This window comes from Chelonia mydas, chromosome 3 (genome assembly GCF_015237465.2).
Source record: "Chelonia mydas isolate rCheMyd1 chromosome 3, rCheMyd1.pri.v2, whole genome shotgun sequence".
NCBI classification, from domain to species: domain Eukaryota; kingdom Metazoa; phylum Chordata; order Testudines; family Cheloniidae; genus Chelonia; species Chelonia mydas.
The window spans coordinates 78,408,595-78,696,952 of NC_057851.1; the positions used below are offsets into that span (position 1 = coordinate 78,408,595).

Genomic DNA, 288,358 nt, shown 5'->3' on the forward strand with positions numbered 1-288,358 from the left:
AAAAATATAACTTGTTAGACCCTTGATCCTCATATAAAACTCTCAGTCTTGCTGTCTTTTTGCCCACAAACTCACATTGGCTTCAGATGAAATCACAAATATGGATTACTCACAAGATATGACCTGCATAGAAAATTTAAATGTTAAAAAATTCAATATAGGCCCCATCCCTCTCCTGTTGAAATCTATGTCAGTTCCCCATGACTTTAATGGTGCAGGACCAAGCCCTATAATATTTTTATGTGTAGAAACTCATCTGTAAAACCAAATAATCAAAGGTTTGGAGTTTTTTAATATCCCAGAGTGATCCAAAATGTCCTTTACAAGTGGGCCATTTTAAAGTTTTAAGCCAGGAAAATATATATTAAACAAACCTCTTCTGTTTCCTGTATGCTCTTACAAATCCAAATAATTGGCTGAATTATTTAATTTTGAAATCTTTCTGGGGGAAGAATGTCCTCGCTGAGACTTTGCCTGCCAAGTTTAAGCCACAAATACATTTTTCTATGACCACATAAAACAGCAAAATTTGTGGTATGTAATGGAAATGATTATACAACCTTAATTCTGGAGGTACAGATATACAGTTTGGAGTAAGGTGAGTACCCAATGGTAGAGCCAACTTTGATTTTATATATGTAATTGTATGTATATTTGTCACCTTTTACTGCCATATTTCACAAAGTCATAACACTCAACAAGCCAGAATGGTTTTTATTTCAAAATTAGTGCTGACAATTTACACTTCTACCAAAAAGTTAACTAAAACTAGCAAGACTAAATATCTGTGTCTCTTGATACATAAATCCACAGGGACATTCATCTAGTCTATCTAGTTTCAGTTAACTTTTTGGTAGACGTTTAAATTGTCAGCACTAATTCTGAAATAAAAATGATTCTGGCTTGTTGAGTGCTATGATTTTGTGGAATATGGCAGTAAAAGGTGACCCCAAAAAAGTTCAATTGAGGTTCCCTGTTGTTATTATAGTAGGGCCTAGAGGCTCCAAACAGGGAACAATTTTCAAATTGAATATGGCAAACCCCACATCAAACAATGCCTTCTGTACATTTATTCACATGTTTCTGATCTTCAGTTATTTCTTGGTTAAATCAAAGATTTTATCGTATGGAAAACCATCCGGGAATCAGAACTGTTTAAAAGCCAATCCTAAATCAGAACAAAAAAGTCCATTTAAACCCTTATAGATGAGTCTCTCTCTTGGCATTCTGATTATTAATAGATCAGTTCTCTTCAATAAGGCTGGAAGGAAAAAACTCCTTTTTAAAGCGATGAAATGAAGAGATTCGCAAGTGCTGAAACCCCCTGATCTGCCCAGCTCTCTCATCACTTGATATAGGCTTAAGGTTTCGCCGTTTGTACAATTCAACGGGAAAATTTCCAGCGCCAATTACACACAGCCTCGGCCGATTTAATAACTGCCTGAAAAGAGAAGCGGCTGGTCAAGGGGCCAGTAACCTTTCACCTGCAAGGCCCCCCTAGCCTGTCCCGCTAGCTAGGACACAGGAACACATTGTATTCCCTGAATAGCTGAATCAGCCGCGCTGAGGTTGCTTATCTGAGCAATAAACCTGCTGAACTTCCCTAAACCTTCCTGTAAAGCAGAACGGAACCTGGAAGGAGGCGAACTTTAGCGGCAGGTTGCAGCCATAAAACGTGCGGGGAAAAGTGACGTTTCCAGTTACTGGAAGCGGCTTTCTCTTTTGGACTCTTTCTCATGGGGAAAGCATGGGATAAGCGTCTGGGGACTTGGGGGAAACCCAGCCAAAAGCTGGGCTACTTCTCTCTTAAACTCTCCCGCAGCACCGCCGTTCACCGTGACCTAAAGGCTTCGCTTCCCCCACCCCCGGGGCCCGTGTTCAAGTTTAGCAATGCGTTGAGCCCGAAGCGCTTGGCTTGTTTCCTCTGTACCGGCTTGAGCTTGGCGCTCTGTGGAGCTCAGGTTCAGCCCAATAAGCCCCGGCAGGAGAGCTCGGCTGCTCTGCGCCTGGTCTGCTCTGTCCCGGCCCCACCGACCACGGGGACACTCCGTCGGGAACGCTTTTCCCTGGCCAGCTCCTCGCGCCCTTCGGGGCTTCGCCGCCCGGCTCGCCCGCCGCTCCGGGAGGTGAAACCTCCCCCCCTCCTCACACGTGCAGGGCATCATTCCTCCTGAGAGCTAGACCCGCGCACAAGCAGCAGCCTCCGTCCCACTTAGCTCACCCCCCCCCCCCCAAATAAAGCGATCCCCCTCCAGCCAGCCCCCCTCTGAGCCCACACCTAAGGCAGTGCCGAGCCTTCCCAAGGTGGGTCAATGACTCCTGTGGCTTGCACACCGCTGGGTGAACGCCCCCCGGTCTTTGCCTGGCTGGCTGCGTGTGGGGAGGGGCCGGGGGGAGTGGGATTGCTGGCGCGGATACCGCTTACGGGTCCCTCTGCTCGTACTGTAACAAGAAGGGGAAGAAACTCCCGGCACCTAGTAAGATTCGGGTTGATCTCCCCTGGGGGTTCCCTTCCTACCCCTGGATCGGATATTTCCCCGCTCATGTTTTTAACTTTGTCAATTTCTTTTTAACCGGCTTCGGCTGTCAGCTGAGACTGAGATTTCTCCCGGGTTCATCGACCAGGGCTGGAAGGTGGTTTTTGCATATTGACCACCAGATGTGTAATAACTCCCCTAGTGTACGTGCCTTAGCTTTCCCCACTATTTCACTCACGGCTCCCGGGGGCCGAGAAAAGGTGGGGAAATGGGGAATTCTTCTCCCAAATCTTCAACAATACGTGGTCAGAGCTCAGTTGTAAATAATGGTTGGTAAAAGCTCAGGCAGCGCCTCATTACAGTAAAACGGATTCAACATACTGTTGCTTAAAGTAACTTCGGCAAGGAGACATCAGTCGATAGAAAAACCCTTTGGATGCAAAATCCTCCCTAGCAAGAAATATCTGCATCTCCCCCGCTACACCAGCCTCAGACATATGCGGACCCAGGAGTCACGTATTTGTGGCCACATTTTGTCTTGTCGGTTTGTAGGGTTAAAATATGTTTGTATCTTGTTTCGCAGCTGGATCAAGTGAACATTTTGTTCTTCTGCTCAGTCTTTGCAGAATTATTTCACTTGAATTAAGAAGCACTGAGCATTGTGGATCTGATTTCTCGTTTTGCTTCGTTGGTTATTAAAATGTTTATGAAAAGCTGGCGTTCGTTGCTTTTAATGAGCAACTCTGTCAGGTTGTTTTTAAAGATGCCGGAAAGATAATCCCATAATAATATCCATGAGGTGCAAAAACTATTTTACAATAAAATAATCTTATCCTCTTTATTTTGCTGATGTGGCACCGTGCGGGGGGAGAGGGGATCCGGGGAGATAATCTCTTTATTTTTTCTTCTCTCCCCTCTCCCCGACTATTTATTTAATTATCAAGCTTGTGAATTGGTGTCTTTCTTTCCTGACAATTATATAATGAAATATTTAGGCAACCAGTAACAAGGGAGCCAAGGACGACGATTTTGGTTTGTTCGGGTTAAAATGAATGTGGTTGAAGAACTATAGCGCGAGAACTATTCTAGGGTTTACATTTGAATCATACTATTAGTATTAGTCCTGTGCGTGCATGTAAAAAGATGGGAGAAAGTTGTGCCATAAAATTACACGCTGTTTGTAATATACGAGTAGGAATTGCTGCTAACGCACGAAAGCCTGCCACTGGCTTATTACATGGTTTTGTTCGTCGTATCGCTCACTAGTGCTGCCACAGGTAACATTCCGATACCTGATATCTCACAAATATTTCCTGTAAACGATATGTGTTTTAGGGAAGGTGCGGATCAAACTTTTCCAGCCGCAGGATGGATCAGAGAGGAACAGTTGTTTATCTTTTCCTAGAAATCAAAGGCAAAACTTCACACTGGAACTGCTGCTGCCCATTGCCCTCGGAGGCTGGCGACTTTCGGGTTTGTTCGGAAAGCTGCTCGGGGGGAAAGGAAGGAGACTGGGGAGGAGCAGACGGCGGTAGAGGAGCAGGTGTGTGGGGAGCCCAGGGAGGGAAATAAGAAAGGCCATGAGACAGCAAAGGAGGAAAAGAAACATAAACCAGTGCAGCATCCATTGTTAACCAGATCTCATGTCAGCTTCTGCATACAACTGTTCATAAATAATTAAGGGTCTTTCATATGATTCATACTGGGGAAGGATCAATTATGCAAAAGCAGGCTTTCTCTGCATGCTGTTTATTCTTTCATCCGTGGTGTGTCTGCTTCCCCGCCCTACCACCTTCTGTCTGACCCTGCGATGGCCAGGGTCCAGTCCTCTGCAGATGGCACCAGGTCAGCACCATAACGTCACCAGCACCAGCCAGCAGAAGGGGAAGACTGGCGGCAGGGGAATAAGACACACCGTTTTATTAAACATCCGTCGCAACATAGAAAAAAAAACATATGGGGGGAGGAGGGGGCAAAGGTAAAATATAAACGTATTCTATCAGTGGGGTGGGTGTTACAGATTTGTCCAGCAATAAGGGTTCTTGAAGGTTCATTGTTCCGTTTAGGGGTTTCCTATAGCTTTGCCACCTGAACCGCTTTGATGGAATTAAAGCCTTGTTCTGTCCAGATGAGGGCTACAGTATTACTCTTGCTAATGGTGTGTGAGGTAGTTAGATCCCTATACAGATGAAGGTAAGGATCTTACTTTCCCAACCAGAGGATTCTTTTCGCCGGAGCTACTATCTGTGAACGCATCGCTTCTACAGGGTCTGAATCGGCTGCCGCTCCAGTGCAAAATGTTCACAGCAGTTGTAAAAGATAAACTGTAACTGGCGCCGATTCCCCATCATAAAGCCCGGCATCATGGGCTCCCCCTCCCCTTTTTTCCGCACACTAAATTACTGGTGGAGTAACGCAGCTAACCAGCAAAGTTTTATGCTTTTATGGCTCTGAAAAGGCACACTACAAAGGCACTTCTTCGTGGTTTTTGTCCTGGATGGTGAATCAGTCACTGACACGAGGTTAGTTTCCATTGCCAAGGAAATACATAACGGCTGGTGTCGGGAAGAAAAGTCTAAGAGGAATCTTTTTTTTTCCCCCTGAGGTTTTGCATAAAAAAAATCCCTTTAAATTTTTTGTTTTGTTTTGAACATGTGCATGGCTATATTTTAAAACAGGAAGTCCCTCCGAAAACGAGTTAGGGTCAGTTCGAGAATTATCTCGTTACACAGCTTTGGTTTCGCTCTAGGCAGAAGGGCTGCGCGAAATGTGAGTAGGAAGAGAAGTCCCCCGCATTTGGATTGCTTGAAATGTATTGCTTCATAAAATGGTTTACAAAACCCGTACCCGTCTGTGGGGCGGCTTCCCAGAAGCTAAATGCGGTGTTATTATCGCTGGTTGAGTTTACCACCGGCCTCTGGGGTAAAGCGACAGTAATCTTCTAACAACAGACTCACCTTTGAGGTAGAAGTTAGACATCGTTTGAGACTCCGGGGGACTGTTGATGACTTGCTAGGTTTCTCCCAAGGGTGACATGTTGTGTATTCCCCAGTCTCTTTCTAATCATTAAAACCTCACTGGAATATTGCTGAGGGTTCAACTGAGAAACTTCTGCAGGCTTTAAAACCCCTTTAACAAAGAGGCGTGGGAGCTTGATATCCAAGCCTAAAAAAGAAAGAAATCTCTACCACTCACTCACATGGTTAAGGCAACTTTGTTCAGCACTAACAAGTTTAAAAAGTGAATGTATTACTTTAAGGACAATAGAAAAGACATAATCAATTAAACCCACCAGTCACGGACCCATAACAGGTAAAACCAGCACACAAGATTTATAATGTATTGTCTTTTTTTCCCATGTTATACTATGTATGGCCTGCCTTTTCAACATGCTGAGCACTTCCAGCATCTATTGACTTCAGGGGGAGAGTTATGGGTGCTCAGTAACTCAGCAAATCAGGACATTAATGTGCCTTTCCCTTGGATCATATAGACTAGGGCCTCCCTGTCACTCCTGTAGATACAATCATCGTGGCAAGTGTGAAATAACAAGTGTTTTTTCCTCAGAGCTAAGACAGTGGCCTTGGAGTTACAGACTTAAAAATGCCATTAAGGTAAAGCTAGGCAACCTTTACTGTAACCATTTCCTTACAGAATTAAGTGTGAATTTAGCAAAGGTTCTTCCTCAGGTCTAATGCAGTGAGTTTTGGGTTACATATTTACTTGCCATTAGGTTAAAGGACTGCAACCCGTCTTTTTAACAAGCTGGTCAATACATAAATGGTTTTGTCAGATTCACATTAGGCTTTCCAGGCTATCACAGCTTAACTGTTGTGTTCTTCCAAAGCAGAGTTCCTCTGGAAATTACCCAATGGCTCCCTTAAGATGTGGGGCTGGGCTGGTGTTGGGAGAGTCGGGTTAGGAGGGAAGGTAAAATGTCTGTTTTATTTTATGTCACCAGATGGGAAAACGGCACCAGAGATTTTGAGAGAAACATTTCCTGTCTTCTTTTACAACAATATATTTTATGACCATTTGTTGCTCGTACTCTTCCTCTCTAGACACTGAGCACGGTAAGGCGACACCTTCAAGCTGTGGAGCAGATATCTCCATTAGCCTCGATTTCTTTATCTCAAACTATTCCTCCACTCTCCTTGCTCCTCAGCGAAAACTTGCCTTTTACAAGCTGTCAAACATAACACTAGCAGCTGAGCATTCCCTGGGGGGGGGGGCATATTTACTTAAAAATCACTTAGTATTTATGCCTCGTTGATTTTTTATTATCCTTTTAACAATGTATTTCACTTTAACACTAATTCACAGGGAAGGCGGACTCCGCTGTCTATATCAGAAAATCCAAATGGGGAAAGGAGGATAATTTAATCAACTCCAATCCCCAGTATGACCCCCTTCAAAGCCGTTTTGGAATAAATAAGACAACGTGCCCCCAGTTACAACTGGGAGGGAGGGGGACAATTTAATGGCATTACTAAACAACATGTATTATCCAGTAATGAACAGGATTAACACACAGCGAAAAAGTGAGCACAATCCTCAGGTACGAGTGCAGATGGGCTTTTCCATGGTGGAAATTCCACAGCCGCAGAACTGGGAAATGCAATTACAGGCGAAAGGTGGGATTCTGGGGAAAGCCTAGACAGGTGGCTGTCCAGACATCAATGGACTTCTCTGCAGCTAGGGCTTTTCCCTCCTGCCCCAACACACTCCTCCCCAAACCCAGACATACCCCCAACATGTCCCTACACCGTACAGCTGCAGAAGGGCATGAGCTGTAAAGTAGCATAATTTACCAGGGGCACGTTTATTTATGTTAGCCAAAACTAGAGAAGGCTTGGACAAACTGCAGAGAGGTGTAACTAAGCAAGGCTAATGGGGCAACAGGATGGCCAACTGCAAAACACTGCAGGCAAGAAGGAATCATTTGAATCGTACATACTGGGTTCTAAAGTAATAATGACAGAGAAAAAACAAGGGCATGATTGTGGACAGCTCAGTGAAAAACTCTGCTCAGTGTGCAGCAACAGTCAAAAAGCCAACTACATGTTAGAATGCATAAGGAATGGGATGAAGAAACATTCTGAAGGTATTATAATGCCATTATACAAACCAAAGGTAAGCCCTCACCTGGAACACTCTGCCCCCATTCTGGTCATTCTAACTCACAAAGGAAATCTTAGAAATAAAGAACACGAGGACATGTGGCACCTTAGAGACTAACCAATCTACTTGAGCATAAGCTTTCCTGAGCTACAGCACAAGTACCACTTTTGTTTTTGTGAATACAGACTAACACGGCTGCTACTCTGAAACTTAGAAATAAAGGAGGTTCAGAGATAAGCAACAGCAATGATTAGAGGCATGGAAATACTCTCATATAAAGAGAGATTGAAAAGACTGTGATTTATCTGAGAGAGTAGGGGCCTGCTTCTGCTCTCATTGAAGTCAATGGCAACACTGCCTTTGATATCAGCTGGGTAGAATGGGGACTGGATGAACAAGAGAGGGTATAAGAAAGGTATTAAAAGCAACCAATGGTAGAGAGCAGGTATACAGGAGCTTGTAGTGCGCTCTCTCATAATACAATAAAAAGAGGACATTGGATAAAACTGGAAGGTGGCAAATTGGAAACTGATAAAAGGAATTTTTCACACAATGTGCAGTTAACCCGTGGAGCTCATTGAGACAAGATAACATTGAGGCAAAGATCTTGATAAATTCAAAGAAGGATTGTACATTTATGTGGATAACAAGAATGGGTGCCCGGAGCTATAACAAGAAGAATTTAAAAAATCGATAATAGTTTTAGAAGGAATACAAAAAAACTTGACTTCTCCATAACTACCTGTTCCAGGGGCTTCTTGCACCTTCCTCTGAAGCAGCACATACTGACCACAGTTTGAGACAGGCTACTGGTCTAGATAGATCCCTGGTGTGATCCACTAGGACAATTCCTATGTTCCTATGTAAACCCTGCAATCCACATATTCCTGGAGGTCTTTCTAGGCTGCCTTTATGGCTTTGGAACCTGGAATAGTAGCTAAGTGCTAAATATTACCCTAAAATACAAGATGAAAAAAAAATCCCTCCCTTCTAGTAACAGCACCAAAGTGACTTAGCAGCCTAAGTCCCATTTTGAAAGGTGACTTTGGCACTTAGAAACATAAGTTTCATTGCCTGTCAGTGAAGCTTATTTTCTTAAGTGCTTAGGCCACTTTTGAAAATGAGTCTTAGATGCTTTTGAAAATTTTACCTCTTACCCAAAAAGTAGCATATGTAAACACAAACTATCTCCCTCATCAAACTGTTTTAAGTAGGCAATCTCAATGGTTCTTCACTTGTGGCAGAACCATTTTAACTTTCTCTTCCTTCTCACATAATTGCTACAGTTATATAACTTCTCCAATATTAGAATTTTCTACTACTACTGATTTGGGGTTTAGTCATTTTAAATGAAAGTACAAAGATGACAACCATGCAGCACCAGGTAAAATCTCCTTGAAATTTCAATCATGCATATACAAAGGGGGAAAAAAGGCATAATGACACCCCAATATTTTTCTTGATTTTAATCATAATTCCTTGCATTTATCTATTTTTATTTGGATTTTTACAAACTATAAAAGAACACCTATCCAGTACTCTGGGTGCCCTTGACAAACTTTTAAAAATATCCTAAAAAAATACATAAACAGCCACCCCGTCCAATTTCCCCAGATTGAACTAATCTAGGCAGAACATCAGTATAATAAACATGAATCATTTCTCACACACCATCCCCAGAGTCCCACACCTCTACTACTCAGCTCTCTCCAAAACCCACATTTATTCATGGGCAAGGCAGAAGGGGAGGGAGGGGGAGTTTGCAGCTCCTGAAGGCTAATAAACTGGAGCTGTTACTGACCTGAGGAGCATGTGGGTTACAAATGTCTAGGGCTATAACACAGAATAATCTGCAAACCTCTCCCCATTTATATGGATGGGGCTAGAGCTCAGGTGCTTCTGCTGACTGCAACTGCATCACTATGTCACAGGGAGAGAAGTGGTATCTTACAGAGGTAGGTCCCCAGCCATTTAGAACTGCTGAAACAGGGTGGAAAATATTACAAAGTGTTATTTACATTATACAGACAGGGAAACTGAGGCAGTGTCTTACACAAGGATACAGGATGTCTGTGTCTTGTTCAGGAATAGAAAATTGATCTAACTCCCATTCCTTTGTTTTAACCCACAAGATTACTTTTCCCAACTCCTTTTAGTGATGAAACACCTATGCATGTCTAAAATAGTACTATATACATTGCAACATATTATTTAAATCCAAGGATTGCATACCCGGAATATTATAGATCTCTAGTGACATTATATTCTTTTTGAAGATTAAATCTGAATTAGTTGGCCCAGCTGCATAAAGAATGGGGACATCTGTACTCCATATTCATGCATTTGGTCAGTGTTCCAATATTCATTAGACAAAATACTGGGATTAGCTTTAAAACTTTCTGCATGATATTAACTTTATTAAAAATGATATTGAAACTGCTTAGGAGTCAGGATCATCTGATAGGCTGTAGGGGATAATCTGGTCCTTGCAGTGATATGGAAATGTACCTTACTGTCCTCCATCCACAGGTAGAGTTCTGGTGAATCTAATGTAGTACAAGACACTGACATTGCAGAAACTGGAGCTGCTACAAATATATATTTAATAAAGAGGTTTTATTATTGGTGTCAGCAGTATGCTAAGGGCCATATACTACCCTAGATCAATTAATGGAATTACACTGACCTCAATGAGAGTTCTGCATAACATAATGGATACATGTTCATTTTCACAAAATTTAATCAAATCTAAGTTTCCAGAGGACACAGATCTCATTAAAACAATAGATTTCTGAGATGGGCTGTTTGATGATTTGATGTGGCTAGGGAGACTAACTTAGCATGGTTAACTAAGGGAGACTGGAAAAAAGGGAGTTAGAATTAACCTTGTCCCAGAGCATTTTCCAGTAGGTTTCCTGTTCACTTCAGAATGAAATGTTAGTGGGAAAGATGCAGTCCACAAGCATACATCAAGCAGAAACAAGGATTGTGGGTATTTCAGAATGGAAATACATTTCATGCATTTGTTTGGACTTGTCTTCTGTTTTTCTAATGCTGGCAAATGGCAGTATTGCTAAACAGAAATCATAGATCAGCACATCAGACCCAGCCTGTTCATCCTGAGTGTGCTGGCTCAGTCACTGCACCTGGATTGGCAAATGGAGGCCATTTCACCTTGGATTCCAATCCACTCTGTTTCTGATATGGAGTATTAAAAATACTTTCCCATCATGCAGCAACAACATCATAAGTGTCTGTAATTCTGAGTTGCCTGTAATTCTGAGGTGCAGAAATTCCTTAGTCAGATAGTCACACACTTTTCTGAGACCACTTTTCCTAACGTTAAAGTAAAACAAACAAACACACATAAATGATGTAACTTCATACATTTTAGGCCCAAGTTTATCCTCATACCAAGTAAAAAAATGTTATTTTAAATATTTAATATAAAAGCACTGTCAAGAAAATAAGGTTACACACAGATGGGTTGATTTCTTTTTTTAAATTAAACCAAAAATTTTAAAACTCCTTCCCCTCACTTTCTATTGTGTCCTTTTTCTTTGCAGTCTTCTATGCAACTGAAGGTGGAAAGGTATGACACAAATGCAGTTGGGGGGAAACATAATGCTCTTCCTGAAATCACCATAGCCCTGGTGATGTTTGGCTAGGATTGTTTTAATCTTTTCACAAAATCAGATGACAGACTGTCTGAGTCATCTATTCACTCTCCCTGCAAGGTGCTTTATGTGGGTTGCTTTTGACCACCTTCACTAATGATGTTTCAGTGTTCTCATTCGGTAAATAACACTATTGTTTAACAGTGTTTCAATTATTGTTAAAATGTTTTCTTTCCCCAGCTCAAGCCATTAGTCCTGTTTAGTGAGTATGTTATGGTTACAGATGGAGAGAGATGGGGGAACCATATAATTAGAGCCAGATTCTGTCAGATACTCAGTGAGTAGTATCTTACTCTGAATGAGTCTATTGATTTCATTGGGCTGTCTGGCACAGTAAGGTGCTACTCAGTGTGAGTAAAGGTGGCAGAATTTGGCCCCGTGTTTGAAATGTGAAGATTAAGGGACTATCTGATGGAATTATGAATGGTACGGAGTAGCACTATTGTGTACTCCTAATGAAAGTTCCACATATTAAAAGGACATTGGAGAATACTAAAATTAACAGGGACTCAGTTTAAAACAGTTTAAAGGTAATATTTGTTTACACAAAGCATAATTAATGAGTGGAACTCACTGCAACAGCATACTGTTGAGGCACTACCATACAGTCAAACAAGAAATAAACATTTATGAACAAGTTTCCTTTTCAGTTACAGTAACTAAGACAAAAATGACAAAAACTATCACGGCTAATGGTTCCAGGCATAAACTGGATCAGAAAAAAAATCTCCTATGGTAAAATATTATCATATTATCTGAGATTTTACACCTTCTTCTGAAGCCAGTGTCATTGACCATAGATGTAGACAGGAATCTATATTATATAGCCTTTATTCTTTTCCTGGCAGTAGTATGATCCCAGGTATATTTTGCCTATTCATGGAACCTACAAGTTGTCAGAGATTGCTCTTTCTCAAGTAGTCTTATATGATATGGAGCAAAATTTTAATGCACTCCAGTGTCTTACAGCATGCATGTGCCACTGCTCATCAACTTTACAGCTGTGTTTATGGCCAGTTCCCAGGGGAATATGGCTGAAGATTACTTCATTAAAGGTGATGAAGGTGAGATATTCCATGTTTGGCGACTGCTGATAGAATGACAGAAAGCAAGAACTTAAATAAAAGCATTAAAAAGCCAATGCCAATTTACTCACACAAGGCATCATGTTTTATCTGAATGTTACATGTGAGATAATAATTAACAAAATAAGTGCTATCACATCTTTGTGTAATTGTCCATTCTGCTATGTGGTCACTGACCTGACCACCTCTCCCATTAGCAATTTAAGTGTAGTGCAGGTAATCATAATTTCAGAGGAAGTGCAAGAACTGTTGAATGGAGGAGGAATACCCCTCCCAGTTGGCTCCTACCATTTGAATTATGCCAATAGTTTAACAAAGGACTCTCTGAAAATTTTCCCCCCTTAATAGTTGATAAACTCAGTATACCAGATTTCAGAGTAACAGCCGTGTTATTCGCAAAAAGAAAAGGAGTTCTTGTGGCACCTTAGAGACTAACCAATTTATTTGAGCATAAGCTTTCGTGAGCTACAGCTCACTTCATCGGATGCATACTGTGGAAAGTGTAGAAGATCTTTTTATATACACAAAGCATGAAAAAATGGGTGTTTACCACTACAAAAGGTTTTCTCTCCCCCCACCCCACTCTCCTGCTGGTAATATCACTTTAGATAAGCTATTACCAGCAGGAGAGTGGGGTGGGAGGAGGTATTTTTTCATGCTTTATGTGTATAAAAAGATCTTCTACACTTTCCACAGTATGCATCCGATGAAGTGAGCTGTAGCTCATGAAAGCTTATGCTCAAATAAATTGGTTAGTCTCTAAGGTGCCACAAGTACTCCTTTTCTTTTTTCAGTACACCAGAAATATAGCCAGGATGGGCAGGGATGGTGTCCCTAGCCTCTGTTTGCCAGAGGAATGGGTGACAGGGGATGGATCACTTGATGATTCTGTTCTGTTCATTCCCTCTGGGGCACCTGGCATTGGCCACTGTTGGAAGACAGGATATTGAGCTAGGTGGATCTTTGGTCTGATACAGTATAGCTGTTCTTATGAGATTGCTTGCAGTGAAAAGAGGGGGAATCTAATCTTTCCTTTTCCCATTTAACAAAGCCACTACATCATAACCAAGGAGGGAGGAGACAACATCTGACATACTTGTATTAAAGTGCACATGCTGGAAATGTTTACACTTAGCTCTCAAAATGTATACTGGGCCAGCTTCATCACTAGTATAAACATGGGTCACTGAGTGTATTGTTAGTAGTATCCTGTTGGATTTGAGTAATCTTGGGTGTGCAGAGCATTTCAAATGGCTGAGGGGGTGGGGGAGGGAAAGCGGGGGAAGAGAGATGTGGAAGACCTTGAAAAGGGACCTAAGGTATTCTTGCATGGGAAACCTTTTGAAAATACCTGATGCGATTTGCTATTCAAAAGGCAGAGCGCTTGCTCTGAAGCTGGATTGTTATCAGCCCTTAAGATAAACCCTCGCTGGCAGAGATGATTAAGTAGTTTCCAGAGTGGGTGTGAGTTCCATCAGAAAGCAAAGAAATCATTCCAACCCAGCCTTCAATCTGGTCCTGGAGTATTAACGAAGGCCCCCCGCAAACCCCCTCCAGCGCACCACCGGGAGGCTTCCCACCAGCAGGCTCCTATAAGTCTCCACGCCCAGTCCACCCATCTTCCTTCCCACCCCCTTCTATTTAAAGTAAGAAAATGTGCTTTACTGCAAGAGCTCCCAGCCCCCGGGCTGTAACCTCTGCGGCGGCAGCACAGCTAAGTCAGAGCCACACGCAACCGGACTGTTCGCCTGCCCCTGCTGGGACTGGGGCTCGGGGAGGGCGAGTGTGTGTCTTAGTGCGTGTGCCTTGAGCTGTACTGACAGCGGGAAGCCTTAGCTGGGGAGCGAGGGGAGTTTTCAGGGCTCATCAATCACCTCTATCTTTGGGGGGCAACCTTTCTACCCTCTCCCCCCACACACATCCCCTTGCTGCCCCAGTCCCATTACACCCGGCCTCCTGCCCCCTCTCCAGGAGACACTGTCACTTTCCCAGGCACCCCACTCCCAAAGTCTGTCCTCCCCCCCTCAGGATCCCTCGCTGCGGGACCGAAGTGAAAGTGAAGCAGCTCCGCGGGGGGGGGGCAAGTGTCACGTGACATATGGGAATCTGCCCAATCACAGGGGTCTGGGCAGGGTGAAGGGGGAGATTTGGGGAGCTGGCTATCCCCCCCCCCACACACACACACACCGCCCCCAGATCAATGAAGTAGCCGGGGCAGGAGCGCTGCGTGTGACTGAGGCGGCGGCGGCGGCGACTGCTGCTGGGTCCAGCCAGTGCTACTCCCGCGCAACACCTCCCCCCAGTAAACCCACAGGGCAACAGGCCGGTGAACTGCCCCCCTTGCCCCCGCCCCCCCGCCGCGTCTCTCGCCCCTGGAAGCCGGGCCCGCCGCGGGGAGACCATGAGAGCGCGAGGCCCCCCGGGCAGCTGCCCCCCGCTGTGAGGCGGTGGCGCAGGAGGGGCGGGGCCGCCCGCGGGGATTTATCAGCTTTCTGGGGGCTGTGTCCCTCCTGGGGTGGCGCCTGCTCCCCCCGCCCTGGGCTCCGTGCGGCGGCCGTCCCGCTTCCTTTTGTGCCCGGGAGCGATGAGGCAGGGGGCTCCGTGCTCCCGGCAGCCGCAGCCTCCGCCTGCCCCCAACGCCCCGCGGGCACCGCAGGTAAGTTCGGCGCGGGGGCCAGTGGCCAAGAGTGCGGGTGGGGCTGGGTGGCACTGGAGCCCTGCTCCCCCTCCCCCGACCACACCCCCCTCCCTCTAGCTAGAGGAAAGTCTCCCCCTCTCTCACGAGCTCTTTCAAACTTGCTAGAGCATCTGCCCCTTCCCAGCTTGTTCCTATTGTTTTAATACCCCCCCACACACACCCCTTCCTGCCTCCTCGTCCCGGCATTAAAGCTGCCCGGGGCATGCTCCCTTGGGGGTGTCTTTGCCCTCTCCAGATTACCCTCCCCCCCCCCCGCCCAAACAACACCACCCTTTGCATTTATTTCTGGTTTCTAAGGGATTTCTCCCCAACCTGTCTGTAGGTATGTTTGTGTAACCAGACACTGAGAGTAGCTGTCTGCTGGAGAATTAACTCAGTCCCCCAAAGCTTCGTTTGCATTCAATAGAGGTGTTTGTTTTTCAGGTTTAGACCTCCAGACGGGTTGAAGAAATCGCCCGAAAGGAACCACTTGGAAGATTTTGTTTCCTCCTGTGAAATCCCCCCTAGACTTGAGCAGGTGGGGGAATCTGGGGGATGTTTTTGTGGGGGGCTGCCTGGGGTGAGGGGCGGGGAAAGGGAACTGAAAGTGGAGAGATTCTGGGGTAGTTTTCCTCCTCGTTTCTGAACGCAGGGAAGATAGATCGAGACTCTTACTGTTGGTTTTTAAAAATAAATAATACAGATGCTGGCAGATCTCTTAGTTTTAGAGAAGTGGATTATCTCTAGGATTAACGTAAAATGTTGATGTTTGAGGAACTGCTGTTGCTCAACCCGTAAATAAAGTGGAGATGTTGACAGATTGTCTAGCCTCTGGTAAAAGAGAACAAAAACAGTGCATTTCTTAAAGGATATCAGCACTTGGGAGGGTGGAGGAGAGAGGAAGGAGTTTAACTATTAACTTTTATCTGGATTTATAAATGAGTTGAAACTCTTGTCACTGATGCTATTTTATGTCTTTGCCTTTCCATTTCCCCCCGTACAAGATGGTGAAAGGCACATGGAAACGCTGATGTGCACATTAATTGGACAACTGGGTGATTTTATTGCTCACTAGTAAAAATAAATGTCACGGGAAAGTTGCTGTTTGTAGTTCAAACGGCGAGGAACTAGTCTGGACAAAAACTAGCAAAGTGGATGGTTGGATTCAAATTCTGCCCTGTTACATTTGGAGTTTGTTTTTATTTTTCTAGATCATTCACTTGAAGACGCTGGAGGACGATTTGCAAAAAGGTAAGACACGTTTTCACCAAAGATTAAAATTCAAGGCTATATCGTGTATTTGTCATGCAGCTGAGGCCCATTGTCTCAGCAAAACTCCTATAGTTCAACTGAACTCCTGATGAATGGGGTAATGCTGACCCATTACTAGGCACTATTTGAACAAATGGAGTAATATAAAGTATTTAGCAAACATGTCGTTTGTTTCAGTTATACACCGGGATGTTAGTTAGAGCTGAGGAATTCTTCCTGTCCAAAGAGAATACACGTTTTCTTTAACAGGGACAGAAGAAGATGATGAAAACATGTTTTCGTTGTTTTTCCACGTATGAAATTGACGTCTAACTTCACACACATAATACTCAAGGTGTCTCAAATATAAACTTAATTTGACTTTTGGTGTAAACTGAAAGGAAATGGTTGTGCGTAAAATACCTTCTTCATCTCAGCTTTACAATGGGCCAAGAAAACACTTTCTATAGCTATTGTAAATTGCGTGATAGCATCAATCTTGTCTTGATTTAAATTAAAATAGAAACAAATGTGTTCGTTTTATTTCTTTTGAAGCAGCTTAATATAAACTTATTTTTAAAGTAATAATAAACTGTAACAAAATCAGTGGATTCACCAGGAGTTTTCTACTTTTCATAGGTTAGTCAAGTGAAAGCAAGAATTTTTTTTTTTGAAGGGGGTTGAGGGGGGGTGGGGAAAATGGTCAATTAGACAACGGAACTCTTTGTTTATAACTGCAGCATTAACATAAGCGAAACGTAGGACTACTATGTATAAATTAATTTCAAAATGAGAGCCCTAACATCTTTATGCTTTCCCATTTTTTACTATTTAGGAAGATAGTTTCTTTTATTGGACTGTGATAGTTTTGTCTTTCTCCTTTCTGCCAAACGGAAACATAAGGAGTGAGCAGGACAGTTCATTCTCATCGTTTATTTTGAAAGAGAAGTTTGTATGGTATTTTCAGATCTGAGGGAGTTCCTCTCTTTCTTTGCCAGCAACAAGTGCGTTGATATACTGAGCTGAAGAACTTGGGCATAATGCCAACTCAAGCAATTTAAACGGCATGGTTATTAGTATCTATCCTGTCCTTATCACACAGTAGTTGTCTTTAATAAACTGAATGTCCTTCCAAGTGATAATCGTGGTTGACAAATTAGTTCAAGTCTTAACTCTCTATTCCAAGTGAATTCTGTTTTAATTGATAAATGCTAAATCTTAATTCCATCAGCTATAAAACTTTGCAATATATAGAGAGGATTTTGAGGAGATTTTCTTACAAATAAGACAAATTGTTTTAATTTTCTTTTTAATTGTATCATATTTACAATGCTTATGCCTCTAAACAATTTGTATTTCTGCATTTGCAAGAGGTAGTTGTTTTTGAATCCCACAAATTAATACTTAACAAAAAAAAAAAAAATTAAAAGAGCAAATAATTTTGTTTGGAAAAATTATTTAAGCATGTGAGATACCCCAAAATGTGTAACAAATTCTATAACTTTTCTGAAGTGTTGTAGCTGGAAGTGATAATGAATATAATCTCCTATAGCAGCTTCACTTTGAATAACTAGTTGCACAATCCATATTTAAAAAAAACAAACAGGGTTTATTTTCCTCATCAATCAGCTAGAAATGTATTGTGTAAGAACTGTTAAATTTTCCAACTGAAATAATAGTGAATTTATTTCTAGAAAGCAATTAATAAAATTTCAAAGAAATATATAGTTTTCTTTGTATGATCCTAACAAATAATAAGCATTTAAAAAAACTCTAAAAGACTTACATGGGCTGTAATTTTCAGTCCTCCTCATGTTAACATGTAATTTTTCCTTGTAGAATTACTAGGTAACATTACAATCCAACATAAAAATATGTGGAAGGGGACGTATTAATAAAATTAATTAACTGTAAAATACAGAAATAGTAAATGAGCATATCCTTAAGATATGAACATTTATGAAAAGATTTATTACAGAAGAGCCGCACTCTCATTTGCTGATTCATGAACCTGCTAAATCTTGCCAAAAGCATCAGTATCTATCACTCATGGTCTCAGCAAACTGATAATAGCACAGTGCTGTAGTGTGAGATCTCATGTTTCTAAGTCTTCCTTAATTTTACAAAATACACTACAGTACAGTACTATTATGCTCGGAAAGAGTCATAAATAGACAACTATATTTTTTCAACATTAATGAACAGAATTACATTTCAGTAATGCTGTATACTTGATTTCATGTTTTATTAATTTGCAAAATTCACACCAGTGGCTAGAAGATAAATGCAACTTAAGGTTCTATCCTATGTCTTAAAAGCAGCAATTGTCAACTAATAAAATAAATCAATTATTTCTCTACAAACAACGTATTGCTGAAAGACTCTACCATTTTTTTACATTTTATATTAAGCTGATTAATCATACATAGACACAACAAATGGTACTATTCTAAATGTTAACTTTGTAAAAATTTAAATACAAAATACTAAGTAGTTGTTGTTGAAGTATTACACTGAAACACCTGAAGCCCAGAAAATAGCACAGCATTGTGTAGCAGATATGTGTGGCATTGTGTAGCAGATATATTTATTTGTCTCTGTCGTTAACGCTACTGATTCAGTTGTCCCAAATGATATTTAGGAAGATAATGGAAAATATTTAGGTACTGCATTTCCAGCTGGAACTTTGGATATTATAAGTTGCTACTATTTTTTCACTAGAAGCATTAAAATTACGACAATGGTTTCTAGCCTTATGGCGTTTAAGTAAATATTGCAGTAAATATCATGGAAATTTGGCTTCATTTTTTGCAAACCTCTGAGTGCTGGCAGCTAATTTAGTTTCATAGTTGGCATCTTTTTCCATTTTTTGCCATTTTTTAAATATTAGACAAAATGGTTTTTTCTATAGTTATACTTTTCAGTGCATGGGATGTATGCCTAAGCATGAAACCATGTGGGAGCTGCTATTAAGAATTTTTGCCACTATTCTTAATTCCTTCATCTTATTCAAGTCACTCTTAGGGCACATCTTCACTAAATGTGTCATATTAGAATTCGTGACATAGTCATATTCTAATACAATAAAAATGTCCAAAGACAAGGCTTTAAAGATCCTCTTCTGCAATGTCATGTATGAAAAATGTGTCCTAAGTCCACAGAAACACACACACAATGTATTTTGATCCACAAAAATATATGTATGCATGCCTAAACTGAGTAATCATATTACCATATCTCCGTAAGTTGTGTTTTTCTGTTTTGGTCTCCTCTCTTGTTTGCCAAGTCCATCACTTGCTACAGCTTACCATATGAACTATATGGCATCCGATGAAGTGAGCTGTAGCTCATGAAAGCTTATGCTCAAATAAATTTGTTAGTCTCTAAGGTGCCACAAGTACTCCTGTTCTTTATACGAACGTAGTTCTTGCTACTGTGAGGCACTCACTGAAGTCATTGGGATTATTTTTAATAATAAGCAATACACTTGGTAGGGTTTTCAGAATGATTGGTCCTTATAGTGTAAGATCTGCAGGGCAGAAACCTGTTTTTGAGGTATTTTCTGTCATGTGCCTGGCACTCCTGAAGATGCTATGAAATAATAAACGTCGATAATGTGCTTAGGTTTGTATCTTTTATTAGGGAATGTGCCTACAAAGCTATTTAAAACAAAAAGAAAAATACTGCGACAATGTGGCTTCTAGCTAGGGCAGGATGTGCTTTAATTGCTGTGGAGCCTTGATTCTAAATTAATCACAATTTTAATAGACCGTACCTTCTGTAAAGCCAGTGGGCTAGATCCTCAGCTGGTGTAAGTCATCATAGATACATTGAAATCAGTGGAACTGTGCCAGTTTACCCCAGATGATGTTAGTGTCCTTCTTGGCTTTAACAGTTTTTCTTTAATCTTCTTGCCACTTAAAGTTTTACTATGATCTACCCACATTCCAGAAGCATGGAAGAATGAAGACAGAATAACATTTTCCTCATTTCCCTCCTCCATTCAGTCTTTGGTGGCTTTTCTCTTATAATAGGATTTATGTTTTATTAATCATATATGTTGTAATCCGTCTCAGAGCTCTTAAATGTACTTGTCCTTCTTAAAATCAGACATTTTAAATCACACCTGAATAGAAGTGTTATTATATTTAGAAACATTCCAGTCTTGTCTAGCTTACCAGATGTAGGTGTGTTATAAATAGCTTCCTGATGATGCTGCATTTGTGATTAAAGGTTCCTAAACACTGTTGTTGGCAACCCTCTTATTATCAACTTGTTTGATGTAAAGGAGTTTAGAAAGGGTGCCCCCACACCCACTTCCCCCCGAAAATGACTTTACTCTGTTTGCCAAATTCATGACACTTTTCTTAACCAGGCTGCAGTATCATTAGTAGTAAGTTACACATTTGAATCTGTACATCTTATGTATTAAGAATAGTAAGCATTGCTTGGTCAGTAAAGTGGAGAAATAATTGTTTCTCTTTATCAACTGGCTAATGAGCATTTGTGAGGACACTGTTACTAAAACAGCTCATTTGCAACAGGTCAAACTAAAGTTTTCTTTCCCTTTGAAAGTAGAATATAATTTGGCGGATTGGTGCCTACATTCTTTTAACAGTTCTGTAAACAAAAACGTTATTTTTCTTAGCAAAATGAAGTATTACTATATGAAGTAGGCATTGTTTTTATACAGTTGTCAGAATTCATGGTTTTGGAGAGCGGAGTGAGTTTTGAGGGTTTTTTTTTATTTTTATGTTTGTGAAAAAGAGGGCTGGGGGTAATAAAAAAAAATCTTCCCCTTTTTAAACATTTTTTCTACCAACAGCAGTGCAAAGAAAGGGCACTGCATAAATATCTATTTTTAAAATCAGCTCCCAGTTATTCCTGGGGTTTATAAACAATAACTTCAAGGGGGAAAGTGTAACAAGATTAAGATATGGTGGCCCAGATACAATGGTGATGAAGGGCTATATAAGTACGGTATAAATAGATAAAGAGTGTGCATAAAAACACTGTGATAGTAGATGCTCCAAGCAGATGTGAGTTTCCTTTTTTAATTGACTAGCAATTTACTTTACCCTTTCCAACAGGAAATTCCTATTCCATCAGAATTATAAAATATATTATAGTAAATAGTTTTAATTAATTTTAGCAAAATTTAATTATTATTTCACTAATTTTATTGAAGCAGGAAGTGTATGAAACTACAAAATTTCAACTGGCTACCCATGGAAATATAAATAACCAATAATATGTGCAGTATATATATATTTTTCCTCCATCAAGTGTGACATGACACAGGCACAAGTACAGATTTCCCTTTTCATTTTTAGTTAGTAAACTCTGTGGGTAGAAACTGTGCTGTAAAAGGCCACTAGCTGATGCCTTTAAAAAAAAAATTATTTTTTTAAAACTTTTCACTGCATGTCTAGATTCAATTTTCTCCTGGTGATGTGGTTTGCCAGTGAGATAAAATGTTCTTACTAAATTCTAAATTTAAGGGTAATGCTGTCAAATTGATCTTGAGTGGGACAGTTTCAGAAATGTCTGTCTTTTCAAGTCAATGTCCTTAATATCTGCTGGGGGCGGAGGGAGGGGAGGGGCTTTCAATCTTTCTTGCCTATTTTTTTTTTTTTTTTTTTTGTCAGTACACACTTTGTGTTACTTTTTACCTCACTTACTCTTAAGGGCATTGGCTTCAATAGAACTGACAATTTACACCAGCTGAGGATCTGCCCCAAGATGTGGTACTTCATGGCTAAGGGTCCAATCCTGTTAACATTCACTTCCAATCAGGGGTGCTGAGAGCCACTGAACCAAACTGTAAACCCTGGATATAATGGAAACCACTGCAAGTCAGGGGTGCTGCAGCACCCCTAGTTCCAGCACTTATGCTTCCAATAAAATGATGCATGGGTAGAGAACATTTTATTGTAGGCCAAATTTGGCCCTCAGATTTTAGTCCAACAAAATTTCTAGAAATCACAAAGGTGTAAGAAATAATTTTACATCAAAGTGAAAGTCTTGTTATTTCATTATGTTCATGATTCTCTTGAACTTCTGTATGTTATTTGGCATCCTCTAGCTAAAGGAGATCATGCTAATTAGATTATAAATTAAGGGGCATAAACTTGCATCATAAGTTTCTGTGCTGACAATGTGTCTTTTTGGCTATAAAAGGTTGCCTTGGGATTTAACATGTATACTGATAAGATAAACCACGTCTGTGTTCAGTCCTTAAGAATGTAACTGTAAGAAAACAGTAGTTGATGCAAAGGAGAATAATTTGTATAACAATGATATTATGAATGCAACTTTTTTTTTGTAATTTATGAAACAGCATGAGTATAGAGAGATGTGGGAGATATAAACACTGTGATTAATAGTGGTTTTTTTGGAGCTAGAATAAGAAATTTCAAAACTAAAACAGAATTTTTGCAGAAAAATAGTATTTATTAAAATTAGAAATGATTAGGCTTTTATGTAAATTTTGCCCACAGTCAAGCAGAATACTTTTGAAAGGTTTTTTTTTTTTTCGAAAGAACTTTTGAAGCTGCTTTTTAAAAGTGACAGAAGAAATTATACATATAATCCTAGATTGCTTTTTTCTGCAATTATTTATTTAGGGATTGATCTTGTAGGCCTATATCAATTTACAAGCTAAGGGCATGACACTGTAACACCCCATACCCACACACTCATTCATATATAAAGTAGTTCTTACATATTTTAGCCTATGCAAGGCCTACTCACATGCCTCCATCTTGTAAATACTCAGAATGAAATCCTGGCCCCACTGTAGTCAATAGCAAAACTCTCATTGATTTCAGCGGGGTCAGAATTTCACTCTTAATCAGATCTGCATAAGGCAAGGGTGCAGTCACATGGATCCATTCTTCTTCTTTCCTAGGACATTATGGATGTAATCAAACTTCTCACAAACTCGCTGTTCTTCTTCTTCAACCTTCCTCATTGCCTCATTTTCTTCTTCAGTTAAAGCTTTAATTTCCAAGGCTATGTCTATACTACCAGTTATGTTGTTATAACTTATGTCGCTCAGGGGTGTGAATAAACCACCCCCCGAGCGGCATAAGTTGCATCAACATGAGCACTGGTGTGGATAATGCTATGTCAGTGGGAGAGCTTCTCCTACCAACATAGCGACTGCCACTCATTGGGGATGGATTAATTACATTCACGGGATTGTCAGCATAGAATGGCTATACTAGAAGGTTTACAATGGCCCAACTGAATTGGTATAGCTGCACCGCTATAAGCTTGCTAGTGTAGACACAGCCCAAGAATTTACTTCTCTGAAAACCCGTATTTCGGGCAGCTGTCTCCCTGGCTTGTCTTTGCTGCATTCTTACTTCATCCAATGCCTGAGAAGCTTTTTCACCCTGACTATACAGCTGTGGCAGTTTGTTCTTCAGATGTGACTCCTTTTCTGTCTTGGCCTCCTGCACCGGGCTGGTGGTGCACAGCTTGTGTCTGGCCAGGCTATGTGCTCCTGGCAATAGAACTCTAGGAGCTCGTGCTCCAGGCCCTTCCTCTGCTGAAGGCCCATCATGGGGAGGTGCAACTGGTGACCCCTGAAAGACAGGCTCTCTCAGTGAAGCTTCAAGTGCTCCAGACAGAAGGAGGCCATGCAGGTGAGGTAGGTCTTGGCAGCCACTGCCTCCGGACAACTATCATAGGCTCAAGTTCCAGCCTTTCTTCTCCATCTGACCACCAGTCTTAGAGCTGTAGAACGCTCCAATACTTGGCATGGCATCATGTTCTTCAGCATGGATCCAGTTGTAGGATGAGGGCCTAACTTGTGTGATTTGAACCCAGTGGGGCTATGCACAACCATAACATTATTTGGGTGTGTTTGCAGGATCAGAGCCTTGCCTTGTAACTCTGTCCTTACAATTTCCAAGTGAAAGCACATCAGCTTCTTATGCTCCTGGCCCTAAAATAACAGTTTTTAAAATAACTTAAATACGTTTAGATCAATCTGTCCTGTCTTTGATAGAATCCTAAAACACGCTACTTGGGTGTTTCTCTGCTGTTACTTACTTGTTTTAATACGCCTTCTATGGAATTTATTAATGCGATAAAAGGAAAGACCAGGATATTTGACCCAATTGCTCTATAAAATCACATTGTTCTATAATTTAAAAAAAAATGAATTGGGATTTTACTGAGGTAAAAACAGGTAATAGCTTTCTTCTCCCTTTTTGTTATTCAAGGGGGGAAAAGGAACAATAGGTGCCGTTTAGAGTCAGGAGCTACCCTTCTAACCTCTGCAGCTCTTAAAATGCCTGCAGGTTTTTAGATGGTGGCTTTTATACTTGTAATTCAACTTTTGTTTAAAAAAACAAAAGACAAAAAGAGTAATGGTAGGAGTACAATACCAAACTGCTGATAAACATGGAATAAAATTGTTGGAGAGGAAAGTTGGCTATTGACTCCTCTTAGTGGTCTTTCTCTTTTCTCTCCTCTCCTGTATTGACATTTATTATTTGAGGTTTTTAAAGAGGGGAAAGTACTGCCTCCACTATAAAGCACTCAAACAGGCGATTGACCTTTAAAAGGTAGGCACACTGTCTATGAGTTTTGTTTTTTTTAAACGTCCACCTCCCAAAAGAGCAGTAGTTTCTACATGAGTCTTGGAAAATATGTTGCATGCTGTTTCTAGACCGTTCTTTTTTGTGTGTGTGAAGGTCTGGGGAAGTAGTATTTTCTTCCCATGCCATTTTTTAGAGAAAGGAGTCTGAGTATCCATTTCCAAAATCCTTTCCAGCCGAAGGAGATGGGGACAACATATTGTACAGCTGGGCCAACTTGAGATAGTTGCTTTTTAATTACTCTTTCAAATATGCTCTGCATGAGTATAAGAAACTGAGGCATGTCAGAAGCACGTATAGAGCACTTTTTGACACAGTAGAAATAATAATTTTCTTCTGTGTGTTATACTCTTGACATTTATAGAGTGTTTAATCTTTTCAGAGCCCTGTAAAACACTATGTAATGTAAAAGCACCTCAATAGATGGATATGAATATCCTTAACACTCACACAATATATGAATGTATTTTTAAAAGGCTAGGGAGGCAAAGCAACTTTTTTACCCCACTGTTTAAACTGTTGTTGAAAACTAGGAATTGTGGTGCCTAAAAGAATATTTTCACATATGCTAAAGCACTCGTGCCACATTTCTGGAGGCTAACCATGCCATTGCCAACTCTTACTGAATAGACATGAGTATGTCAAGTTAGCCTTGAGCCCAGGTCACCTCAACACATAAAATCCAGTAGGCTGGCCCAGGAGCAGATTCTTTTCTCATGCTTTTCACTATCTTACTCTGTGAGTAGTCCCAGACTATCTGCAAAATAAGCTACTACTCAATGTGAGTAAAAGTAGCAAAACAGACTGGTCCTATCCTTGTAGATGATGCTTTATGCAGTGTAATATCAGACAGGCTGTATGTGTTTAGAATACGATATTTACACTGATACTTTGTTTTCTGATACTGGTATGATCTGAGGAGAGAAGGGGTTACTTTTTTTGAAGTACTGATTTTCAGTGCAGATGAAGGTCAAGGAATGTAACAGTTTTAGGAATGTACACCTGTGAGTATAATAGGAAAGAATCTGTTTGTGTATTTTCACCACTGACATTTAGATCAAAGGTCCTCAAGGTGTTGCTGTAGTGAGAAAAGGGAAAGGGGCCACGCAGCTAACCCACAGTGACCTTTCAACTTGCTCATTGTTAGCAAGTTTTCACTAGAAAACCAGTCCAGTCGCAACTCTGCTTGGTTTGGGATGACTTTCTTTCAGGGATTTGCTTATTATGCATGTGTATTCAATTCAGGATGTGGCAGATTGAGGGCTGGTAAGTAATTAAAAGAAAAAAACTAGCAACAAAAACCTCTAGTCAAATATTGAAACTGATGCCTAATCTTTCAACGGAGTGCATTGACCTATTGTCAGAAGGACTTAAAACCATTTTGTTCAGAGGCAATGAACGATACCACGGGACTAATGACGTTAGAATGGCTGGTGAGTAACCTTTCACAAATATATGCAAGTTAAAACAAAATAGCTACGGAGGAAAGAAACTAGCTTCTTGTATTCTAGTTTACTTACAGCTAAAAAGAACCTATGCCAAAAAGGAAGAGGATTTCTTAGTTCTTCACAGTTGTTTAATTAATCACAACATACAAACCTGGTCATTGCAACGATTCTTTTCTTTTTCACTTTTTCTTTTTTTTTTTTCTTTTTCTTTTCTTGGATAATGGAGAAAGATGATCACGTGGGAGACATTGTGACACTCGTTAAAACTTCTCCTTCCATTCTTTGAGTCATTGTACAGTATTGAAAAAATCAAATTAAATTAGAGTTGGGACAATATGGTTATAACCCTGTTTAGTTTCTTTTGTTTTTATTTCTAAGCTATATTGGATTTGTGCTATTTAAATCTTTAAATGTTTGACCAATACTTCTCTCTGTCCTACTCAAACTTACTTTTTTAAATCAGAGGCTTTACATATTTATTTTTTATTTATTATTATTATTTAGACAGAGCTAATGTTTTACACTTCACTGTCAAATGTTTGCTTGCTATGATGGTGTGTCTGAATGGATTTCTATAAGACATGGATATCTTGCATGAGAACTGAGGTTGCTCTTGTCACAGTCATGAGTGATTTCCTCTTGGCATTACATGAGGGTCATTTGGCCATTTTGATCATGATGGTCTTCTTGGCAGCTTTTGATATGATTGACCAGGGTTTGTTGCTACAGCACTACGGCCTTTTCAACACTAGGAAATTTTAGGAAAGAATTCCTACCAGGTTTAACTGAACTAGAGGCAACATTGTAGAAATCTTAGAAAATAAATCCTAGAGTAGACACGGCCTAAGGGAAACAGCTTGTGTGTCTGTCTAGAATTGTCCTCAAATGGTTCAAGAAATACCTGAAAGGAAGGAGTCAAATAGTGGTGTTACACAGCTGTGTGTATCATCACTCAGGTATTTGAATTGCTGTTCTCATCAAGGATCTGTCCTACTTTCCATGTTCAATATATCTGAGATCTTTTGACAACTTTTCTAATCCATGTGCTGATGATACACAACTTTGTCTGACTTTCCCCGTGGAACTGCAAGTTCAGTCTCTGCTGGGATGAATTCCTGGGCAATGTTGCCTGCTGGATGCATTCAAGCCCAGAAAATCTGAGTCTAGGTGGTAGATAGGGGGCAATGTTAGAATGCTTTTACTGAAGGGAATCTTTCAGAAATTGTGAATCAGATTAAGCATTTTAGTCTTACTTTTGTTCACACCCTTCCCCTGGAAAGACGTGTTGGACACAATTAGCAAGTGTTTGTTTTAGCTGTGCAGTGTGCACAGTGTGTGCCCCTAGCTTGTGACAACCTTGCAACAGCAACATGTGCTGGTGTGATCACAAGGCTGGATTATTGTAATTCCCATTTAGTGGAGCTTTCAGCAGGGCTTCTCAGTTGTTCAGAACGCAACAGCATGTATGTTCACTGGCTTGAGCTACTGTAATGTTATTATGCCAACATTGTCTGCCTATGAAGTGGTGGGTTGACTTTAAGCTGGAACTACTGAGTTTTTTTGTTTGTTTGTTTGTTTGAAGCCCTTAATATTGTAGGCCCTGGCTACATTATATTCAAGAACAGCTTCTTGAGCCCCGGTCTGATGGGATGTTTGTTAAGACACTACCCTGTTTAGCGTATCTGAGAACAGGAAGCCAACCTTTGCTGAGCTGGGCCCTAGTTCATTCCACCCCAGAAATCCATCAGCTCATTCCATCTTTTTCCATTACTCAGAACCTTGTTACTCCAAAATTGAATTCTAGTTTAATCACTTCTGGCACTAATATACCTTTTCCTCCCCCTTTTGACATTCTCTTTTAGAACCTCTCTCCCACCTTTTACTGTTTTTACCTACATTTTTAAAGGGTGGTGTGTTAATGTTTTATTATGTGTCTGTAATAAAGCACACACTTTGAGGCACTTTGTAAATTACTCCCAGGCAAACAAAGTCCTTTTTTAAAAAATAAACAAACAAACAAACAAACAAAAAGCTTCTGTAAAAACAAAACAACTCTTGACTTCTCAAATGTTTTCCTAAAGTTCCTTATGACTGCTAGAGACCAAGGCCTTGTACCACTATAACTATGTTGATTACGGGATGATTTTTTTTTCTTTTTTTAAATCAAAATGGTTATACTAGTGCATCCCCTTATGTGGACACAGTTATGCCAGTGTAAAGGTGTCTTATGCTTTATTCTTCTTTCCTTACGGCCTAACCGCTATACCATTATAATTGCATGCACACTAGGTGGCTTGTACCACTATGGTTAATACCAGGGCCTGCTCTAAGCAAGCTGGTACCTGGGGCAGTGCTGCTGAAGGGGCAGGACTCTGGCTGTTCTTGGGGCAGCAGTCCAGCAGCAGCCCTGGTGGCAATTCAGCAGCAGCTCCTCTCCGTTGTTTCCCGCGGCGGCAATTCGGTGGCGACTCTTCTGGCTCGGGTCTCGCCATTGGCGGCAATTCGGCGGCAGCTCCCTCCGATGTTCCTGTTCTCTCTGGCGGCGGCGTATTTACCAGGTGTTTGTGGGTTTTTTTTTGTTTTTTGGGTTTTTTTGGCTGCTTGGGGCGGCAAAAAACGTAGAGCCGGCCCTGGTTAATACAGTATAATTTTGTTAGACAAGCCCAAAGAACAAACTTTTAGTTAGCCTAGCTGTACACTTCTGCAATTCCCAGTTGCTGTGAGAGACTTGGCAATACCAGGGACTGACATGGCTACCACAACACTGCTATAACAGAGCAGACATTTTAGATGAAGCAAGACCTTTATTTGCACTATTTACATACAGTGACATTTTTCTTCCAGAGGAATGTACCACTTATTATTTTTCATTCTTATGGTAATCAGCAAAGGGAAAAAACATGGGACTATGCCCCTTTCAACTTGTTTATGACCTAAAGAACATCAAAAAGTTTCTGCTTGTGTGTTTCTTTTAAATAACAAAACTGTTAAGTTTTGTCTTCCCTGGTTTTGCTGAGGTGTCAGTGGAGGACCAGAGAACTAAAGTGGGAGATTTCTCAGTCTGTAACTGCAGGGTGGGAATTCTGAATCTTTAATTAATAATGAGATGTTATTATTTTGATCAGGAGTTTGAGTTAAATAAGTGGCCAAAAAACCCAGACAAATGAAAACCAGAGTTTTAAACATTTTGATTACGAGTTTCTTCCTCTCTCAATTGCTCAGGTTTCACTTCCTTGATACCTGTGATGTCAAAAAGCAACAAAATATCCATTTATTCAGAGTCTTCCAGGGACAAAAAATGGGCGATCCTGAATTTCTAATATAAAAATAAACCAGGAGAAAATACTTTTACAAAGCCTTGCATCATCTTTATACAACAGAATGATGCTAAAAAGTACCCAAGCCTATTTTATCCCTTTCATGGACTTTGCTATATTCTAAAGGAGTGCACAATAAAAGTGATTTTTAGACTTAAATACATACAGTTGGATTTTTCTCATTAGACAATAAGAGTAGAGTGACACACATTCAAGAAATCTCCCTGCCTCATTTAAACACCCTACCTTATCAAAACTCCATTTCCATGAATGATGAACCTTGGCTCCTGATGGGAGAGTGAAGTATTAAATTACCTTATTTTCATGTGCTAATGAAACAGAATGTGGCTTTAGGGGGTTTCTTTTCAGTGAGGTAGCCTGTTTGGTTATGCACGTCGCCTTCTTATGTTTCCTTCTATGTCTCTGTCTACACTCAAATGGTGGTCTTAATGGGTAACAGTGGCTAATCAGTCTGCTTGACAACAAGCCTTGGCCCTCTTCAGCTCAGCAGGAGAAGCACTGGTCTGTAATTAGTAGAGTCATCAAACCAACTGCTTGGCTCAAAGTGATTTCTTCTGGCACCTCTTACAACAACAACTTTATAAGCAGAAAATCTGACGTTTCTGCTATTTTTACATGCCACAGAGCTAATGTAGACTGTTAAATCCTCAGCATAAATGGTAGGCTTAATATACAGTACATCTGAATCGCTGCACTAGGAAGTGGAAATATAAGGCTTAAGTGTTGGCAAACATTGATATTGAAAGTGCATGTGTATTTCTGACTGACTCAAATGATAGTCAAGAATTTTAAAATTCTTGAAACACTGACTTCGATCCAGATGAGGTGAGGACTATAGTCCGGTTCAGTAGTAAGACTTGGATCCTGCAAAAACATAAGAATCTACCTAAGTACCTTTACTCCCATGAGTAGTGCCAGTGAAATCTATAGGACTACTCACACACTTAAAGCTAAGCATGTATTTAAGTACTTTGCTGGAACAAGACCTGACTGCAGTATGTTATAGGACTGAGGCCTAAACCCAGTGGCAAGTTCTGGTAGTACTCTATAATGAAGGTTAACACAGTTACTGAGGAAAACAGTGGGGTTTTCTTGGCAACAGTGTGCTAGGAACTGTTATATCAGTCTTTACCACAATGGATGATGTGGGGTGGGGGAGAGGGGAATAACTACTCTGGAATTACTCATTGCCAGTTATGAAGGTGAATTGGCAGAAAGTGATGAATTTCCCTTTCCTCCTTCACAAGAAAAAAGAAGGAACAGGGAAAACTTTAGAAAGTACATGGCAACCAATATCCAAGTCTGGATTTTACTCATTTGAGTTCTAAAGAAAGTGAGGAACTCGATAGCTGAGCTACTGACAAAATAGGTAACATAATTAGTAACAATACAGTAGAACATCAGAGTTACAAACACTTCAGGAATGAACTAAATGTTATGGTTCTTACAAGTTTACAACTAAAAATTGATTTAATATAGCTTTGAAACGTTACTATGCAGAATAAAAATGCTGCTTTTAACCATCTTAATTTAAATGAAACAAGCACAAAAACAGTTTCCTTATCTTGTCAAATCTTTTTTTAAACTTTCTCTTTATTTTTTTAGTAGTTTATGTTTAACACATTACTGTCCTGTATTTGCTTTTTGTTGTTTTGTCTCTGCTGCTGCATGATTGTGTACTTCCGGTTCCAAATGAGGTGTGTGGTTGACTGGTCAGTTCGTAACTCTGGTGTTTGTAACTCTGAGGTTCTACTGTACACCTTTTGAAGATTTGCTAATGATTATACTGTAGCTGACTGAGTCTCCAATACCAATCATTAAAGACAGCTAGTAGGTAGAAAGATGGAATGTAATAGTAGAGACAATGAGCATTTCTGTAAGAGCAAATCATGCCCCTAATATGCTAGGATTATTTAAAAGGACAAACAAAAAGAAAAGGGGAACAAATTAATATAATTTGAGACTTTCAGAGATCTGATAGTTCTTCATAACAGACTATTAAATAAATGTAGTAACTACAGGATCAGAGGTAAAATCCTGTAATGGATTAAAAATAGGTTAAGGGATAGGAAGCAAGTAGTAACAGTTATCCTATTCTCAGCATTGAAGGAGGTGAATATAGAGGGTGCTGTAGGGATCTGTACTAAGAATGGTGATCAGCATGTTGAAGCAGATTTGATCAGTGAGGAGCACCTGATAACTCATGTTGGAAGGAACCATTTACATTATTTTCACCCTCAACAAACCGAACAAATTCTGTATTCCACTATGGCTCCTTTGCACCACTTTTAAGTGCAAAAGGCCATAAACCCAGGAGACTGGTCCCCAGGAAATTCCTCTGGTATGGGGAGATTCCCACCTTCCTCCCATTTCTCTCTGCAGGGGGAATTCACAAGTGGTATAGAACCTGTATATCAGCTCTGTGCTACCCCATTCCCAGTATAGGAGCATTCCTGGTAAAATGGGATGTGTCTAGAGAGCACTGCTAAACTCTGGCTATCAGAATGGCCTTGTGGGCCAGAAGCAGCTGGGCACAAGCTAGAGTAACCCTACCATCCCCTGCATAGCTACTTTTGCCCACCCTTTCCTGCACTGAGTGGAACTTAACCAGAACAGAGTATGTGGTCTAATATCTTAGCATGGACTCAGATTATTCTATATCAAACTGTTTGAGAGAACTTGTGATACACTGGGGGAAAATAAAGACAAATGTTTTAGTGGACTATCTCCTGACTTGAAAAAAAAAATTATTCCTGGACACTACTGGGTTCTGATTAGTTATAATGACTCAAGAGAGAATTATCATTAAGGACAGCTTACTGAAAACATATCCATATGTAACAAGATCTTGTATTAGATTAAAAGGACACTGTCAATTATAAAATCCGTATCCTTAACTTTCATGCACTTACCTGTTTTACAGATAACACCTTATTTTACAAAAACTGACATTTAAAAAATTTAATTTACTGCTGGTGTTGGCTGTTTAATTTACTTGTTGCATTTCTCTCAATTTGGATAATGCAGCTAACCTATGCATTTCATTCTTGTCAGTTTCACTTTCTGGTCCTCAGACACTTAGCCCAATGCTTCAGTATTTGGGTTGCAAACACTGCAGGGGTTGTTTACTTTACAAATGGTTCTGCTGGAATTTTAAAAAAGTATGAAAACATTTCAATCCGTTTCATATTTTGTAAAAGTTTTAATCCAAAATCTAAACTTTGCACCGACTGCCACCACAACATTCCTTTTAAAAAAGGGAATAGGCCCAGATCTGCAAAAGTACTTAGGTGCCTAAACCCCAGACTTAGGTACCTTTGTGGATCTGGGCCTATCCCCCTTTTTTTAAAAGTCCCAGTTTTGGCTTCACTTGATCCATAGAACTCCTGCTGCTGAAACCTGTAGGTGCCTAGACTCACTCAGTGTCTAAGTTTTCAAAGTAAAAGTTCCCTAAATGCCTATGTTTCGGCCTCTGAGCATGCACACTGCTGCCTCCCTCTAGGCATCCAGATGCCTCTATCTTGCCTAAGCCCCAGAATGATTTACAAACTGGGAAAGATAGGCAATCAATCACTTAAGGGCACGTGTGCACTAGCAACGTGGCAGTGCTTTAACATGGCTGTATAGTCACAGCACCAGCTATTAAAAAAACCACCTCCATGAGGAGAATAGCTACCAGCACTGTCTACACTGGCACTTTACAGCGCTGCAACTTGCTCACTCAGGGGTGTGAAAAAACACACCCCTGAGTGCTGCAAGTTTCAGCGCTGTAAAGTGCCAATGTAGACAAGCCCTAAGTCATGTGTGGAGCCTGACCCAGTAGGTGTGCTCAGAAGCCACCTAGTGGGTCAGTCCCCATTCAAAACCTGGCCAGAGGTGGCAGTGGGGCCCATCTTACACCTTTAAGACAAGGGCTTAGAGCACTTGCCTGAGATGTGGGAGATCCAGGTTCAATTTCCCACTCTCTGCCAGAGCGGGAGAAAAGATATCTGAACTAGGGGGGCCCCCACATCTCTGATTTTAACTATAGGGCAATGGAATATTCTTGTGTGGGGCTTTCTCGATCTCCCCTGTTGCATCTGTTCCACTGTGGATAAATAATGAAAGAGTGATTTGAGAAGAAGGACTGGATCCTGGGTCTTCCACCTCCATAGATGGGTGCCCTAACCATTGGGCCATAGTCTCTCCCTCTTTCTCTCTTCTGTTACTAGGCCAGGGATTAGGGGTGAGGAGGAGAAGAGAAAGAGACTGAGAATGACTGACTCTGTAGCCCAGTGTTTAGGGTACTCACCTAGGATGTGGGAGACACCAAATCAAATCTTTTTTTCTAGTCTCCGTGAGAAGGGGGAATTGAATGTGGGTCTCCCATATCCCAGGCCAGTGTTCTAATCAGTGGGCTAAACATTATAAAGTCGGCATCTCCTCCTCAGACATTTTGTGTGAAGCAAGGCAGGTGCCTAAGATGGCTGACTGTAGGCAGCAGGTTCCCATTTGTGGATCACTAAGTGAGCTAGGCCATTTCCCTGCAGCATGGACTGAGGTGCCTATCTTTGAGAGGGGGTGGGGCTTAGCATACACCCTTCTGGTTGGAATTTCTCATTGGTTAGCTTAGGTAGCTCCCCCGCAGTGTGCTGTCTTTTGTGCATCACATGCTTAAGCACCTAACTCTTCCCTATTCATTGTACAGGGAGCCTAGGTGCCTAACTTGGCTTTGTGGATCAGTGTTCCCGTGATTTTTCTAGGCACCTAAAAGTTAGGTGCTGTGATGCTCAGCACTGCAACACTTAAGTGCCTTTGTGGATCCCATCCATAAAACGTAAGGTAGAAAATATTCTATGATTATATAAATTGCACCTCTCATCTTGATTCTTGAGCTAAGTGCTGGGTCAACTTATTTCCAGGAGTGGAGTTAAGTTTATTTTACAGTGGAGTGTAGTATTTTTGCTAAGATTTACCCTTGTATATTTGAATTAACTACATCTGTTGGTGGACTTCAAGGTTGAAAGCAGTTATGTTAGTGCATCTGTAGAATACTAGTAAAGTACAAGTTGTATCTTTCTACAATACTTACAATTTTATATGTGTTTGCTTGCAATGTTCAATGTCTGTTTTTAAACTTTTTATATGGGTCTTGTGTGTATTTTTACTTCATTGTTAGACAAGCAAGCAGCCTGTCATCTGCCTGGTTATGTTGCCTGTAAAACTATTTCATGTTAAAAACATTAAAAAATACAAAACAGATACCTCTCACAGACCAACCAGAAGTAGAAACAGTCCAGAGAACAGCATTAAAAATAATTAGAGTCATGTTGGGCATGGAAGAGCTTCCACAGGTGAAGTAATTACCAAAGTAGAATTAAGACCTTGATTGCGCAAACAAATAACTTCATGCAGATGTGTAGTGCCATTGAATTCTTTGTGGCAGTATGACACTGAGAAACAGTCTCTTTCATGTACCCCAAACTATATTTAAAACTTTAAAAATCAATACCACTGCCTTGATTTCTACTTGGAAGCATTTAGGCAATATAAGCATAAAGCTCCACTTAATAAGAAGGCTGCCATATTTTAGATTTTGCTTCAGCTTCTGAATGGTCTTAAGGTGTAGCCCAAGCACAACATATGACAGTATCCTAATCCTGAGGTGTCAATAGCACGGCTAAGTGTAGCAAATCCACATCTGAAACACAAGGTCACACACACTTTAACAAGCATAGATAGTACTTGCATCGAAGAGATAATCTTTAAGGTGCCACCGGACTCCTTGTTGGTTTTGTGGATACAGACTAACATGGCTACCCCCTGGTACTTGACAGATAGAAAAAACTAATAGATTTATTTGGGCATAAGATTTCGTGGGTGAAAAGCCCACTTCAGATATCCAGTAGCTTCAGGCCTAATAAGAACCCTAAAGTGCAATCTGAATTCATGTATAATGGTTGCATCATCAACTAATAGTGCTGATATAATACCTTCCTGTTGCTTTCCCACATACAATAGTATGATTTCTATCCTGAGTGGTTCAAGCCTGAGACAGCTAGCCATCATTCAAGCCCCAATCACCATCAGACACTGGGTAAGACCATTGTAGTGTCCTAACTACAGAAGCAGCAGCAGCAGAGGTGATAAAGAGCTGGGTAGTATCCATATTGTTTGCTAACCCTCATAGTGGCCTCACATACACATTGAACAGGAGTGGAGAAGCAACAGAACCCTGCACTATGCCACTTGAGAGCCCTTCAGGTGGATTAAACAATAGTTGACAATCACCCTGTGGTTCCAGTATGTGTATAAATTAAAAGCAAAGCCACTTCAAAGCAGTTCCTTTTACTCCGTCTCCCTCAAGCTTCACCCCCTAGAAACCTCAACACTTTCCTCTCTTACAACAGGAACTCTGCCTTTCCCTACCCCTTACAATGAGCTCCCACAACCAGCACCTCTTCACCTTTGCAGAAAATTCTGCCCTTTCATAGCCCCAGCACTGCCTCCAACCCAGCCCCCAGCAGCTTCTGTTCTTCCTGTACTAGCTGCATACCAGGACCTGAGAGTTCCCCTCAACTCCTTTCCCCCTACACAACCCTGCTTTCCCCAGAGCCGCTCCCTGCTACTCTCTGCTCCTTGTAAGCTTTCTTTAAGGGGAAATTACTGGGGTTTTTGGCCTATCTAGCTTGACAGCATATGCCTTGACCACTTTTATTGTAAAACTTTTTCGGGAGGTTGTAATTAAAGAGCTTTAACATACATTAAAATAAAACTTGGCATGAAAGCCCAAGGGCAACTTTTGTGTAGGCAGTGTGGTTATCTGGTGGGTCAGTGATGGGGAGACTCACTTAGAGGCTTTAGCATGGGCAGCTCCCTTAAAAACAAGGTATGTGGCCTGTCATACTTCTCGACTTTTGCCCTTCACCTATGCTTTCTCCCCACTCTGCTCCAGGTAGTGGTATCCCTTAGGACAGGGGTTGTCAACCTTTTTCTTTCTGAGCCCCCCCCCCGCCACACATGATATTAAAAACTCCATGGCCCAGGTGGGCCACAACAACTGTTTTTACTGCATATAAAAGCCAGGGTTGGCATTAGGGGGTAGCAAGCAGGGCAGTTGCCCAGGGTCCCATGCCACAGGGGGCATCACAAAACTAAGTTGCTCAGGCTTCAGCTTTAACCCCAGGTGGTGGTGCTTGAGGCCCCGGGTGGCAATCCTGCATTGCGGGGCTTTGGCTTTCTTCCCTGGGTCCTAGTTAGTCTAACATCAGCCATGCTTGGCAGACCCCCTGAAACCTGCTAGCAGCCCCGCCCCTCCCCCCCGGGGGGGCTCCAAACCCCTGGTTGAGAGCCATTGACTTAGGAAAATAGTTCACTAAAATTCTAAAAGCAGGTTAGCTATTTATATGACTAACAACTATCCTTGCAGTTATGCCAGCTAGGTTAAACAGTTACATGGACTATCAATCCTTAAGCTTCAGGCGAGACGCAGAGTGCCAGCTGGTGCTGAGAAAGAACAACCCATTCACAGACACCATTGCGCAACTAGCCAGGTGCAGTATGAGTTTCCCATTTGCCTCTAAGGGCTGAACTACATAATAGTGACAACTGTGGTTTTGTAAACAGAGACATGGTCAACTTAACTAATTACAAATAGCATGGTCCTGTTTGGGTCCATAGAGCAGCTTTCTGCCACCATAATTGTTTCTGTGTCCATATTCACCATGCTTCACCTTTGTCTTTTTATCACTGCTTTCTAATAAAATCTGGGCAACTATCCCATAGTGCCTCAGCAGAAGACAGAGTGCCAAAGGAATATGCACACAGAGCAATAAAGGAACACGTGGGGCAATACATTCTGAGATGTCCTACTGAACAGACAGCTGGAAAGAAGGAGAGCCAGTCAGACGGCATTATACTCTTCTGTACGTCTTTAGAATTCAAATTTAATTGTAAGAAATTATTCCACATAACAGACTGCCTAATCCCTAATGTAGGGACCCAGTGACACTTCAGAAGACCGTCATCTGGCTCTATTAAGGCAACAAGCTGCAACACTTGGACCTCAAAAGAGGAAATGAACTTATAACTGATAGCTCTTGCACGCCTTTGGGGAGTGACATGCTGAAAAAGGAGCAGCGAGAAGGTGTGCTTTTGGCCCTTCCCCCACATCCCCATCCCCTGGCTTATGGAGCAAGGCAGCACACCAGGTAGCAGAGCAATATGCAGATGCTGTACTGTGGTCTCACGGTATTAACATTATTATATTTTTGAAAACATACCACAAACTATTTACTAGCATATAAAATACAGTCTGAAGAATTATTATAAATAATTACAACTACAGCTTTCACAATGAATAAAGTCTGTTTTATGAGGCATTTAGCGAGGTATTTTGCTTTTTTGGTGTTTAATCATTCACTTGCTAATTGACAAAACTCAGTAATTTGCAATGTCTCCCAGCCATTAGTATGAATTAGTGAAGACCCAGGGTCTTAGATGGACTTTTCTTATGTTTTTGTTTGTCTTCACTCATTTAAGTGTGAACTTAAAGATGTTGATGCTACCTAGAACCAAAGAGCTCTGTTTCAACCTGATTGGATTAAAGGCCTCTCTCCCTCCAGTCCTCTTGACAGTGAGAGCAAAGTAACAGTCAAATGATAACATGCCTGACTTCCGGTCTTGGCTGGTATGTTGGCAACAGGTGTGCTTTGACTTAGTCACTTTCCACAGCTGAGGCTGTAAATGATTTAGAAACCAAAATAGGAAAAAGGTTCAGGGAGTTCAAAAGACAGCCTCCTGATCTATGTGCAGTGGATTCCTCCTAACCCTTAACGAGGTCTGCATTAAGCAGAACAGAACTCTGTTCTAGTCTTCGATGTCACTTGTCAACCAGTTGTTTTCCCAAGTGTTCCTCTCACTGCAACAGATAACACAAGCGGAGGGAGGCTGCAATTCTTCTTTTCTGTTACAAGGTAATAATTGCGTGGCTGCTGATGGAAATAATGCCCTGTTGCAAAAGGAGATTCACACATTGTTGCACTAATCCATAAACTCTTGTAATCTTTTCTTTTTGATTTTTTTTTAATTTTTGTGTATACAGTAGAATGTTATCCCTGTATTATACCTATTTAAATCCCATGCTTACACATACACACAAGTCCCTATCCACCATAGGTGGAAACTGATGTGAAGTAGTGATGGATGGATCTGGGTTTTGTCTCTTATCTCTTTAAAGGCCATATGAGCAGCTGAGGTAGCTAGTTCAGCTCTGTCAGCTTTAAAGCAGCACTGACCTGTTTGTTTAGAACTAGTTTTCAGATCAAGAAAGCATCAACATTTCTTTCCTCTCTTTTTAGATTGATGGGTTTACATTGTCCCTGGGATTTGGCTATTTTAAAAACAAAATATTTGAGCTGAAAGGTAATATTTATGGCTGCCAGCTAATAGAAAACACTCCTGCCAGGGATGGGTGGGGGTTTGTGTGTGTGTGTGTGTGTGTGTGCGCATGTGCCTGCACACACGTGCGTTTGAGCACACAGTAACTTCCTTTTGGGTTTGACCTGTAATTGCTGTGGCTTCACTGACTTCACCTTTTATCCTTTCCCCACCAAAATGAATCATTGCAAGAAAGCAGTTAAGTTTAGAACAAGGGGAAGCTGGGTGCAGAGAAGTTCATGGCAGGCCCTTGCCATTCTGACCCTGGGCAAATGTCCCCTCATTCCACAGTGATAGATGGTGCAGCAGTTCAGCTCATGTCAATTTGAACTTTGAAGGTCATCCACGGGAACTTATTCTTTCTTTAGAAAGAGATCCCAAAGGGAATGTTGATTTAGTGACATCTAGCAAGGATTGACCCTGTCAATCAGTGTGATAATGTTGTAGCAAGGGATGACATTAGCATTGGGTCACTAGATCTAAAGCAGGAGAAAACAGTGGTTCGACTCCATAAAACCACTTCTCCTGAGGATACTGACTGGGCCTAGCAGGTGGGAAGGGGTTATTTTGGATTAGACATCTGGTAGAAGAGAGCAACTGCAATCTCCTTCACACCTCCACTCTACTGTACTAAGAACAGGAGTACTTGTGGCACCTTAGAGACTAACAAATTTATTTGAGCATAAGCTTTCGTGGGCTACAGCCCACGTCATCGGATGCATAGAATGGAACATATAGTAAGAAGATATTTATACATACAGAGAACATGAAACAATGGGTATTACCATAGACACTATAACGAGAGGTTTCAGAGTAGCAGCTGTGTTAATCTGTATTCGCAAAAAGAAAAGGAGTACTTGTGGTACCTTAGAGGCTAACAAATTTATTTGAGCATAAGCTTTTGTGAGCTACAGCTCACTTCATCGGATGCATTCAGTGGAAAATACAGTGGGGAGATTTATATACATAGAGAACATGAAACAATGGGTGTTACTATACACACTGTAACAAGAGTGATCACTTAAGGTGAGCTATTACCAGCAGGAGAGCGGGGGGTGGGGGGGGGAAAACCTTTTGTCGTGATAATCAAGGTGGGCCATTTCCAGCAGTTGACAAGAACGTCTGAGGAACAGTGGGGGGGGTGGGGAGCGGAATAAACATGGGGAAATAGTTTTGCTTTGTGTAATGACCCATCCACTCCCAGTCTCTATTCAAGCCTAAGTTAATTGTATCCAGTTTGCAAATTAATTCCAATTCAGCAGTCTCTCATTGGAGTCTGTTTTTGAAGTCTTTTTGTTGAAGAATTGCCACTTTTAGGTCTGTAATCGAGTGACCAAAGAGATTGAAGTGTTCTCCGACTGGTTTTTGAATGTTATAATTCTTAACGTCTGATTTGTGTCCATTCATTCTTTTACGTAGAGACTAAACAGTTTGACGAATGTACATAGCAGAGGGGCATTGTTGGCACATGATGGCATATATCACATTGGTAGATGTGCAGGTGAACGAGCCTCTGATAGTGTGGCTGATGTGATTAGGCCCTATAATGGTGTCCCCTGAATAGATATGTGGACACAGTTGGCAACGGGCTTTGTTGCAAGGATAGGTTCCTGGGTTAGTGGTTCTGTTGTGTGGTGTGTGGTTGCTGGTGAGTATTTGCTTCAGGTTGGGGGGCTGTCTGTAGGCAAGGACTGGCCTGTCTCCCAAGATCTGTGAGAGTGGTGGGTCGTCCTTCAGGATAGGTTGTAGATCCTTGATGATGCGTTGGAGAGGTTTTAGTTGGGGGCTGAAGGTGATGGCTAGTGGCGTTCTGTTATTTTCTTTGTTGGGCCTGTTCTATAGTAGGTGACTTCTGGGTACTCTTCTGGCTCTGTCAATCTGTTTCTTCACTTCAGCAGGTGGGTATTGTAGTTGTAAGATTGCTTGATAGAGATCTTGTAGGTGTTTGTCTCTGTCTGTCTGAGGGATTGGAGCAAATGCAGTAGTATCGTAGAGCTTGGCTGTAGACAATGGATCGTGTGGTGTGGTCTGCATGAAAGCTGGAGGCATGTAGGTAGGAATAGCGGTCAGTAGGTTTCCGGTATAGGGTGGTGTTTATGTGACCATCACTTATTAGCACCATAGTGTCCAGGAAGTGGATCTCTTGTGTGGACTAGTCCAGGCTGAGGTTGATGGTGGGCTGGAAATTATTGAAATCATGGTGGAATTCCTCAAGGGCTTCTTTTGCATGGGTCCAGATGATGAAGATGTCATCAATGTAGTGCAAGTAGAGTAGGGGCAGTTATCAGTTAAGGTGAGCTATTACCAGCAGGAGAGAAGGGGGAAAAAAAACAAAAACAAAAAACCTTCTGTAGTGATAATCAAGATGGGCCATTTCCAGCAGCTGACAAGAAAGTGTGAGGAACTGTACTAGTAAGTTGTGCAGCTAAGGTAGAACTTTCAAATTTGGTTCCAAATGGGTTTACAAACTTTTTCCTTGGGGAAAAAGCATTGGTGTGCCTTGAAATGCCTAGCTAGCTAGCTAGAAATAGTTTGCATGAATCTGCAGGCCTTGAACTTCAGAAGGCTTTGGGTTTGAACAAACCCAATTTTCCAGTGTTGGAATCTCATTGTAAATCTATAGATGTGGTTTGGTTTATGGATTTGCAGGAGCCAGAAGTGAGACTGGTGAACTTATTGGATTTTAGGGTGGAGGCAGGAGAGGTTTTTTTGGGGGAGAACACCATAAAAAGAAATGCTCATACTATTAAAAATAAATAAATGTGGAAGGGGGCAGGAGAGTGGAAGAGGAGGTGGAATGGTATCTACAGCAACAGTTGCTTCTGGAGGAAGATGGAACAAATATAGGCTAAAACAAAGAAAATTCTGATTTTTTCCACCATTCCATAAAACAGCCCTTATCTGAGAAAATAGGTGCTGTGGTTTCTTCTACCCATAGATTTAGGCTCCTTAAATATAGATGTGTGTGTGACTTTTCCCCAGCAAAAATTATAAATTTACCAAGGAACAGTGGCCTCAAAATGATCAGATACCTCAACACAGAAAAAAAAAAAGGGCATTTCACAAACATTGCAGGATGCTCATAAAGGTCAAGTGAACCACTACTGGCTCACAAATCCAAGTCAAAGTCTACACAAGTTTGATTTTCAATACGTTTAAACTGAATAGTTACTAAAGCTCTATTTAGACAGGCAGTGGTGGGCCTTTATTGCCGAGACTGCAGACTTGTTCAGCAGGAAGTTATTTACATTAAATATGATCTGCCTTGGTACAGTGGGGGAAATTGTCAACAGAAGTGTCATTTATTAGCTTTTCTGACAAATTTATAGATTCACGGTAATATTTTAAGAAATCTGCTGGAAAAATCAAGGATTTCTGCACATTGAAGAACCATTCTTTTGTGCCTGTTGCATTTTTGAATTCAGTATCCAAACTGAAATAAGTGCTACTCTTTTACCTGTCCTCTCATGGATACAACTGACATGAAGATTTCTCCCCTCCTTTATCTCTTCACCAGGGGACTATTATAATCTCTACTCTTTCTTGTAACTCTTCTTTTCTGCAAAGAAAATATAATAAAACATGGACATTTTATTTACTAATTTAATGTACTGACCTTAACTTTGTCTTCCCTGAATTTCACTCCTTTTTTCATGTCTTTGTTTCCCTCCTTCCATCTTAATCTTTCATTCTCTCTTTCCTGTTGTTCTCATTTCCTTTTCCTTCTTTGTGTCTAAAGTGTTTTCTTATCTCTCTCCTGTTCCTCTCGCTTCTATTCTTGAAAATAATTCTGTTTCCTTCTTTTCTCATCCTTTGTGAGCTTTTTCCACTCCTTGTTCGTTCTTTTCCTGTTTCCTCCATGTTCTAGCATGTCTTCCCTTCCTCTGCCTCTACTTTTCAACTTTCCCTGACCATACCCTAGTTTTACCTACCCAGGCTCCATGTTTTCTCAATCTTCTCCCCTCAATTTAAAGGATTTTGGTGTTTGGTCAAGCTGCCTCTACTAGGTCTCAGTGCTATTGGTGTGTTGTCTGCAGGCTGCCAAGACATCCTCACCCTCTCATCCCTTTCTCTGGATCCAGCCAAGAACAAATTCATTGCTTTCCTCTGTGGTGGCCAACTCTTCTTCTTTCAGTTGGACGTCAGTGTTGCTGTGTACATTATGGGACATCCCAGACTAACTCCCATGGAATAGCATGGGGAGAGTCACGGGATTTTGCAATGGAACAGAAGATGGAGGGAGTGGAGAGAAACAGTTTCACGGCCTTTATGGAAATTCCTGGACTGTCCTGCATAGTGAAAGAGCAGGCTACCAAAGAGGCGCATACCATGTGAGCAGAAGATAGAAGGAATAAGTGACAGAATGCTTTACTGATGCATAGTGATTCAGTTTGAGCCTTTATGTAATTGTGCCTGAAACTTTTGGAGTTTGCAGGTGGTGAATGAGGGGTCTGTGTTGTGGTGAGGGGCTATGCATGTTTAAGGTAATTGTGGGTGCTGGTTGTGTTGTGAGATTCATGTTTATTTGAGCAAGTTGCCACTGGGTATATGGTTGAGGCAGCTGGGCCATACCACCTTATACAATCAATACAATTTTCATGCAAATTAGCTGTAAAGTAAGAGTGGTGATAGGTTGAGTTATCTCTGATATCACAATGGTCTAGGACTTTTGGCATAGCATAGATACATGCCTCACTGTAGCTGTGCACCACACGTGTATAATTCATAGAGTCAAAATGTCTGATAACTTAAAAATTGGACAGTAACAGACTGTGAAACTCGGCAATGATTCAACCTGGTGATATTCTGAACAAAAAAAATGTCAAAAAAGCATGTAGCTGCTTCCATTGCTTCTCACTTACTCAATGGACATTTTAGGCTTCAGAGTGACGCACAGAGCGACATTCCTGGAATCTTATTTTACAGATGAGTAAAGAGATTATTTATAAAAATAATGGAAAGGGAAAAGTACACTCTTACAGATGCTTGATTCTTTAAACAAACCCAGCAACCAATTCCCTAAAGTCAGAAAACTGCACATTTCCTGTAATACTTTATGTTTATAAGGGGTTCCTTACTTTTGTATTTCTGGTGCTGTAAAGTGTTTGAGCAATACAAAATACTGGAAATCACAGTCAGACTTCTGAAAGTCTCCTATCTTTCTCATTTTCTCAGATACTGCCATGCATTTCCTGTGTCTCATTGTCATCACACTGTCATGATGAAGCCTTTCTTTACAATTGCTAATTATGTCTAAATCTTTTATTGTTCTTTCTTTTTAAATTATATCTAGTAGAGACATTCTAAACTGCAACAACGTTTTCCTTAAATTGCAATTTTATTTATTACTGTATTTTCCCACCTCATTACCATTCTTTATTACAGTGGTGCCAGATGAGATTGGTGACCATTATGCTAGACACTGTCCAAACAGTCCCTGTCCCAAGAAGCTCACGATCTGAGTAAGGGCACATCTTCACTGGCAACATTAAAGCGCTGCCAGAGCAGCGCTTTGACATAGCTTATGTAGTCGCAGCATAGCATAACACTTCTAAACAAAAGAAAATAAAATATATTATCTGAGCTAAGTCTAATAAGGTGGCTGTTTGATTATAAATTCCCACTAAAGAATTTTACAAAGGTCAATCAAATGTATAATTTGAATCTGGTGAAGTAGCTTACTATTGAATTTGAATTGTTTGATATCCGAACCACAACCTCAGAGCCAATTATAACAACAACAAAAATAGAGAAGGAAAAATAAGATACTTAAAATGATAGGGAGTTCATAAATTCTTTAGCTTTTGAAGTTTTCTGAAATCTCATAGAGTAGGAGCTGGAACTTACAAACAGTCAGCCAGAGTCAGTGATCTGCTAGCACAGCATTTCTTTATAGCAGGCCCCCTTTGGGTGCAAGAAGAGATTGGTCAGAGCCTGGAGTGACCTGGTTGTTGATTTCATTACCTCCTCTTCCCTCACATGGCTTGTTGACTGAAAGGCATTACCGTTGAAAATATAGTTTATGAATTTTATTTGTTTTGCTTTGCAGTACCTTCCTCCAAGGTCTTTGGACAAATCAAGTGTGAGGCCTATCTTGGAGCCGTGCAATTCAGTCCAATCAAATTGGAATTAAGTCATCATTAGCAAGCATCAACTTGAAAGAGTCCCCCTTAATCTAGCCATTTGTTATTTTCCATATCATAGAGACTGGGTCCCATATTTTTTAAAGGTAACTCAGCATTACAATGCCTAAGTCTAATTTTCAAAATGTATTTAGGAATTTAGGAGTAAATTCCATAAACAGGAGCAATGCCTAAATACATTTAATAAATCTGGGCCTTGGTCTTTCCCCCCTCCTCAGAAAAATAAAACCACTTTTGAGGAAGCTGGCATGGTCTCATCTGAGTCAAATGTGTTTTAGAAAAAACAATATTATGTAGCCAGTTTTTCAGTATAAACTTTTCACCAGAAATTCAGTATAACTCCCTGTAAAAATAACTAATGGAAAAATCATAGCACAGGAAAACCCGGCACTCAAATATTCATTCATCAGCAAAATAAAAATAAATTCAGACACAATCAATTTCATCATCTCCATTTTCTCCTCTGCTAATCTAACAGTCAAATATTTTTATTTGTTTTGCAAACAAGGTAATTCCAGTAACCTTCCTATTTTGGAATTTGGCTATTCCAGACAGCTTATTCTCTGAAATCTAAATCTTGATAGAGAACAGTTACCTTAAAGTCATCAAGATGAAACCTGTTTAAAAAAATAAATTTTAAATAAATCTGTATAGTCACACAAGCTCTTCTCACATTACGCTGCTGGTGTAAAGTCTCTTATGCCAGCAGAGGATAAGGCATAGTAGAGCTAAATTCTGCCATATCCCTAACTTCCCCTCATACAATGAGTGGCTGACATAAGAAGTGGCTACATCAGCAGAGACTATGCCTTCACCAGGGCAATCCTCCAGCCAGTTTAAGGCCCCTTTTTGCAGTGTAAGGCTGTGTTTACACTGCCACTTTCAGTGCTAAAACTTTAATTGTTCAGGAGTGTGAAACACCCCCCCGAGTGACAAAAGTTTTAGTGCAGAAAAGCACCAGTATAGACAGCGCTTTATCACCGGGAGTCGTGCTCCCAGCAGTAAAGCTACCACCCCTCATTCAGGGTGGGCTTTTTTTAATCGCCAGGAGAGCTCTCCCTGGCGATAAAGCATGACTACACTGCCCCCGTGCTATAAAGTGGGCAGTGCCATGCCCGTGCTATAAAGTGGGCAGTGTAGACATGCCCGGAGACTCTGGCCCTAAGTGTCTTGCTCAAGGTGACACAGGAAGTCTGGAAATTAAACCCGGATCTCCCAAGTCCAGTCCAGTGCCTTAACCACAGAGCCATGTCATTTCAAATCTCAGTTGAAAAGAAAGTCAAAAGTTTGTTTTTGGTGGGTATACAAATATTTCACTTAGTTTTGAGCTGTGTGGATTTGTGACATGCCCCCAACCTTACCAAGCTTTGTTCTGAGTTTGGGAGGTCTAAAAAATACAAAATCTCAAAGCAGAACTGTAAAGTTTTAACCTGGTTTTGTGTTGAAACCATGAATTCCATGTGATTTCAGTACAAAAACGTATATTAGCCCAAGGTTTGTTTGAAAGAGTCACCAGCTTTATCAAATCTTTTCTTCAAACATGATCAAAGTTTGGACTTTGCGACAAAACCTCAAAGAAGCCAAGTTTTATGAAGGTCCATGTTTAATTATACACACTCACAGTAGTTCAGCACAGCGTGTACCAAAAATATGTATATATTCTCATTTTTCTCTGCTCTGTTAAATTCTATGTTTAACGAGATAAATTTATAAAGTACTATGCAATTTAAAGCTGTATTTCTTTCCTTAGTTGTAACAGCAAGGGTATAGGCAGCCAACCCAGTAGCATCCGCTGGGCTGGGATAGAGGGCAATAGTCAGAACTAGTTAGCAAGCCAAGTCAGGAGATGGGTATCAAGGTCAAGCTGGGCCAAGGTCAAAGGTAGGAGTTGGGAGCGGACAGGCAAGGTCTATAGCAATACAAGCCAGAACTTGCATTGTTGCTCATGCAGCTCCCTGGGCCAAATTCTTGGATTAAATAATTGGTGTAGACCAATCAAGTGTATGCAGGATTCTGTTGTTCTGGCCTCTTTGGGTGATACTTCCTGATGTGTTTATCCTTCCAATAGTTAGTGGGTGCTACTCCACATAGCGGCAATGTGGAGGCACTAGTTACTCAGGATTTCTCAACTCTGGCTTTTAGACCCACAGCTCCTTACTTCAGTGGGGCAATAACAGAATTTGTATGAATAATGCACTGGGTGGGGGAGTGGGTTTATGAACTGCATATCTTAGAGCAGCACTGTGTTCTTTTATCCGGGTTAAAATGTTACTTTTAGCTAAACATAAGGTAGGCCCCAATCCTGTAAACAGTTAATGCAGTTACTCATGTAGCAAAGTTAAGCATCTTCATGTTTGCAGGACTGGGACATTAGTGTAATAGATGGCATCATTCATAACTGTTTCTTTTTTGCCCCCAAATGGTATATTTTGGGTTCTCTGATTCTGTGTTGGATATACATGGATGCCACTAACCTATGTTCTGAGATATGAACAGTTTGGTTACACTTGGAAAAACATGGCTTGGATTATGCTTTTGGCTGGAAATTATTAATTGGCACAAATGGTAGTTGGTCTAACTTTTTTTGTATTTACATCATGATCTACAGTATAATGTGTTAATTTCAAAATCAACTTCAGCAAGTCTAACCCACACACCTCCTGGGTGTGGTATTCTGTCCCATGTAGTGGCACCGAGACCACTTAGCAGGAGAGATAAAATGAGTCTGCTCTACAGCCTTAGCTAACAACCAGTTGACTTTTAGCTCATGTGGTAGAGACTCATGCACTAAACTCCAGAGGTTACCAGTTTGATCCCACCTGCCAACAACTGGGCTCTGTTGGCATTACACAAGCAAACAGGGGTTTGTCTTTGACTTGGTAGTTAAATTTCGGCTGGTTTCCTTTTTTTTAAAATATACATATCCATAAAAATTCATGCTGAGAATTTCAGGTATCACCTAATTATTCTCTTTTGTTGTGACTATTGATATATTTATGGCACCCATCCTGCAAACACTTATGCACATGCTTAACTTCACTACCGACTTTGGCCCCACTGAAATTAATGGAACTGCTCACAGTAGCAAAATTAAGCAAGTGTGTAAGTATTTCCACGATTGAGGCCTAACATAAGAAAACATTATTATAGAGTTTGTTGTTTAGCTACTCTGGCAGCATAGTTTCAGAATGCCTCAATGTTCTGCTTGTTAGCATACATTTTACAAATAAAGTATCTTCCATGTTTCCTGTTAGTTTAATATTCCTGACAGAAAACTATAGAAATTAGGGATGGAAAAGAACTATTAGATCATCTAGTGCATCCCTTCCTTGTGCAAACTGTTTCCTTTATTCCTGACTTCCTCCAATAAAGTTATTCTAATATTTATATTTGAATGTTTTATAGTATTTGCTTTCGTATATTTTATAATTTTATAGCTTATCAGTTATCTGCCATCAAATAGATAATTAGAAAAGGAGCTTATTTGGGAAGAATAGTCACAAAAATTCTTCAATTCCCTTAATCTCAAGATGCTAGCAATACGACTAAAGTTCACAAAGTGCTCTTTTTCCTATAGAAAGGGACTGTTAGCTACGCTGTTTTATAAACTACCAAGAAGGCGTAAAACCCCATACAGTTCTGACTGTTCCTCCGTACATGGAAAGTACAAAATAATTTAAGAACTGCATTTCTCTTTTTTACTCAGTTGATCTTCCAAATATGATTTCAGCTTTATTCTTGTGACAAAGCAAAAAATAACTGAGGACTCTGCCTTTTTTTTTTTTTTTTTCCCTTCACTTAGGCATTGGAGTTACCAAATTAGTCTCTGTAAATTCTACATTTCTTTGGATATTATTTGTCTGTCTGTCTGTCTGGGTAGGGACTAGGGAAATTAGTGAGCTTTCTGAACATACAATACATATTAAGTCTTTAAAAACCAAAGTGTCTCTTATGAATGGCTGTATTTTAGTTCTGACAAAAGAAGGGAAAACACAAGTGTGCATACTAAATCAAGTAGTCAAATGTGTGTAATCTGATGCCAAGTGTAAACATGTTTGGACTTTACAGGCTTGCTGACACTAGATACTCTGATTTTCTTTATTTTTAAAAGGTACTTTGAATTCACAGAAGTGGTTACAAAGGGTAGTCTGAATCCAAAAGTGAGAGAGCAGATTTATACAATCTGCTCATCTTGAACCTAGGTAATTTTTCTTAAAGTGCACGCTAGTTTAAACTTGATGGTGGGGCAAATCTAGCTTGAGTCTGCTGTGGTTCTTTTCCCTTTGACTTCTTAGAAACGAGTTCCTTTAAATACATGTAGTACACTTAAATACACTGTAAAAAGTTACTAAAGAGTAAACTAATAAAACGAGACAGACCTTTCCCTTGTTCACTAAAGAAAAACTAGACTGTAGAGGTTAAAAATGTAACAAATTAAAAAGCTGTCTTGTCTTCACTGGTAACGTATTAGATTACTAGACCAAATCATAGAATTACTGCATCTGGGCAAAAGTACTTCTGAAAAACTATACATTCTCAGACTGCGTAATATTTTGGACTAACTTGTTTGAGCTATGTAAACTATATACCTGGAATAGCCATGAAATTGAATATTGGCTGGGGTAGGTCCCAGAGGATTATAAAGAAATTCTCGACACAACTTTAGCATCATCTGTGTATCTAGGTACTGATTTTGCCCACATCTCTGTGGTATCTGAGTGCTAAAAGAAATATGTTCAAAGTTCAGTGAGAGGGACTTCTGTTCTTCAGTCCTCCCTCTAATTATGCCTCATGAATGTAAAAGGAAAGGATGTTTCATTTTTGCTTTCTCTCTTGAGAGGAATGTCACCAGGTCATTCTGATGATAATATTATTTTGGGGAGGCAAGTACACTTAGATTGTCAGTGATTGACATAAACTTTAAATAGCACCTTAAGCACTTTTCCAGAGGTCAATCTGGGTGGCACTCAATTTGCAAGGAGGCCACATCCCTTTGGATTTGTCATAATGATGATGAAATGCAATGAAATGTCTTTACATATTCTTTGAAGGTGGTGAGACCTGGGATTGTCTTTCTCTCCGATGCAATGGTATAACTAAAATGCAACAATACAGTACTAACTTTTCTATGCAATCACACAAAATATTACAGGATGGATCCCCTGGTGCTCCAGAGCTCCACCTGATGCACCAGAGATGGAGGGAGGCAGAGGTGATATTACCCAGTCTTTACAGCTGCCACGCTGGGAACTAGTTAAGTCCTCTGTGCAAGTTAGAGCAGACACAGGGCGGTTCCAAATTATACCAACTGGAACAGTCCTTTTAACTTAATTTTCAGAAGTGCTGGAGAATCCACACCTTCAAATGACCTCAGTAGGAGAAGCAAGCACTCATCAGCACGAAAAATCAGGTCCCTACAGGACTGTTTCCATGGCATAGGATTGTCAGCATGCTCTGGCTACACTCTTGACATACCCCTTATGTGAGAGCAGGTAGAAAAGGACTGGCTATGCTGGTTTTGTATCATAAAGGAAATTTCTGTAGAGCAGGGGAATTCCCACCTGTCACTTTGGGGTAGTAGCTGTGCCATCAGAGTGATGCAAAGTAGTCTTAAAGAATACTTATCTCGGCCTCTGTAGGACTGTGGATGTGAGAGCTACTAGTACCTTCACACACAAACCCATGCACTATGGGTTAGTAGTTCAGTAGGCTTTCTCAAGAAAATGACAACCAGCTGAGAGGAGCTAGGACTTATTCATCAGAGGGGTGGTTGGCTGTTATGTTGCTGATCCTTCTTGCTTATTTCCCGAGAGTTGGGGAGGGGGAAAGGTCATGGCAAATTCTGAAAGATCAGAGAAAATTCCTTGGAGAATCTCAGGGAATTTCCTCTTCCCCCTCCAGCTTCTTTCATGTGAAAAGGGAGAGCTAGCTACTAAAGGTCACTAGAATGCACATACACACCTGAGAGGGTCACTTAGCCCCAGGAATCCCAGCTTATTTGGAAAACTGCTCCTTGAAAAAATGTACAAATATTTGGCCTGATGCAGAGCCAATTGAGAGAATTTCTTTTGACTTTTGTGAGCTTTGAATCATGCGCATAGTAATAAATAACAAAATGCTGGTTCTAGCACAGCACTTTTTTCTTTTTTTTTTTAAAGTCCTGTTTCAAAATCTGCTTGTAAGCTTTCAGATCTTGGTGAGGATGGGGAGGAGAGGAGGAGGAAGCCAATAAAAGTAACATTTGAACTTCAGTTGCATTTGTGATGAAATCTCTCCCCTTCTCCAAAGCGTATGATATTACAGCACTTTCTCTAAGACTGGTTGGGGTTGTAATTTTACCTTGAATGCCAAGTACTTTTTTTCTGTTACAAATATTGTAGATATTTGCAACCACTTAGAATGAGAGTAGTGAGTAACAATGCCAAGGACTTCTGACGCTTTTCATTTTCTTCTTTGATTATCTCAGTTACTCTGGTCCTCTGAGCTCTCTAGGTCTTCACAGTCAGTATAAACTTACCGAATTCAAGGAGAGAGTGTATATGAAATGTGAAGCTTGCCTAATGAAATTGTTTAATATATTAATATTAATAGAGCAAGTCTTCTAACACAATAGTGCAATATAGAAATTTGATATTATTTACTTAACACCTTGCAGCCAAATTTTTACAAAATATAATAAATACATACTACACTTGGTTTGCCACAAAACCACAGCCATCTCTGAGGCCATGGGGGGGATTGATCTAAGTTACGCAACTTCAGCTATGTGAATAACGTAGTTGAAGTCGATGTACTTAGATCTGCTCACCGCGGCGTCTTCACTGTGGTGAGTCGACAGCTGATGCTCCCCCATCGACTCCGCCTGCACCTCTCGCAGTGGTGGAGTACAGGAGTCAACGGGAGAGCGCTTGGGGGTCAATTTATCACGTCTAGACTAGATGCAATAAATCGACCCCCGCTGGATCGATCGCTGCCTGCTGTCTGGCAGGTAGTATAGATATACCCTGAGATGGTATGGGGCAACAGACAACTAGCACTGAGCACAGTCACAAAAGTTTTGAGGAGGGAAATCATTCTGAGCTCGGGTATCTGAATAAACCACTCATGACGTTTTTGTTAGAGCAGAGTTTTAAAGTCAAAGCAAAGAAAACAGAACCTTTGTTTTAGAAGCCCATCTGCTGTATCACCACCCCTAAACATTTAAAAATTCTAAGTCAGTTCCCCAGTCATGAGACTTGCTTAAAAATCATAAACTTTGGGTTCTTTTTATTAGCTTTCTGTTTTTTGAGCACTAGAGATCACGTTTTCAAGCTTTTCTCCACAGCCATGAGGGAGGGCTAGAAACTTACTTTTTTAATGGAAGCTGAAGTTCCCACATAATCACATGGCTCCAAGAACCATGGACTTTACAAAAAAACGCCAAAAATCACAAAGACTTGCAAACTCTTGAGATTTTATTGTAACACTGGGTTCGTATAAATCACTGCCCGATGGTGGCAGGGGCTGTGGGGTTGGGGGGTATCCAGTTTTTTCCAAACTCCCAAAATAACATTTGATCAATTCTGTTTTTCCCCCTAGATCAAATGTGCCAGACCACAGTACCACATCAGCCTTACACCTGCCTCTTGCCTGTGTGTGTGTGTGTGTGTGTGTGTCTATTGGCTCCTATAGTGCTCCTATCACCATGGTAACTAAGCATGACATCTGGAGTGATTTCCCTGCCTCTTGCGATGATTGTGAATCCGTTCCTGATTAATGGCAAATGTGTTTTTAAAAAGGTCTTTTTGCCTCTAGATGTTGGATACCAGCTTGCTATGTTACAGTAATATTAACATCAATTCCTTAAAACTTCAACTTCCTCAAAACACAGGATTATTTGTTTCTATAAAGCAGGAGTTTGCATTTGTGTGTAGTTATTGATAATAAATGCAGACACAAGGGAGGCCTAAGAAGGTAAATGAAGATCAAGATAATCATGTAGGAGATAAGTCGTGAGAAGGGATAAACAGAAAACTCTCTTCTGTGAGAAAACATGGAGCAAAACCACAAACAGGAAAGAAAATGATGAATCTAAACAATGAGTTGCAGCAGTGATTTGCAGTGAACGTGATTATAAAGAACACAGTGTTCACAGCAGACATGCATCACAGCTGAACATCAAATACACCAACATTGCTTCCCCATTTCCCCTCACCCCATCCCTTCTTCCAAAGCCCAACTTCTGCTCTCCACTGTATTTGTTCAGCAATGGACTTCATGCGATTGATTCAGTTCTCATTAAACTGATTTACTAGGCTCGCTGGCTCTGCTCAGTTTCAGTTTATTCCTACTTTGTTTAAAATTCGGGAAGTGCTGGGGGAGGGTACAGGACACTAATGGCTGCACTTGTGCAAACGGAGTGGCAGCTGATTTATTGCAAAGGTTATAAAGGAAAAGTATTAAGTGTGTTCCATTCTGTTTGGCAAAGCCATTCTGCACAATGTCCAACAAAACCCTGAGAGCACTGTTTTGCAAAAAGAAGGGGGGTGGAAAGCTCCACCAAAGATGTGCTCTTCTTCTTTTGAGCATTAATTAAGACTGTAAATCACAGGCAACATGAAACAACTGTATCCCACAGAACATGGACAGTTGTGGAGTTCTGCTGGGCTTGTGTGATCAGCTTAAATACCAACACTGAAGCACTAATGGGAGGGCAAACTTCAAAGAGAAATTTTGGCATGAGGGAGAGGTCTGCAGGATCATTACATGGATAAGTTGTAAAATAGACTCCTCTATGCAAATTGGGGGGGTGGGGAATGAAAGTTTGAAAGGTTTATAAGAACTTGGACTTTTTTTCTTCTTTAAAGCACAGAATAAGTCCCATATTGATTTATCATTATACAATCTTTAGATATGTTTATTTATATTTTGATTATACAAGCGGGGGGGGGGGGGGAGAGAATCTGTATATGATAATTAGACATTATATTGATAGTCTCTAAAAATAAGTTTCTTTTCCACTTAAATAATTAGATAAGCATTTTCCACTGTTTTGGCACATTGTGGGCACAGTGGTTCAAAGTCTTATTCCTTTCATAAATGTATAGATTTGAAGGCCAGAAGGAATCATTAGGGTCATCTAGTCTGATCTCCTGCATAACATAGGCCATATAATTTCACCCCATAATTCCTGCAACAAGATCATGTCTTGTGATTGAGCCAGAGCTTATTTTTTAGAAAGACATCCAGTCTTCATTTAAAGACTTCAGTGATACAGAACCCACATATCCTTTAGCAAGTTGTTCCAATGGTTAATTACCCTCATGATAAAAAATTTGCCCCTTTATTTCTAGTGTAAGTTTATCTAGCTTTGGCTTCTAGCCATTAGACTTCAGCAGAATTGCTCCAGTATAACAGAGAAGAGAATTTGGGCCATTCCATCATTTACTATTCATTTTACTTTAGAGCATAGTAGTTTATTATATATAGTGCATTGATGATTAATGGCATGTCCTTAATAATTAAGTTACATGTAACGTATTTACCAGTACAAAATATTTTCATCATTATAAGTAAACTGTTGTCCAACTACTGGTGTCCTTAATTCCTCAGAGCATTCTTGGTCTGCTAAATGTGATTTTCTAGACATAATTTGCAATGCTGGGGATTCCAGATTGGCTGATGAGGTTAGTTTTCCTTCTAATAGAACATTGCATTATAACAGAGATGCTCTCCTTAATTATACAGGATATATGGAAAAAAATTGTAAAAAACAACTAACTCTGGAGGGAAAAAAACTGAGAATGATTTATAACTAGTATATGGCATTCAGGAGACCTCTTATTGAGTATCCAGTTGTTTGCAGTGTAGCTGTCACTCCAGTTGAGCTTGGTAGCTTTATACCACTCATAGGACAACACTCTGACACCATAACAATACCCCAGGAATATCCATTTGAAAATATATAATTCTTATAATTGTTTGTGTAACGAGGAAAAACAAAGATTTTTTCCTAATATAGGAATGTCTGTACTAGAAGATTTAAGGAGTGGAAATGAGAATACAAGAGCCTCAGATCAAAAGTAGGGTTCATAGTAATCGGATTTGTTGTAACTTACTGAAAAAAAAAAAGCCTATCTGTGTACTGTTTATGTTGTCACAGAAAGTACTCCTTGAGACAGAAAGCACCACATGTCCTTTCCTTTAGCACTACAGGGGTACTGCAAAGCAAAATCCACATTCTAATGGTAGAAAAGGATGCTACTTACCTTTTTACATTTAAAACAGCATCCTCCTTATTATTTGGGAACCAGAGCATTAGTAGATTAGGGTGTTATGCCTTCATAGGAGGTATCTGAATATTAATAGTCAGCTCCCAGACAAGAATAAAAATATTCTTCTGTGTGTTAAAGAGTAGAATCCTTTCCTACTACTACTGAGTTCAAAAAGGCTTGTGCTTTGATGACCAGCTGTAAATATTTTAAAGGGCACCCACTGTCTCGTATTGCACCCATCCTGGAGGAAACTTTGTCCAGCAGATTAAAACCATTTATGAGTTTTACTATTTTCCTCCTTTCTTGCCCCAAAGTTTTGAAAACTTTTTTTGCAGAAAAGTGGTATACAGTGTCCTCAACAGTGTTTAATTCGTGCTGCGTTCATAAAAAAGTCTCAACAGCCATGTGAAATTTGTGTAATAATACCCAGCTCCTCTATAGTACTCTTCATCCATAGATTTGAAAACCACTGTACAAGAGGTCAGTATCACTATCCTTGTTTTACAGTGGGAGAAACTGAGGTACAGAGAAGCAATGTGACTTATACAAGGTGACCTAATGGCAGCACCAGGTATAGAACCCAGGTCTTCTGAGTCCCAAGTCAGTGTTCTGTCTACTAGGCTACACTACATACAGCTTGGTGCTAAACTAGGGTTGCCGGGTGTCTGGTTTTTGACCAGAAAGTCTGGTTGAAAAGGGGACCTGATAAAAGTCTGGTCAGCACTGCTGACTGCTGACCAGACACTAAAAGTTCAGTTACTGAGTAACCATGATCAGCCTCCCTGCTGAGAGGGCAGGAAGACCAGCAGCTGGTCAGCTGCTGATGGATAGCCTCTGTGGTGGTTACAGGGGGGCTCTTGTAGCCCAGGGAGGTGGCTCTGGCTGCGAAGGGGGCCAGCCTGGGGCTGAGGAAGAGGAGCACCCACAGGTTCACACTGACACGGCGGGCAGAGTGGGCAAGGGGAGGGCAAGCTCCAAGCATGCCGGAGAGGCCGTAGGAAGGACGGGGTCAGCCTGCTACCTGTGGGGCGCAAATGTTGGGTGAGGAGCTGTTTGGAGAGCAGCCCCTGGCCCCACTCTGCTTGCCGGAGACCCTGGAATTAATATTTCCATTTATGTTTTCTGGAGCCAGCCAGGGCGAGTGGTGAGAGCTACTGGGGGGGGGGGGAGGGGAGGAGGGGGCTACAAACAGCGGGGCAAGTTCCCCATATGGAAGCGAGCAGCTCTCTGCCCCCAGTTCCACATACCCAAACGGGGTGTTTGGCACCGTCGCTTGCCTCAGTGTTGGGTGCCTGGAGGAGCAGGCGGGGGGGAGCTGGGAGTCTGAACTCCTGGGTTCTCTCCCTGACTCTGGGAGGGGAGTGAGGGCTAGTGGTTAGAGCAAGGGGGGCTGGGAGCCAGGACTCCTGGGCTCCATCCTCTGCTCTGGGAGGGGACTGGGAGCTCATAGTTTAGAGCAGGATGCGGGGGGGTGGGACTTAGGGTTCCTCAGCTCTATTCCTGGCTCAGAGAGAAGAATGGTGTTTTGTGGTTAGAGCAGCAGGGGTAGGGGTAGGGGGAGGCTGGGAGTTACTATAGTCCACTCAGATGTGAGATAGAAACAAGTCTCAGTGGAAAAACCTTCAACTCCCTTTTCACATAAGGCCTGATTTAAAAAAAAAATTAAATTAACATTTCTATTGGTCATGGGTGCTTTAACTTACTATTGCCTTATAAAAACTGAGTGCACTAGTTCCTTTTTCTCTGTCCTATAGTGCTTCTGGCTTTCATAACTTGATGATTAATGTCTTCAAATACTAGATATTGCATATTGAGCTGGCTACAGGAAACACATACATTTACTAAGGTCATGTCTACACTACAAAATTAAGGCGACCTAACTTATGTCAGCTTACTGCCTCTGCAGTAATTACATTACTTGTGTGTGTCTACACTTTGCTCCTTATGTTGGCAGTGCATGCCCTCACCAGGAGTGCTTTAATCAATTGTACTGTCAGCCTGGGGCATTGTGGGACGGCTCCTGAAAACCCATAACAGTCAACATAAGCAATGCAGTGTCTACACTGACACTGTATTGACCAATCTACATCAACCTTCACTCAATGCTGCTCGCGGAGGTGGAGTTATTAAGTTGGCATAGCAGGTCAGTTACATCGGTGGCAGGCAAATTTAAGTGTAGGCACTTCTATAGTTACGTCAATATAAGCTGCCTTGCATTGACCTAACTCTGTAGTGTAGACTAGGGCTAAGAAATAGCCTCATAATCTGAATTTATTTTCAGCTGAACAGCCATAGCATTTCAGCAGTGTGAGAGGGCATTGTCAAACCATATGTCATTGTTGTCCCAAGTATTGAGGGTTCTCAGGCCATGGTTTCTATTGACTGCAAAGGCCAGCCCTGAACAGGGGAAAGTGTTAATAACCTGTGATCTTTGCAAAGCAATGACACCATGTTTTCACTGCTATCTATTTTGTTTGCTTTGGTTTACATTTTCAAGGCTCTCTTCCCAGGAAACGGGCTTAGAAAACTGACTAGTATTTTAAAAAGAAAAACAGCAAGTCATCCTTATATGTCCCCCAAAACAAGGAGGGTGGGGAATTGGCAGGCCCCAATAGCTACTTCTGGGCTTTGTCCTGCACAGAGAACTACTTGAGACTAAAGATGGGATTCTAGAAAATTTAGGTATTTCCAAATATCCAGTTAACAAAATTTAAAGTGGATGGCTTGAAAATGCCACTGCCAACAGAGATTACTTGAGTAATTCAGAATATTGGCCTCAGTGAGCCCTGGAACAAAAGCTCTCCCTAAAAACCCCCGGTCTGTCCTTACTCAGATAATAATCCTACTGATGCCCAAGGGAGTTTTGCAAGATGAAAGATTACAGGATAGGGCCCCCACCTTTATGAGACGTACTGCCAGCAACTATTTTATTTAGCTTTCTGTATGACTCTTAAGACTGTGTACATTCTGAGTGGGATTTTCAAAAGCACACCATGCTGGACTAACTGTGCTCCCATGGCATTCAGTGAGAGTTTTATTACTGACTTCCATGGTAGCAGAGTTGGGTCAATGATGAATGCTTTTGAAAAAATCCTTCTAGATTTAGAATCAAAAAGGGCCCCCCAAAAATGTTGCTTGTGGATGACAGCACTGGAGAGGTCTTCAACTTGAGCAAAGGCAATCGAGTTTTCCATACATACCCACTGTCCTGTGACTGTGAGGCAAAGAGTGCTTAATTTGTGCCTGGGCTTGCAAGGACTTAGTCCCAGCACAATAGGCATAGCAGTTCATAGCCACAGCACCTCTGGACTTGCTGCATCAGTTATGTATGTAAAAATAATTGCTTGAACCCCAGCACTTTTTTCATTGCAAATTAAGCACTGGAGGCAAGTGAGACGTGGATGGGTTGTTTCTATGCAAAGCACATGCTCATCACTTCCTGGTGCAGTTCTCAGACTGCAGTTGTTTCCTATATTGAACACTTGGCTCTACTTCTTGGCGTACCAGGGTAGGATAGATCACATCACTAATTTCTATGATTACTCATGATTATTTGTATTATCAAAACAGTTCAGATGTTACAATATCTGCCTTCTAAAACACACCCTTACCCACAGTTTCCATTTTCTTGCATAAGAGTTCAAGGCAGCCACTTGGACCAGTGATTTGGCCTCATTTCATCACCTGGAAGTTGACTGGTTAAAATCTAACCAGTGACTTCACACCTGATATATTTAGTAACACATGACAAGAACTGTGAGCTAAATCAGTTTCTAAAGGCTGTAAGAAGATAAAAATTCCCTGCTCTGTCATAGAATGGAAATGAGTATACTTCAACTGCCATCCCTCCTAATCTGTTAGCCAGTCTTAGCAGCTTACCAAGCCTGTATTTAACCTATTTCCCTAATGGCAATTAAGAAATGTTTTCATTTTACAGAGAGAGGATTGCCAATGAAATCCCCCTGTCGTCCCTCCCCCCCCTTGCGCTTGTTCTCTCCATCCCTCTACCCCTTCCTCTACCCCTTAGCCCAAAGCATCCAAAGCATTCCCTGTATGTTTGGGCAGCATGCAGTGAGGAAGAAATGATTAAGCAGCTGAATGTTTGAAATCCAGCTAAATGCACTGATTATTATCTACTTAAGGCTTTCTTATCTTGAACTGTGCAGTGCTTAATGGCAGGCCCATTGTTTTCAGCTCAAAGGTATTAATGAAGGAATCAGGGCAGCGGGCTGATGTCATAGGTGGCTGAAAGGTGACCTGTTGGACTGATTTCTCGAACGCCACCCCTTTCTAAGACCTGTCCCACTAGTTCAGTAGAAGGGTTAGTATTTTTAGAGATTAAAAAAAAAAAGTCAGGTTGCCTTTGTGTGTCTGGTAAAAGGATTGAAGAAGCTCCTAAATATCCTGTTTAAAAGATGTACTCATAGCGTCTACTCTACTTTCTCACTTGATCAAGACTCTCACAGGCTTGCATGGGGCTTTGTGTGAAAGCAATCTGCCCCTGTTCACACATGTAGTAGAAACTGTCCAGTAGACTGCAGCGCATGGCCTGAGCTCTGTTGTTGAAGGTGAGGTTTACAGTTTGTTTTCACTTTGAAGAAAAAGTTGTAAGAAAGTAGATGTTACCAAGACTTACTTTTTGACAAAGAAGTTTTGCTTTTAGACAGTCCCTCTCCCTTCAGTAAATGATAGGATTAAAAAATTGTGTTTACATAACCAAGTGTCAATTTTCCTTTTTACAACCTTCGAAGGGTAAAACTGCATTTGTTTAAAAATGTACACAGCTTATTAACAACAAATTTCAGTATATTTTGGATGATCAGATTCCTCCATTTATATTTGAGGTTATGTCGTTAGGTATACTCTGTTCACCATTATATAACATGACCAGTAAGAGCGAGAAAGATTTGAAGTATCTCTTACAAAGATCAAAGTGTTTGTAAAAATACAAACAAAGCCATCCAGGATAAATTGTAACTGTGTTTGTGACACACCATAACAAATCTTACCCTCTTCCATTTATATTTTTCTGTGGCCTAGCAGAACGCTTCTGCTTTTCTTTGTTTTGAACCAAACTAATCCATGCTGCTTATTCTTACCTTTTTAATTTTGCACCATAGTGCCTTCTTGAAAGTGATAAATGTGAGTAAGAAGACATTATTAGATCAAATTTTTTTTTCCATTTACTCAGTTACAAATTTTTTTTAAAAATATGTATTATCAAAAGCAGACATCTAAGTTCTTGTGGTTTGGAATTGGAACAAATAAAGAACAAAATTGTTTTTAAGTTGTGGAGTCATAAGGTAGCAGATCAAGACCTTGTGTGTGTGTGTGTGTGTGTCCAAGTGAGCCTCAGACCAGAATGAAAAACATGCATCTTTCTTTTTTTGCCTTTTAATGAGACCGCCTTTTTCTGAAACACATAATTTAATCTGTATTTTTGTAACTACACTTTAAATTAATGTCTGTGCTGGCGTGTGATTAGTGATTTAGGGCTTTTGTCTTATATGAATGAATGAGTGAAGAGTCTACTCCTTTTTTGATTCTTCCGTTTCAGTTCAATTTCAGCCTGTTGAGGGTTTGACCACCCATTGCAAAACTTAGTGCTCATTTGAAGGACCCCTGTGAGTAGCTCATTAGCAAACCCTAGATAGCAGAAGAGAAAGTGGAGGCAGGAAAAGAGAGTAGCACTGAATATTAATAGGTGAGTAAAAGATGGCCAGATGAATACGATCTGTTTAATAGTAGCTTTGCAAAATAATCCAGTGGAATCATTTGGTTTTTTATCACAAGGAAAGTAAAGAACTGGATTACACTATATTTAACTCATCTTGTTTATAATCATTTCTTGCATTTGTTTGCAGAGTGTCTACAAAGTGAATCTTCTATCTGTTAACATTTTAGGTGAGATGAATTGAAAGAGGGAGGATTTTAAAAAGAGTCATTGTGGATTGCAATCTATTAAAAACATTATTTTAGGCCAAACTAATAACTGATCAAAATCTGCAATATTCTCTGTGTCTCCCATTTAATCCTATAGCTTCCCAAGAATCAGCAGTAAAAAGCTATTGAAATGTAAGATTACCAAATTGAAGCAATCAGACTGAAGTAATTAAGGAGGGGGACCAGTGTTTTTCTGAGATGACCAAAAGTCATCCTAGTCAGAGTTTCTTATCTTGAAACAGTTATTTCACAACTGGGTTTTAAAAAACTACAACGAAAAACCTGTTTTTTCTTGTTAATTAAAATCTGAGAAAGCGTATTTTGCATCATATTTCTATTACCTTCACATCTAAAGTACTGAATCAGTCTTCCCTCACAAAATTGCATAGGGATTTTCAAAGAAAAAAATGCTTCACTACTTATTCAGTAGTTTAACTGATTATATATCAAACTCATTGGTGAAATTTTTGTTTCCTGAATTTATCTTAAACCTAAAAAATGGAGGTGGGAAGGTTCAGTTGAAAGGTCAGAATGATTCAGGATTTGAATCCTGTGAAATTTTTACTTCTTTCCCCTACCCTACCCTACCCTACCCTACCCAAGAACTGAGACTTAGAAGTTTTTAAAATGTTTTACATTCTATCTAGTTTGGATTAAAATACTTTAAACTGTCAAATGTTAAATCCCAGATTAATTAAATATCAAAGTAAATTTTACAACATCCTATGTACAAAAATATCACTCTGGGAAGACATACAGCATTTGGGGTGGAGGGGAATTCGAGAGCTGGCAAAATTCAGTAAAGGTATCTTAATGATAATTAATGTATATAGAGTCAAACATTGGTGGAAGGTGCCTTACAGATAGTTAAGACCTTGTTTCTGCTTCAAAGACTTTACAGTCCAAGGCTCTGATTCTGCAAGCATTTATATGTCAGTAGTCCCTTTGAATTCAATGAGACTACTCATGTATGTAAAGTTTCAGAGTAGCAGCCATGTTAGTCTGTATCTGCAAAAAGAAAAGCAGAACTTGTGGCACCTTAGAGACTAACCAATTTATTTGAGCATAAGCTTTCGTGAGCTACAGCTCACTGAATGCATCCGATGAAGTGAGCTGTACCTCACGAAAGCTTATGCTCAAATAAATTGGTTAGTCTCTAAGGTGCCACAAGTCCTCCTGTTCTTAGTACAGTAGAGTACTCCTTTTCTTTTCATGTATGTAAAGTTATTCACATGCATAAGTGTATGCAGGATCCAGCCCTTAAGGAGTGTTCATATACAGTACACAGCCTCAACTACATTAATTTTTAATTTATTTGAGGTTCAGTAATCTGGTTGTTTATAATATATTTAAGAAATGTTATGATTTGGGATTTGAAATTTAAAATATAGTAGCTTCTCTTCCTTAAGCAAGTTGAGGACCATGTGATGTTTTTTTAGCTTGACAGTCCTCAGGCAGACTACTTCTGGTGATTTTCTTTTGTGTCTGGAATAACTGTCAAGCTGATTTAGCTTATCTGAAGTTACATTTATTTGCTTATCATTCAAGCTGGGAAGAAAATAGTGATGATCAAATTATGTGATAATGTGAAGGGAAAAGTGTTATCCTCTTCCTCATTTGTCATGATGCTGATGATCTTGGGTTAAATTAAGAGCATTGCCACTGAAATTACTTTCAAGTCTGGAAAATTTAATCAGCAAAGGCCTTGGTAGCTATAAATTTGTGGCAGCAGTCCCTAATTCATCTTGTAATTCTATGACAGGCTCCAAATTGCCCGTATTTGGACAGAGATCATCACCTCAGTGAAGTTAATGAAAGAGTAGAGGGAACATGAAGGTCAATCATACTGAATTCCTCTCCCTAACCCTCAATTTTTATTGTAACAGATATTGATTTAATATCATTCATTTAACAGAGCTCTTTTTGTTTCATATATACTGAAAGATGAATGATTTTGCTCTTGGTTTATGTCTCTTTTCTTTTCTCCCAGTATACACAAAACATTCCAGACTAGAAGCTCCCCAAGGTCAAAATATGTCCCTAGAAGTAGCTAACCAAAATCACACTTCTAGCCTGATAGCTTTAAATTCCTATCTTTAGTTAGGTATAAGAATAAAACTTTCACTGACTGCACTGGCTGCTGCACATGTACCTGACTGCAGAATTTGGTCTGATGTGCATGCATCTGAAAATCAACTACATTCATCAGCTGCACACACCCACAAACCTCAAAAAATACTTTTTAGCCCCCTGTGTAACTTAACTACATAGTAAAAATTCTAAGTGATGAACCCCTCATTTGAGTAAAAGTAAATCAGGAGATTCTGTTCAAACTAACAGCATAAAATGGCATTAGGTAATCCTATTGGTCAATAGCTGGGTCAACTTTTGTTTATGAGCCACATCACAAGTGACCTCCACAACTAATGGCTGCTGACCAGACAAAATACAAGATTTTCTAGTGACCTTTAAAACACTGTGATTCTATTTAATAGGGGTTCTTAACAACAGTTGGGTAAATAATGATGTAAGGTAACCTTGTCTCTTTCCTGCAGTATATTCCCTTCTTGCTTTCCTAGTTTGGGTGTTTAAAAAATATGTTTGTTAACTCTACTTTCTCTTTTTCCGGATCCCTTGTTTCTCTGGAAGTCAACAGCCTTACCTCTTCTTCTCCCTCATTAACTCTCCTCCCCCAAACCCTCTTCTCTCCTTGGCCCCTTGCTCTCCTCTTTCCTTCCTTCCCCGCTTTTCTTCTTTCAGCCTCCTCTTGTTGCTCCGTCTCTTCTTCCATTTGGTTTACACTTCTTCCTAGAAAGCTCTTTAGCTTGATTTTTTTTTTTTTTTTTTTTAAGAAGTACACTAGTGACCAGAAGGAAGAGAAATGTTGGAAAGACAAAAGCAGTGGTCATTCAGTGCATAACTCCCAGTATCACTTCAGTTGCAGCAGGAAGCCCTGCTACTTCTGATGAAGCTAGATCAGGAATCTCGTACAGCTTCAGGGTCAGCTCTCTTCCTACCAAATTAAAGCTAAAAGCTATTTTGCAGGGGAAAGACAGGAGGTGAGAGAAGTGGGTGGAGAAGGCCACTTTCTTCCTGAGATGCAGGGAAAGCTGGGAAGAGTTTAGAGGTGAGTTTATTTTTTCAAGGTCAGTGGTTAAGTGAAGATTCAGACCTATTCCCGAAGGAATCTCTTTTATACAATCTGCAGTAGGGACAGAGGGACTAAAGGGGTGAAAAAATTAACTATATAAGACTTGTCTGTTTTTTATCACTGTGGTTAATGTGTAGTCAAGGGTTGCCTCCCCCATGTAAACTCTTTAAAAATAGCTGTTCCCAAAAGGCTATCATTTAGAATTTCACTTAGTTTTTTTAAATAGGCTGTTGACTCTCACACAAATTTCCCAACTCCAGTACAGCGGTGGTCATTTCAAAGGTCAACATTCACCAACAGTTACCACACCACAGTGTCTGAGATAGAAGCCGAACAGGGCAGGAACTAGAATTTCTGTTTTGTGGGAAATTCTGTGATTTCAAATTTAGTTCTAAATTGGCACAAAAATAAAGAATTTCAAAATTTCCTGAAAAACAAAAAGTCTTACATTTAGTTTTGGGTCAGTCTAAACAATTCACTTCAATGTTGACATTTTAAAAAATTTAAATGTATAAAAAAATTTCTAATGAAAAGTTATTTTGAAACTAAAAATGGAAATATTCCATTCCAAAAAATGTCAAAACAAAATGTTTTGGCTTTATCAACATGCATTATTTGTTTTAAAAAAAAAAAATCCAAAATGAAATTTTGTTGAAATTGATACATCCCGCGGGAAATTTTTGTTTAGATGAAACAGCATTTTCCAGTGGAAAAACTCAGTGGGTGACCTTCTCATCCTCTCGGCACCTATTATGTATATTAGCACATACGTAATAGAAAAGTCATACAAAAAAGTCTGCTAAAAAGGTCTACTCATCCCACCTTAAAGTATAAATGAAAACATATCTACCAGCAAATACAATAATAAAATGAACTCCTAGTATACATAACAAACCCACCAACCCTCAGCCTGTCCTCTCCCTAAAAGCTTGAAGAAGAAAGATGGGTTTTTGCAATGAGATCATAAGGGTAACAATTCTAAGCTCTGGCAGACCCAGGGGAGAATGAATTCCGAAGTGAATGATCCCTCATAGAGAACTCCCAGCCAGAATTTGCCACCTCATTTGTATAAGGGGAGCTCCAGCTGAAGGGACTTTTGTGGATCCACTTTTGTGGATCACAGATGGCAGTGTGGCATGGGAAGAAAGGTGGTCTCTTGGGACCAGTCCTACAATTGAATCTGCACTGATGAAGCTTTGTGCCTGCATGGAGCCCTTTAGAAGTCGATGGGTCTCTGCACAGGCATAGAGGTCCACCCATGTGAACTCAGTTGCAGTACTGGGGCCTTAGGCAGTGCTTAATTTGTAATGAAAGAGGTGCTGGGGCTCAAGCAATTTTTTTACACTCCTAAATGATGCAGCAAGCCCAGAGGTGCCAGGGCTGTGACTGCCAAACTAGAGGTACTTAGCTGATACTTAGCCCTGGCAAGCTTTGGCACAAATTAAGCACTGGCCTTAGGTAGTAAGGATATGCTGCCCTTAGTGCATACATGCAACCCTCAAGAGCTGCATAGCCTTAGGGTTGTCTATGGCCCTAAATTGGCCAGCACATTATATCAGTCAAATCCTTATTGATCACAAATTATTTTTGCTCTGCTTCAGATGAACGAGAAGAAAGTGAAATGTTATTGCCAGCTCACCTTCTCACAGCCTTAAAACATAGCATTATTCACTGATAACATGTCTTCAATTGTACATCTCCTAAATTTTCGCAAGTAGCCAGTCTGAGAAAGCTGGGAAACCTGACGGGAAGTGACCAGGATCTGTGCAACTTGTTCTTGCATTTTTTGTGTGCATGCATAGTTTACAGCATTAGATCTTTTATGTAAAGTTGGTATGAAGGAAGTAATTTCAGAGTAGAAAAATGGCTTACAGAAAATCTTGGAAATGTTTTTGTTTGTTTTTAGCACCCAGTAACTGTAGCCTTAAATAAACAATCTTGTGCCTAAATACCAGTCCTTTATAAAATAATGATTCATAATAAAAATAACAATAAATATTCCTCATTGTGAGAAGAGAAAAAAGTATTAGTGCGGATCCTGCTAGCAGGGTTTCTTTTTACAACTGATTCCTCTGTGGAATGCTAATCAAGTCCATTCAGAAAAGACTTAATTAATTTAATTAAAATCTGTCAGATCAAACTGATTAGCTTGACATCTAGACCTAGATGGAGGAAGTGGGCTTCTGGATGGTGCTTCTGTTGCCGCTGCTGTTGAAGTGGGCTTGCTTTCAGCAGTTAAAGACAGATAGTCGCTAAAGTGATCAAAGCACTCTATCTTTCATTACCATTGGAATAAATGTTATGGTTCCCCCAGTCATAGAAAATCCAGTTCTTTTTGTTAGAGAATATTCTATAATTCAACAGGACCAACAGTTCAGGTAGTGGCAGGTACCCAGCTCTGATTATGACTGAAGGAAAGAGTGGGGTGGCCTTTCTTACCCCTTTGACAGCTGGAATACAGATTAAACATTTTTCATCCCCTTGCGATCCCCTGTCTTAATCATTGGCCATGACCACTGCCACACTTGCAGGAAAGAGACAAAGGCCATGTCATGTGACCCCTTCAGCGATTATTATTGACACAGAAGGCTTTGAGATCCACATTTTAGAGTGGCAGTGCAGTGAGTGACTTCTCTGCTGTGAAGAGGGAAAGCATTGCTCAAGTGCAGCACTCTCCTGAATGCTCTGGAGATCAAATACTATTAGAAGCTTCTTGAGGGGAAAAGTGAGTATACATCTGACAGTGGGCAATGTTCTTTTTCCATCAATGACAAAAGACAAGTGGGAAGGAGGAGGGAGGAGAGTGCATTTTCTATTTATTGAAGGGGGTAATCCAGACTAACAACTTTCTGCTGTATCCTGACTGATTTCTGTAATCCACTATTGTAGTGAAACATTTTTTACTCCTAATAATGATGATAATCAAGCAGTACCAAATCAGTACATTTGAGCTTGCAAATTTTCTTTGCTTTCTAGTAGATCAGAAATACATTATGGAGTTCAAGTAAGTAGGGGACACACAAGTTAAATGCTGAAAAAAACTGATGTTTTCCCTAAGAATACATACTTCCATATAACAGTCTGGCTGATTGAGATGTCTACATTTGCTAAAATGCATAATGCTAAAAATGTTAGGACAACTAGAGTATAAATGAAATTAGGATGTTTTGGGGAATATTGCTAGATTGTTCTGCTTTAAAGACATTTAAGGTATTAATCTGATTAGAGAAATCTACCCTTCTTACTTAATGTATACCAGGGAAAGTTTAATTCTAAACTGTTATTTTATTTACTTATTTAATGCATTGATAGGGAGGATCAATTACAATTATGTACAATTATTACAATTATGCAAAATGGAGAAATAATTTAACAGTTTAAGGAACTCCCTTTGGGCTTCTCAGGTTTTTTTCATACACAAGTTGTTGCAAAAAGAACAGGAGTACTTGTGGCATCTTAGAGACTAACAAATTTATTAATAATAATAAAATAAATAAATAAGCTCTAATAAATTTGTTAGTCTCAGGATGCCACAAGTACTCCTGTTCTTTTTGTGGATACAGACTAACATGGCTGCTACTCTGAAAGTTGTTGCAAGTGTGTATATATCAGAGCTGTCCACCACTGGAAATACTTCATGCATATGGTGAATTGTTTATCTTAAGTTCAGAGACTGAACTGAGCTTGAAGTTGAGAAGTTGCATCCTTTAATATTGGATTGAGCTTGTCTACTGAAAATGTCAGGTACTTCCTCCAGTACACAAAGCTTCACAATCCTACAGCTGCTAATAGTGAGTTGTAGTTTCCATGGCAAACATCAGGCCCGTCAATACAATCAGTTTTTCTACCCTTCTCTCCCTCTTCTCTCCTTCCACCCCCCTTGTCCAACATCCACACTTATGCACTTACATTACATTTTTCATCTTCAAAGCAGTTTGTAAATATTTTATATCCACAGTTATGGGCTAGATTCATCAAAAGGATATGGCTAGTTGCTGTTCAGATTTGGGGCCCTGATTCTACCAGGACTTGTGTTTTAACTTTATGTACTGTAAATAATTCCATCATCTTCAATGGAACTACTCATAGCTCATAAAATTAAGCACATGCATTAGCCTTTGCAGGATGGGATTGTAGCGACTAAATAGTAGTATTCCTATTCAGTAAAAAATCAAAAGGTAGATGAAATCATTCTCCTGAGTACCAATTTACTTTATTTATAGAAAACCAGCACTTTCTGACAAGGGTAAGAATGGTGGAAGTTGATATTTAGGAAGTGGCCAGTAATCTATACATGTGTGGTAATTATTTGTTGGAATGACTTTTAGAACTTTAATGACCAGAAATGCCATTTGTGTGAAAGTGGAAGCTGTCCAGTCCGATGCATCCAAGGCATGTAGTATAGTGAAAGGATGCTCAAGTGTTTGATAGAAACATGAATAACTTTAGTACTTGGGTTTAAACAAACTTCTTGTCGATATAATTCTACAGCTGCATTGTTGGCAAAGAAAGCAGAAACATGTCTACATGTCACCTGCGGCTATAGTCCCTGACTCCTAACTTTCCAGCTTTATGGCAGTGGCCGTCCAATTGATATGGATATCCTTGAAACAGGCAAGGTAGCTTTAATTTGAACAGTGAACCCTGCAGTAAAGAGAGTATGTTTGGTCAGGGTAAGGTCTTATCACTGGGGAAACATGTTTTATTGAACACATGAGGGTCAGAAGGGCAGACAAATGCCACAGAAAGTAAAGAAATTGGCAAATGTATTTATAAAATATTGCATTATTTTCTCTTCTCTGCTATATAATACTGTCTTTCTGCCATGCTGGGAAATCTCGGAGTCTCTCTGCGGCCCTGATCCTGCAATGAGCTCTGTGTGGGCACAGGGGTCCACCCACTAGGAACTCATTGCACCGTAGGGGATTTAGTAGACACTATCTTCAGTGATGTCTCCTGATGATGGCTATGCCATGGCACGAGGAGCTTGTTCTCATTGGACTCCCTTTGCATCAGCTATTGCAGGCACACTGCCAAAGTCCTGAAGTATGGTATGCTCACTGCACGCTCATTTTTTACTGTATATTCTCTTTCCTGAAAGTCTCCACACTTCTCCATTAATTTTTGTCTTAAGATGATATACAATTAAATTATAATTTAGTTTACTTATCAAATATTTTCTTTTACATTGTCAAATTTAATCCTTCAAGTACCTATCTTGAGAAAGCCAAAGGCTTCCCCAAGGCCTAGAAAATATCACTTCACATAACAGAGAATGAATCCTTGGCCCTGAACACTGGTATTACACAGCTTACTAGGGATGAATGTGTTGGGAAAAGAGACTTATTTTTTTTAATATTATTGACAACTTTTTTTTTATTTGTCTTATTCCCAAAAAGTCATTGCAAATTATGAATTAAAATAGTGTTCCATTTTCCCTTTTTGTGTCTTAACCTAAAATCTGTGGAGAAATTGCACTAGATATAGTGTAGCTCTAATTTTTTTCTCCTTGGTCCTTGGCCCCATTTAGACCCCACTTCAGCAAAGGGCTTAACTTTAAGCACATGTTCATGTCTCATTTAATTAAATAAGAATTAAGCACATAAATAAGTACTTTGCTGAGCAAGGATGGACTTAAGTATGTGCTGTAAGTTATTTGCCCTAAAGTGAAGAAATTTCTGTGCTAGAAAGATGCAAAAAACTAAGGACCTGATTTTGATCTTACAGTGAAATAAATGAGGACATGAATAAATTGACATGAATGGAGTTACATGGATGTAAAAATGGTGTAAAAGGAAGCATAGGCTTGCGGTAAAGGGACGGGAGGTGATATGGTCTCAATTCCTGGCTCTGTTTCAGACTTACTGAATGACTTTTGACAAGTCACCTATGTTCCAGTACTGAACCTTTATCTGCACAAGTGAATGCCAGCACCCACAAAAAGTCTCAATGTAGTTAAAAACTGTTTCGTTAAATCCAAAATTGTAGGATTGGGGAAGTTCCCTATGCCACTGTTCTCTATCTGTAAAATGGACACAGTAACATTTCCATTCTTCACCCTTTATCTGTCTTCTCTTAGTAGACTTGTAAGCTCCTTGAGACAGATTAGTGAGCCCAAAGAGGGTTGTTAGAACAATTTTGTTTTAGTTTAATTGCAAAGCCTTTTTGCTAGCATTGAGTACATGGTTGTCTAGAAGTTTGGACTAAGCAAAATAATTTTTGTGATATGACTACAAATCACTTGCAACTAAAGACTTATTCATATTTTGCATTGAAACAAAATAATGGCAGCATCAAATAGTGTTCAGAATTACAGTTCCGAGTAACTTTTATAAGACTACAAAAAGTTGTAAAAATGTAGAATTTGTAGAAATGTGGTAAGCTCACAATTTATAAATTGACTGCTGCTACTTAAGCGTATGAAAATTAGACTTCTCTGAATATCAATATGCTCTTCAGCAAATTTATCAGAGGTGGGGAGAATGACCTCTTTATACTGACTGCTTTTATGGTCTTTGTTAAAATATGCATCCCTCTAGGTTGAATTTTTAATGTTTGTCTATGTAATTCTGATCAGTTTTCAATATACGTAACAAAAACAAGGTGGGTGATGTAATAATATCTTTTATTGGACCAACTTCTGCTGGTGAAAGAGACAAGCCTTTGAGCTTACACCGAGAAGCTCTTCTTCAGTATTTAGGTTTAACTACCACGTGCACAAACAAGAAGCTGGTGTCCAAGCTTAGTGTAGTACATGTTGTTTGCAGTGTTGTTGTTTGTGATTTTCACTTTTAGGCACTTACGATTTTCTCTTGTGTTGTGCCAATTCGTTTAGGTGCTGCCATTCTGAGTAACAAAAGTGGTTGCCCTAAACTGCACGAGTGTAAAAATATGTTAATAAGCACCAATGGTGAGTGTAATTAGATCTCTGTGGGGTTTTGTTAATGGTTAGCTGTCCCTGCTGAACCTGTGCTCCTTAAACACTACTCGTGTGGGATGAGCTGCTTTTTCCCCCTCCCTGCATCCCAGACAGAGCTTAGCAAGGCTGTGAGACTGGGGCTTTCCTCTTAAGCGAATAGGAGAAGACAGCAGGAGGGCTTTCACTGCCTCTTCAAACAGGAAAGGAAGTCATCATGTGTCTAGAATTGCTATTTTCAAATAAAGACTGGAGGGATGGGTGTGCTAGGGTCTCCGATCTGTCCTGAAGTTCACAGGGTAACTGACCTCACTCAGCTGTTATTTTGCTTGTTTAACTGACTGGTGTCTGAACAGGTGCCCAATGCAGTGTAAGACTGATTGAGATAGCTGGCATAACTTTGCTTTCACACTTGAAGAAAAGGGGAAAGAAAAAAAGCAAAAACATGCTTCGCACAGGAAGTGACTGTGTGGAGATATTCTGCACAGTGATTGAAGGGGCAATATAGTGATTAAGCTCCGCACTTTCTATATATATAGGTCAGGTAAGTGGAAGGTCTGTGAAACTTAAAGCTGCACTCTGCCATGAAAACAATGAGAGACTGTGTGCTGATCATCAGATAACAATCATGTTTCTTGAACTTACTATATATGATGGCAAAACTTTAGAACTCTGCTGCAAGAGAGACTTCCCAAAAGAAGAAGTCTCCACATTTTTGAACAACAATAGCATTGCATTACCACCCTGCTCAGCGTAAAAGGCTTAGATTAGGGGTAGGTCTGCACCAAAATCCCAGTCTGAACAGCCCTCAAACTTTGGGGAAACTTTGGATCTGGATCTAATTGTTACAGTTCTGGGCCATCTTTTATTTAAACTTATTTTTAAAATAGAGTAGTAAATCAGTTTTACACACATTAAATAAGTAATTATGGTTCTTGCTTACTGTTTCCAAACTCTTACTTTCTACATGTAAATGGCTGAAATTCAACGCAGAATATCACTGTTGGTTTTAAATCATGTCTAGGCTAGAATCAGTGTATTTCACTCTTTTTTTTAATTAAAGCCACTTGGTATTCCAGGTTTGTGACCTTGGGTAGTGGTATAGGATAGAGATCAGCAAGCCTGCGAACTACTCCCTCTTTGCTTATGACTTCCTGACTTTAGGCCGTATAGCTCTTTTTTCTTTGATGACATCTGCAAATATTTGCCCTACAAACAAATGAGATTGCTTAGCTCTGAATAAAGTAATAAAATTATAACTATGTAGCCTCCACAACTGGCAACAGAAGCAGCTATTAGGAAGAAAACTTTAAAATGTAATTGGAATTTGACAAGTTAAAGCTATTTTTACTATCAAGATAAAAAATCCTTGTCTGTTAGTATTCTATAGTCTTTTCTCATTTAGACTACTGATATAACTATATTTAATTCAATGGAGTTACTCCTGACTGCTGTTAGTGAGAAAATGATCAAGTCCTAAGAGAATTAAAAAAAATCTAACGTACTTTTCACAATTTATGCTGTTTATTTACAGTATACTTCATTTCACTCAGGTTGAACAATGAAACTAGACTGGTCGGTTTCACTATTGTTAATAGTTTTACTCTCTAGTTGTCATGTTATTGAAGCTACAGTGCTCACAGTGAATGTCTAAACAAATTTTCACTGAATTTAAAAGGAAATGTATTGGGACAGTTGTGTTCTTATTATGTTTTTTAAAATCACTTTTAGAAAGCAAAACCTAAATTTGGGACCCAAAATTATGGTAGTATCATGTTATCTTGACAGACTATTCATACATGACTATTTATTTAATATGATTATTAAAAGCATGGAATTGATGTAAAATAGAGAATGAAATAAAAGCAAATGTGTGTATTTGAAATGGATCAAACAAGAATTTTGCCAGTGCTAAAACATGACTGATTTTTGTTTTGTAAATTCGAAGTGATTTTTGCTTAATTTAGGAGGAAGACACACTACATTCAGGAAATATAGTCACACACTGGCTATTCTGATGTATTATTTTATGAGTTTCAAATTTAGTTTAAGTGAATTTGTATACAAAGGATAAGGCGTGAAATTAAACTATCTCAAGCGAGTCCGAGATTAAGAATCTGAAATAAGAGAATGTCTTTGGACTAAATATTTATTTCTATTTGTTTATTAAACAAAAATCTATCCTGAATTCTGATCCTATTTTTTGCTATTTAGCTTGGAAGTGCATCTTATTAAGCACAGCTATCTTGAATACTGTTCTGTGTTAGGCCATCTTACTCTGATTAAAAAGAATAAAGTCTAGATTCTTATGGAAAAATATTTTTTTAATATAAGAGTCTTTACTAACATTTGTTTTATGGCAATTTTATCAGTTGCAGTGTACCTGCCAAATATTTATAATGCTTTCCCTGGGTGGAAAGTTCATCTGAAATCTTTAACCTTCACAGAACAGAGTGTAGGTCCTAAAGACTGTCTGGAGTACAAAGGTTATGTACTGCTTGTAAAATATCTCCAGAATAAAAGCCCATTTGAGCCATCACAGCAAGAGAACATCATTACTGGGTTTGAGCTCACCCCAAATGAGATTGCACGTGCTGAAGTACCTTGCTGGGTGTAAAAGAATAAGAATAAATATGAGATGGCTGATGATACTGATCTATAATAGAGCATCCCTTTACAACATTTTCTTTATTGGGCTTAACACCATGAAGAGTAACAAATATATTCTGGGTACTGTATATGGGCCTCATCAAGTGCGCATCAGTCAGTAGAAAGACTTCCATTGATACGAATTGGATTTAGATGGGGCGTAAGGCCCAGATTTTTGAAGGCATTTAGGCATTGCTCTGTTCACCATCACAAGACCTAACAGTGGGATTTCCAAAAGTGCCTAAGCACTTTTCCACTATAGGGGATTTAGACACCTAAGTCCCACTTTCAAAAGTGCCTTGGGCTCCATTGATTTCAACGGGAGTTAGGCACCTAACTACCTTTGAGGACCTGGGCCCTAGGCATTTTTGAACATCCCGTTAGGCAGCTATCTGGATCCTTGGGTGACTAAACACATTTTTAAAAATCTAGGCTTAAGTGTACATCTATTTGGAAAGCCCTCTTTCAAAGGAGCTTTTCGACTCAGTGAGAGTAATCAATTTCCTTAGTTCTGTATAAACAGTTTTATGAGTGCATTTGCTGTTTGCCACAAGCATTCAAACTTCTGTATCATATCTTCTGCACCCATTTTTTAATGCTACAGAATATAAACTTATGTCTGGTAAAATTTTTATAAAAAAAAACCTGAGTGGAGGAACAGCATATCCTTTCAGTTTATAGCATAATACATATTATTCATCTCCCTTTTCTATTTTGTTGGGGTGGGGAGGAGGGAAATTAACTGAAATTAATTTGATATAAAGTTCTAAAGCAAGCTATTTGACAACAGCAATATCTGTACAGCAGCTAACACTTTTTTTAACAGTCAGTAGTTAATCACTGGTGTTTGTAACATCATATGGTCCTGATCCAAAGCCCACTGAAGTCATTGACTTCAATGGGCTTTAGGAAAAGGCCTTGAGTGACCAACTATTAAATCGGTCCCTTAGTAGTAAATTATAATTGAGGATTCCTCTATGAACATATGTCTCAATCCTTGAAGGTCCTGAGTACCCTCACCAAAATGATTCCTAAGCGCCTTACAGGATTGGGCTCATCGGTTTTAAATTAAAGGTTTATTTTGTACATGTTTGTAAATTGAACATGCAATTCCCAGATATGTCCGCTGAGCAGTATAAATTGGCATATGAAGGACAGTTTGTGTGTAAATCTAGTTTTGTTGCAGTTGGGGAGCTTAATTTGCAGCATGTCTTAACCAAACATGGAAAATTGCTGTAGAAGGAGGCTTTTATAATACTTAGCTCTCATTATTTTAACACCATTTTGTAACGCAAGCATTAATGAATGATTAGCTCTTACAGAGACTCTTAAACACCAGTTTCTTACATACCTCTAATCTATAGTTATTCATTCAATTCTGTGAATATAAGTCCTGCAGAAAGCAAGCAGAATGGCACATCAGCACTCCTAATTCTTAAAGGACCTTGTGTCCCCCAGTGCTTGCCAATATCTGTTTGTTGAGTGATGCAACAGTTTGCTAATTAAACAGCTCACAGTGGTGTATGGAGCAGAACTTGTGGACATTTAACCAATTGAACAATTTATTGCTGTAATTGAAGGGGTTAGTTGGTGTTTATTAACTAGCCTTCCTGTCATGTTTACTGATGAATCATGGGAATAACCCTTGGCCCCTGACTTTTGTTTTTAAATGTTCCATAGGTATTATTGACATTTCAGTTGTCAGAATTCAAAGTTGTTACTCCAAGGTCAGAACTTTACTTAATCCCATTTTGCAAATTCAGCAAAGTTATTGGCTTGTTTTTGCAGGGGTGGAGGTATTGTATTATAGATGGGGGACTATCCTTTGTAGCACAAAAAGGAGATTTTAGTTACAAAAACAGTGAAAATCCCTTTTGCTGCTCTGGAGACTGGTGGGGTTTCTTTTAGAAAAAGCTGAAACTGCTTATTGTTGGAAAACTAGTTTTAGTCCATACAGTCTTCATGTAGCAGTTCATTTTCCTTATTCAAGCATTGTCACTTCTGTTATCTCCATCATCATTAAAGCAGGCTCGTAGGTAGGAGAATGACATTATTGCTGTGCCATACAGCAGGGATTCCCATGAAATGTCTGAGGCACATGCAGTTTTGAACACAGATCTGTTCAGTGGAACAATGAGTCCTGATGATGACAACAGGCTGCTTCTCCCACTTCCAAATGAAAGCTGTTTAACTAGAACTAATTGGCCGTTCCTAACGTGCAATTAGCAAGGATATTAATCTAGCCCTGACAAGTGTGAAAATTAGTTTCTTCTAGCCCACTCAATAGATACCATATCTGCTTCAGGCTCCCCCAGTTGTGATTATAAACTTGCATGGGGTTTAATGTGTCAGAACTGAAGAATAGCCCATTTTTTCAATCACATTTGACTTGCACAACATAACGCGAGAAATTGATGGGAAGGAAGTAGGCTTAATACATCCAGAATACTTGCTGTCAGTTCCACCGTCAGTAAAGGAAATGTTTGCTTCCTTCTTTGTTTTTTTTTTAATTAGAAGGATGGGTCAGAACTATTCTGAATTAAAATTCAAGCTGTAATTGATAGAACGGATTTTCTATCAATTACAGCTGTAATAGAACGGATTTTCTATTCATTCTATAGACCCACTCTCTTCCCCAGCTTTCATTGCTTGTTTATTTTTGCGTTTAATTTTTCTTCATCCCACCTCATGCTGGGCACACTGCTGAGGTATAATGGCCTTCTAGGCTCAGCCACAATACAACTATTAAATAGTGACAATTAATAGGCTTCTGATATTTGGATTCAAGAAGTGCTTGAGAAACTTGGGCTAGATCCCCATCTGCTGTAACTCAGTATAGCTCCTTTGCAGCGTATGTAGCTCAATGGATCTGGGCCCCTGAGTTCAGCAAAACATTCATTATGAATTGCTAAAAGAGTTCCATCTGAATCTCCAGACAGCTGTGCTAAGTGAGCTTTATCCTTAGAACTAGACAAGGAAATTTGTATTTCCTGTTTTAATTAGAAAGGACTTTCACAATACAAGAATAAAAGACAAAGCCTACCCCAAAGACATGCATCTGTTTTATATAAAATGAATGCAGTATAAGTGTGAGAAATTGCTTGAAGATGGTCTTGATATTGAGAATATGCAGAGTATGTACTTCATAGTCAGCTGAGGCTTTCTTTGCCAATAAGGTTGGGAACCTCTATAATTTTCATTCTTCTGAGGAGCATGTTAATGATACTTCCAGAAGGATGAAACACAGTCTAGACTTCTATGATATTTCTTACAAGTGTGGGCAGGTGGGTGAATAAAGGAAAGAGATCTGCTCCCTTTTTAGGTGTAGAGTAGCTCCACAGCCTGGCTGCAGTGTGTGTACTCTATGGCTGTTTTTTGTTGTCCATCTTAGAAGGCAGGGGCCAGAAGCGAACGTTTGCCTAGGGCCAAGTAATGAGTTAATCCGGCCCTGGTTGTGGGAACCAAATGGGTCAATTTGATCTCAAAACTGAGTAAAAATTATTCAGTTTTGCAAGTTGGTGACTTACATTGTCTGAATTACCTAACACTGAATAAAGGGCCTGTTAAAGCTGAAAACTCAACTGTGTGCAATTGTCAGTGGTAGGAATATACTACATTATGTTGCTTTCCCGTACCCACTCTTTTATATACAAAAAATGGAGCACAATGAAGACATTTGTTGCCTCTTGCTTAACCCCAAGGAGTTTATGTAGTTTTTAATCATAATTTGATTATGTTTTCATTCCTATTCAAAACTTCTGTATTTGCAAGTTATTTCAGAACCTACATTTCACAATTGCATTAATGTGTTTTTTCTCTTACAACTTTAAAAAGTAATAATGATGATGGGGAAAAAACCCACCCTTTCCTGCTCTTACTCATTAACAGTATGCTCCGGCTTCTGCCACCTGAGCAGAAAATCGTTGATCAAAATAAAATGTTATCTAAATAGTAACATAGTAGTGATAGAAAGCTGCAGCTCCTTGCAAGGCAACTGCAAAGAAGCAAGAGAATGAATAATAGCTACCACTGTCCTGAGTTTGAAAAGTCAGAGGAAATGACAACAAGGAAAAGCAAATGAAGATGGATGAAACCCCAAAAGGGTGAAGGAGATCTCCTCCACAGTGGACAAGGATGGACGACTGACTCCTGGGGGCACCTCAGCTGTTGCTTTTCATAGTGGTGTTTTGAAAGGGCAGTGTTTCAGAGGAGTGCTTCCTGACTGTGACTGCTGCACAGCACTTACAAATGCTGTGTCGGTCAGTCAGAGGTCACTGCAAGTTGACTCAACACCTCAGAGGGAGAGAAAGCTCTAGGGAATAAACCATTTAATATCACCATGTCTCAAAGGCACTTTGATAGTTCAGATCCAGTTATTTGAATGCTTTTCAAAATAAAGTTTTGTGGAGTTTTTTTTTAACACTAGGGGCCTGTGGTGTAGTGATTTTTTGGTTCTCCAAAAAGGCTGATCCAAAATTGATTTGGTTTCTCCCAACTTCATGTTTTTGTTTTTCTCTTTTAAAGCTTGAGTAGATTTCTTTTCTTTAGTTTATCCCTTTGAAACTCTGGGGCCAGTTCTGGCCTCCATTGCAGTCCTTAGGGGCTTCCATGATGATACAAGGGGGTAGAGCCCAGGGCAGGACTTTTTTAATCCCATTCCCACTCTGCTCCCACATTGTTTCTTGCATTTTTATGCTGGTCCCACCTGCAAAAACCTTAGATCTTGCAAATCCCACAAGAGAGACAGATTTCTCCATGCTACTTAAAAAAAAAAAAAAAGTCAGTTAATATATATGTGTAAATGGAATTCAGACACAATTTTTAGCACTGAAAAAATAAAACCAATCTTGCTTAAAGCATGTAAAAAAAACTTCAACTCCTATTGTAATAGACATCAGCTCTCTTCCTATACCTCGCTTAAATTTAAGTATTAAAACCTTTATTTATTAAATAAAGAGAAACTTCCTTTACATTGTTGAAATTCTGTTTATGACAAACTATCGTGCACATCACACAGAATGCCAAAACAAATTGCACCACAGGTTTGCTTTAAAAGGTGCATATTTTTGAAATGATTATAAAAAGTAAGTTTTTTAAAAACCGTGGAATTTTTAAAACTGCTTCAGCACCGTTTTAGAACTTTGAAACATACCATTCACGTTATTTATATGTCAGGATTATTATTGCTTTTTGAAAAACATTTGACAGAAAAACTGCTCACAGCACTAGGTTCTTGATAGAAATAAATTTTAGAAAGAGGCTCAAACTAAGTGATTGATAATAAGGTCAACTTAAACATCAGGTGTAGCTAAATTTGCATCCCCCCCCCCCCCAGCAAATTACTGCAGTCTGGTTTTTTTGCCCATCCAATCCTGCCCAGCACTCACAACAAAGTACATTTTACCATCTCCTGCTATTATGGCAATGAGTCCTGTGGCACCCACAGGATCCAAGTCCCGCTGCAGAGCTCTGCACGGGGGCAGAGCTGCACAGGGGTAGGGGAGGAGCAGGAGCAGCATACCCTGCACTCTTGCAACCCCAGCCTAGGCAGCATGCCAGGCCAGTGTATCAACGGCAGCATATAGTGCCTAATACTAGAGATATTGTAAGCAGCTGTGCAAGGCCATAGACAGCCTTGAAGAGGTTGCCATAACCTCTACAGCTGCCCAGAATCCAGAGTGTGTAAAGGAGATGAATATCATGCTACATTGTGCTGTCAGCAGAAAATATAGATAGTTAAAATGTAGAGTGTAAAACTGTGAAATCAAGATTAGAAATTACTTGTGGTATGTCTGATGCCTGTCTATATAATGAAAGTCCCATCTATGTATTCTGTGGCAAACCAGACCCAGCTCTCTTGTTGCAGGCTGGAAATAGAGTAGCTTCATTCAAATAAAATAAAATTCAAATAAAAATAAATAAATATGAAAATGAATGTTAGAAACAATACACAGTACTCCATTACTTTTTATGTTTATTTCCGTTTACTTTACACTGCTCCCACATTTTTTCTTTTCAATATGTTGGAAGACCCTGTCTAAATGGGGCTGAAGGTGGATATTGCTGCATGGGTTTGCTCCTGGGTCACATACCACGACCAGGAAGGCTAAAAGCCTAACTTGTTACAATATAAACTTGGATTCTAAACAAAAGAATTGGAAAAGTTTAGATTCTGAAGCACAAGGTTTGAAATCTTCAGCAAATTCTGCTGTTCACAGTCTACTCTGTCCCTGTAAGTATCACTTTTTGGCATGTGTATGTATTATATATGTGAATAGATCAATAGACACTTTCAAAAATATTTTCTTGTGTTTCCAATAAGAGTATTTCATTAACTAAACTTTTTCAGATAAAAGCTTACAAAATCTTAGACTTCACATATCCTTGGCAAATTATTTATGGGTGGAAGTAAGAGAGCTTGACGAGGTTCTGGTGTTGATTCTGTACATTTCCTTTATTCTTGGGGTTAAAAGGAAATTATAACTTGTTGTTAAGTCAAAGCATAGCCTGTGGAGTTGAACTAAAAAGAACCTTAAATGGACTAAAATGCCCTTTTGGTAAAAGAGGAAAATACACAGTGGCAACATAGGATTTTTTTCATTTAAAAAGTTGATTTAGGTATATTAATTTGAGTTCAAAGCATCTCTCAAAGGATATGATGCCCACATTTTTAATTTTACCTAATACTGAGCATCTGGTGTGGACTGGTTTGTGGTACAGAGAAGAAAAGGAAATACATTACTCATAGATGAAAGGAGTGAGGGAGAATCACTGTCCTGACTAAAAATAGTCTTTTTCCACCAGTTAATATCAGCTGGAGGTTTGATTAAACAGTAATTATCTAAAAAGACACAATAATTAAGTGTGACTGTTTCCTCTCGGAGGCCAGGCCCAGTGGTGAAAGTTAAGTATTGTCCTTCAGATAAGGTCCTGAAAGCCGTTTTCCTGGATGTCCACTCAGCACTTCTGTAAAATGTCCTCTCTGGGTGCTGAGCTGCAGACAGACATAATCCAGGCCTATTCACAGGGCAGCAGGAGCTTTTGGAGATGTAGCACTGGAGGATTTTATGACTCCATATTGGATACAATCTGCCTCACCTCTTTGGCTAAAACTCTAACCCAGTGGCTCAGAGATTCCATGAGACAAATGGGTTTAAATTAAGAAATGGAGCTGAAGTCTATAAAAGTCAGAACACGTCTAGTAGGCAACATGTGTAATAAGACTATAATGTTATATCTAATGGGGATATTGAAAAGCCTCTCTAGCAATCCCTCGTCAGGTGTGGATCTGCAGAATTAAAGCCCAGGGAAAGATAAATTAGTTAAGCTTTTTCCATTTTCTAGTTAAGACTCTTACATATTTTTTAAATGTGTATTTTGTTTTCAGTACAAATACCATTCTTTTCCTTGTGTGCCTCCCAGTATTCCAGCATACAGGTAACTGGCACAGACTTTTTTATATACGGTGATTATACTACTTAAGCTTTCTGTAGTACTTTCTCTCTAAAGGACATCCTAGTGCTTTATAAACATTAATATGTAGCACTTGCAAAGCACTTTTCATATTAAAGTATTTAAATGTTACCTGATTAATCTTTGCAACCACCCTCTGAGGCAAGGAAGTATAAATACTCCTATTTTGTAGATGGGGACACTGGATCGTAGTGAGGTTAAGTAACTTTCTCAAAAGCCACAGGAAAAAATCAGTGTTGGTACTCAGATTAAAACATGAGGATTCCTAGGCCTGGTTTTAAACCACTAGACCACAATACCTTTTTGAGTTAGGTAAGATTATTCCCATTTTATATGTGAGGAAACTGAGGCACGGGGAGATTAAGTGACACAACAAAAACCACACCAGAATCTTGTGGCAGAGCTGAGCATAGATCCCAGATCTGCTGACTCCAGGGTCTATGATTTAAACACTAGACTCTGCTCCCTCCTGTTATATTTTAAAATATTTACAGTAGGGTGCCTATTAAATGCAAAAGTAAAGACCCATTGTTATTTGTGTGAGTGGTTTTACACTTTCTCATTAAACCTGAAGAAAAGCTGCACGAGAACTCTCATGTGTATCTATACAGCCTAGTGCTAATTTTTTCAAAACAGTTGGGCTTGTCTGTGAATACCAGTTCGGCACCTACCTCTGCTGGGAAACTGCTAGCCTTCTGCTACCCACAGATTGGAAGGATAAAATCTGAGAATGCCCACTGAGAATATAATCCTTGTCTGCAGGGGGTTCAGAGATTTCTTCACCTCAAGGAGGTTGCTGGGTGTTTAGAACCTTGGAACCTGGGACTCTTAATTTAGGTTCAGCACAGTATGCTGTACATACCTAAATTAACAAGTACTGACTGCTTTTAAAAGGGAGGGCGGGGAAGCTGGAGGCTGTTAGCTAACAGTGAAAGGTGATTAGGTTGTCAGTTTCTTTAATGTTTGTCATCCAATTATATATCATAAGGTCCTATTAGATTTGGAAACAATTTTTGAAATGCATCTTTTTAATTACTCATGAAAAGCAAATATTTTACTGGGCTTCTCACCCAATAATCTCTTCTCACCCAGTAATTTATCTATATTTATCATTTTATTTGAATAAAAACTAGGTCAATAAGACCTCGGATAAGAGGTTAAAATAAAGGAAGATTGAGAGTCAATTGCTTCCATATTTTGAGCCTATGACTTCCAAAATCAAAGGTCTGCCCTAGTAATCCTAATGGATTGACTTCCAAAATTCCTTGGATTTGTACTGCTGGACTTGCCTCTCTCCAGGGCTTAGCTGGATCCCTGCAGATAGATTTTCAGGTTTATATGCTGTAATACCACTTAGTCCAGCTGTAAATTTGTGGCGGCTAAATTAATACAACATTATAGGAAAGACCCTAGTATACCTACGAAAGTCCTAGCTTGTATTTCAAATACTCTGGAAAAAAACAGCCTTTTCAATTAGTTGGTTGTGTGGCCTGATTGAAGAACAGCCCCATGGCTAACAAAGCTTTTTCTATAGTATCAGCTTGCTCCTCAGCCAACAGGACAAATAGTGATTCTGTGGTTGGTCATTAACGGGCTAGCCATTGGGTGGGGGTTGTGTTCTTAAATGGGGACTTTGTCTTATCCCTGCTGTTTAAGCCCCCTCCAAGCACTCCTCACCTGTCATATCTGTCATACATTTAATTCATCACGCTCTCTGGTCAAAAGCTACACTGATAGTATCAAAAGGAGAGGAGGGGGCTTCTTATAACTTTAGTGATCAAAGGAGATTACCAAGAAAATAAGATTTTAATGAAGAAGGCAGGTTTGTGAAAGAGAATTTAATGCATTGTGATTCACTAACATATAAAGGTTCATTTTCTCCCCTGGCATTGCAGAATAGTATACCAAACCAAAAAAATAAAAAAATAGGGGTGCCTAGATTTTGTTTGTTTGTGATTTTTAACTGAAAACTGGGTTGGACAAGATATAGAAAAGGTTTATTTCTACTACTAAAAATGCCATATTTTCTGTAAAAGTGTAAGCAAACCGTTTAAAAATAACAAGTGTGTTACAATGATGACAAAAGCACCAAGCAATCATTTGCCATCAGACCCACACACAGCAGCATGTTAGTCTTTGCTTTTTGGATTAGCTTTCTGGAATATTAGTCATAGTATCAATGTAAACTTGGCAACACTGTTTTCAGAGACAAACCAAATGGGCAATTTCCAGTTCCAGATTTGGGCGCCACAGTATTGCTGTGATGAGTACAGAAGCAAGGCCAAAGATGAAGAAATGGACCTTCTGTGTTCACCAATATTTTGTCAGGAAATTAATCCTATATGGAGTTGGGGGAGGGAGGGGATTTTGCTTACATGTTTACAATGAAAAATACCAACAGCATTCTTGCTATTTTTGTGTGCTTTTTAGTAAGCTTCAAGTATGTAATATTCACTGTACAGTACACTGATTCAGGCTTCATTTCAACTGAAATTTTAGTCTTTCCATAGTATGCCTACCTAAGTCTAGACTAGTACTCAAGAACAGTTAACTCCATTTTCTAATAATTTAAAAGCAGCCATTGGTAGGTTATGTATAACAGATGCTGCTGCTACCTGAGGGCAGTGCTAGAGTACTGAGTGGTCAGAGTCATTCAAAAATTCAATTAACTGCAAAGATTTTAAACTGAAAATGTAAAGCAGAGATTCAGTAACTATTTAATCTCACTGCAGTATATTGCCAAACATGCATGTCAACAGCAGAGTTACTTACTGTAATTTATTTGAAAGCTTTGCATAGTGATAAACAAATTTTCTAAACACTAAGTGTAAAAAAAGGAAAGAACAGTTACTTGTATTACCACAAAGGTTACCATCTTTTATGGAAAGATGGGGAAACTTATCAAATATATAGCCTCTATATAAAATTAAAAATATACTGTCCAGATTCTCAGACCCTGAAATCAGCAGAGCTATGCCAATTTATACCAGTCGAGGATCTGGCCCATGTAGGTTTTTTGTAAATGTAGTATTGTCTGAGTCTAGTTACATGTGTGAGGAACATGGAGGAGGAGGAGATAATGAAAGCCTGGTTGGGCTTGTCATTGCAGGGGTGGAAACTTTGATTCTCACTTTCCATCCAAAGACACTCACCTTGCAGTACTTTAACCTGAATGTGGATTACATTATTTATTTAAGAATTTAAACATTTTGTGGACCAAGGGCTAGACTTTTAAAGGCAAGGTGCCTAATAAATACTTCTAAAAATCTGGCCTCATATCCTTAGCTCATGTTAACTGGAGTAGCTTCAATAAAATCAACAGAACGATGCTGATTTACACCACCAGAGAATCTGGACCTACAAATCTTGCTAAATTTGGTGCTGACTTTGTGTGACTTTCCTGAAGCTGACACCTAACTTGAGTTAACTGCTATGTTAATTTTCAGTAGCCCCTGGTAAGGCCCTTTTACACTATAAATGAAACCAGGTCTCATTGTAGCTGCTATAAAAGGTCTGGAAAACAGTACTGTAGCCTGAGTATCTGAGCCCTTGCCTGAACTAGGGAATTTTATCCATAGATGACAACAGGCACAGCTGAACCAGAACTGAAAGCAGTTTTATGTATACGTGTTTACAGGATCAAACCATGTTCAGCACCATTTCAGAAACAGTGGTTGAGTCTTTCTTGGAGTAAGGTAAACTGGGTCTTCTAATGTCACACTCACTCAGATGCCACAAGCTTATGGCTGAACTAAGTGGAATTATAGCTGGGAGAAAAGCATGTTTTGGTCATGTCTACCCTTGCAGCTAAACTGTTTCCAGAAATGGTTTAGCTAAACCCATTGCTACTAATAATGTAGGGACTGGAGGGCTCAGGGGTTTTTACCACCATGTCAACCAGATCTGCTTAGAATAAGGCCTTGTCTCCATGAAAATTCTGTAGATTAAACTAAATCAGTTTAGATGAAGTTCAGAACCTGACTTGATCTAAATAAAAGTGTTCACACAAAGGGGTTACACCAATTTTAGTCAAATAAACCAATTTAAACCAATTTAGTTAATAAAAAAGTGTGCAGACAAAGACTAAGCTCAACTAACACAAAGATAAAACCACTAGAAGCTGCCAGAGATCTGTCTTCACTAGGTTTCTCACCAGCACCAACACTGATTTAAATGAATTGGTATTAGCACCAATGGGAATTGTTTGGTAAAATTCTCTGATGTAAACACAACCAATGCAGGTGTCAGACACACATCCAATATATTGAATTAAATGCAGTTGAAAGACTTTCCAGCTTTAATTCACAAGGAAACTCTATTTTCTTTTTCTAAATACATGTGATGGCACCAGCAGTCAAATTATAACAAAGACACCCCCTTTCTCAAATTAGGAGTGCAGTTGAGTTACATGGTACTTAATCTTAAACTCTGATTGTTAGTCTTTGTTATATGTTGTTCTGATTGTTAGTCTTAATAGATATTGGCAGGACTGAACTATTTACATTAGGGAGTACTTTCTAAAATAAGGAAAGTCCACATGTCAACATATAGAAATCAAATGGCAAAATGATCTACTTTGCTTATATCTACGAAGCTACTTTTTTTCAGTAAGTCCCTAAAATGTTCTGTGGTTGGAGATTTATTTTTAAATCACTTTCTCTCCGAGTTAAGTCTGCCTACAGAAAACGTACCCCATGTGTTTTAAAAACCAAAAAGAAAAATATACCTGTTCAAAAGAATAATTTCAAACTATGTACCCCCTACTTGGGTAGGGAAACAAATGATCATCTGAAATTAGGCAAAAGTTTTCTTTTTCAGCAGAACAAAGTCACGGTGCCAACACTTAGTAATGCAACCCATCAACTGTTCTTATAGGTCATACTTTATTCTCTGTAGGAAAGCTTTGATGGGGGGTGGGGGGGGCGGGAGAGAGAGACACAAGCTCTTCAGAGCCCAATGACACGTGCCAAACACGTGGAAGGTAAATCCCCTAATTCAGTCTATTCTTCCAGCATTCCCTGGCAGGCAGCCAAGCTAAATATTTCTGCTGGATAAAAAATGCACTCTTGTATGCAGCATTCTCTTAACAGGGTGACTGTCTACTGTAGCAGAAGGGGCTTCTCCACAGGGAAAGCACCGCGAGAGCCGACATGTGTCTTCTCTTATCTATTTATTTATTTTATTAAAAAGGGTCTTTATGGGCTGATTGGATTAACTTAGTGAACCCTGGAGGAAGAGGAAAAAAACAAATTGGGAAACTGGTTTAGCGCCCCCCACCTTTTTTGTCATCTTCTTTTGGGATTTCCTGGCTGGCTGCCACCTTGAGTCTGTTGAATGTTCTTTAGATAAATCAATTAAAAAGGCTTTAATATTTGGATGATTGGAACACAACATATGGACTGCTGATGCCAGTGTCATGTGGTACTTGCAGTTAATTGAAATGATTAATAGAGGTGTTAGTTTCTTTAAGACTAATTGAAGAAAAGAATATAATTGGAAGCATGGACTTTAATACTATTGTTGCTGAAGGATTTTTAATAAATGTGCCCCTTGAAGCTATTATGTTTTTGTAAAAAGTTACTAGATGCAGTGATTTGCAGAATATTCTGTGCTGTAAATTGAGTGAGGAGGGAGTACAGAGTTTTTATGTAAGTTTATCTGAAAAATTACTTTTTGGGGAGGAGGGGTCAGGATTGTATTTCAGCAACCAGCATATACTCTGAGTTTGATATTCAGTTGTCTTTAGATCCTTGTACAGTGATTGGACTTAATAATGAGGTTGGTAAACCAGTTCACTTTACAGCATACACCACTGGGAAACCTAGCTCCAGAACCTAATCTGGATTCTCTTACTGCCCGTAAGGCTGGAGCCTCAGCTAATGTCCTTTAAAGTCAATGGAGCTGTGTCCTTTTACTCCAGCTGAGGATCTGACCCACTAGTGTCTAAGCACACCTCAAAGATAGCAAGTACAGACATTTAAGAGAAAATGCTAACAAGGCTGCATTAGTGCACCGGGCGTCCATGGTTTGATTGATAACCACTGCTGCTGCCATCTTTTCCAGAAGGAGCCAGTTGTCTATACTGATGGCTGGAAAAATAGTGAATTTTACTGCCAGAAACAGACAAAACATGAGAGAAATTCAGATGATTAGCGTGAAAGCATGCCCTCACTTAGGACTGATCTACATACAGATTTTGTACCAATTAAACTATCTTAGTTAGGGGTGTGATTTTTACAAAACTGGTTAAATCAGTTCAACCCCTAGTGTGTATACAGATATATCAGTAGAAAGGTGCTTTATATTGGTACAGCTCCTTGTGGAAGAAGAACCTTTACCCTGGAATAACTGCATCCACACTAGGGAAGTTGTATTGCTTTAAGGATACCAATATCATTTTGTGTTTAGACAAGTTCTACATGCCAGTTGGTTGTTTTGCTAGTTTTACATACTTTCCTCTGTGTCTACTGTATTGATAATGACTGGTGAAACTCAACCTTCAGCTGAACCACCAAAGTAGTTTGTTGGTTTTAGACAAGCTTTTGAAGTTTTGTTTTAATTCTCCCTTTCACTTTGTATCCTGATCGAGAGAAAAAGAGATCCACAAAGTTTCCTTTCTCCAGCTCTCTCCACCTGCCTTGCCTCTTCCTCTTTCTATCAACCCATATCAAGCAGATCTCTTTGGCTTTTAACCCTTCCATCATAAGATCTAGTAATGTGGCAGGCTGGCATAAAACTAGCTCCCTTTACATCTTGCATTGTCCTAGAGTTCATTGTATCTGTTATGTATGTACCTATCTGTATATCTGTGGTCATACAGTAACATTCACATCAGCATTCTAGGTGCTTATCCTATAAATTAGGCCTGTGTGGTGATAGTCCATAGTGGATTCTGCAGTCTACCCTTTCCAAATTCCAGAAAGCTCTCTGCTCATTCTCTTCCCCGTCCCCCACCCTCAAGTAATTATTTTGACTATTATGGGAAAATTTTAGCAAATGATGAATATTGCAGCATGCTGTAAAAGCAATTAGCCTTGGGTGAGTGTAGTTCTCCTAGGCCTCATCTAGATTAGATTTGGAAGGTGTTAACTAACATAGAGAGTTAACATATGATTGGTTTAACACATGTAAAAGGCATACTGCTTTGTCTACACTAGGTTGTTAACATGTGTGAGATAACACCTTCCAAATCCTAGTCTAGACAAGGCTTGATAGCCCATTTCACAAGTTGACCTACTTAACTGAGAGTGCTGAATTTTCAGATCTCACATGGTTTGCCCTCGGTTTTGCTACCTGCCTTGTCCAAGAAGACAGAAGCTTCTTGGCTAACCAAGGATGGAGAGCCATCCTCTGATATTGCTGGATTGTAATCTATTGATGGCCTTGAATTGGCATCAGAACAGAACTGGCAGCTAATGGATGATACAAAGCAGGGGTGCTCTGTGACTAACCCTGCTGAGGAGGTGGACAAGCACGGATCTAACTAGAGATGGTCAGAGTGTGTGACGCTCATGTGAGGAGCGTAAAGGCAAGAACCAGCAAACATTCTGTTTGATCTGCTGGACCCCATAATAGGAAGGATAGGGCACAGTTACTACAGTGATGGGCAGTGTAGAAAATATTTAGTTCTGGATTATTTAAAGAGTAAATTTATGACTTGAATAGAGGGGTATGGACATGTCTGAAGTTGTATAGTTAAGAAAGGAAGACAAGGCTGGAGGTGGGGTCTTCATCCAAAGAAAACCAAAGAAATTCAGATTTGGGAAAACACCTAAAGGTTTATCTTTATTTTCCTGGGGACTCAATGCATTGTTTTCTCCTTTGCCCTCCCTGTCTCCAATTGCTAAAGTAGGAGAAGCATATTAATCTAAAAAAAAAATCACATTTTGGGTCAGAACTGTCCTCTTGGGAGGCACTTGCAGATCATCTTATTGTTTTTTTGCATTTGTGGTTCTGCTTATATTTGTGCATCTACTTCAAGAGTCAAAAAGGTTATGTTAACCCAAAATAAATGAGAACAGAGAAGTTGTGGGGCAAATTTAGAATTAAAAAAAAATACAGGACGGTTTTAATATTTCATACACTTCCCACACAGATTCTTAATGATGCTTTGAAGGGAGCTTTCTGCACGTAAAGACTTGAGCTTGCCCAGAAGATGTGTCCTGTTTTGTGTACAGATTTGACTGAAATGGATTGTGGAAAGGAAGTAGCCATCTTGTGGCGGTGGGCTAAGAGGGAACGAAGAAATGAGGACTGGATGCTAGCTTTCCTTACTCCCAGTTGTTTGATTTGTGGGAAAATAATGTTGAGAATTTTGTAGGAGGAATTTCCTATCTCAGACTAAACTTTTGAAACTTTAAATTCAATTGAAATTTTAATTGATCATTTTAATGGCAAAATTGGGCATTTTAGGACACTGGTTTACCAAAACAGATGTGTGCTACTGGATTTTCATTCATTTCAAGAAATGTATTATCTTACTTTACTAACATGAGCACTTTGACTGCACCTCCTTCCTCTGTGATCAGTTCAGGGACACTAATTTTTCTAAATATTACTGTTTTAGGTGTATTTTGGGAATCCTCTGGCTTGGACACAGAAGAAAAATTTTAAAATTCGTATTTAAACATTTTTGGTTAAACAAGAAAGCAGAAATTAGTGCATGACTACACTTTATGACTATTAACTGAAGGTTGAATTACTAAGGCCTCAATTCTGCAATGTGATTCATGCAAGTTGGTTCTAATGCCCATGCTGAGCAATGGGGCTGTGCACGAGTCCACAATAGTCATTATAGGATTGTAAGGCTAAATTGCAAACTCCTTGGGGCAGAGAGCTTCATCTACTATATCTATGTATAGAACCATGTGGTACTTTAGCATTAATGTCATCTAATTCTAGTGTGTTTAAGTGGAACTACAGAAAGAAGAATAGCAGCCTGAGGAAACTAGATTTGTCTATATCCAAGTCCTTATATGTGATCTGTATATTCTGCTCATATTGTCATTCACATAAAAAAGAGAATTGTGGGTGTGGTGGTGGGGAAATAATCTGAAACATGCTATGTTGTAGACAGGGCTGGTAGCACCACCTATTAAGATTTCCAAGCACTTCCCATTGTAAGACCCTGCTTTCAGCTGTTTATAACTTTGTTAATATTTAACCATTTGGTCTGAAAGTTTCCATGCTCGGAGTCTGCCTCAAGCTGATGGGTTTGTGGTGGGAATATTTCAGCCAAACTGGTTCAATCATTTCTGAGAGCAAGGCTAAAGAAAAGCACATTGTATCCATGCTTTGGAGCAGGAACTTGACAGGGAGTTGGCCATGGTGTCAGGGATGTGCCTTTTGACACCCCCCTGAAAATCCACCCAAATTTGGCCAAATTGTATAAGCCTTTGAAAAATTGCAGTTCACTCATGCCCAGTGGCAACTTCTTAGATTTTAGCAGCAAAATTCCTCAAAGATTCTGTCTGCATCAGGTACAGTGTTCTCCAGCACAGTGCTGACCAGGACTTTCCCTGCAATTGCACCTCTGTGCTGATACAGACTATGTCGGGTCTGGGTCCAGGCACCTGAACAGAGAGCAAGGAGCACTGTTCTGTCCTATCAGTAACTCTCACTAGGGCCAGGCAGTGTGGAGGAGGAGGAAGCTGCCTGATTCAAATGAAGAGGAGAAAAGAGCCAGATGTGTGGGGGGGAGGGGGGTACATTAGGACAAGGAGCCAGGGGGTTGGAGAGATGGAAATTGGGACAGGAGACTGGCAGGCTCGGGGAGAGGGACTTGGGAGTTGGGAAGACACTGAGTTTGGGTGGGCATGGAGACTGGCACTGAGTACTGAGGACAGAAACTGGGACTGGGAGCCAGGAGGAGAACTCCAACTGGCTGGCAAGGAGACTGAAACTAGGAGCTGGGGGGGGAGGGGGCACTGAAAGCTAGTAGTGGGGTGAGGAGGGGATCAGGGAAAGACTGAGATTGCATGAGGTGCCAGGGGAAACATGGACTGGCTGGGTGAGGAGACTGAGAACCAATGGAGCAGGGGAAAGGAGGTGAGGGAGAGGGAAGACAAATCTGAGAGAGAGCCAGGATGTGAGGGGGAAACTGGGACAGTCCAAACAAAGAGACTGAGGCAATGAGCTGAAAGGGAGGATCACTGGGATTGGAGGAAGAGCCCCGGGAGGAAGATTGGGAGTCCAGAGGGATGTGGAACGTGAGTGGGGAGGACAGCTGAAGGTCAGCATGCGGCAGAGAAATTGATTAGATGAGGAGCCGGGGTGGAGAGGGGGGGACTTGGGAGTGGCCGGGCAAGAAGACAGGGGACAAGGAGCTTGTACGTGAGGAAGGGGAAACTGGGAATGGTTGTCTGATTTGCTGAAGTGCTGAGCACTCACAGCTGCTAATGGAGTGAGTGAGAGTTGTGCTTTGAACATATGAAGTGTTACATATTGCTAAGTACTCTGAAAAATCAGGTTTTAGGCGTCTCAGATTGGGCACCCAAAGTTAGTGGATACTTTTGACCTTAATCTCTGTATCCTTGCTCAATTAATAATTCATAATATTTCCTCATTTCACAGGTATGTTGGGAAAATAAATTCATTGATGTTTTTGATGCACTCAACCACAGTAGTGACGAGTGTCATAAAAAAGCTCAGAAGGAAATTTATAATTATATCTTCATAGCATGGTTTGAATAGTGTGCAGTTAAATAAGGCCACACATTGAGCTACAAGGAGAAAATGAAATATTGAAGAGCTGCTGATTAATTGAGCACTATCATGTACATATATGCAAAGAATTAAGATTACACATGCAGCTGTATATCTGGCATTTCCTAACTTTTGAGTGCTTAGCAACCTTAATGTCCTTTTTAATGTAGTTTTTTGTGTAATATTATTATGTAACATGGCTTTTTATATTAGGCTATTGTTTTACAAATCTGATGGCTCATTACAAGTCTTTATAGAACATTGACTCAAGGCAAGAATGTGGAAGAAGTAGAAAAATTAACTGCTGGAAGTTGAAACTTTCCCTGTGTTTGTGCAATGTGCTCTATTTTGAAACCTTTTGAAATCACATTTGTTGTCTGTCTGTTCAGAAAAATACCTTTGTGCAAATATTGTTGACTTTCAGTGGAAATTAAATCAGTGAAGTAGAGAAATATACCTACCGAATTAGAAGCTCATTGCACAGTTGCTGCAATGAGTGTAGTAATAAATCCTTTATAAAAGAACTTTAGCTTTCTGTTCTTTTAAATTTTTTTTATCTCAGTTGTTGCTGTAGTTTAAAGAATTTGTGAGATTGCATCTTAAAAGATAGCTACTTCATTCAGTTTATATAAAATTGGAGTTGAGAAAATGTCACATAACAGACCACTTATTCAATTCTGGTCTTTCTTTCTGCTCATGAATTCTCCTTGAGCAGATTAGTTTTCACACATTTATTCAAAAATTTAGCTAAATAATTTTAACAATAATTCATTTGGTCTGCTGGTATTTGTGAACAGTTTGTTGCATATATTAAAAATCTGAACTGTGTTAGTTAGTTTTGGTTGGACACACTGATATGTTGTTTCTGTTCCCTGATTGCATTAGTGTCACTTCTAGAATTTTGTTTTAATTCAAATACACATTTACCAATTCAAGATTTGTTCTGGGCAAATATTCTCCATGAGCCTGATCCAGAACCCAAGGAAATCAAAGGAGGGGTTTTCATCAATTTCACTGGGCATCAGTCGCTAGTTGATGTTTTTGTGACATTCCTGACAGTCAACTCATCCAACTAAAGTATTAGTGGAAAGTGAATGGAAAGCAGGTGCAAACCCAGCACAACAATTTTTCAGGCATTAGCCATCAGTTCTGAGCCATAGGTCAACAGGTAGGGAAAAGGACAGCTACTCAAACTGCAACCCATATTTTACATCTCACATTATGTTCTTTGGGTCACCGGATAGTTCAAATACAGGAAAAAATTATAAGTAGCATATGTGTATTAGTGTGCATAATAGTCAAGCAACTGTACACTAATATATCAGTGAAAACAATAGTATGAGACAGTTGAGCCAACAAAGGCATTTTTAAGCTCTAAATTCAGAGTAGATATTTTTAAGTATGGAATAAAACCTATTGTTCATATAAAACAATGGGGGCAATTAGGCGCCAAAAGGGTATTGTGCAATGTTTTAATTTACCTTCATTTGAAACCCTCTTGCATATCTTAAAACATGACAATCAGAATTATCAGGCCACCGGGATGAGAGGAGTTTGTTTTGTTAATTGCTCTTGCTAAGCTTAATTACTGCATGGGGTGGAGTAGATGTGAAGGGGAGGGGAAATCTGCTAGCAAGAGGAAATTCTAAAGTCCTAAGAGCTGTTTGAGGGAGGGCTAGATGAGAATGAGTGTGCAAGAGTGGGAGCGCGGGTGTGGTGTGTATGTGGGTGTGCATGTGAGTGAGTGACAGACATTCCATAGGGACTAAAATCCTGGGATGTACGAATTGGAGACTGGGAACCTGTTCTAGGTAGATACATGGAGATACTGCTAAACAAGGAAATGTGCTGTATTTGTCTTTGTGCGTTAACTAATAGCGTGTAGCATTATGACTACCTATTTTAATGTTAGTTTCTTAGTTTCATGATTAGTTTCGGGTTAGGCCTGTTAAATGATGTGCTGTGATATTAACTCTTGATATTGCTGAGTTGTTGGGATTAGTTTGATTTATATGTAGCTTTTGATCTATATTGGCATTACATATTTCCTTTAACCATTTTTCCTTATCACCGTTACTGTAGCAAAGAGACACTTCATTAAATAATTGTAATTATTTAGAATGAGTATAATGAAAAGTAACTTCCAAAAAGTCTGTAGTGCTTGATATTGTATTGATTAGTTTGAATGTCATGTATTACACTGGTAGAGGAGTTCTGAAGTATGCTTGAATAGTATTGTAGGACTACATTTTCCCCTGGGACCTTCATGGGTAAAAGCACTGTATCCGATAAGGCTGTCCCAGTGAGCAAAACTGTAAGTAAACTATTATATAACAATTATATGTTGTTCTTAGGGTATGTTACCATACTTGTTTGCTGCCAGGCGGCATTATTGGGTGAAGGGAGGAGACTAGAACAGCAGAGGAGTCACACACTTGTTTTGTTTAATCATAATGTATGCTTTTAATAAACTCTTTAAGTGACATGAATTCAATGGTATTCTAATAATACAGGAGAAGAAAATGCTACTGTTGTAGCTAGGACAGCTTAGTGGTTGGGTGGCTGGAGTAGGTTTGGAACGCAGAGGCTTTTCTTTGCTTGCTGGAGATACTGGTGGGCAAATGTGTTTACTTTTTTCTTAGTATTTATACTAGTTAATGTGTTGCATCAGATAAATCTATTTCCTGAGTCCATCTTTCAGCTTGCTCCCCTTCCCTCCGTGGTTGACAAATGGCTTGTGTTTGACACAGTTTTATCAGTTGAGCCCCTGCTGGGTGCTGCATGCCTGCCTGTTTATGCTTTATCATGAAAAGTGAATTATCTGTAATATTTTGTTTCCATTCTTGCAGTTGGCAGGCCCCTAGTGTAAGGACTGATTTAGTCTCCATAAGAAGAGTCTGTCATCTTTCTCTGCAAAGCCCAATTGTTATTGTACAGGGCAACAAAAGATTGAGAGCTTTCTGTATTGCAATCTGCTGCTGTCCCCCTTTTTGGTGGGATGTTTTGTTTTTTTGTTACAGTTACATATGCTAAAATGAAAAACTGAGTGGACTTGTGCAATATCTTAAACTGCAATCTCAAAGGCTTTGTTTGTTTAGGATGACATAAATTATTTTGTAGGGGGCCTCTGATATGTTTTGAACTAGGTATAAGATTACAAGCATCAGCATCTTAAAAGTAGAAGTTGCCTAAGGAAGGGCTGTCAGGAGAGGGACTCTACTGACTTATTTCAAGTTGGCTCCAAATGCTTTAGGAATTAATTAATATTAATGGGGTAGCTGTTTCCTGCATTCAGCTGATACAATCCACACTCTAGGTTTTGTTTTGTTTTGTAAAGGGTAACCTAGATTCCAGTTTTAACACTTACTCACATTAATACAAGGACGATAAGCTAAAGTTAAACAGACAGAGACCCCTGAGTTTGTGAGGTCGGCCTCTAAGAGTTCTGGAATTTAGTGTTATATTTTACCTATAGAGTGTGGAAAATCTTGAGTGAGGCCTTCAGGGCAAAAAGAAAAGAAGTACTTGTGGCACCTTAGAGATTCCAATTTATTTGAGCATAAGCTTTCGTAAAGGGCAGTTTGTGAAGAGGTAGGAGAGAGGATCTGCTAGATATTTTACCAGATGAAATTGTTGTGGGGTAGAAACCAGCTCTGTGTGGGTGAGTGAAAGATCATTATCAAAATGATTTTAAGGGATGCTAACCTTGAATGTTCTAAAGACAGAAATAATATTGCCAACTTCGAGTGTTCAAAAACCATGTCAGGGCCTAAAAGAACTCATGAGATTGGCTGAAAACTCTTAAGGGTTGGTTTGGTTTTGTTTTGTTTTTATGTGGGGGTCTTTCAACATTCTTCTTTGAGTCATTAGCATTCACATTTTCAAACTTTGCTCTGCCACAGGAGGGCTAGAAGCATACTTAAAAAAATATCTAAGAGTCTCGTGTTAATAACATGATATGGGGCTTTAAGCAAAATGCCAAATATCATGAGACTCATGATTAAATTGTGAGAGTTGGCAACACTGTGAAAGGACCATTCTGATCATAGTCCGACTTCCTGCAGAATGCAGGACGTAGATTTTATTCAGTCATTCCTGCATCTAGTCCAACAAGAACATCTCTCTTTTTTTTTTTTTTTTTTTTTTTTTTAAAATGTGACAGGAGTTGTACCATCTATTTCAGAGGAAAAGAATAGTCTAGGCAAGGCATTGTCTGGTAATGACAACAAAATAAGCAAGATAGTAGATACAAAGAGCATCTCTGAAGCCCACATAAATACCCACAAGTTTGGCAGCTAAGATTGATATGGTGATTTGAATTGTCAGTGTGCGTCTGCTCCGTTTGTTGAGCCTAATGAAAAGTAGAGTTTAATCATGGGTGTGCCAAATTGAGCATGATTAGCTGTTATTGCAGATTAGTGCATTGTCTGGAGCTTCAGAATTATTGATCTGGGTGCTGTGTTCTGATGTTTTCCTTGCCCTCTACACTAACCCTCCTCAGTGTTTAGAGCAGGGGAAGCGGAGGAGGAGGAGGAAAGAGGTCCAGATGGGAAGAAAACAGGTCCTGAAAAGACCACATAGGAACTAGGTCAGGTACTCTGGAGATTAAAGAAGCATGCTTCATCCCTGTGTGCAGGAGGCAGGGACAAGTAGCATACAATTACGAGGAATTAGAACAGCAACAAGTAGTGCAGATTTATCGGCTTTAATTGTCTATTGTCAGGACAGAGCCCTTGTAGATCAGGCCGCAGCCAATGCCTTAATACCTCTAATGGACTCGCTATTGTGGGATTATCTCTCCTAAGGACAATGTCTTTCTTTAAAACTAGTGCTTGTTTTTTTTAAAAATACATAGCTTCAGCCCTTGGTTTTTCTCTTTGATTCGTTGCATTCTGCAGGAAATAGCTGAGAGCCTCGTGTTGCTGTTCTGTCAGCAGCAGTATTCCTTTAGGGGAACTGGGAGATACCTATTGAACATTAACCCCCTTGTTCCACTTACTTCGAAGAGTCCCATCAGGAAACAATAGCCTGTTGATAAAGAGCAGATAAGCAAGGACACATGGCTTAAGAGTCTCTCTGCTCTCTCTATTCTAAAAGCTTTCCTGGGTTTTGCAAAGTAAACATTACAACATTTAAAGAAGGATAAGGTGTCAACTATTTGTTGTGTTTAATACAAGATGAATTCTTCTTCCCTCCACACCCTGCACACATCAAGTACACAAGAATGAAAAGACTGTCACTTTACCACTGTTGGATATGAAGAGGCAACTATATGCTTTATAGTGAATAGCAAGTGCAAGTCCATCTTTTTCAGAGCCCTAGTTGCCATTCAATTTTTAGCATATAGTTGCAACTTCAGATCCCTTCAGCCACAAATGAGTTTATTTCTACTTTAAGCTCCTTTACGGTGTGTATTTTTTGTTTTGTTAACCTGTTTTGAAACATACTCTGTGGGCCAGATCCACAGCTGTATAAACTAGCATAGCTCTATTCACTGCAAGAAGAATGGATCTGGCTTTTTTTCTCTAATGTGTCTGTCCCCACAGTATCTGGCTGCCTAAGCACTAGTTTAAATAAAAGCAAAACTGAGCAGGAAGGAAAACTAGGGTCTGTCACACTGGTTCAAGTCACTCTTACTTACTTACTTACTGGGAGCTGTGTGGGATGGATCCTGAAAAAAATCATAAGCTTAACGTTAGGAAAAAAGCCTTGCTGGGTTTAGCATATGCCTTATGCCTACTCTCCCAAGACAGTCGTCCCCCAGTATATGTGCTCCCTCTGAGAAGCTCCCACATGTATGATGCCTCCTCTGTGATACATCTTCCCTCCCTTATGGGATATGGAGGTGGGTCCTTTCATTCAGTCCTTTTTCTTCTCCTTCTCTCCCTCACCACCCAGAATTCTATTTCCCTCTACCCACCCTAAAACTAAAAGAGATGTCATATGGCATGGTCTCTCCTGAGATTTCTTCCCCAACACCCTCACCCTAGTCTGCAGAAGGGAAAACTAGAGAGGGGGATAGTCTCTTCCAGCCCATCTTCTTGCCCTTCCAGTGCACCCACATCAGATAGACACAAAGAGGTTGCCTTTCACAGCTAATTCTTTCCCTCCACTAGGAAAGAGATGTACAAAGGTAGCCCCATTCAGGCTGATCTTTCCTCCACTGAAGGTCCCTGAGGCATTGATTCTGGCTTTTTTCTGCTTCAAGAGAGAGACCTTTTCCCATAAGTGGTTGATGAGACTTGTTTTGACGTGATCCTAAGTAATCTGCACAATATTTGGTTTTAATAAAGCCCAAGTGAGAACAAAAAATAATAAAATTATTTTAATTTTTTTAAGGGGGATTTTTAAAAACAGGTGGAAGAACACTGAAATAAAGAGAGATTCAATCTTGCACCAAGCTACAACTGAGAGCATACCCAATAGTGCTTCTCTATTGCACTGCAGAGTCAGAAATAAAGGGGAAGGAATTTGGAAGCCTTACAAGGTAATGACCAAGGTGCTCTGTAATTAAAGGCCATCCCTGAAAGCTGTATATATTAATTCAAAAGCCTCCCAGCTACAATACACACCACCCTAAACTTCCTGGCAAAAACACTCCATGTAGATTTAAATTAAATTAAATTTATCTCCTTGTAGGCAGCATCACACTGAAGTAGTCTAGGACATAGAAAGAGCCTCTTTTAGATCCTATTTAAAGCCTATAAGTGTGCTTCTGCAAGGTCAGGACAATATGCAGTGTGAGCATCAGGTTTTAATGTTAACGACTGCAAATTTCACTGCATGGTGACCACTTCTCTTTTCTTTGTATCAGCTTCTGGTCAGGTTTTCAAAAATGCAGGTAAAATTGAGTGGGAGAACTAAGAGGAACAGCAACTTGAATATGGAAAAAATCCTTCTTTGGGCCTTACTTCTGAAGTGATTACTAAGAAATGTGTAGTGGTCCGAAGACCCCAGTTATTTTCTTCAGAATAATGGCCACAATTGGTCCCCAAATGTTTACTGGTGTGAAGATGTCTATATACAGGAAGTGGGAAATGGGGTTGGGTCTGATTATTACTATTGATGTGGTCAATCTGTCCCTGACCTTGTTTGGGTAAGGAAGGGGAAGATGTGAAAATGAGACTGTGCTTTAATCTCTTGTGTGCATTATTATCTCCCATCCAACTTCCTAAAGAAGTTTATTCCACTGGAGCCAGCTTCTCAGATTCATTCTCCCCTTCCTCCTTCTTTCCTCTACACTTACACAATCTCACAGGCATAGAGAAAATAACGCAGCAGCTGAAGCTGAGTAGCATCAGTTTGTTGTTGAGCTGAAGTGGTGATAGCATCAAAGGAAATGGATGGGGATTTCTGAGATCAGAGCTGTTAGGGCCATTCATGATTTGTTGCCAGGCTGAGAGAGGCTGCAAGAGAGATCTGCCTGAGAAATGCTGATTAATAAGGTAATTGAGGTTTTCTATGAGCGAGAGGGGGAAAAAATGAAAATATGACTAAAAATGTTCTTTTTGAAATGAACATTTTGAGATTGCAAATTCCAGACAATAGCAGCAGCTACTGCTATGAACGATTTCTATACAAAAGCAGCAAACTGCCAGTCGAATAAGATGTCTTTTTATGTGTCTCTGTAGGGAGGAAGGTCAGAAGGTCAGTGTCTATTTTTTTTTTTTCATGGTAAAGTTTCCTCATGCTTGCTACTTTAATACAGAATCTTTACTGTTCGTCTTTATGTCCATCTCTGCTTTCCTTAACATGAGAAGCTTATTTAGTTTTATTCCCGATCATTAGAACAAGACCTACATGAAAGTGAAATCCCATCTCCTAAACTACTGTAGTTCTGCTCTCAGGCCTTTCTTAGCTCTACTAAAACACCTGGAGCTAATTTCAGGGTTGCTTTGCTGAGTGCCACAAAACTATTTGAAGTGCGTACGCTCCATAAATTCCAGCCTGCTCCATCATCTCTGAAGATGGATTAAAACTGAGTTGGATTGGTGGCATCCTCCTATCATCCAAATAAATATTTGGTTTGATTCAAACAATCTCCTTCCTCTTCCTCACTGAAAAAGTAGCCTCATTTCCTTGAGGCAGACTTACCTGTCCCCGGTTTTCTTTTACTTTAAGTTGATCAGCCCTTGAATTGTGTGTGGGTTACCTTGTAACACACAGGGTTTTTTTTTTTTATGCTGATAAGGAAGTGAAAACACTGAAACATCTGCATCTCAGAGTGAGACTATTTTGTGTGCGTGTGTGTGCGTGTGCAAAAGAACCACTTCAGTATGACTACATTGTTTTTCTGCTCTATGTGGTGTGACTCAGCATCAGTTAATTAACCCAATCAAGTAGGCCGGATTTCTCTTCTTCCTGTTTCAGAGCTTTCCTAGACCTTATTTTGGATGTGCCTTGGTTATACCCTATATATCCAATTACATTTATACCCATCAGCACCAGGGCCCTTGCCACTTTCTTGTGGAATTACACACTGGTAGCAGTTAAGCCAGGACATTGGCTCGCAGCAGTTGCCCTACTTACATCCAGTGGCATGAGCCCTTCTGCATTAGAACATGCGGAAGGTCTTTACACAGATATACTATTCTCAGCATTGCAAAACCTAGAGAGGCAAATAATCCTTTCCACCCTTCTTTTTATCAGCAGGAATGGGTTGGGGTGAGGGTGAGAGGGAGGTGTGTACACACTTGAGAGAGCTAGCCATCTGATTTCACAAAACAGTATTTTTCTGAAAAGAAATATGAAACATCCGCATAGGCCTAAACATATAAATGTGTGTTTGTGGGGGAGGGGGAAGTAAAACATGCTACATCCTTAGTAAGAGGAAAGAAATTATAAATATGTCTGCAGATGTGAGGCAAGAAGGAAAAGTAGGAGACTTGCCCTTCAGTGAGCCAACTGGTGTTTGTAATAGGGTGGCTGACTATAAATGGAATTGTGCATCATTGTTTCTCCAATCTGGAGGATTCCTCACTGAAGAGACAGGACCACTTGAAGGAAGTAAGGCATCTGGTTGTTTTGTAATGAGAAGCAGGAATGCTCTTAATAATAAACAAACAGGACATTGTATGCCATCATCACAGGATGTCCTTCCTTCAGTCACACATTGACTTGGAGAGAAGGAAAAAATTGACTAGGGCTCAGGGCCCATTAATGACTATACCAATCCTTCTTCCACTAGCAGCACACTCCCGTCAAATACTGTCTCATACAAGCTTAATGCTGACTTTTTTTTTTTACATATTGTACTTAAAATTTGGTGCATGAATGTTTTTTTACTATGTGTTGTTTTGTAGGTATTTAATAAGCTTCCCCATTTATTACTTAGGGTGGAGGAAGCCGCTATCTTTTTTTAAATTGATGTATTTTTCCTAACTTCCTTACCAAATATCAATGTAAACAGATTTAAACGTAGAATTAACTTGTAGCCCTCACGTTTTGTAAGAAATCATTTAAATTCCGAGACTCCTGAATTGTATCAGATAAAATACCATAGTTGTTTAGATTTATTTGTTGGAAGCTTTAAATGATATTTTTATATTCTCTAACCTGGAAAGGACTTTTTAATTGTTAGTTTAATGGCACCTCTTTTTTTTAACTAATGGGAAAATTAGCTGTGTCCTTCAGACCTCACAGTTCAAAATAGTGGGGTAAATTTCTAGTAGAAACTCAACAAGACAGCCATAATAATACGAAAGTCATATGTGTGCTTCATGTGGAAGTAAGGCTGGCTCCAAGGGAATGCTAATATCCATATGCAGTAAGAGGAAAAACTCTGTGAAATGTTGTCAGAAAGAAAAAAATTCCCCTTGGCTAATCTCCATATGAGTTACAGGTATAGCCCCACCCCCTGCTTTTGGCAGCCATGACTGTGAGTAAATCAAATGAGTGGCTGAAACAGGGAGGGGAAAGGAACAGGCTGCTTAGTTAACACAGAGACTGAAAGTATTGTAACACTCAGCCCTCCAGTGTTTCTGAGAGGCACAAGCAGTAAGTGCAGCAGCACCTGTCTGACAGAGAGAGAGAGAGAGGCACAAGCAAAAGGAGTTAACTCTCTAGGTGTGAGTCAGTCTTACTCTAACATACCCAGTGGAAGGAAGAAGAAATGTTTACTCGGTAGATATGAGCGAGACTTATCTTAAACGTGGAGCTTCTGTTTGGAAACATTTGTGGACTCTACCTTGGTAAGGAACTTGATTCCTTTTCCCCCCCCGGATCTATTATTGACATTTTAGTGCTGTGTTAATCAATGTATTAATCTAAACACTTAGAATAAATAGCAAATGTTTCTTGTTAGCCTTTTCTGCGTTGATTTGGAAGACCTAGATATTAACCCTTTCACTTCTAGATGTAACTGTCAGTTCACTGGAGTTTCAATATTAGTCTTTATTTTCATCTTGATATTCACAGTCAGTAAATATTTAGCTGATGATTTGATTTGGCTATAAATTAGACCAAAATGTAAAGAACCGGTTTCTTCCACCCTATAAAGCTAGTGGGAGGCATTATTGTAAATATATGTCAAAAATTAAATGTTGTGATGCAGCATAAATGAGGTAAACTTTGTGTAGAATGTTTTTTTTTAATGGATCTACATTATCCAGAAAGAAAGTCTTGGTGTGGTTACTGGATGTTTTATTTTAACTAGGAGTCAGAGATTGACAGGGATAAGTTCTCTATCCTTTCCCCCCCCAAAATGTTTCTTTTTATCTTGTAATCTATTTTTTCATTTTTGGGTTGGGAGAGGGAGGTAGAGGAGTGAACGGAGGAAATTCCATAATGGTTGAATATTTTTAAAGGAAAAATGAGTTTTTGATCCTGGATTTGAAAACCATTTACAACTACCAGTTTAAACAGCAACTGCATTCTTTGGTTCTACTTTATCTTGCAAGAAAGATGATGTTGTAATACCAATCTGACAATTTGGTATTGTATCTGTCCTAAATAGAAATAGGCAGTCAAAGACTTGATGGAATTTTCTCACAAGGATTCTATCTAGTGCCTTAAGCGTATAATTCTGTAAGATGTCATCAAGACAAAGAAACATAAGGATTTTTTTTTCTTTTTCGTTTTGGTCCAAGTGAATGTATTCCAGTAACTTGTGAAAAGCTTTTGCTGCAACGCTGTTGGCAGGATGTCGGCTTTTTCAGCCTTCCACGCCAAAGGATAAGAGGACGTCAGAAGGGAGCCAGGTTGTTTTGAGAGTTGTTTGTGTGTTGGAAGCCGGTGGGAAAGTTCAGGCTCCTCCATTTGGAAAAGGCTAGGCTGGGTTCCGCTCTTCCAACATGCGCTTTCCATTTTTAGCTTCACTCAGACGCAGACAGCAGCTCCTTCCTCTTCCTCTCCTTGTTTGTGACACTTTTTCTGAGGCAGCTTTTCCACAGGCACTGAGTGGTCTTGCGGCCATGACCCCAGATATTCTTGGGCACAGTACTGGCCTTGCAGAATTTCTTCTGTGAGGTGTTAAGAAAAGGATCTGAGAAAGGTAATGCAGATGCTGATGTTAGGGATTTCCCCCCATTCTTTTGGTTCCCTTATTATTAATTATTATTAATAATTATTATTATTACCAAGGCTGGCATTTTAAGACATTGCTTCAGTAAAGGCAACATAGTTTTATGCTGCCTTTTTTTTTTGGCTATTACTCAACTGTACCAACTGTACTGCGTATGCTTTTAAAGTGCCACAGACTGCTGTATTAGTCACACTGTCTCAAAGGAAACCACAGAAACTGAAGGACAATGAGGATTAAAAGATTTTTTTTCTTCTTTTCCAGGCTGCCACACAGTGTAGCTTGGACGTTGTGAGTTTCCAAACGCTGGTGAAAGGGACGGAGTGGGCAATGAAAATGGACATGGAGGATGCTGACATGACTCTGTGGACAGAGGCTGATTTTGAAGAGAAGTGCACATACATTGTAAATGATCACCCCTGGGATCCCAGCGATGATGGAAGCACCATAACTCAGGCAGAGGCGTCCTTGCCAAGGAACTTGACTTTCAAATATACATTGAACTGCAAAGAGGTAAGCAGCCATCTGCTGGGGAATGTTGGATCCCAACAGCCAAATCACAGTGCTTTGGAAAGTGACCGGTTCATTATGCTTCCGCACGCTAACCACCTTAAAAAATGCCACTGGCATTTTAGACAAATCCTTATAATTCTTTAAGGAACTGTAAACAAATAATCCATCACTTAACACTTCCATGGCTAAGTCACACATCCCTAAAATTGGTTCTGTACCAATTAGCAAACAGTTAAATCTTCAGGCAACTGCATAAGCACATTTAAAGTGTGGGTTGTGTCCCAGTTTCTAGGCTGCTGTCGGCCAGTCCATTCATTGCCTCTGGCCTAGAGATTAAAGTGCCTCAGTTGTACAATAGCTTTGAAAGGGAAAAAAATATAATTCCTGGAAATGTGTTTAATCATTTTTCTCTTCTTTTATGAAATTGCTTTATTCTTTTAATGAACTTGCTTTATTTGCAACTTCTTAAATTCTCAAAACTCTGGCCTGCCTATTAATGAAGTGTTGGTAAAACTATTGCAATACTGTGCTGTGTCTGCATGCCTTAAATTAACTATTGTTTATCTGGGGCAGTACTTTTACTTGTAGCTAGACATACAAGTATTCTTATCTCTGAAGTGGGTACATTCTTTGTTGTTGTTGTTGTTTCAGAAGGGCTGGGAAAAAATGAGCCTGGATGAGCAATTGGTCGTGTGTTTACTCCATATATAATAGCTATTATCGCTAGGTGTGATGTTCAACAGCATAATAATCCTAGGGACAACCCTTAATTTCTCCTTGTCCTGCGACTTGTGGTGGAGCAGCTATTACCTGTGTTACTACTATGGCTAAATATACTGACCACAGAGCTAAAAAGGGATGTAAATTCATTCTTGTCTAACTATCAAACGTGTCCTCCCAAAACAAGTACCATGGAAATGCGTTCGCTTGTTTAATCCTGTGTATAGAAATAGGGCCAGATCCTCAACTGAAATAAACTGATGCAGCAGAATTCGGCCCTACAGGGCAGGCTAGAATGCATAGTGGTTTGGCAAGAGGTTAAGGCTAAATATCAAGTGGGAGGGAAAAAGGTATCCTAGAAATCTGAAGGGGAAAAGGAAGCTTAAAATCAGAAAAGCAAAAAAGCCAAAAATTGCTCCTTGTTTGTGGGGTTTTTTTTGTTTTTTTTTTAGTTAAATATTTTTGTGGTTTGGGAGATGAAGCTGTAACTCTGTGATTAACACATTTCCATATTCATTCTGGGTTGCTGACATGAATATGCAGTTTGGGATCGTTCTGAGTTTTAATTTTTTTTTTAAGTTGTTGAAAAGTTTTTCCAATTCTTTCTTATAAAATATGTCCAACTGGGATCCTGTTACTACAGGGAGTCTGAATACAGAACATCCTTTTTTTTTTTACCAAAGTTCCCCATTGTACTTGGCTTGTGCTGAGCAGCACATAGAGTAAGAAACAAAAGGAACTTTTGATTCCTCTCGTTTTATTCCATAGCTCTGAATGAAAGAAGCAATCTGATTATCACCTTCTATTAAAGCTATAGTACTTCATTTATAGGCTTGTGATCCACTAGTCACTTGTCAACGTAGTGAAATACTTGCAGATCGCGTCGGTCACTTTCATCATAGTACCTCTTATTAATTTGGCTCTAAACATTTCTTTTTCCGATTGATTTTAAGGTTTTGTTTTGCTCTTCTGCCCTCAATTTTAGTAACCTGGTTTTTGTGCATAAGTGTTTGAAGGATCAGACCCTTATAGAGGGAGTGAGAAGGGAAGATAAAGGGAGCTTGATTCTGATCTTACCCCGGGTGCCACATCAGTGTAACTCTAATGACTCTAAAAGTTATTCCTGAATTGCAAAGGGTGGAGGTACAAATTGGGCTCTGTGTGTGTGCGTGTGTGTGTTTGTGTGCATGCGCACGCGCGTGCATGTGAACACAGATCTATGGATTTTGTGACTGAGTTGTCTTCACTGTAAACTTTGGGAAAAGATTGCATATTTATCTTGAGGAAGGATGTGAGCACTGAGCCAATTTATTGACAAAACCATACAGTACATGGTTTATGAAATATTAAAGCTCTCATAATCAGATCTGTATTTTATAACATATGTCCTAAGGGACTAGGAATACGACAGTGTTGTATGTGCAGACTTGGGTGGCTTTGTTTGTTTGTTTGGGTTGTTTGGTTAGTTTATTTGCAGGGGGGGAAGGCTGTTTTTTGCGGGTTATTTTTCCTTTTCATGCATCCCTTAAAGACTTTTATTGAAATGTCAAGAGATTCCATGACACATCATACTTCTGTTTATTCTTGGACCTTGCCCGGGGATTTTTTTTTTTTTTTTTTGAAGGACACGTTTTTCACTGTGAACTCATGATAGACGTCAGTATCTTTTTAAAATGAATTGTTTCTGCTCTTAACATTTGGAGTTGTTAGATTTACATGAAGACAGCTGTATATTTTTATGTGGCAGTTAGCTCTTTTCTCCACTTTAGCAATTAATGAAGACTAAAGTGATATACTTTGCAATATTACATGTGACTAATCTTTTTAAGATAACAATTTTAAAACAACGCAGAGCCCTTGTGGCACCTTAGAGACTAACAAATTTATTGAGGCATAAGCTTTCGTGGGCTAGAACCCACGTCATCAGATGCATGGAGTGGAAAATACAGGAGCAGATATAAATACATGAAAAGATGTGAGCTGTAGCCCACGAAAGCTTATGCCCAAATAAATTTGTTAGTCTCTAAGGTGCCACAAGGACTCCTCGTTGTTTTTGCTGATACAGACTAACACAGCTACCACTCTGAAATTTTAAAACAGTTTTTCAGGAAATTTCCTTCTGCCTCAATCTTAACACACTCCCCCCACCCCTGCATTTCTTAGTATAAAATATCAGTTAGAAGTTTGGGACCATCAACACACCATTTATCCTGTTGTTTTTACTGAATCTGGAAAAGGATAAATTATGAGGAGTTTACAGAATCCATTACCTGTAGCATAAGATCCTTAATGCAGTACTTTCTATAATAAGGCTACTCTTCAAAGGGATTAGTACAGGATTCCGAGCTGTTTTGACCAAGTCTATTATAAACTGCTTTAAATATGCACCTCACTAACCTCATGCACTTGCCCTTTTACAGATAATTCACCGAAGCTGTGTTTTATTTCTATCTTAGATAATTAAGGAGGATATAACCAGAAAGCATTTCCTCTCACTTTACCACTTCTAAAAAATAAATCGCAAGCTGCAGGTCTTGGTTCAGCTGCAGTTTTCTTCCAGTCAATTTAATAAAAATGTATGTTTCAAAACAAAATGCTAACCGAACCACCATTCCAGATTTACATTTACAATTATTATGAAAATATACTGTAATAAATTGAACCAGGGGTGAAAAAACCATACTATTTATCAGATTTATTTAAGAGCATCCCCTTCTCTCACAACTAATGTGTTATTGGTTAACTCACGGCCCCTACCCCAAACAAAGGAGTGTAAATGCTCCTCAATTTTTTAAAATATCAAAATGAGAATCTAAGGAATACTGTTTTTTGTCTGGGAGCCATGACTTGTCAGGATGTGCTCTGTGACCCAATCCATTGACAAAGATGGATATGCTGAAATGGCAGGGAGGTCGGTGCTGGCCATAAAGTATCTAGTGGAATGGCTTCTGTGGGGGTAGATGAAGCATGAAAGTGTTGAAGCTTTTCAACTTCTCACTGATGTGTTTATAGAAGGCATACAGCAGCCTGCCCCAGCAGTAATTCATTAGGACCCTGGTCAGTTCCAATGGTGTTTCCTTCCTGGGTTAGGTGAACACTGTCATTTAAATGGCCTTTTGAACAAACCTGAGTTCAAGCAGAGTATAAAAAGCAATTATTTAACATCTACATATAATGCACCAATCAAAACACAGCAGTGCTTTCCTTGCAGACAGTATCGGACAGGATCATTGAAGATTCTGCAGCTTGTTGTTCGCAACGAGGCAGCTGTCTGCTCTTCTAAATGCTGGCACCTGGTTATCTTAGCACGCAAGCATTGTGTTCATCCTATCACACACAAAGTGGGGTGAAAGTGTCTTAACTTACTTTAGTAAGGAGCATAGCTTATATACATCACAGAAGATATTTCAAATCACAAGTCTAACATGAGAAAATGTTTTTTATTGTAGAAATATTGTTTTTCTGATAATGGAATTAATGATAAGTGTTTGTGGCAGTATTAAGAGATTTGAAGTGTCTATAGCTTTAAAAGAGAGAAACATTATTTCAAAAAACATTTTGAAAACAGATTTTTGTTTTGTTGCAAAGTTTAAAATTTTAAATCCAAAGATTTTAGAAAAATCCTTAAAGCCTTAATGTTTTTGGTAGTAGCTTACTTGTGAGAGTCATTATCAGACTCATGTTCATCCACAAGATGTGGTAGCTTCAGACAGTATCCTCACAGTTCACAAGGAGTGTGCTGAAGGACACCTTGTGGACAGAAGTTTGAAATGTTTGCTCTGTATCTGCTTTTGGCAACTAAGGCCCAACTTCCTTTCTGCTTTTGATCCGTAGCATTTTTTCTGATTTGTCTACAGTCCTTGGCAACCTTGATTACCAACGAAGTACAGTAACTAAATCCCACTACACTATGGCATGGCAAGAGTCTCTTTGATCTTGATTATGGCACAGGACCAGCCTCCTGTCTGGCATGAGATCTAGAACCCAGAGTTGTCTTGGTGTCATCAATGTTCCTCTGCTGGCTTGTGATTTTGAGGTTAAGGCTACTTGTTCATAACAGTTGAGCTTTTAGAGACATAATTTATACTATACACTCTGATCAGAAACCACAGGTGGCAAAAAGTAGATGAGCAAGTTTAGTCAGATAGTTAACAAAACAAAAAAGTGTGTTTAGACACGCATGTGTGCACGCACACTTCTAAAAAATATTATGCCAAAATATCTGCCATTAATTATTGGATGATAAACCATATTAATGTTTTATATATTGGGAAAGAATCAAATGCTGTACTTATATAAAAAAAGGATCTGCTGTGTCAGAGAAGCCAATATAGTAAACGTTTCAAATTGACTACTTCAAGCAGTAGTGATTTCTAGACATTCTGAGAATTTCATTAGATATTTTAATTAAGACCAAGACATTTTAAAACTGTGAAAGAGCTAAAATATACTTTACAGTTAAACTGCTATGAACTGTTCTAGAAAGGGCAGATGGATGTAAATGAAGGTAGATGGGGAAGATGAGAAAGAACATCTGCCTTTTTCAACTCTCTACGAGAAATGTACAAGAAGGATAAAAATAAAACTGGGCCACTGAACATGTTTCAACTTGTGGTAGGTGTAGGAAAATTTCTGGAAGTCCCTTTTTCTCTCACTCTCCAGTCCAGATGCACAAATCTGTGTGTGTGTGTGCACGCGCGCGCGCACACACACCAAAACACTTGCAAGACAGCATTACCATCTACCACATAATCACCAATCCACTTCCCAATGGACTATATGCTTGATTCCTCAGTAGCTCTTGTTCATTTCTGTTTCCCATTTCACATAAAACTTTGCTAAGCGTTAATTATTTGTTTGCATTTCCAGTCAAGAAGTCAAATCAGAATATTTATCCATAGACAATGTACAATAGAACCTTACTAATTCTCATTTCACTAATACACAAACCAATAATGCGCTCTCTCTCTCTCACACACCCAAACAAAACCAGCATAGCCCCATTTTTCAGCAAAGATTTAATAGCAGAAACGGTGGTTGGGTTTCATGTTATAGTGCATATTCATTTTTACAAAATACCATGTACAATGCAGAACATTTGCTAGAGCACTGTGAAGTGCTTCAAGTAAACCTAAATGCTTACTCAGCTGAACAAAGTACATAATTGTGATGATCCTTAATTTATTTGGTTAACTGTGTTTGTTTATTTGTGAATTTGCAGAATTCAGGAATCAACAATGGGGTTCCAATTATTAGTGCCAATCAGCAAGGCTCTGCTGTAGTTCTGTGGCACAATGAGAAGTATTACCTAGTAAGGTGTATGAGAGGACTATATTTAATTGGCTTTACTATGAAAGTTCAGTAAGGTTACCAAACCAACAGCCTGCTTTATTTCTCCTCCCTGCTTCTTAAGCAGTCTTGCAAAGTCCTGATTTTTGGTTTACAAAATTATTCTGCTTATAACACATCGGTTAAATACACAAAAATTCAGAGGACTGGTGGAGAACAGGGAAGGACAAAACCAAGAACTCAGCCATGTGTTGTAAAGGGTTACTCAAAGGCACGTTCTTCTGAATAATGATGAATTGCTTCCTGATTTGTGGTCAGTGACTTTTTTAGTGTAATTACTGTCAAGGAGGAAGCTGAACAGCTACAATATGTATCTTAAACTTGGTACAGCAGAGCATTTTCACCAAAAACCTACACTTCCTTGACCAGACCCACGTAACACATATTACAGGAACCTCTGTCTCTTTTAAAGACAGTAATCTGTGAGTACACTTTCCCAAAGTCAGTTCATATTGTTTGTTGATTTTTATTGTATGGTAATGGAAGAGTTGTAGGTTTTGGATGTTTTTTCAGCCATTCAACAAGGTACCAGAGCAATAAAAGGGGTTTATTTTTATCTAGAAATAGAGACTGCACTGAACCCATTTTACAAGAAAACTACAAGAGAGTGGTAATTTCAGCACATTGAAGTGCTTACTATTGAATATTTTTAGTTTCTGAGACTAGAATTTTGACATTCACCTTTGATAAGAAAAGCTACATCTGTAAGTGGTTGGGAGTGGTATTAGTATCAGTAGGTTAGAATTCTTTAACTTGCTGATCTGTTCTTAACTCTGAAACACCTGACCCTCTTATTTTAAGAGAAAAAAATTGCTTTCAGTGAGTCTTTCTGTTTCTGCTTACAAATACAAACAAATTTCTGTAAGGCAGTTTTTCATTATTTATGCACCTGAAGCTCTTTTCACTACTGGCCTCCATATTTTTCAGCAAGAAACTGTAAGTTGACAGAGTTTTTCATATCAGATGTCAATGTGCCTGTTAGTTTATTTCTGCTTTTCTGACCTCTCATCAAAAATATATTGGGCTTGGGGTTTTTAGTAAGAACAGGAGTGACTTTTGTTTTCTATTGAAGATGGGCTGATCATTTGCTCTTCTCCTTGCAGGTTACTGGAGTTGTAAGTAAAGAGTACATCCCGAAAGGAACACGTTTTGGACCGCTGGTAGGAGAGATCTATACCAACGATACAGTTCCCAAGAACGCAAACAGAAAATACTTTTGGCGGGTAAGCAGGAAAAAAACAGCTCCATGTTGATGCAGTAATCAGATCACTAAATGAGTACAGCTGAAGAGCTGGGTCACTTCCTGTTTCAGACCTGTGTGAGTGCAGGGGGCAATTTCTTTACTCTGCCATATATGAACAGAATTCTGAGAGAACAGTGGTGAACTAAGCTGAGTAAACCTCTGGCCCTCTTGGAAATGGGGACAGTGTGGGTGGAGAGTGAGGGAAATGCACAACAGCTCTTGGCTCTGTCTTCTGCAACACATCAGTGCTTGATCATATAAAGAAATAGCTCTGCTACTTGCTGCCAGGGTAGGTTGATTTGCATTTCTACACAAGGAAATAGTAATAAGTCCTTCTTTAAGACTAAGAATGTCATCTATTCTTGATTTCTAGCTAATACGTACTTGAGAGTGAGTAGGATGTATTATATAATTATATAATCTTTTATGCTGGAATTATTAAAATCTGAATAACTTTTTAAGCATGTTTCAAATTCAACTATTGTAAAACAGTGTTTATCTCTTCAATATGTGTATTTTAAATGAACAGACATTTCTAGGGCCAGTTGAGAAAATGTTGCCAAACTGGCTGCCTCATCGTGTCCATGTACCCCACTAATGGCAGGCAGAAATGTTAATGTGATGTTTTCTGCTCATAAGGTAGTTCAGCGTGGTATGGAGTAGGAGTCTGTGTGTGCTAACTGAGCACTCTGTGTTGATAACTTAGGCACCCTGGAGGAGTAAGGATAGTCTCCTTCCCTTCCCCCCTCCATTTATCTTCTGCCATCCCTTTCATTCAGCCCTTCCTTCTCCTGGTGATTGAGAAACCTCAGTGAACTAATCCCCTCAACTTCCTCCACAAACACTTTACCAGTTCTGTATACATCCATTTTGCTCCATCTTCTTCCATGGAACTGAACTTGTTGCCCTCAGATCACTAAGCCGGTCTATCACAGGATTTGATGCAAATATGGGTGAGTGGGAAGAGAGTTTTTGTACTCTGTATCTGAGCCTTGCCACTGGGAGCCTAATCAAATGGCTTTTTAGTAAGCCTCAGGTTTGCTCTAATTGTCCTGGCACTTGCTTGCATTCTTTATATAGAAAGACTACTGCTACACTATGTGTGCATAAAAGCATAACTTTACTTTTAGGCCTTGTCTACGCTGGCAGTGGTGTATATGATATGTGTAGCTACACACTTCAGTAGAAAGCGGGCTGCTTCCACGCTGCTACATGCGACAGTGTCAGCTCTAGCACGAGAAGGCAGTGGAGAAAGCTTCTGACAGTGTAGACATGGGAGGCACAACTTGGGCACGTAGGGAGCCATGTACGGTACATACCCTAATGTTCTGGAGTGTCTTTACTCACCTAAGCAGTGCCTTGTCAACTACATTGCTATTTTTACCTGTGCTGGGGGGCATGCAGGATACATATTCTACACGCCGCCCTAAGTGTAGACATAGCCTTAGTGAGCTTTTCTATAGCTCTTTTTGGGGCCTCTAAGGAAAAACTAAGTTAAGTAATTACCTCATTTGGGTTTTCTTATACTTTCTCCCACACAATTTTACTCATTGGCACATGGATAATAATTAACATAAATGTTCACACAAGGTGCAGGAGTGTTTTTACGCTTGTAAGACAAAGATCTTGTACTTAATTACCAGAGTCGAGGTCCCAGAAGGGACTTAGGTGTTGCAACACTCAGCGTTGCCACACCTAACTTTTAGATGCCCTGCTGTCCAGTGGAATCCTCTCAACCCTGAGTTAGGTGTCCAGGCTCCTTGTGCAATGCATGGGCAGAGTTAGGTGCTAAAACAAGGGTTTCACAGATGCAAGCGAGTTGAATGAGGAGTTGCCTAAACTAGCCCATAGGAAATGCTGAGGAGAGGGAAGATATTTTAGGTGTCTATCTCCACTCAGGCTTCTTCTGGAGTTAGGCACCTAAGCCAGGTAAGCCCTTTCTCACGAAAAAAATAGAGATAGTGACAGTCACCCACCCTATACCATTATAGCCAATAGTCCAGTGGTTAGAGCACTCACCTGGGCCATGGAACACCTGTTTGCAGATACCTGCTGTGCCTGGTTTGGAGCAGGGCCTTGAACTTGAACACCAGCCTATGGAGTAAATTTGCTCTCTTTCTGAACTAATATTTAATACCAAGTGGAACAGCTCCAAGAGGAGATTGAACACTTCTCACTCCAGAAGAGCCAACAGTCTGGTGGTCAGGGTATGCACTTGGAATATGGGAGACCTGGAGTCAAGTCTCTGCTCAAATTGGGCAGGATGGGAATTTGAAAACAGGTCTCCCACATCCTGGGTAAGTACTCTAACCACCAAACTATTGGGCATTCTAGGACACCTGCACACCAGCCAGCCACAAAAATTCCCCATCTGGTCACTGCTGGCTGGCTTTTTGTGCCAGGCCCAGTCCAGTAGGCATGGTCTGAAAATGCCTATCTGGCCCCACAGATGGGGAAGTGCCTGGTTTTTGACTTAGGCATGAGGTAGGGTGCCACACAGCTTAGGAGCATCAGGCTTTCAGCAATTTTGCACATGCCCAGCAGCAGAAACTTAGTTGCCAGCAGAGACATTGCCAGCAGAAAGTCAGGCATGTGAGGAATTTGGGTGCCTATATGTTTACTTGGTAGCTGCCTGGGTGATTTGAGGAGCTAAGTGTTGGACTTAGGTGCCTTTGTGGGGCTAAGTCCAACACCAGGAGAAAAGAATAACAACTTTTGTGTAACATTACCTGTGGGGAATAATTCAGCAAATATTCAAAGATGGTTTTTAACTATTTTCTAGGATTTTAGTTATATATTGCTGTAAGAAAGATGACCTCATTTTTGTGATGTTACTTTGTTTTAATGTAAAGCTTCTTGGAAATAATATAGGAGTCTTCTAAGGGTCATTAAACTTACTATTATAATCTCTTGATTCAGTACAGACACACTGCCGTAACTCAAATGAATTCCTTCCTCAGGGATTGAAACAGTCTTGCACATGCAAAGGAAGCTGTGGGAGATAACTTCCCACATGCTATAAAAGGCATCCTGATTTTGCTGGCAGGAACAGGAACATCTGCTCTGTGTGAACATAAATGTTCCATGCAAATTACACACACGGATAGGAGAAGGGGGACATGAGGGCTGTGCAAACCTCAGAGTGACATCATTTCTTGTAACTGTACTATGAGTCAGCACATTTTTAATCTTCTTGATAATATATGGAAATCTGGTGAGATGGCAGAATAAGGTTTTGTGGGGGTGTGTATGTGACCTCACGATACTGATATTTTCTTTTTTTAAAAGAAGTACAGTAAATTGTACTATCTATGGAAGGGTAACTGGAAGACCTTCAATGTAGCTTTAGAAAGCAGCTTCCGTCTCTAGTAGAAGTGCACAGCAATGGAACCCCAAGTTCCTGGAAGTTTGCAAATCGGAGTAAACAAAGAAACTTGAAAACTCCTCTTGATAGCAGAATTCACCCGGCTCTGTTCCATTTTCTCATAACAAACACACCGCAAAATCTCTCACTAGCTTCTTTGATGAAGCCACATGTATTTCCCCCTTCTCAATTTACAGGAAGTTACTCTTAAAAGAAAGTGATTCTGGTGTTTACTGCCTGCATTAAAGGGCCAGCCTGTCTTTTTCCCTTTTTTTTTTTTTTTTTTTCTTCTCAGTTGACTCTTGCAGTTACTGTTCAAATGAAAAAGAAAGTAGCATGAGCATAGAGACAGAGATGTATTTCACTGATGAGATCAAACATATTAGGTCTGTTTTTTAGAAAGAGAGAGTTCCTGCCTCAAAGAGATTCCAATCTAAAATCCAAATGGCTCACAGTCTAAGACTAACTTTTACCCGATAACTTATTGTGAAACTCAGGCATTCTTAAATGGCTTATTTCATCAAGTAGTGGCTGAACTAATTATTTCCACAAATAAGCTATCTTAATTCTAAAGGACATATTTGTTGGGTTCATTAGATTTTCAATTAATTTTCATATTCTCATAACTTTGTCAAATGACATCTTCACTCATTGAATTAGGTTTTTTTTCTTGTGCATGTTGCCAAGCAGTTTTATATGGTTGGTTTTGTTTTTTTTTGTTTTTTTTTTAAAGTATATGCCTAAACATGTCTGTTGAGAGGAAACATGACTTTCATACTGTCAAATGCTGGCCCGTTGCCAGGTCTTCAGTTATGGCAGGTGAAGTTCACCTTAGCCCCACCCAGCTTTTCCAGAAAAAAGCTACATTCCAAGAGTGAGCAAGTGTTACTTTAGGACTGTCGGGGGTGGAGGATGTTTGCATAGTTTAAACCTTTGGGCGGAGGTGGTAGGAAACTGCAAGTACAGAGGCCATAGAATAAAACGGAGAAAGAGACTGTGTTTGACGTAGCCTAGCTAGTCAGTCTTATACACAGGTGACTCAAAGCATTAATGCAAGCACACACTCAAACCTGAAGTCAACAGTATCCCACACTTGTTGGATCATAGCAGCAGAAAAAGACCTCTAAGGTAGACTTACTTCAGACAACTCTTCATGTTCTGTGGCTTTCATGTGCACATTAATAGAGCAAAACGTTGACTAAACATAAATGGAAAAGGTAACTGGGAGAATGTACCTAATCAAGAGTGAGCTTTATTACTCTTAATGCTGAGAATGTCTTATTTGGAAAGGGGACACACATTTCTGTATTTATTTTGTTGGTTATTTGGTTGATCGTGGTTTTTTTTTTTAAAGTAATCTCTTATTTGCCATATGTACTCTGTGTGTGTGTGTATACACTATACATATATATTCATAATATTCTGCCCTCATTTAGATCTATTCCAGGGGTGAACTTCACCACTTCATTGACGGATTTAATGAGGACAAGAGCAATTGGATGCGCTATGTGAACCCAGCCCATTCTGTTCAGGAACAGAATTTGGCAGCTTGTCAGAATGGAATGAACATCTATTTCTACACTATCAAGCCCATCCCTGCCAACCAAGAACTACTTGTGTGGTATTGTCCGGACTTTGCAGAGAGACTGCACTATCCTTCCTCCAGAGAGCTGATGATGAATCTCAGTAAGTGGATTACAGCATAAACAAAGAATGCTAGTAATGTCTCTTCTGCCTATGTGATCTAATAATATATTGTATAATTATATAGCTGAATCATCTGTTGTGTCACAGTAGGTGGTTTGGAGTAGAAAGAAGGAATTTAAAAACAGTTTCTTGTGCTGTTTAAATACAAACAGATGATTAAAAATTTAAAGTTATTGGTTTATAATCTGAGAATTATCTGATGAAATCCTACACAGACCATTCCTCTCCCTCTCCCCTCCCTTAAAAATAATTGACATTGCTGCATGCTGAGACTTTAGAGATTCCAGGTTTCATGGGTCTATTTAAAAAAATTCTGCTTTGAAAATGTTCACAAAGGGATGTTTCAGAGTAGCAGGTGTGTTAGTCTGTATCCGCAAAAAGAACAGGAGTACTTGTGGCACCTTAGAGACTAACAAATTTATTTGAGCATAAACTTTTTTGCATGCATCCGATGAAGTGAGCTGTAGCTCACGAAAGTTTATGCTCAAATATATTTGTTAGTCTCTAAGGTGCCACAAGTACTCCTGTTCTTTTTACATAGGGATGTATATTTGGGTTCCAAATGGACTGTCCTTACTGTGAAAAGAACTGGACCCAGGCCATGTGCATGTCTTCCAAACCTTTATGTCTAACTTCATTTCTGATAACAACAAAACTCAATTCTCTCTTGAATCAGTTATAGTGTAGTTTAACACAATGTTGTTTTTTTAATTTCTTTCCATGTGTGTCAAAATTGCTAACAGTGTGAAGATGAATTCCTTTTTTTTTTTTTTTAGCTGTATGTTCTGCCATGGTTTCTGACCATCTCCAACTTTAGACTTTTATCCCTAGATTTGATACACTATTAGGGTCTCATCCAGCGTTAACTGAAAGCAGCAGAAAGACTCCAATTGGCTTTAATCAGACCCTTAGATTCAATTTTCTGTTAGCCTTATAATATGCCTATATATATATGTAGGAGTTGGAAACAAAAATTGTAATGCATTTATTTTTATATGAAATGGGATTTATTGCTATCTGGTGATGGAGAATGGGTTATCAAATGTCAGTATTAAGTTTGGGGGTGGATCAAGATAAAAATGCAGTCCCCATCTTTGTATACAGCACAGACTGCTCAGGAATTGCCAATACACATTTCTCCTCCTTTGTACTTTCATTAGTTGCTTCCCACCCCCTTAGTGATTACAAAGCATGTTTACTCTTTTGAAACACTAGAAATGCTTATTTAGGTACTAAGGATCTGAAGTTCCTAGGTTCCTTACTCAAACAACATTGATTTGCTGAATATAACCTTATCTCAAATGTCATTTCATTAGTTACCATGCAATTTGGTCTCCTGTTACGCCTAAACTGTGCAGGCCTATCCATGTGACATGAGTGGGACATGTCAACAACATTAGAGGTTCATTGGTTCACGTGTACAAGTAGTTTGCAAACATATAATTAGTCACATTTCAAAATTTATCTATGCATCCATTTTTTTCCATCTCTGCTGGCTTTTTGTGTTACCTGTACTCCCCACTGATACAGCAAGATATTTGTAAAGTACTGACAAATACTCTGTTGACTATTGTCCAGATCACTGTGTGTGTCTGGAAGCGTTCAGCATCTGTATCTTTATGAAACTATTCTGTAAAAGTAGGTTTCAGACCTGGATTGGAGCCACTAGCAGTGTAAGGAAGTGTACTGTTTCCTAACAGTTTTGTGTACTTGAAAATAGACTACAGAGAACATCCTATATTGGCATGTGGATGGACATAGAGACTGATAGGTCTCTTCCACTTCTGATTTTTGACATTCCTTATAAACTCTCTATCATTTTTATTAATTATATTTAAATTAGAGATTGTCCTTGCCTTGCACATCTGCAGTTTAGCAATACAGAGAAATGAGCATAAGTCCTTTAGTTTTTTAAATAGGCTTCCTTCCACTGTTAGCACTAGCCCTCCCCTGTTAAAGCAAATCTTGTCCACACTCTTCCCCTTCCCACCCGCCCCCCTCCCCGCCCCCATATCCCTGTGACAAATATGTTTTGGGCAATGAGGCCTACAGTCTGGCAATAAAACCTTCACAATAGGTATAGAGCTGTCGTTGGAAGCTCCAACAACTTTTCTCACAAACTCTTAGAAAAATCCCACTGGACCATCAGACATTTGTGGTCTGTTCATTGAAGGTATAATGTAGCATTGCAATTCATACAGTGGTGCTGGAACAATTTTTGTAGTGGGGGTGCTGAAGGCAGAAACCATGTATTTGGGTTGTTATTCCTACTTCAAACCAGGGGGTGCAGGAGCACCCCTAGATCCAGCACTGATAGTTCTCCAGATTTAATATTAGAGATACTACTATACCAGGAAAAACAACAAGGAGTCCGGTGGCACCTTAAAGGCTAACAGATTTATTTGGGTATAAGCTTTCGTGGGCTAGAACCATACCCAAATAAATCTGTTAGTCTTTAAGGTGCCACCGGACTCCTTGCTGTTTTTTGGATACAGACTAACACAGCTACCCCTCTGATACTATACCAGCACTAATATTAGAGATACTACTATACCAGCTTTAGCTTTCCTCAGCACCAGCTCTTACAAGTTAAAATTAGCAGATACCCACCAATTTCTCCAACCTTCCAGAGACACCTCAGTGGCAGTCTCCAAGCTAGGAAAAAATCCAAAAGGCCTTGTCCTGGACTGTTAAGACCCTGCACAAGCTGTAGATTTTAGACTTTTTAGACTTTCCATCGATAAAATAATCAAAGAATTTCCTCTAGCTTAACTGAAGCCCTTAATTGAAGGAAGTTATCAGAACCACTACATAGAACACACACATAGACACACTCACTTGCCTCCATGAGGACAAATTTTTAACTTTAAATATAACCTTTCAAGTTAGTTCATTTAGGCTCCAATTCAGGAAAGAGTATGTATTCAGGACAGCATTTAAGCACGTGCTTAATTATGAGCTTTAGTGCTTTCCTGAATCAAGCCTGAGGCCCATGTTCTGCAAACATTTATGCACAGTGGGACTACTCATTTTAGTAAAGTTGATCATATGCATAAGTGTTTGCAAGGAGATACAAGGTGTTTGTAGGATCAGGGCCCTGATTTGTCTTAGGGGAAGGAAGTATAATCTTACCATTTACATATTTCTGTCTTCCTTTTTTCTTAATCTGTTAACATTGTTTTGAATCAAGATTTGAGTAATAACAACAAAGAAAATCACCTTCAAATAGTTCCTGTATTACCCGTTGTGCAATACATGTTTTAGGTGTGGTGACACATGATTTCTACATTCTGTGGACCGAGAAAATAATTTCCACTATTTCAGACCTTCTGCACTTACTGAATAACGATTCCAAATGAATCCTGACAGTCACTAATAGTCTAAAGCCTATCATGTTTTAATATAACTGGCTTAGACTCAGGAAATTTAATTGTGGTCCCTCATGTTCTGTGGAGCACCTCAATTTTAGAGTTGTGTTGAGGTTGTTTTTTGTTTTTGTTTTTTTGTTAACTTCTCCCAAATAGAATCATGTTGAATCAGGACATGACTGTGTGATACAGTGTTTTTCATTGCATCATAAGATGATGCAACAGCCTGCTGTCCTAACAAGTCTGTCCCATCAGACAAATACAGGAAGGTGACACCTTATTTTGATAAACCTGTGTGAAAGGTTTGGGAATATAATTTGCAGACCTAACAAAAGCCTTTTCAACAGAGAAAAATGTTAAAGGGACACTAGCTGGGTTAAAAAGAAATCAATACCTGTGCTATCTATGTTAACTTTTGAACAAAACATTTTTTAAAAACTCTAATCTAATTTTCATTCTTTATCCTGGCTCTCTTACATTTTGTACTTCTTTGCTTAAAACAGTTAAAATAGGCTAGTTATTTTCCCATTTGTTTATGGTCAGTTTCACTTTCTGGTTTTAATGTAGTTGGACAATGCTACAATGTTTGGGTTGGCAGGAAATAGTAAAAAAAAATTGGAATCTTAAAAAGGTCATGGAAAGATTTTATATAGGTTTTGTAAGAGACCTAAATTTGGGGCTAAATTTGACTTTATAGTGCCCCTTTAAAATGTTGAGAATTAAGTTAAGGCCTCTTTCAAAGACCTTCCTTATGCAAAACATTTTTAAAAAAATCAAGTCACACAGTCTTGGACCCATTTAGAAAACAGATGATCAAATTATATACTTGTAAATGTTGGTCTCCATTCTCGGTTTGAGTGGAAACGTTCTTTGTTTTGCCTACTTCAGAACTTCTAGGTTCTCTTTCTACTAGCAAAGGAGGTTCTTAATTTAGATCGAAAATGTGAATCGGCACAATTAAACTTCACCACTCGAAGTGTTGAGTAGCATTTTACTCTTGAAATGACTCTACCCGCCTACAACGGTTTTTCAAGTTTTTAGAAAAAAACAGATCTTTTGTTTTTGTTAACTATCTGAAGCTACAGCTAGGAGAGGCGTAAATGAGAACAAAAAGAACTGACAGCTATTCAGCTCGTTGTGAAAATAGGCCCCCAAATCCATTAACTGGAAGGGGCTGAGGGGCTTCAGACATAGCCTTTCTTAAACATTGTATTAAAACTTTTGAGGAACAAGTGTTTTGCATCTATCTCTTACTCTTCTAAAGCCTGATCCAATATCCATTGAACTAGGTTGGAGTCTTTCCACTGACTTCAGTGGGAGCTAGCTCAGGCCCCTGTAAGAGGAGCATCTTTTTGTCAGTTCAGTAACTTAATGATGCAATCCTATGGTTCCTGTTTGTCACAAACCTATCAACTATTTTGTCTCAGACCAGATGTGTGATAGTGTATGTGTACAATAGGTGTTATTATATCACCAATGCTTAAAGGAAAAAAACCCCTTTGTTAAGGAATAATTCAATTTATGGGTACTTTCAAGAATAAAAATTACAAACCTCCAAATCAACTTCAACCCAAGTTTCAATCCAGCTTGCCCAGTATGACATAGGAGCCTTTCTGTAGGGGAATACTACCAACCACCTGACCAGGATGGTGATAGTCACTGTGAAATGCTCAGGGAAATTAGAGAGGCTATAAAAATAAAAAACTCAATAATAATGGATGATTTCAACTATCCCCATGTTGAATGGGTACACGTCACCTCAGGACAAGATGCAGAGATAAAGTTTCTTGGCATCTTAAATGACTGTTTCTTGGAGCAGCTAGTCCTGGAACCCACAAGAGGAGAGGCAATTCTTGATTTAGTCCTAAGTGGTGCACAGGAGCTGGTCCAAGAGGTGAATATACCTGAACTGCTTGGTAATAGTGTCCATAACAGAATAAAATTTAACATCGGGGTGGGGAGGGACAGGAAACAAACCAAAGCAGCCCAACACCATACCATTTAATTTCAGAAGGGCAACTACCCAAAAAAAAATTAAACAGAAATTAAAAGGTACAGTGCCAAAAGTGAAATCTCTGCAAGTTGCATGGAAACTTTTTAAAGACACCTTAATAGAGACTCAATTTAAATGTATACCTCAAATTAAAAAACCTAGTAAGAGGACCAAAAAAATGCCACTGTGGCTAAACAACAAAGTAAAAGAAATAGTTAGAGACAAAAAAGCATCTTTAAAAAGTGGAAGTTAAATTCTATTGAGGAAAATAAAAAGGAGCATTAACTTTGGCAAGTGAAGTGTAAAAATATAATTAGGAAGGCCAAAAATGAATTTGAAGAACAGCTAGCCAAAGACTCAAAAAGTAACAGCAAAAAAATTTTTTTGGAGTACATCAGAAGCAGGAAGCCTGCTAAACAACCAGTGGGTCCACTGGACGATAGAGATGCTATAGGAGCACTCCAGGACGATAAGGCCATTGCGGAGAAACTAAATAAATTCTTTGCATCTGTCTTCATAGCTGAGGATGTGAGGGAGATTCCCAAACCTGAGCCTTTTTTTTTTTTTTTTTTTTTTTAAGGTGACAAATCTCTGGAACTGTCCCAAATTGAGGTGCATTAGAGGTGGTTTTGGAACAAACTGATAAGTTAAATAGTAATAAGTCACCAGGAACAGATGGTATTTACCCAAGAGTTCGAAGGAACTCAAATGTGAAATTGTAGAGCTACTAACTATGGAATATAATCAATCATTTACATCAGCTTCTGTACCAGATGACTAGAGGATAGCTAATATGATGACAATTTAAAAAAAAAAAAAAAAAGATTCCAGAAGTGATCTCAGAAATTACAGGCGGGTAAACCTAACTTCAGTATCAGGAAAAATTGCTTGAAAGTGTAGTATAGAACAGAATTATCTGACACATAGATGAACACAATTCATTGGGGAAGAGTCAGCATGGTTTTTGTAAAGGAAAACCATGCCTCATCAATCTATTAGAATTCTTTGAGGGGGCCAACTAGCATGTGGAAAAGTATAATCCAGTGGATACTTAAATTTTCAGAAAGCCTTTGACAAGGTCCCTCACCAATGGCTCTTAAGCAAAGTAAGCGGTCATGGGATAAGAGGGAAGGTCCACATGGATCAGTAACTGGTTAAAAGATAGGAAACAAAGGGTAGGAATAAATGGTCAGTTTTCAGAATGGAGAGAGGTACCAGAATGGAGTGGGCTCTCAAGGGTCTGTACTGTTCAACATATTCACAAATGATCTGCAAAAAAGGGATAAATAGTGAGGTGGCAAAATTTGCAGATGATAGAAAACTACTCAAAATATTTAAAATCAAAGCAGACTGCGAAGAGTAATGAAGATCTCATAAAACTGTGTGATGGAACAACAAAATAGCCGATGAAATTCAATGTTGATAAATGCAAAGTAATGCACATTGGAAAACATATCGAAACTATACATATAAAATTATAAAGTTTAAATTAGCTGTTACCACTCAAGAAAAAGATCTTGGAGTCATTGTGGATAGTTCTCTGAAAACATCCACTCAATGCGCAGCAGCAGTCAAATAGCAAACAGAATGTTGGGAATCATTAAGAAAGGGATAGATAATAAGACAGAAAATATCATATTGCCTCTATATAAATCCATGGTACATCCACATCTTGAATACTGCATGCAGATCTGGTCACCCTATCTCAAAGATATATTGGCATTGGAAAAGGTACAGAAAAGGGCAACAAAAATTATTAGGGGTATGGAATGACTGCCATATGAGGAGAGATTAATAAGACTAAGACTTTTCATCTTGGAAAAGAGACGACTAAGGGGGATATGATAGAGGTCTATAAAATCATGACTGGTGTGGAGAAAGTAAATAAGGAAGTGTTATTTACTCCTTCTCATAACACAAGAACTAGGGGTCACCAAATGAAATTAATAGGCAGCAGGTTTTAAACAAACAAAAGGAAGTATTTCTTCACACAACGCACAGTAACCTGTGGAACTCCTTGCCAGAGGATGTTGTGAAGGCCCAGACTATAATAGGGTTCAAAAAAGAACTAGTTAAATTCATGGAGAATAGGTCCATCAATGGCTATTAGCCAGGAAGGGCAAGGATGCACAGCCATGCTCTGAAGTGTCCTTAGCCTCAATTTGCCAGAAGCTGGGAATGAGTGACAGGGGATGGATCACTTGACTATTACTAGTTTTGTTAATTCCCTCTGAAGCACCTGGCATTGGCCACTGGGCTAGATGGACCATTAGTCTGATCCTGTATGGCCGTTCTTATGTAGTTCCCCACATTACACTAGTTTGACACTATACCAGGGATCGACAACCTTTGGCCCGCGGACCGCCAGGGTAAGCGCCCTGGCAGTCCGGGCCAGTTTGTTTACCTGCCGCGTCCGCAGGTTCAGCTGATTGCAGCTCCCACTGGCCGCGTTTCGCCGCTCCAGGCCAATGGGGGCTGCAGGAAGCCGCGCCCAGCACATCCTTCGGCCCACGCCGCTTCCCGAAGCCCCCGGTGGCCTGCAGCAGTGAACCGCGGCCAGTGGGAGCCACGATCTGCTGAACCTGCAGACACGGCAGGTAAACAAACCGCCCGGCCTGCCAGGGGCCTTACCCTGGTGTGCCACTTGCCAGAGGTTTCCAATCCCTGCACTATACTGATGATATTTATGGTTTCAGAGTTTCATCTGTCAGATATCTCCCACTACAGTGGTGTGCTCAGGTGAGATTAGCATATACAAGGAGAAAAGGCAAATAAGGATTTATGAGAGAAAGATAACATGCAAATTGAAGAAGTCTGGCATGATTATACTTAAAAATACTCCTTAAATAGTTGAGGCTCCTGTCTACACACTGAAATTAGTAGGAGGGAAAGTATTATTGAGATCCCTGAAGGAAAATGGCAATTAAGTTCAGTCTGTCAAGTGGCAATGTTGGACTATTGTGCAAAGAAAATTACATTCCCTGAATAATCTTTCTTGTAGCTCACTCCTACACGTAACAAACGTACCTTCCACACCCTAATTGTTTAATCTCATCACACAGGAAGATTCATTCCTTCAGCTGAGACGGTCTGGGTTCCTATGTCATTTTTCCATGCAGAGCTGTCTCTTCTTCTCCCTCTACCTTTTTTCTTTAAAAAACAGAAGTGGCAATTTGAACTTCCTGCTTGACAGGCCTTACTGATATGGGCCTGATAAGCTGATATTTATTTTTTGTCTAGTGGCTTCACAAGCCCTTCTCCTCTACCGGCTTTCAATAACCCCTGATCAGTATCTTTTCTGATAGTGTCACTCTGAATGTTTGCTCTGTGCTGCTGGCTCAGCAAGGAGCAACTGATAGTAAGACAGAGATAACATTCTCCTAGAACTCCACTAGGGAGACATGGGAGCTCTTGAACCCAGCAAACTAATATATTGATATTAAGACTTAAAATGATATATAATTGATTACTAGTTCACAAAGACAGGCAACATTTCAAGTAAAACAGATTTTGTGACTTTAAAAATAAATAAATAAAGCTGTCTCCAGGTCATTATTTTCTCTTTCCTATTTTAATAGGATGGGTGATATTTTACAGGGATAAGCCAGGCTCTTTGTTGCCTGAGACATTTCCCAGAAATGTTGGCCAAGGAGAAAAAGGAAAATTCATGCTGTTATGAAAAGTGGCCTGGGCTGTTAAAAGTCCTCACGTAATAGATGAGACCCTTAAAAAAAAAAAAAATGGAGGCCTTATTGAAGATCCACTAACTCTCACACAACTGCAAGGTACACCTTTAAAGAGTGAAGTGTTGAGAGTTCCTTGTTTGTTATATTATTATTATTATTAGTTATTAAGGAAGTTGTGAGGACTGGTATCTAGAAAGGCAATTGGGAAGTTGGTTGATCGTAAAGTACTCTCTGTACTTCTGTTTGTGCTTTCTAGATAGTATTCCAATTTAAAGCATTTGATGCTTAAGCATATGGACATCTCTATACTTTCAATAAATTTTTAAGGTATAAAAGCTGCTCATGTTTTTGGAATTGTCATTGAAAACCCCATATCTATTCCTGATGCTAGTCTCTTGCCACTTGATGAAGATTTGACTTTGAGAATTAATTGTTCTAAGTGGAATAAGACTTTGAAAGGTCTTCTTTTTAACCCCAGTATTTTTAAGTAAAGGATCATTTTTTGCCTCAGTGTAATACTGCAAATTATAGATTCACTGAATGATTCTCAGTGTTCAGACAACAAACCTATGACAAAAGGGACAGTGCTTATTGGCTCTTAGTATATTGCCTAGTGGTTTTAGTTGATCCACCAAAAATAAGTAGTTTTTTACTGACCAGCTCAGTTAAGAAAAAAAGTCAATAAGTAGAAACTCTGCAATACTATCAAATAGCACTGCTTCCTCGTGTCAACTGATAGCAATTTACCATTGGATATGCAAAAACGTAGATACAAACAGTTGTGAATATAATCATCATTATTATTTGTATTACTATAGTACCTAGTAGCCCTAGTCATGATTGTATAAAGCTTCTCTTGTGGTTTATCCTGTAATAAAACATCTTACAATCAATCACTGTATGGTTATATAACTACTAACTTTAGGACATTAGCTAAAGCAAAATTTTCTACTAAAGATATCTTTTATGATAATTTTTATATCACATATGTCTGGACAAGTATAAAGAGATTCTGACAGATAATCTAAAATGGCTGTTCTGAACAAATTTAAATGGACACTAGCAAGTATTTTGTTTCAAAATGTAGATTTCTGTAGGGAAAAAAATTGACTTAGGCTGGAGCCATGAATCTTGCTTTCCTTTGCTCTAATTTGGTGAAGTCTTTATAAAGTACAGCTGGAAGTAAAGGAGTTTTGCACACACCGAAAGCCATAGAAAATCTGCAGTAAATAGCCTGCTTTGTTGTAGATGTTACTAGGCAGTACATTGAATGACTAATGGTCTGTTTACTGATGTAGAATACCTTCTTTCTGAAGAAGGCTTTCATCGTAGCCAGTCCCATATTTTTTAGTACTGTCAGTAATTGAACTAGCTGGTGAAGTGCCTGTTGTGGGTTGGCAAAGGTTGATTTGCCATGCCTTGCTATTCCAAGGAAAAGCGTTTCTGAGAGCTCAAGCTCTCCAAAGGCTTTCTGTTAAACCTATATTATTAACAAATACTTGTTTATCCCAGTTATTAGAAATCTATTGTATGTAGGGAATTTATAGCGGATCTACTCAAATTCATGGGGGAGGGGGGGATAAATCAGTTTGAACATAGACGACTGCCACTCTCCGAACGAATCATCATCAGACTGCTCTAGCTCTGTGTATACTTGCTGATATCCCTTATATTAATAGTGTATATCTGACTTGCTTTTTGTTAACTCTTTACATCCCAAAGTAGTCCTCCTTTGCACAGAAGCTAACTTTTTTGGATGAGTTAAAAGATTGTACTTGACAAGAGTCACCTGTTCTTCTGACCTTCTTGTTAAGCTTGTAGAGGTAGATTGTACTTAAAAATGAGGAATGTTGTTTCATATTGACTTGTTAAATAATCATTGCCTTGTCTTTGTCTTTCAGCACAAAGCCACGTTAATCCAAAGCAGCAAAGCACTGATAAAAATGAGTTTTATCAGAAAAGTATCCCAAAGAGAGAGCACAGTGTGAAAGAAATCCTGAAAACTGAACCCAACCATTCAAAAGGAAAGGACTTATTCCAGACTAACATTTCACCAGTTACTCCAGAAAAACACTTGGATGACTTGAGAAAAAACTGTAGCCCGGAAAAGTCTTTCTTTCCTCGTGTTGTCTATCCAATCCGACCTCACATTCCAGAAGATTATTTGAAAACTTCCCTACTTTATGGGATGGAAAGACCTAGCTACATTACTCACTCACCCATCCAGTCTTCTACCACACCAAGTCCTTCAGCAAGGAGCAGCCCAGACCAAAGCTTAAAAAGCTCAAGCCCTCACAGCAGTCCAGGGGTTACAGTTTCACCTCTGGCACCTACTTCTCAAGAACACAGAGAATCTTACCCATACTTGAATGGACCCTATGGCTCAGAAGGATTGGGGTCTTATCCTGGATATGCACCCCCTAGCCATCTCTCACCAGCCTTTTTATCCTCTTATAATTCCCACTATCCAAAATTCCTGTTACCTCCGTACAGTATGAGCTGTAATAACCTGAGTGGTTTGAACAATATCAATGGCATCAACAATTTCAATCTGTTCCCAGGGATGTATCCTCTCTATAGCAACCTACTCAGTGGAGGAAGCCTTTCCCATCACATGCTGAACCCAGCTCCTCTTCCAAGTTCATTGCCACCTGAAGGAGGCCGTAGATTGCTACAACCCGATCATCCAAGAGACTTTCTCATACCAGCACCTAACAGTGCCTTTTCCATCACAGGTGCTGCTGCCAGCATGAAAGACAAACCATGCAGCCCCACCAGTGGGTCCCCCACAGCTGGCACAGCAGCCACTTCAGAACACATAATGCAACCCAAACCTACCTCAGCAGTGTTGGCTGCCACCAGTGAAGAAGCCATGAATCTCATTAAAAGTAAGAGGAATGTGACTGGTTACAAAACCCTTCCATATCCACTGAAGAAGCAGAATGGGAAGATCAAGTATGAATGCAACGTTTGCTCCAAGACCTTTGGCCAGCTCTCCAATCTGAAGGTAGGCATTAAGGCGACAGCCTAATTATAAGGAAAACATTCCCATCTTTAACAAAATATATTAAGTTTCCATCATGGTTGGAAGGCTTATATTTTTTTCTGTAACTTACCTAGCACCCATGCTTTCTTTCTTTTAAGAGACAACCAATTCATCTAGGTTTCATATTATACTTATCACCATGCTATCATGGTAGTAAACGTGATGGTTTAATTTTTTTTTAAATGTATTTTTTTTTTAATCTTGAAGTGGCCTAAAAAAGGTAACTTGATGATTTCCATGCAATGTGTTCTGCCTGTGGGATGTCTCTAGTAACTTTGCAAATGTTTGCGGGTTTTGTTTTTAAAGTACTATCTTTGTAATTACTAGAAACTATAGTACATGTTTTGTTTCTCATTAGGTCCACCTCAGAGTACATAGTGGAGAGAGACCATTCAAATGTCAGACATGCAATAAAGGGTTCACTCAGCTGGCTCATCTACAGAAGCACTATCTGGTACACACAGGAGAAAAGCCTCATGAGTGTCAGGTATGTAAGTGTTCCATGCACAGCGAGATCATCAGCTTCACTTTTTGCCTGCTACAGCATCTGCCAGACAAGCTGTAGGCCAAATGCTACTCAGCAAGATTAAAAAGTTAATTTGGTGGTGTTTGTTTTAAATGTGAAAGTCTAAAGATGCAGTGATGGCAAGCGGCTTTTTCAACATGCCAGGCTTTCCTATTTATCTGCAATTACAAACAAACAAAAACAACCCTCCCACTCACTCACTGGTTTTTTGTTGTTTTTTTTCCTGTCGCCTCCAAAATTAGGTTTGCCATAAACGATTCAGCAGCACTAGCAATCTAAAGACCCATCTGCGACTCCACTCTGGAGAAAAGCCTTATCAGTGCAAGCTGTGCCCTGCTAAATTCACCCAGTTTGTGCATCTGAAGTTGCACAAGCGTCTCCATACCAGGGAACGGCCACACAAGTGTGTCCACTGCCACAAGAGCTATATTCACCTCTGCAGCCTCAAAGTCCATCTGAAAGGCAACTGCCCTGTAGCCCCTGCCTCTGGCCTCTCAATGGAGGACCTGAATCGTATCAATGAAGAGATTGAGAAGTTCGACATCAGTGACAGTGCTGACAGGCTGGAAGATGTGGAGGACAATATCGATATGGCATCCATTGTCGAAAAAGAAATACTGACCATGCTCAGAAGAGAGCTAGAAGGAGCTAGTCTTAAAGTATCTTTGCAGAGGAACATGGGAAATGGACTTATCTCCTCAGGATGTAACCTTTACGAATCTTCAGACATGTCAATTATGAAGTTGCCTCATGGTCATCCACTACCTCTGTTACCTATAAAGGTCAAGCAAGAAACAGTTGAACCAATGGACCCTTAAGACTTTTTTCCCCCCCAAAGAAGTGATTTTTATTTATGACTTGGCAAGTCAGGGTGCCTGTAGCAATTGTACATAGTTTCTATGCTGCAAAGCAATCTTGGCTTACAGTAGTTTCCCTCGTCCTCCAGTTGAAAGAAGGAACTCCAAAGTTACTGTATTCTCAGGGCATGAAAAGAGGCAAGGACTATGTATTGCTTCCCCACTTACTAAAAAACAATCACCAATCCATAATTACCTTTTCAATGACAGTACTTCATAATTTATTATGCAATTTACCATTCTAAAAGCAATAATTAGCAAACGTTTACAATGACCAGAAAATTAGTTGTAATTTTGAATATAAATCTTTATATTTTTATCTTGTGGCCATTCTTTGTAGATAATTTTTTTTTCTGTGCACATCTATTTTAAAAACCTAAGACTGGGGGGGGAAACATTACTTCAGTAAATGTGTCTATGTACCAGCGTTTTTGAAAATGAGGTTTTTGTATTGCCAAAGGTGGGTATTTGACATGTTGAATGGTTTGAAAAGTGCTGCGTACTTTCATGGAGCAGGTAGATGTGAAAAATCATTTCCCCTCTCCCCCCACCCCCTGAAAAAAAAAAAAGTGACTAGCAGTAAACAGGGAAAAGAATACCATACCTGCCTATCTGTGAGTTGTAAAGAGATTTTTCTACCTGCAGCACTACCCATAACAGATGTGGAATAACAAATACCCAGCCTCACATAAATAATACAACAGACAGGCTTTTAGAAAACAATAGTAGACACATTACATTCTGCAACTTTGTAATCCAAAGCAATGCATGAATGTGAAAAAGTGGCTGTTTCTAAAAATGATGATTAAACTTTTTGCAAAAACAGCTTAAAAGTCAAACGTATAGATATCCCAAATGTGCTGCCTATAAGGAGTATTTGGCTGAGATTTTATTTCCAGAGTCTTTTGGGGATCAGAAGATGGTCAGATTCCTTGAGAAATAAGGTTTTTTGTTTTTATTCCCCACCCAGTTTCCTTGGGCAGAAGGGGATAATGAAGTCCTTTCCTGGCACTTTTTTTTTTTTTTTTTTTTTTGCGCTTCCTGTACGATTCAGAGTTTCTTCAGTATTTGTGTTTGTACATTTTGTGGTTAATTTAATTAAAGATGAAAAGGGCATTGGCAAAGTTGTTGAACAACAATTACCTCATTGCGTGTGTCCAGTGGTGCAGAAAATGCTGTTTTATCTAATGCTTTGCTACTTTCGAGAAGAAACCAAATGTTCACAGAAAAGATAGAATGCACGTTCTTTTATCTTTTTGTTTTGCTAAGCCCAAAGATATCATGTTGGCATTGGAGGTGTAGCAAAGAACACATGTATATTTATAGATATATTTATACCACTATACCATATATGTATATAGATATATATTTATACCACTTAAGTTGTGAGCCAAACCATGTAATAAAACCTATTTTTCATCTAAGTGTGAAGATCAAATGTTATCCAACTTTGCATATCATCTGATGAACCCAACATCAGAATGCTGCGTTAAGGCATTTATCACTTGCTAGTACACATGCACAGTTGCTCACTTGAGGCTTGATCTTGCAAACACTTACATTAATAACTTTACTGACGTGCAGTCTCACAGAATTCAGTGCGATTACACACTTCATAGTGTTTGCAGGACTGGGTCTTGGATCTCCTCATATCTTTGCCGGTTGATTGGTTTTTTTGAATAACCAAATAACCAGAAAGCTTACCTGAAAAAAACCTGAAAATAAACCAACAGAAATCAAAATCTCAACCATGTATGGTATAAATATAATACACAATGGTGAAGAGTGGAATGAACTATTTAAAGTAATGTGGGTTATTTAGGATGACCCTAATGTCCCATTTTGCTCTGTCCCTTAAGAGTTATGTGGTCACCTGCAACTTGCAGAAAAATAAATGGCATTATTACACCCTTTACCACTGTATACATTCTATCTTTCTATCTACTTATCTTCTTATAAATTATAGATTTTAATAGACCACTTCATAAAGCCGGGGTTTGGGGAATTTTTATTTTTAAATGTTATTCTGATGCCTTCTATTAATAAACAAACCCCAAACCTAAGAAAATCCAAGAAAATACAGCTTTTGAAGGACTACAGTTATACGTTCATTACATTTCTATTCCTATAAATTGTGAGGCTGACATCTTTTAATGTAGCAATGGTTCTCAAAAATAGTACTTAACTGTAGGACAAACCAAAGTATCACTACTGTCACTGGGCACACACTTCTCTTTTTATTTGCCTGTAGTGCTTTCTTTGTATTTGTTACAAATTTTACAAAGATATATATGCATCAGCTTTAAGAATTGTTACTACTCTTTACTGTTTTTTTCCACTTCCCTTAGAACTTTTACATGTGAATGTAGCAACAATCAACAGTGTTTTTTCTCTTTTAAGAAAGACTCTGACCAAAGTTAACAAGCTTTTTACTTTGCTAGAGCAACAAACTATCTTATGTTTACGTACTGGTTTACATCGTTATTTATGTGCGAATTGTCAAAATGTAAATTAAATATAAATGTTCATTGCTTTATTAATGCTTCACTTGTCTTCGATGTCTTACACTGTCTGTACACGCAACTGATTTTCAGACTACATTCCCACCCTTGGCCACAAACACATTGCAGACTGACAACTATCATGTTGTGAAGAATACTGACTTCTGCCTTTTGTGAGTTCTTCTTTCTATAATTCAAATGCAACATATAACAATGCCAGGGTTGAGTTTAGTATTTTCTTAACTAAATCACTCTCTTGGTTTTTAGCCTATAACACTGTCTTTCTTTTCTTTAGAATTTCACAAGTTATGATGAAAACATTTTTACAATATCTGCCTTTCGGAGACATGACCAGGGTTTTAATATTACATTTTTTTCCAAATGCTTATCATTTCTGGCCTGAAACTGTAACCACTGGGACCACAATGAGACAATCACAATGTTTGCGTGAGACCACTTAATCCTGTATTAAGATGGTAGGAACTACATTCAAAACAAATGTGGATCTCACAAAATAGATGTGCTTATGAGCTAATTCTAGAAAAAGTTTGAGCTCGCTCAGCCAAAACTGAACAACAACAGGGGGATCCTTCACAAAGTGAATTCCGTGTTTGCTACTTACATCATCCACTATTAGATCTAAAACAGAATAGGCCATGTGGCGTCCTTTCTTACCTGAACGTTAAAGAAATAATGTTCCTTACACTCAACACTGTATGATGTTTTAAAAGTATTTCACTGTCCTCTTTAAATTCATTTAAACATCTGTCTCAAGAATTTGAAATATTGCCAACAGCGAACTGTGGAGTTAAGAAAACCAGAGCACTGTTGTCATAAATGTGCCAAATGGTGCATGTTATACTCTTTTATTCTACAGAGCAATTGCTGTAATTTTTTTTTTTTAAAGTAGGATAACCGTTACCACCATAAATCATAGTTCATTACTTGGCAAGGCATTGCTTTGTGCGGGAGAGTTATGTCCTGGGGACACTGGTAAGCTTTAGAAGATGTTTAATAAACCACATTACATAAAAAGACAATGCACATTATACCTCGCAGCCTCATTAGCCTGAAGTCAGCAGCTGTTGCATTTGGTTTTGGTGAAACTGAAGCTAGTTAGTAGGCATTAAAGAGAGCATATTGTGACCAGAAATACAGCGGGCTTTAAAAAAAAAAATGGGGTTATTAACTGTGTAAGAAGCAAACTGTGCAGGTAAGACATTTTTCCTTCCTATTGCTTCATAGGGACCCAATCCTGCAAGGTATTTAGTGCTTCCTAGCAAGATGCTCAGTACCTACAACTCCCACTGAAGAAGTGGGATGCTTGTTTACTGTACGTTCTTAGTTAAAGTCCTTACAGAAGGCTTAATTTGAAATTCAATTTTAAATATTATAGGAGGAAAAAACTCTGATTTCCAATGGTTTTGCCAGCTGGTCTTGGGCTAACACCACGAAAGAACATAGGCCTTGCAACCTGGGAGAGGGGAGACCCATGTTCAAATGCCTGCTCCACATCAGGCAGAGGGAAGAATTGAACCAGGGTCTCCCACATCTGAGGTAAGTACCCAACCTACCGGGTTAAAGGCTGTAAGGGAAGAAGCCACCTTCTCCTGTGTGGCAAGGGAAGCTTGCTCTGAACACACCCACTAGCTCATGCCCTGTAGACAGGGTAGATGAGGCACTGCCTAGTTGGAGGGGCTGCTGGGTCTAAGCAGTAAGGCAGGCGCTAAGCTGCTGGGTGGAAGCAGGACTGAGGCAGCTGTCCACATAGCCGGCCACCAAAAAGTAGGTGCTTAGGGACCCGGATGGCAAAAATGTAGATGCCGAGGTACTTCAGGGGTCTACAGTTAGGCAGCAGTTGAGCAGTGATTTTAAGGATCTCAGACATGCCTAAGTTAGATTTAGGCACCTAACTCCATAATGCTTGACACAAGAGCAAACTATATCTAAAATCAATCCAAATAAAGCCTTAAAAAGTATTTTCCATCACTACTGAGTTGTAGAGACTTGTAGTTTAGGGCTAGACTCTAGGACAGAAATGAATTAATCCTCTACTGCTGGCAATGCTGAACTAGAGAAATGAAGAAGGGAAGAGTGACCCCATGAGTTATCATTAGGCTATAAAGCCTTGCAGGTATAAGTTATTAGTTTGAAGTCAGTGGGTCACCATGCAGATATAGGGGGTCCACAGGCACAGTGGTCATTCCAGGATTGTTGTTTAGAGGCATTAAAGTGGAAAATAGTTTTTTTATGTATATAAAACTATCTAATTATTTTTAGCTATGAAACACTCAGCTCAGTACTGCGTATGATAAACCAGAATGGAGGCTATACAGGTAAATTGTGTCTCTATAACTTGCTAGAATGCTTAAAAAAATCAAACACATATATCAGTGTATTGTCCTTGCTCCATGATTAATTTATTTAGAATCACAGAAGAATTTTAATAAAATAATTATAATACAAGGCACAAGAGACAATGAGGGAAATACAACTGTGCTGTGATAAGGTCTAGTGATGGCTCTTAAAATGAGTAGGAGATGGGGAAAATATAAAGAATGATTGGCTAATTCCTAATGTGGAAAGAAGGGAGGGGTCGGGTTCAATATTTTACAACTTGCAAGAGGAAGTAAATTGCTAAGTAGCAAAATACAGCGATGACACAGTTGTAGGTCAAGGCTGTGAGGAACTCTAGAAGGTCCTAAATACCCAGGAAATTGAGTAACCCAAACACAGGTGAAGATAAATATAGGCAAGTACAAGGAAATGTGCACTGGAAAAAGGAACAAGTCACAGCTGGCCTCACCTCCCCCATGCTGGAGACCACTTGCTCTCTCTAGACCATCCTTTGCTGTGAGTTGCTATGGTTGATTGAAAGCCAGTAGATGACAGATCAGAACAGTAGCAGTTGTGGGGTGAAGGCTAGGGTGACCAGATAGCAAGCGTGACAAATAGAGTTTCCAGGTGTCTGGTTTTTGACGGGAACACCCAATCAAAAAGGGACCCTGGTGGCTTCGGTCAGCACTGCTGACCGGGCCTTTAAAAGTCAGGCCGGCGGCACAGTGGTGCTAAGGCAAGTTCCCTGCCTGCCTTTGTGCTGCGCAGCTCCCAGAAGCAGCAGCATATCCCCTCTCTGGCTCCTACACATAGGGGCAGTCAGGGGGGCTCGATGTACCGTGCAATGCCCCACCCCCAGTGCCAGCTTCGCAGCTCCCATTGGCCAGGAACCATGACCAATGGGAGCTGCGGGGGTGGCACCTGCAGATGGGACAGTGTGCAGAGCTGCCTGGCTGTGCCTCTGCATAGGGATCGGAGGAGGGACATGCCGTTGCTTCCAGGAGCATCCTGAATTAAGCGCTACCCGGAGCCTGCACCCTCGCCCCACTCCTGCACCCCAATCCCTTGCCCCAGCCCTAATCCCCCTCCCATCTTCCAAACCCCTCAGTCCCAGCTCAGATCACCCTCCTGCACCCCAAATCTCTCAGTCCCAACCCCACCCCAGAGTCTGCACCTCCAGCTGGAGCCCTCACACTGCCCCCCCTCACCCCAAACCCCTGCCCCAGCCCGGAGCCTCCTCCTGTACCTCAAACCTCTCAGCCTCAGCCCAGAGCCCCCTCCTGCACCCTAAACCCCTCATCCCCAGCCCCACCCCAGAGCCTGCCCCCCCAGCCGGAGCCCACACCCCAACCCCCTGAGCCAGCCTGGTGAAAATGAGTGAGGGTGAGGAGAGCGAGCGACAGAGGGAGGGGGGATGGAGTGAGCAGGGGTGGGGCCTCAGAGAAGGGGCAGAGCAAGGGTGTTCGGTTTTGTGCGAGTATAAAGTTGGCAATCCTAGTGACAAATCAGAACAGGAGGTGGGGGGTAATAGGCACCTATATAAGAAAAAGCCCTGAATATCGGGACTGCCCCTATAAAATCAGGGCGTCTGGTGACCCTAGTGCAGGCCTAAGTGTCCTCTCTGCTGAAGAGAGAGATTACTATAAACACTCGTCTACTCAGCGACTGAGGCTGGAGAGAACCATTTTTTGGTAGCCATAGTGGGGCCTACGAAGGGGCTAGCTGAAAGAGGAACTGAAGCCATTTTAAAGAGGGGAGCAATTGTGTGCTACAATTTTGCCTGCAATTTTACATAAGTGCCATTTCCCTTGACCAGAGTGTGGACAAATATAAGGGCCAGAGCACTGAGAAACTAGGAATTAAACAAAAGTATTAACTGTTTCAAAAGAACCTGGCCTGTAAAGCAGTACAAAAACTGTGTGTACACCAGGCTAAGGGAAAAATCCTTCAAAAGAGCATACTGGATGTTGTTAGCAGTTCCTTTAGCATAGCTGGTTAGCGTAATTATACTCATTCTTACAATGGGGAACTGAAGCCCTGAGAGGTGAAGTGTCTTGCCCATGGTTAAACTGCAAATCAGAGGCAGAATGGTAGAGAAGCCAGATGTCAGACTCTAAGCACAGTTCTAACTGCTCAACCATGCCTCATGTTTCTGCTACTCAGAAGGCCGCTGGCTCAAACTGGTGATTTCATAAAAGGCATCGAGTGCCTGCCTCGGTTAACTTTACCAACCAAATGGGAGGAAGAAACTGGATTGGCTGCTGGGCAACAAGAGCCATGAGAATGACATTAGGGCTAGGGAGGATTACTAGTTAGTGCTTTTGACAGAAGACAAAGTTGGAGCCAAGCCATTCTTAGGCACAACTGCTGCCACCCAATGCTGCAGTCTCCCTTTATGCAAGGAGCTACACATTACTTCTCTGCAGGTCATCTGAGCACCTCCCACCTCTAAAAGAGCCAGACATACAGCAGGGAGTGTGGAAAGAGAGAAGGAAAATATCCCTCAAGCCATCAACCAAGTGAGAAAAATCAGAGAAAGACCTGCAGCTGGGAAGCGGGGAGGTGAGAAGGAAACTGAGAAGCACAGGGAAGCCCAAGAGATGGAGCAAAACAGAACTTCTACTGGGACTAATGCCAAGCAATTAGAGCATAGCTTCGATAATGGGATCTTGGCTTGGTTGGTGAGGCTAGGGAGTTGATGTTTTCATTTGGGGGTTGTTTCCTCTTCCCCAAGGCACACTTAGAAGTTGGAAGGATGGGGGTATGGGACAGAGAAGTTTTTCTTTTAAAAGAAAGTAGGTGGCCCGCAAGACGATACAACAAAAGAACCGAGCAAAACAGTAAGCAGGCATGAAGAGGTACCACGTGTGCCCCTCCTTTCAGCCTTTAATGTAATGTACCCATTTTTAATTCTGAAGAGGGGAGAGATGACAGGAAGTATCACTGTGATGATGATGGTGATAATAATAATAATGGCAATATTAGAAAGTCACTTTTCTTCAGTCACTGAACAAGGAAGATACTTTTATTAGAATGACATGAATAGAAACTGTGTTAAAAGAACGATAAGGTTGCCAAGTCAAGTATTGAAGTTAAGAAATGCCATTATTAAGGTTGCCTGTGTGACCTTAATTCAGCCCTCTTGTGCATATGGATAATGATGCAGGGCTTATTTAAATGATAACATACTATATTTTCCACAGGACCGCTGCCTCATTCTATGAAATACTACCCACACACCCTGTCCCTACCGCATCCCCTGCGCAGCTATCTTCTGCACCTATCATCTCCCTCGCCCACCTCTGCTCCTCACTCCTCTGCACTCCGATCAGACTGTTTTTTCCACCTCCTCTTTGCTGCCTGGCCACGAGGAGTGGGAATATTGAGGGCATAGGCGAGTCAGTCTCTCCGCCACAACAGCCCTTGGTTATCAGGAGGGGCAACCACAGTGAAAGTCCTCAGTGCAGCATGCTCAGTGTAAATGGAATCTCCAGAGAATTTAGCTGCTGATCTCTAACAAGTCTCTACTGAGCTTGTACAAACTGAGATTTTTCAAAGGCATATAAGTTGGCAAAATGTGGCTAGTTTTCCATGGCAATGTTAAAAAGGCACATCCCTGACACCAGGAGAATCCCCTGGCAAATTTCAAGTCTCTGCTTTATAGCACAGAGTTGCTAGAGCTTCTCATTAAAGTGGGTGTCAGTTTTTCAACATGAAATGCAACCTCATTCCCAGAACTATTTCAGCTGAAATTTTCCATAAAAAATGCAGCCTGAGACAGACACCCAGCATGGAAAATATCAGTCCAATTGGTTAAACTGAAAACGGGGTCTTATACTGGAAAGCATCCTTAACTATAGGTGTTGCTGCCTGTTCCACCTATAATAAGGAAAAGATTATTCCTAAAACTCTCCATTTAGCTGTAGAGCTTCAGCCTAGAACCTTGCTCTTCTCCTGCCTGGCTTCCTGTGACCGAATTAAAGAAAGAAAACACTTATCTTCACTGAGAGAGAGCAGAATGTAGGAAAGGGCACCTAGAAGTTGTGTGTTCTAAGGATGGGGAGGGGACCACTCCCAGTTTTGCTCAAGGGAGGCCATCCACAAATTATTATACTTGGGCTCAGCAGAGAGGCAAGTGACCTAAGTGGCACAGAACATAAACTACCCTGTCACCACCTAGAGGTGGAATGTGGTAGGAATCTTGCATTACTGCTGCCCCTGGATTAGGAGAAGACTTCATTTTCCAGGGCTGTCTATCTGCTTTCAGTACCATTAAAATCTCTTAAAAATAAGAGAGAAAACATCAATAAAAATAAGGGTGATTCAATAATACATGCTATTGTTCCTGTGGTGCATTGGGCAAAGCCATTAGTTCCTTTCCAATTGTATTTATCAAGAGTGTGGAATGAGGAAATCATAAACTGGATTAAAAAATAACATGAAAGCAAAATGACTCCGCAATTATGGAATCTAGTTATTGGAAAAAACAATTGAAGCCCTAGTCTATGGTTTTCTGATATATAATAAACCTTTGTCGGGTGAGTTTAAAAACGAAGTAGGAAAAAATTGAAACTTTCTGGATGTTTATTTCTCCAAAGAGAATAAGGCCACGTCTACACTAGCACTTATGTCGGCAAAACTTTTGTCACTCAGGGGTGTGGAAAAAAACACCCCTCTGACATAAGTTTTGCCAGCATAAACGCTCATGTGTACCACTGTTCATTGAGCTGGTTTTATTATGTTGATGGGAGACATACCATGGCTACATGAGCACTCTGACAGCAGAACAGCTGTATCGGTATATCTGTGCTTCTGTAAATCGTCTTAGCAATGCCACTTGGGCCTATGACTTAACAGAACTTAAGCAGGGTCAGGGCTGGTCAGTGTTTGGATGGGAAACTCTGTGTACTTCAGGAAGTTTGGTGTTAATTTGGTAAGAGCATAAGAATGGCCATACTGGGTCAGGCCAAAGGTCCATCTAGCCCAGTATCCTGTCTTCCAACAGTGGCCAATGCCAGGTGCCCCAGAGGGAATGAACAGAACAGGTAATCATCAAGTGATCCATCCCCTGTTGCCCATTCCCAGCTTCTGGAAAACTGAGGCTAGGAACACCATCTCTGCCCATCCTGGCTAATAGCCATTGATGGACCTATCCTCCATGAACTTATCTAGTTCTTTTTTGAACCCTGTTATAGTCTTGGCCTTCACCACATCTTCTGGCAAGGAGTTCCACAGGTTGACTGTGCATTGTGTGAAAAAAATACTTCCTTTTGTTTGTTTTAAATACTGCTGCCTATTAATTTCATTTGGTGACCCCTAGTTCTTGTGTTATGAGAAGGAGTAAATAACACTTCCTTATTTACTTTCTCCACACCAGTCATGATTTTATAGACCTCTGTCATATCTGCTCTTAGTCGTCTTTTTTTCCAATCTGAAAAGTCCCAGTCTTATTAATCTCTCCTCATATGGCAGCTGTTCCATACCCCTAATCATTTTTGTTGCCCTTTTCTGTACCTTTTCCAATTCCAATATATCTTTTTTGAGATGGGGCGACCACATCTGCACGCAGTATTCACTGGTAGATACAGTACTTCACTGCCCACTAAATTAAAGCACTAGGTTGGTGTTTGGGTCACTGTGCTGCTGAAGGTTCTTTCTGTCAAATCAAGCTCCTGACCACTTGGGATCATAACTATACAAGTCCTGTGGCACTTGCTTGAGGAGTAGAGCTGTTACTCCCGGGGTTCTGGCCAAATTCCAGTGTCTGTAATTCTGTCTCCCTAAGTACCTGCATGTAATTTCAGTTGGATACACCATTCTTCTTCACTTCCTTTCCTAAACTGTTTTGTTTTGAGGATCAAGGTGATTTTGTCTGGACTGGCCTTTTTTACAAGGAAGCTGGGTGTTGCAACTTCACACTTGTGGTAGGAGTCTTCACCTCTAGGACAGAGGCAGGAAGACCTCAAGCAAGGAGCACAGTCTCTCTTCCCCTCATTCTTTTGTTGGACTTGGGAAGATAGTTGGGATTCCAGGCCACCTAACTAGGTGTGACCAAATAATCATTCCTAAGGAAGCCAAACCAGTATGACTTCCTTTTTGTGCAATGAGTAGAAAAGGCATCCCGCTATGGAACCTGAACCCAGGGCTCTGTGTCTTTTTCCATTAATTGTGAATAGCCTTGCTTAATTTCCTCATCCAAGTACTGAGTGAGATTCCTTACAGCATTCCAATCCATTAGTGGCTACGGGGCTGGGAATTAGTTGTAGCAATGGGACACAGGGTTTAGAAATAGAGCACAAAATTTAGCTAGGAAAGGTTATGCCTTTAATCTTTGCAGCATGCAGTGCATTTGCCAGATATGATGATGTATTTAAGTATACCGAAACCTTGCTTAAATGAGCATTCAAAGGACTAGCAGCAAGCAGTTTCTTAGCAATGAGAAGGTGGTGGTTAAGTCTGAGCACCGGACTCTAGAGAGCTGGGTTCAGTTCCCAACTTTACCACAGACTTTCTGTATGACTTATCAGCAAAGCATTCTGTGCCTCGATTCCCCAGCTTTAAAATAGGGATAATACTTGTTGTCTCCCACCCTTTGCCTGTCTTGTGAACTTAGACTATATGCTCTTTGGGACAGATTCTCTCTCTCACTCTGTGTGTTCACAGGGACTAGCACAAAGGGGCCCCTATCTCAGCTGGGGCCTTGAGGCCCCAACCATACTACAATTAATAATCATTAATAGAGATGGACCGTTAGTAAAAAGTAAGATTTCTGTTCATCGTGTTCTGGGTACGTTTGGGGAAGTCACTTAAGGCAGGAGGCTTCCTAATGATGGTGGTGTTTTTCACTTTATTTGCATCTGATGATAAAAAAAAAAGTTAAACATTCTGTGGAAACTGTAACCAGGTGTGAAAGGGGCACAGATACATGAAAAGTGAAAATTCGTCTTTTAACTAAGCTGTTAAAAATTAGTTGAGTGTTCGAGAGGGAAAAAGCGCATGGGCTTCAAGTCATTTAGAGAAATCTTTTTGTTCATGGGACCCAAGAGCTGCAGAATGAGGCTCCTCATCTAACCTATATTGCAACAATTAGTGCACGTCTGTAGCTGTGGGTGTTATGTATTTTCTACTTTACTGGTAAGTTTCAATTTGATTCTCTTTCAGAAAGATGTGGGGGCATTCTGCACTTGTCTTATCACTTCAGAACACAAATAGCATGACTTTATAACGTACCCTGCCTATTGACACTGCAAAACAGATACAACTCTCTTTAAACATAAAAGTGACCCAAGTAACAACCAAACTGTTTCTCTTCCCGCCGCCCCTCCCCTTCCCCCCATCCAGGGGATCAGAAATTATAACTTACACTTACCAATATTTAAAGGTCTTCCTTCCAATTTCTCCGTTCAGGATCTGAAAGATCCTTCTGTCTCCACCAATGACATTTCAGTTCTACTTTACATCCCCACAGGAAACCTCACAATACGCCATGTGTACATCTGAGGAGAAGAGCCACCTAAACATAAAAGATAGGTGGGCAATGCTGCACTGGGAGGGAAGAGCTCTAGGAAGAGCAGAGAAGAGGAGCCGCCAAAGGAGGGCAGGGCAGCAGTGATCTATGCTTTAACTCCCCACCACCTTCCCCAGGAGCCAGAATTGGTCTTTTCTGCATTACTGCCACTTTTCACTGTGATTCTCCTGAGCCAGTACTATGCATCATGAGGTGGGATCTGAGACACCATACTACATTCAAACCCAAACTGCAGGAAACAGTTGGAAGGTAGCAGGCCAAACACTGAGGGTATGTCTACACTTGGCCTGCTGCCTTCCAACTGTTTACTGTGCTATGCATCATGAGGTGGGATCTGAGACACCATACTACATTCAAACCCAAACTGCAGGAAACAGTTGGAAGGCAGCAGGCCAAGTGTAGACATACCCTCAGTGTTTGGCCTGCTACCTTCCAACTGTTTGCTGCAGTTTGGGTTTGAATGTAGTATGGTGTCTCAGATCCCACCTCATGATGCATAGCACAGTAGTTTGCTAAATTCAGACACAAGAGGGGAAAGAGGACACCAGCCCCACCTCCTCCTGAGCTCTTTTTTTCCCCAGCAGTGGAGGCTGTGTGGTGGATCTGTGTTCTGTTGAGCATTTTAGTCCCTGCCAGTTAGGATCCACAGAGAAATAGGATCTTTGTTTAGACTGCCATGGTTAGGTGGAGTTTGTGGGCCTCCCAAGAAATTTCCTGGCAGGCCACTCCAAGCCAATGGCAAGGGAAACCAGATACTTTCCTGTCATGAATTCCCAGAGCAATCAAGGGATAAACTGTGGCTTTAAGCCATAGCTTTGCATGGGTGCAACGGGTTCTCCAGGAGACATTAGACCTGAGGAGCTCAGGTGCCATTTGCAAGGAGAGGAAACCCTGTAGACCAGAACAAGAGGAGGAAGGCTCATGCATCTCCTCACCCCCTTGTGAGAGAGAGAGAGTCACTCCACCTACAGATGCTAGCCTGGAGCAGTCCTGGCACTTGGGAGATTACAGGAACTGAAATGATATCTGGCCTCTGTGCAGGGAATGTCGGGGGAGGGGGAGAGGGGCTTTTGCACACACTTCCACTCTCTTCAGGGCCTGGCACAATCCATCTCCAGGGTTTTATTATCCCAAACGTTAACTCCCTGCTTATATATTTGTATCCAAAATAAACTACATTTTTAAAATATAGCACTAGAGGTATGCATAGTGCTTTATGGAAATACTAACCTCTTTTTGTAAACTATTGTACCACCCTCATCACCACAAGCAGATCACAGAGTGCCTTCCAGCCGTGCATTATGTGGTGTGACTAGCATCTGTCAAAAGTGGTTCATTCACTCACACTCCCCAGGGGGAGAACTCTGTGTGCAGAGGAGTCTTCTGTTATTATACGGTTTGGGGGGGGTTAAGTGTACATGCTTCGCTATGTTTAGGTTAGAGAAGGCAAGGAGGAAGACACACATCTTGCACTTGGAGCGGAAGGTGGTGAGGTTTGGAATGGTCCTTTGTTCCTGTGGGACTTGATTCCAGTCACCTTTGAGAAAGCTCTGTTTCCTGCATATGTGAGCTTGACTCTTGAAATGAAAGGTCCCTACCCTGAAGTGTTTACAGTAAAAGAGCTCAAGACTGGAAACCGTTACTTCCATCTGTAGTCCCGTTAACGTCAATGGGAACTAAGTGCCACGTTGAAGGAGGGCCCAGAGCAGTTTTATGTAGGGATGATGGAAATCTTCAGGGAATTTCCTCCACAATCTGCAGCAGACTGAGGGGATTTAACCAAAATCTATGGGGATTTTTTCTCCCATATTCTACCTGACTTGACTTTAGGTCTTTAATGCCAGATATTGTAATACATCAGGAGGCTCACTAATAAAATATGTTCTTTCTCAAGTAAGAATGCACACTTCACAGAAATAAAAATCAACAACTAACAGCAATATTTAGATCAGAGGTGGGCAAACTATGGCCCACGGGCCACATCCAGTCCATGGGACCGTCCTGCCAGGCTCCTGAGCTCCCAGCTGGGGAGGCTGGCCCCAGACCCCTCCCCCGCTCTCCCCCCTCCTCCGCAGCCATGCAGGCAGCACGGCTTGCGCCCACCCACCTCCCAGGCTTTCCAATAAGCCTGTCCTGCCGCTCTGAGCGGCATGGTAAGGGGGTGGGGGGGGGGGGAGGAGGTCCCAGGGGGCAGTCTGGGGACAGTCAGATGGGGTGGAGGTTCGGGGAGGGAAGCGGCCAGGAGACAGGGAGCAGGGGGGGTTTTGATAAGGGGTGGGGTCCTGGGAGGGGGCGGTCAGGGGACAAGAAGTGGGGGTGTGTGTGGAGGGGTTGGGGGTCCCTGGGGGCCTGTCAGGGGGCAGGTGTGTGGATAGGGGTCAGGGCAGTCAGGGGACAGGGGGTTCTGGGAGGGGGCGGTCAGGGGACAAGGAGTGGGGGGGGTTGGATGGATTGGGGGTTCTGAGGTGGGCAGTCAGGGGCTGGGAAGTGGGACAGGGCGGGGGCCAGACTGTTTGTGGAGGCACAGCCTTCCCTACCCGGCCCTCCATACCTTTTCGTAACCCTGATGTGGCCCTCGGGCCAAAAAGTTTGCCCACCCCTGATTTAGATAGAGTTAGTTCAATTAGTTGATGTTCCCCCATCCTGCTGCCAAAAAAAAAAAAAAAAAAAAAAAAAAAGGTCGGAACTGACTATATGATTTGCTGAACAATTGCTTTTGTTGCTTGTGCTTCCTGGAGAATTGTATCGAGCATTCAGTTATTGTTTTCCCCCCAACAAACACAGTCTCCGTATGTATTTATATGGGCTCTGTCAGTACACCATCTGAGCTCTTCAGCTATAGAAATGAATTTACCATCACCAACAAATATCCCCAACTTTGCAGAGGAGGAACTCAGGCAGAGGTTAAGGCTGGGATTTTGATGCCCAAAACACATTCAAATTCACAGATACCCAGCCACCGAACACCTTTTGGCTCCTTTGAAAATACCAGCCTAAATCACTTGCCTACATTCACCCAAGAAGTCTGTGGTAAAGCCTCCAGTTAAACATAGCTGTCCCAAGTCCTACTTTGGTACCTTGTTAACAGGATCAGCCTCCCTCCCACACACTCGCACTTTGTAAAAGGTTCTAAACATGAAAAAGGGAACATCTCAAACACGTGAGAACTTTAAATCCATAAATACTAGTAGGCACAGCCCCAAGCCACAAAGTTCAGATCCAGATCTGAATTTCCCCAAAGCTTAGAGAGTTCAGATCTGGGATTTTCAGTCAGTGCTATCTCTAGTTCACATCACCACTGAACCCCAGAACATTTATGCAGTAATTTACTGATTACATCTGAGTATACCTGTAGTCCAAATTTGTACAATATTGTGGATTTATAGGCTTAAACATTTTAATGGAAAATTCAATAATTAGAGGTAAAACAGGGGTCAGGAGGAAACACTCATGACTGCTAGGTTCTGTCATCAGCAACACCATTAACTTGCGGTGTAGTCTTGAACAAGTCAATTAATTTCCCTGTGCATTACTGTACTCCTCTGTTGCATGGGTATGACGATTCATGCAAGTTCTAGTGTGAGGCAAAACTAACCAGGCTTTGAGATCCTCTGATGTAATATTCCACGTAATTGCAAATATTTTTACTATTCCTAGCAAAAATAGGGTACTGAAAAATCCATTGGCTGGGTGCAGAGCTTAAATATCAATTTTCTCTCCTCACATTCCCCAAAAGTTATTTTGTATGAGGTAACACTTCCAGTTGCAAAGACAGTCAGATCTTGCCTGATTAATTAATTGTTCTGGCCTGCAGTTTTGAAACATAGGAGGGACATAAGTCCAGTTCATGGAGATTAATGTAAATTTCAAAAGAATACTTACAGGACTTTTTTTTTTTTTTGGTATATGCCCATATCTACTTAGGACTCATGTTGATGGTGTGGGAAGCTAAAGAGATATCTTTGCTTTTGCAGAAACTAATAAGTTGTGGAGAGCTGTTTCCTTTTCTGCAGCTCAAACAACATTTACCACTTAGGCTGCATGCAAATAACTTCTGCAGGAGCTTAACTAATCTACAACTTAAATGCAGATAGAAGGTAAGAAATGGCAGTTCAGTTTTTATCTTTTTATAAAAACAATGAAAGCTCAGTACTGAACAGCCTCCACTAGAATTTTTTTAACCTTTTAAATACAGTCTCCTGTTAGAGGATGATAGTAACAAACGTTACAAGAGATTTATAGTTTTATGGGACTGGACTGATAGTATAGCGTTCATCTTCTTTGGTCTGATCTACATGTGGGTTCCAGGCAAAAACTGACATTATCTAAAGAAAAGCATTCAATATCTTTTCATATAAACTACAGCTGGTCAACAACTAATCCCAGCTTTAAACATAATATATTATCTCTCATCTGTTGCCAGAAATATTACACACTATTAAAAGGCTGGGTCCCCAGAAAATGTGCTAAAACCGAGTGGGCCGTCACTTCACTTAGCTTAGAAGCAAACTGACACTGGAAAAGATGTTCCTCTCTAGATATCGAATGCAGAGAGCAAAAATTATTACACACACACACACACACACACACAGAGTTAAAAGAACATAAGGTTGAAAAATCAAGCACTCAATAATCAGAAAATGCCAGGGTTAAGGTTGCCTGTGCATATGCATTATGATATAGTTTTTAATTATATGAACAAATACTATTTTCCACCCCAGGATCCCTGCCTCATTTAGTGCACAAAACAGAGGGAGCTGTTCAATATTTTGTTTTATCCTCATTGTTCAGTGCTTGGCCTTAAGCCTTATTTATGGCACACTATTCAAACCTTTTTTGAAGACAGAATTGTTCATTTCCTCTTGAGCTTTTCTATGGCCCATTCATCACTATAGTATCTGAATGCAGGATGGATAGATATAGATAAAAAGAATGCTGGCTTTTAAAAAAATATTTATATCACATTTTTTATCTACATTGATTTTTTTAAATTTAAATTAAATTAAATTAAACACAGGTTTATTTTTAAAAAATTAAATTTGAAATGATGACAACCTATGTTAAGTCCTAAATTTATTATCTATTAAAATCATTTGACTTAAATAAAAAGATAATATTAAGCAGTACATGTTTGCTGCCAAGTTTTAAGGAAATTGAAACCACTCACCCAGTGGAAGTCGCTGGCTAAGCACCTGGAACCAGAGTTTGCTGAAATGCTAAATCAGCTTTGGATAGCAATAGCTTCTTCTGCAGGTGCAGAGAGATATTTTCTTCATTTGAGTTTATTCAACTAGTTCAGTTCAGTGACTAGTTGATTCAAAGTTAAGAAGCCAATGGGACTTGAAAAAGCAGAAAAGCTTGTTTTTCTCTTCCAATTGCAAAATAAAAATTTGTGAGAAAGTGAGATCTACTAGTTCTAAAATCTTGAAGGACATGGTAACCAGAAACAATCTGTTCAATTCACTAACTACAGATACTTTCTCTATTTAATAAATCTATGAGTTTTAAATGCAATACATGTTGTGATAAACTTTCTGATAATTTTTCCCTTTTCCAGCACAGTTAAGATAGTTAAAAAAACCTAATAAAAACATTTTAATTGATAGTTTTGTGCATTTTAACTAAATTTGAATTTCCATCCACATAGACCTTGACACAATTCAGAATTTTAAAATTTAAGCTACTAAATAAGAAATGCATCATTCATTTTCTAACAAAAAAAGTTATAAATATTAGGAATCTGAATAAATGTAAATTAAGACATATAATAATTGCTAAAATAAATGAATAGATATAGTGTATCCTCCTGGCTAGCAAAAAGACTAACCAAACAGTGTAAAAGCTACATTTAGTTGCAAACCAACATGTTTTAGTGGTCACTCACCAATGACAATTAACCTTTCTTTAGGAAAAGAACTAAAAAATAGAAACACAAAACAAGATAAACATCTTGTATTTAAATAGAGGTTTCCTGCTTGCCAATTTAAATCATGATTAAAATCAATCCACCTTGCCTGAATGCTTCACAGACATGAATTAATTTATCTTCCCCACACCCCCGTGGGGTGAAGTGGTGGTATTATCCACATTATACATTTGGGAAACTGAAGTCCAGAGATTAAGAATAAATATTTATTATTATGCAGCACTTTATATGTTCAAAGCACAGCTCCCACTGACTGCCGTTACAGTTACAGGTGCTCAACCGGTGCAAATCAGACCACCACCACCCCCATCTTAATGGAGGCACCCAGAAAATTAGAAAACACCCATGAAAAGTTTGGTTTAAGTTACTTTTGGAACATCTATCAAGGTTCCTTCCTCACGCTGAACTCTATGGTACAGGTGTGGGGACCTGCATGAAAGACCCCTTAAGCTTATTCTTACCAGCTTAGGTTAAATGCTGCCACCACCAAAGTGTTACACAAAGAACAGGGGAAGTACCCACTTGGAAACGTCTCCCCCCCAAAAAATATTCCCCCAAGCACTACACCCCCTTTCCTGGGGAAGACTTGATAAAAATCCTCACCAATTTGCATAGGTGAACACAGACCCAAACCCTTGGATCTTAAGAACAATGAAAAAGCAATCAGGTTCTTAAAAGAGAATTCTAATTAAAGAAAAAGTAAAAGAATCACCTCTGTAAAATCAGGATGGTAAATACCTTGCAGGGTAATCAGATTCAAAACATAGAGAATCCCTCGAGGCAAAACCTTAAGTTACAAAAAGACACAAAAACAAGAATATACATCCCATTCAGCACAACTTATTTTATCAGCCATTTAAACAAAACAGAATCCAACACATATCTAACTAGATTGGTTACTAACTCTTTACAGGAGTTCTGACCTGCATTCTTGCTCTGGTCCCAGCAAAAGCATCACACAGACAGAGAGAACCCTTTGTCCCCCCCCGACCCCAGCTTTGAAAGTATCTTGTCTCCTCATTGGTCATTTTGGTCAGGTGCCAGCAAGGTTATCTTAGCTTCTTAACCCTTTACAGGTGAAAAGGTTTTTCCTCTGGCCAGGAGGGATTTAAAGGTGTTTACCCTTCCCTTTATATTTATGACAATATCAAATAGGAACTCTTCAACAGAAGCAGGGACAGAATCTAATCCTCCAGGACAGCGTTCAGCTGCCTTAACCATGTGACCCTGATTTTTACTTCCTACAGTTCCCTTCCCTGACACCTCTGACTCTGTTGCCAGGACTTCTTGTTGCTCGTAACTATTCACCTGCCTTTGGCCTGCTAGGCTGCCTGCCTCCACCTGCCCACTTGGGGATTGCAGCTGCATTCTACCACAAGCGTATGTGGATACATATACCCCCTTGGGCTTTCCTTCCTCTTCCCCTCAGTTTGCATTGGACTGGTAGACCACCTCCCCTTTCCCTTGCCTGCCTCCCTCCCTTGCAGTTTGCTGCCCCTCATAGCTTTGCCTGGTCCCCCTTTCCCTTACAGTTCACCACTCCTAACTCCCCACCAGTCTTGCCTGGTCTGCGTCTCTTTTGCAGTTCACTGCTTCACCCATTTCATGTGGTCCCCCCACTCCCTTGCAGGTTATTGCTCTTCCCCCGTTTCATGTGGTCCCCTCATTATCCTCATTCCTATATTTTGTCACCTGCTTCCCTTGCTGCAGCGGAGCTTCCCTCTGGTTGTTTGTTACCTGTCTCCTCTGCCCCTCCCAAGGACCCCTTCCTTTGTATTTGTTGCCTGCCTCCCCTCCTCTGCCTGCCCTCCCTCATTGTTCCTTGCCTGATTCCCCTGCCTTCCCCCTTGCTGTTTGTTGCCTGCATCTCCTGCCCAGCCAGGGCCCCTCCCCTTCACTGCTTGTTGCTTGCCTCCTCTGCCCTGCCTGGCCCCACTTGCGCTGTGCACCTGCGTACTCCTTGCACTTTTGATCCTGCCATTTCGTCTGATCCACCATTCACTGCACCTCCCCTGCCACGCACACTTATATCGGTCCCTCAATCCCAGAGCAAGTGAAGGAGGTAGTTTCCCCCCCCCCCCCCCAAAAAAAACCTGCCTTCTGGGACTCCCCACCTTCCTTTATTTGCTCCATTAATTCTCCTCAGTTTCTGTTTACACCCTCTTCCCCCACACACACAGCCCAGAGGGTAAGAATGGTTATGGTTAGCCTCTCTTTCCCCCCACCCCTTTATCATTTCTATCCCCTACACCAGGCTCCTCTTGTGGCTGTTCCCATCACCAGCCCTCGATGGCAGACCCCCCCAACCCAGCCGCTTGCTAGGCTTCTTCTCCAGCAGCTTTTTCCATGAGGAAAAGGGAAGGGACACTGAAGGAGAAGGATCCCCAGCCGCTGTCGTCACCCCAGCTCAGCTTTCTCCTTCATCCATCCCCATAGCTACCAACACCTCTGCTGGCAGCTCAGCACCCCCACTAGGGCAGTAGCAAAAGGCACAGGTAGGGACTCCGCTGCCAAGTCTCCAACCACTGCCAACGTACCCCGTTCAGTCAGCAAAAAGGGCCAAGGCAGGAAAAAGGGCAAGAGCCCTGCCCACAAGGCTCCTTCTGCTGTCCCCACCACAAGCTCTGCAGGGTGCCCATTTCAGAACGTGTAGGCTTTCCAGCCATCTTCGTGGAGACTAAGGCCCTGAGAGTGATCCCTCTAGCCCAGGAGAGAATGATGCTTTGCCAGTCCGTCACAGCTCCCCCTTTTCCTCATTCCCTTTCCCAGCCTACTGCCTGGGATGCTGCTGCTCTTACTTCTGGGGTGCCCATGCCCTTTCCATCCTCCCCAGCTGTGGATGGTGCCAAGTTCAAAGGTGCTGAGTCCATTGAGGCAAAGGCCAGAGCCAAGCATCTGGGCACAAAGCTTTCTGGGGTGCCCCACCTGTAATGGAGCTGTAGTTCCTGGAGCTTTTGGGGGACACCCAACACCCTCAATCTTCTGTCTGATTTCAAGGCTAGGAGTGCCGAGCCCAACTTGGTGCCCAAGTCCAGCATTATCAAGAGGTCCCCTGCCCATTCGACCCATGAGATAGTGCTGCACCTTGGCAGCTCAGTCACTGTGGATGCTAATACCACTCCCAACCCCTCCTTTTTCCCCTTCCAACTACTGGGGCTGTCATCCTCCCTTCCTGATGGGGTGACCCTCAGGAGGTGGTATTTGTGTTTCCCTTCCCTGCTCCATCAGGGGCTGCTATGCTCCTTCTGCCGCTCACTCCTCTATTGGGGGAAAAGTAAACCATGGAAAGTGGGTCATGCTGCACCAGGGTTCTGTCACCGTTGAGAGAGAGGAAACTACACCCCTGCCCAAAGGCCATGGGGATGCTGATGGGGGCCAGCTGGAGGATGCCTGGGAGCCTGTGGGCTCATTCAAGTCTATGGCCCTTTTGGCCCACACTGCACTATGGGATGAGCTGTGCCAGTTCCTGGATGACACTTGAGGCTTCAGAAGGAAGGTGAAACTTGCTCTCCAGCAGTGGGGGATTTTGATCTCATCCTCCAGGGTGGGAGGACTTTTTTGTGGAAGGAAAAAGAGACCCACGGGTGGTGTTCCGCAGCCTATCAATGGGCTCGCAGCTTCCACAATTCCCTTGTCAACTTTGGGATCGACCATGGCTTGCTGGGGTGAGTGGCGTTGTCACCAGCTGGGAGGATTGTCAAACCCACAAGTGAGACCTACCACCAGTGTATCTCAAAACATCAGCAGCTTTAAAGTGAGTCTCTGCAGATGCCAGGTACCCTCCTTCCTTAGGGTGGAGGGACACTCTGTGATCTTCCTGCAGAAGACTCACTCCAATCCAGGCCATTGAAGCCAGCTGGTGGCTGGAGTCGGGGGACTGGGTGTACTTCAGCCACATCACTGAGTTCTTGGGCAGAGTGGCGACCCTGTTCTCCCTGGACCTATGGCCCGAAGTACCAAAGGTTGCTGAGCTTGTGCCTGGTCGCTGGCTGCACCGCTAGATCTGTGTGGACAGGCTGATCCTTTACCCTTTTAACGTCTATGTCCCAATACCAGGCCCAGAGTGGATGAAGTTCTAATGGCAGGTATATGCCTTCCTAAGCATCTTGGATCCCCACAAGTGCCTAGTCCTGTACAAGGACTTAAACACCATCCTGAACATGCGGGACGGCATTGGGAGAGAGAAGTGCCAGGCTGCTGCAGATGTCCTCAGGGAGATCACTGGACCATCACTCCCTGGTGAACATCTGGCATGGCCACCCCCTAGATGACTCTGCCACGTTTATTTACATCCAGGTGGAAGACACTCAGTCATGCCACACTCAGCATTTCTCAATTTAGCATTTTGCTGGTGCACTCCTCCATCATCAGCCCATACCCATTATCTAACCACCACCTGGTGACCACAACAGTCTCATTGATGCCCGGGCAGCCCAGGCTGGCCTACTGGCATTTTAACAGCAGCTGATTGGAGGATGTGGGCTTTGTGGTGTCTTTCCAAGAGTTCTGGCTGACCTGGCAGAGGCAGAGAAAAAGAGGGGTGCCAAAAAGCACATTACTTGCTTCTTGGAAGCAAATGGCACACCTCTTACGGATCCAGTGGCGATGTGGGAAAGGGCCAAGGCTTTCTACTCCAGCCTCTTCTCTCCAGACCTGACTGACACTGAAGTGGGCAAAGTCCTGTGGGATGAACTCCATAAGGTCAATGTGGGTGTCTGGGACCAACTAGAGCAGGGGTGGGCAAACTTTTTTGGTCTGAGGGCCACATCGAGTTTCCAAAATTGTATGGAGGGCCAGCTGGGGAGGCTATGCCTCCCCAAACAGCCAGGCATGGCCAGGCCCCAGAACTCTATCCGACCCCCCCCCTTCTCGCTCCCTGATGGCCCCCCCCCAGGATTTCTACCCCATCCAACACCCCCTGCTCCCTATCCCCTGACCGCTCCAGACTCCCCGCCCCTGACTGCCCTCCACCGCCCCATCCAACCCCTCCTCTCCTTCCTGACTGCCCTCCCGGGACCCCTACCCCCATACGACCCTCCTGTTTCATGTCCCCTGACCGCCCCGAACCTATCCACACCCCCAGCCCCTGACCACCCCCTTGAACTCCCCTGCCCTCTATCCAACCCCCAACTGCCCCCTTACCACGCTGCCTGGAGCTCCGGTGGCTGGTGGTGCTACAACCGCGCCGTGCAGCACAGAGTACCGGGTCAGGCCAGGCGCTGCAGCTGCGCTGCTCCAGGAGCTCGCAGCCTCCCCCACCCCCAGAGCATTGCGCCGGGGGTGCAGTGAGGTGAGGCTGCCCGGGAGGGGGAACAGAGGAGGAGGGGCCAGGGGCTAGCCTCCAGGGCCAGGAGCTCAGGGGCCGGGCCAGCGGGTCCCGCAGGCCAGATGTGGCCCACGGGCTGTAGTTTGCCCACCTCTGAACTAGAGCATCCCCTCACTCAGGCTGAGTTTTTGGTGGCCCACCAACAAATCTCTGGAGATAAACAGGCTGACCCTGGAGTTCTCCTGCACATTCTGGGACATCCTTCATCCAGACCATGCCTCTGTGTGGACCTAGTCCTTTGGGAATGGGATATTACCTCTGTTGTGCAGGTGGGCTGTGCTTGCCCTGCTGCATTCTGAGGAATTGGCACCCAGTATTGATCCTCGGCACATAGTACTGGCCATTTCAGTCACAGTGAAAGCCAACTAGCTGCAGCTGACCAAACCTTTATCATCCCAGTCCAGACCATCTTGATAATCTCTGTCTGGTCTGGGACCCTCTCCAGATAGCATATAGGGATGGTCTGTCACTCACCCTCCTGTTCCTCGACTGGGAGAAGACGTTCAACAGGGTGGATCATGGGTATCTCATGGGCACTCTGCAGGCATTTGGCTTGGGTTCCCACTTTGTAGGGGTTCTCCAGATGCTGTACACCCATGCAGAGTGTCTGATGAAGCTCAACTGGACCTTGACTGAACCTATCACCTTCATTTGGGGAGTACATCAGGCCCACTGTCCAGCCACCTGTATGCCATCACCATCAAGCCCTTCCTCCATCTCCTGTAAGAGGATGATAGGGTTGGTGCTTCAAGACCCAGACTTGTGGGTGGTCCCTGTCAGCACATACCAGGAGTGGCCAAACTTACTGACTCTCTGAGCCACATACAATAATCTTCAGAAGTTCGAGAGCCACAAGACACACACAGCCTTCCCTGTGGTGCAGCATCTGCCGGAGCACAGGGCTTCTGCCCCACCCCCATGGGGTTAAGGCCCTTAGATTCCCCTCCCTGCAGGGCAGAAACCCCTAGTCCCACCACCTCGCTGCAGGACAGAAGCCTCTAGTCCCATCACCATGCCACAGAGCAGAAGCTCGAGCTCCCGCAACCTCGCCCAGTCTGGTAGGTGGAGAATGGGGGTTGTGTTTGGGGGGGCTCAGCAAGCCGCATTTTAACTGTAAAAGAGCTGCATGTGGCTCACAAGCCACAGTTTGGCCACACTTGGCATATAAGACGATGTGCTCCTCATCGCCCTGGACCCAGGAGACTTGATGTGGATGGAGACTTGCCAAGGCTTCTATACAGCATTCTCTTCTGCCCAGGTCAACTGGGTCAAGAACTCTGGCCTGATCAGCATGGGTGGAATGTGGGCTCCCCCTCCCACTCATGTTCTGTGCCTTCTGGTGGGGCACAGTTCCTCTGCTTTATCTTGACATGTACCTTTTTGCTACTGATGTCTCCCCTCTGAAGAACTGGATTGAGCTGGAGGCCAGGGTGTCTGACTAGTTGTGGAGGTGGATGGGGCTGCTCTGGTGTCTTTGGGGGAGGGTGCTGCTGATCAACCAGCTACTCCAGTCCATGCTCTGGCACCGGTTCAACATTGTGAGCCTACACCAGAGGACACTGTCCAGACTCCAGAAGATGATCTGGCCTTTTTCTGGCCAGGGTGCCCTGGTTCTTCTGTGGGTGTTCTTAGATTCCTCCTGGGAGATGGCAGACAGGACCTGGTCTGTAGCTGCAGCCAGATCCACATGTTCCACCTACAGAGACGCCTTTACAGGGGTCTTAATCCAGCATAGAGCATACTGGTGCATGCCTTCCTCCACCACCTCCAAGAGATCCAGTGGTCATATTGGCAGCTGTTTTATCTTCATAAGAATGGTCTCCCCAAGACCTCTCTGAGCTGTTGGTCTTCTTCCAGGACCTCCTCAGGACCTGGAAGCTACTTTCAGCCGCCAGGTCTGCAGCAGCCACTGAGGGGGAAGATTTCCTCACGGAACCCCTAATACACAATCCACATCCTTGTGTGCAGGTGCTGGAGTCGCCACTGCTGCACCAGAAGGGTCCTGATTAGTGCCACCAGCCTTCCTCAACTATGATCAGAGGCACTGGGTGGACCTAGCCTCACTCAGCCAGCACATGGGGCTGTCCACCCTGTGCGATTCCATTGTCGGCTCCAGGAGGTGAGGCCTTGCCCACTTCTTCTCTTGCTTTTCTTGAGAGAGTCCTGCAAGAGGGCATTCACCTATCTGGGCCTTCTGGAGCTTATCTTCAGGCCCCTGCCCTGTGAGCCTCCCCAGCCACCCCTGACATGCCATCCAGCTGGCCCATCTCTAATTCACCCCCCAAGAACATCTGTATATACTTGTGGTCCTTACCATCTGCTTCCTCATCCACATATCCCATCCCATCTCCAAGTGGTGGGACCTGCTACCACCTGGTGGGCCATCTTGTATTCTACCTAGGTCTCACAGCCTGCTGGGAATATTAGTTAATGGCTCCTCCCTGGAGCCATTAGCACAGGAGCAGATCTGGCATGATTCACAGAGTTCCCTGACACCTGTCCCTTCTGCAGTGAAAGGGAAGCCCTGGCACATGTCTATATAGAGGGCACCAGCCTGCAGTCCCTCTTCCAGCTCCTTCAGAACCTCTTACTGAGGTTCTAGCTGCACTTTTCCCCATATCTTCTGATCCTGGCACACCCCATCCTTTGCCCCTCAGTCACGAGATCTCCTCAACAACCTCCTCCTGGGGCTGGCTAAGATGGTCATCCATCACACCAGCAAGAGGAATCTGTATGGTGGGGGTTATTCTACAACTGTAAGGCCTATTTCCAGTCCCTTGTTAAATTACTCCTCTGAACAGAGATCCTCTTGGCCATGTCCACTGACTCCTCAGGCATCTCTAAGGAGCAGCGAGTGCTGTCAGGGTTCTCTGCTCAGTGTTCCCTTCTGGTTCTCTGATTTTCAACCCTCACTCCCATTCCTGTTTTTTTCATTTGTTGTCCCAAGACTTGATTTGTGGCCTGGGTTCAGTGGTTCCTCCGCCTCGATTGAGCTCATGGGCCTAGGCCCACCCATCCCAGTACCTGCAGTAGGTACGCACCTTCCAACTTCTGCCACAAATGAGATAGGGTCCTACAGACAAGTCTCCATCACTACACAATCATTCTGCAAAAACTTAGCTTGAGGGCTTGTCTACAGTGGCACTTTACAGCGCTGCAACTTTCTCGCTCAGGGGTCTGAAAAAGAACCCCCCTGAATGCTGCAAGTTTCAGCGCTGTAAAGTGCCAATGTAGACTGCGCACCAGTGCTGGGAGCGCACTCTCAGTGCTGGGAGCCGCGCCCCTCGTGGAGGTGGGTTTTTTGAGAGTACTGGGAGAGCTCTCTCCTAGTGCTCTGCTGCGACTACGCGAGCCACGTGAAAGCGCTGCTGTGGCAGTGCCTTAATGTTGCCAATGAAGACATGCCCTAAGACATGTGTTGTTCTCATCAAAGTTACTGCTAATACCTGCGAAGTCCATGTTCTTGGGTTTCCTGAGCTATTCCCAAAGGGGATAAATGATACACTTCTATTTTACCCCTTTTGAGGAGGTGTGATTAGCACTGGCACAATTTAGTGAGGAGGAGTCACCAGCTGAGATATTGAAATCAAGGTTGGGTGTCTTTCTAAAAGATAAGATGTAGTTCAACCTCGATGACGTGGACAAAATTGAAAGGACTGTAAAGCAGGAGGTCAGATCAGATAGTCGCAATGGTCCCTTCAGAACTTAAAATCTGTTGATTTGTGAGGTCTCCTAATAATTTTGATTCTTCTTGTAAGGTAGTGGCTTGTCTCCAGCCACTGAAGGACCCACACATCCAGAGTCTTTTTCCAGGCACAGTTGCGCACAGGTGCACACACACACAAACAGCTCCACAGGCCATCCTGGGCTACAGCTTTCAGGGGATTTTCCTTTTTGCCTCTCTCAGTCCCTCCTGCTTAAGGGCTTACTGCAAGATTCTTCCTTGCTCTCTTAGCTGAGCCCTGGCTCCCAGGGCTTTCTGCCCAGCAGGTTTCCCCTCCCAGAATACTCTAGCAGCCTCTTCCTGAACACACCCTGCTACCCCTTCCTTGCTGAGAGCCTGCTCCTTTATAGGGAACACCCATCCCCTCCTCAGCTGCACCTTTAATGAATAGTGTGGGCTGGCCCTTCAAATATTCATGCCTAATATTGTTAGCTTATAGGGTTAATTTTCAGGTACTTAACATTTTATTTGATCATTCTCATTTATTCACCACACCTTCCCCCTCCATCTTTATACAAGATTAATTTTATTAAGATTAATTTTGGCATTGATGGCATGGTACATAACAACATGTTTACTTTGAATCTTGTTTCAGAAATTCTGATTGATATATTGCCCTTAAAATGATTAAAACAGTTGGGTGGGGTGGGGTGGGGGGAGAAAACTCCACTGTTGACAAGACTTTTAGTCCTAGTACATATGCAAATTAAACCTACCCTTTTGTCTCCTCCTCAAACCACAAAAAGGTGGAATTAATATTGGGAGTGAATCTTATGTTTAGTCTCCTTGGTGCTTTTAAATCATGGCGAGTAAATGATAAACCTGCTTTTCATCTTCTTTTGGAACCTCAGTTAAGATTCTACTTGGTAATAAGTGAAATTAAACTGGTTGTTGCAGTTTAGTTTCTCTGTGCCATTTCCTCACATGAACTAATCACTCCATAGTAATACTTAAAAGACAGATGAGAAGGAAGGGTGAGTACTCTTACCCAACCAGCCCAATAAATGTCATACCCCTAAAATAGAGTTGTCCCTCCAGTTCTGCCTGTTCCCTAGCACAACTCTGACAGTTTGAACAGTGTTGGCAATATTTGAGCAATTCCAGGGGGAGAGGTCAATATGTATTAACCTCAAACTCCGGGTGTGCGTTGCCTTGTACCAACAGCCACCCATGATGTGTGACTATTACACAATAATCATGAACTCTGGAATTTCTTCCTTTCAATTAGAACATGACCTGTTTTGTTTTAATTTAGCAAAGGACATTGATATCGTTAAATCCCATGATGAGGCTGACGTCTTCAAATGGAACCTCTCCTATCAAGACAGTAAGGAGATTACAAGGAGAGAAACTTCTACAGTTATCACTTTCATAAATATTAAGGGATATATCCTGCCTTTGGCTTGCTGGTGCATAATCAGGGAAAAGTGGTGTCAGCCCCAAACTGAGTGCAAGCAGAAGAGCTGCCTGAAAAACATGTACATTTTTCATGAAAATTTTCACAAAGATTTGTCCCTTTTTTTTGTTTTAAAATTTTTGACCAGTTCAAGCAAGCAGTCTGGGCTGCAAATTGAGTGGCCCATCATAGCCTAGCCATGGTGCTCAAGACAGTAATAGAGACTCAGCTAAAAAATGCATCTGGTTAACATACATGGGATTGTGATTGACAAGGAGAGGGGAAAAGCTATCTCCAAAGCTAGAATGCACCTAAAATGATGCCCTCAGGAACAAGCTGTTTGCCAATGAGCTGTGAGCAACTGAAACCTGCTAAAAGCAACAGCTAAAGAGTGCCCCGATAAAGCAATGAGTAAGGCTGCTGTGTGAAATACTACCCTGCAGCAGCAGGATTTCTTGGAAAGTGGATGCACTAACCAGCACGTCTGCTCCCCTGCACGGTGCAGATGTTTGGTTGCATAAATAGAATTTGGCCCAAACCCAGCAGAAATATTAACAGAAAAAAGGGAGGGATATACTGTAAATGGTCCTTAAAGTAGATGCTTGTTGGGTTTTCTTTGGTTGATTGGTTTTTTTGTTTTACAAAAGGACATGCACAGAATTGGAAGGTTCAAGACGTCCTGCTCTCCCACAGACTTCCTGGGTCCTTGGACAAGTCACCTACAGCCACATTTTCAAAAGTGGCCAGTCCTTAGGGGCCCAATGTGAAACACTTCGATCCACAAATGTATTTGAAACCAATGGAAGTTAGGAGCCTAATACACCTTTATGGATCTGGGCACTAGTGACTGATTTCAGAGATGCTGAACACTCACAACTCCCACTGACTTCAATTAGTGTTGTGTGTACTCAGAACTTCTGAAATCTGTCTCTAGGCGTCTCATGTTGGGCACCAAGAATTGGTAGACGTTTTTGAAAATTTGGGCCTAAATTCTCCCCCTCAGTGAAATGGGATAAGACTTCCTCCCTCACTAGGGTGTAATGATACTGTAGTTATTGACGTTCATTATACATTTTGAAATCCTTTGGTGGGGAGCACTATACAAGTGTTAGATTATTACTACTATTAACAGAATTGCTATTGTAAAAGCAGTTCACTAGCTCCAGTGGGTACAGTCAGATGTGCACTTTACAGCATAATATCAGCTCTGATCTCCAAAGTGCCTTCCTCTCTGACCCAGAAAAAGTAAACCATGAAATTAAGGTTAGTGACATGGGACTGATAAGTCACTACACCCTCATATGGTGTCTCATTACACATCAACTGGGTTTCACTATATATTTTACACTATGTAATATACATTTCGCTATGCACCACAAGTATTTCAATATGTGATATTCAGAAAGTGGCAGTTTACACTTAAAGTTTCAGTATGTGGTGGGATATTTCAATACTAAACACATAATTTCTCCTTTCAAATGTTATGTACTGTATAGGTTAGTTAGAAATGCTTTACCATATGTGGGGTTTTTTCAGAATATGATTTAATGCTTCATTATTCTATTAATATTTATTTTACTATACATATCAATGTGTCATACACTCTGAAGTGAGAATGTACTAAACAAACTACATAAGAGGTATACAAGCCTAATTTATGTTTCTTAGGTTAATTTATCAAACAAACTAATTATACTACATTTAAATTATTCTGATATTTTAATGTTCATGACAGAAAATTGTTAATATACTGACTCCACTCAAAATAATACATGTAAATAAACCTCTTAACAATAAAGAATTTCCAAAAACAAATCAATAACTTGCACTGAATCGCTTTTAAATGAATAAATAAGCAAAGAAATTATCTTATTAAATGAAAACTGGCATCTTAGATGAATGTATGTTCTATGTACTAAATCAAAATAAAATTAATTAGAACAGAAAAACCTCCTAAGAATCAATTGTTAAAACAACAATTTTGGTGCAGCAAGGTTATCCATGTAACTGCTCTTTCCAGTACATTGTTTATATCATCATCACTTAAAATACAAAAGCAGGAGAAAGAACTGCAGAAATTAAGACACAAAATAATCTTCACTTAAGCGATGGGCAGATTACAATTGGTTTGAGATCAGCCAGTCACACTGTACATTTTCTATTACCATGTTATAACAACTCATTAGTCCAGATGCTGACAAAACCTTCGCTATGTGTTAAAAAAAGGGTATTTCAGAGCAATGCTACTATGGCAGCAAACTGCAGGTGTGTTCATAAATTAAAGTTATTGGGTCAATCCATTTTTTCACATGAGATTCTCCAGCTATAGATCACGTAGAACACATTTTAAAGATATTAATCAAAAAGAAAGTGCATGGCACCTCAAAAGTGATTCAATGACAAATTAGGCCAAGTGAGTAGAGCCCCGCAAATCTGTGGATATCTGCCTTATATCTGTGAATATCCGGATGCAGATATCCACAGATCATGTTTGCTGATCGCGGACCAGTTGAGGATACAAATTTTGTATCTGCGCAGGGCTCTACAAGTGAGTCCCCATTAAAGTACCAACTCCAGTGATTTCCGTCAAAGCTGCTATGCTAAAACTTCTACACAGAGGTAGCACAGTAGCCATCACACTGCCCAAAGTATATGCTGGCAATTGGGGAAAAAAGTAGTGAGATAATGAAGGCTTGACTTTTCTTCCTCTCTCTCTCTCGTTTTAATGCGAGCCCACATGAAGCTGAGGCTTTTTAAAGGGATCCACATTATTCAGGGAGTGGCCTGAGAAGAGGCTGTTGGAAAATAGCACACTCTTACCCTACAACAATATCCATTAAAAACTCCCACACAGTTAGGCACTTCTATAACACCTGTCATAGAGGGTTTCAAAGTGTTGTACAAGGATATTAAGTTGAGCTTTAGTACCCATGAGGGTTGGTAAAGTATTATCCCCCATTAGCAGAAGAAGTAAGCAGAGTGAAGTTGTAGACTATGAGCAAGTCACCTAGTTATTGAGCAAGCTGGGATTAGTTACAGCCTAGGACTTCTGACCTGATTCCCTGTCCCATGATCTGACCAGCAGATCTCACTGGCTCTTTGCCAAATAGTTTAAGCACCTATTAACCGAGAAACAAAATAAAGAGCTTGGAATGCAATGTGTCAGATTTAAGCATGATTGTTTTAAGTCTTCGAACCCACACTAGTAGCTTATCTATATTCTGGGGCCCAAGACACTGATTTTCCACTGACCTAGGAGGAGGACTTAAGTTTACTAGCATAAAAATAGCTTTATTAATTGAAGAGAATACTTCAGACCTTAATATACTGAACGAGTCATCAATTTAGGATCTTAAGAACAAAAATAGGCAAGAAGTGTGACAAATTCAGACAATGCCACAGTGGTTACACTGAGCTTGCTTTCAGTTCTCTTGTAAGAATGCAACTCCATTTTTAAGCAAGCTCTCGTTTTTAAAAATGTTTATTTTCGATAGTGCAGCACATAACCAGGAGTGTTTCCGCAGCTAAAGGGGAACTGAAGGCAGGAGGCCTTTCCCTTCTGAAGTAAGGATTTAAGATATTAAACTCAGTCATCTGGAGCCTCCATATTGTCTCCCACCCTTTTATTCTGGATTACTGTTATTCCTTACTTACAGACTATAAAGTGATATAGAAAAGGTCCCCTGGTCTGGTGACACTTTAGAGAAAAACCCATGAGCTGTCAGGTGTTGTTCACTGACATAATTGAAACCAACAGGCCAGATTATGCCCAGTTGCTATGTGGATGCATAAGGAAGGTAGAGAGCATTTCCCCCCCTTGTACCCTACACAGGGGCTAGGCACAATGGCTGTCATTAGACTCAGGCCCTCCCTCAGAACTCTAGTAGAGCTGATCAGGCATCAATGTGTGGTGAGGTTGCTCCCTCTTCAAGGTAGCAGAGCAGCCACCCTCCTCTGTAGTCCCTGGGAGCATCAGAACCTCCCTAACAAGGAGCTGTAACATGCAATGGTCCAACTACCAACCAACCAACTCTTGCGTTTAAGCTGTGTTTTCTAAAAACTCCATAGTCTTGCTTAGTCCCTGCTAAAATATCTTATCCCCCTTCCCCACTCGGTAAATATGCCCAATGGCCTGTGATGGGATGCTAGATGGGGTGGGATCTGAGTTACTACAGAGAATTCTTTCCTGGGTGTCTGGCTGGTGAGTCTTGCCCACATGCTCAGGGTTTAGCTGATCACTCTATTTGGGGTCAGAATTTTCCTCTAGGGCAGAGGCCCTGGGTTTTTTTTTGCCTTCCTCTGCAGTGTGGGGCACGGGTCATTTGCTGGAGGATTCTCTGCACCTTGAAGTCTTTAAACCGTGATCTGAGGACTTCAGTAGCTCAGACATAGGTTAGGCGTTTATTACAGGAGTGGGTGGGTGAGATTCTGTGGCCTGTGTTGTGCAGGAGGTCAGACTAGACGATCATGATGGTTCCTTCTGACCTTAAAGTCTATGACTCTTATCCTCCCTCCGCAAAATGGTCTCAGGGACTTTTTGAAGAAAAGCAAAAAAAGGGAAAAATAGAACTTTAATCACTGATTTTTTTCCCTGCTAGTAAACATTTAAGGGGGCTGCTTACTTTGTCACCGAGTGGCTGACATCTTGCTTTTAGCTTTGATTTGGAGTATTCTTCATGACCACCTTCCTAAATGGTGCGAGATACTCATCCTATTGTCTATCAGGGAGACCCTTCTTTCACATTCACTAAAATATGGCCATCTATTGATTTTCATTCAAGGTATTTAAAAAAAAATATAAAGATAACATTTTAGAAGTGCATTTTTGGCTTTTAAAGGTGCTGGATTAATAGAACTGGAAACTGAGATCCTCTGTTTCTTGACAAAAAGCAGTACAGACAATAACAGTCTAAACTTTCCCAAAGGTGTGTTTCAACCCAGATTTAGAGGGACTAATTCTAAGTGTGAAAAGTTAAAAAGTTATGTCCGTCCCCATCCTTGGTTTCACTGCTGATACTGCCAATAAAGGTACGAATTATGTTGATGCTTTTTGTGACCAGGTTGGTAGTCCAACTATGGATTGAAGAGATCAATTTATGGCAAATATTACCTAGATCCCCTTCCCAAACAGCTTGGTCAGAATGTAACTTTACTCACCGTTCCTATTATTACTAACTCAGTTGAATTTGTGGCGTAGCGTACAATCATCATCCTTTAACCATCAGCTCTCCCAGTAAAAGTATATTAATTAAATTCACTTTGGCCAAGTCTACCCAAGGATTTCCCCTCCCCCTCCCCCAAAACACACTCATACTTGAGTTAAATCCTGCTCACCACGGTCCTTGGTCACCTCCTGCTTTGGATTATGTTTTCTGCAAGTCTGCGAGTGAAGTAGTGCTTCAGAGGCACCCTCTTAATTCCATAGGAATCTTAGAATTAATATCCAGGAATACAGAATTGTTGCATGTCAGAAAGTATTAGGGACATTTCTTATTTCCTCAAACTCAATTTTAATAAGTCCTAAATTATAATATCCTATTTTCCTCTGATTTAGCATCAAGGTTCTGCAGTACTCATTCAGTATTCAAATATCCAAATATCCAAAATGACACTTTTCAGAGATGGAAAAAGGAAACATAGCAAAAAGAATATCTTGTCATATTTTTTTAAAGTTTGTGCTCATTTCATAAGTAGGTCTGTACATTTCTTTCTATGGATTTCCTTTTAAAGACAACGTTGCAAAGAGAAAAAAAATTATCTCTGCCTCTTTACTTATTTATGATATATAAAGACTGAAAAAGTTCATTTCCACCCCAATGTTTTTTCCATTCTTGTTTCTTATCTTACAGATATCGTACCTATTTTCGATCTTAGAATTCTTCCCCACACTCCTAAACAAGCAGCTACTCTCTTAGATACCAAGGGAGTTCCAGTTTGAACGTCCACAGTGACTGAAAATGTGATAGTATTGTACAGAAAGATCCAGTCTGGATTTTGAAGTTAAATGCTAGAGATCCCCAAAGTGTGTGTAGGCCAATAACATATCATTGGAAGTATTATGTTATTTCTGAAAAAGCAAAAGGTTAGGCTAGGCCCAATCTCTCCATTCACCCGTTGCCGAAATAGGTTAGGTTTCTACACCATCTTCCTTTTTAGTAGCCGGAGGCATGGAAATACATATTCTTAAGGTTGCCTAAGTGTTTCTATTAAAAGGGGCCTTTTCCAGATACTCACAGTATGGCTTGCTTGCTAGAAGACCCACAGTAATTGCTTAACTCAAAACCAGTTGGATTTTTTTCCTAGGTGGATATGGAAACTTCTTTTCAGTTCTGTAATCACAGATTGTTATATTTGTAATAATGATACAGCCTCTATTTACAGTCTCACATCCCCAAAGTGCTTTATAAATTTAAACTGATACACGGGAGCCAGTTTTGTGACCAATCGGCAGTATCATAAGATAGATGGCCAAATGGCAGCAACTAATAACAGTTACTTGTCACACATGAAAATTTTTAAAATCTGAAAGATCTGGATCTTCTACAGGAATGCCTCCTTCTTACATAATGGCATTTTACTTCCTGGGACAATGTATATCTCTCTCTCTATGGCAAAAAATAGCTTTTTGTCAGTTTTTTTTTTTCTCAAGTATTTTATATTTGCTGTTTCCCTTCTTCATGAGATCATAAGACAACAATATGAGAAAGCCAAATTCTGCTTTGTGACACACATAATCAAGTACAACAAGGAGTCTGGTGGCACCTTAAAGACTAACAGATTTATTTGGGCATAAGCTTCCGTGGGTAAAACACAACTTCTTCAGATGCAACTTCTTCAGTTGCATCTGAAGAAGTGGTGTTTTACTCATGAAAGCTTATGTCCAAATAAATCTGTTAGTCTTTAAGGTGCCACCAGACTCCTTGTTGTTTTTGTGGATACAGACTAACACGGCTACACCCTGATACTTGACATAATCAAATAGAATTTCATCCACAGTCTTTCCAAATACAAGAAGAGATAAAGGCAGATCTTAATGTTAAAATATGAAAATTTTAAAATGCCTTTTATCCAAACACACACAGACATACGGAATTGCAATGTTTTATAAGTGCTTTTCAAAAAATGTTCCTGATTGTAATTCTAGCTAAGTACTATTTTGCTCCCCATAACCATAAAATTCAAGCACCTCTATTGTATTTATTGATTTAATCTCCCAATATCCCTGTGGCGTAAAGTAGTATTCATCCTTAAAAAAAAATACAGATGGAGAACTGAGCACAAGGAGGTGACTTGTCAAAAGTCACATAGGAAACCTGTAGCAGAGGTGGGAATTGAACCCAGATTTCTTGCATTGGACTGGAATTCCTTAACCACAAGTCCATCCTTCCATGTGTCTTCCCTTTTGCTGTGAGAGAGGGAACATGTCCTTCTCCTTCTCCAATGGAACTTCAATTTCTCCCTATTAATTCATTCATTCTTAAACTCTGCCTGTAGATCGGTAATGTCTAACAATTTGAAGTAGTACATAGAAAATCCAAACCACAAAGTACAGAAATAAGAACAGTAGCATAGAACTGGCTTCTATGTTCCTATTTGCAATGCATAAAATTAATCTGAATCCCTCACTAAAATAAGTTCTGCCCTTGGCATTCACATGTGAGAAGACATTTCCAATGGAGAGGATGTAAATTGTATTCCCTCTAATTATGCTTTACAAAGACGGTTATAAGGAGAAAAATAGATGGTATATATATTTTTTTATTTCAGGTAGCAATACCAGAAAGTGTATTAAAAATAACAATTTCCAGCTATCTTGTGAGCTGCAAAACGGACATTCTCTGTTAGGAGAAGTTATAATCACAACTGACCAAAAGCAGCCTATTAACTTCCTTCATAACTGATCACAATATACCTGAAGCCTTCACAATTGAACTCCACTTATAATTTTGGACTTGGCTAATAATTCATTAATGATCTCCAGACTGCTCAGTATATGCAATGGTAGGTAGACAAAGAACAGGAGGGCAGGGACGCTTGGTTTATTGCATGAGTTACAATTCATCCCACCTGAAATGAATAAAAGTTGCACCTGTCAGGAGAATTTGTTTCCCTTTTGAGAAAGAACTGTGAACAGAGTTGATAACTCTGGGTCTTTCTGTGCATTCTTAATGTAAAATAAGTAAGCAATTAGTGTAGAGAGGAAGGGAATGGGTCTCATGGTTAAGGCATTGGAGTGGGCTTCAAGAAACATGTGCTCTATTCCCAGCTCTGCCACAGATTTCCTATATGACCTTGGATAAGTCACTTGATCTCTCTGCACCTCGATTTCCCATCTGTGATGTGGGGATGATACTTTGTCTGGTAAACTCTTCAGTGCAAGGACCGTCTCTTACTGTATCGACATACAGTGCCTAGCAAATACAAATAATAAATACATGAAGTGAAAAAAAACAGTCTGGCTAGTTTGTTAATATATGGCCACCAGCCATAGCAGTTTATGTTGCAATTTTATCAGATCTCACAAATTAAGGAGAGCTGGGCTGGTAAGAAAGACAAGAAATCTCATGGGCTCCTATCTCAGTTCCCAACAATTTCTGAACTTTTAGACTTTAGGATAAACCATGTACCCCCACAGGCTCTATAGCACAAGTTTCGCACAGGAGGGAAGCTATCAGCAACATTTCTGCAGCCTTTAACTGTTGCTGACCCCAAACTACTTGTAAAAAACCAGAGCAGGACCAGTCCAACCCCCTAAGCACCAAGTCATATGAAATTCTCAAAAGACGCTATCGGAAGGCACAACCTAACTTCAGGAAGGAAAATTTCCTTCCCAGCTACAAATATGGGGTCAAATCTTATTCTCGGACTTCAGTGGCTTGGTCATGAACAATGATAACTCAGATCCCTAGCAACTGCCCTAGCGAGGATACCAACCAATCTAAAACTGCTGGTAAACAACCATGACAAATATCTTTGGCCTTTCATCGATATAACTTGTGTCTGCTTCTTGACTTTCTATACCTGAACATAGATCATAGCAGCTAATCTAATGGACTGGCAGCATCTAAATGGTCCATCACCAGGCCTCAGAACTATGGGAGCCAGTCATTCAATAGGAGAGCAGGCCATGTGCCATAGTGCCATCTTACCAAAGTCATAGCAAGTAACCTTTGCAAGTATAGGTGGCAGAAGTATAGGCAAACAATGCTGTTTCACTGGTCATAAAAAATATGGTGACTGATGGAAAACATACAAAGCTATTACACTTGTCACATTTATGCCACAATATTTTAGAGTACACAAAAATTCCACACTTGCTAGAATACATAAAAGAGAACAGATACACTGACAACAGCTCTCTTTGTTAGAAATAATTAAGATGTTTTAAGATTCTCAGTTAACATGAGGTAACACTTTGCCGTGGTCTGGTCATGTTTAAATACTTTTGATACTATATTTTAAAGGTCCTAGCCTTTCATTCTTTTATGTGACAAAATGTGCAGTAACTGTATACGTCTCCATGATGAAGTCTCATGCCATCATACTTGTGCGAGCTGTTGTTCTTCTTTGATGTTGTAATCTCAGACTGTGCAATATTCATCCTCCCCTTTTATTTACTGAAAACTGCTCTCTCCAGCCTCAACATTTTGCCAGTACTGTGTGTGGGAGAATTAGATTTCCAATCCAGTCAACATTCTGACAATTATGTCCTCCCCCACTGTGCCTCAACCTCAGCCTTCTTGGAACTGAGTCTTATAAAAAGACTTTTGAAATATCTTTTATTTATGAGATGAGATGTGAAAAAGTTGCCTCGTACCTTCTGGACACAGCGCTAAAGATACAATGTGAAAGAGGCATTGCGTTATTATGCATGCGTGCACGCTTTTCGTAAACTAACTTCACTTCCCTTTCTAGTTAACGTTGAGTTGGCACAGCATTTTTTGTTTCAAACAAAGCCAGAAAAAGAACAGATAACTTTAAACTGAACCAATTTAAGAGGAAGCCGGGGGAACGCTTACAATGAATTAAAACCCCCCCAATCTTTGCTCTATTGTGCCCACTTGTGCTGTATCTAAATAATCCATAAATCCAGATGCAAGCTGTGACAAAAACCCCTTTGGAGAGCGTGGGAAGCTAAAACTCTGTGTTTCCTATTAATTAATAATTATTTTCAGCTGTTTTGGCAAGTGATTAAAACAAATTGTCTGCCTTTAATGTTATAATATAAAGTTTTTCTCTTTAACGTCTTAAAAATCAAGTGGGAATTGCCTCATTTGTAGAAAGGTATCTCTTTCCTGGACAGTATTTTTCTGAACAAAATGTACAAGTACGATACTTCATTTTGGAGTGATAGCTATAAAATTCCCATTAAAATGATTAATTGATAATAGGAGTTGAGATAGCAACATAACATGAGCTAATTAAAACTATACTTAATGTCTTAATTGAACATGCATACTCTTCAGATTCTTCTATATATTGTACATCTGTATATCATCTACAGCAATATTATGTTACTCTGTTAAATTAATCTCTGACGAAACTTTAACTATGCTCTCATGATCATTCCATCATAATTTATTATAGCACTTTTGATTCCAAGCCACTTTACAAATGAATACTCTAACCGCAAGGTATTACTAACTCACCTACATGACACAGCAGGAGCAGATGGTCCAGCACTAGTGACTCCAATCATGCATCTCCAGCAGAACTCAGAGAGGTGATGGGTAACTGCTTCTCCTCTCCCAAGGCCCTCAGCTGTGAGGTTCCACAAAAATCATACTGTCCCTGCTTCTCTTCAGTATCTACATGAGATAACTGTGAGAGACACACACACTCTATGAGTTCAATATTTCAGTGTAATTGGCATAACGCTAGCAACCAAACCCATAGAGTGTGTATCTCTCTCAGTTCTCTCATATAATTCTCAACTGATGCAAACACTGCCACTACTAAAATGTCAGGATGTTGCCTATGGGAAATTAGCTCTTGTATGAAGATCATCTAGCTGAAACAACCCAGACAAGACTAAAGATCTGGCTAATATGTTGTCTCCACCTTCTACTGAAGGTATACAACTCCCATTCATCAAAGTGGTGTGAAGCTTTGGGGTACTGTTTAACTTCTCACTAAGCTTGGATGACCAGGTAGCATCAATTTCCAAAAATGCATTATTTCACTTCCAGCTTGCTAGCAAGCTTCATCCATCCCAGATGAGGACCACAGTGGTCCAGGCATTTGTCACTTCCAGGCTGAATTACTGTAACTCACTGCATCTGAAGCTCAATCTGAAGACGATGCACAGACTCCAGCTGGTACAGAATATGGCTGCTTACTTTTTCTGTGGCTCAGGCCACTATGAGAACATCAGACCTGTGCTCAAATCCCTCCACTGGCTCCCAGTCAATTTCCAATGCCAGTTTAAGGACTTGGTCCTAATTTTCAAAGCAATTAATGGATCAAGCCCTAGATTCATCAAAGACCAGATTTTGATCTATGAATTCCCATGACACCTGTGCTCCTGTGCAATAATGCAAATCACAAAGCTCAGGCCTAAGAGCTTGCAAGCTGTGAAGAGAATATTCTGTTGAGGGGATCCAACTATGAAAGAAAACTTCCAGAGGTGGTCAGATGAATCCACAGCCTATTTTTAGGAATGATGCAAACCTTCCTCTTCAAAAAACCTTTCCACCATAAGTAATATTCACAATTCAAACACCCTTTTAGCCCCAAACCTCTACCCCTCCTCCCACAAAAACACCTACAAACACTATCCAGAAAAAGCTTTGACCCCCAAAAGAGAGAGAAATGCCAGAGTCCATGAAGTCCATTAGGGATTTTGCTATTGCTATTGATTTTACCTGGAAGGCACTCAGATACTAGTGATGGGTAGCAGTATAAAATATTAAGATAGAGAATACAGATATACCTATATACAGACACATAAACCATTTGCGCTCTCAAACATTAATGCAACACTATGGCTGAGAAATTTCTATTCCCTTCTGACAGGTTTCAGAGTAGCAGCCGTGTTAGTCTGTGTCTGCAAAAAGAAAAGGAGGACTTGTGGCACCTTAAGAATCTTCTTCATCCATTGACAAGGCTTCGATTTTGTTTCTTTTCCTTCTGGAACATGGGGGTTGTTGGCAGCTTCCTCTAGCTGTTGGCTTTTCTCCTTTGTCCTAATGCTGGATGCTCTTGAATCTGAGAAGCCCTGGAAGAAGAGCAATTGTAGCCTCTGAAGTTAGTGTATCCTGACTCCTGAATGTGGACAGGGGCATGTAACATTTTGTATAGAACCTCCAAGATTAAAAAGTTGTTGGAATCATACAGAATAAATTGCTGCATAAATTGGGATTCTATACCCAGGACATTGTGTCATAACATTGTACAACAGGAAGTCAGAAATGTTAAGCATAATCCACAGGATCTCATTGGGGTGTTGGTATTGAAAAGTATAACAAAGCCAGAAATTCTACCCAACCATGAACATTGCCATAAAAGATAAATAGTCTTCAGATGGGAAATCTGTACTAAATAGAAAATAAAATGCAAAAACCATATTGACACCAGATAAAATTCCTGAACACGCTTAGTACAAGGTTGACACAGATCTATTTGAATAGCAGGAAAGATTGTGTATTATTAGTAAACTACACAAAATGTGTGTAAGTTGAGATACTGCATAATACAAGTATCAGAGTAATAAAATACTGCACATCACAGTTTGTTTGCCATGGGTTTTCAGATGAGTGAGTAACAAAATGTTCCAAAATTCATGAATGGCTTATTTTGACCATTTTAAATATATCTGTTCAAACACAGTGTAATGAGATAGAAGTAAAATCAGTTAGTGGAATTTTTAAAAGCGTCTTACTGACTTGGGAGCACAAGCCTCATAAAAGTCTAAACTTCTGTACCTAAGTCACTCAAGTGCTTTTGAAGCTCCTACTGAATGTAAATTACTAAGTAGTTAGGAAGAAACTTAGGTGTCAACAACAATCTTCTCCTCCTTCCATTGATAGGTCCCTAATCCATTTTAGTGTAGCACTTCACATCTCGTAGGTCCCTATATTCAAAAACAGAACACCTAAATCTCATTAGGCGTTATACTTTCCATTAAAGGAGAGTGAATTTTGTATCACCAAAACATGTGATAAATACGTTTAAGTTTAAGAAGGGTGTTCTATTCCATTTCGACAAAACTTTTTGGACGCTACTTTTGGGATAGTGGGTTTAAATACTAGTGCTGTGAACTGGATGCCATTGACAAGAACTACATTAATTTTTAAAAAGGCAGTACACATTCATCATCAGAAACCACTGAAATGATCAAATTCATGCAATTCCAGATATAATCAAATGACATGCTGAAGAAAAGACAGTTACCTTTTATAACTATTGTTCTTCGAGATGTGTTGCTCATGTTCATTCCATTGTAGGTGTGTGTTGCCACATGCACCAGTGCTGGAAGTTTTCCCTTCAGTGGTATCCATAGGGGACTGGCTCTGGTGCCCTCTGGCACAATGCGCGTATGCACCAGCATAAGGGGTGCCGCCGGATCCCCCCTCCCTCAGTTCCTTCTTGCCAGAACTCTGACAGAGGGGAAGGAGGACAGGTCATGGAATGGACATGAGCAACACATCTCAAAGAACAGCAGCTACAAAAGGTAACTGCCTATTCTTCTTCCGGTGCTTGTTCATGTCCATTCCATTGTAGGTGATTCCCCAGCAATACCATCAGAGGCGGGTAGTTCATAGAATTTAGAATTGATCTAAATTACACAACTTCAACTAAGTGAATAATGTAGCTGAAGTCGACGTACTTAGATCGACTTACCGTGGTGTCTGCCGCTCCCCTGTCAACTTTGCCTGCACCTCTCCCAGCACTGGAGTGCAGGAGTCGACGGGAGAGCGCTTTGGGGGGGGGGGTGTCAAATTATCGTGTCTAGACTAGACATGATAAATCGATCCCCACTGGATCCATTGCTGCCCGTTGATCCGGTGGGTTGTGAAGACATACCATGAGTCTGCAGAGAGCCTGTCTGGGGTTAACTCAGATGACCAGTGATAATACACTAAGTATCACCTATTTTACTGTTCAAGATATGTAATAAAGGAGAGACACAACCGTGTTATAAAGATCTGCACGCTCTGTGAGACATCTAATTTCAGAGGCACAAGTGGGTGGGCTTGGGAGAATACGGTTTGGTTCTGTATTTTCACTTATTCTTTTCCCCCAAGTCAAAAAGGATCTAAATTCAAAATGCTTAGCAGAGCTCAGCAGGGCATCTAAGCCCCACTTAGGGAAGCCAAGCCCAGCAGAACCCATGAGTGCGATCAAACCCCACGTAGTGGGAGATGAAATCAAGAAGTACAGTCCACTATCATGTTCTGAAAACACACATACACACTTTCTCTCTAAGGAAAGAACAAGCAAGCATAGCTTGGAATAGTGCCACTGAGTTCCCCCACCTTTATTTGATCCCAGAGCAGAACTGGGAAATCACACTTTCACTTAGGCCAGTGACACTATGGTTTCTTAATGAAAGGACATTTGAGAAATACAGTGGGTACAACTTTGCTTATTGCAGAGTTACAGCTACTCATCTAGTGCTCGACTTGAGAACAAAGGAAAATTGAAATACAACTCTGTATGTAATAAAACAATATTTTACAGATTCCATACTGTGTAAAGTCCCTATAATTGGCTGGATGATTTAGAAAAACAAACCAATACATCAGCAGAGAGGAGGAAGCCATGGCATATTGTTTTATTCCCCCTAAAGGTGCCAAGCTGTGGAAAGCAGCAGAGCAAAGGTAGAAAACTCATATTAAATGTTCTCTTTTTTCAGTCCATGAAACCTGATCCAGAAGATTTGTTTAAATCTTCTTTCATTACATTACATAGTCCTGGAAGGACCAGAATTGTGTCCTGAAGTAGCAGAAGCCTCATTGTTTCAATTCTTCTAAAATTAGGATTGGCAAAACACCCCAGGAGTTAGTGTGAGGAAGAAGATACATGAGCTGATCTAAAGGTTCTTCTCCAGTTCTAACTGCATTGACTCCACTGCACAACAGGCGCTTGGTGATCCCTCTTCAAAGTGCTTGTTTTTTAAATTTTAACAATAACCCCAAAATACAAGTTATCGTGTGGCTGCCCCTTTATAATTCTTTTCTTGTTAACCACTGTGAATAGTAAAGGAGTGCAGAAATGAAGACCTCAGAAGATGCACCGGAGCATACATGTCTAGTTTGTCCTCATAGTACTAGCTAGGGTAGAGCCAGTATGACAATCATCTACAAATGTCTGCTACCTGCATGTAAAAATAGCCCTGGAACTGCTATATATTACCAGGGACACCACTCATCAGCAACTCTCACAGGGCTTGTCTACACGAACATTTAGTTCGTGGCACGCTGGGGGTTAGATATACCCTGCACTAGCCTGCTGTGCACCACCTGTGTGGACCCTGTTGACATACATTAAAGAGCCCGAGGAACTTCGCAGGATTCACACAGACGCTGGGGGTATGGCTACACTGCAATTTAACACCCGTGGCTGGGCCTTAGTCAGCTGACTTGGGGTTGCAGAGCTTGGGCTGCAAATCGGCAACGTAGACACTCAGGATCTGGGACCCTCCCACCTCACAGTGTCCCAGAGGCCAGGTTCCAGCCTGAGCCTGAACTATCTATGTAGCAATTTTACAGCTCCATGATCCCAAGTCAGCTGACTCGGGCCAGCTGCAGGTGTTTAATTGCCGTGTAGACAAACCTTTAGTGCATGGCAGACTAGTGTAGGGTAGTTTTACACCCCAGTTTGCCACAAAGTAACTGTTTATGTAGAGAAACCCATACAGTTAATGAAGGTGGATGGTAGATTATTAATCATTCCTCTCAGAATAGTTTTACAAAGCACTACCCCAACTGTGGCTGCGTAACCCAGAATTTGAAAATAAAAAAAGGTTCCAATGGTACTGATAATGCATCTAATACTTACTTGCAATTCTAACCAAGCCTGAGAAAGAAAGTTTTTAATGTTTATTATACATTGTCTGAACTTTATTCTGTTACAATGTATGCAATGTTCATAAAATTACAATAAAATGTTCATAAATAATACAAATAAAACCACCAAAAAAACCAAATAAAAACCACTGACTTCCACAACGCAGAAGGTTTCAGTATGCTAATCTATAACTTACTGTACGGTTGAGCAAAAATAGAATGATTCAGCCCTTTAAAAGACACAAAATATGTAGGGAAGTAACAAAAAATGGTTCCGCAAACACAGTTAGGTTTTCTGACAGAACTCCCCCACCACTGGCAATTAATTAAGGCATCAGTCTGGGATCCATGGCAGAGAGGCAAGAGATGCCTACTACCACAACATTTTTTCTTAAACTGATACTATATTATAGCTACATTATACTAAAGCCTCTTTAGCAATGAGCATAATATAGCTAGGAAAAAAAAAAAAAAAAAAGAGGTACTGCCCCTAATAATGAAGAACATGAAAGAATAAAGAATGTAGTTAGACACCACACAGAAAAGAGCAGTATCAGTCTGATGTAAAATAAGAAAAGTAAAACACTTAATGGAAGCTAGAGGACTGAGTAAACAGGAAAGCTTAGTGAGATAAAAAGGTTGCCTATGTCATTTTACTCCCCACTCGTTACTTTTCTCTCACACCCCACATCCACTGTTTGTTCTTGTTTATCTGTCTCCTCCTCCACATCTGCTTCTTTCATTGTTTTCCTATAGGGCTTCTCAGTTTGTGGTAACAGCAGAAAGAAACTAACTTATGTCTCAAACGCTGAAGAAACAGCACAGAACAGAGTCATGGAGTGCTTTAGAGATCAGGATTTTAGTCACTTTCATTCTACAGTTACTGCTACTATTAAGTGCATAAAGGAAAAAAATTAACAAAAAGCAGAGGTGGATTTCAAACTGGTTGAGGGAATGAAGCGAATGAAAGAGTTCAGGAGAGGGAGCAAGCAAAACTTGCAACATTATTTTCATTGTGTGCCTAGTAATAAACTACAAAAGAAATCCATATCACTTTCTAGAGTGTGCCAAGTGCATAATGTCTGAATTTCTGGGGCTACTCCCATTAATTGATCCCCACCCATGATTTGTCTCATACAGACTTCTTCAGAACTTGTAAGGTGTTGAAGCACTTATTTATTTTTTTATTTAGATTTCTGAAAATGCTAAAAAGGGCACACCTATCCATATGTTCTAGATGCTCTTGATGGAATTTAAAAAAATATCCTAAGTTCCGATTTATCTTCACTAGCATTGGTAATATGGGGCTGCTATGTAAGACCTGAGTTTCAATCCTGCTTTAATAGCTGTTGAATAGTCAAAAATTAGATCGTTTGAATAAACCGTTTTCCTTCTGAACCAATGTTAAAGCAAGGTGAATTTCTTGTTTCTATTTGGCTTCCATTCTGAAAGTGTTACAAACTGTCATTTTTATAGTATTTTGGACACTGCCAGCAATAAGCCCAAGAATGTCTATTGAAATTAATAATATATTATAAAGTATCTCCTATATGGTGGTTTTCATCTGCTTTATATTATATTATTCAAAATGAAACAAAGAACAAAAAGAAAATCTAAACAAAATGAGAAAGCCTACAAATACTCCATTTCACTTCAGAATAGTTTTCACTCTTTTTTAATTAAAAAAGAGACAGGTTTCTACAAAATATTTAGCTTTTGATGAAACAGTATTTTCCAACAGAAAACTGTTATATCAATTTTTTTAAACCACTTTTAGTTTTAAGGGTCTATATTTTTCTTTCTTAAAGCATAAAAAGTGTGTGGAATTTGCCAAACTTACAATAAAGAAACCTCAAAATCAGTCAAATATTTTAAAGGAGGTGCAAAACAAAGTACAGAATTTTTTGGTTTTGTCAGCTTCACTCTTCTCGCTGCTGGCTACTGATATCATGCCCGATGAGAAAATGTTTATTAAATGATTAGGTCATACATTTGTCCCCACCACAACTTATTTCACTTCATTATATGCACTGAGATGTCTTACAGAGGTAATCTGAGGATAAATTAACTGTTTACAAAATACTTTGATAATGGAAACTACTATATAGAATGTTGTGTTACAGTAGAATCAAGTAGATTAAAATCAAGCTTCCCCTATTCAAACTTCCTCTTCTATTGTCTTCATCTTATCCAAATTGCCATTACAAATATGTTACCCCAAGCAATTTGGATAATCTGGATGACACTATATTAAATAAATTACTATTAAAATGCATAAAACTGGTGTTTGATCACTGGTTCATATAATTGTAACTCAAAAAAGTCACTATTTTACTCTCTTTGGTGACCCTTTATCTAAGTGAAACTTTAGGTTTTCAAAGCACAGCTAGAAAAACTTAATATACTAAAATATCAGAGAGAACACATAAGGGAAAAATACATACACTTTTCATATGGTAGCTTTAAAATCCTCTTACTTTTCCGTAGATTGTAATGTGGCATTCACTCACAGCGATGGAAATTCAAAATTCACATCTGAGCATTTGACTCTTCACATCTTTGTGCATCTCCCTAAAAAAGTTTAGTCCATAATTTTAAAATGTCAGTGACACGGTTTCAAAACCAAAATTCTTCACTCATTAAAAGGTCACCTAACATACTTGTCTTGATTTAGAAATATTTACATGACAAGCACGAACTTTTAAAATCTTTTTCATATACTTTTTCTGGACTTGGATAACTTCATGACTATTTATGAATAATATCTTTCCTACCCTAAATATCCTTGAGTTGGTAACTTGATAGCTGGAAGGAGTTGAGAGGACTTTCCAAACTTTTCATTTCTAGCCTGCAAACATCATGAGAAATTTCAATCCCAAAGATATTTGAGAAAGTTATCCTGTTAAAAAGAAATCTGCAAGAAATGTGCTATTGTATCTTGAACTGCAGCCTTGCTACTTAAAAGATTAAAATTTCTCCTTGATGCAGACATTTAATACCAAATTACGTTTACAAAAAAGAGTAAGATTGAAAAAAAGTGGTGATACACTACAGTTTTCCATTCACAACTCACATTTCAACCACTTGTAACACCAAAAGATTTCGTTCATAGTGGATTGCACAATTGTCATAATATAATTGTCCCTCTTTCTAGCATACTTTGATCATAACTAACATAGTTAACAAAACTAAAATTTAACTATGAAAACCTAATTATGATAAATAACCTATTGAGATGAACAGGAGCAATTCATACTTCAGTTATTTTCCAAGGTGTGCCTGTTTTCCTAGAGACAGAGTGAAATGCTGAAGCCAACAACAAAACTCTATTGGACTTCAATGACCCAGTATTTAATTTAATTTTTTAAATATGAAAGCTTAGGTTCTGGAGCACATGGGTCAGTCAGTCACCGGAAAGAGTCGTTTATGAAGCTACAACAAAATGATCTCCTTTTAATAATGGGGGAAACCCAATTTTTTCTCCCCCATACTGGAGAAATAAAATCGTAGGCACTGAAAAGTCAAAACTGATATGAACTACTGCAGTCTTTCTCCATACTTATGCATGGGAAATAATTGTGATCTCTTGGAAACCAGCGTGTGGTAACTACTGATAAATGCAACTTTAAGTATAGTATCACAAACAGTGTAAACTTGTCTTCACTCAAACCTTATAGTGCTCAGAAAGAATTAATTGTAGGCTCTGATCCTGCAAATACCTAAACACATGAATAAGTGTTTACAGGATCAGGGCCTTAGTTTGTACCCACATAGGGAGAGAGAGATATTATGGATATTTAAAAAAACTAGACTCAATACTCAAGTCTGCTCTGTAAATTGTGGGCAAATTTCATCCTTGTTACAGCTAATTCTCCGTGTATTTCAACAGTACTAATCAAGGTTATGTGCTGTAGTCTATAGCACAATTAAAATAAATTTAAAGTAGACTCATACAAATATCTTAACAATAGCATCTGTAAAAGTTACTTTTATTTAAATAAGCACTCAGTCTTGCTAAATTTACTTTAAACTTTTAAGCCTGCATTTTAGACCAATATTAACTTCTTTAATGTTTGTTGTGTTTAAATAATTCTTACATGTTATTTCGGAAAGTATCTGAGACAATATTCACAAAAGCATTCTTTTGTCTTTTTATTATCAGTCCTCTTATTCAGTTTGTATATTCATTGACACGGGCTGTTTTACACCAAATGCTATTTTTTGTGGGATACATTTTTTTTATGACTCAGGATCAATTTTTAGCTTTAGCAGGTGTCTATAAATGAGAGTGTTGTCAAACAGATATACACTTGCACAACTTGAGGTTTATTTTCCTAATTATGAAAATGACAGGCCTGCAGAATGAAAATTATTCTCATTGCTGTCACACCAAAAGATATGCACAAAAGGAAGTTAAGACTTAACTGGCATACAGTTTATAAAACACCGCAGTGAGTAGTGATCAAGTGTATTTACCAACTAATGGGTGTTTGGCAACTAGAGTGAAATACACTGTCTAGGTCTTAGTGGACAGGCATCAACATTACAACTGGCACCCTGGTTGAGAGTCTCAAGCAAGTCGCTGAAGATTAAATAGCTATTGAGAATGAACTTTTTTCAAACGTCCTCAGAGGTGGTGGTCTCTGCAGAATCATAGAAGATCAGGGTTGGAAGAGACCTCAGGAGGTCTTCTAGTCCAAGCTCCTCCTCAAAGCAGGACTAACCCCAACTAAATCATCCCAGTCATGGCTTTGTCAAGCTGGGCCTTAAAAGCCTCCAAGGATGGAGATTCCACCACCTCCCTAGGTAACCTATTCCAGTGCTTCACCACCCTTGTAGTGAAACAGTGTCTCCTAATATCCAACCTAGACCTCCACAACTGCAACTTGATACCACAGGTTCTTGTTCTGTCTTCTGCCACCACTGAGAACAGCTGAGCTCCATCCTCTTTGGAACCCCCCTTCAGGCAGTTGAAGGCTGCTATCAAATCCCCCCTCACTCTTCTCTTCTACAGACTAAATAACCCCAGTTCCCTCAGCCTCTCCTCGTAAGTCATGTGCCCCAGCCTCCAATCATTTTCGTTGTCCTCCGCTGGACTCTCTCCAATTTGACCAATCCTTTTTGTAACAGGGGGCCCAAAACTGGAAGCAATACTCCAGATGTGGCCTCATCAGTGCCGAATAAAGGGAAATAATCACTTCCCTCGATCTGCTGGCAATGCTCCTACTAATGCAGCCAAATATGCCTTTAGCCTTCTTGGCAAGAAGGGCACACTGTTGACTCATATCCAGCTTCTGTCCACTGTAATCCCCAGGTCCTTTTATGCAGAACTGCCACTTAGCCAGTCAGTCCCCAGCCTGTAGCAGTACATGGAATTCTTCTTGTTGAATGTCATCAGATTTATTTTGGCCCAATCCTCCAATTTGTCTAGGTCTCTCTGGACCATTTCCCTACCCTCCAGCATGTCTACCTCTCCCCCCAGCTTAGTGTCAGCCACAAACTTGCTGAGGGTGCAATCCATCTCATCATTCAGATCATTAAGGAAAATGTTGAACAAAACTGGCCTCAGGACAGACCTCTGGGGCACTCCGCTTGATACCGGCTGCCAACTAGACACTGAGTCGTTGATCACTACCCATTGAGCCCGATGATCTAGCCAGTTATCTCGTCATAGAAGGCAATCATAGAACAGGATTGAAGTACAATGCATGTATGAAGCAGTGCCCAGTACTGTTTCATATGTTTCCCCTGTTCTATGGATACATTATCGACTAAATCGGCACCACTGCAATCAATGCAGCGGTGTTGATTTAGCGGGTCTGGTGAAGACACACTACGTCAATGGGAGATTGCAATGTCTGTACTCCACCTCCCCAAGAGTTGGAAGCTATGTCTAGAGGAAAGCATGTCCCGTCGATATTGTGCAGTGTAGACACTGCTGTAAGTCGACTTCAGTTACGTACCTGAACTAGCGTAACTTAGACTGACTTACAGCATTAGTGTAGACCAGTGCTCAAGTTTCCAGGGGTGTCTATGGAAATGACACTTTCCACGAGGTCTAAGAATTCATTTTGTAAATGGACTACATTCATCATGTAGAACAGAAATACTACTTTTGATTTTGACTAGTTTAGAGTGAGTTTGTTTTCTCAAAAGTTATATCATTTCAAACTTTAGAGTAACACAAATTAGACCTCAATACATTTTCTGTTCATATCAGATTTGACAATATTCATACACAAATGGAGTAAAAATAAAACTATTCTGAAACTTAGAAACACCCCTGTGATTAAACTCAGATAAAACAAGCACCTCATTTCATTCTTGTGTTTTGTTTAGATATGTCTTTTGTTTAGATATGTAACTTCACCAGTTCTATATGTAAATAAGACAATTAAACCACATTTGCTATACTTGTAAATGTATTTCTCCCTTTGTCACCACATAACACAAACCTTTTTAGTGCCATTATACTTATTATTTTTACTGAAAAATAAAGAGACTCAAACTTTATTTTATTTTTTAATAAACTGTAAGGTTGAAATAGTTAAAATAAAAAGAAACAATATATCAAAGCCAAGCATTACATTTTTGTCTTTGTTCCATACCAGGTTTTAGAGGCTTGACTTACTACTGAGTAAGGGCCTTGAGAAGAGACCCATACATTTAAAATGCTGGTGTCATAAACAGAGCATGTGTAAAGACTGGCAGTGGCTTAATACCATTTATTTTTAAACAGACAAAACAGTCTTCATAGCTCATTTAATGCGCAGCCTCCCTTGAAGTTTATTTTGCCGCATTAACAGAAAAATTATATTATACCAGTGCCTACAAGCCTTCCTTTTATACTAATGCTCTACAAAATATTTGCTCTCCCCTTTGGCAGTACTTTGAATTTCTCCAGGATATTTAGACACCTTCACTTGAGAAAATTTGAAAGAAATCAGTCAAAATATTGTGGAGAAAACTCCAAACATAAATGGAAACTAGAATCCTTCAACAAAATTGTCCAGCCATAAATGAACTATATATCCATTCTGAATAAAACATAGGTCAACATATTTTTTCAGTTTTTTAATCCCTACAAATCCACAGATTAAGAATATAGCTATTTCACTATTCCTTGACTTTCCTTAATTATATTTCCTCATTTAAGTACACTGTTAAAAAAAAATCCTGTTTGTTTCTATTTTACTCTTGGTCATACTGACTTTTTCCTTTAGGGTTTTCTGGTTTTTCTGTCCTCATATTCACTTCAGGTCAATGTTGTTTCTCTCCTGTCTTTGTGTATGAGTTTGGTTTTTTTACTCAAATACAGGTAAGTGCTCCTAAAAAGAGGACTGGGAGGGAGTGGGGGCAGAGAGCAGTATGAGCTATAAGGCCATTTGCAAGTCAAAATTTCAGTAATAACTGCAAATGTTTTCTTTTTATGAAAACATTTACATCACAATATGCTTACAACATACCCTTGTCTGCAGCAAGAATAAGCAGACAGAGTAATATGGCTCATGACAAGATGAATGCTATATAAAATACAATAAAAAAGGTAGGATCGTTGTAGCAACTGCAATGATGTAATGTAATAAAAATTTACAAAAATTGAAGCATGAGTTCCATTAACCGATAAATATATTTGGTAAATTAAGCAAAATCTATTGCAATGAGATTATAAAATTTTGATACTTCACGTGCTGATTGCCATGGAACTACATTAGGAAACTGAACTCACAATGAGAACTAGCTCAGAAAAGGCTCAATTTTCCAATATTCAAAATTGATCAAAAACAGTACATCTGTGTATCATATTATGATTTAACCAACTTCTAACCTATGGGAATAAATAGAATGGTATGATAATCTGCAACATTCTTTTACACTTTTACTGATTAAAGAAAAAATTCTCTCAGAAAAAAAATTTAAATTATCAGAAGAATGCCACAACAGATCCTGAGCAAATTATCCTACACCATTACTATTCCACTGAAAACTAGTCTGAATGATAAACATACACCAGGGTATATTCAGTGACAAACTGCATATAAATCAAAAATGCTTGCGGCTAAATTGTGTATGTTCTTAAATGACAAAATATGCTCAGAAGTTTTATTTAAAAATTTCTCACTGCTGGTTATCAAAGTTGAAGACAGTTTTCATACCAATTGACATACTGTAAACATATGAAATTCCTATTAAGGAAAGATGGGTTTACTGTAACTTGATCTTTTACAAAAAGTTACTAGAAGTTATTCATAACATAATTTCACTTGGTAGCTAATTTTCTAGAAAATTAAACCAATGTTTCCACTCTAAACAAAGCTGAAATATTGTCATGTTAGGAAAACCCCTTTTTTATTTGTTAATCAGAAATACAAATCAAGTGGCACATATTTCCATTTGCTCTTCAGGCTAATAGTTTCAGCTTCATTATATTTTACAAGAAAACAGCAGACTTTCAATGGTCCTGTAAAGTCTTTCATGTCACAACTGAGGTTTAATGATGGCAGTGGAGAAAAGCAGTGGTGATGCAAACTAAGACCAGCCCAATTGTCCTTATCTAGTGATGAGATCTTTTTTCCTGTTTGGCTCGCAGCAGTGAGGTTTTTCTGGTCAGGTTGCCTCCACCAAGCCTGACATAAGTAAAAGGTTGACATGCCCTGGTAAATCCAGCCTGAGGATAATCCTTATATCTGATACAGTTGATTCTTCAATCTGTAGGTTGGGGAATAATACTAATGTGAAGAAAATTATCAGGATAGCTCATATGTTCACTTAGCCACTGTATTGGTGTCTCAAGCATCGGCTCAATTCCATGAACCATCACTTGATTCTTCTTTTCTCCATCTAATACAAAGAAAAATAAAGACCACTGATCAATAATTCACAGTTCAAAACAGCTTTAAGTTTAATTTACTGTATGCTGAAAGTCATTGCAGCGATAAAGGGATGAATGCCTTGCTACTACACATGTAACTGAATGAAGAGCAGGAAATATTGATATGGAGAAAGATGAAACTGCAGTTTGCATCATCTAAAACAGAAACTGAGTTAAAATGAATTCTGAGAAATTCTGTTACAGTGAAACAATGAAAGTGTCCATTACTTACAGTTTTCTCCTACAGTAATGATTTGTTCTTAATAAAATTATAAAGACACCTCCACCATCCCCAACTACAGAAATCATACTTAAAAATCTGCTCAAATGACATGTCTTGCTTTAGTTAAGAAAAGTATAGCTCTCAAAACAAAAGAGCATGAACACTCAAGCACAATAAGTCACTATATCTATTTCAAATAACTAAAATATTGCTGGAGTACAATTGTTTTAATAAGAATTACTAAATTTAAAAGACTATGGTAGCATTATTGAGAGTTACTCAGAAAGTTAACTGCATTAGTCCAATTTCTCACTTAGTTTCATCTATTGGAATAACTATGATAGCAAGTGATTTCTAGTTCAAGAGGGATACAATCAAGAATATTTCAATTCCCTTTACTTATACTTGTCCTGAAGGATGAAAAAGCTCTGATCCTTAAATTTAAAGGATAGGAACCAGCTAAAACCGTGACCTGATGGCCACATGCTGAGCCAAAACTAGCTTTAAAAAAGCTTGACAGATTATTTGAGTCTTGAAATGAGAAGCAAGGTAATTTGAGATCTGCTTCAAAAGATGGTTAAAGAAAAGAAACCAGTGAACTGCTAATGTTTAGATGCCACACTCAGACATCCTTATACTATAGGAATCTACCATAGAGAAATCTGCACTCAGTGTGCACAAATGTCACTGCCTTCCCTATACCATCAGTTACAAACCTCCCATTTTCCCCACAGAATTAGTTACACAAAATTTATGTAAAATAGCAGAATCTAGGAAATGAAAGCAAACTTGCTGGCTCTGTCACACTGAGGGCTGGTTACAACATGGTTCCTAATACATAGCATAGATAGGTTTCAGAGTAGCAGCCGTGTTAGTCTGTATTCGCAAAAAGAAAAAGAGTACTTGTGGCACCTTAGAGACTAACCAATTTATTTGAGCATAAGCTTTCGTGAGCTCACGAAAGCTTATGCTCAAATATATTTGTTAGTCTCTAAGGTGCCACAAGTACTCCTTTTCTTATAGCATAGATAGGATCTTAACTGTGTTTTGTAACCAGGATAAAGCCTTGACAACCCTCTCATAACATGTTCTGACAGGTGGTTTGCATGGGTATCTCTGTCCTCACTACAGTTCAAATCATGCTAGCAACAGCTATGCTTGAACCTGGTTGTTGCTAGTATGAAATTGGTTTCACAAGCTCCTAGACAGAGATTCTTGCCCAAAATACTGCATTATAGATTACCTACAGGGTATTATATATTCCATTTTGATTAAAATAGTTCAGTGTTTAAAAAAATAAAACCCTTGTCCACATATAAAGAAACCATCCCACAAAATCCTGATTAAACACATTACTTATTAGTTTGGTTTAACCTTAGGCCTTGGTTCTACAAATGTATATGTCTGCAAGTAGTCCCACTCAATTAAATGGAACTACTTATTTGCATAAATGTTTGCAGGTTTGGGGCCTTATTGTGGACAGGGCATAAAACGGGTGTGCTGCCATTTTAAAATAAGATACGATAATTCAGACTAACAGACATTTTGCTGGGTTTGAAACGTTATCTGTCAAGCTGTCATCAATATACAGGGCCAATGGTACAAAAGAAATTATAGCTTGCACTAACCATGTGTGTACAATGGGAAGGTGGGATGCTTTTAATATGGTTAAAATAGACACTTCTTACCAAATATTGCAGTATTTTTTACAGCTTTCAAAATGAAGCTTCATTATAATATTTTGGCTAGCTACCTTGCTGAAGAAATTATTTTATAGCAAAATTTTTTATTTTTAGGAAACAACTCCACCTTATTCTATATTAGGTGTTATATATCCAAGGAGGTTTTTCTGGAGAGACTATTACTTCTGGACTTTGATGCACTGGTACACTGTGACCAACCCACGTAGTTTGAGGAGCAAATGCATTTGGTTTGAGTGAAAAATGAATAATGGGAGCATGACATTTCATTCCACAGACTAGTAACCTATATTGTTCCAAGATATTTGGTTATGGTAACATTTCACTCTCATCAAAATAAATCATATAATTTAAATATTGCAGGACTCACTGCTACAGTGTTTTTATTACAAGAATGTTCAGTTGAATATTCAAAGGGGACCTTTAATACTAGTGTTATTTTAAATATACTTTATACTTAAGGTCAATCATTGTTTATAAGATTAAGTTTTCTTTCCCCTTTTTTTCAAACAAACATAAATAAGGGCTACCATTCCATGTTTTCCTCTACTTAATCAAATTATAACAGAATTTGTAATGCTCAAATTTAAAAAGAGTAACATGTTTTCACTGCAGCATCAAGAAGAAGTAGGATAGTGAGGAAAATGGTTTTGACAGGTTTTCAATAGTAAAAGGGAAATGCCAGAAAATATGGGCAAAGCAAACTGATTTTTCATATAAATTCTCTATGATACAGTGCAAATATCTTCAAGTATTTAATATATTGACAAAATGCCTCCACAACTAGATATCTCCAAAATAATAATTAATAACTACAACATCTATTTACATAGCTGTCATAATTATTATAATACAATACAATAATACATACATTATTATTTTTGCATGTGTTTGATTCTTGTGAGGATGAAATTGTAGATTAATGTGACTGGATTGAGCCAAGAAAAATTAGGGCAGGTAAACAGACACACAGCTCTACCTCTTGGCTCAGATCTGCTAAAACTAATTCATAATACACATTCTCCTGTCTTCAATGCTTTAATAAATAAAGATTAAAAAAAGAAACAATTTAAGGATGTTCCACAAACTAAGAAAAGCTAGAAAATTCAAATTTAAGATTGATATAATCATCTTCAAATCACTCCACTGAAAACTTTTAAAAAAAACACAAGATAAATTGATATAACTTGTGTGAATTATTCATTCTAAGACCTAATTCAGTTTCCTTAATCAGTTTATTACAAATTAATATTAAAATAATTAAAATTTTTAAAATAAACTTTCGTGCAAGAATATGAACTACGGAGGAAAATGGAAAGCATATTACAAAATAGGTATTAGAAACTTAGCAATAAATGTTTCATGAAAAATTATTCACTATGTTTGTACACAGAAAATATTCTGCCTGAGATCATAACATTTTACAATGTTATTGGGACAGCAGGCAAAGACTTATTTCAGGCAGAGCTGTCAACCCAATTCTCCCTCTCTTCCTCCCTCAAACATCAGTAAAGCAGCAACACGCAAGTAATGGGCATTAATTGGACACACCAGTCAGTCAATACTTCGGAAGTCAATATGTGCAAACAGACAGATAAATTAGGACTGACATGGCTCATCTGAACCCACCTATTGTAAACCACCATTGGCTAATGACACTACAGCTGCTATTTATAAGCTAGATCACCCTTAATGAATGAACTATTTTCAATTTCTTATTGTCAGACATCACAGTCCAAAAAACCAGAGATGAATAGAGAGAGCACTTAAATCATAGCTACACCAAAAATTCTCTTTTAAGGGAAAACTCTAGTAATTTTAAACACTTAGATAAGTAAATTGTTTTATATTATTACAGGCAACATTGTTAGGGGGTCCTTTAACTATAGCAGTTTACATTATAAGCCTTTATTTTCAATGGCTTATAACTTTATCAAACTCTAATCATTCAGACAGAAATTTTCCATGCTTGGTCTCTGCCTCAGGCTGAATTTTTTTCCCAATGCTTTTTGAGACTGTGGTTAAGGAAAATACGTAGTTTTGTAAATGTTACATTTTTTCTAATAATTTATTTGAAGATCTTTAGTACCTCCATAGTTTTGAATAGGGACTTAAAATTAGCAGGGTGGTTTGTCCTTGGATCAGGAAAGTCTTTTACTGTCCCTATGAAAATCCACAAATCTAGATCTGGCTGAGACATAAACCTCTAACCATCTCTTTGTTAGAGACTTGCTGTTCAGAACAGTATATTTGCAGCAAGCATACTACCAAGCCACATCCTTCTCTCTAAGGGTATGTCTATACTACACATGAAGTTGTGACTGCAGCATGGATAGACAAACCTGGACAGCTTTAGTTTAGATAGAACGGGTAACAACAGTAGTGTAGCCGTGGTGACATGGGCTTCAGCATGGGCTGGCAACCAAAATACAAACCTAGTAGAAACCCTGGCTACACAATCTGGTTGCCAACCTATGCTGAAGTCCATGCTGTCACATCTGTACTACTATTGTTACAATTTCACTTGCAGTGTAGACATATTCTAAAGGCTTTGGAAAACAGGCAAAACAGCAGCTGCAAAATACCCTTTTGGCCTAAGGGAAAGTGAGTTGGGCTAGGAGCCAGAAGATGACCATGAGTTCTAGTCTCTGCTCTTCTACTGACTACTATTCATATGTTTGGATCCTTCACAGTCCTCATTACTGAAGAAAGCTTCATATTCCTATCTTACAAGGTACGCCTGGCACTATCTCTCCTCCTTCCTGACCACATCTTACAGATGGTATAGCATACAAATAAATTACATCAGAGACTATTAAGTTTACACAGTCAAGCACTGTACAACAGGAAATGCCAGGATTAAAGCTTCTCATGTAACTTTAATTCAGCCGCCTTATGTGTACGTATATACAGTAGAATGAAGTAATCACATACTATTTATCCTACTGGACCGCTGTCCTATTTAGTGCACAGGATGAACAGTTAATTAGACCAAAGACTGAAATGGATAGAAAGGTGAATCCATTAACCCTGAGAGAACAATACTTAGATCCCAAGAAAGGGGACAGATCTCTGATTGGGAGGTGTATCTTCATAAGGCCCTTTAGGAAGCCGGCTATTGTAGGTGTGTAAATATGGAATACCCCTGAACTGGAAAGTGCAAAACAGAGATGACTGCTATGTGAGCCCTCAGGAAGCTCACTGACCATCCAGAGTTCTTTGACGTATTAAGTATGTCTGATATCTGTGCCAGGGATGGAGATAATTGGTGATGTTGCACCCAAACCGTAAATCTCTTCCATTTAACAGCATAAGTATTCCTCTCAGAGCCTTTTCTACTGTGAATTAGGATGTTTTGTATGTCAGATGAACAGATTTCCTCCACAGAAGTCAGCCAGCAAGCACCCATACCATGAGATGCAGGAAATGTGGATTCAGATGGAGGATTTGATCACATCTGTGTGATATCACATCTGGTAGGAGAAGCAACTATACTGGAGGTTGGATGGAGAGATTCTTCACTACTTGGACCTAAATTGTCCCAGCCACACTGGAGCTACCATGATAATTCTGGCTGAGTCCTGCCTGAACTTTCTGAAAATGCTTGAGATTAATGGACCTGGAAGATGAAAGTACATCAGGCCTGGGGACCATGTTATCATAATGGCATTGGATAGGGATACCTGACTCTGTCCCACTCTGGAGCAGAATTTTCAACACTTCTTGTTTTCTCTGGCAGCAAAGAGGCGTTTGGATGGATGACACCACTTCAGAAACACATCTTGTATTTTGTCGTCATTTATCGGCCACTCATGGTCGCTTACAAACTGTCTGCTGAGGTGATCTACTAGCATATTCTGTAATCCTTGCAGGTGGTACTGCTCTCAGGGTAATCTTCTGGTGGATACAAAAGTTCCACAGACTTGCAGCATTCTGGCAGAGTGGACATTGCTATCCCTGGCTTATTGATATAAACCTGGCTGTAGGGTTGTCTTTCACAATATGACCTGTCAGTCATTTTATGGCTCTTAGCTCCAAGACATTTATATGAAGTCCTGCTCCCACATATGTTGTGTTTTAGAGTTGTTTACATGGGCTATCCATCCTAGTGTGGAGGCATCCATTACCACAGTCTTTGATGGAATGGAGGGGGAAAGGGCATCCCTTCGCAGACTTTCTACAAATGTAATGACAAGCCTTCTGGTAGAATGTGTACTAATATATCTAGGTAATATCTGCTTGGCTAATATATAGCCTTCAGCCATACTTTCATGCAAGTAAGGTAAGGTCTGGCATGCTGCGTTGTGCATATGCAGGAGGCCATACGGCCTAGCAGCTGGAAACAAGTTTTCACTGATGTTCTGGGGTGAGTTTCTAGGTGGATGAATAGGTCTAGTATGGCTTGAAATCTTTCCTGTGGTAGATAAAGCCACTGCTGATGTGGAGTCCAGCACAGCTCTTATAAACTCTGTCCTTTTGATGGAGTCACTATTGGACTTTTCTCTGTTTACTTTCAGGACTAGGCAGGCAAAATGATGCAGAGTCCTTTGACCAGAGTCTGTTACTTGTTGATGCAATGTTCCATGAATGAGACACTGATCCAAATATGGGAACAAGCGGCCTCCTTGTTTCCCGAGGTAAGCTGTCACTACCACTAGGCATTTCCTAATTTCCCATTGTGCTGTCGATAAGCAAAATGGTAGCACTCTGTACTGATAGTGGGAACTGCCCACTTGAAACCTCAAATACCTCCTCTGGGTAGGGTAAACTGCTATATGAAAGCATCCTGGAGTTTGAGAGCTGTACACCTCAAGTTTGGATCTATGGTTGGAATTATTGAGGCCATAGTCACATCCTGAACTTGAAGGGTGTTCATTCATCTCTGATCCACTGTAGGGCACCAGCAGTCTTCTTGTGAATCAAAGTAATGAGAATCAAATCCTTTTCCTGTGTTCTTGAGAAACTTTATCCACTGCTTTGAGATTTAGAATTGATTGAACCTACTGATGAAGGATGCTCTCAGGAGACAAGGTTCCAGAAAAGGGATGGGGAAGGCTAGTGGGAGGGGGTCTCAAACTAAATGGAATAGCCTACCTCCTGATTTACAGGACCCAGTGGTTCACAGTGATGGTACTCCAGAACCCACTGAAATTAAAAATAATTCCCAAATTGAGGGGATATAACTAGAAGATTCAAACTAATTTGCATGCCGTTCCCAATCAAGAAATCAAATCTGTTGCCTTGATGGTGATGAAGACTAATAAAGCTCCCTTGTGAGGTGGAGAAGGGGACCTAGCCCTGGACTGGGAAGCAAACATTGGTCTTCTGGTATCGTACATCCCCCACAGAGCTCAAAAAGACCAAGGATATGGATAGGTGTAAGGGGAAGGTGACCAAAGGGGAGGATATCAGGGAGTAGAATCCCCCTGAGCTTCTTTTCCTAAGTCCAAAAAAACCCCCACCTCAGCTTTTGACTCCCTTTCTGTTTGAAATAAATTCACCTGAGTCTCAGAGGAAGAGAGTGGCAAAAGGCACAAAAAGGGTCCCCTTAGCACTGATTAGTCCCTCAGGACCAGTTCCCTCAGCACCCCTTAAATCAACTGGTACCAACCTTTGGGCACTGAGGCCCCCAGTACTGATATCCCTGGTACCATCTACTCTGGTATCAATGCCATCTACTCACCTATCCTTAGCAATAAAATATTTGGGACTAAAATCCTATATGGTGTTGAAAGACCTATTGTGTCTCTTCAGTACTGGACTCCCCATTATTAGGAGTGATCAAACTGCCTCCTCCAGCATCAGTGGTACTGACCAAAGTACAGTCTAATGGAGATTCCAACACACCAGCTGACAGCTCCTCCTCTTGGGGAGGAATACTCATTTACCTCCTCAGGCTCTAAGGGAAGTAGGAAGGCTTGTAAGGGTGCTTTAACTTTTTCTTTATTCCTGTGTGTTTAATAAAATGTTTTTAGTAGTGCTTGCTACCATGGGAGTTAACCACCTATAATAATGCAAAACCCAAACCAAACTGAACTGTTTAAAGTTTTAGAAGTTAAATAAGTGTTTTAGAACTCCTTATACCTGGTTGGGCCCAAGACACCACCCCCACGAACACAACAGTCAGCCACACAACTTCACGCACATACCATTATAAAAAATAATTTTAAAAAGTTTTCACAACAATCTTTTTTTGTATCCCTTCTCTCACAAGTATGGAATTTCTCCCCTAACCATATGCTGCCTTAGCTATTAGTCCTGGATCACTGACAGAATTAGAAGTCCAGCAGTTTGTAAAACATCAGGACCAGAAATGGAAGCTTTATACCCTAGATACTCAGGAATCTCCCCCAAATCATTACAGTGGGAAAAAAGCACTTGTTTCTAGATTGAATAGAACATACCTTAACACATCTTAACTACAACATCATTCTTGCCAAAAAAAAAAAAAAATGTTTAGATTTTTTAGAGGTCTCTTTAGAGGTTTCATAAATTTATAAACAATTTCTCTTCCCCTCCGAATCCTGTATAGCTGACCTCATGGATCTAGGTCAGCCTGAACACACAGCTAGTGAATACCATAGATTCATTTCTTTAAAATTGTTTTTAAAAACAATTTTTGTATAAATGCTGGTATAGATAGAACAAATGCTGAGATGACATGGTAAGGTTTTATTAGCACTAGTTTGCAAGGACATATATAGCTTCATCATTTTCAACAATATGGGTTATCCCAAACAAACTCAAAGCAATAAAACCTCCCACACTATCACATATTCTTTATGAATATGTATACAAAAACACACACGCCTCCCCCACACAAACATTCTCTCTCTCTCCCACACACACAAATATTTCACACTCACTTCAAGAATGCTGGCCAGGACTTCATTCTTAATCCCGATTATTTTTTTGCTTAATATTTGTTAAACCACCACGTTTAAAATCATGCAATCATGCTTTAATTCTAATGTGTGTACTTTTTGATGTACTTTTCAGCTAATCAAGTAACGATGCCCATTTGTAAGATGGAAAACTGGATGGATTACTTGAATTGCCAGCTAAGTGAAAATATAGCAAATGGTAACAGGCTTACTTATTTTCATCAAAGCAGAATAACTGGCTAGTTTATCATCAAGGGTTAATAAACTCTGAAGAGTAGGACATTCAGAAGTAATTATAGTAATAGGTTAAAAACATTTGCCTGCAAGGTGATGGGAAATTTATACAGCGCAAAAGCCTAATGATTACCATGTCATGTTTGTACCTTTTCATATTTAACTGAAGGAAAAAATAAACTGATTTGCCATTTTTGCTACATTATATTACATATAATACTGTTCTACATTCTTTAACAAGTTCTTAAATTGACAAGGAAAATAGAACAGCAAATGGAGATGAGCTATTCAATTAACCTAAGAGAGTCTGGTGAGTTTTGTTCCGTGTCTGACAAATTCTTTAACCTTTGTAAAAATCCAGCTAATTGAATCCATAGATGAGAAAACCACAGGCTGAAGTCTGTACTGCATACATCATGCTGAAAGATTTCTGCCTCAGCCATGGCGGTAATAGTCAGTGAGGTCAGGTCAAAGAGGGTTAAACTAAGTCAGGATATAGCCAAAGGAATACATCAAACACGGATTTTAAAAGGGCAATTAATCTTAGACAGAAATGCTTCCTGGGGAATGAGATCTCAATCTTAAGAGCACACTACATGATGTAGCAGTAAAAATGTACATATACAAGCTTAGAGAGCTTTCATCCTGTGATCACAAACAGAAGGGGAGTGCTGTTTATCAGAGAAATACAAACCCTTTCTAAAATACTTACATTAACTTCTTCCGGGCCTGAACTTATTGGGAAATAAATGCCTTAATGAATACATAATATAGTTTGCACACACACATCAAGTATCAATTTCTGTATATGGACTGCAAGTATTTTTGCACTGCTACTGCCTGAAAATGTTTACTGAACTCTGCAATGGCTAAATTGTTCCAGTTATTCCAGAGAATTTAAGGAAGGGTTGGTGCAGAGGTATAAGGTAGCTGCATTACAGATCAGTGGTAGCTGCTCCATAGTTAAGATCCAAATGAGTTTTCGTTATAAGCCTCACTTTGGTCCTTACACTCCTTTTAAATCTCCCAAAAAATCAGCTTCAAAGTAGATACCAGACTTGAACTCAATCAGATAAATGGTTCATGACTGCTACCCTAAAAATAAAGCTGTTCACTTAAAGCATTCAAACAGCAATGTTTTTGCCACTTTGTAGCAAAAAACAGGAAGAAAAATACCAATAAGTGATAAAACTTAGTTCGCTGAACTCTTGTAACAGGCATTTATGTATGCAAAAGGCAACAGGATTACAAAGCAAATCTGAAAAGTTAGTATTTTTAATTAGTAATGTTAGGACTCATTAGCTCTGGGAAGCTTAATAATACCAAATGACTGCTTGAGACCTTAGCTTTGATGTAAAGAGAAGTGTCTCGCCTTTTTTCACAGAAATAGACTTCAGAATGCAAACCAGTCATGGAAGAGGCCTGTTAAGGGAAGAAGGAGAATTTTTCCACAAAAATGAAGTTAATCAGATAAACTATTAGTAAACTGAGACACTTAAAATGGTGGTGGTGATGATCAGAGTTAGAAGATTCTGCTACATCCTAGCTTTAGAACAGAGTGAGAGACAATAAAAGCTATATTTAGTGGATTAATCTATTCCATGGTATTGATGAGGCTGTTACCTGCTCTTCCCACCATTTCCCCTGAGCTCCTCTTAACAGGACTCTCCCTTCCTTTGTTGATTTCTTACCATAAGGGGCTCACTTCCTATGACGTTTAGGGGGTCTGCAGGATATGTAGATGTAGAAGGGGAGCAGTGGAAAAAGGAAAAGAGGAGAAATGCAAAAAGGGAGCATGAGGGTCAACATCAAGGGGTGCATTGCACTCTATAGACACATTAAAGCGCCTATCAGATTCCCTCACCAAAACTGTGTTGGGGCCACAATTCCGATGTCACGCTCTAAGCTTTGGCATCTTTTCTGGAGGCCCCACCCCCTGCAAGCCTTATAGGATTGTTGCCTTCTCCCAAAAATATCAACAGGTTCATTGGGGAATCCCTCACAATCACCTTTCCCCAATTGTCAGTCTGTGAGGCCCAATACAGGGTTTTCAAACTTTTCATGGTAGTGACACCTCATTCAAAGTAAAAAAATTAGAATCATAGAATATTAGAGTTGGAAGGGACCTCCGGAGGTCATCTAGTCCAACCCCCTGCCCAGAGCAGGACCAATCCCAACTAAATCATCCCAGCCAGAGCTTTCTCAAGCCTGACCTTAAAAACTTCCAAGGAAGGGGATTCCACCACTTCCCTAGGTAACGCATTCCAGTGTTTCATCACCCTCCTAGTGAAAAAGTTTTTCCTAATATCCAACCTAAATCTCCCCCACTGCAACTTGAGACCATTACTCCTTGTCCTGTCATCTGCTATCACTGAGAATAGTCTAGATCCATCCTCTTTGGATCCACCTTTCAGGTAGTTAAAAGCAGCTATCAAATCCCCCCTCATTCTTCTCTTCCGTAGACTAAACAATCCCAGTTCCCTCAGCCTCTCCTCATAAGTCATGTGTTCCAGTCCCCTAATCATTTTTGTTGCCCTTCGCTGGACTCTCTCCAATTTCTCTACATCCTCCTTGTAGTGTGGAGCCCAAAACTGGACACAGTACTCCAGATGAGGCCTCACCAATGTCGAATAGAGGGGAACGATCACGTCCCTCGATCTGCTGGCAATGCCCCTACTTATACGCCCCAAAATGCCATTGGCCTTCTTGGCAACAAGGGCACACTGTTGACTCATATCCAGGTTCTTGTCCACTGTCACCCCTAGGTCCTTCTCTGCAGAACTGCTGCCGAGCCATTCAGTCCCTAGTCTGTAGTGGTGCATTGGATTCTTCCGTCCTAAGTGCAGGACTCTGCACTTGTCCTTGTTGAACCTCATCAGATTTCTTTTGGCCCAATCCTCCAATTTGTCTAGGTCCCTCTGTATCCTATCCCTACCCTCCAGCATATCTACCACTCCTCCCAGTTTAGTGTCATCCGCAAACTTGCTGAGGGTGCAATCCACACCATCCTCCAGATCATTAATGAAGATATTGAACAAAACCAGCCCGAGGACCGACCCTTGGGGCACTCCGCTAGATACCGGCTGCCAACTAGACATGGATCCATTGATCACTACCCGTTGAGCCCGACAATCTAGACAACTTTCTATCCACCTTATCGTCCATTCATCCAGCCCATACTTCTTTAACTTGCTGACAAGAATACTGTGGGAGACAGTGTCAAAAGCTTTGCTAAAGTCGAGGAATAACACGTCCACTGCTTTCCCTTCATCCACAGAACTAGTTATCTCATCATAGAAGGCAATTAGGTTAGTCAGGCATGACTTTCCCTTGGTGAATCCATGCTGACTGTTCTTGATCACTTTCCTCTCCTCTAAGTGCTTCAGAATTGATTCCTTGAGGACATGCTCCATGATTTTTCTGGGGACTGAGGTGAGGCTGACTGGCCTGTAGTTCCCAGGATCCTCCTCCTTCCCTTTTTAAAAGATTGGCACTACATTAGCCTTTTTCCAGTCGCCCGGGACTTCCCCGGATCGCCATGAGTTTTCAAAGATAATGGCCAATGGCTCAGCAATCACATCCGCCAATTCCTTTAGCACTCTCGGATGCAACGCATCCGGCCCCATGGACTTGTGCACGTCCAGTTTTTCTAAATAGTTCCGAACCACTTCCTCCTTCACAGAGGGCTGGCCACCTCCTCCCCATGCTGTGCTGCCCAGTGCAGTAGTCTGGGAGCTGACCTTGTTTGTGAAGACAGAGGCAAAAAATAACATTGAGTACATTAGCTTTTTCCACATCCTCTGTCACTAGGTTGCCTCCATCATCCAGTAAGGGGCCCACACTTTCCTTGGCTTTCTTCTTGTTGCCAACAGACCTGAAGAAACCCTTCTTGTTACTCTTAACATCCTTCACTAGCTGCAACTCCAGGTGTGATTTAGCCTTCCTGATTTCATTCCTACATGCCCGAGCAATATTTATATACTCATCCCTGGGCATTTGTCCAATCTTCCACTTCTTGTAAGCCTCTTTTTTGTGTTTAAGATCAGCAAGGATTTCACTGTTAAGCCAAGCTGGTCGCCTGCCGTATTTACTATTCTTTCTACACATCGGGATGGTTTGTCCCTGTAACCACAATAAGGATTCTTTAAAATACAGCCAGCTCTCCTGGACTCCTTTCCCCCTCATGTTATTCTCCCAGGGGATCCTGCCCATCAGTTCCCGGAGGGAGTCAAAGTCTGCTTTTCTGAAGTCCAGGGTCTGTATTCTGCTGCTTTCCTTTGTCAACCCGCTTTATATTTTGTATTCTCATAGCAAATATATCAGTGATGCTAAACCTATATATTTATGTGTTTTGAGAGATTGACAGAGAATATTTAGTCGTGACAGGAAAGGGTGTGCAGGGAGTAGGAGAGAGTGATTTTCTTTGCTTTACATTGCCATCCAATTTTCAACACTTCACAACCACCCTGATTGACTTTCATGACTCTGCTGAAGGTCACAAACCACCAGCTGAGAAACATTTGCCTAACAGATAGGACACTAAGCTGGAACTCAGGAGACCTGGGTCCTATTTCAAGCTCTGCCTACCTGCTGTGTAACCTCTGAGAGGCCACATCTGTGCCTCCATTTCCCTCCCTCCTTTGTCTATCTTGCCTATTTTAACTGTAAGCTATTTAGGACAAGGATTGCATGTCTGTACAGTGCCTAGCACAAAACTGTCCCAATCTTGGTTGGGGCTTCCAAAAACTATTATCATAGACAAATAATAATTAGTGCTTGTCAGAAAAACCTCTGAAACAGGTTTGTTGGAATTTCTAAAAATCAAAATGTTCCGCCAAGACAGTCTGATTTCGACAAAGTTCGTTTGGAAACCAGGATGTCCAGGCTCTGCGGCTCCTGGCCAGTCACCAGGCAGATTCCCCCAAAGTGAAGGCTCCATCCCCTTTTCGCAGAGAATTCCAAAGTTTTAGATTTTTATTCCAGTTTGGAATGAAACTAAACTAGGAAATAACCAAATCTTCTGTGAAATGGAATATATATCTTCACCCAGCTCTAATAATATGAGGCTTGGCAGATCTTGCTGTGTCTCAAGAGTCATGGGCCCTCTAACAGGCCTAAACAGAATAGGCTCGAGACTGACAATAAGAAAACATATTGGCTGGCTGACCATACAATTTAGTTCAGGGTCGAACAAGCTTCCTAAGAACTTTCAAGGAGGTACTCTGAGGCTCCCTGTCATAAGCTTCTCATCTCTCCATTTCCCCATTGTCTTGTGCACAAGCACATATCTTTGAAATACTCCTAAATTCCATAGAAAGGGAAACAGTGCTCTTGCTGACCTTAGCAAAACTGCTGGGTGAAGGAGGAAAAGTCAGGAAGGGGGCTGGGGTTCACAGAAGGGAAGAACTCCCCAGTAATGTTTGTCATCCTCGTAAGCCTTACCCTCACTGGTAACTCACCATTCAATACATTTTAATGAGTTTTTGTAGTCTCATTAGAAGCCTAAGATGCCTGCTTTGGCAAAACTGACTGTCTGCCCCGATGAGTCTAATTTTGGCTTAGAAGCCTATTAAGACTGTGAAGGAGCCCCCAGAGAATCTATTAAGGTTCAGAGCAGGGATGGGTTGAACACCTCAACAGGGTCCCTAAAGCTCAGAGGGGAAGCTTATGAGCCTTTTAAGCGGACAGTGAGGGCTCATGAGATTTCTAAGTCTCACAGTGAGGCTTGGTCACGATAAGCCTCCCACTGCTTGTAGAGGATGTAGTGTGGGAAGGACCTTAACCATCCTCAGAAGGCTCATAAAGAGAGTAGGATGAAGGCCCCTTGATGATCCACCTAAGGCTTGTGGGCTGCCATTCTCCCAGAGCTCACTGGAGACACCCACAACAAGCCTCCAAAAGGGTGTAAAAATTGGTAGGCTCCTGGCAAGGCTCAGAAGGCTTGGCAGGCAGTCAATGCACTTACCCCTGTTTTACTTAACGTTCCAATGCTCCCCCTGTTAAGGAGGTTGTATTAGCAAGGCAATTCAGAAAGTTGGGAAGGAAGAAGGAACGTGCCTTGTATAAAAACCTCCTTTTTAAAGTCCTATGACCGAAACTCCAACTCAAGACAGATTTAGAAAGCTTGCAGGCACATCTCAATGGTTAGAGTATATATCATCTTTCATTAGTTTTAAAAAAGCAAATGCACATGTAATGGATTATGTATACATTATAAGTGTATAAATTATAGAAACCTAGGAAATTACTGTCACGAAAGCTTATGCTCAAACAAATTGGTTAGTCTCTAAGGTGCCACAAGTATTCCTTTTCTTTTTTCTTAGAAATAATGTAATCCTTTGAAAGTGTGAAAGTACACAATTAAAATAGCCACACTACCCTAACTTTACTCCCACAGAAATGGCAGCCTACCATCTTCCCTTTCTTTAAATGTAGAACATTGGGCTCTATTATTCAGATATTTAGGCCCTATGATTCCATGAGGCAAGTAGTTATCCAAGTGTCATAACAGTGTCTCCATACACTCACCTCATATACCCAGATCATGAAATCATAGCACTTCTACAAAAAGAGCAAGAGTTAAAGTAGTGACAAGTCAACACATTTTATTATTAGAGACATTTTTAGAGAAGAAGTCTAGAACTAATGATGTGGGGTATGCATTTTAAAATACGCTACATCTCTAAAAGGGAAAATAAGTCTGCCCCAAAGAGATGTTAAGGTAGTTTTCAAGAATGAGAGTTAAACATTAGAAACACAAAACACTTAGAAGTATTTCTATACAGCAAAATGTTTGGGTCTCTTCTAAGTTTACTCTCTTACCTCTGAATTTTCTGGATTTCTATCATTTGTTTTTGCTTTTTTAAACTTATGGGTAATATAAAGGTAATAGACACTGAAACCACTAACATACAACTAAAAACATTGGGTAAAGTTTACAAAAGGGCCAAAAGTTACTTAGCAGTATAAGTCCCATTCTCAAAAGTGATTGGTTAGGCACATAGGTGCCAGCTTCCTCCTTTCCTGGAGATGCTCAATCCCCACTCAGCCTCAGGCCCTGCCCTCATTCCACCTCTTCCCCCAAGCCCCCACCCCTGCCCCTTCTTGCCCCCACTCTACCCCTTCCCCCAAGGCTGCACCCTGCCCCACCTTTTCCCATCCAGTTCCACCCCCTCCCCCGAGCATGTCCCGTCTCTGCTCCTTCCTCTTTCCCCCAGCACCTCCTGCACTCCACAGAACAGCTGATCGTGGCAAGCGGGAGGCCCTGGGAGTAGTTGATTAGCAGGGCCACTGGCAGGTGGGAGGCATTGAAGGGGAGGGGTACAGCTGGCTGTTGGTGGGTGCTAAGCACCTGTAATTTTCTTCCTTGGGTGCTCTAGCTCTGGAGCACCCACAGAGTCAGCAAGTATGGTAAGGCACTTAGGAGCCTAAGGAACTTAAGTCTCATTGAAAGTCAATGGGACTGAGACCTAGCCCATACTTCAAATTTTACCCTTCACCATACAGTTTTGACTAGGAATTTCTTCTTTACAAAGACTATTTTACCACTAAATAGAACACATTTAAATATTTCCTGTAAGTTACATTTCTAGAGGATGACTGGTGTAAATGAAGGAATCAAAAAAGAGAAGGAGATTTCCTTTAAGATGCAAAAACTCATCTTATTACCAGGACTTTTCCCTTATAACACTGGAAGTAGATTATTAGCTGTGCAAATGCCAGTATTCTCTATTTCTGGAAGTTGTTACAGCCCACTTGGTTCATGTAACTGTATCAGAATTACTGTACCACAGGAGCCTCATACTCAATTTACCTTAGGGCCAGTGCCAGTCCTCAAATCCTCCCAGTGGGCCAATGATGTCACTGAAGATGGTGTTCAGAAAAGAAAACGTTTATATTGTATTTTTATTTCAAATTTCTTAGAAATAAAACTGTCATACAACATTATACAATTCTTTGCCTGCCAGAGAGTTTTCAGTGTTTGCCAGACACCTGGCAATTCTTCAGTTCTGTCAGTTTGTTGATGTTTGGCCTCAGTGACTGAGCAGTTGAAACTTTCAGGATTGCAGCAAGGTGGGCATCAGATAGCTGTGTTTGGTATTTTGACTTGATTATATTCATTGTGGCAAAAAGTGACGCTGCCTCCATGGCTGACTCTGCCCGGCAACTAATGATGCTGCGCATCCATGGCTGACTCTGCCTGGCGACTAGTGATGGTATCTCTGTCCCTCTCCCCCAGCCAACTGGAGCTGCAGGGGCAGTGCCTGCAGCAGCCATTGCCGGCAGCGTGGCTGCATGTGTCTCTCCTCCACAGGCTGCAGTGGGGAGGTTTCTCGGGCCACAGATGGCCCACAGCCGGGACTTTGAGACCCCTGCTGTACCATGAGGTAGAGCGAGTAACTACAGAGCAGTAACTTGCAGGGATCTTCTGACCCTTTCCTGTAATCTTTCTATCTTGTTAATATAAGGCATATAGAAGAACCATTGCATCATTTCTTGTTAGTGGTAGCTTTTAGAAAAGACAAATGCCCTCAGACTAAAATTATGACCGTACACATTGGCAAGATCACCTGTGTGTTATACCTGGTTATTTTTCAGTAGACAGGAAGGCAGGTAGAGTGTTTTAAGCCAAGTAGAAAAAAAGTTACCAGGAAAGTGAAACTTGCATTTTAAATACTCAACTTTTTGCCACTCATCCATGCTTACCGACAAGACATGTAGAAAGAACATGCAGCTATACAACTATCCACTGAAAATAATAATCTGTTCTTAATTTAAATGTAATTTCAGTCTGTTCCTCTGCCAAATATTTCACTTCTTTTATTATACCAATGAAAGGATTTGTCTTTCCTGCTGCTTTAAGTTTGAAACTCTAAAATGGAAGTTCTGATAAAGCCACAAACTCAACTCTAGCTTATAGGCATCTATAAAAACTAAAAAATAATTATATCTTAACGGGTGTCTTTCACACTGGAGAAAACTACCAAATATCAGTCAAAACTGGAATCCATTTATCTTTCAAATGTTTCCCATGCCTTTTCTTAGCATGTTTATTGGTTATCTCAAGGTGTTTAAATCATAGGTTTGTACTGTCAACACATTCTCTCTACTTGATTCTGCAGAAATGCCATAACTTCAAGTTTATAACTGCATTTATTTTCATTAACAAACTGATACAACAAAGACATGAGTATGATTTTACTGCACAATCAATCTCAATGAGGTGCTGGGCTGGAAAAATGATGTTCTAACCAAAAATACCAATATCTTCAACAGCAATAAAGATACACACAAACATTGCTATTTCAAAGGCCCACATTCCACAACACACTTATTCCTGAGTGTACTGTGCCCCACCCCGACTAGCTCTACTAGTGCAGTGGAAAAATGTATAGTAGTATGTCCTAGTAGTAGTGTTCACAGAATCAGGTCCCAAGTTTATCCCAGAATAAATAAATCCTTCCTTTAAAATGTGAGTTTTCTGTACAGAAACAGAAATCAAGATTTTTAAAACACCTATATACGTATAACAGTATAAATGACTGTTACAAACATTTTATTGTATTCAGACTGTATAGATGAGACCAAATGATCCTTCCATATCACACTAGTCCTGCTGTACTAATATTGAGACTTACTGCTAAGTGTTGTTTATTAATACAGATCTATAAGCATTAACATAAAACGAAGGGCAAGATTCTGCTCTGACATACTCCTTATGCAAATCCATTAAAGTACATGGATTTCCACGAAGCAGAGATCAATTCAGAAAATGGTCCTACATACTTATGCTTTGCTGTAGAGACAAATCAGCATTTTTCCACATTTAATTAAAATTGAAAATAAACTTGAACAAACAAAAATCCCAAACTTCAGAAACAACAACGAAAATACATGGCAATTTGCTTCAGGGATGACTACAGCCATTAGTAGAGACCCTTGACTGAATAATAATTTTGTATGGACACACAATGGGCAACAATCTTATAAATAATAAATCATTAGAAGAAAATAATAAGTTCTACTGTAAATGTAGTTTACTGTACCATGGTATGCAGTTGGTACTTTGTTTCAATTTAAAGATCATGTAAGTTAATACGTAGACAAGTCAATTTATATTTACAACAAAGAAAATCTCTACCAAATTGTTACCTCCTTAAGTGCTATCCCACACCAAAGAGGTAACACTTCATCAAGTTACCAGAGTGTTTTGATAACGGAAAATAAGAAGATTCCTAAGTTTACCAAAACTGGATAATAGTGACCCAATATTAATTTTTTCAAAGTGTCTGATAAGGAGTAAACACAAACATTTAATTCACCTCTTCTAGATATTATTTCATACTTTTATCTGATATTTTACAAAATTTAAGGTAATAACAAAGGGGTTTTGTGTGTTGGCAGACTTTGTTTGGGGCACTTTATTCTTCTGGCTGATAGGATCTGCATCCTTCATTTATCAGACCTAAGAGATTAGATTTTGTGCATGGGCCTCAGTTTCAAGGGTAGTAAGCGCCCACTGGATGCTCAGAGTACCTGAAAAATCAAGCCTTTTTCTAGATTTTTCATAAAATAATGGGGAAAAGAAAAGAATTATATCTTTCATCCTGAGATTGAAACCAGTTGGAAAGAAATTTAAATGCTTTTATCTTTGTAAACATTTTATTTTTTTTACAAAAATATTTCCCATGACTGTGGACAACTATTTTTAAAGGCGTAAATAATTTAACAAAGATAGACAACACAAAATCTGTTTCTGAACTAGCTATAGACTTACCTGCAAATGTTAAAGTGGAAGCCTTTTCAGGACATGAATGTCACTTTGACATACTTATTACATATTTGGGCCCTCTTTGCATTGCTAGAGTACAAATAAACTACAGAAACACTACATTTTAATTGATCGTTGTAAGCAGGAGCTTTGGTCTTTTTATTTTTTATTATATGTTTAAATTGGGCTATCTAGAGGAAATGTTTTTTCATGTATGAATATAAATGAATAATTTCTCATGTTTTTTGTGATGGACTTGTTTCTCTTTCTAATTTCTGATGCATGTACAGAAATCTAGACTTGTTACTAGCCCCCCCTCCAACCCATGATCTAGTATTTCATTTTGTAATTGTTGGGAAAAATGTGAATTTGGGAGAAAACATTTAAAAGGGGATAATCTGAAGACTCTTTCAATAAGGATTTCTAAAGTAATGAGAATAACAAAATTCAACACAAACTTGTGCTTTTCAGTCTCTCTGTTGGGATCTTCAAAAGTCCCTTCTGAAATTCCACTTGGCTTACAGAAATCATTGCAGTATGTTCAAACACCATTTTCTTAAGGCAGCACTTGCAGTAAAGCTATTAAAAAGATTCTGTACTGACAGTTGAGCATATTTATAAATCTCCAGTTTAGTATAAACAAAAATAATTGGTCATTAGGAATACATTTGCTTTTAAAAGCAAATATCTTTAATGAATTTACATTTCAGGACCTGCTCGAAATAATACAAGTGCACAGAATTTTCTACTACAGAAGCAATGAGACAGCTGTGAGTACTTAGGTACCAGTGAACAGAAGACTGAAAGTGAGGCTCAGTTACAGCAGTTTTGGTCTTCAAATTTTGCCAACTTCAACTAAAACTTCAGGGCTCTTTCAGTTACTCGCAGTTTACTTTCCACTTCTTTGAAAGTTAACTATCACCACACCCGACATCTCCTCGTACACCATAAGAAAGCAAAGAACTACACCCTTTGTTTCCTTACATTTTATTATGTTCCCTTAAAAAATATAAACACTAATTATCCTTTTGTATCTGATCTGTTGTTCCTTGCTGGGGAAGTGGAATACAATGGTTCCACTTGAGTTGTGCTACCATCACTTGGTAGAAAAATGAATGTAACGTGCAAGTGTAGTAATCATTTTATATATAGTCTTCCCAGTGTTGCATGCGAGGGAAACAAGGGGGCAGAAACATTTTGCCTTATGCACCTTGCTCTTAAGTATAGTTTTTATTTACATAATGATTTGGTGTTATGAATAATACATCTAAAATGGCAGAAAATGAAAGTTAACATTGCAAGCATGTTTGCTTTCATTTTCTACTGAGAGGTAGCAGAAGGAAATAGAATTACTGAAGCTTCTGCCAAAAACAGTTGAGTAAATGAGACATTAACTACAGGGCAACAAAACAAATCAATACTTTTTTTTAAAAAGGGCTCCAGAGGTGATCCCAGCAATTACAGGCCTGTAAGCCTGACTTCAGTACCGGGCAAACTGGCTGAAACTATAATAAAGAACAATATTGTCAGACATATAGATGAACATAATTTGTTGAGTCAACATGGTTTTAGTAAAGGGAAATCATGCCTCACCAATCTACTACAGTTCTTTGAGGGGGTCAACAAGCATGTGGACCACATGGATCCAGTGGATATAGAGTACTTAGATTTTCAGAAAGCCTTTGACAAGGTCCCTCACCAAAGGCTCTTACGCAAAGTATGCTGCCATCGGATAAGAGGGAAGGTGCTCTCATGGACTGGTAGCTGGTTAAAAGACAGGAAACAAAGGGTAGGTATAAACAGTCAGTTTTCAGAATGGAGAGAGATAAATAGTGGTGTCCCCCAGGGGTCTGTTCTGGGACCAGTCCTATTCAACAGATTCATAAATGATCTGGAAAAAGGGATAAACAGTGACATCGTAAAATTTGCAGATGATACAAAATTACTAAAGATAGTTAAGACCCAGGCAGACTGCGAAGAGCTACAAAAGAATCTCTCAAAACTGGGTTACTAGGCGACAAAATGGCAGATAAAATTTAATGTTGATAAATGCAAAGTAATGCAAATTGGAAAGCATAATCCCAACCATACATATAAAATCAGGGGGTCAAAATTAGCTGTTACCACTCAAGAAAGATCTTGGAGTCACTGTGGATAGTTCTCTGAAAACATCCACTCAATGTGCAGCAGCAGTCAAAAAAAAACTAACAGAATGTTGGGAATCATTAAGAAAGGGATAGATAATAAGACAGAAAATATCATATTGCCTCTATATAAATCCATGGTGTGCCCACATCTTGAATACTGTGTGCAAACGTGGTCGCCCCATCTCAAAAAAGATATATTGAACAGAACAGGTAATCATCAAGTGATCCATTCCCTGTCGCTCATTCCATTTATAGATTGTTAGAAAATGGGGAAACTAAGTATTATTTGTCACCAGGTGGAACTCAACTATCGTACAGGGAAGGGTGCAATAAACTTCATCTCCCCTACCTGTCATCCCATTTTTAACCCCATCACTTGTGTCTTATAAAACAGTTACTATTCTAACTCTCTTACTGTTGCTGGTGTAATGTAATTTTGGAGAATCAGGAAGGGAACAACACAGGTGCTTACAGAGACCATAACGTTGGTTTTGGCCAGACACTGCAACATACAAAGAGACCATACACAGAGATCTGTCTAAAGTACAAACTGCAACTTGTATTCGGTAAAACAGGGGAGGAACAGACAGATGGCTCCTCCCCATACAAACTACCTGGAAACCTAAGTGTAGTGCAGTTCCTAAACATCTCTACAGCAATCCTTAAGAGGCAGCTACTCTTAGCCCCCTCACGTGAAATTCACCAGGGATTCAAACCAAGGACCCAGATCCTCTCTTACAGGGGTTTGGGGGGGGGTGGGGGGGAGAAAGGAGAGGGAGGGATGAGAGTTTAACCAAGGAATGACTTTCTGTACCAGATAAAGAAGCTCTCCCATCACCATGCAATGCGCAGTAAAGGGTTAATTAAATACTATCCAGCCAATGAGTGGGTCTGCTGCAGCAACTCTAGCTCCCCGCTACCTCAGTTAACCTGCACTAAACGCAGGCTACACAGTTATGACAAGTGACTATCAATATTACACTAGCAACTCATGTGCTCAGAAGAATGCAAACGCCCACGCCTTTTGCTGTGAGTTAAAGGTCCCTAAAAGTGGGTTTTGGCTAGTGCCACGTGGGAAATCTAGCAATGAGAAATGGAGTGTGTGTGTGTGAGAGAGAGAGAGAGAGAGAGAGAGAGAGAGAGAGAGAGTGTGTGTGTGTGTGTGTGTGTGTGTGTGTGTGTGTGTGTGTGTCAGCGCTGGAGAAGAGCAATGCAAGTTGCCTCTCCTTCCACACTGAGGGTGCCATCAAGCCAAGGAGATGTGTATGCAGGGCATGAGTAAGTCAATTGGGCAGTGGGACTAGGGGCCTTCAAACTTTGCTTAAGTTCTGTTCATTTACAACGCTATTGAGGGGTAATGATGGGGCAGTGCCGCTCTTTCCCAGACTGGCCAGGACCCCACAGATGTGCCTTTCTTCCACTGATCCAGTTAACCCCACCCTGGACAAGCGGGGATGGGGAGGTGGGCGGCTACATTCACTTCCCATCTACAGTTGTTCAACAACATGTATTCCAGACCCGATACAGCACTTATCACTTGTGACAAGAGAGACTGAGGCTTGGTCTACACTACAAGTTTATGTCAAATTTAGCAGCATTAAATCAAGTTACCCCTGCACCCGTCCACACAACGAAGCCATTTCTGTCGACATAAAGGGCTCTTAAAATCGATTTCTGTACTACTCCCTGAGGAGGGGATTAGCGCTGAAACAGACATAGCCGTTTCGAATTAGGGTTAGTGTGGACGCAATTCGATGGTATTGGCCTCCAGAAGCTATCCCACAGTGCACCATTGTGACCGCTCTGGACAGCACTCTGAACTCTGATGCACTGGCCAGGTGTACAGGAAAAGCCCCAGGAACTTTTGAATCTCACTTCCTGTTTGGCCAGGCGAGCTCATCAGCACAGGTCACCATGCAGTCCCAGAATCAAGAGAGCTCCAGCATGGACCAAACGGGAGGTATTGGATCTGAACGCTGCATTGGGAGACGAATCCGTGATATCAGACCTACGTTCCAAAAGAAAAGATGCCAAAACATTTCAAAAAATCTCCAAGGCCATGACGGACAGAGGCTACAGCAGGGACGCAACACAGTGCTGCGTGAAACTTAAGGAGCTCAGACAAGCGTACCAGAAAACCAAAGAATCAAACGTACGCTCCAGGACAGAGCCCCAGACATGCCGCTTCTATGCTGAGCTGCATGCAATTCTAGGGGGAGCCGCCACCGCTACTCCACCACTGTCCGTGGACTCTGATGATGGGGTACTCTCTGCCATGCCTGAGGATTTTGCGGACAGGGAAGATGAGAAGGAGGAGGAGAAGCTTGAGGAGAGCACACAACACACCATTCTCCCCGACAGCCAGGATCTTTTTATCACCCTGACTGAAATATCCTCCCAACCCAACCAAGCCAGAGAAGGGACCACTGGTGAGTGTACCTTTTAAAATATAATACATGTTTTAAAACCAAGTGTTTAATCATTAAGTAGCCCTGAGGACTTGGGATGCATTCGTGGCCAGTACAGCTACTGGAAAAGTCTGTTAACGTGTCTGGGGATGGAGCGGAAATCCTCCACGGACATCTCCATGAAGCTCTCCTGGAGGTATTCTAAAAGCCTTTGCAGAAGGTTTCTGGGGAGAGCAGCATTATTCCGTCCTCCATGGTAGGACACTTTACATGCCATGCTAGTAGCAAGTAATCTGGTATCATTGCATGACAAAGCCTGGCAGCGTATGGTCCTGGTGTTTACTGGCATTCAAGCAACATCTGTTCTTTATCTCTCTGTGTTATCCTCAGGAGAGTGATACCATTCATGGTAACTTAATTAACTTCCCATATTTCAACCCAGGGGACATTCAGAGGTGGCTGTTCCTACTGGGCTGTTTGCCTGTGGCTGAAAAGAAATCCTCCCCGCAGTTAGCCAAACAGTTGGGGGCGGGCATTGGCGCTGAGCTATTCGCGTTTGGCTAGCAGTAATCATCCCTGATACCAGCCACGCAGCTGGGGGGAGAGGTAAAGCGATCACCCCAGAGAATTGGATGGGTGGGGATTAGTTTGGTTTCTGCTGCTGCACGTTAACAGGAAAACTGCAGCACTAAATGGCCAACTCAACAGGCTTTGCTTGGTATGGGAAATGAGGGCGCTGCTGTTATGAAGGTTGCAGAAGCCGAAAGACTATGGCTTACCATGGCCGCCTGCAGGCTGAATTCTGTTGCCCGGCACTGCGTGTGTGATCTCTAACACCAAAGCCGCACGCACTCAATATAAGATGCAAAATGCGACTTTGTACCGAAGTCACATGTGCTATGTAATGTGAATAGTGTTGTTCACCGTTAAAGAGTATAGCCATTGTTCTGTAAAATGTATCTTTTTTTAATACTTCACTCCCTTTTTTTCCCCCCGTAGCTGCAAATGTTTCAAGCCTCCCTCCTCCGTCCCAATGGCTATCTCAGATAAGGCGGCGAAAAAAACTGAACGCGCGATGAAACATTCTCTGAGCTCATGCAGTCGTCCAGCACTGACAGAGCTCAGCAGAATGTGTGGAGGGACACAGTAGCACAGTACAGGAAAGAGGCCAATGAACTTGAGGACAGGAGGGATGATCGAGATGAGAGGTGGCAGCAGGAAGATCAGAGGAGGCAGGATGCAACGCTGGGGCTACTGCGGGATCAAACAGACGTCTGGTGGAGGTTCAGGAACGGCAGCAGGATCACAGACCGCTGCTGCAGCGGAGCGGAGGGGGGAGCGGGGGTGGGGCTCCAGGCACCCAACCACTCCACCCCAGTGGACAGCCCAAGCAACAGAAGGCTGTCATTCAACAAGTTTTGAAGTGGCCTTTTCCTTCCCTCCTACCTTCCTCCCACCCCACCCAGGCTACCTTGTGAGTTATCTCCCTATTTTTATAATCAATTAATAAAAAATATATGGTTTTTAAATGATAGTGACTTTATTTCCTTTGCAAGCAAGCTGTGGTCGAAGGGGGGAGGGCAGGTGGCTTACAGGGAATTAGAGTCAACCAAGGGGGTGGGTTTTCATCAAGGAGAAACACGCAGAACTGTCACACAGTACCCTGGCCAGTCATGAAACTGGTTTTCAACGCTTCTCTGATGTGCAGCGCTTCCTCCTGTGCTCTTCTAATCACCCTGGTGTCAGCGGCCAGGCAATTTGCCTCAACCTCCCACCCCGCCATAAATATCTCCCCCTTACTCTCACAGAGATTGTGGAGCACACAGCAAGCAGCAATAACAACGGGAATATTGGTTTCGCTGAGGTCTGAGCGAGTCAGTAAACTGCGCCAGGGACCCTTTAAACGTCGAAATGCACACACTATCACCATTCTGCACTTGCTCGACCTATAGTTGAACAGCTCCTTACTACTGTCCAGGGTGCCTATGTACAGCTTCATGAGCCAGGGCATTAAGGGATAGGCTGGGTCCCCAAAGATAATGAGAGGCATTTCAACATCCCCAACAGCCCTGACACAAAAATGACCCCGTTGTCAAATTTCAAGTCCAAAGCATGGAGATGTTAGATCATTTCAAAGAAAAGGCAGTTAGATTTTTTTAACATGGGCAAAACAATGTATTTTTCCCTAGCTTGTTATCGAAAATGGCTGCACTGTTTTGACTTTAATTGCCAAATCTGCAATGAAAGTGTTCTTAAATCAAACAACATATGCTGGGTCATCATCCGAGACTGTCATACCACAAAATATATGGCAGAAGGTGGGTAAAACTATGGAGCAAGAAACATACAATTCTCCCCCAAGGAGTGTAGTCACAAATTAATTAACACATTACTTTTTTAACGAGCATCATCAGCATGGAAGCATGCCCTCTGGAATGGTGGTTGAAGCATGAAGGCATATACGAACATTTAGCATAACTGGTACGTAAATATCTTCCAATGCTGGCTACAAAAGTGTCACGTGAATGCCTGTTCTCACTTTCAGGTGACACTGTAAATAAGAAGTGGATGGCATTATCTCTCATAAATGTACACAAACTTATTTGTCTTAGCGATTGGCTGAACAAGAAGTAGGACTGAGTTGACTTGTCAGCTCTAAAGTTTTACATTGTTTTGTTTTCAGTGCAGTTATGTAACAACAACAAAATCTACATATGTAAATTGCACTTTCACGATAAGGAGATTGCACCACAGTACTTGTGTGAAATGAACTGAAAAATACTATTTCTTTCGTTTATCTTTTTTACAGTCCAAATATTTGTAATAAAAAATTATATAAAGTGAATATTGTACACTTGGCATTCTGTGTTGTAACTGAAATCAATATATTTGAAAATGCAGAAAAGTATCCAAAAATATTTATAATAAATTTCAATTGGTATTCTATTATTGTTTAACAGTGCAAATAAAGCTGCAATTAGGTTTTTTGAGTTAATTTGTTTTGAGTTAATCACTTGAGTTAACTGAGATTGACAGTCTTACTTTTTATGTTAACTAACTAGCATGATCTGATAAACATTTTTATATTAATATGTGCGCACACATGCGCACACCTACAAACCACCCCTCATGTTTTTCTAGAAGAGATGGGGAATGAGTCACAACTGTGGATAACGGAAGACAGGAAAGGAAGTGACGGCATTGTGAAAAGGAACAAGAAAAGTGTTCACTATTGTCAGTTAGCTTGCTGTCAAAAGATTGCAACTCTATTCTGGTAAATCCTGTGCAAGCCCTTCTCTAGAATAGCAAAAATATACTTCTCAAAATATCATTGTTACTTAAGGAGAGGTTAGCTGTTTAAAGATACTAGTAAGATGGTGGCAAATAAGAGAAAAATGAAATACAGTAGAAAAAGCCCAGGCTGCAGTCTGCCAAAAAAATCTTTATGTTCATCCCACTTAATATGTACATCCAACAAGAGTTTCAATAAACTCAGATCTTTCCTGGATTAAATTCAAAACCAGAGAATTGCAGTTGCCCGTGTAGCCACTTACCAATACAATGCAATTTGTGAAATAACAGAACAACAATCCATTGGTGTAGTATCCTCTCATACAACTGTGTTGTTAGAAACTACATGGAATCGGTTAGATAATTTTAAAAAACTAGACAGTGATTATAGGTTGATTCCTATCTGAAATGTATCTAGCAGAATTACAAGAACAGCACATCTTTTTTTTTAGTATGTGCATTTTTAAAAGCCATTAATTTTATCCTTGCATGTAGTCTTGGCCACCACAAGTTCTGTAAGAAAATCAGTGTTTCTGAAAGGAGCTTCAACTTCAAGCTTTACAGAAGTTTGACATGTCTGATAAAGTTTAGGTAATTTAAAGTTACAGATTAGTAATTTACCTTCATAGAATTTTGCTTTTTGTAATTTAAAAATATAGCAATCGGAAGAAGAGTTCTGTTCTCTTCATTTGGATAACGTGAAATTAATTAGTTAAAGGACAATGTTCATTGTGGAAGAATGAATTCTGGTTTTCTGAATAATGGCTGTGTTATGCAGCTGTACCAAAGAAAGCTGTGGCAGGCACTTGATCACCCAAAAAACCTGCATAACTAAAGATTCTCTCCTTAATCCTCCTTTTAACATTTGTGAAAGAACACTCACGGATTAAATCAAATTTAGGAAAAAGTTTTCAATATAATATACATACCATTATATACAAAAAACAGTTAAAACTAAATTTAGACTGCGCAAGGTCAAGCACTCAAAAGTTATGAAATACCAGATTTAGGTTGCTCATGCAAACTTAATTCTGTCTTGAGTGTCCATCCTTGGACATTGAATGAGGCCACGGCCCTGTAGAAAAAAGTGTTTTTAGTTACATGATCGTGTACTGTCTCTTACTTAAGGGCACAAGAAAGTAGAATTAATGTTGCACATGCAACCATAAATTTGGCATTTCCTAACTCTCAAGTACTTGATTTTGCTCCGAGAATAGCATTCTTTTGACAGAGTATTTTAAATTAATTTTTTAAGAAGGAAGATGGTAAAAAGTAAACTTTTTGCAAGTGCGCAAATAACTAATAAGACTTAGGCTCCTAAATTGTTTTGGAAAATGGGACTTAAGCTCCTAACTCGCTTGGAAACTTCTGAAAATGTTAGTCCAAAACAAGTTTTATTATGTACTTTAGCCCTTAACAACACTCCTTACTCCTAGGGGAATTCTGTGTCACTCATGCGCGCAGAATTCATATCCCCTGCAGATTTCTTTCCTTCCCCACAGAAAAATGACTTCTGAGGGGGAAGCCAAAAGAGACATCATACACCCCTCCCCAACAGCACAGGCAGGTTGGTTCAGGCGCCCGGAGCAGTCGTACATGTGAGCAAGAGAGACAGACACACTGTCCCTCTTGCTCACTATTGTGGCATGCTTGGCATGAAGGAGCAGGGCTTTGGGGTGTTTCTGAGGAGGTAGGTGTGTGGCAGGCTCTGTCCCCTCAGGCAGAGCAGAATGTAGCAGCCTGCCTGATTAGTGAATTGTTCTGATTGCCTTTTGTTCTGATTGTCTTTGTGAATTCCCTCAGGAGTATAAAACAGCTATAAAAGTTTTAAGGCTCCTTTACATTGCCAGAGTGGTGTAAAGGATAGCATGGTTTATAAATGCTTATGGTGCTTCAGTGATTAGAACTGGTGTAAACTTTTGTACTGAAAAAATTTCCTATCCAAATGTGCTCCATGAACTGTTTCCTACTGACCTTTCTGGAGATTGTCAGTAGCCAACATAAATTATGAGTTTGATTCTCACTTGCTCTTCAGTGGCCTATGAGGTACCACTGTGTATATGGCTGCATATATTTGTCGACTAATAACTAGAAATAAAGGATCAAACCTAACTACATTTTTATTATTAGGCAAGGGGATTTGGGGATTTCTTCCAATGCTCCCCGCTTCCATTCTCCATCCATTATATTGCAATTTAAATAAATTACCTAAATAATTGAAACCAGTGTGATTATATTGCATTATTTTGACAAATAAAACATGCAGAATTTTAAATTATTGTGGCAGAATTTTTAATTTTTTGGTGCAGCATTCCCCCAAGATTAACTCCTGCCCACCTCTGATGCCATAATGTATCATCAGCAAGTACGAATCCTGAACCTTCGGCATCATAGCTCATACTTCTACTATACTTCAGGTACATAAATAAGGAACAGTAAGAAATACTATCTCATGCTAACTGTTTATAAAGTACCTTCAGGAGTAATTGCAGCAGGACAAACTTCTTTTAGGAGATCTCCCAGTGTATTTAGCTGCCCATTTGCAGCAACCGGACGAAATAACTTCTGTATAAAAGGTCGTTCCGTTGTTACCTGTTTTTAATACAAAAAAGTTAGTAAAACTGCAGTAATTTAAGCTCTAGGAAAATGAATCAATCATACCACTTTTGGGGGGCTAATGTTTGGCATTTTAATGCCTTACACATTTTTGCCTCTGTTTTCTATCAGAGGCAAAGTGCTACAACCTAGTATGACACAGCTTTTAACAGTTTTATATATGTTGACACATTTATCTTCTTTCATAGGGGAATGGATCCTGGATATACTTTTGAAGATTCCTCCCCACCGTACCCCCTGATTATGTTGCTCAACAACCCTTCTCACAAGAAATGGAATGTCACGAAACCATGATGCAAAATGAAGTTTGAGATATCTTAATAATGGTCAGATGTTAGGTATGGCAGTTAAAAACACTTGTGTTCTATCATTTCTAAAAAAGTGGGTGACAAAAATAAAGTGCTCCTTAATTATGTAAAGAATTAACATAATTCTAACATAACTAACATAGTTCTGTAAAAATTAAAATTGTTTATTACTAGTATTTGCCCAACATGTTCACTATTCTCCCCCCCCCCCCCCCCCCCCGCATGTGACTGTGCTACATGAATTAAAAGAAATTATATTCCACTATAATATTTGAGGAAGTTAAGGATACTTTTTCAGAAGTGTCTCTATCACTTCGGAACCTAAGCCCCATTTTCAGAAGTGCTTTAGGCCCTTAGATTTCAAGTTAATTCTGAAAATGGATCTTAGGCATTTGAAAATTTTATACTTAGGTTTTTCAAACTGTAAAACTGACTAATACAAATCTAGCTTATCGACAACTTTCTAACATGTTATTTAAGAAAGCACTGCAATATGCACGAGCCAGTTACCAGTATGAGGAAAATACTAATATTGTATAGGTTACAGTATTACATTACTTAATCATAAAATGCAAACTGGTATTGTTACTAATACAACATAAAGAAATACATTTAAGTATAACCATAGCGTTAGTTCACCTGATGAATGTGCATAGGATATTAACCACATTAACTTTAGCTGTTGTTATGGATTTTATTTATATTTGTACAGTATTTAGCACAATGGGGACCAATGTGGATACTTTTAATATTACCACATAAATGTTAAATAAAAAAATAAAGCTCAACCGAAGCAGATCTTGACTTGGTTAGTATTCATATGGAAGAGACCTCCTATTAGAGCCCAAATGCAGAAGAAAACAGTAGTCCCTCTTTTCATAAATTAATATTGTGCCTGTGCTTCTGGACATCCTTCCACTTGTGGTCATTACTTTCTGCTTACCAAATTCTTCCTATAGTTTCAACTAGATACAGTATTTTTCACTTCCTAATCCACCACAATACTTAGTGTTGGACTGTACTGTTCAGTAAATCAGCAGCTGGCAAAGTTAATCCTATCTAGAAAATCAAAAATACCCTCAGGTGCATGAGCATGGCTCCTGAGGCAAGAAATTGGTCCACAGTTTGCAGGCACTTTGTACTGATATTGACAATAAAATAATTTTCAACTTCTACTTTTACAAAAGCAAATATTCAATTGTTGGTTAATATATTTTTCTAGGAAGTTTAAATTATTTATTGCTATTAAATATAATAGTATTAAATATGATCTATATAGCACCATAAATGTGTACTGCACTTCAGAGGATAAATGAAGACTGAGCCCCATTCCAAGAAGCCCTTACAATGTAAGCAATGATTTAAAATGTTAGGAGGTAAGTAGGGACAGCATCAGGAAGGGGTAGGATGAAACCATGGATAGTAAGACCACATGGTCACGTGGGAGCCTACTGTATGCTTTCTGAGTTGCATTCACATTGCAAAATGACAGGGTTTCGACCAGAGTCACAGTGGGACTCAGGCTCTGACCCTACCCCCAGCAGGATCCTAGGACCTATGTCCTGAGTGCTTGCTGACCCAAGTCAGACTCATTTGTGCGTGGACAAAAGCAGGTTAGGCTCAAACCTGGGCTAAGTGTGCAGAGTAGACGTACCCTTAGTGATTGCATTTTTTGTATATGCATTTTATTAGAGTATAGTTTATAAGTAACTCTGAAGATGAACTGCATTTTGAACTGATAAATTGGAAAAGAAAGATGGTCCAATAATAATGACACTAGCTTGGGAGACCCAGGTTTAATTCTCTGCCTTGCCACCGATTTCCTTGTGACCTCGTCTAAGTCATTTAGTATCTCAATCCTTCCATTCTCCATGTGTAAGGTGGGGATAACAGCACTCCCTCTACCTCCTAGGGGTGTTCTGAGGAGAAATATAATAAAGATTGGGAGGTGCTCAGATATTTGGTATAGAAATGCGGGTCATAATACATAAAACAGACTAAGAAGGGAGCTAAATTGAGGGGACTGTATAATTATATATTAAGTTAGCAATGAAAAGCTCCTTTACTTTTGCTCCACAATCATACAGTCTAAAAAAAAGTCACCCCTGCTTCCCTGGTTCTTTTTGGCATCAACAGCACATCAAATACTGCATAAAATCCACAATTAGATTAGCCAGACATTTTATTCAGGATGCAGCTTAAAATGAAAAAAGCATAACCCACAGATAAATGTTGGGTTTTAATCTCAAAAACCATAGAGTAATCAGACTTTCCATCTAAATGAAAGTCTTGGGTTTCCTAACTAAATATTCTGCTGTTACCCTAATTGTATTCAACCACTGCAAATTACCTTACATTCTGAACCCACACTAGAAACATCCTTAAAATTCCTGTATGTGGACAGTTTGGCAACATGAAAAAGTAAAACTTTAGTCTTTCCTGCATACTCCATTATACTTACAGCAACATGCCAAAAATCATATTCTGCAGAACTTTTGTAATGACCATCGTACTTTAAAACAATTAAAGTGTTTCTGATAAAGCAATAATTTATCATTACTTTTAAACAAGTGTAAACTTAACCACAAATTTTTAAAATGAGCAGTTGGAGCTCACATAATTATTTAAGGTTCCCATACTTAGGACAGTACAGGCACATTTAACTACTCTCAAAAAATGTAATATACTTATTTTACATAACTCTACCAAATTTTATGTTATTATCCAGTAAAAAGTATATTTTTCCATGAAATATTTCCTAAAAAATGTCTTTGGCTTTGCATAAATGCTTTCAATTAGAAAATCCTAATAAAATGAAAAAGTGTTTAAGTTACAGGTGATAGAAATAGCTTATAACCAACAATAGCATCTGACCAAAAGTATTACAATACTGCATTCTTAGATTATATTTTTAGTAGAGGAAAGGTAAGGCATAACTCACTTTGGTGGAAAAAAATGTAGACACTTTGGACCATATATTGCCTTCATCTACACCCTTCAATGTCGAGAGAAGCTGGTGAGGTAGGAGGAAACGTGAACACTTTCGCTCTTAAGCGACACTTCATCTGCATGTTTACAACCACTATTTATGAAGTTCATAAGATCCCCACAACACTCTTCCCTTAGTTCCCAAGCCTGCAAAATCAACTCCATTGGTGCATGTTACCACAAAACACGCTAGCTTGTGCCATCCTTGTCTTCCTCCTACCAAACATACTTAAGCCACCATCCCCTAGATCCTGCATCCATCCGGATTCTGGCAAAATGTCCAGCAACCACCAGGCTGTCTTTCTGGTCCACCCTCCTCAGTCTCCATGTGCCTTTCTGAGATACAATGTAGCATCTCAGTCCTATCCAAAAACAGTGCTTGTTCTGTGAAAAGGCAAGTCATGAGGATCTGGTCCAGTGGACAATATTTTCGACCTTGACCCAGACCTTCTGTTATTCATCGAGGTCTTACTGCGACGTTATAAAGGATCTTCAATAACCTTTCTGTTAACAGATAAAGCACAAAATGGACTATTAGTTTTGCTACAGACCACCAAATAACACTAGGAAACAGGATGACTTTGCCTTTTATGCACCTATCTACAATGTATACAGAAAAAAATTGCGTCATCGTGGGGCACTTCATTTGAGTGATATACACTGGAGGTCTCATGCTGCCAGTACTAAAACATCCTTTGGGGTTTCTAAAATTTATAGATGACAATTTTCTAACAAAAAATGTCACAGCCAACACAGGGTTTTATTTATTATTAGACCTAATCCTAACACATAAAGAGTTGTTCATCACAGCCAGCACTGACACAGAAATTGAATACAGGATATGCTGTGCTAGCACATCTTTTGGAAGACTACTCAAACGAGTCTTCAATGACAGGGATCTACAAACAGGTACCAAGATCTTGGTTTACAAGGCAGTTGTCATCCCCACCCTTCTCTGGGTAACCTACAGGAGACAGCTCAAGCGGCTGGAGGGTTCCAGCAGCAGCGCTGCCTCAGGAGGATCCTCAGGATCAGCTGGGAAGACTGACACATTAACATCAGCCTTCTCTCTGCAGCCAACATCAACAGTACAGAATCGCAGGTCATGAAATATCAATTCCTCTGGGCTGGCCACTGTGTATGTATGCCTGACACTCGCCTCCTGAAGCAAGTACTCTTCTCTCAGTTAAGTCAGGGAAAAAGGGCTTGCGGAGGTAGCAAAAGCATTTCAAAGACATACTGAAAGGATATCTTAAAAAGGGAGCATTAACCCAACAAACTGGGAGGACCAGGCGTGGAAAAGAACACAGTGGCGCCACACCATACACCAAGCCACAGCTCGCTTTGAGGAGAACAGATGTCCTCATGAGACAGAGAAGTGACAAAGGAGGAAAGAAAGGGCACAGCACTCCAGCCAACAACTATGTCTCCTCCAAAATTACACCTGTCACTTCTGTGGGAAAATCTGCAGGGCAAGAATTGGGCTCCTCAGCCACTTAAAAAACCACCAATGAACCCCCTTGGCAGACAGCATCCTCGTATCGAGGGATAGCTGAAGAAGCAGCTAATTACAGAACTAAAAATTAATTGCAGCATAGGTACAAGTGATCATGACTTGATCTCACTTACAGCGAGCAAGCAGAATGAAGTCTAGACCAGTAAAATATAGATAGATTTACATACATACATATACTTGGTGCTTTAACAGGGCCAGTTTCACAAAGCTGAAAACAATTACGAGCCAAATCAGCTGGGAAGAACAATTTAATCAGAAAAATGTGAATGACAAATCGGGAATAATTTAAGAACACCTTACTAGATGCTCAAAAAAAGCCACAGTCCCACTACTGAAGAAGGCCATGCTGGTTAAAAAACTGGCCTAGTTTAGAAGGAAAGTGAAGGAAGCTATATGAAATTAAAAAAACATAACTGGAAGAAAGAGGGAGTTGATAGTAATGAATATTAATCAGAAGTTAAGAATTGTAGAAAATTGATAAAGGAAGCAAATGGACAAAAGGAGAAATCTATGGCCAGCGGAGTTAAGGGGGTGGGGAAAGAAAAAAAAAAAGGGGGGGGGGAGGATTTTCAAAGTTTTTTAAGAACAAAAAGAATCCTGACAACAGTACTGGTCCGTTACTAGATGGAAATGCAAGAATTATCAATAATAATACAGAAAAGACAGAAAAGGCAGAAGTGTTCAATAAATATTTCTGTTCTGTATTTGGGAAACACAGATGATATCATCTCATCAAATTGTCATAACACTCTTTACATTCCATTAGTATCTCTGCAGGATGTTAAACAAAAACTAATGAAGTTGGACATTTTTAAAACAGCAGGTACAGTTAACTTGCAACCAAGAGTTTTACAATAGCTGTCTGTGGAGTTTGCTAGACAGTTAATGTTGATTTTCAATATGTCTTGGAGCACCCTGGAAAGTTCAACTGGAAGAAAGCTAATGTGCCAATTTTTGAAAAGGGTAAACAGGATGAACCACATAATTAAAGGCCTGTCAGCCTGACATTGATAATAGAGCGGCTGATATAGGACTCAATTAATAAAGAAAGAATTAAAGGAGGACATGATATTAGTGCAAATCAACATGGTTTTATGAATGCTACTGCTAAATTATTCTTTATCTTAATCTGCTAAATACTGCTTTTGTAAACCTTCTGTCATGCTGTCAAGTTGCAGTGTAACATCATGTTTCAGAGTGCCAGGTTTACCATACTAGATAATAGAGCTAGTCATAGAATTCTTTGAAACAAGAACTAAATAATGGTTTTACATCTCCATTCTGTAACTAAAACCATGCAGTGAAAGGAAGGAGTATAAACATGCTCAGCACACGTATATAGAAGTTACCAGAAAAACTGACTCACTGGCAGGATGGGACAGATTTATGTGATTTGCAATGAAGTCAAATACAGAACTAAACACATGATTTTTTTCAATATATTTTTAATAAATTATGTATTTTCAATCACTATCAAAAATTATCGTATTTTCTTACAGTATTTACTGTACTATAACAAACATTTTCAATTTATCTAGCAGTTGTATCAGAACTTCAGCAGTTAAACAATGAAGATAAAGCTTTAGTTTAATTGTGCAGTTAGCCACTTTATGTTGATAACTAAGGTGAAGTATATGTTCCACATTGTCTTAATTGCATGATTTCAACATTTCCATCCCACCATCAACCTCAGCCTGGACTAGTCCACACAAGAGATCCACTTCCTGGACACTATGGTGCTAATAAGCGATGGTCACATAAACACCACCCTATACCGGAAACCTACTGACCGCTATTCCTACCTACATGCCTCCAGCTTTCACCCAGATCACACCACACGATCCATTGTCTACAGCCAAGCTCTAAGATATAACCGCGTTTGCTCCAACCCCTCAGACAAACACCTACAAGATCTCTATCAAGCAATCTTACAACTACAATACCCAGCTGCTGAACTGAAGAAACAGACTGACAGAGCCAGAAGAGTACCCAGAAGTCACCTACTACAGGACAGGCCCAACAAAGAAAATAACAGAATGCCACTAGCCATCACCTTCAGCCCTCAACTAAAACCTCTCCAACGCATCATCAAGGATCTACAACCTATCCTGAAGGACGACCCATCACTCTCACAGATCTTGGGAGACAGGCCAGTCTTTGCTTACAGACAGCCCCCCAGCCTGAAGCAAATACTCACCAGCAACCACACACCACACAACAGAACCACTAACCCAGGAACTTATCCTTGCAACAAAGCCCATTGCCAGCTGTGTCCACATATCTATACAGGGGACATCATCAGAGGGCCTAATCACATCAGCCACACTATCAGAGGCTCGTTCACCTGCACATCCACCAATGTGATATATGCCATCATGTGCCAGCAATGCCCCTCTGCCATGTACATTGGTCAAACTGGACAGTCTCTACGTAAAAGAATAAATGGACACAAATCAGACGTCAAGAATAACAACATTCAAAAACCAGTCGGAGACCACTTCAATCTCTCTGGTCACTCAATTAGAGACCTAAAAGTGACAATTCTTCAACAAAAACTTCAAAAACAGACTCCAACGAGGGACTGCTGAATTGGAATTAATTTGCAAACTGGATACAATTAACTTAGGCTAGAATAGAGACTGGGAGTGGGTGGGTCATTACACAAAGTAAAACTATTTCCCTATGTTTATCCCCCTGTTCCTCAGACGTTCTTGTCAACTGCTGGAAATGGCCCACCTTGATTATCACTACAAAAGGTTTTCTCCCCCACACCCTCCCGCTCTCCTGCTGGTATTAGCTCATTTTAAATGATCACTCTCCTTACAGTGTGTATAGTAACACCCATTGTTTCATGTTCTCTGTGTATATAAATCTCCCTACTGTATTTTCCACTGAATGCATCCAATGAAGTGAGCTGTAGCTCACAAAAGCTTATGGTCAAATAAATTTGTTAGTCTCTAAGGTGCCACAAGTACTCCTTTTCTTTTTAATTTTTGTACAAGTGCCTTGATGTATTATGAATAGAAAAATTTTATAAACAAAAAAATAAATAGGATACACCCTAGGACATTTAAGCAGTACTGATAATAGTCATACACATTTCAAGTTAAGCACGTGCTTCAGTGCTTTGCTAGATCAAATTTTAGAGATGCCTCTGTGACCATTTTTTGTATATCTGATTTGAATGCAATCATGGTAACTGTGCACTTAAGTTACATCTTCCAAAATTATAGCACATTCATGGTTTCCTACTCCGGAGATCACGTGTTCATGTGAAATTATAAAAAATTATAACGGAAGCTGTTAAAAAATGCTTTGTAATAAAATTTAGAAAACGTAAACTTGCTCAATGAATCATTTTTCTATTACAGATGAGTATGCATCAGCTACTCCCAATTATATTCTCTAGTTGCTTACAATATGCAGATAAAGTTTCAAAATAATCAGACTTGTCATTATTTAGACTTGAAAGACCTTAACTTGCATATAGCCTCATTAAGGTAAAAGTTAAGGATTATACATTAAAGTATTAACTTTCACGAGTTCTATGCAAGTTTGAAGCTCTTTAGTTCTTTAAAAATTAATATTTATTATTTTAAAAAGCTGAAACAAATACACATGCAGTAGGCCCTTGGCAGAAGCTTCTAGTTGCCAGGGTCTGTTATTTGGCAAATGTTATCATTATGTCTACAGGTGTAACAAAGTAAAGTGATATTAAGCTAAAGACCACTAGTGTCAACTGAGACTGTAGTTAAATTAAGGCAGTCATTAGAATTACATACACATCTGGAATGAATTTAGGATTCTTTTATATATATATATATATATTTTTTAATATTATATAGTAAGGCTTATTACAGTTGTGTCTAGACAATAATAGTTTTTGGTCACAAATGGTTAAGGACAATTTTCCTAATCCCATGTGGGCAACAACTCAACCCATCCTCACATTGGACAGGATATGTTCTATGGAACAACTGTGATTCTTCCCTGATCTACACGATTAACAACCACCACCTAACATTACTGTATTACAAACCTATAGAGAAACATGGCAACTATTTAGACTGGCTCTCCCACACAGATGGCTTATGATGATTCTTTCTTGTTAACCTCCCATAAAAAAGAAACTACCCAAAATATCAGACTTTCATATCATTTATTCAAATTGGCAGGATGCCTCCCAGACTTATTTTAGAAAAATCTTTTCAGAAGAGCAATAAAGCCAATTGTTATTACATCCATGAAAAACATTTGAAAGCTAAACTAATAGCATGTGTTCTAGTGTTTGGAATAGGACATATGCCTACTCAGAAAATACACTTTACTAAACTGAGGTGGCTCAAAGTTTAATATGTTGATCTAATTACATTATCTTAAGAAAGAACTGTTACTTTACAATAACTGTGGTTCTTGGAGATGTGTTGTCGGTATGGATTTCATGATATGTGAGCATGCACCCCATGAACATAAGATCAAATTATTTTGGGAATCAGTGTCCCTGTATACCCCCGCACCCCGAACACACCTGAAGGCACAAAGAACAGGATGGGCTCAATCATCCCTCAGCTCCTTTCAATACAGAATCTTGTAATAGCAGGGAAGGAGGTCAGGTTGTGGAATCCATGTGGACAACACATCTCTAAGAATCACAGTTGCTGTAAGGTAAGTTACCTTTCTTTGTTCTTTGAGAGATTTTCCACATGGATTAAACTCTTGGTGACTAACAAGCAGTTATTGTTTTGTTTGAAGGTTGGTACTAGGACTCCTGCTTAAACAGTGACTGTAGGACAGCCCTACCAAAGCAGGCATGCAGTCTCTACCAAAGAATAGCATCTATCAAGCCTCTATCAAAGAATAGCATCAAAGTGATGGGCTATGAAGTTGACCTTTGCAGCAGCATGCTGAATGAGACAAGACTGCATTTATCCAAGTCAGAGAAGAGGTTGTTCAGTAATCAAAACATGAGAAGATGAGTTCCTGGACAGAAGTTTTAACTCTATGAATGGATAGGAAAGACTGTACCATAGAGATGTTAAGCAGAAAGAATTTACAAGATGTAGACATAGTCTGGATGTGAGGTGTCATCTTTGATGCCCAGTGTACTGTCCACCACCTACCTCTTGCATCTCCATGGTGCTCAGCCAGCCAACATCCAGACTGTCAGTTGCAACAACTTTGGATCTGGATGCAATATTTAGCCCTGATCTTGTGACACCAGGTCCAGGCAGCCTGGAATCCTGATTCATGGGTGCATGGACATCTAAAACAAGCCCAACAGGGAGCTATGAGGATGAATCTCGCCTATCTCATCTGGCTTTAGCTATTGTCTGGGATTTAGTGGAAATGATAGAAAGGCATAAAGAAGGAAGGCACTATAGAAGGAAAGTGTCCAGTAAAGACGCTGGACTCATGCTGCCTCCTCCTCTTGCATAGAAGTTTGGACATTTGGTGTGTCCTGGGTGATGAACAGGTCTATGACTGAGTTTCTCCACTGGTGGAATATCGAGTTGGTGATGGATTTCAGCAATCACCACTCATGGCTGGTGATGGATTGCCTGCTTAGGAAGTCCATCAGGCTGACTTCATCTTCTGAAAGGTGCAGGACTGTTGGGATGGAAGGAACACCACTTCCATAGCCTGATCGCTTTCTTGAGGGGAGGAGGAGGAGGAGGAGAAGGGATGAAGAGTACCCTCTCCCTTGTTCATGTAGTACATTGCACATGTATTGTCTCTTACTATCTGCATTCCTGAGTGTTACAGGGCCAGGAAGAATACCATGCACGCCAGTCTGATGGCTCTGACCTCTAAAAAGTTTGTGTAGTTTCATTTCTTCCAGGGCTCAAGTCCCTTGTATTTGCAGGTGGGCTTCCCAACCTTGCTAGATGTGTTCATAACTAATGCTCTGGGATGGTGATGTAGACACAACTGACACCCCTTTCTACACACTGTTAAGCAGCAGCTGACATCAGATTAGTGCCAGGAGTACTTGGGATGCAACTTACTCATCTCATGCTTTGCAGGGAAATAGACTGATCTGAGCCAGAGATGCAAGGATCTCAGGAGAAGTCTGATGTATGTACATGCATCATGAATGTACATGCAGATAAAAGCCAAACATAAGGCTACTATTCTTGATGGGTGTTAAAATCAGTTTTCCATAATGTTCAGAGTGAGAAATCTGTCCTGAGGTAAGTGAGCCCTTGCCATGCTGGAGTCTATCCTGGCTCCTATGAACTTTATCTTCTGTTATAAGGCAATTTCTGCAATAGTATGAGAGAGAATCTCTCATAGTTCACCAAGAGGCCCAGCCTGGCAAAGAGGGGGCGAGAGCACTGATTACACCTTTCAGAGCTTCCTGATGTGACCTGCCTCTGATCAGCAAGTCAAGATACAGATAGACACTGCTGCCCTTATTCTTAGAGTACTCTGCCATTATGACTAAGCATTTTATAAAGACTCTTGGTGTTGTGGAGAGTCTGAATGGCAGCACCTTGAGGTACTTTCTGAGAGTTGAATGGATGGTGATGTGGAAGTACATGTCCTGTTAGTAGATGTCCACAAACCAGCTCTGAGCATGTAGGGATGGAACAATGGAGGCAAATATTACCATCCCAAATGCGAGACAGCTGCAGATGTATTTGTTTAGTCTCCTCAGGTCTCCTCCTAGGATAGGATGAAGACTCCCTTTCTTTTTCAGAATGCAAGTATTGGGAGTAGAAACATCTTCCCCTGTAATCCTGTGACAGGTTTCAGAATAACAGCCGTGTTAGTCTGTATTCGCAAAAAGAAAATGAGTACTTGTGGCACCTTAGAGACTAACCAATTTATTTGAGCATGAGCTTTCGTGAGCTGCATCCGATGACGTGAGCTGTAGCTCACGAAAGCTCATGCTCAAATAAATTGGTTAGTCTCTAAGGTGCCATAAGTACTCCTTTTCTTTTTGTAATCCTGTGGATCCTCTTCTACAGCTCCTACACAAAGTAACAAGACCACGTTTGTTTGAAAATGTTATCAGAAGGATCCTTGAAGAGGGACAGAGAAGTGGAGAGGGTAGGGGATAAGGAAGTGAATTGCCATAGGAAACAATGTTCAATACCCATTTATTGGCTGTAACGTCCATCCACGTCGGGTTGAAAGGGACAAGGTATTTGCCAGAGGTCAGTTCCACGGTGGTCTTGGCATGGCTCTAAACTGTCTCATCAAATCTGCTTCTTTTGGGAGGAAGGTTGGTGTGAGATGGAGGAGAAAGATGATGGGCGCCTCCACATATATGGAGTCACTAACTAAGTGGATACTCAGGATGGAGACAGAAAAAAATAGTGTTTCTCAGTCTCTGAGGTGGCTGGTACTGGAAGGGCTTGCAATACACTCTTCTTCTTCTCCTTCCCATTTCCCAGCTAGCTGGGGTTGGGTCACCGGCTCAGTCTTTTCCAGGCTTCCTGGTCCAATGCTCACTCCATATCCACTCTGTCCTCCCACACAAAACATATCCTCTGTTTTCTTGTCCATCTTCTTGCTCTCTGCCGATGAGCTCTAATCTCAAATGCCTCCCTAACAGGATTTCCTTCATCCATCCTCCAAACATGCACAGATCATCACAACCTCCTCTCTTGCAGCTTCTCTCTGATACCTCGGATGCTGGTCTCACTCTTGGTTACAATCATTCTGCATGTGATCCAACAATGTCACTCCTCTCGCTGCCCTCAGACAACTAATTGCAATGGCTTCAAGTCTTCTCAAGTGCCTCTCTTTGGCTGCCCATGTCTCTGATCTGTACAGAACAGCTGGTCAATCATGGTTTGATACAGTTGTCCCTTAAATAGTCTGGGTATCTGTTTATCATAAATCACTCCACTTGTCTTGTACCAGACTTCCCATGTGCTCAGCAGCCTTGCTCACAATTCTCTGTTGGTTTCTCCATTGGCCAAAATCAGCCCCAAGGTATTTAAATGCAGAAAGATGATTTAGGTGCTGGCTCTCAATGTTGATATTCCATTTGTCTTGGGTCCACATGAGTCACCCACATGACTTCAGTCTCCTCTTTACTAATTTTGTGGCCACCGCTTGTTAATATCCTGTTCAAGAATCAATTGTCTGGACCAAATAGTACTCACTACTGGCCATTAACACAGTATTGTCAACATAGATCAACTTCAAACCATTTGGATTTGCTTACTTATGAAGTCCATCACAATTACGAACAGTAATGGGCTAAGTGCTGATTGCTAGTGGTGCCCAACCTTCCTTTCAAAATCCTACATTACAACCAAAAACCATCCGCACCTTTGTCAGACAAACCCATCACCACCTGGACATGGTCCTCCTGTACCCCACAGAATTGTAGCAGAGGCACAAGCCTAGGTACTTTCTCAAATGCCTTCTCCAAACTGAGGGAAAGCCCATCCATGCTTGATGTTTCCCTCCAGCTTCTTTTCCAACAACCATCTAACGGTGAATGGACCATCTATCATCCCATTTCCTTTTCCAAAACTAAACTGCTTCTTTCCTAAAATGAATATATAAGGAATATATAAGGAACATTTTTAAGGGTCAGCATACTGTAAATATAACAAGAAACAAATAGCTAGATATTTAGCCAAACGAATTAAAATTTTGAAAAATGTATACTCAGCAATATATCCAACCCACATCAGCTGCACATGTGGCAAGGAATTAGCCAGCTAAGAACTTCAACTAAATTCCTGCAGTTTAATATTAGAATACTTTCAGACATTTCTTACACTTGTTAATTCAGACCATATTCCTAGACTATGGTGTCATTCCCTTTTTTTTTTTTTGGTTTGTTCCATGTACACAAATTTATTTTCAGACTGCCTGAAAATATTTATTGGTCTTTTCCAACAGACTCAGAACAGTGTACACCTTTGCCTATCCTGACTTTTCAGTTTGCTTCACAAATTTAACATGAATCTTTTTTATTTCAATCTAAAAAAAGGAAATTAAAACTGAAAATTAAGCAAAATATTCTGACCTATTGGGTAAATGTATTACTAGGCAGCTTTAAAAATGTGAAATTAAACTAAGATTCACAGATTTACTATGCAGAGGGAATTATCAAAGATGATTATTTTAAAATTTTCATTATGAACTAGACTGCCTTTTGCCATAGCCCCAAACAAGGGATAGTGCATAAACTGCATCACCCCAGAAATAATCCCAGAAGGAATTGTGCTAGAGACCCACCCATCTAACAATTCCATTCCTACTTCCCCCTTGCTCCAGGAGAATAGTTTCTTGCTATGAACTCAAGGTATGGGTGACCTAACTACAAAGGAGTATGGTCATAACAAGAAATCAGAGTTGGTTTGAAAGTTCCAGCTGGAAAAGAAAATCTGACATCACATTACAAAATGAGAATTAAAAAATGGAACTGAATATAAATGGAACAGACAGGTCAATGTGTGTTGTACAAGCTGAGTAAAATGCATATAGGAAAATAATCAGCTTATAGAATTATTTTTAAGTGACCCAATATGACAATATCCCTACAATGTTCTCACTTAAATTAAGTATTAAGGCAGTTATGCCCTTATTTGACTCATTACTATACTGTAATGCATCCCTTTGAAGGAATGGTCAAAGTTAGTGTGGGAAACTTGGAATTTTCTGATTTTTAAAACTGAACAGTTAAATGCTAAGAGTTTTGTGTAGTGAATGAAGACACTGGTTAAAATCTGAGGTTCTATGTAAACGAGTATGCAGCAGAGCTAAATTTAGATTCAGTTTGTTGCCAGAGATATTGGCACCAGACAGTTCAAAGTTGCTATCTTTAATTTGATTTACTACTTAGGTTTAAGTTTTATATAAAAATCCACACCGAAGGGTATCAATTTTTGCTCAAAAGTAGCGTGCAAATCTGTATTTAGGAAGAACTAAGCACATAAGAAGCTAAGACATTTTTGAGTTATGAATAGCTAAAGACAGTACATTTCACAGAAAGTCAGGTTTTTAATTCAGCTACATTATAACTCAAAACACAATTTGTTCAGGTTTCTTCTCACTTTAAAAATAGTATAACTATTTTCACAACAAAAGTATAATAAAGGTAGACACTTAGATGCCACAGGGACAGGCCCTGTAAGACCCTAAATAGATTAGAGAACAGAGCAGATGGGATGAAAAGAGTTTAGAATGAAATAGTTCTTACTGGTTTAACTATGGATTATGGTTCCATTATGGAACACTTCCAATTACATTGTATATAGTCCACAGATATACAATTCAGGCTAGTTAAGATATCAAATAGCATACCACTAATAAGGTGATTTTCACATGAGAAACTATTTATCGGCCAAAACAGGATATTTCTTACTAAGACCCAAAATAGTCAGTGGTATCTAAAACTTACTTTCCAATCCAGAGCTTCACTCCTGCACTGAGAACCTTGTGGGCACAGGGTTAAGCTTGCACAGAGCCCCACTGAAATCAAAGGGGCGTCATATGGGTGTTTGGCTGTGCCAGGCATCTCTCAATGCACGACTGAGGCCCATATCACTTAAGATAGAGATGGGCAGACTGCAGAATCTGAACAAAAGCCATTTTCACCAAACCATTCTAACTTTTGATATGGCTGTGCTAGGTCAAGACACGTAGTTAGTTTATGCTGATGTTTCATGGACCCTTCCTGCTCCTTCTGCAGCTTCTCTCCCTTTCTTAACTCCTCCAAACTACTAAGCTCTTCAGCAACTTCCTTTGCTTAAGAAAAGCAAATGTTCATATTAAATAGGCATTTCATAAGCCACACATATATTATAGGCATTTTGATGGATACTGAATCTCAACTAAGCTGCTGTGTATTGCAGTATATTAAAATAGTAAAATTAAAAGGACACTAACTTTTAATTTGTTCTTATACCAGAGCTACGAAAAGTAAATACAATAGGTACCAAACTGAACTTTAATCTATTTATATAAACAGTACTGAGTCAGCTAGTAATTTAAGAATCCCCCCAACACACAAACAATTCTCTTCACCTAATTTTTAAAATGGAACAGTAGATTTTAGAAAAAAGGTAACCCTCTAAAGCATGCTATTTTTCCTTATCTCTAAAACACACACAATATGAGGTTAAGTTCTGATGCAGAATACTCATATTTCTAAAATGTTACTTATTCATATTCATTGCTATTGCCTATGGCTATTCAGAGTAAGTCACTGAGTGTAGTTATGAGAAATCTTATGACAAATTAGCACAACTATAATAATAAAAAAGCCTTCTCACTTTTACTTCGGACCAGAGGGATAGTCCAATTTTCCTTTAGGCCACTTAAATTCCTAGCTGACTTTCTGTAAACACTCAGTTCCTTAGACAAACTAACCATATTTTTTGTCATATCGAAATGCTACTTCATTCTTTCTAAAAAGCGTGAATATATTCAGGGACTAAGTTTAACTTACATTAAAAAGCTCTTTTGTGAAATTGCATTGTAAGAAAAAAGTTACACAATGATTTATGGATAGTTTAAAAAAAATAGCAATTTGTACAGTACCACAGTAAATACAGAAACTTGTGTTGTGTTGCCCTCTTCAGGTCACTGACCATCACATTTAATATTTCTCTTCAAAGATCAGTGATAAACTAAGTGTGATTTCCCCCGTCCTCTTTTGTTATGAAGTCATGAATTAAGACATTTAAATAATACAGTAAAAATATTTACTCTTTAATAGGACAGCTAAACAGACAACATAGTAAATTTGGCAGACCTGTGTAAAGTTTCAAGAAAAATCTACTTTATTACTTTTTGACTAAAATATGTCCTACTAATGGAGTGTACATTTGAGGTATTTGTGGTTTCCAATGCTGTGGGTCTAGACCCTCCTTGATTAATATTTAAATTTGGGTGGGCTCAAAGGTATATTTGTAAATTAAAATTGTGTGTCTACTTTACCTCAACATTAATACAATGAATATATTGTATATATAAAACTCAGGTGAAGCTATGGTAAATATCTCATGAGTTCTTCCATAACGTACAATTCCTTGTTCTAAAGAAAAAATATTTTTCTCTCTACAGAATTTACAAGTCACCAGGTACAGTAAATCAGTTGTCAGCTAGGTAATACCAAGAGGAAGATTTAAACTTTCAAAGTATTCAGGATTCTTTCCCCTTCATCTAGTAGATATACTGCGTATCAAAGGATGAACAAAGTGTATCTACTGCATCATTTGTACAACTCAGATGCAGGCTTTGTCGGTGGTTGAGGAAACTATCTGTTGTCCATCTTGCTCCCCAGGATTGTACTACTAGGAAGTGGAGAAGGGACTGGTGTTATAAAGTAATGGTGGGGAGGAAATCCTAGAATTTGTGCATAATTCTGGGTGGCTACAGCATTTGTACAGGTAAAGCAGTGTGTTTAGATACATAACAGTATTGGAGACATTAATACTCCTTCACTTCCAAATTTATTAAGGAGAAGTAAAAGGGAGAAAAAGCCTCTATTTCAGCAATATAAGGTGGACGATAAGGTGGACAGAAAGCTGGCTAGATCGTCGGGCTCAACGGGTAGTGATCAATGGCTCCATGTCTTGTTGGCAGCTGGTATCAAGTGGAGTGCCCCAAGGGTCAGTCCACAGGCCGGTTTTGTTCAAATCTTCATAAATGATCTGGAGGATGGTGTGGATTGCACCCTCAGCAAGTTTGCAGATGACACTAAACTGGGAGGAGCGGTAGATATGCTTGAGGGTAGGGATAGGATACAGAGGGACCTAGACAAATTAGAGGATTCGGCCAAAAGAAATCTGATGAGGTTCAACAAGGACAAGTGCAGAGTCCTGCACTTAGGACGGAAGAATCCCATGCACCGCTACAGACTAGGGACCGAATGGCTCGGCAGCAGTTCTGCAGAAAAGGACCTAGGGGTTACAGTGGACGAGAAGCTGGATATGAGTCAATAGTGTGCCCTTGTTGCCAAGAAGGCCAATGGCATTTTGGGATGTATACGGAGGGGCATTGCCAGCAGATCGAGGGACGTGATCGTTCCCCTCTATTCGACATTGGTGAAGCCTCATCCGGACTACTGTGTCCAGTTTTGGGCCCCACGCTACAAGGAGGATGTGGAAAAATTGGAAAGAGTCGAGCGGAGGGCAACAAAAATGATTAGGGGACTGGAACACATGACTTATGAGGAGAGGCCGAGGAACTGGGATTGTTTAGTCTGCAGAGGAGAAGAATGAGGGGGGATTTGATAGCTGCTTTCAACTACCTGAAAGAGGGTTCCAAAGAGGATGGATCTAGACTGTTCTCAGAGGTAGCAGATGACAGAACAAGGAGGAATGGTCTCAAGTTGCAGTGGGGGAGGTTTAGGTTGGATATTAGGAAAAGCTTTTTCACTAGGAGGGTGGTGAAACACTGGAATGCGTTACCTAGGGAGATGGTGGAATCTCCTTCCTTAGAAGTTTTTAAGGTCAGGCTTGAGAAAGCCCTGGCTGGGATGATTTAGTTGGGGATTGGTCCTGCTTTGAGCAGGGGGTTGGACTAGACCTCCTGAGGTCCCTTCCAACCTTGATATTCTATGATTCTATGATTATCTATTAGAAGATAATGAGCTTTAGTTTTGGTGTAACTGGCAACTGAAAGTGTAGCAACCTACATTTAAATATAGGTTTCAGAGTAACAGCCGTGTTAGTCTGTATTCGCAAAAAGAAAAGGAGTACTTGTGGCACCTTAGAGACTAACCAATTTATTTGAGCATAAGCTTTCGTGAGCGAAGTGAGCTGTAGCTCACGAAAGCTTAACCAATTTATTTGAGCATAAGCTTTCGTGAGCTACAGCTCACTTCGCTCACGAAAGCTTATGCTCAAATAAATTGGTTAGTCTCTAAGGTGCCACAAGTACTCCTTTTCTTTCTACATTTAAATAGTTCTTTAAGAAATGGTTTGGATAACTAGAAGTAGTATAATCAAACTCCCAAAGTCTTTTTGGTTCACCAACTTAAGATTGCCCATTGCACTGATCAGTTAATTATGATTTTGCTGCTTTGACTTTATAACTTTATTCTATTTTCAGTGGGCTGTGGAAAATAATAGGATTATAACTCTGCTCTAGTTAGTACATTTAGAAGAGCTGCTGAAGAAAGACTTAAAATGACCTGTGGTTAGTTTAGTTCTGAGTTACCAAGTGTTTATTTTTGCCTTGTCTTGCTCCCACACACCATTAAATTTGGATCCCACATGAGGTCTGATTCATATTCTTCTTTAAAAATGTGTTTTAATAGATATGCTTTGCAAAAGAAACAACTTTTCAATTGTGAAAATGCCAATCCTTTACTGAAAAGTGCATTTGAATATTATTTTATTTTCTGTTTCTTTAACAACTTTCCCCAGTGATACAGTTTGAGCACTGTTAGGACTGATTTTCATCTATTGTATCTTTATTATGATCCAGCTCATTCCCTTAGATGAAAAAACTCACATACAGGAATCTGTGCGGTTCCCTTTGCAGAGTTTCCTCCAGGTTATTTGTGGTGAAGGGAAGAAGAGGAGTTTCCCCCTCACAGAACAGAAAGGGGACTGGTCCTAGAATCCCTGTGGCTCTCAAAAGACACATCTGAGGCCACAGACATCCACACAGGCCCTGTGGCTCTCTGTATGCTACCAGCTGTCTGCAACCCTCCATTACATAACTGCCAACATTTGCCCCAGAACTGACTCCTTAAAAAGACAATTCCACAATACGTAGGGTTCAATGCCTAACTTAATACAGTAAATAATTCAGAAGGTGCTCAAGCTATATTTGAAAAGAAAATAAGTTACACATAAAATATTTGCTGATAAGGGAGGAGTATCAAAGGGTGGGGCTCTGGGGAAGAACAGGGAAGGGGTTTGGGGCTGAGGCACGGGAAGATGGTTTATGGAAAGGGGGATAAATGGGGATCGGTGGTAGGGACTCAGGTCAGGAGGAATGAAGGGATGGGAGGTGGCAAGGGGAAGTGTGGAAAATAGGGGAAAGGGTGTCTGTCAGCCCTACATTCTGTATACACCAGGATCTGGGGGAGGGTCTGAAGCCCTCTCCTACCCCCTGTGTGGGTGTTGCAATCTTGGGACCCAAGTCACTCCAGAGGAGTCTGCCTTACCTGCCCCCTCCACGTAAGCCAGGATATGAACTCCCAGCCCTGTGGAGAACATCTGAGTCCCTCTCCCAAGTCTTTGTGGGTTTGCTGGGAACTGGGGGACCCTACTCCCATAGAGGTATCTGAGCCCTCTCCCTGCCTTCTCTCATATGAGCAAAGATTGGGGGCCTTTACTTTCTGGGAGTGTCTGAGACCCTCTCCTGCCTTCCCTATGTGTGCCAGGATCTGAGGGGCCCCTGTCCATCTATGGGTTTCTGATTCTCCCATGTGTGTCAAAATCTGCGGAATGGAGTGGGGATAAAGGTAACACAAATTTAAAGTCTGACATCCAAGAACTGAAGGTAAGCATCACCCCTGTGTGCGGCGGAGGGCTGGACACTGTGTGTGCGGGAGAGGGCAGCTTGGAAAGGGGGAGGCAGTTAGGCTTGGGACAAGACTGGGAAACCTGATGGAAGCAGAGATGGGGGCCCAGCTATGGGGGTGTATTAGGTATGAGAGACCCAGTCCAGTGTGTATTGTAGCCTACATAATCAAGAAAGTGCGCACTAGGCTGCTGCCTTTGATATGTGTATACAGCAGCAGGCAGAAAGTGACAGCAAAAAGCAACTTATCATACGTTAATGTCTTCTACAGTGCTAAATAATGGCTTAATGAGACAGGAAGGGGAAAGTGATCTGGAAATGCTGTTAGGGGGGTTATACATTGTGGGGAATGGTGGGGGTGGAGAAAGAGACACACTCTTCTCTCACACACTTAAAGTAATTGTAAGTGCCATGTTGAAAAAAAAACCTGTCAAGCTTTTGGGACACACGCCATGTCTGTGATTTCTCTCACCAGCCCTCTCGATCACTATGCACTAGAACTGTTATCCCTACTGCACTACAACAAAATGAACAGGGCAGGGTAGGAGCTCTTAGGAATCACATAGCAACTGTGCAGCATTGTGGAGAGACAACTGGACAGCAGCTATTCCTGGTTCTGCCATTCACCTGCTGGGTGACCTTGGGCAAGTCATTTTACCTCACTGTAAAATGGGAATAATGATGTTAAGTTCTCTAAGATCTATTGATGAAAAACGCTACATAAGAGCAAGGTCTTTCTGGGTACGTCTACACTGCAATAAAAAACCTGCAGCATGTCCACGGCCGGTCCAGTCAGCGGACTCAGGGCTATAAAATTGCAGCAGAGACATTCCGGCTCGACTGGAGCTTGGGCTCTGAGACTTCACAAGGGGGAGGATCTCAGAGCCCAAGCTTCAGCCCAAGTCCAAACATCTACACTTCTATTTTTAGCCCCACAGCCCAAGTCAGCTGACACTGGCTCTGAGACTTGATAATGCAGGTATTTTATCACAATGCACACATACACTTTCTTATTACTTAGCTACAGTAGCATATCAACTGCAAGCCTAGGTGACAACTACAACTGCCTAAATGACCAATTATTCCTATTACAAAGATTTCTTTGTCTGTTAAAAGAAACTAGGAAATTCACTGACAAAAACCTTTGTTAAGGCAGACTTAAAGTTGCCCAGAAGTATCTCATGTCCTTTCTGAACATCAAGTTCAGCAAAAACACAAGCCACTGAAAACTGGGAAACAGAGTTAAGGTACATGCCAATAGAGCTTTAACATTGCCTTCTTTGAGGGGGACCCAATCATGCCCATAGCGCACATGCTCATTTCTGCCTTTCCAGACAGTGCACGCTCAGAGAACAGAGACACATGACAACTGCAGCACAAAGTCTAATATCTTCTCTTAGCCAAGGCAAAACTTGTTTTTAAGTGAGCTGTACTGACTAGGAGCTACCTGAACTGTTCTGTACTCAACACTGAGCTTACTCCCCAGAAACAACTTTGTACATATTTTACAACTTCCTTTACTCTCATTTTACAACACCGTCAGTCCTTATTACTGGATTCCATCTAACATTATACTTTCACTTACCCATCATTAAAACCACAGACTGCTATCATATCCCACCTCACTGCTGACAATCCCCATGGTTAGATGACCCCTGTACCCTGCTACCGACACAACTTAGTGCTGAAACAATGTATCTTAGATCCCTCAAGGTACACATGCACCTCTTTCCTCTGATCACACTGATCAGGGGGCTCAAATACAGATCTCATATCACTATCACAGCTCTACCAACCTACTCCAATTAATCTCTCCACCATTCAGTTCAACTATACCCAACAGTGCATGCAACTACAGTATATGTAGGTAATGCTCAATGAGTACCGCCAGCTCCAGAAGAGCACAGTTAAGGCCATGCTGGTGTGAATTCAATGTGAGCAGTTTTGAATAGTTTGGGTTTTGAAAATCCCACCCAATATCATCTGGTTCACCCAATCCAATAAATACATATATTGCCATCACAGCTAGTACTAATTGACAGATTGTGGCTGTGCACATTATCCCTGCAATGTGAAGCAGCATAATGCAACACATAGTATTGTGCCCCACCCCTCTGCAAGGAATCTTGTCCCAGCTACATGATCCTTTGTGGCAGAGGACACAATGAACTGCATTTCTACTCCCCACTGTTTCAACCAACAAGGCAGGATTAGGCCTCATTGCTCAACTTTCCAGATCTAAAACTACAGAATTTGTCATTCAACCTGAAACATTCTGCATATGTCTCTGTGAAGAGAAATGAAGGGCTGTTTGCAATGCCAATATGGGCTTTACATGTAAAGATATAAAAATCGGTTTTATACAGGGTATGGGATCCCTACATTATTTAATCAGCACTATCTCCACTTAAAGAGTCCATTTCTGTTGCTGCGAAAACGTTTCTTAGCACCGAGCAGTAAACAAATTAGTCAGTGACCAAAGACGATGCTAGGAGAAAATTGCATCTATAGGTTTTGATGCACACATACAGAGCTCACCATCTGCTACAATTTCTGATAGCGCTCACAAAATAACTGTGACTTCCGTTCTCAATCTTTAAAGTTTCACTATGACAGTAAATTTGTCTTAATTAAATCTAAACACAAAGTTACTACAAACAATTGTAAACTTCTTTAGAAATTTTAATAAAGCATTTAGATCCAGTATAAAGTAATACTGATATATTCAACATTAACAGATCTCCTTTTTATAGTGACTGGTATAAAACTTCAACACCTTTAATCATTTGCAGGATACATTTTGGATGTAATTTATGAAGACAGACCATCAAAATAGCATGATTGACTGATTCCCTTCTAACTGAATTTTGGATGAGTATACAACAGTGCCTTAAACTCAACTCAAAACATAACACCAAACTTCATGCCATAAGAAAGCAGAAGGCACAGAGGAAAGAAAAATTAAAGAATTCCATGACTTTTCTCCAGAGTCTTAACATTCTGCTAAAAGAAAACTCTTGGGCAAAAATAAAAAGACTAATCATATTCTTACATTAGAAATAAACCTAGATATTGCAGATAGGTTTGGAGTTGAGGAATGGAGATAAGGAGAATTCTCAAAGATTCTGATGATCCCTAAATGTAGCTATGGTCTCTAAATCTAGTCTAAACATTCTATAAACCAACATTTCTGGAACTAAAAATAAAAAGCAACTAATTTACTCAATTAGTCAATCATTAAGTTTAGAAGTACCAGATTAATATGCCATACGTTCTCCAATCTGCTTTTCAATTTATTAATCATCATACATGCAAACAGCAGAAAATGGACAAACTCATTTTACATTTTCTTTTACGAAAAGGGACCGATCACTCGATGATGGCCTGTTCTGTTCATTCCCTGTGAAGCACCTGTCATTGGTCGCTGTTAGAAGAAAAGATACTGGGCTAGATGGACTACTGGTCTGACTCAGTATAGTCGTTCCGACGAAGTGGGTATTCACCCACAAAAGCTTATGCTCCAATATGTCTGTTAGTCTATAAGGTGCCACAGGACTCTTTGCCGCTTTTACAGATCCAGACTAACACAGCTACCCCTCTGATAGGTAAATGTGTAATTTAACATGAAGGGGTTTATAAAACAGACCGACTAGAGTATATAGACAGTCTTTAAACAATTTTTGAATAGTCTGCAAAAGGAGGAACTTTTAATTCTGAATCAGCCACCATGATTTACAATTTTACACTTTAACAAAGAACTACTCTCTGCTACTTTTTAGCGTGCAACAATCTGAGGCCTGGTCTACGCTGGTGGGGATAGAGAGGGGATCAATCTAAGTTATGCAACTTCAGCTACGTGAATAACGTAGCTGAAGTCAACGTACTTAGACCTACTTACCGCGGTGTATTCACTGCGGTAGGTCGACTGCTGCCCCGTTGACTCCGCCTACGTTTCTAGCTCCGGTGGAGTTCCAGAGTTGACGGGAGAGCACTCGGCGATCGATTTATCGCGTCTTCACTAGACGCGATAAATCGACCCCTGCTGGATCAATCGCTCCGGAGGTAAGTGTAGACATGCCCTAAGTGTGGGTTGCTCTTGTCTTTACAAGCTGGGAGGCAGACCCAATGTCATTGACTAGCTTAGCTTTGACTAGTATAAGCTTTGCTCGCTATATGAGCTACAAAAAATTTTCTGACTCCTGCAATAGTAGCAGGGCAGTTCCATACTACCAGATATCACAGAGATAAAGAATGCATCACTGAAAATTTCTAAAAACCTAATTCAATTCCTTTTTGAGCTTACTTTAAATTTGCACCTTTTTCAATATTACACATTACATTCACATACTAAGTATACTATAAGAATAGTTAAGTAGTATTTTATTGTGTTAAAACTTGTGTTTTCAAAATAAAGTAGCGTGATTAGAACAGACAGGAGCAACAGATGTTCTAAGTGAAATTAGCAAGGTGAGTAATTTTTCAAAGACAATACCTATCCCACTTGCTCTCTCATGGGGCCTATAATGACAGAAAATAAGAAGATGCTTCTCCAGAGGCTGAGGAAAATGTTCCTCCTGAAATTCTTGCCTCAAGCTCTTCAGTTGAGGGTGAACGCTGGCTGTTTTGTGTACAGTGGAGCCTTCAAGGGCAGATATTACAGCAAGTTCTTCAAGTAGGGATCATTTTGTATTCGTCTATAAGAGGGACAAAGTGGGTGAAGTAATATCTTTTATTAGACTAACTTCCGCTGGTGAAAGAGAAGCTTTTGAGCTACAGAGAGCTCTTATTCAGGTTTGGGAAAGGTACTCAGAGGCTGATCCCTGGTCTACACTACACAGTTAGGTCGACATAAGTCAGTTCATGATGACCTAACTCGGTAAGCATCCACACTAAAATGTAGCTCCCACTGATGTTACTTACCCACTACACCGACTTAATAACTCCATCTCTGCGAGAGGCGTAGCACTCAAGCTGATGTAGTCAGGTTGACGCAGTGTTAATGTAGACACTGCGGTGCTTACATCAACTGTTGTTGTCTTTCAGAAGCCTTTCCACAATGCCCAACACTTACAGTTAAACCAGTGCAAGCACTCCTGGTGAGGACATGCACCACTAACACAAGGACCAGTTGAATTACTTAGATGACTGTTACTTAGGTTGACTTAAATTTTGTACTGTAAACATACCCTAAGTCTTACAAACTAACATTGCTATACAGTCGAACCTTAGAGTTACGAACACCTCAAGAATGGAGGCTGTTTGTAACTCTGAACAAAACATTATGGTTGTTTTTTTCAAAAAAGTTTACAACTGAATATTGACTTAATACAGCTTTGAAACTTTACTATGCAGAAGAAAAATGTTGCTTCCCCCCCCCCCTTTTTTTTTTTTTTAAAGTTTACATTTACCATGGTACTGTATTTGCTTTTTTTTTTTTTTTTTTTGGTCATCTTTAATGCTGCCTGATTGCGTAATTCTGGTTCCAAATGAGGTGTGGGGTTGACTGGTCAGTTCATAACTCTGGTGTTTTACTGTAATTACATAGCTCAGGGATGTGAAAAATCCACAACCCTGAGCAACGTAATTATACCAACCTAACTTCCAGTGGAGACACCACTATGTCAACAGGAGAGCAACATAGCTACCATCTCTCGTGGAGGTGGGTTAACTACACTGTCAGGAGAAGCTCTCTCGTCGGCATAGTAGCTTCTTCACTAAAGAGGTGCACCTGTGCCGCTGCAGTGCGTTATGTGTAGACAAGCCCTTTGTGACAGCTAAATACAAGGTGGAACTGATCGTTTAGCACAGGTAGTTAACACTTATTGTAAGAGACCATTCAAGTTGAAGTGATCCAATAACCCCTCTGTAATCAAAGGACAAAAAATGGGGGTTAATGGGTTACAGATTGTTGCACTAAGTCATAAATCAAGTCACTTTATTAAGACCATGAATTTTAGTGTCTAGCAGAGTTATGAATGTAAACACGCAGGCTAGTATTTTGTTTTATTTGTCTGTAAAGCACTTAGCATACTTTTGTGTATTGTGCACCTATTTCTGGCACAATGAGCAGCAATTACTTATTAGGATCAAGTGAAAGTAACAAGCTCTATGGACTTTCTTCTATTTCCTCAGTTAATTCATGCAACTGAACAGCCCAGCAAATGTGAGGAAACAGACCACCTAATTTTACTTTGCAGCTAAAAATAAGTGGACTTATAATTCCATATGGTTTACTTTCATTACATTTGACAGATCTCAGCATGAAAACAGTTCTGTAAAACATGAGGCTTTTCATGTTGTCTCCTACCTGATATATTCTAAATGGGACGTAGCGAAATCCACTATCTTCTGGAGGATACTCCATGAGTTTCCGATTTATGGCCCAAAATTGGTCAAATTTGTCTGTGAAAGTAAGAGTTGTATTAATTATTAGCATTAATAATGTATATGCTTCTTTATGGAAAAAGATACACAAAATATGATAGGCACAATCATACACGCAGGAAAGTGGAGCATCTAAAACCCTTTTATCACAGAATTTTTGCCTGTGAGTAGGTTTTTTCCCCCATAATTCTTGTTCCCTATGTAGCCTTAAGAAGGGGAATAGCCCTCCCATACTGCTGAAAATAAACATAGAGCAGGTAATCTATGTTGTGCCACCAGTCACAATGTGATGACTTGTCAGAAACTAAAGAGAAATTGATTTCATTTCACTCTGCTTCTTCCAAGGGTAGAGAAATACTGTGTAACACAGCATTAACAATGCTGCTATTTCAACCAGAAGCAGATATTGCTAATGCTCTCTGCTACTACTGCTCTCTGCTACCCATTTTTTCATATTTAACAGCTTTTTTAACTTGAGAGGAAAAATCAGGTGCAAAGTACAGGAGACCTAAGAGCAGAAGCAGCAACATGGAGACAAAATTTATTTTTCGTCTCTTGACATTTGCAGTTAGAGAAGGTCTTTTAGGATAATCTGCTCTGGTACTCTGGTAAATATGGAAGCACTTGTAAACAGCGAAATCACAGAAGAAATGTGTAACATTTTGATGGAACAACCTGAAAATAAAAGTAAACATTTAATATGTTCAATATACACACATCAATTTTTGTATATTATACATAGTAATTTATATTAAAAGTTAACTGGTTTTAATGTTGGTAATATCAGAAACAATGAAGTAGTTTCAGAGAGCATACATTCCGTCTCTGCCAAAGCACACTGAGTGCCGTGCAACACAACAGCATTAAAATATGTAAAACAAATGTCTTAATTAAAATAGGATAAGAAAAGCACTTTAAAAGGGCAAAGAGGATATTCAGATAATATCAACCAAGCAGAACAAATACCAAAAAAAGGACGGGGGGGAGGGAGATGACATGTGGGGAGCTAATCACGCTCATACTGAAAAATACCTTTAAAGTTGAGACAGGTTTGTTATTAAGAAGTAGACAGAGATAGAGAGACATCAGTGCTCTAGGGGCCCACAAAGTCCTGATCAACTGCCAACCTACGACACAACAGATGGCTCTCTTAAGGCATATATGTTGTATCTTATCACACATACCCAATGCAACAATGCTCAACTGGATCTCAAATACAGTCAAGGTCTACTTTTTTTATTATTTTTTTTTTAAATCCAACATGTTACAGGGAACCAAAGTAAATAAAATTAGATAGGCATAATATGATCGCTGTGGTTCAAACCAGGCAAAAAAGGTTTATCTGTATCCTGAACAAGCTACCAATGATTGATACATATTATAGAATCATAGAAACATAGGGCTGCAAGGGACCTCAAGAAATCATCAAGACCAGCTCCTGTGCTGATGCAGGATCACGTAAACCTAGAGTCCAGGGGTTCGCTCAACAAATTTTTTGGTGGCCTCAAAGTGCGGCCACCCACTCTTGCTGGTGCTGCTCTGACAATTTTTCCTAAAGTACTTAATTAATTTTAGGGGGGGAAATGCACATATACATATCCAAATCGTACTTTATTTATGTAGGGCTTTTTTTTTTTCAAACTCAGTAATCAAGATAATGTACTGTTGTGTCTATTCTTTACTGGACCGAAACAGAACAAAAATAAGGTGCTTTTCGTGTTCTTGTCTTTTGCTGCTGTTACTTTTCCTTTTTTTGGGCTGCTTTTTTGTTTTAGACTTGCTAGCTAGCAAGTCTGCTGTTGTGAAAAGTGGTATGTGCATGTTTGTTAATATTTTTCACAGAAGCAGACTTGCTTGCTAGCAGGGAGACAGTGAAAAGATATATTAACAAAAATACAAATATCACTTTCCACAGCAAATTTACTCAGCCCCGGCAAGCTGGGGGACAAATTAAGCCCTGAATGGGGAGGTGGATAGGGAGGCAGTAGGGGTCGGGGCAATGGATGGGGGGACCAGAGGAGTCAGCGGAGGCCAGGTGCGATGGGGAGGCGGCTTAGGGGCTGGGGAAGGCAGCAGGAGCCAGCGGTGATGGGAGGGGTGGCAAGCTCGAGGCCAGCACGTGAAGCCCAGGGGCCAAGCTGAACCCCTGCACCCAGGGACCAGAGCCCACCGCTCCATGTTCAAGCTTGCTGCCACTACCCCAGTGCTGAAGCCGGAAGCCCGAGCCCCACTGGCCTCAGGAAGGTGGGGAACTCACACCAGCTGTCTGCTCCTCCAGCATTTCTGACTCCAGAGGGGGACAGGGCCCAACCCCTGCTGGCAGTCCCGCGGAAGGGGACGCTGCTTGCCCCCACCCCTGCAATCATCGCCCAGGAGGCTGTGGCCACAAAAAAGGCCCCTGGTAGCTGAATGCAGTCGCAGTGACCGCATTTGAGAAATGCTGACCTAGACCATCCCTGACAGGTGTTTGTCCTGTTTCTCATAATCTCCAACAATGGGGATTCCACAACTTTTTCGCATAAGTCAGGTTTTCTAAACCTTTTATCATTTTTGTTGCTCTTATCTGGGCTTGCCCCAATTTGTTCACATCCTTCCTAAAGTGGGTTTCCCTGAACTGGACACAGTACTCCTTAGGAGGCCTTACCAGTGCTGAATGGAGCAGGACAATTACCTCCTGTGTCTTACTTATGACACTGCTGTTAAAACACCCCAGAATGATGTTAGCCTTTTTAACAGCTGCATAACACTGCAGATTCTCATTTAATTTGTGATCCATTATAGCCCCCGATCTTTTCCGTCACTACCACTTAGCCAGTTATTCCCCATTTTGTAGTTGTGTATTTGATTTGTTTCCTTCCTAAGTGTAATACTTTGCCTTTGTCTTTATTGAATTTCATCTTGTTGAATTCAGACCAGTTCTCCAATTTGTCAAAGTTGTTTTGAATTTTATTTCTGTCCTCCAAAGTGCTTGCAACCCCTTCCACCTGTGTGTCATCTGCTAATTTTATAAGCATACTCTCCACTCCGTTATCCAAGCCATTAAACAATATATTGAATAGCTCTGGACCAAGCACTGACCCCTAATAACTACTCTTTGAGTACAGTCTTCCAACCAGTTTTTCACTCACCTTATAATTTTATCTAGATCACATTTTCTTCCTTTGCTTAAGAGAATGTCATGTGGGACTGTGTCAAAGCCTTACTAAAATCAAGATATTGCTACAAGCTGTAAGAGGAATTAACTTAAATTTGAGGTCAGTGGAGCAGTGGTGCTGTTTCAATGTCAGGCGGCAAGGGCACAGCCTGTGTGAAGTGCACAACTGAAATACTTTGGTACCACATCTAAACACATGGCTTTTCATGCATGTTCTCCATTATGAGCTTTATCTGTTTGCCCCTGATTAGTGGTAGAAACTGGAGACAGGTGTATCTGACTGCCCTGTGTTCCAGGAAGTTGATGTACAGAGAGGTTTCTTTTGGTGTTTATCTGTCCTATGGTAGGTGTCTAGAATTTTTGTGCCTTCATAAAGGTGTTGAGTAGGCCTTAAATCTAGGATAGGTTTCCAACTGCCATCCTTTTTTGGAACCAGGAAATACCCAGAATAAAATCCCTTCCCTCTCTGCTGCACAGGAACCAGTTCTATAGCACCCTGGAGTAGGAGAGAGTCTTTTTCCTGTCATAGCAAGTTCTCATGAGAGTGGCCTGTGAAGAGGGATGGGGAACGGGGATTGGCAGACGGAAGAGAAGCAAAGTGGATGGAGTACCCTGTGAAAATGATCTCCAGATTATACTTGTCCACAGTGAGTGACTTCCAAGCCTGCTGGAAGCAATAAGGGCAGCCACCAAAGAGAGGAAGGCTGGAGAATCAATTCAGCTGGTAAGAATGGGGATGGTAACTCAGGACCTCAACCATCCTGTCAAAATGGGTGCTTTGAGGTGGGAGTCTGTGAGGATGAAGGTTGAGAAGTGGGTTGTTTTCTTCTCTGGAATCTCTGTCTCTGGTGTTGAGGTTCATATGATCTCTGGGACTTAAGAGTTGAGCAGGACAGGATCTTTGCATCATCTGGGACTTACTAAACTCTCTTGTGGGCAGGTTATAGATCAAGTGAACAAAAAGTAGCCCTGGAGTCCTTTAACGGGTGCAGATTCATCTGTGCTGTCAAACAGATTAGTACCATATAAAGGGATATCTTCAACCAATATTTTGGACTGCCTTCGGAAATCTTGAGAGCTGGATCCAGGAAGCACTCCTCACAACTACCGCTGTAGAAATCAAACAGGCAGCAGTAACAGCAGCATCGAGGGAGATATGCAGAGACGTTCTAGTGAGCAGCGGGCCTTCTGCAATAATTGCCTGGAATTGCTCTATGTTCTGCTGGTTGATGCTCAACAGATGAGTTCAGCTTGGTATGATTGTATTTCACTATTAATGCCTGGTAGCTGGTGATTCTGAATTGTGAAGTAGCTGACGCATAAAATTTTTCTACCGAAACAGGTAAAGGCGCTCACTATGATCCTTGTCATAGTGCGTAGATTTCGGTTGGTGCTGCCTCCCATCTTCATTAAACGTGTAAACCACCAAAGAGTTAGAAGAGAGATGAGAAAATAAAAATTCTGAGTCTTCTGATGGAACATAGTATTTCTTATCCACTCTCATGGATGTAGGTGGAATTGTGGCTGGGATGTGCCAGATAGATATTGAGGCCCCACTGGACCCTGCGAAGGTTAATAGGCAAGGCAATGCAGGCAGATGAAGTTGCATAAAGAAGGTCAAGCAGCTTCTGATGTGATTCTTTAACCTCCTCAAGAGGGATCGGCAAAGAATCCACAATTTTTTTGAGAAGGTCCTGAAACTGCTTGAAATCGTTCACCAGGAATGGAAGAGGTGGCATAACTGCTTCATTCAGGGATGAAGAAGAGCTGTTGGCTGGTGGAGAGACGTCTTCATCAGCCCTAGCTTTTTGTTTCTCAAAGGTTTCTTCCTGAGGTTCTCATCTCCTAGAGAGGGAGGATGATGAAGACTATTTCTTTGGTGGGTGGTGCTCAACACCCCAGAGAATTGCTGGCAATAGGCTGCCCAAAGGCCCTAGTATGGCTAAAGAGGTGGCGCATATTGCACGGTTGGGGGCATCTATGGGTGGTCATACCAGCAAGTCTGGGTGTATCACGAGTGATATCAATCTCCTCAGAGACCTCTGGAAAAGAGCTTCTATAGGAATGGAGAGAAGAACCTTGCACAGATATTTGGGAGACAAAGACAAGATCTTCATTAGAATTCTCCTCTTCCAAATCACTCTGTAGCGGTGGAGCATTGGAAGAAACAGGAGATGGAACCGTCAGTACCATTCGAATGTCCAGAGACCTGCAAGTCCTCGGAGCGTATCAGAGCCAAGCAAGTGAGTTGGGCATCTCAGACACAGCAAGGTCTCAGGAATTTAGCTTTCCTTGAGGTATCAAGAGTGTTGCCAGTAATGTGTCCACGGCACGCAACGAAGTGGCTGAGGGAGTTGATGGTATCATGAATCTCAACTGCTCTGAGCGAAGTCCACATGGAGCCCAAGCTGGCTTCTTCAGTACTGGGAGAGAAGAGGTAGAGCTCTTCTTACTGCCTCGCTTTGCTGATGGTAACTTATGACCTCTCAGAGCCCAACTGCTTCAGGCACCCAAAACAAAACAAACAGGCGCTGCTGGGGAGGTGCGTGTGACTGCTCTTGCAGCTTCCCTTTACTTCCCAGTCAGTCTCTGTGGGTAAGCAAAGAAATCCATGGGGGACATGAATTCTGCACACACACAGTGTCACAAAATTCCCCCAGGAGTAAACTACGCTAAAGACTGTTATACAGAGGACAGTGATCAACAGTTTTCAATGTCCACTAAAGGAAGGACAACAAGTAATCTTAATCTGCAGCAAGGGATATTTAAATTACATATGAGGGAAAATGTTTTACTATAAGGATAGTCAAGTACTGGAATAGGTTACCAAGGGAGTTTGTGGAATTCCCATTATTGGAGGTTTTTAGAAACAGGTTAGACAAACAACTGTCTGGGTCAGTCTAGGCATACTTGCCCCTGCTTCAGCACAGTGGCATGGGTGGGATGATCTCTCAAGGTCCACTGCAACCATACATTTGTACGATTCTATGAAATCTGTAGTTTGGATAAAACATTTGTTCAATTCTTCAGTTTTAAAAGCTATTACCTCTTCTAATAGCAAAAATTAACTGCAAAATACCAAAGCAGCATTCTGGGTCTCAGTATTGTAGGACAAACAGTGGAGATATGTTATAGACATGTGTTAATGCAGATGCATACTACCTTATCACAGCTGTTAGTAATCTACCTTGCTCAACCCAGCAATCTGACAGTTCAAAACTGAAACAGCATTTCGGTATGAGTGGCTCAGGAGGAATAGTAAAGGGATTCAAAGCCTTTCACCTTATATAAATTCACTAGTTTGACTCCAATGTAGTTGCTAGAGACTCAAAAAGTTGTCACCTGATGGATATCATGGCATGGAAGTCTCCATCCAGCAGACTTTTCCTCCTCAATCGGTTCCAGCCCTTTAAAGTAATATCACTAAGCGATCGATGCAGCAGGGTCGATTTAGCGTGTCTAGTGAAGACACGCTAAATTGATAGCAGAGCGCTCTCCGGTTGACTCCAGTACTCCACCGGAACGAGAAGATTAAGGTAAGTCAATGGGAGAGCATCTCCCGTCAATGCAGCGCGGTGTAGACACCACAGTAAGTCGACCTAAGCTACGTCAACTCCAGCTACGTTATTCACATAGCTGGAGTAATGTAACTTAGGTCGACTTACCGCGGTAGTGTAGACAAGGCCAGAGAGCACTTCCCTCCCCACCCAGCCTCCTGTATTCTTCAAGAAAATTCTGTTTACAATTAATAGATACCAAGGCCAAAAGGAACTGTTGTGATCATCTAGTCTGATCTCATGTATAACACAAATGCAGGAAGCAATGAGACCAGATGACCCACCTCCCTGCCTCTACCTTGGCCTGCATCAACCCCTGCCCTATCCATCACACTTGGCTTATGTGAAATCAGGTGGTGATCGAAGCTAGTGCACAATTGTCCACAGTACACAACATTTAATTGTCTTTTGACAGCCTCAGTAGAGGTGCCCAGGATCCAAAGTTCATGGAGACATGCAGTCATTTTGGGAGTGGCTCCTCTAAAACAAGTTTGAGACAACGGTGACCCACAATTATGAAACTCATACTATTGCTGTCACAGCTCTACTAGTTGTAGAAATAAAGGATTGCACCTTCCATGTCACTCAATTCACTCTTTCACAAGCAACTAAATTGCATTTATGTTCCTTCTACTGCACATCCATGGACAACATAAATCATACCAGCAATGTGTAATCGTAAGTATTTGGTAGAACCATTACAAATCAATCAGACTGTTAAGATGCCAGCTGAACAACAGACCATGAGATGCTCCTATTGACAAATTAGCTCTGAAACTACATAACACAAACAATCCTATGGAATTATGCCTAGAAGTTAATGTGGTAAAATGGTATCTACCCTGCCTATCAAAAATACCCACCTTTCCCATTGATCAGACCCCTAGCACACATTGTCTCTACCTGGGAAGAGGGGAAGTAGCCTTCTCCAAAGTCAACACCAGTCCTACCGTTGTAGCTCTAACACTGTTGTTGGACTAGTTACAAACACTTTATAAATCACTTTCAATTGCTCAGCCAAACAGTCATATTATGTATGTGAAGATCTCTTTTTATCCAGAATACCTCATGCATAAAGCAAACATTCTAGAAGCATCACATTTAAAACTTATCCTTTATCAACCACATTTACATTATATATAGAATTAACATTTAATTTAAAGTTGGTAGTTCTTTCGTGGCTTGGCTATTGAAGGATCCCTCTGTAATATGCCAAAATCATTCAGTGTTCTTGTATCATAAAAATGCAGAGCCAAACAACCAACAGTCATGATGCTGCTGCTGTTTTGGTAATGGAGCATAGGAAGAGTTAGAGATAAAAATTTGCCCTGCCTATCTGGAACTACTTTCTAGCTGTTACCCTTTTCAGACTAACAAAGTATGTCTGAATACTGACAAGATATTTGTTATGTAAGTATGGAGAAGACTTTCACTTTTAGCTTTACACTGCCACAAGTAGAAAACAGAAGTGTTTTTTCTTTTTCATAAAGAAGTCTTACAATCACTTTTTTTTTATGGAAAAGTCCCCATGATATGTTGACCTCTTGCCAACTGTTTTAATACTGAAGAAATCCAAGTAAGTAAATAAAATTGTCCAGATGATACCTCTGAGCACTGCAATGTGAACTCACTGTTCGGAGAAGTTGGCAAGTTTGCAGGTATTTCCAGACTACTTCCAGGTATTAGGTGACAATGATCTGCTATGGAGAACTAGAAGGTAATTTGTTCCATGGTAAAAGATTCAGGCTAAATAACTGCAGAGAAATAGATGCAAATGGTGTTACACAACGATATAGATTTCATATCCCATCTTATGGAGCTGATTGACAGAGCTTTCACCAAACATTTATAATGGGAATAAACTGTTGCTTCTTTACATTAATACATGGTATTCATTCTTTAGGGGATGACCTCTAAAGTAAATACCAACTAATGCCATGTGTCCATCAATCCATTATTAAATTGGTTGATCTCTTATAAGCATCACAGAAGAGGCAGGTATTGAAAAAGAGATCTGAAAGTAAGTGGAGAGAGTAGTGACCTTACAGAGCAACAAAGGAAGGCTTCCCATGCATATAGTTATTCAACTGTGAATTTGGTTTTAAACATGCAAATTCAAAATACATTGAAATTAAGTTCATTAATATTAAATAAACGTCATGAAATTCACAAGCTTATAACACCTTGTTATTAAAAGTGCCATCTTATGGTTAAATTACCTAATTATGCCTATTTATTGGAAAATTATATTTAACTAAAGTAAATAAGGGATTAGGACTTTACTGCAGACTGAAACTGTGCCTTTGGGATCAATTTGAGCAGCCAAGCTGAAGAATCACAATTCTTCATGTCCAAACTGCAAACAAGACACCTAATATAAATAAGGAAAACTTTAAAGCACTGTTTAAAATTAGAGTGTGTAGTAACATGGCTTTAAAAAAAAAAAAAGAAGAAGAAGAAGTTTAACTTTTAAATTCCCCCTCCAAGGCATTTATCACAATGGAACGGGCACAGTTCCAGCGGACAAAGAACTCTCATATAATTTTATATCTCTCTGGAGGCCATTTACAAATGTTTTAGGAACATAAGATGTAGAGGCCTTTGATCCATCACATCTACAAAGAACAGTAAAACTGCTGGTATACTGTAGACAAGATACAAATGGCCAACAAGCAACAGCAGCTTCAAAATGTGTTACAAACATGATTATCTGAATTATTGTTACAAGGGAAAGTGATGTTGCTCTATTCCAGACAGGTTACAGAGAACAGCCTTCCTAACAGAGAATGGCTTATTGTGGAAAAGAGTTCATTCTTTAAATAGTTTTCCTTCTGAAAATTTTAAAACTTGAATTTGTATAATATCAAAGTTTTTGCTTTTCTTTTGTTGACAATGCAAGGGAGGAGAGAGAGTATACATATAGGAAACACAAGTCCAGACAGGGATGGAGGGAAGGGGAAAAGAAACCTAACAAGAAGGAAGTATTTTTGTGGGAATGGGCAGCGAGATAGAAGGATTAGGGAGGCAAGGCTATCTGGCAGAAAACTAGGTATGGGTTAAAGAACTTGCCCTGACAAAATTTAAAAATGAGCCTTGTGGGAAATGGGAAACAACACAGATTAGGAAGAGTGATAAGAAATTTTTAGCAACAGAGATGGTGATGAGAGGCAGATAAAAACAGAAATGAACACAGAACAGGCAAAACGGAAGATAAAGAATAGGGAAAAAATTAACAACATTACATGGAGGATTTAGAAGTTAGTGAACTTCAGTGTTTATATTACTTTAGTTTTCTGAATAATGTTCCACAACTACTTTTTTGGGAGGAAGAGGTCATAACACAATGTTATTGATAAGATTCAAGTCAATTTGTTCCAGGCATGTAACTATGTTAATGGGTCATTTACTTTGAAAAATTATTTGACACAGCAGCAGGTTACATTCTCCTGATTGTCAAGCCCTGAAGATAATTTTTTTTTCAGATGTAAGTAGGATACAACCTCTGTAATTATCTTCACTTAATGTACAAGCTCATGAATTGAAGTTTCACTGTAAGTGTTCTGTTTTATTGCATTAGAAACTGGCCATATATTTTCCCCTTCTAGGTCATCAGTGTATCTAGATGAAGCTCAAGTGAGGATATGCAAGGCATCAGGCCAAAGTATATTTTTTTCTTTAAGTAGAAACAGCAACTGTACTTCTTCCCATTGCTCCTATGTGAAAACACACATCTTATTACTTAAATATGGAGTGTAACAAGGCTTAAATTATGACCATCTTAGCAACTGTTAAGCTAGGCCAAATAAAGGAATTTGATTACTGTTCCATAGAACACCCCAACTACCATGTCTTGAAATGATAAAATATTAAGTTCTAGAGAAAAATGTGATATGAGAAAAATACTTCTAAAAAAGAAAAACACAAAATCAGGCACATGAGGAAAACAGTCACGAAAGTCCAAGAATTTTAGTAATGGATAACCAACACCATTCAACATTTCAGCAACAAAACACACTGATATAATATTTTAAAGACAAACCTGAAATGGCAAAAAAGGAAAGCTTTAAGATACCATTTCATTAACCTGTTCCAGCTTCTCTTGGCATGCCTCAGACAACTGACTAACACTGTAGGAAGAAGAAGGAAGCAATAAAAAGTAAAGTAATATAGTAGTTTTACAGAATATTTTTTTTAAAGAGCCCTCAATTTGTATTTGTCTCCCAAATACTTGAAAACAGAAGTTGCAGAAGGCACAGAGGTGGATCGGAGGAACACTGAAGGTAAAGAATCATAGAATAATTACTGTTTTCTATAAACCAATCACAATAAGCACAGCTTTTTAAAGTGTTATACTAAAAAACCTTTATTTTCTCTTTAACTTTCACTAGTTGTATTTTCTAGCAATATTAATTAATATTTTCATTCAGCGCTACGTTTTGCCAATCTAATGGAAGACTCCTAAAAAGAACCACCACTTGGGTTGGCCTAAAATTTAAATCATGCTCTCCATAAAAGACATGTAAAGCTAGTGTTTTCCTGATTGTTTGATAGGACTGAGACAATCACAGAACTGGAAAGGACCTCAAGAGGTACTCACGGTAGGACTCAGTATTATCTCTAGACCATCCCTGACAGGTGTTTGTCTAACCTGCTCTTAAAAACCTCCAATGATGGAGTTTCTACGACCTCCCTAGGCAATTTATTCCAGTACTTAACCAGCCTGACAGGTAGTTTTTCCTAATGTCCAACCTAAACCTGCCTTACTGCAATTTAAGACCATTGCTTCTTGTCCTATCCTCAGCAGTTAAGAATTTTTCTCCCTCCTCCTTGTAACAAACTTTTATGTACTTGAAAACTATTATGTCCCTTCTCAGTCTTCTCTTTTCCACACTAAATAAACCCAATTTTTTCAATCTTCCCTCATAGGTCATGTTTTCTAGACCTTTAATCATTTTTGTTGCTCTTCTCTGGACTTTCTTCCATTTGGCCACATCTTTTCTGAAATGTGGCGCCCAAAACTGGACACAAAACTCCAGCTGAGACCTAATCAGCACAGAGTAGAGCAGAAGAATTACTTCTTGTGCCTTGCTTACAAAACTCCTGCTAACACATCCCAGAATGATGTTCACTTTTTTTGCAACGTTACACTGTTGACTCATGTTTAGCTTGTGATCCACTATGACCCCCAGATCCCTTTCCGCAGTGCTCCTTCCTAAGCAGTCATTTCCCATTTTGTGTGTGCAATTGATTGTTCCTTCCTAAATGGAGTACTTTGCATTTGTCCTTATTGAATTTCATCCTATTTACTTCAGACCATTTCTCCAGATCATTTTGAATTATAATTCTATCCTCCAAAGCACTTGCAACCCCTCCCAGCTTGGTATCATCCACAAACTTTATTAGTGTACTCTCTATGCCTTTATCAAAATTATTGATGAAGATATTGAACAGAACTGGACCCAGAACTGATCCCTGCGGGACCCCATTCGTTATGCCCTTCCAGCATGACTCTGAATCACTGATAACTACTCTTTGGGAATGATTTTCCAACCAGTTATGCCTTATAGTAGCTCCATCTAGATTGCATTTCCCTACTTCGTTTATGAGAAGGTCATGCGAGACAGTATCAAAAGCTTTACTAAAGTCAAGGTATACTACAAGAAAAAGGAGTACTCGTGGCACCTTAGAGACTAACCAATTTATTTGAGCATAAGCTTTCGTGAGCTACAGCTCACTTCATCGGATGCTGCATCCGATGAAGTGAGCTGTAGCTCACGAAAGCTTATGCTAAAATAAATGCTACGTGTACCGCTTCCCCCCATCCACACGGCTTGTTAGCTTTCTTTGACAGGGTAACAAGCCGTGTGGATGGGGGGAAGCGGTACACGTAGCATTTATTTTAGCATAAGCTTTCGTGAGCTACAGCTCACTTCATCGGATGCAGCATCCGATGAAGTGAGCTGTAGCTCACGAAAGCTTATGCTAAAATAAATGCTACGTGTACCGCTTCCCCCCATCCACACGGCTTGTTACCCTGTCAAAGAAAGCTATCAGGTTGGTTTGACACAATTTGTTTTTGACAAATCCATGCTGACTGTTACTTATCACCATATTATCTTCTAGATGTTTGGAAACTGATTGCTTTATTATTTGCTCAATTATGTTTCCAGGTACAGAAGTTAAGCTGACTGGTCTGTAATTCCCCGGGTTGTCCTTATTTCCCTTTTTATAAATTGGCACTATATTTGCCCTTTTCCAGTCTTCTGGAATCTCTCCCGTCTTCCATGACTTTTCAGAGATAATTGCTAATGGCTCAAATACTTCCTGTCAGCTCCTTGAGTATTCTAGGATGCATTTCATCAGGCCCTGGTGACTTGAAGACATCTAACTTGTCTAAGTAATTTTTAACTTGTTCGTTCCCTATTTTAGCCTCTGATCATACCTCATTTTCACTGGCATTCACTATGTTAGATGTCCAATTACCACCAATCTTCTTGGTGAAAACCAAAACAAAGAAGTCATTAAGCACCTCTGTCATTTCCACATTTTCTGTTCTTTTTTTTTCCCCCCTCTGAGTAATGGGCCTACCCTGTCCTTGGTCTTCCTCTTGCTTCTAATGTATTTGTAGAATGTTTTCTTGTTACCCTTTATGTCTCTAGCTACTTTGATCTCATTTTGTGCCCCGGCCTTTCTAATTTTGTCCAATGTTATTTGTTTATATTCATCCTTTGTAATTTGACCTAGTTTCCACTTTTTGTAGGACTCTTTTCTGAGTTTTAGATAATTGAATATCTCCTAATTAAGCCAGGGTGGTCTCTTGCAATACTTCCTATCTTTCCTACACAGTGGGATAGTTTGCTCTTGTGCCTTTAATAACGCCTCTTTGAAAAACTGCCAATTGTCTTCAATTGTTTTTCCCCTTAGACTTGCTTCCCATGGGATCTTACCTACCAACTCCCTGAGTTTGCTGAAGTCTGCCTTCTTGAAATCCATTGTCTTTATTTTGCTGTTCTCTCTCCTACCATTCCTTAGAATCATCAACTCTATCCTTTCATGATCACTTTCACCCAAGCTGCCTTCCACTTTGAAATTCTCAACCAGTTCCTCCCTATTTGTCAAAATCAAATCTAGAACAGCCTCTCCCCTAGTAGCTTTCTCCACCTACTGAAAAAAAAAATTATCTCCAATACATCTGTGCCTTGCTGTATTATTTTCCCAACAGATGTCTGAGTAGTTGAAGTCCCCCATCACCACCAAGTCCTGTGCTCTGGATGATTTTGTTAGTTCTTTAAAAAAAAGCCTCATCCACCTATTCTTCCTGGTTAGGTGATCTGTAGTAGACCCCTAACATGACATCACCCTGTTTTTTACCCCTTTTATCCTTACCTAGAGACCTTCAACAAGTCTGTCTCCCATTTCCATCTTAGCCTCAGTCTAAGTGCATACATTTATAATATATAAGGCAACACCTCCTCCCTTTTTTCCTTGCCTATACTTCCTGAGCAAGCTGTACCCTTCTACACCAATATTCTAGTCATACTTATTATCCCACCAAGTCTCTGTGATCCCAACTATGTCATAGTTGTGTTTATTTACTAGCATTTCGAATTCTTCCTGCTTATTCCCCATACTTCTCACATTACTATATAGACATCTAAGATACCAATTTGTTACACTTCCTCCCCCCCCGCTCCTGTCTTGTCTCTTCCTTATCCCTGCTATAACAGCCCATGCTCCCTCCAAATTCCAAACCTTCTCCCAAGTCTCCATATTTTTTACTTATCTGTGGGCTTTGGTCACCTGCCCCCTTCAAACCTAGTTTAAAGCTCTCCTCACTAGGTTAGCCAGTCTGTATCCAAATATGCTCTTCCCCTTCCTTGATAGGAGACACCCATCTCTGCTTAGCAGTCCTTCTTCCTGGAACAGCATGCCAAAAACAAGGAAGCTGGAGCCCTCCTGGCAACAACATCCTCACAGCCAGACATTCACCTTGAGAATACATCTGTCTCTGCTTGGGCCAATACCCTTGACTGGAAGGATGAAAGAGAACACTACTTGCCCTCCTAACTGCTTCACCCTTACTCCCAGAGCCCTTTAGTCATTTCTGATCTGCTGAGGGTCATACCTTGCAGTATCATTAGTGTCCACATGGATGAGTAACATGGGGTAGTAGTCAGAGGGCTGGATGATCCTCGACAATCCTGCCGTAACGTCTCAGATATGGGCCCCTGGCAGGAAGCATATCTCCTGGAATGCCATGTCAGGGCAACAGATGGATGCCTCCGTCCCCCTCAGAAGGGGGTCACCAACCACCACTACCCTATGTTTCCTCCTGAGAGTGGTGGCTTTAATCTTCCCAGCCTTCGGGATACATGGCTTCTCCGCTTCCACCTTTGGGGGTGATTGCTCATCATTCATTGCCAGAGCAGCATAACGGTTTTCCATCACCATGGTGGGTGGGTTGGGAGTAGGTGGAGCACTGCTTGATGCCAGAAGTAACCAGCAGCCAGTGTCCTCCCTGAGACAGAGCTATATCCTCCTCCCTGGTGATGTGACAGCAATCCTCTGTAGTTCGATATCTTCCTCAGCCTTGCATGTCTACATATGAATATTCTCAAGGAATTCCTCACGGGCACGGATGCTCCTCAGCCTAGCCACCTCCTCCTGGAGCTCTCTCACCTCCTTCCTGAGAGATTCCACCAGCAGGCACCTTTCACACAGGATGTGCCCCCCCCAGCCTGGCTTTCTGTGAGTGGGAAATGCAAGCCACATTCTCTGCAAATCCACACCAGGATCTGGGTAGAGGCATCCATGGTTAGGCTGTCTGTCTGAATAGAGGTGCACATGAAGGAGACAGGAGCAGCATTGATGATGCAGCCCTTCCTAACCATAGTGATTCTATTACATCTCCCTCCCACAAACTCCCTCTTAAACTCCCCTTGTAGCTTACCCTCTGGTCTTTAAGGCCTTCTCTCCTAGGTCAACCCTACGCCCTCGGTAATCACACAGGGGGAGGGTGATCACAAGGCTGATTGAGGTTGATCCAAGATGATCAAGGTTGATCCAGGGAACAAAGGCTCAAACAGTCCCCAGACACACAATCCTAACTTACCCTGTAACTGAAATAATCTGAAAGAGAAAGATAAACTACAAACAGCCAACAAACTCACTCACCCCAAAGTTAATAATCACACCTTGTTCGTTCAGCAGGAGAATCTCCTTCTCCCCCCTCAAACTCCCTTGTCTGCAGTCCCCTGTTTGCTAGCTCCTAATGAAGATGATCAGAAAAATTTGCTTAAAAATTTGTTGAATTTAAGTTTATAGCTTTCCTTTTCAACTGAATCAGAAAATCCTATCTTTAACGAAATGGATCTATGAGAAGCACCATTTCCCAAAAATCTTGGAGTCAAACTCCAGAACAGAGGTGGGCAAACTACAGCCTGCGGGCCACATCCAGCCCACAGGACCCTCCTGCCCGGCCCCTGAGTTCCTGGCCTGGGAGGCTAGCCCCTGGCCCCTCCCCCGCAGCCTCAGCTCACTGCACCGCTGGCGGAATGCTCTGGACGGCGGGGCTGCGAGCTCCTGCCGGGCAGTGCATCTGCAGAGCCACGGCCTGACCCGGTAATCTGTGCCGCGCGGTGGCATGGCTGGCTCCAGCAGGGTGGCACGGCTGCCTGTCCTGGTGCTCTGGGCGGCGCGGATGTAGCGCCGCCAGCTACCGGTGCTCCAGGCAGTGTGGTAAGGGGGCAGGAAGGGTTGGATAGAGGGCAGGCTAGTTTGGGGTGGTGGTCAGGGGTGTGGATAGGGTGCGGGGTGGTCAGGGGGCAGGGAACAGGGGGATTGAATGGGGGCAAAGGTCCCAGGGGGGCCATCAGGGGCAGGGGTTCCGGGGGCGGTCAGGGGACAGGGAGAAGGGGTGGTTGCATGGGGCAGGATTCCTTGGGGGGGGCAGTCAGGAATGAGAGGAGGGGTTGGATGGGGTGGGGGGTCCGGGGACGGTCAGGGGACAGGGAGCAGGGGGAGGGTGGATGGGGGCGGGGGGGGGGCATCGGGGGTGAGAAGCAGGGGAGTGGGGTCGGATAGGACGTGAGGGCCAGGCCACGCCTGGCTGTTTGGGAAGGCACAGACTCCCCTAACCAGCCCTCCATACAATTTCGGAAACCCGATGTGGCCCTCAGGCCAAAACGTTTGCCCACCCCTGCTCTAGAAGGACACAACACATGCTGTAAGTGGTCAAATGCAGTCCATAATGTGGAACCAGCTATGCATTCATGGTAATTAGCCATAGAGCTAATCAACATTCAGTAACATTTTAAACATTAGACTGTAATGGTGAGGTATGTGCTAGAGTGAACACTTGGGCAGGCAGGTTCTTGAAGGTAGAAAAGGAAAAGAGCACCACATCTCACCTTGGGCCCACTAGGAGCTTGGACAAAATCTTCAGACAGGACTATCTGTAGTGTCTCTTCCTCCCCTTGAGTCTTATTGCCATGTCTGGGACAGACCAACTGATTTTAGGTGTAGGGAGGGAACAGAAGAAGCCAAGACTGAAGGAAAGATGGCTGCAAACTCAAAAGTACGATGGAGTAAGTTATAAGCACCAGAGAGAGATTCTGAAATTGATTTTGAGATGACAGAATGCTTCTATTTTCCATCACCAATCTGATTCCATTTCCTGATGGGAGAGAATAGTTTGAACATAGCATTCTGAACACTCTGAAGCATAAAGACTTAGGAAGATAAGGAAGGGAGAATGCAGGCACCAAGAAAGGAAGCCCTTAAGGAATGAATAAGGACTTCAGAAGAAACAGGGTCAAAAAGCGAGGAGAAATTCTAAGTAAAGCTCCTGAGACTGCAATAGACATTATTTTACAGACAAAGAGATGTGGGAAAGAAACACCACTTTCAGCAGTGGAGGTGTATCCAAAATTCTGAAAATATGCATTTGTTTGGTGTTTTTTGTTTTATACTGGACACAAAAATAGCAAGTTAGAAAGGGAAAACAAACTAAAAAACAAAGTTTCCTTCTTTAATGTAACTTGCTCTGACAGATGTATGTTTCCATTCCCGAAAAACAAGGAAATAGCTTAACCCTGTCCCAAGTTTACCCAAATTCCTACCAACAGAGAAAAATACTATTCAAATTTTGACAGAGCTATGCGAGCTGGATGGTGAGAAGAAAAAGATGTTTTAATGATTAAAGAACTTATTACGCTCCCATTCACTTGTTCTCATACAGAACCCCTGACAATTTTCCAAATAAATATTATCTGCTTTACTAATTTAAAACAGACAACTTTTGTTTAGGTTACAAAACCCCATTTGAGATTAGGGTGATCTGTTCCTCATTGTCAAAATGTGCTGGTCAACTCTGACTTTATAACAAAATTTACAATGAAATATATTGTAGGAGCACAGCTAATAAGTGTTTCTAGCAGTACGACAATGTATATTAACAATCTTTTGTTGAGCCCTGTGTGTCATGTATATTCAGCACAATGCAATCCTGAAGTGCTACCTCAATGCAAGATCCTAGCTATTCCTATTTATTATTTTACAATGCCTTAAGAATGTACCTTAAAATATTTTAGACATGACCCAGAGCAAACAGTAGGATGGGGTTGAGAGCGTAAGGATGTAAAAAAGTAGCATAGAGTAGTTTTTTTTAAATGAAAGTAATCTCTCTCTTAGCTGTCCAACTTCCTGTAAGCACTGCAATAGAAAGAGGTATTGAAGAGAATTTATGGGGAATATTTTTAGGCAAAAAATGTGCCTTTTATCTTCTATAATATATAAAAAGGCAGCCTTACAAGTTTTTAAAAAAAGCTTCTGCTGCTTATTTTCTACTTCAAGTATCAGAAACAAAGTCTGGTCTTCACTGGTTTTGCTTGAGGAACCCATGAACATTTCAGAGTATGTATCTTCTGAGTACAGCTGCGTGTCTGTCATGGAGGTCATGGATTCCATGACTTTCTGTGACCTCCATGACTTCTGCAGCAGCTGGCATGGCTGGCTCTGGGGCTGCCCAGCAGCCCCTGGGTCAGCCGTGCCAGCTGCTCCTGAGGCAGTCTCAGGCCATCGCGCCCCCCTCCAACAGCAGAAGCAGTAGTTTGGGTGTGGGAGGGGCCTCAGGGCTGGGGCAGGAGGTTGGGGTCTGACACGGCGCTTACCTCAGGGGGACTCCCTAGAAGCAGCCAGCATGTCCCTACAGCTCCTAGGTGGAACAGCCGGGGGCTCCACTGCCCTTTCAGCTCCCATTGGCTGCGGTTCCCAGCCAATGGGAGCTCCGGAGCCGGCGCTTGTGGCAGGGGCAGCATGCAGAGCCTCCCTGGCCAACCATCCCCACCCCCAGCACCGCTGTCTTTTCCTGCAGTAGGGGTCCCAGACTGCATGCCGCCCCCTGCACCGCTGTCTCCCCCCCCCCCCACCCCACTCCGAGTATCCACAGCTCCCAGGTCCAAGTTTTAGTTAGGAATATATAGTACAAATCATGGACAGGTCACGGGCTGTGAATTTTTGTTTACAGCCCATGACCTGTCCATGACTTTTACTAAAAATACCCATGACTAAAACGTAGCCTTACTTATGAGCTCTTACATCAAATAAAAAGCAGGTGTGCTGAATCTTTAACCAAGACTTCCTTTAACACTTACAACTTCTGTTACTAATAGTTTTTGATAAAGTTTTGAACAGTTCAATTAAAAATAATTTCCCCTCTTAAGTTGTTCAGCTTTCACTTTCTTGATCCTGTGACATCATTTCACTATAGACAAGACCTGAATTTCTAATGTAAAAAGCAAGCCAAAAAACCTATTAAACCAATCTCTACCCACACCAAAAAAACACAACAACCTGTCAGGCCTCCTTGATCCATCATAATGATGGAACAATAAAGTGACTCAGAGGCAAGGACAGCAATAAGAAATTTCCCTGTAATTAGAAATAGAGATACAGCTTTGTCATCAAAACACTCTCATGGATCTTTGATTCAGCTTTTCCTCTTTGCCCCCACGAAGTTTCTCTCCTCTGTCCTGTTCATCTTCTCCCCTGCATCCTGGACTAGTATGGCTCACACGCATATCCCAAGGGAGCCAACCCTCTAGCTGAGGAACACCAACTTAGAAATAGGCCTTTAATGATGTTGAAAGGATAAATGAGATCACCACAGATGGATGGGCAGAGACCTGACCTCTTCCTTGATTTGGTGGCTGATCAGTAGGCCAATCAAAGGGACTGAAGAATGATAGGACACCAGGTCAGGCAACCCTAACACAAGATTTGCCATAAATCCACTGTTACTGCTCGTCCCTTAAGGGACAGTAGGTCTGCAGAGAGCGTTGCTGGAAAGTTACCCATGCAACCAGACAAGGCAACTGCAGTTCGGTTAGAAAGACCGACCCAAACTAATTTATAATATTTGTAATATTGATTATCCCTTCTGACATCAGAAAATTATGCAAACTTGCTATTTACAAAAAAAAAAATCACAAGTTTAATGTCTTAAGCCATCCAGTAAGTTTGATTCAGAGTTGCTTATGCCAGGAGTACTTAAAAATGTAACTACCATTATTTTTGTTTAAGATATGAAGAAAATTACTTTAAGTTTCATAGAAAAAACAATCTGCAGATGTGTCTCATAAGGTATAATAAAGCAGTTATCACAAATGATACTTTCTTTTCTTTTTTTGTGGTCATAAACTTTGTTTCAGAGAGAGGTTTAAAATCATTACATCTAAAACGAAAGCCTATAAAAACATACTGAAAGGTACAGCATGTCTTAAAAAGAGTTTTCTTAGTTTCACAAGCTTTTCTTATTTCTCTTTTACGGAGAGCTGAGACATTAAAATTAGCATTTGAAAGTATTCAAAAGCTTGTTAAACTTCTCATGTAGATATCAGGTTCCCCAGGTGCTGTTTCTCACGAAATACAGTGAAACCTGTACAAAACCAACCTTACTAGGCAAACTCCTGTCTTAAGATCATCATTCCCAAACATATGTAGTACAGTTCTGGTTCACTATAACTGATAAACACCAATTTTTGGTTTATCCCTTAAAGATACATGCAGTTACAATGCAACCTAACTTATGTTACACTTATAACTGAGGTAGATGTTTCTTAAGCCATATTCTAACAAGTAGCTAGCAAGCTTTATTTTAGCTAAGATGACATTTTGCAACTGATTTTTTAAACCATTATAACAATAGTAGAATCTATAACTAGCACTGTCCTAAACAGTCCCAGCACTTAACTGGGCCTATTGCTAGAGAATAAATTCAGTTAAGAGGGCACTAAAACAAACCTTATTTCACTTGTATAATAGGATCATTTGATTCCTCTAGACAAATGTAATAGTAGAATGTGCCAAGAGAAATTATAATAGGCTCATTCGCTCCTCAATTTATTATTTATAGTAATCAAAAAATTATAGAAGTGCAGAACTGAAAGGGACCTGAAGAGTTCATTTAGTCCATTCCCTAGGGCTGAGGCAGGATTAGATATTATCTATACTGTCCTTGACAGGTGTTTGTCTAACCTGTTCTTTAAACCCTCCTATGATGGGGATTCCACAACTTTCCTTGGTAACCTATTCCAGTATTTAATTATCTTTATAGTTACAAATTTTTCCTAATATCTAATCTGAATCTCCCTAGCTGCAAACTAAGCATACTACTTCTTGTCCTAACTTCAGTGCATATGGAGAACAACTGATCACCAAATTATGCCTTGACGTATCCTTACAGGATTCTATAGCACCTGAATAAAATCATCGTATGTCAAATGAGGGACCTTCATTCATATTATTTCCTTTCTCTAATATGCCTGATATACCTTAATACTCACTTGGTAATTGTGTAAATCGTTCACTGTACTTTTTATAAAGCTAGTCATAAAATAAGAGCAAATAACTACCAACACAAAGCATTACTATGAGTATTTGAGTGCTGGGATAACCACACAAATGACAAGTTTTCATTTCCAAAGAATATTGAGAGTCCAGAAAACATCAGCGTCTCAAAACAAGAAACAGTTACGTAGGCACAGTGTTCAATTCCATTTCTCTTTAATACAGTTGTTTATGATACAGATGATGCTGTTATTTCGTTTGATGGATATGGGGATAGCAAACCATTTTCTCAAAATACAACTTCTGAAAGTTGCATTCTTACTGATTTACAAGACAATCTGCCCTTTTAAAATACTTTACTTTTAGGAGTAATACGGTTTTCAGCTAGCTAAAATTCTGTATTTACTGTTAATGTGAAAAATATGTCACTCACCCAATTAGCTGCATTTACACCAAAATGGATATTCACAACTAATCAGAATCTTTTTTTTTTTTTTAAACTGACCCAAACTTTAAAGCTATTTCCCCACTAATTACAGGATGCAAATCTACAGAATTATATTAACTACATCTCTCAGAACTCCACCAACCACATGTCAAACTATCATGACTCATTCATCTTCCCACTGTCCCTTATAGGACCCAAAACATCACTTGGTCCCCAGGGAAGACATCATCAGTACGAACAGTATTTTGGGCTAACAAACGGAGAGGTTAGTTATCTTGCAAGCCAGAAGCTACTTCAAATGGCCAGAATAATTTCAGACTGACATTAACCAGGGGAAAAAACCCCCACAAATTCAGGCTGACATTTTATATGTTAAATCTTAACTAATTTCCTGACTTTATTGGTTCTCGAGCTTAACATGCGGTTTTACAGTAAAACCTTTTTTAACTGTCATGCTGGGGAAATGGGGGGTGCCGGCAAATTAAGAATGCCAGTTAACTCAGAGGGAGGGGTTTGGAGTGCAGGGGATGCGTGCGGGGCTGGGGCATGGAAGGGACTGCGGGGCATAGGCTCTGGGAGGAAGTTTGGGTCCGAAAGGGGGCTTGGGGCATGGGTAGGGGTTTGGGGTGCCGGCTCGCTTCCAGCAGCTCCCCATCCCTGCTGCTCCTGGTGGTAGAGGCACGGCCAGGCAGTTCTGCAAGTAGGCACACTGCCTCCATCTGCAGGCGCCTCCCCCAGCAGCTCCCAAGGGGCTGCGAGCCGCAAAGTCAGCACTCAGAGAGGGGGGACAGAGGCAGCATGCCTGCAGAGCCACCTGGCTGCACCTCTGCCAGCAACAGCAGGGACAGGAAGCTGCTTGTGGGGAGCCTCTGGAGGTGAGCCCCCCTATTCAGCTCCCCAAGCCCCTCCTGTGCCCCAACCCTCTGCTCCAAGCCCTCTCCCGGACCCAAACTCCCTCCCAGAACGCACCTTTCAGCTCCTCCCATGCCCCAGCCCCCTGCCGGCTCCACACCAACTGCATTATAAACTGGACTTTCAGTGCAGATCAGAAACGCCGGTTTATAGAGTTTGCTGATCGGTGAAGTGCCAGATAAGAGCTTTTACTGTACTTGGTTTACATTCAAGAGTTTTCCTTGTGTTTCTCAAGTTAATATGCATTTTGGTATGATTTACATATTCATATGTAATGTATAGTGTTTTATACATTAAATTTACATATTTGAAGGGTTTTACTCCTGCGGGAATTCTGCACCACTGCACATACAGAATTAGTGCAGAAATTACTGTAGTACATGCAGAATTTCCTTTTTCTCCCACAGAAATGGGCTGCAGAGCTGCTGGTCACCACTAGGGGATGCTGGACTCAAAGGAGCCCAGCTTGCAAATAGAAGACACGGGGTGAAGGGGGGTGGGGGGGGGAGAGTGTTTCTAGGCAGCTGCAGTTCTCAGCACACCTGAAGGAAGGAGGCTGCCTGCAGGAAACTCACACAAACCCAGGACCCAGCATCAGGCTGTTTCTCCCTCTAAATCCCTGGGTTCTGGGGATAGGGGTGTGGGTGTCTGAACTGGGGGAGGGCATGCCTGGGCACTGGGGAAGGAGGAGGTGCAAGTGTCTGGGCAGGGGGGCTCTACAGCTGGGCTCTGGGGGGTAGGGATACATGCAAGTGTCTGGGCTATGGGGGTTGGGGATGCAGGTATCTGGGCTGGAGGAGGCCCTGCAGCTGGGTGCTAGAGGGGGCGTGGCTGGGCTCTGGGGGAATAGAGGGTGTGTGTGTCTGGGCTGGGGTAGATCCTGCAGCTGGGCTCTGGTGGGAAGGCGGGTGCAAGTGTCTGACCCCCCCCCCCGCTGGGCTCTGAGGGGGAGGGGGAAGAGAAACAGGGGGTTCTTTAACTCTCTATTCCTCGGGGAACTTTTTTGTGTGTGTCTGTATTGTTACAGACATAGTTGCTGACAGTTATTTTGAAATAAGTTACCAAAATAATTGAAACTGGTATGATTATACAGTATTATTTTGAAAAATAAAATATGCAGAATTTTGAAGAACTTTAAAATATTGTGCACGCAATTTTTAATTTTTTGGTGCAGAATTCCCCCAGGAATAATGGTTTATATCTTGTATAAGATTAACCAATATTAACCAATGGCATCTTCTAGAAATCAGACATACAAAAAGATATGAAAATATATTTTAAAGCATTTACCACACAAGTACTATAATCTTTTCTCATAATCTAATCAGCAGTTAGTGAAATATCTACATCCTGTAAGAAATGAAGTTATAAAGGTGCTTAGCTGGCCAATAAAGAACACTTCCCAATTTAAATTTGGGGTGGGAGAATGGGCAAGATTATTCATATGCCAGAAATTGTAATGAAAGTTTACCATTGTTGCCCCAGCAATGATCTCAAACCATAAACCAGAACACCACTTTTTGGGGGGTTAGAGATAATTCATACTCAATACTAATTAAGACCTGGGTGTTTCCCAAGTTCAGACTGGCAGTTGCATCAAACTACATTAAATATTATGTGGGTCTGTGATGTGAACTGAGTCACAACCCGGTTTATTTCTCAGAAGATCTCAAGCTAGACTTGCATCTTGGTACCAGAGATGAAAAACAGTTGAATCTCCACTAAATTGCTTAGCCCTTTGATTAGACTACAGCGTGGAAAATGGCATTTTACATGACCCTGCTACAATAATTCAGATTTTGAAGAAAAACTTTTCTAACATCCTAATAAACTGAAATTTCTTTAATTTGACATGTTGTATTTACCATTCTGTAACCCCATCCAGAGCTGTTTATGATCCTTTTTCTGCATCTCATTGATGACTTGACTTTTGTGCTTTAAGGCATCCGCTTCCTTTACACAAGCCATGAAATGAGCTTCAATCACATCTTTAGAAGGACAGTGCAGTAGGTCCTTTTCTGGGAAATTCTACAAAACAATTTTAAGAACACAGACCAAAAGAAATAAGTATATTGCGCATCTCTTAGTAATAGACAAAAATATTTATTTTTCAGCAAGCACAGAGACAAAGCAAATAGATCATTAATCCTCATCCAGTTTATAGACTTCAGGTTTAGTTACAATACCTATTTGTGAATTAAGAGATTTAAGTTTTGAAAAAATGATTTGTAACCAAAGCATCATTCAGATTTCATGGCTTCACTCCTGGAAGAAAAAACACCCCCAATAATCAAACTGGAAGTTTTTCAATGCTTGCATAGTATTTGACACCTTTTAAGTTTTGGTATCATATGTTGGCCATTTCTCTGCAACGGCAGATAATACTGTAAGTTATCTCCTCCCAACAGCATCTTTCCCGATGGGCCAGTTTACCAGTTTCTTTCAGTCATTCATTTTTATTTCCTTCATTTGGGTGTATTGTACCAAATTTTCAACACACAGTATCAGACACTACATGTAATATGACAATATAGATAAGTAGGGCCATACCAAATTCACGGTCATGAAAAACGTGTCACGGACCACAAAATCTGGTCTCCCCCTGTGAAATCTGGTATTTTGTTCGCCTTTACCCTATATTATACAGATTTCATAGGGAAGACCAGCATTTCTCAAATTGGGTGTCCTGACCAAAAAGGGAGTTGTGGTAGGGGGAGGGTGGTGGTCGCAAGGTTATTTTAGGGGCGTCATGGTAGTGCCACCCTTATTTCTGCGCTGCCTTCAGAGCTGGGCAGCCAGAGGCAATACCATATCATGTCATCCTTCCTTCTGCGCTGCTGCTGACAGCAGCTCTGCCTTCAGAGCTGGGATCCCAGCCAGCAGCTGCCACTCTCCAGCTGCCCAGGTCTGAAGGCAGTGCCAATGCCAGCAGCAGTATAGAAGGAAGGGTAGCAGTACCGCAACCCCCTCCTACAATAACCTTGTGACACTTTCCAACTCCTTTTTGGGTCAGGACTCCTACAATTACAAACACAGTGAAATTTCAGATTTAATTTGCTGAAATAATGAAATTTACTATTTTTAAAACCCTATAACCGTGAAATTGAACAAAATGGACCATGAATTTGGTAGGGCCCTATAGATAAGGCAACACCAGCTGCAAGTACTTTCCCCTGAAGACAGTGCAAATCCTTACCAGCCTTATTTTTACTTGTTAGGGCTAGGATTTATTTATTAGTTAACTGGTTCTTTAATGGTTTTATGTGGCTGAAGTTGGTGTACTGTACTCTCCCAAGCACTACAGATGTAAGGTTTACTACTTTCAAAAAGACAGCAATTTCCAGTAACTATATCTTTCCTTTTTAAAAAATTATAGTAAAACCTTGTTTTTACAAATACTAGATATGTTGCACTTATTTAGCAAATCCAAAAGATTAACAACTTGAGAAACAATACACTTAATGTACTAGACATATAAACCCCTGTATGGTGATAAATTTCAAAATAGTTAAATTTTTTCCTTTCCCAAGGAGTATAGTGCCCCTGTTAGTGGACATCTAGTCCACTGATTAAAAAAAATTTGAACTAAATTAAAGTGTGATGGTGATGACCAGGCCCATCAGGTATTTGTATTTCTAACAGAAATCAGCATAACAGTAAGCACACTGGATACAGAAGCCAATCCAGAGAGACAGGATAAATCAGGACAAATTCTTCCCCTTATGAGAACCCCCAAAAAGAACCCAAAGCTTGATACTTCTGGAACTCCTGAGCACAATAAAAGTAAACTTGGATGATCTCCCCTCTTGTTAATGAAAAGCAACAGGATTTCTTTCCGTGATGAGGGAGGAGGATTGAAGTTTGAGAGATAAATGTCCTGATTAAGGTGGAAGAATTAAACTACATTAGAAAGACAGACTGGCAGGTACAAAAGGATTACCTTTTTCTTATGAAAAATCCTGAATGGAAGATTACAAAAGAATGCCACAAGCTTCCTAATTCTTAGGGTCAAAGAGATGATCACTAAGGTGGCTAGCTTCCACGTCAGAATAAGAGGGACTAATAGAGGGATTCATGTGAGTTAGAGAAAAACGGATCTTAAAACCAAGTTAAGGCTACAGGGAGGCACTGGAGACTTGACTTGGACCTTAAAGGGTATCTCTTGGCCAAATATGGTCACTTAAGAATAAGCCCTCATACAGCTTTCCTCCAGGTACTAATGGCAGAGCCCAGAGCCCTAAAAGGTACATAGAAAAGATCCTGAACAAATCCCTCCTGAACGTACACCAGAATTGCTGGGAAAGAGGTTCTCTAGACAAGGTTGTACAATCTACACACCAGACTGAAGACAGAACAGACCCTATAGTATGCTATGCTAATTCTTCATTCTAGGATGCAACAAGCTGTTGAAGACCTTACTGAAGAAATTCAAGCTCTTGAGGAAACTCTTCTCAGGAGCCACACAGAGACTCAGGATTTCAGAAATGGGGCGCAGAAAAGGGCCCTGATAAAGAAGGGAGCACCTAAAGGGAAGGCTGTTTCAAAGGCTTTCTGAAACACACAAGAAGCCCCTCCAGAGCTCTGACAATCATGTGTCGTCCCCTTTCAGGATGGGGAGTAGAAGTAACCTTCAACCTCAAGAGACACAAGTATCAAAATACATCTTTGGAGATGCTGATTGGAATGAACTGGGGTGATGACCTTTATCTGAATGAGATAAGAATTAGCTAAATTCACGGAGGACAGGTCTATCAATGGCTATTAGCTAAGATGGTCAGGGATGCAACTCCATGCTCTGGGAGACCCTGAGCCTCTCACTACCAAATGCTGGGACTGGACAACAGGGGATGGGTCACTGAAGATTGTCCTGTTCTATTCCTTCCCTTTGAAGCAACTAGCATTGACCACTGCTAGAAGATAGGATACTGGGATAGGTGGTCCATTGGTCTGACCCAACATGGCCCTTCTTATGTTCTTATTTTAAGGGTCAATAATATTTTCCCTTCTTTCTATGAGTTTGTTGAATAGAAGGAAAAGATTGAAGTTCTATGAAATAGCTCCTCCTCATGACAAAGACCCAGACACTGGCAAAGGTCATGGCTCATTGGTCTAAGTAAGAAGTTCCCAAACTATTTTTGCTGCATACCAAAGTTCCCGCTAATTTTTTATATCCATGTGTGGAATGAATTTGTTACGTGTACCAATATGGAGGAGATGTGTGGCGGGGGTGGGGCCTAGGAGTTCGGAGAGTGGGAGGGAGCTCAGGGCTGGGGCAGAGGATTAAGGTGCGGTGGGGGAGTAAGGGCTCTGGGGTGGAGCTGGGGATGGGGGTTCAGGGTGCGGAAGGGGGCTCAGGGCTGGGGCAGAGGGTTGGGGTGCAGGCAGGTGAGGGCTCTGGCTGGGGATGCGGGTTCTGGGGGGGGCCAGGGATAAGAGGTTTGGGGTGCAGGCTGCCCTGGGGAGAGAGGACTCCCCCCAGGCCTCTCTCACCGCAGCAGCCTGGGGCCAGGGGAGAGGCGCCTCTCCCTGCCTGTGCGGCATTTGATAGCCTGCTGCAGGGCCGTGCAGCTTAGCGGGAACTTAACTCTCCAAAGTGGAGCGTGTAGCTATCTCCCATGTGTGCTCCCCACTTCTAAAAAAACCCAGTATTTTTGCAGAAAACAGGAGAATTTTATTTTCTCAGCTAGCATAAAGGGGAGAGGGATTTGTAATATGTGGTGAGAGATGTGCAAGGGGGTGGGAGGGATGATTGCCCCAGGGTGGAGCCTCCTTGATATCTTACATTTGACTAGCCCCTGTCATTCCCAACCTTAGGAGCCCAGCCAGGAGTCTACTGGGAGGACGAGGGAGGTGTATCAGACCTGCCTCAGGCTGGGATTTTCAGGCACCAACTCCCCAACCCCACCCAATCTCACAAAAAAGTCCCGTCAGGCCATAGCGCTGGAGACACCAATGACTCAGGAAAGCATTAAAAAGCCTAGCCAGGCCCTTCACCTGAGTTCCTTCAAGAGGGACGACCCAGAGCTGCTGCCTCCTCCTGACAAGGCCAAGCATGTCCCAAAGATCAGAAGTGTTTCCATTCCCCCACATCCCAGAGCAACGGGGGAAGGGCCACATGTGCCCTGTCACGGGGGAAGGGGACGATACCATATTTAAAGTTCCCAAATAGAGGACACTGCCAGGAGACAGAGACAGTGTGGGGGTGGGGTGGGTACAGTTACTATCGCAATACCATACTATGCCATCCTTACTTCTGCGCTGCCCAGCTTTGAAGGCAGAGCCACCGCCAGCAGCAATGGAGAAGTAAGTGCAGAAATACCATACCTTGCCTCCCCTACTTCTGTGCTGTTGCAGAGTGCCAGCGCTACCTTCAGAACTGGGCTCTCAGCCACCAGCAGCTGCTCACCTGCCCAGCTCTGAAGGCAACGAAAAAGGACGAGAAAGGAAAAATCATGGACATTTGTTCGTATTTTGAAAATCAACCGTTTAAGTAAAGACAGTCTCCCACAAAGACGTAAGTGGAACCACAGAATAATAGGACTAGACTGGAAAGAGGTGGTCCTGTCCTGTCCATCCCACCACATGGAGGGATGAAGGAAAAGAAGAAGGCTGCTGCTAGACTTCCTTTGTTTCTGGAACAGCATGGGTTTGGTGTCTGACTTCTGAAAGGAATGATGTTGGTATATAAGCCTTTGGGGTCAAGAGCTGATTGGAAATCTACACCCAGAGAAGTAAGGCTTATTCCTCTAAATGAGGATAGACAGGATTTGAGACATCAAAAGGAAACGGCAGGAAAAAACGATTACTCACCTTCTCGTAAATGTTGTTCTTCAAGATGTGTTGTTCATGTCCATTTCAACCAGGAGTGTGCACGCCAGCCAGAAGATTTTTCCCTTAGCAGCGTCCGTAGGGTCGGCCTGGGTATCCCCTGGAGTCGCGCCTTCATGGTGCCTAATATAGGGCCCTGCCGACCCACCACCCCCTTAGTTCCTTCTTGCTGGCTGCTCCGACAGAGGGTAGGAGGGTGGGTATTGGAATGGACATGAACAACACATCTCAAAGAACAACAGTTATGAGAAGGTGAGTAACCGTTTTTTCTTCGAGTGCTTGTTCATGTCTATTTTAATCAGGTGACTCAAAAGCCTAACTTCAGGAGGTGAGGTCGGAGTCATCCACTGATTGGAGCACTGCTCGTCTGAAGGCTGCATAGTCTCTGGCCTGCTGCGTGATCGCATAGTACGTGGTGGAAGTGTGTACAGAGGACCACGTTGCTGCCCTGCAGATTTCCTGGGTGGGAACCTGTGCCAGGAATGTTGCTGAGGAGGCCTGAGCCCTGGTGGAGTGCATGGTGATAAATGGAGCGGGCACCTACACCAAGTCATAGCACTCCTGAATGCACGACGTGATCCATGACAAGATACATTCCAATGAGACAGGGAGACCTTTCGTTCTGTCCGCCACGAATAACTGGATGGACTTTTAGAACAGTGTCGTTCTCTCGATATAGAAGGCTAGCGCTCTGCAGACATCCAACGAGTGAAGCCTCTGCTCCCTGATGCTTGAATGGGGCTTATGGTAGAAAACAAGGAGGAAGATGTCCTAGCTGATGTGAAACTGGGTGGACGACCTTGGGAGAAAAGCTGGGTGAGATCTGAGCTGAACCTTGTCCTTATGGAATACTGTGTAAGGGGGCTCTGATGTAAGGGCCCTGAGCTCAGACACTCTCCTAGCTGAGGTTATCGCCACCAGAAACGCCACCTTGCGTGAGAGATAAACCAGGGAGCACATTGCCAATGGCTCATATGGTGGTCCCATAAGTCTGGAAAGGACCAGATTGAGGTCCCAAGATGGGACAGGCTGTCGTACTTGCAAAGATAGTCTGTTAAAACCTTCACGGAAATGGCTGACAATTGGATTCGCGAAGACTGAGCACCCCTCTGCATCCAGATGGAAGGCAGAGATGGCGGCCAAGTGAACCCTTATTGGCAACATGGACAATCTCTGCTGCTTAAGATGGAGGACGGAGTCCAGTATAAATGGCACAGAGGCGAGCATCAGAGACTGAAGATGCTGCTCCAATCAGATTGAGAATTTCTTCCACTTGGCAAGGTACAGCGCCTTTGTGAAAGGGCAAAGAGAACTTGTCTGACTTGATCAGAGCAGGACAGCTTCACAGCATTCAACCACGGAGGGTCCATGCTGTGAGGTGGAGCGACTTGAGGTTCAGATGTCGAAGGCGGCCATGATCCTGCATTATTAGGTCCAGGATGAGTGGTAGGGTGACCGGAGTTGCCAAGGACATGTCCAGGAGCGATGTGTACCAGTGCTGGCGTGGCCAGGCCGGAGCTATCAATATCACCAGGGCTCGTTCCCTACGAATTTTGAGGAGCACCTTGTGAATGAGAGGAATCGGTGGGAACGCGTATAGGAGGCGGCCTCCCCATGGAAGTAGGAAGGCATCCATGATGGAGCCTGGGCTGTGACTCAGGAAGGAGCAGAATAGTTGACACTTCCTGTTGCGTTGCATGGCGAACAGGTCTATTTGGGAAAGCCCCAGTGTTGGAAGATTGAGCTCACTATGTCCGGCTGGAGGGACCACTTGTGGCCGTGAAAAGACCTGCTGAGACGGTCCGCCAGCTCGTTCCGTATCCCAGGAACGTAGGATGCCTGCAGGTGTATCGAGTGCTCTACACAGAAGTCCCATAGCTTGAGGGCTTCCTGGCACAGAGGAGAGAAGCATGCACTCCCATTTGTTGAGACAGAACATTGCCGTGGTGTTGTCCATGAGGACTGATTCAGAGTCTGTATATCAGGGAAATGTGTAAGTCTGGCACACCAGGTGCACCACTCTCAGTTCTTTGACGCTGATATGCAGAGCAAGGTCCAGAGGCCTTGTGTCCTGAGGTCTCCCACATGTGTCCCCCATCCCAAAGCTGACGCATCTGTCACTAATAACAAGGATGGCTGGGGGCTGGTGAAGGGGACCCCTGCACATATTACCTGTGGGTCAAGCCACTACAGGAGGGAGTCTAGTATCAGGCGAGGCAGGGTTAAGATACTGTCCAAAGCGTTCCCGAACTGGTCGATATACTGATGCTAGCCATGACTGACATGGGCAAAGCCTGAGTCTGGCATGCTGTACTTTGTAGGTGCAGGTTTCAGAGTAACAGCCGTGTTAGTCTGTATTCGCAAAAAGAAAAGGAGTACTTGTGGCACCTTAGAGACTAACCAATTTATTTGAGCATAAGCTTTCGTGAGCTACAGCTCACTTCATCGGGTGCATACTGTGGAAAGTGTAGAAGATCTTTTTATACACACAAAGCATGAAAAAATACCTCCCCCCACCCCACTCTCCTGCTGGTAATAGCTTATCTAAAGTGATCACTCTCCTTACAATGTGTATGATAATCAAGGTGGGCCATTTCCAGCACAAATCCAGGGTTTAACAAGAACGTCTGAGGAGGGCGGGGGGGGGCGGTAGGAAAAAACAAGGGGAAATAGGTTACCTTGCATAATGACTTAGCCACTCCCAGTCTCTATTCAAGCCTAAGTTAATTGTATCCAATTTGCAAATGAATTCCAATTCAACAGTTTCTCGCTGGAGTCTGGATTTGAAGTTTTTTTTGTTGTAATATCGCAACTTTCATGTCTGTAATCGCGTGACCAGAGAGATTGAAGTGTTCTCCGACTGGTTTATGAATGTTATAATTCTTGATATCTGATTTGTGTCCATTTATTCTTTTACGTAGAGACTGTCCAGTCTGACCAATGTACATGGCAGAGGGGCATTGCTGGCACATGATGGCATATATCACATTGGTGGATGTGCAGATGAACGAGCCTCTGATAGTGTGGCTGATGTTATTAGGCCCTGTGATGGTGTCCCCTGAATAGATATGTGGGCACAGTTGGCAACGGGCTTTGTTGCAAGGATAGGTTCCTGGGTTAGTGGTTCTGGGAGGGAGTCTACATAGCCCAGTAGAAGCAGCTGTCCTATCTCGGGGCCTCTCCTTCTGCCCCTCCACCCTCACGAACATGATACAGTTCTGTGGTGACCTAGAATCCTATTTTCAACGTCTCCGACTCAAGGAATATTTCCAACATACCTCTGAACAACATACTAATCCACAGAGACCTCCCTACCAACACTACAAAAAGAAGGATTCTAGGTGGACTCCTCCTGAAGGTCAAAACAGCAGACTGGACTTCTACATAGAGTGCTTCTGCCGACGTGCACGGGCTGAAATTGTGGAAAAGCAGCATCACTTGCCCCATAACCTCAGCCGTGCAGAACACAATGCCATCCACAGCCTCAGAAACAACTCTGACATCATAATCAAAAAGGCTGACAAAGGAGGTGCTGTTGTCATCATGAATAGGTCAGAATATGAACAAGAGGCTGCTCGGCAGCTCTCCAACACCACTTTCTACAAGCCATTACCCTCTAATCCCACTGAGAGTTACCAAAAGAAACTACAGCATTTGCTCAAGAAATTCCCTGAAAAAGCACAAGATCAAATCCGCACAGACACACCCCTAGAATATCCCAGGTTGGGGTTCCATCTACTACCCAAGATCCATAAACCTGGAAATCCTGGGCGCCCCATCATCTCAGGCATTGGCACCCTGACAGCAGGACTGTCTGGCTATGTAGACTCCCTCCTCAGGCCCTACGCTACCAGCACTCCCAGCTACCTTCGAGACACCACTGACTTCCTGAGGAAACTACAATCCATCGGTGATCTTCCTGATAACACCATCCTGGCCACTATGGATGTAGAAGCCCTCTACACCAACATTCCACACAAAGATGAACTACAAGCCGTCAAGAATACTATCCCCGATAATGTCACGGCTAACCTGGTGGCTGAACTTTGTCCTTACCCGTAACTATTTTACATTTGGGGACAATGTATGCCTTCAGATCAGCGGCACTTGTTTTTTCCCCTTGTTTTTTCCTACCCCACCCCCCCTCCTCAGACGTTCTTGTTAAACCCTGGATTTGTGCTGGAAATGGCCCACCTTGATTATCATACACATTGTAAGGAGAGTGATCACTTTAGATAAGCTATTACCAGCAGGAGAGTGGGGTGGGGGGAGGTATTTTTTCATGCTTTGTGTGTATAAAAAGATCTTCTACACTTTCCACAGTATGCACCCGATGAAGTGAGCTGTAGCTCACGAAAGCTTATGCTCAAATAAATTGGTTAGTCTCTAAGGTGCCACAAGTACTCCTTTTCTTTTTATATATGTACAAGCTGCCATGTGTCCTAGAAACTTCAGGCAATTCCTGAGGCCCCGTATGATGTTCCCAGAAGCCAGGTTTTGGTCACTGGGCAGGTATGCCCTGGCTCGAGTCAAGTCTAGCACTGCCCCTATAAACTCAATTCTCCGTACAGGGGACAGCATCGATTTCGCCTCATTTAGAAGGAGACCCAGTTCATCAAACGTCCTTCTTATGAGGTCGACCTGCACCTCCACTTGAGATCTGAAGCGGCCCTTGATAAGCCAGTCGCTGAGATACAGGAACACCTCTACGTGCTGCTTGCACAGGAACGCCGCCAAGACCGCCATGCACTTGGTGAACACCCGAGGTGCCACCGACAGGCCAAATGGGAGGACAGTAAACTGACAGTGGCTGTTCACCACAAACCTGAGGTATTTTCTGTAGGCTGGAATTATTGCTATGTGAAAATATGCATCCTTCAAATCGAGGGCAGCATATCACTCTCCTGAATCCAGTGAGGGGATAATGGAGGACAAAGAGACCATGCAGAACTTGAGTTTTCTGACGAACTTGTTGAGTTCTCGCAGGCCCAGGATGGCTTTGGCTTTCCGTGTTAGGAAATACCGGGAGTAGAAGCCCTTGCCCCATTGCTCCTGAGGAACCTCTTCCACTGCCTTGACAGAGAGGAGCGAGTGCACCTCCTGTATAAGGAGTTGCTTGTGAGAGGGGTCCCTGAAGAGGGACGGGGAAGGGAGATGGAAGAGCGGGAGGGCACAGAATTGGATGGAATATCCCCTCTCTACCATGCGGAGCATCCAGCGTCCAAGGTGATACGGGACCGTGCACGGTAGAAAGGGGATAGTCGGGACGAGAAAGTAAGTAGGGTTGGATCCAGTTCCAGAACTGGTGTACCATCCTCCACCACACCCTCAAAAGGCTGGTCTGCGGCTGGGTGGTGGCTTGGGCTGGTCCGAGCCCTGGCTGAGGAGGGGTGCTGCCTTCTTCTACCACTCCTATTCCTCCTATGAGGAGCGTCTTGGCAGTTCTGAACTTGGCAGAACCTAGAGGGAGGCTGCAGCCGGAAACGTCTACGTTGAGTGATGGGGGTACGGAGTCCCAAAGATCTGAAGGTGGCCCTTGAATCCTTCAGACAATGGAGACTTTTATCCATTTTATCGGAAAAGAGGGCCAAACCCTTGAAGGGGAGGTCCTGATTGTTTGTTGGACCTCATGGGGCAGACCAGAGACCTGCAACTAGGAACTCCTCCTCATTGCAACCCCTGCAGCCATTGTACATGAGGCTGCATCTGTGGCGTCTAATGCCGCCTGTAGGGATGCAGGAGATCAGTTTTCCCTCCTCCACTAATGCCGAGAACTCTGTGCGAGAGTCCTGCAGCAGCAGCTCTGCAAACTTGGCCATCGCAGCACAGGTGTTGTGTGCGTATCTGCTCACGATGCCCTGTTGATTTGAAATGTGGAGCTGTAGTCCCCCAGTGGAATAGACCTTCCTGCCGAAAAGGTCTAGTCTTTTGGCATCCCTATTCTTAGGGGAGGGGCCCTGATAGCCCTGGCGCTCTCGCTGATCGGCTGCATCAACCACCAGAGAGTCGGGGGGTGCATAAATGTTCATACCCCTGAGAAGGGACTAAGTACCGCCTCCCATTCCCCTTGGCGGTAGATGCACGGGTCTGCCATAAGGTTTTTGTCATCTCTGAAATCATCTTTAATAAGGGTTAGGTGATACAAGAGAGTCAGGAGGGTGCAAAGGTATCGACAACTGGGTCAGATTCCTCCACCACCTACTCCGCCTGCATGCCCAGGTTCTGGGCAACGCGACGTAAAAGTTGTTGGAGGACCCAGTTATCCTCCAGAGCTGGGGCCGTCAACGTCCCCACCACAGCTTCATCGGGAGAGGATGAGGAGGAGAGGCCTAGCAGCAGGCCCTGCTCACTCCCTTCAGCGCCTCGTGGGTCTCGCGGTACTGCTGAACCCCCAGGTGCCGCGGCCACTGGGAGCAGAAACATCGGTGCCGAAGCAGGTGGTGCCGAAGTTGTTGATTCCAGCAGCACTGATATTGTCAACACCTGTGGCACTGAGAATGCAGCTGTCAGCGGTGCCGCTGTTGGTGGGCGGGGAGGGGTGTTGGTGCTGGAGCTGCAGGAGACAACAGCGGTGTCAGTGGTGCTGCTGCCGGCAGTGCCTGCGGGGACTCAAAGGACCCTGACACAGAGCTGGACCTTGAGCCTTGGATCTGTCCCTAGCTCTGGTGAAACGCCCAGGGTGTCCAAAAGGACCACTGTGCCGAGGGTTGCCACTGTGGAAGCCATGGTGCCAGATAGGGCAGGTGGTCGCAGCGGGATCTGGACCTCCTGCTCCTGGTCCTATCGGAGCGATAGGATTCCACCTCCAACTCCAAGATCTCTGTGTAGGAGGACCATGGACTGCCAGAGACCAGTGCCAAGAAGCCAGGGACCGGTGCACTCCTCTGCATGGGCGGGCCGTGCCGGGCAGAGGTGTGCCGGAGATGGGGATCGGCATGCCATCATCACTGGTTTGCCCCTTGATTGGAACTGAGGCCACGTGGTCACCAGCGACTTGTCTCTCCTCTGCGGGGAGGACAACGTCATGAGGCAAATGAGGTCCTTGGCTGCCTTGAATGCCCCTGGCGTCGAGGGGAGCTGGAGGTGACCACCGTGGCAATCCAGGGAGGGTTCGGACTCAACTGTACCCCAGACGGGGCAGGAGTCAACGATACCCTGGAAGGCTGGAGAGTTGAGGTGGTCTGGCTCGAAATGTGTTTCGATGCCGCAGGTCCCTTGGTCTCTGGAGGGGGAGAGCGACCCCTATCCAGCCTTTTCTTCTTCTGTGGCACCGGGGACTGAGAACAGTGCTGGACAGAGAAGGTTGCTTATGGGTGGAGCCATGGTGGTGTCGGGAGTCTTTAGGGTCCTTCCTCGGCATCGGCTCGCACACCATCAGCGCTGGAGCACTGCGGACCGACGAGGAAGTGCTCGGTGTGGGTTCTGCCAACCCCAAGTCAGATTGCGGTCGGAGTGCCACTTCCATTCGCAGGATTTTCAGCCTTTGATCCCAATCTTTAAGGATCCTAGGATGAAATCCCTTGCAGATTCTGCACCTGTCCTTCTGGTTGCTCTCCCCGAGGCACCGTAGACAGGAAGAGTGTGGGTCAATCTTTGGCATAAACCTGCCACAGTCCTCACAGAGTTGGAATCCTGGGGACCAGGGCATACTCCAGAAGCAGGGGAAACCCTCGAGAAATCCTAAAAACTACAAAGACTAACTTATGACTAACTAACTCACTATTTTAAACTATGAAAACTGAAGAGGACACTGTCGAAAGCACTTGCAATGCAAGAGTGATAGTTGTTCCAGCTAGCTGTCACCGGCAGTAAGAAGGAACTAAGGGGGTGGCGTGTCGGCAGGGCCCTATATTAGGTGCCATGAAGGTTCCCACACCGACTATGGACGCTGCTGACGGAAAAATCTTCCGGCTGGCGTGCATGCAGCGCACGCACACCTGATTGCAATGGACATGAACAAGCATTCAAAGAACAACAAAATTTTCTTTTTGGAAACCTACTCCAGAACAGAGTCTAGAATATCTTCAAAAGCTTATGCAGAGCTATAACCCTGGACTTGAGAAAAAATCCTCCTGAATGCCTCTCCTCTCCCACCTACTCCCCCAACATATCTAAACTCTGGTCTACACTTAAAATTTAGATTGACCTAGCTATGTCACTCAGGGGGGTGAAACATTCACACTCCTGAGCACTATAGTTTAACTGATCCAACCCACGGTATAGACACAGCTAGGTCGAGAGAAGAATTCTGTCCTAGAAAAGAGGACAGAGGCATTAGAGGAGACACATACCATCTCCAGCATCTTAACAAAATGTTGCACTGCCATGGTCTTTTTTGGATTTACCTACCTTCACGAAAAACAGGAATCTCCAACTTGGCCCTCAACCAGTGAGATTTAAGGGTCTGAACACGACGGGACAAGTAATTTCACTCTTTGGGCATACCCATTTAGACCTTCTATAGACATGTGGAAGGAAGCACAGAGTTACATTTTATGCCAGAGTCCAGTTTACCCTGAATTTCATCTGGGAGGAAGTCTAAGAGGACAAAATCACATCTGAGCGTCAGTCTTGCAAAAAGGTCCCAGGAGACCACCAAAGAGGGCAAGGAGCCCTGTACTGCCCAGGGCACAACTTTTGTAGGTAACTTCCTAGGAGTGAATCTATAAGGACCCCGGGAAAGAAGGGGAAGGAAGATGCCTAAACCCTGTTAAATCAAGCAATGGTCCCTGTCTTCAAGGTTTTTCCTGCAGCTCGAAAAAGAGGCCTTGGGGATAGCAACAATCTGTGTAGATAACTACCTCAATATCTCCCTCTGCCCACAGCATGGCTGGCAGGGGTACACAGCAGGCACATCAGTCCTGCAACAGAGGACTGGAAAGGATTCCCACATTCTAGACACTTCCTCTACTTCCTTTTTTAGGGAAAGAGGAAGAGAAGAAGAAAGAGTGGTTGCATGATTCTGAATTAACTGGCTCATCCACAGAGTATTCTGAGCAGAGGGTGGAAATCACAAATAAAAATGCTGAAAAACAAAAGACGACTGTAAAAATAATGGCGCCTTCAATAAAGATGCTTGCAGCTTCTGCAAGAGGCGATACCTCAGGAAAAGGCACTATCCCCCAAACTCTAGGCTCAATGTCATTTGGCATCACCTGCCCAAATGACATTGAGAACACCATATGCTAGGGTCCACACAGGTGAAAATCAAGTCACAGAAATTTAAAAAAAAAAATATTTTGCGTGTTTTCACTGACCTGGCTATTCAAGACATACCTATATTGATTTTTTAATCCCTGTTAAGAACCTTTTTTAAGTAAGTTGTGTTTTTTGTGTTTGTTTTTATAAAGATAACTAGGGCAATTGTAACCAAATTGTCAGTCAGCCTCTGATTATACAATTCTGAAAGTTGCTGGAGCAGTAAGGAGTAGTTCCAAGAAACATTTCAATTCAGAATGTAAGGTTTTTTGTTTAGTTGTTTGGCTTCTCTTGGTATTCAGTATCTTTACTGTAACCGACATCTCCAAGTTTTATTTACACCAATGAAATTACCGTACATAATTTACAATACGTAGCCAAAAAACAGTACTGTGTCTTCCTTACAACCAGCAACACTGAGTTACTATTTCTATGAAGTCGTTCCAGAAACATATCAGCTAACAAGTTTCACCCAGTCTGGTTTCATACTCTGTTCCACCTAAATATAGCTGTCAATTCTATTTTACATAACACCTGTTAACATGTGAACAGTCTCTCACAGAGACTGAAAAATTACTTACTACAAAATCACACTGATAACATGGTCTAAGGAAAAAAACACAGTTGATCCACTAAGTCATCCATAACACAACTAGAGTGAAATGAATAACAGACTGCAAGACCATTCATTCCCTATCAAATTATTGCTTCTGTGAAATTTTATTTAACCCATATTTCTAATACATACAATCTTTAAACTTACCAATGAAGCTAAAGATTTATTTTAGTCTGGTAGCAGAGTTCTCTCAAAATAATACAATCCACATATACATACTCACATCTCTTTACAGGAAGCTATTTTCCTCTACTGTTTCAATTACAGCCTAGGGCTGTTGAGGGAGTCAACAAGCATGTGGACAAGGGGGATCCAGTGGATAAAGCAAACTTAGATTTTCAGAAAGCCATTGACAAGGTCCCTCACCAAAGGCTCTTAAGCAAAGTAAGCCATCATGGGATAAGAGGGAAGGTCCTCTCATGGATCAGAACCTGGTTAAAAGATAGGAAATGAAGGACAGGAATAAATGGTCCGTTTTCAGAATGAAGAGAGGTAAATAACGGTGTCCCCAAGGGGTATGTACTGGGACCAGTACGGTTCAGCATATTCATAAATGATCTGGAAAAAGGGTTAACCAGTGAGGTGGCAAAATTTGCAGAGGACACAAAACTATTCAAGATAGGTCAAGTCCAAAGCAGACTTTGAAGAGTTACAAAGGGATCTCACAAAACTGGATAACTGGGCAACAAAACGGAAGATGAAATTCAATGTTGATAAATGAAAAGTAATGCACACTGGAAAACATAATCCCAACTATACATATAAAATGATGGGGTCTAAATTAACGGCTACCACTCAGGAAAGATCTTGGAGTCATTGTGGATACAGTAACTCCTCACTTAACCTTGTCCTGGTTAACATTGTTACGTTGCTGATCAGTTAGAGAACATGCTCATTTAAAGTTGCACAATGCTTCCTTATAACATTGTTTGGCAGCCGCCTGCTTTGTCCATTGCTTGCAAAAAAAGCGGCCCGTTGGAGCTAGCTGGTGGGGGCTTGGAACCAGGGTGGACCGGCAGCCCCTATCAGCTCCCCTAAGTTCCCTGCTATCAATTGCCGGCAGTTCAGTTGTCCCGCCCCCCCACTGCCATGTGCTGCTCCTGCTCTCTGCCTTGGAGCTGCTCCTGGGAGCCTCCTGCTTGCTGTGCAGAGCGTGGAGAAAGAGGGGTGCTAACGTCAGGGTGTCCCCCTCCCCAGGTACCCCATCTCCACATGACAGGGCTCAGGATGGAGGGAGCTTGCTGGCAGCAGCTGCTGTCTCAACTTGCTGATTCCAGCCCTGATATTCTATGATTCTATGATCTACTTAAAAAGGCAGTGTATTTAGAGTGGGGTCAGGGAACTTAAAGGGGCAATGTGAGTCTCTCTCTCTCACACACACACAGTGTGTCTCTGTCTCTTTCTGCCATGCTGTGTCTCCTCCATCCATTTGTGCTGCCTTGTAGAGCGTGAGGCTACATTAACAACGTGTTAACCATTGAGGGCTCAGATGAGTGATAGTTCATCATTTACCATTAAGGCATTCCCTGGGAAATATCCCACCTTCTTTCACCCTGACTCCACCACCTCAACCAAACTTCACAATCATCATTGCTGTGTACAGTATTAAATTGTTTAAAACTTATAGTGTGTATGTGTGTGCACATATCTCTCTATAGCTCTAGCTATCTTGAGAGAGCGAGCGTCAGTCTTTTGTCCGGGAAAAAAAATTTCCCTGGAACCTAATCCCCCACCTTTACATTAATTCTTATGGGGAAATTGGATTCACTTAACATTGTTTCACTTAAAGTAGCATTTTTCAGGAACATAACTAAAACATCAGGCGAGGAATTACTGTAGTTCTCTGGAAACATCCACGCAATGTGCAGTGGCAGTTAAAAAAGCTAACAGAATGTTGGGAATTATCAGGAAAGGGATACATGATGAGACAGAAAATATCATATTGCCTCTATATAAATCTATGTACTCCCACACCTTGAATACTGCATGCAGGTCTGGTCACCCCATCTCAGAAAAAGACACTGAAATTGGAAAAGGTACAGAAAAGGGCAATAAAAATTATTAGGAGGATGGAACAGCTTCCGTATGAGTAGAGATTAATAGGACTAGTACTTTTAATCTTGGAAAAGAGAAAACTAAGGGGAGATATGATAGAGGTCTATAAAATCATGACTGGTGTGGCGAAAGTAAATAAGGAAGTGGTATTTACTCCTTCTCAAAGCACAAGAACTAGGAGGTCACCAAATGAAATCAATAGGCAGCAGGTTTAAAATAAACAAAAGGAAGTATTTCTTCACACAACGCACAGTCAACCTGTGGAACTCTTTGCCTGAGGATGTTGTGAAGGCCAAGACTATAACAGGGTTCAAAAAAGAACTAGATAAATTCATGGAGACTAGGCTCATCAATGGCTATTAGCCAGGAAGGGCATGGACGGGGCCCCTTCCCTCTGTTTGCCAGAAGCTGGGAATGGATGACAGAGGATGGATTACTCAATGATTACCTTTTCTGTTCATTCCCTCTGAAGCATCTGGCACTGGCCACTATCAGAAGACCGAATACTAGACTAGATGGACCATTGGTCTAACCCAGTATGGCCGTTCTTATGTAGGGCTCTGATATTGCAAACATTTAAGCACATGCTTTAAACATGTTACAGGGTACAGGTACAGGGCCTAGGTATGAAATTTGCATTTACACAAAAGAGGAGCTTTTGAGTAAGAGCCCCTTAAAGCACACAGACAATTTTGAGATCTGCATAGCCAGTAACACTTATATAGAGTATTAAAACTGTTCTACCTCTCAAATTAAGTAACCGACCATTATGTGTATTCATTTAAATGCATCTTAGTAACTGATCAAAATTACTTTCTTTCATTTACCTTCCAAGACCCAAGTTCAAGGTTCTGCACTTTCCCTGCAACAGCAGAAGGAAACATGGAGAGCAATTCTGAATTCTCATCTTGGCAAGTGAAGGAGGAATTGTGGTTAAAATTGCAGCTAAATATATATAGTTAAATACCCAGAAAGATACTGGAAGAAATTATTGAATTATTTTGCCAAATTACTTTTCCAACAGATGTCTGCATAGTTAAAGCCCCCCGTTTCTATCTTGTGTTTTGGATACATCTGTTGTTTGTTCTAGAAATGCCTAATACACCTCCTCTCCCTGATTTGGTGGTCTATGTATGCACCCTTACCATGATGTTGCCCCTATTTTTTTCTCCAAATATCTTTACCCAGAGACTTTCACCTGGTCTGCCTCTCATCTCCTTCTGGACCTCAGAACAAATGTATATATTCTTGACATATAGTGCAACATTTCCTCCCTTTTTCCCCTCCTGTCTTTCCTGAACAAGCTATAACCCTCTACACCAATATTCCAGTCATGAGACTTATCCCACCAAGTCTTTGTGATGCCAATTAAGTCATAATTTATTTTATATACTAATAATTCCAGTTTATTCCCCATACTCCCTGCATTTGTATCTAAGATGTTGAGCAGATTCCACCACTGAATTCCCTTTTGTTGCGCCTATGACCCTCCTCTTCAACCTTCCCTTCCACCCACGTTATCCCCCCCAAAATTGTGTGTTTTCCCACTCTCCCAGTGAAGAATTATTTAAATCACACATTCAAATCAAATTATGTAGGTTCCAAGGCTGCATGCCCCATAATGTACTGCATGTGTAAGAGCTCACAAAATTGGTAGCCGATTGCTTGTGTTAGGCATGAATGAAAACAGCAAAAAAATGGCAAGTCCCTCTCTCTTATCCCATCTGTGATAGTGTGTTATGATGTCAAAAATGTAAAGACACCATTTAGATTCTTAGAATGTTTGTACTCATGATGTGGTTAATACAGGAAATGGGCCAGTAAAAGCTACTTTTCTTAGAACGTGCAATGATTACATGGCACAATCTAAGAAATTGAACAGGGTCTACAGTATCATTTGGACATTTTCAAGAAGGCTTTGTCAATGCCACCTATCTTTCAGGTATTTCCAAAAGGAGCTCAAGAGTTCTGGTGGCTTCTCTGCAACATGCCTATCTTTAAAAACTCATTTTAAAGACTATGCTTAGAGGTGCACACTGTAAGGAACTCAATTAGAGGGCACACTTCCTAAAAGAATCAGAAAAGGCATTCCTGGGCACTTCCATATTTTTTAAAAGGAAATTTCTGTAGAAAGAAGTGTATAGCATGAATCTTATTTTATCTTATTCAAATATCGGATTGTCTTGTTTCCTTACCTATTTCCTCTAGGAATCATAACCCATATTGCCTCAACTCATCTACATTCTTTTATCTTGTATAGCTTACACCTTTTCTTAAATACTTGTATTTTCAATTATTTTCTAACAAGCTACTTTTATATTTAATAAAAAATAGTAACTAAAAGGAAACATAATGTGAAACAACTATTAGTGTAACGTTAAGGCAGAGGATTCAGACAAAATAGGTGCACACAATTCCAGAAGTGATGAATTTGTTTAAAATCTTCCCAGCAGACTTACACACAGCTACAGGTTCTCCAGAATGCATGTCACAAGTACCAATGATTCATCTGCAGTGTTCCTGTTAGCAAGACTTCCTAAACTTTTTTAAAATTATGTTGTTCGAATGTCCCTCAGCTCAATTAGTGAGGGCATTCAGAACAACCTAAGTAAATACTTCCTAATTTTGATTTCCATTTCACAATCACAAAACACGCAAACACACAGTCAACAAGCCAGTTTTTCCTAGCAACAAAATATTTTGCTCACCATGTTAACTCTTTTGCATCTCTGCAATAGAAAAAGAGTGAGTTTTGCTTTTATTTTAAAATTATGAAAATTGCTAATATGGCATGGAAGATACTTTTGTGATTTTGACTTCAATTCATATTTGAAAGTACTGTGTATGACTACTGGGTGTAACATAATTCAAGTTCAATGCTAATTCAGTGCAACTACTCTCCTGAGCAAAGATCAGTAACACTACTAAATTATATTTGACAGTTTTACGATGTGTAATCAGTGCACTGTTTTCCCCCCAGTGACTAAACTGTTGCAAGGCTACCAAACTCATTTCACTTAAGTCCTTGAAGGGGACCCAGACCAAGTGTGCTTTCAATATACCAAACAGTCATCTGATTTTTTCAAAGATTTGTATAAGCCTATGCCCCTCCAAATATTTCTGAAGAAACAAGCATTCTAACTGTGACTTTCCTTCTCAAGTTGCAATGAATCAAAAGACAACTGTAGAGAGTTCTTGCCTTCTCCTCTACCCAACTGCACTAGCATACATTCAAACAATTTATTCTGAAGCAAACAGTTCATTTTTTAGATTAAAACAGAGAGTCATTTTCCAAGACAGGTCATTTAAACACATATGCATACTTGTTGGACAGAAAAAGCCAGCTCTGAATTTCCAGAAAGTTCTGAAAAGTTGTACTGAAGCACAAACTTTCCCCTTCCAAAAAAAAAAAAAAAAAAAAAAAAAAAAAAAAAAAAAAGTATATACTTGAGCAATAGGTGTAAGTATAATTATGAAACCTTCTGGTTTCAAAGTTTCATGCAGTTCTTACTAAGCTGATTTATTTTTAACCAGAGAAAGAACGTATTTTCATCGTACCTTGAAATGTACTGTGATGTTCCAAGGAAGAGCTGTATTTGATGCATGAAGGTCAAATAGCAATCCAATTGGAAAATGCCTAAAAAATAAGGGGGTGAAGAGTATATTAAATGCACACCAGTTTTACATTTAGAATTACCTATAACAGAAAATATACTTCCAGTTCCCAGCTTCAAAATTGCCAGTTATTCCCCACCTGTTTAGTCAGCGTTAAGCATGCTCAAAGCCCTGTACAAGGAGAGATGATTGACTTGGCTTAGTCACTGGCAGAGTCGGAACTAGAACTCAACAGTTTCTAACTCCAAGCTTTATACTCAATCTTACAGAATATCATATTAACTCTGGACATGACTCCCTATCCCGCCTCCCGGCTTCCAGCCTAAGGGAATGGTTGTAAACAGGCAGCAGAACAAAGGCATGTTGGCAGGTAGGTTGAGTGAGGCATGGCCAGGCAGGATTTGTGCCATTTTTTAACCCCATTACTGTAAAACTAGTCAGAATAAAATAGAAGGAAAAAGTATAGGGAAACTGGGATTTAAGGTTTACAAGCAATACCATTAAAACTAATATAAGTTACAAGAACAAAGAGTGCACTCTTTAAGTGTTCATTTTCTACCTTGAAGTAAAAAATGTAAATAAAATTTACTATGTCATAAAAGCTGGCCTTTTGCAATAAACTACAGGCCTGGTCAAAAAAAAATATTGTATTTTAAACCTTTCCCAAATATTTACTTCATAAAACTTTTCTGCAAATCTTTTTGTACAGAAATCTAAAGATGACCATCTTGTTAAATGTCTCTCTTAATGAAATATGACAAGTGCTTTAGTACTCAGTAGAATTTTCTCTTGGATTTGGCATATTTGGCTCAATTCTCTTATACCTTCAAAGACCTTAGAAATTAGTATTTTTGGAAACATGACAAAGTAAAACTGTTCTCTTAGGCCCTGATCCTGCAAATATTTATGCATGTGCTTAACTTCAGACATTGAGTAGTCCCCTCTGAATTCAATGGGATTGCTCACAGTGCATACAGTTAAACGTGTGTTTAAGACTTTCCAGGACGGGGGCCTTAAAGAGGAAGGATTGAAGGAGAAGACAACATCATTTCTAGATATACCAGAACATTTTCGTAACAGCTGAAAATATATATAAACAGTCTAGTGCTTCAGCACCATCTGCTGGCTAGTTAGCCCAAAAGCTAAGACAAGTTTAGAGATACAAAATGTGTGAGATAATATCTTTTATTGGTTCAACTTCTGTTGGTGAAAGAGACAAACTTTTGAGCTTACACATAACTCTTCAAGTCTGGGATCTTGGACCAACACAGCTCCAATAACACTGCATTCAAGACACGTCTAGTAAGTTAAAAATTCAGACAGAAGTGTGATTTTTTTAAAGTTGATATTCTTTTGAGTTTAGTTATTTAAAAATTCCTAACATTAGTGAGAAAGGGAGAAAGAACAAGAGAGTGGCTCCATGACTGCTTTTTGATGGTAGAAAATGAGAACAAAGGATGGATACAGAGCAGGACTTTTAAAAAATATGGATCCATTATTAATGCACATGTTTTTACTGCTAAGGGTTCTTAACTAGTAGAAGTTCTGTGGCGTGCAGTCATGGCACATGAGTCCTACAATAAAAAGACCTGCAAAGGCAATTCATGGAAAAATATTTTATTTAGCCCACCAGTCAAAGTAAGTGCAGCCTTCCTTTAAGAATTACACTACTACACAGGGAACATATTGCATGACACCTGGCTCTTAGAGAGCCATTTTTAATTTACTATACAAATACAGATACCAACTAATACATAAAATAAACTTCTTGGTATACCTCTGCTACCTTTTCCCTTTGGTCTCCTTACTTCAGAGAGTATGAAATAAATTCACATGCTTAAGAGAAATAAGTGTTCTTCAACAACTGCTTCCAGCGCATGTCCTTTGCTAGATCCTTTTATGAGGAAGTATTCATGTCACTTTGTTCCCATCACAGTACTTCTGAAGCTAGTTCTGCAGACAGAATCCCCACCAGAGAAATCACTTGCTAAGCAGAAACATGAATCCCCATTAAAATTAAAATGCTATGACTAGAGTATTACAATCTTCAGAGCTACAAACAAGATGGTTTCTTCCTCTAAAATTCTGAAGCAGCACTAATGTGCACACACTAGCATTTAACTCCAAGCCATCACAGACTTAAAATAATGCCACAAGACTACATTCCACTCATTTTCAGGACTTCTAACCTGAAGTGTATTTTAGGAGCCAGGAACACCTATGGTATTGAGCAGCACCTGCAGAGAGACCTTTTATAGTTCTTTCAAATAAAAGATGTTTCTAAGCCAAGGTAGACAGAGTGGGCAGGAACACACCAACAGAAGGGGAGGGGGGAAAGAGAGGGTTTGTTTGTTAGC

General features: G+C 40.7%; 2 protein-coding genes and 1 long non-coding RNA gene across 24 annotated transcripts in view; 1 reads left to right on the forward strand and 2 right to left on the reverse strand.

The window, feature by feature from the left end:
* Nucleotides 1-14,617: 14,617 nt before the first annotated feature.
* PRDM1 (PR/SET domain 1) lies at nucleotides 14,618-131,649 on the forward strand. Of its 6 annotated transcripts, XM_037894556.2 has the most exons (9): nucleotides 14,618-15,016; nucleotides 15,482-15,575; nucleotides 16,249-16,288; nucleotides 104,118-104,366; nucleotides 111,539-111,658; nucleotides 116,479-116,728; nucleotides 127,698-128,803; nucleotides 129,201-129,329; nucleotides 129,611-131,649. In XM_037894556.2, exons 4-9 carry the CDS (start codon nucleotides 104,184-104,186, stop codon nucleotides 130,184-130,186), a joined length of 2,364 nt encoding a protein of 787 aa, XP_037750484.1. In that variant the 5' UTR covers nucleotides 14,618-15,016; nucleotides 15,482-15,575; nucleotides 16,249-16,288; nucleotides 104,118-104,183; the 3' UTR covers nucleotides 130,187-131,649. The 6 variants fall into 6 exon arrangements, with proteins under 6 accessions (XP_037750484.1, XP_007067071.2, XP_027685045.2 ...); XM_007067009.4 differs by lacking the exons at nucleotides 14,618-15,016; nucleotides 15,482-15,575 and having other exon boundaries at nucleotides 15,895-16,288; XM_027829244.3 differs by lacking the exons at nucleotides 14,618-15,016; nucleotides 15,482-15,575; nucleotides 16,249-16,288 and adding an exon at nucleotides 94,010-94,146.
* LOC122465015 lies at nucleotides 126,526-149,473 on the reverse strand. Its single transcript, XR_006289527.1, has 4 exons — nucleotides 149,441-149,473; nucleotides 142,433-142,576; nucleotides 131,786-131,940; nucleotides 126,526-130,142 (listed from the first exon to the last, which is right to left on the reverse strand). It is a non-coding gene; the product is annotated as an uncharacterized LOC122465015 (long non-coding RNA).
* Nucleotides 149,474-181,482: 32,009 nt separating this feature from the next.
* Nucleotides 181,483-288,358, reverse strand: part of ATG5 (autophagy related 5) — a 122,034-nt gene continuing 15,158 nt past the window's right edge. For 8 of the 17 annotated variants that reach the window (XM_027829246.3, XM_043542731.1, XM_043542733.1 and 5 more), the window contains exons 4-8: nucleotides 285,945-286,023; nucleotides 265,555-265,717; nucleotides 240,695-240,789; nucleotides 213,978-214,095; nucleotides 181,483-183,814 (exon numbers count right to left, since the gene is read on the reverse strand). In XM_027829246.3, the coding sequence (XP_027685047.1) occupies nucleotides 183,678-183,814; nucleotides 213,978-214,095; nucleotides 240,695-240,789; nucleotides 265,555-265,717; nucleotides 285,945-286,023 (592 nt within the window). In that variant the 3' untranslated portion in view covers nucleotides 181,483-183,677. Of the gene's footprint in view, nucleotides 183,815-194,227; nucleotides 194,309-200,699; nucleotides 200,750-212,504; nucleotides 212,579-213,977; nucleotides 214,096-240,694; nucleotides 240,790-265,554; nucleotides 265,718-285,944; nucleotides 286,024-288,358 lie in introns of all 17 variants that reach the window. The other 9 variants (XM_037894559.2, XM_037894557.2, XM_037894558.2 and 6 more) reach the window with 5 other exon arrangements.

What these genes read in the sequence shown, in the direction of transcription:
- PRDM1 (XM_037894556.2), top strand. Translation starts at nt 104,184, where the DNA reads ATGAAAATGGACATGGAGGATGCTGACATGACTCTGTGGACAGAGGCT. An exon ending in ACAGAAAATACTTTTGGCGG is followed by an intron (nt 111,659 to 116,478) that starts GTAAGCAGGAAA and finishes GCCCTCATTTAG; the next exon opens with ATCTATTCCAGGGGTGAACT. An exon ending in AAAAGCCTCATGAGTGTCAG is followed by an intron (nt 129,330 to 129,610) that starts GTATGTAAGTGT and finishes CTCCAAAATTAG; the next exon opens with GTTTGCCATAAACGATTCAG.